General features: G+C 37.4%; 11 protein-coding genes and 1 non-coding gene across 16 annotated transcripts; 5 read left to right on the top strand and 7 right to left on the bottom strand.

Moving 5' to 3' along the window:
- The first annotated feature begins 1,990 nt into the window (after positions 1 to 1,990).
- Positions 1,991 to 15,311, top strand: LOC125238678. Of its 2 annotated transcripts, none has more exons than XM_048146069.1 (11): positions 1,991 to 2,126; positions 2,757 to 2,829; positions 4,179 to 4,222; positions 4,978 to 5,117; positions 6,738 to 6,847; positions 7,677 to 7,840; positions 9,996 to 10,051; positions 11,158 to 11,314; positions 12,023 to 12,127; positions 14,570 to 14,606; positions 15,098 to 15,311. In XM_048146069.1, exons 2-11 carry the CDS (start codon positions 2,769 to 2,771, stop codon positions 15,229 to 15,231), a joined length of 1,008 nt encoding a protein of 335 aa, XP_048002026.1. In that variant the 5' UTR covers positions 1,991 to 2,126; positions 2,757 to 2,768; the 3' UTR covers positions 15,232 to 15,311. The 2 variants fall into 2 exon arrangements, with proteins under 2 accessions (XP_048002026.1, XP_048002027.1); XM_048146070.1 differs by lacking the exon at positions 1,991 to 2,126 and adding an exon at positions 2,228 to 2,359.
- Positions 14,234 to 14,307, bottom strand: Trnas-gga. Its single transcript has one exon. It is a non-coding gene; the product is annotated as a tRNA-Ser (tRNA).
- A 5,234-nt stretch (positions 15,312 to 20,545) lies between the features above and the next one.
- LOC125238738 (actin-like protein 6B) lies at positions 20,546 to 33,413 on the bottom strand. Its single transcript, XM_048146159.1, has 9 exons — positions 33,120 to 33,413; positions 32,635 to 32,786; positions 31,788 to 32,014; positions 30,776 to 30,893; positions 29,846 to 29,977; positions 28,726 to 28,876; positions 26,921 to 27,034; positions 25,272 to 25,358; positions 20,546 to 20,847 (listed from the first exon to the last, which is right to left on the bottom strand). Exons 1-9 carry the CDS (start codon positions 33,319 to 33,321, stop codon positions 20,744 to 20,746), a joined length of 1,287 nt encoding a protein of 428 aa, XP_048002116.1. The 5' UTR covers positions 33,322 to 33,413; the 3' UTR covers positions 20,546 to 20,743.
- Positions 33,414 to 43,853: 10,440 nt separating this feature from the next.
- Positions 43,854 to 44,273, bottom strand: LOC125238610. The gene has a single exon (XM_048145966.1). It carries the CDS (start codon positions 44,271 to 44,273, stop codon positions 43,896 to 43,898), a length of 378 nt encoding a protein of 125 aa, XP_048001923.1. The 3' UTR covers positions 43,854 to 43,895.
- Positions 44,274 to 44,846: 573 nt separating this feature from the next.
- On the bottom strand, positions 44,847 to 65,178 carry LOC125238973. The gene is made up of 7 exons (XM_048146474.1): positions 64,951 to 65,178; positions 62,732 to 62,834; positions 59,798 to 59,901; positions 49,550 to 49,615; positions 46,751 to 46,975; positions 46,084 to 46,317; positions 44,847 to 45,438 (listed from the first exon to the last, which is right to left on the bottom strand). Exons 2-7 carry the CDS (start codon positions 62,829 to 62,831, stop codon positions 45,241 to 45,243), a joined length of 927 nt encoding a protein of 308 aa, XP_048002431.1. The 5' UTR covers positions 62,832 to 62,834; positions 64,951 to 65,178; the 3' UTR covers positions 44,847 to 45,240.
- A 7,257-nt stretch (positions 65,179 to 72,435) lies between these two features.
- Positions 72,436 to 212,434, bottom strand: LOC125238630 (pro-neuropeptide Y-like). 2 transcript variants are annotated; one of them, XM_048145995.1, is made up of 3 exons: positions 212,407 to 212,434; positions 75,694 to 75,864; positions 72,436 to 73,857 (listed from the first exon to the last, which is right to left on the bottom strand). In XM_048145995.1, the coding sequence occupies exons 2-3, from the start codon at positions 75,858 to 75,860 to the stop codon at positions 73,734 to 73,736; spliced, it is 291 nt and encodes a 96-aa protein (XP_048001952.1). In that variant the 5' UTR covers positions 75,861 to 75,864; positions 212,407 to 212,434; the 3' UTR covers positions 72,436 to 73,733. The 2 variants fall into 2 exon arrangements, with proteins under 2 accessions (XP_048001952.1, XP_048001951.1); XM_048145994.1 differs by lacking the exon at positions 212,407 to 212,434 and adding an exon at positions 141,286 to 141,316.
- On the top strand, positions 161,687 to 165,743 carry LOC125238628. Its single transcript, XM_048145990.1, has 2 exons — positions 161,687 to 162,787; positions 165,309 to 165,743. The coding sequence occupies exons 1-2, from the start codon at positions 161,734 to 161,736 to the stop codon at positions 165,662 to 165,664; spliced, it is 1,410 nt and encodes a 469-aa protein (XP_048001947.1). The 5' UTR covers positions 161,687 to 161,733; the 3' UTR covers positions 165,665 to 165,743.
- LOC125238625 lies at positions 171,546 to 220,501 on the top strand. Its single transcript, XM_048145988.1, has 13 exons — positions 171,546 to 171,671; positions 173,598 to 173,703; positions 176,140 to 176,225; positions 177,202 to 177,344; positions 207,291 to 207,423; positions 208,297 to 208,423; positions 209,534 to 209,601; positions 211,405 to 211,531; positions 212,417 to 212,532; positions 212,984 to 213,175; positions 213,694 to 213,836; positions 217,354 to 217,483; positions 218,975 to 220,501. Exons 1-13 carry the CDS (start codon positions 171,608 to 171,610, stop codon positions 219,106 to 219,108), a joined length of 1,569 nt encoding a protein of 522 aa, XP_048001945.1. The 5' UTR covers positions 171,546 to 171,607; the 3' UTR covers positions 219,109 to 220,501.
- LOC125238629 lies at positions 185,379 to 204,307 on the top strand. 3 transcript variants are annotated; one of them, XM_048145992.1, is made up of 3 exons: positions 202,867 to 203,268; positions 203,476 to 203,554; positions 203,876 to 204,307. In XM_048145992.1, the coding sequence occupies exons 2-3, from the start codon at positions 203,549 to 203,551 to the stop codon at positions 204,239 to 204,241; spliced, it is 372 nt and encodes a 123-aa protein (XP_048001949.1). In that variant the 5' UTR covers positions 202,867 to 203,268; positions 203,476 to 203,548; the 3' UTR covers positions 204,242 to 204,307. The 3 variants fall into 3 exon arrangements, with proteins under 3 accessions (XP_048001950.1, XP_048001949.1, XP_048001948.1); XM_048145993.1 differs by lacking the exons at positions 202,867 to 203,268; positions 203,476 to 203,554 and adding an exon at positions 185,379 to 185,399; XM_048145991.1 differs by having other exon boundaries at positions 202,867 to 203,554.
- Positions 192,211 to 202,242, bottom strand: LOC125238627. The gene is made up of 2 exons (XM_048145989.1): positions 202,102 to 202,242; positions 192,211 to 195,335 (listed from the first exon to the last, which is right to left on the bottom strand). The coding sequence occupies exon 2, from the start codon at positions 194,369 to 194,371 to the stop codon at positions 192,797 to 192,799; it is 1,575 nt and encodes a 524-aa protein (XP_048001946.1). The 5' UTR covers positions 194,372 to 195,335; positions 202,102 to 202,242; the 3' UTR covers positions 192,211 to 192,796.
- Positions 220,502 to 220,506: 5 nt separating the features above from the next.
- Positions 220,507 to 221,957, bottom strand: LOC125238631. The gene is made up of 2 exons (XM_048145996.1): positions 221,677 to 221,957; positions 220,507 to 221,594 (listed from the first exon to the last, which is right to left on the bottom strand). The coding sequence occupies exons 1-2, from the start codon at positions 221,710 to 221,712 to the stop codon at positions 221,412 to 221,414; spliced, it is 219 nt and encodes a 72-aa protein (XP_048001953.1). The 5' UTR covers positions 221,713 to 221,957; the 3' UTR covers positions 220,507 to 221,411.
- A 635-nt stretch (positions 221,958 to 222,592) lies between these two features.
- Positions 222,593 to 263,985, top strand: LOC125238624. Its single transcript, XM_048145987.1, has 12 exons — positions 222,593 to 223,116; positions 223,693 to 224,595; positions 225,489 to 225,608; positions 226,994 to 227,176; positions 228,263 to 228,334; positions 230,130 to 230,231; positions 232,054 to 232,146; positions 233,776 to 233,874; positions 252,567 to 252,715; positions 254,227 to 254,332; positions 261,742 to 261,849; positions 263,633 to 263,985. Exons 2-12 carry the CDS (start codon positions 223,717 to 223,719, stop codon positions 263,696 to 263,698), a joined length of 1,977 nt encoding a protein of 658 aa, XP_048001944.1. The 5' UTR covers positions 222,593 to 223,116; positions 223,693 to 223,716; the 3' UTR covers positions 263,699 to 263,985.
- Positions 263,986 to 267,833: the final 3,848 nt, after the last annotated feature.

Here is a 267,833-nt window from a genome sequence, read left to right as displayed (position 1 = left end):
CATAAGATTTAGACCGCTATTATATGTGTATAGTTTAGTAAAAGTGAAATGGGAATTTGTAAAATACAAAACGAACCACTAACGTGTCAAGTTTTTTATAATAAATTTTTGTAAGTGCTCACTCAGTCCACACGTTTTGAGAAAGTTAAAAATGTAAATATCTTACGATTTGTAGCACCTAAGATACTCGAAAGTACTTCAACATTTAGTAAAAATTTTTACTAAATATCCACCATCTAATATTTTATATTCGTTGTCTGGTTTTAAAGATATTCAGACATAACTTTTCTCATACAAATGTATCAAGTAGGGTGACCACACTATGTCGGCTCCTGATTTTCCCCACCTTCCCATTGTCATATTGAGATTGGGGAGTTTCGTTCAATTTTGATAATAGTTTACCGGATTTGTAAGTGGGAGCGAGAAAAGAATAACTATTTCTCGCTCCCACTTACAAATCCGGTACGCTCATCTGTTAGCGCGATTAGATTACCAGGTTCTGGTTTCTTACTAGTGAAGTATTATATTCTTTGTTTCTTACCAATTATCATTCATGTCCTTTTTAATGCATGCATGTCGATATGGTTATTATCTTGACGTCGATAAAAATTACACAATACACATCATCACTAGGCCAAGAACATAACCTAAAAACAGTTTGCAGATGGAGAATTAATATGGTATTAGTTTAATATTATCAAAATTGAACGAAGGAAACTCCCCAATCTCAATATGACAATGGGAAGGTGGGGAAAATCAGGAGCCGACATAGTGTGGTTACCCTACTTGATACATTTGTATGAGAAAAGTTATGTCTGAATATCTTTAAAACCAGACAACGAATATAAAATATTAGATGGTGGATATTTAGTAAAAATTTTTACTAAATGTTGAAGTACTTTCGAGTGTCTTAGGTGCTACAAATCGTAAGATATTTACATTTTTAACTTTCTCAAAACGTGTGGACTGAGTGAGCACTTACAAAAATTTATTATAAAAAAACCTGACACGTTAGTGGTTCGTTTTGTATTTTACAAATTCCCATTTCACTTTTACTAAACTATACACATATAATAGCGGTCTAAATCTTATGTTTTTCATCAAAATTCGGCTTTTCAAAAGTGTGTGGATTGAGTGAGCATAAGAAACTATTTGTAAAAAATTTAATACGTCACTAGGTGATCTAATATTTATAGAGGTAGGTTGGCCTATTTTTTACTAAATGTTAGTATATAAATATTATATGTTAAATGAATATATTCACTGTTTTCATTGGTGGTTTGTGAGAACTGAGTGAGCACATGTTAATGGCTGTATCTTTTGATTTATCTTTTTACAAATTCAGAGATTCGTTTCACAATTGTTTTAGAACTTTTACTAAATGATCAGCATATTTTTTTTTATTTTCGGAAGGTGCTCACTCAATCCACACACACACGTATCTCCGTGTACACGTAGCTACGTATCTTAATTACACGTAGCCGAATCACACGGAGCAAACGGAGCGGATCTCCGTTGCCGAGTAACACGGCAACGGAGATTCGGCTACGGGTACACGAAACACGGTCACGACCAGGAGCTCTAACTGTAAATCTGCCATAAAGTGAAAAGTATGTGAGATGAATAGAACTCGTAGTAACGCCGATGAGTCATTGTTCCACATTCAAGTAGAAGCTATTTTCAAATTTCTTGATATTTTTAGAAAAGGTAACTCTATTACAGAGTAATAAAGTCGATATCCAAAATCATTATCGGAACAAAATTAATTCAACGAAATGTAATCCTTATTGGTTATATTTAGGGAATGCAATATTATTTTATAAAAATTTTAAGTAGCATGTTATGGTACTTATGGTACGGGATGGAATTTTAAATAAAAATAAGTTGATTTTAGGTACATAAAATAATAATGGGGTAAAATATCTGTACTGGCAACATTGCAATTTTGCTACAAATCATTCTACATAGAAAGAATAGTGTATGATTTTACCCTGAAAAGGCGATTAATGGCGTCGTATTTCACATCTTTATCTTGATTTCATGTCGTGAAGTTATTTCATTAGCTGTTGTGTGCTTATTGTTGTTGTTCAAGGATCATATCAACAAATCAATTGTTGCCATCAAAAGTAAGTGGATTGTTGCAATAATAATAAAATTAAAAACACCGTCATGTAGAAACACCGATTTCACTGGTGTTGCAAGATTTTTTTGATAGAATTTGACATTTGGAAAGTAGAATTATGTTTTTGCAGTGATATTTTCTTGTTTATTACACTTTCTTTGTAATTACTGAATATCTGGAAGTACACTTGTCTTGCGAGTTCAAGAGTTCTATTAGTATCATAACCAAAATGTCCATGTATGTATATTTAATTATTTATTATTTACCGAACATATTCTGTGTGTATGAGAGGATAATAAGGATAAGTTAATAAAACTATGCGTCCTACGTACTTTGTTTAACTAAGAGTTGACTACACAATAGGTTGAAATACAAAGTCAGTTCAACCACGTTTTGCTATGGCCTATTGACTTTTGTTTTGAAAATCTTACCTTACCTTTGCAGACAACTAGAAATTAAAGTGTCTGTACATCACCTCTTCATACTTCAAACACTGAAAGTTAGATATAATTTGGTATAGATAGCCCATAATTATTACATTTTTGAATATTTGAAATCAGTGTACTTCGAAAAATACTGTGTATTGTTCCGTTATTAAAAAGTTATTTGATTAGTGGTTTGTTTTTATTTCTAGTTTTGAAGAACCATGTCGGATGAGGAGCAAGTGGTCTCAGAGACTCAGGTGCTCACAGCAGAGTTTAAAGATGGTTAGTACATACATTATATATCAGACCTTCCTAGACGAGACTGGTGCAAACTTAACAGACTGATACTGGTAACAGTCGATGCACCTATTACAACCGCTGTGGGTGAGTGGATTCTCCAGCCTGCGATTGCGGTGCGGAAGCCCAAACCATCCAGCACATAATTCAAGACTGCCCTATATCACGCTATGCCGGCCCTCCTGAAGACCTGATCACCCTGTGCGACAAAGCCACAAAATGCCTGACTGCTCTTAGTCTAGATACCTATTTAATTAAAAGTTTGCGTTCTATGTTTCTATTTTTAACACCCCACCCCCCCCCCCCGACAGAAAAACAATGGGGTGTTATAAGACTTGAAGTTGACGTGTCTGTCTGTCTGTCTGTCTGTGTGTGTGTCTGTCTGTGGCATTGTAGCTCCCGAATGGATGAACTGATGTCGAATTAGTTTTTTTTGTTTGAAAGCAGAGTTAGTTGGGTGTGTTCTTAGCCATGTTTCATGAAAATCAGTCCACTATGTTGCGGTCGGCGGTTTTAAAAAAAAATATTTTGTGGTTAGGTTAACATGAAAGAGAGGAAATCCACTATCCAGGTGGCAGGATGACATTGTGGCTACTTCTAATTTTCTAACTACTGTCAACAGACTTCCATGAAACTGAAAACTTACTTCAATAGGTAATTTAGTAATAACTTAATTATAACCATAGTATAAAATAACTTCTGTAAACTGTAATACTTTAGGCAACAGAATCAATGTTTAATCATTGTTTACACTGTACTTTAATTATATAGCTAACTTGTTTTTCTAACTTTCATGACATATAAATGCAATACAGGTCTCCCGCGGTACAGGCCTAGCCTAGTGCGGGGACCCCTGGAAACTTGTGTTAATAATAATTAGGATATGCACAAATGGATGTAAATTTTACCTATCTTTTGCAACAAATGTCTTTGTGTTTATGTGCAACAATAAACGATTTTTCCTTTTTTTTTTTACTGCAGGCAAGGCATTCCTTGCCTGCAGTAGCCACAATGTCATCCTGCCACCTGCCTGTCCTGCTGTCCTGTCATGCTGCCTTTATCTTTTGCCATTGCAAAGCATGGCAAAAGATAAAGTAAAATGGAAACTGCTGGAGGAGGCTTTTAGCCAGAAGGGGTCTACAGAAGAAAGTCAATAATAAAAACCAAAATAAACAAAAAGAAAATCTTTTTGTTTAATAATAAAGCCTAAATAAATAAATATATAAATAAATAACATGTATACAAATAAATAAATAAAAGTAAATTTTTCTCTTGAAACGCAATATTTCTTTACAACTATTTATGTGTAATAATCAGTGTATTTTATTTTTCAGGCCAGCTCGAAATCGTGGAGGTGGCTCCATTTGACAATAATGAGGTAAATATTATTAAATATTAAGAAATAAACTTTCATACCGTGTGTCCCTAAAACATGTAAGGAGGAAGCAGGAGAGGGAAGGAAAGGTGGACTGTGCGAGAGAGAGAGGGAATATGAAACAAATGCATGTGAATGATGAGATGTCTAATAGAAAGGAATGGAAGAAAAAGATCCTGCTGCGCCGACCCCAAGTCATTGGGATAAGGGCAAGCAAACTATAGGAGGTAGGGCATAGCGAATGATATTCCGCTTTGTGTGGTAGGGCACAGCACAGCTGATATCATATTGCTCGAATCTAGAGCAGAGCCCAACTGAAGTACCTCCGCCTTACAGAAAATGGCAGCCAAATAGCACTAGACCCTAATCATAGTGTTGTGTTCGTGGCGGTGAGTAAGGCTGCCAGAGCTCAATAAGGGTGCGGTGTGCTGGCGCCGGAAGGACCTACGTACGAAACTCATTTGTTCCGTCTATTGTCCTTTGAGCTTTGAGTTGTCGGCAACCCGAACCCTCCTTAGAACTTGTACACTCCTTTTTGCTACAACAGCTGTGTACAAGTTTCTAATGGGTTGGCAACGCGCTTGTGACACTCCTTGAGTCCATCAGTTACGGTGACCACTTTCCATCAGGCGGACTGTATGCTTGTTTGCCAGCGACGTAGTATAAAAAAAAATGATACCTATTCTTTCTGTTGTGTCTTATCTCTGTTTTTGGTTGTAAGTTTTTTAACATTTATAAGCTGTATTTCTGTATTACAGACAACCACAGTTACAGAAACCATCCTCCCCGACATGGAAATGTCGGAGAGCAGTGAAGACCAGGAACCTAAATACCAGATCCTGACCGACTCCTCCCGGGGCCTCATGCACTTGGATCTCCTAAACCTCACCCTGGTCAAGTAAGAACCCTTGTTTCCATCCTCACTTGCTAGATGTTCTGCGAATTCTACTACTACTTCACTGGCTCAGCGACCCAAAAAGGATCTTGGCCTCCGACACAAGAGATCGCCACTCTGCCCTATCCTGCGCCACTTCACGCCAGTTGGGTACACCGAGTGCGGAGTCTTTCAGGGCTTCCTCGCACCAGCGATATCTGGGACGCCCACGCGGACGTTTTCCACCCGGGTGTCCCACATATGTTCTTCTCACACCACGATCCTCTCCCATCCTTCCCAGGTGGCCGAGCCAGCGGAGTCGTGTGGCTTTGATCTCGCCAATTATATTAGGCACCGCCATTAGCTCTTCCAGCTCTCTATTTCTCCTGCGACTCCAGGTTCCATCTCCCTCTTTGATTGGCCCTAGAAACTTCCGCCAGATTTTCCTTTCCGCTACTAAGAGCTTGTTTTCTTCTTTCTGTGTCAGTGTCCAAGCTTCACATCACACCCATACATCAAAATTGGTCTAATAACAGTCTTGTAGACTCGAATTTTGGTTGGTCTACTGATCAGCTTGGACACTAACACTCGGTGGAGCGCTGCCGAGATTAGGGCGTTCTGGATCCGAATATCTATCTCCTCTTCCCTTTGGTTGGTATCAGTCACAGTGCAACCTAGGTACCTGAAATGATCCACACCTTTGTAGGTGCTTGTTCCAACTACTAGATCTTCTCTTTAATTCACACGAAGCAAATTCACAAGAGAGCCTTTATTGTCCCAGAGCTGTAAGAACCTCTTTTTGACACATGACAGCGTCCACAATACGTAAACTGGCGCAACCTAATGAAATTTTAAATAAAATCCTATAATAATATTTTAAAAAATCAAGTACTTAAAGACAGTATTTCGCTTACTTTAAACATAATCTTACACATGTTACATTTTTGCGGATCTTCGTTAGTGAGTACCTATTTAACGATGTTAATTTATCACGCAGGATTTACTTATTATGTCATTTATCATTCATTTTTGTTTTCAAACTGCTGCTGTAAACATTTCAGTAACTTGATAGAAATCGTATGTTTGTTTAAGCGTCTCCTTGTACATAGGGCCTAATCGATTCAACCAATTCGAAATTAATCGTTAGGTTTGGCAAACGATACGTCTTAGCCACATCGCAACATACTTCAAAACAAATGTGTCAAAAATTCGAACTTACAGATCCGGGACAATAGTGCGTTTTCACATTATCCAATCTGATATCGGATGTCGGACCATCGGACCGATATCCCATACATTTAAGCCGCCATCTTTGATTTTTGCCTTTGAAATCCTTCCGACACCCGATATCGGATCGGGCAATGTGAAAACGCACAACAGTTGGTATGGTGAAAAAGTGTCTGGTCAACATTGCTAATTCACGCTAATTGCGTGTCATTGCTAATTGCGTGTTTTCACTCGCAATGGCCCCGACGGAAGATCAGCGTTGGCCCTCCCAGGCTAACACCATGCTGAGTCGGGACCATTTCGTGGCAATTATTATGTATGTACCTATATTTTTGTGTTGTGTAAATAATTTCTGTTTTCACTTGTCACGAATAAATGATTTCTATTCTATTCTAATTTGGCAATTCCTATCCATAGGTGTGGCGATGGCGATGAATCGTACCGTTTGGTGACCAACCAGGAGGCTGAAGGAGAACTCGGAGAAACGGTCACATGTGTCTTGCAGTCCAGCGATGGCGAGGCTGAAGGTACTCACTACTAAAGTATACACGGTGTTACATGACAAAACCGAATAATAGGGAACTTGACTGTAGTTAAAATAAAATATTTTATACCATGCACGAAATAAAGCATCAGATAATTATAAGAAAACATGGACAGAACTTATTTTTTAATCCAATTTTTATTTAATAAGTCCGGTAGAAATATATAATGTAACTGAGTTGACCGTGACGTCACTCAATTCGATTTCATATAAATTCCCTATTAGCAAGTCGTTCAAATTCGTTTTGACAGTTCTTAAAAAGAAGCTGATTTGACTAGGAGGCAAGTAGCCTAGCGCATAGCGTATTCCTCATCATATTATAAGAGTAAAATGTGAAAAATATCATATAAACTTTTCTGGATTTCGCCCGAGTAATAAGCATTTAAAAAAATAACAATTTGGTGACCGGTGTAGCTGAGTCGGTAGTGATCCTGCCTGCTGAGCCGCGGTCCTGGGTTCGAATCCCGGTAAGGGCATTTATTTGTGTGATGAGCACAGATATTTGTTCGTGAGTCATGGATGTTTTCTATGTATATAAGTATGTATTTATCTATTTAAGTATGTATATCGTCGCTTAGCAGTTGATCTGTGTAAGGTGTCCCCAATATTTATTTATTTATTTTATACTAGCTTTTCCCCTTGGCTTCTCTCGCGTTAGAAAGAGACAAAAAGTAGCCTATGTCACTCTCCATCCCTTCAACTATCTCCACTTAAAAAATCACGACAATTTTTCGCTCCGTTTTGCCATGAAGGACGGACAAACAAACAGACACACACACTTTCCCATTTATAATATTAGTATGGATTTCCAGATGCCCAAAATGCGTACGACAAAAAGCAAGAATACCTCACTGAGGAAGACCACGAGCAGTATGTGATGATGAACGGTGTGGATGGGCCGGTGCTGATCCTGAAGTCCTCGCTGGAAGGCGGTGAGGACACTCAGGAAGCGGCTAAGACTGAGAAACCTGTTAAGGTAGGGCTTACTTGTACATACATACAATCACATGGGATACAGGCGTGATTGTATGTATGTATGTATGTATGTACATACAATCACGCCTGTGTCCTATAAAGGGGTAGGCAGAGCACATAAAACTACACAGGTTTCAGTGCCATTCTTGGTAAAGAAGGGGTTGCATTGCAAGGTAACGAAATTCTTTTTTTGTTTATATAAGAAAGTATTCAGGGAAACCGGACTAAGACTGAGAAATCTGTTAAGGTAGGGCTTAGGTATTTTATTAATAACAAGTATATGGGCAAGTCGTTAACAAAAATTAACTCGCTGTCAGTTTTGCGACGACAATTAAGCATAAAATATGTCTAATACTGTTTTGACATTCTAGATGTAGATTATCGCTTAAAGTTATGTAACTAACACAAAAATAATATTTTCTCAAACATGCAATGAAATATTGTCTTTACGTTCCTTAAAATGGGCTGGGAAGTATCGCTTTTTGGGCGCAACAACTCGAGGGGACTGTAAAGGGATTTCATATTATTTTTTAGGCCTAGGCCTGCAAAGTAACTTTTTTAAGTAAGCTGTCAGTACTGTCATGTCACTTTTTTTTTAATTTTTGTGTGACCTGGATACTTGTCACACTTGACGTTTGAGTGTATTTGTATTTTGTCACTTAATAAATAAAATATTGTCCTTTAGAGCATTTTTTTTAATTTCATTGTATGTATGGCCTCGTATCCCTATCCGGCCTCGCTCGCACGCTCGCTCGGCCGTATATACCCACTTGGCCGGAAATCCTCATTTTCCTGGCCTCTGATGTAATGTACTATTGAAATTTCTTGCTTAATTATCATCACAAAACTGACAGTGAGTTAGTTTTTGTTAACAACTTACGCTAATTGGGGAGTCCCAAATTCTAAAAATGCCCATATCTGACACTCTGTCTATGATAAATAGTGTTAAGAAAAAATCTACATCTGAAAATTATTACTTGTAAAAATAAGAACATCGTAATTTGAATTTGAACGTAAAGTAATTTGAATATAGTAAAATTTTCTGCTTTAAAATTGATACAAGTGGGTAAATCTAGTGATGAAGATGATTTACCACCTGTGGAATAACTGAAAGCAGTGGTAAACGCGTTTTTTGAGCTGTAATTTCCTTGCTATAGTGAGGGGAAAAGTTCTGAATCTGTGTTACACACGGGTGCAAATGTATTTTCTTCTCGTATGTTGAAAAACTCGCCAAGTTGAGGATTCTATTCTCGAACCACTCGCCTTGCTCGTGGTTCAACTATAGAATCCTTTCACTTGATAGTTTTTCAATTCCACCCACTATTGCGATTGAGTTAAAATACAACTTTGCCCCCTTGTTTAACAAATAACTATTTTCATCAGACTTATATTGACCGGGATATAGACCGTGATTACCTTTTTGATTTTTGTCGAGCTCCCGATATTTCGACGCAGTTGCATGCATCATGATCACGGAAAACTGACGAGGGCGGGTGGATGTCAAAGTTGCGTAGACAGCGCGCGATCTACAAAAATCAAAATAGTATTTTATACAATCGTGATATAATACAAAGCTTTTCAGTCGAGTACCATGTTTAGGCCACGAAGCTTGCTGAGTGGCCTAATAGTACGGTACGAGAGTGAAAAGCTTAATTATATCACTATTGTATACAATACTTTTTCTACGAGTCATCATCTTCATCGTCAATAGACGAAAAATATCATCATTCAAGTTAAAATGAATGATAATGGCGTCGTTCACCGTTGTATCAACATCGAATTACTTGGCAACCAATTGTTTGTAATAACCGTCTCTGATTGGTCGATAACGCGACAGATAAAAAAAAACGTGTTTCAGATGCAGAACAATTTGCCAGGTATCGCAAATTAGTAAAGAACTTGTATGAAGTTCTAGTTTTGAAATTATTACAGTTAACTAAAAGTGAACTGTAATGAAATATTATAGTTCACTAAGTGTCAAAGACTATCTAACACTGAAAAGACAGCACTTATAGTTTAGTCTGTGATATCCTAATTGACAGATTAAAGTCGACGAGTAGAAAAAGGTAATCACGGTCTATATCCCGGTCTATAAGTCTTAATGAAAATAACCGTGAATCGTTCAAATCTCTTAATAACCATTTTATTTGTTGCAGAAACAACTAACAGCTATGGAGCTATTAGAAAAAGCAAAAGCACTCCAAAAGGCCAAGTAAGTTTATTTTTATTATCAAACAAAAATCATAATTAAAGTTATTTTGAGAGTTTACTGATTTTATACCTCTTGTAGAAGTATCTTTAGGCTCCTATAGTTATATTAGGATAGGATACATTTATATAATTAAAATTTTGGTAAAAAAAAACCGTCATAGTGGACCGATTTTCATGAAACATGGCTAAGAAAATTCCCGACTAATTCGACTTCCAAACAAAATAAAGTAAATCAAAATCGGTTCATCCGTCCGGGAGCTACGATGCCACAGACAGACACACATACAGATAGACAAACAGACGGACAGACACGTCAAACTTATAACACCCCGTCGTTTTTGCGTCGGGGGTTAAAAATTTTCGCGAGTGTGTCTTCAATATTTATATTTCTTTACCATTTTATTGAGAAGATCACTAGAATGATCGTCCATTAAACAAATCCTCAGCCAGCAAGAACTTACTTCTGATTCTCGATAACATACATACATACATTCTGCTTTGCCTAATGGTTGACTGGTAGAGAATGCCTTACGGCATTAAGTTCGCCTTTTGTACGCTGTTTTATTTTGTGCAATAAAGATTAAATAAATAAATAAATAAATACATACATAATATAATCACGTCTGTAAGTATCCCTTAAAGGGGTAGGCAGAGCACATGAACTACTAAGTTTCATTGCCACTCTTGGCAAAAAGGGGTTGAAAGAAATCCAAAACGTGACATTGCAGTGACAGGTTGCCAGCCTCTCGCCTACGCCACAATTTAACCCATATCCCACCGTCGACTTCTACTACACCCACGGGAAGAAAGAGGGTGGTTAAATTCTTAACCCGTCACCACACGGGCACAGTATAATAAAGAGTCTATCGTACAGTATGGCCACTCCCGCTCCCCGCTGAAAGTGCCGCCCGCCCCCTCTCGGTTACCTCACAGTTACCTCCTGTCAAAAACGCGAACAGTCGACCCGTCATGTTTCACTCATACAAGCATGGTACGCGTTCACCTACACGAGCTTAGAATGTGTTTCCTGTTAGGAACGCGCCTCTTTCATATATTTTGGGTAACAATTTTCGATAACAATGTATTAAAAAAAAATATTTATTCCAGAGCACAAATACAGACCCAAAAGAAGGGTCGGAAACGTCGAGGCGGTCTCCCACCGCCCCACGAGCTACTATCTTCGCCCAACTTCAAACTATTCCTGTACTCCTGCAAGCTGTGTGCTTTCAAATGTAACGCTATCAAGGAACTGACAGCACATAAGGTTAGTAGTAAATTTATATGCATAAATTGAATGAATGACTAACTTTTGTCTGCGGCTTCGCTCGCGTTAGAAAGAGACAAAAAGTAGCCTATGTCACTCTCCATCCCTTCAAATATCTACACTTAAAAAATCACGTCAATTCGTCGCTCCGTTTTGTTGTGAAAGACGGACAAACAAACACACACTTTCCCATTTATAATATTAGTATGGATAGCCTAACTTTTAAGCGCTTGGTGTTTGTTGTTGTTGTTTGTTGTCCTAGGACACCCTATAGGTGCACAGGGCCTCCACAAGATCCTTCCACGCCTTTCTATCTTGAGCCACCGCCTTGGCCTCGTTCCAGCTCAATCCATATTCCCGCAGCTCGTTCTCTACGCTCCGCCTCCAGGTGTGTACGGCTACGGGGCGTTTGCGGGCTCGCTTCCCTCCTTGAGGCCGCCACAAACGCGATACTGGCGCTGTCGGTAACTCCTCTTCGAAGGGTATGACCGATCCATCTCCATTTCCGCTGAGCCACTTCCTGTGCGATCGGAGGTTGTCGGCACATACTCCACAAATCCTCATTATGGTCTTCGATCAGAAGATGCGGAGGATCGACCGGAGGGACTTATTGACAAACACCTGAAGTTTGTGCGTTAGCCCCTTTGTCACTTTGTTGGTGTTTACTGTGAGCTTATTTGTGAATACAAAAAAAATGTGTTGTTTTAGACAGCGGAGCACGGCCCCGGCGGGCACCGGCTGAAGGGCGCGCGCGCCGCCGCCACCACGCTGCAGTGCGCGCGCTGCCCCTACCGCGGCGGCTCACACTCGCAGGTACGCACAGCCTTTATCTATATATGTATATCGTCACTACTTTAAAAAAAAACTTGTATCTTCATCTGTCAATGAAAAGAAAATTGTAGTAAGTATGTATGGAATGCATATAGACTTACTGCGTTTTAACTTTGAGAAGCTGCGTGAGATACGAGATTTTTTCAAAGTAGTGACGATATATATATATTTTTTTATTATAAACGGGTTTACTCATGGCCCTTGACTAGCCAAAGGCAAAGACGTGGCCTACGATGGAGTGAGCTCGCCCAGAAGATGCCTGTTCACTCTTGATTTGAAGGTTGCCGGGTTATTACTGTCGAAGTAAAATGTGTAATCACAGTGCATAGACTGCCATCTCTTGACGCAGGCTTAAAACTTTTGAACCTCAGTTTTGACAATTTGACTCATATTCTTGATATGTGTTAAAATGTCAAATACATTACATCTATGCACTGATGTGAATACACATTTCTTTTTTAAAACGCGAGCAGTCGATCTGTCATATCTCACTCATACAAGCATGGTACGCGTTCACCTACACGAGCTAAGACTGTGTGCTAGGAACGCGCCTCTCTCATAATATATATTTGATCACCAGTGTCCGAGATAAAAATATATTTTAAGTATACTTGTACGTAATCAGGCGAAAACAACACAGTCATGTTAATCTATAAAGTCGGTTCATCTTTACTTGTCCTATCATGTAAACAAACAAAACGTCAAATATAATCAAAGACAATTACTAGTGATTGGAAATGTCGATAAAATGATGTATTAACGATAATTTGTAAATAAACGCTGCTAACGTCATCAGAGGATTTTCAATTTTACGTCACACAACATCTATGTAAAAACCAAAATTTATTTAGGTTTCGTCACATTTGCAACAATCATATGGAAAAGGCTAGTACATTATTCATTTTATAGTACCTGACATTAAAATTAATACAACAAAAAATATACTGATAGTAAAATATTCATTGTAAAGAAGTAGGAAATAAAACGTAACGAAGTCGGTTAATAAATCTGATAAATTATTGCAGTTAAAATCAACGCATTTTTTCCAAGCTATACAAACTCAAACGTTAATATCGATCCTTCATAACGATAAGTTGTCATCCCAACATTACGACTCATAGACAATCTAGACTTCGTAATGTCAGGAGTTTTTAATGTCATCCGTTCGTAATTATAATTATTGATGAAAATCGTTTTAGAAATGATATTTTTCAGTGGTTTTTTTTATTGATTTCAATACTTTGTGAGTTTATTTAAGTGTATAATAACATTTTAAGTGATGGTTAATGTGCAATTCCAGAGAAAAGTGAGATAATGTTTTCCAGCAGTGTTTGTTTACATGATTGGACAAGTAAGGTTGAACTGAGTGTACATTATTCTGTGCATCAGGTCATTCTACTACTCGAAAACAACATTTTCTAACTTTTTAAGTATGAAGACATTGAGTTCAATATGTCAGTGTTTGTTTTGACATGCAGTAAGGTTCGAATTCGATGACGTCACTACGTCGCTAACAGCGTTTTAGGTGGCCAAAATAAATAAAAAATTACACACATTTTTAATCGAAAATACGTAGTCATCATACACTTTTCATACCCATAATCTGTAAGTATTGTTTTTTTATGTCAAATACTACAGAAGACAATCATTTATTGTGTTATTCGATATGAGTCTAGTAGCCTATTGAAGAAACGGAGAAATAGTACATTACATCAGAGGCCGGGAAAATGAGGATTTCCGGCCAAGTGGGTATATACCGGATAGGGATACGAGGCCGGGAATCAGTTTTCACGCCGAGGCATGTATAGTGCTTTTCTCAAACATACAATGAAATAAAAAAATGCTCTAAAGGACAATATTTTATAAAAAAAAGTTGCTTTGCAGGCCTAGGCCTAAAAAACAATATGAAATCCCTTTACAGTCCTCTCGAGTTGTTGCGCCCAAAAAGCGATACTTCCCAGCCCATTTTAAGGAACGTAAAGACAATATTTCATTGCATGTTTGAGAAAAATAATCCTTTGTCAAGATCACTCAAAAGACGGCAGTAAATGCACTTTTTTATATTAAAGGAAAAAATGGAAAAATTTACGCTTCCGGCGGGACTTGAACCCGCACCATTTTTGCAATCCGTGCAATGCTCTTACCAATTGAGCTACGGAAGCCACGCCGCCGCCCGCCACGCAGCCACGTCAATTGGTAAGAGCATTGCACGGATTGCAAAAATGGTGCGGGTTCAAGTCCCGCCGGAAGCGTAAATTTTCCCATTTTTTCCTTTAATATAAATAAAAATGTTTAGAATCGTTAGCAGACGTTTCTGCTAAAAATTAATTTAGTAAATGCACTGTCCTTATAAATTTAAATTAGACAATAAACCTAAACGCCCATCATCTAATTAAAATAATAATTCTAATTTATTCTTTTCAGTTAATGAAACACGTGCAAGAACAACATCTAAGAGATGGTGAGTAAACTAAACATATACTTTTTAACCCCCGACGGAAAAGCGACGGGGTGTTATAAGTTTGACGTGTCTGTCTGTCTGTGTGTCTGTCTGTTTGTCTGTCTGTCTGTGTGTGTGTCTGTCTGTGGCATCGTAGCTCCCGAACGGACGAATCGATTTCGATTTAGTTTTTTTTTGTTTGAAAGCTGAGTTAGTCGGGTGTGTTCTTAGACATGTTTCATGAAAATCGGTACACTATGTCGCGGTCGGGGTTTTTTCAAAATTTTAATTTTGTGGTTATGCTGTGTTAAGTACACAGCAAAAAAAAAGAATGTTCAAGTTCTAAGGAAGGTTGGGTTTGGTTACCATTAAGGCGAGATTTACTTGTATCTTTATATGAATCAACCGACAAAGCGGTTTTATAGCAATCGACAAAGTGGGACGTTTTCCCTTGCACACTCACATTGCAGACTTACTAGACCAACTTCAAATACAATTTTCTTCAATTTCAGCGGAAGTATTCCTAAACTCACCGGAAGCGGAAGCAGCGGACGTCCTGGTCTGCGGAGCGTGCGGGTTCGAATCCGCGTCGAGGCCCGAATTCCGCCGCCATATCGAAGAGAAACATAATGTTAACGTCAGTTGAGAGTAGAAATAGGAAATATCTATCACACCATAAGGAAGTCTTGTAGACTCAGCAATCCAACTTTTTTAACACTTTCGCAATCAAGAACAAGAAGGGCACTCGCAAACTTTAGTCAGATTTTAACTTCTGATTAGCAGAAACGTCTGCAATCGATGCCACTTCCGACTTCCGGTTGGGACGCCATCATAGCGGTTTCGTGTCGTGAATAATTTATTTTTCTTTTACTCATTAATGTTGTTTAAAGTGTAATATTGATAGCGTATTATGCAGTAAACTAATGGTGTAGTGAGAAGCTGATGAAGAATTGTTCTCGAAACGCGTTTAGCCTCTTTTTTGTCGTAAACGGCCGGTTAAAATTACTAATATTAGCTCATATCACCTTGACACTGGCGAAATAGTCCCAATGGACTGAAGCCATTTAATTTTAAAAACTTAACTTAATCGATGCCACTAGTCAGATGCCGGAAAACCCGCCGAGAGGGTTCCCGCCATAGAAGTGGGTGGTGATGACACAGAATATAATAGTACAAGTACAGAAGGCTCACTCCTTTGATGTTCACATAATTCCGCCATTCTAAATTCTTACCTAACAAACGGATCGCACGCGAGCAGCAGAGATTGAATTTTATCGCGCCGCGCGAAGGGTCATCACCAGTGAATGGGCCGCGAACTCGCGGCCGCCGACATGTACTTGTAGCGCTGCGATAGAATGGCGGAGTGAGCCGCCCTGGTTATGATATAAATTACGACCGGTTTTTGAAGTAGTGCGCCATTTTTGTCTGGTATAGTGAATGTGTTTACCACGAAGTTAAACAAAACCTTCGTGCCTTGAAATCCTCTTAAGATTCCACTTAACGAACCACTCGTTACGCTCGTGGTTCAATATTGGGGGTCTCGCTTGCTCGGGTATTAATACTAGCATGAGCGGATATACCGGTTATACAAACTTTTCCACAGAGTAAAATCAAAATTTTTCACCACACCAACACGCAAAATACTAACTGTAAAACATGTAACTGTTTAAACGTCTATTCTACCAGCTTAGGACATTAACTTAAAATCAGTATGAAATTACTTTGCATTCTTGTGTATAATGCAACTTTCTGTTGTTGAGGCACTGGTCCCATCGGGAGCTAGTAAGCTATGAGCTATAGGCTATAAAAACGAACAAAAGATAAGCACTCCCGTGCAAATAAAAGAGACACGGCGATTTTGATAGCTCACCGCTGGGCGAGTAACTATAAACATCGCCGTGTCTCTTTTATTTACACGGGAGTGATTATCTTTTGTTCGTTTTTATAGCCGATAGCTCATAGTTTACTAGCTCGCGGTGGGACCAGTGCCTTAAAGATCAAAAGAACCTTTTTATCAATTGATGTGGTGTTTTTTTTTCGCGTTAGGGCATCTGATTACTAACTAACTAGGCCTTATCTATGCATTCTGACGACTGGATCGTATTAGGAAATTAATGTTATGTAATATAATTAGGAAAATAAATTATACAAAATATTAGTTGATTTTTATTTAAATTCCTTTAGGGCCAGTTGCACCAATCACTTAACTCAGGGTTAGTGGGCTGTCATCTGTCAAATTCCATATAAAATGGTGGGTTAACCCTCCATTTTTGTTGGTGCAAGTGGCCCTTAAAGTGTGAAAATATTGGGTTGTAACAAAAACGAATCAGAAATTGATTTAAAACTTTATTCAGTCATATTTCACATTCAAACAATGATATTGTGGGTTTTCATAATATCTATACGTAAAATAAAATGTTTTCACATGGAAATTCATAAATTATCATAAAATGGTACATTTCGATACAAGTGCGAAAAAGAGGAAGTTCGAAACGAGTGGCGATAAATTAAAACACGACCGAAGGGAGTGTTTTAAATCGACACGAGTTACGAATTCCCTTTTCGCACGTGTATCGAACGACGTTTTTCAGTACAGATGGACCTCCGAAGTTTCGACCTGCCATATAATGAACCACTTCTCGCACTAGTGCGTAATAAAAACACCATCTGTACTGAAATGGTATTTTTTGCACATTAAGCATAAGGGCTCCTCTCTGTGGAAAGCCACTTTTCTGGTTCATTCGCAAACGCACCCAAGTACAGCCAGCTGCAGAGAAAAGTAAACCCCCACATGCGTATTTTGATAAATAAAACGTTTTAGGTTCTTATTTTGCATGTACTCGTACTTTCTTGGTTTTCGTTCAATTTTAACTAGAAAATTACTCAAAATTAGAACAGTGGCCCATTTGTCAAAACTGAAAGTTACAAGTTACAAGCGGAAGCACAGAATATATAATAGTACAAGTACAGAAGGCTCACTCCTTTGATGTTCACAAAACGCCGCCATTCTAAATTCTTACCTACATTAACAAACGGACCGCACGCGTGCAGACGACATTGAATTCTATTGCGCCGCGCGAAGGTCGTCGCCACTGAATGGGCCGCGAACTCGCGGCCGCCGGCATGTACTTGTAGCGCGGCGAAAGGATCGCGGAGTGAGCCGCCCCTGGCGGAAGTCTCTTTCCAAATTGTCATATTAGCATACGTCGGGGTTTTGGGAGCGGGAATGATTTACACTAGCCCAAAAATGGTGAAAACAATAAAAGATAAACATTACTTTAACATTTCTAGGTACATTTGGAGCCAGTTACATAGTTAAATACATATTTCAGTAATTCAAATTACTATAAACAAAGTTACAAGTACACGAATTCATTCCCGCTCCCAAAACCCCGATGTTATTAGACATTGAGAATCGCTTGTAAATTGTAACTTGTAGCTCCGAGAAATGGGGCCGTAGTGGCGTTTACATAATATACTATTTATTTAAGACGTAGAATGTTACTCCAACAATTTCCATATAATATCATAATACACATTACATTTAATTTTACCTAAAACTAGATCCGTTTTTACCAAAATGTTTATTATACAGGGTGTAAACCTAATACGGGCGAACCTCTTAACGGTGGTGAGTATAGGACATAAAAAATGGAATTAGATAACTTTTACTTAAAATTGAAATATTTTTTTATCCATACAAATTAATTCGGCCCGCAACGTAATGCAAACACACTCGCGTTAAACGCTCGTTGACAGTTGTCATTGATTGTCATTGCAACCCCTTTTACAGTACATTGCTGCTGGGAAATTTTTCCAAAATTAATCATGGGCTGGAAATTAAGAGTAACTCAAAAACACCTGTTAATTAATGATAACAATATTGAATTATATGCCAGGCCCCGTAGCCGAATGGCATTTCTCCGACGCCAAACGAAAGCGATACGCCGCTGGCTCTGTCGCGCCAATACGCAAGCGCGATAGAGATAGATATCTACTAGCGCTTCGTTTCGTGAGCGTTTCGTGAGCGATTGTGCCATTCGGCTAGCCACCCTGGTTTCATTTATCGCCCTTATTACGTTTACGCACTGTATAGAGTAGATGTAGATAGTTACCCCGTGTATAGACGGGCTAAGATTAACTTCACAAAAAGAACCACAGGCCCTTTTGTAATGTAAAGCCACGTCGTGCCGTTTTCAATCAAAAGCTAACACATTGTCGCTTAAGCAAAAAAACGCTGTTACAACTCATTCGTACAAAGATACGTGCAAATTTCGACCTTAAGCGGAGTTTACACCAGCAAGTTATTGCTGCAAGTTTTGAGATGCAACTATGGGTAAGAGTGAGTGGCAGCAAATACTATAGAGTTAATACGTGCAGCTTCTGACGTTTTCCATACAATGGAGCGGCAACAATTTTACTAGCGCCATCTAGCGGTACGAGTTGTTCAAAGTAGCTTGTCTGACTTTTATTTTAGTAAATTAAAATAGAAAATGCGATTACTTGATCTACTTTAACATTTCTAGACGGAATAAAACAAAAAAAATAAGAATGTGTGACTTTTTTTAATTTTATACTGTATGAACTAAACTATTTTGATCAACTCATGCCGCTAGGGGCGCTAGTGCGCGTGTTGCCAACTTTGGCACCAAGCTGCACGTATTAACTCGTAGAGTTTACATAGTATTTGGTGGCAGTGACCTAAATGGTCGCGTAACGTGCGGTTTCAGAGGAATTTCCTTCCGCGGACGCTCCGGCTGTGGAATGAGCTCCCTGCCGAGGTATTCCCGATGAACTACAGTATGGGGTTCAAAAAGGAGTGTACAAGTTTCTAATGGGTCGGCAACGCGCATGTGACACCCCTTGAGTTGCAGGCGTCCATAGGTTACGGTGACCGCTTTCCATCAGGCGGACCGTATACCTGTTTGCCACCGACGTGGTATTAAAAAAAAAAATCTGCATCTCTTGCTTGCATATCTGTTTCATAACTTGCAGGTGTATACTCAGCTTTATGACAATCATAGAGGAATAATTACTTATTCCGGGAAGAGTTGTAACTCCACACATCAGTAAATGAAAGTTATTTGTAGTGCCATCTAGCGTCATTCACGCGACAACTAGCGTAAATTATCAGTACCACTACTCGACACTAGGTGTCAACAGTGTCTCTTCTGCCAAAAATGTAATATCAAAACTGTTTACAACTTATATTACAAGCAGAAGGAATTGAAAACAGAATACTGATTAATACTATTGTAATATTAAAACCGAAATAAATTACACATATGAAAGAAAAAGTGACCAAGTCCTCTGGTGCCTGAGGCTGGAATCGAACCAGCGTACTTTCCAATCGCGGGAAATGCCTCTTTATCCGCTCGGCCACCCAGGTCACAGCTGTCGAGGTCGAAATTATCTCTCATATGAGTAATCTATACAAGGACTCGTAGCGCCCTCTGTCCATCCCTAGGGCAGAACGGTATGGTTCTTGCCCCCCGTGTGAACCAAACTCAGGTTGGTTGAAATATTTTCAATAGATTATAATTTAACTTGTGTTCATTAGTATTGTAATATTAGCTAAAAATTGTTGAGCATTAGACTTTTTGTTCGTCGCGACATCTATTAACAAGTAGCAGTACTGATAATATACGCATGAATGACGCTAGATGTCACTACAAATAATTTGCATTTACTGATGTATAGAGTTACAACCAGGTTACAACTCTTTCCTTACTTATTCCTGAGCATTTCGTTTTTTTTTTGCCAATATTTTTTTTTTATTGTTTTAGGGAAATTTAGGTCAATTGTACTCAGAATCACGAGTACTTTCAATCTCACTGGGAGACAAAAAGTGTCCCAGAATTTCCATACATTTTTGTTACTTTCCTCTTTTGTTACCCCATACAAAATGTACGGAAAATGTTAACAAAAGAAGAAAAAATCATATGGGATAATTTTTTTACTACTAGGATTGAAAAGGCTAGTAATTCTGAGTAGAAATAGCTTTTTTTTTTCAAAAATATCACACTTCATAAATGTGGCAAAAAAAAGAAATGCTCTCCTATGACAAGCGACAATGCGTTACCTTTTATAGCAAACGTCACATTTAATCTAATACTTATGAATAAGCTACCACTATTTTATAAGCCTACATGTAAGATTTATGGACATTTCCTCTCGAGTTGCCCCTTGCCGCCCTCGTCATACTCCTGTGATGATATCCACATCTGTTGGAATGACCCGATCGATGCTAGGATGGAACCACCTGTAAGAAAATATAAATAAATAAATAATAAATAAATATTGGGGACTCCTTACACAGATCAACTTAGCCTCAAACTAAGCAAAGCTTGTACTATGGGTACTAAGCGACGATATACATACTTAAGGTGGCTCGCCTAGGTTACCCGAAGCTCAGGCTGCGTTAGATGGCGTTAATCTGCAAATTACCAGTCTTATTTTTTTTGTGGAGTCGTACAGGCATTTATATACTTTCAATTATGCTTCGCGAACATTTAATATTAAAAGTGACGTATTACAACAAACATTCAAATTCTCATTGTAACGTTAATCCCCTTAATGTAGATAAATTTACTATTTTACACTATTTTTAAGTACCACTCACACATACAAACAGTGTTTTTGTATTCCTTCTAGTCGATAATTTCACGCGGCGACAGCTTGTTTAAATAGCCTTGCGGTAAATACGTGCCATCGCATGATTTGCATGGAAGTACTGGGTTCGAATCCAGGACTTATTCTCTTTTTTTTTTTAATACTACGTCGGTGGCAAACAAGCATATGGTCCGCCTGATGGAAAGCGGTCACCGTAACCTATGGACACCTGCAACTCAAAGAGTGTCGCATGCGCGTTGCCGCCCCATTAGAAACTCGTACACTCCCCTTTGCTGCGTGTGCACAGCAAAAAGGAGTGTACAAGTTCAAAGGAAGGTTTGGGTTGCCGACGACTCAAAGGACAATAGACGGAACAAATTAGTTCCGTAAGTCCTCCCGTCGTCAGCACCCCGCATCCTCGTTGAGCTCTGGCAGCCTTACTCACCGGCAGGAACACAACACTATGAGACACTATTTTTTGTTTTATTATTATACACAAATGTATATGTACTCGTACAGTAGTTACTGAGCGTTTTCCACAAAAAAGATAAAAAACCTATTCTCTTACATGGTAATAATTTTTGGGTTCGTCGAACTCAGAATTTCTAACATAATTATCCTAATCTGATATTAAAAATTAAAATAAAATTCCAAAAAGTATAGATAAATTTTAGTTTCTAAACTACGATTCGAATGTTTTTTTTTTTCTAATTGTTTATTTTCGATAGAGTAAGGGTATTCAAATCGCTTTTGAAATCTTAAATTAGTAAATGAAAATGCAATAGTTAACTGAGTAACATAATGCTTTAAAAACTCAAGTGGACTTTTTTTATCTAAGGAGTAATTTCGAGAATATATTGTATTTAGAAAAAAATAGAAAATCAAAATGACAATAAAAAAATCAATATGTTCTCTAAGATAAAATTGATACCTTCGGCTCTCCATTCTTGCTCGGTCAATAAAAAATACGAAACTTATATCCAAAAAAATACAAAAAGTTTATAGAATCCTGGGAATCGAACGCACCTTCACGGCGTGACAGACGACTGTACACCAACGACGCCATTACATAACACGCTGTTCCCGACGAAATTGGGCTATACATATATAATTATTTAAATATAAATAATAATGTCAAATCCATACTAATATTACAAATGGGAAAGGGTGTGTGTCTGTTTGTTTGTCCGTCTTTCACGGCAAAACCGGAGCGACGAACTGACGTGATTATTTAAGGGGATTTAATTGAAGGGATGGAGAGTGCTGTGACATAGGCTACTTTTTGTCTCTTTCTTACGCGAGCGAAGCCGCGGTCAAAAGCTAGTTTATTATAAATGGGAAAAGCTGGTTACTCTATAATCTGAAGTGGAAGAATTCGTTGTTTCACCAAAGATAATGTGTGTTTGTTTGTTTGTCCGTCTTTCACGGCCAAACGGAGCGACGGATTGACATGTTTTTCAAGTGGAGATAGTTGAAGGGATGGAGAGTGACATATGCTACTTTTGTCTCTTTCTAACGCAAGCGAAGCCGCGGGCAAAAGCTAGTACAGCACGGGTAGCATGGTCGCGCGATAGACGATAAAATATCAGGCCGTCCCTGTCGCACTATTAGTAAGTGCGATTATAGGGACGGCCAGATGTTTTATCATTTATCGCGCGACCATAATTGCCTGCCTGGACCAGATTATATTGATGATAATTTGATGATAATTATTATTTGTAACCATTTAGTTAATATTGTCTTCAGTTACCGCGATAGTTAATCATGAAATAAAAACTATGAAAACGGATTAAATCGCGTATAATGAGTTTAAAATTCATCCCGATGTTTCGAACACTTTACAGCGTTCGTGGTCAACGAGTGACTGAGGAAAAATTACAATGTGCAAAAGCTACCCATATTCTTGCTATTATATTCTTGTATAGGTATAACCATTTAGTTGTTGAAGAAAAACATTCACACAACAATAACATAGGTCAACCAGCTCAGTAAATGCAATACATTACTAATACTATGCCCACACTATGACCTATGTATAATGTATTATACCAGACGTGTAATATTTTATTTTATCAACAAAGGCATAATAAAGGATTGTATTGTATTTTTGTATGAAAATAAAAAATAGGAGAGCAATATAGTAATAGTCAAATATTCCATTTAAAAAATATAAAAAAAATGCAAAAAAAGTTCAAATGATTAAAAAAAACTGCGGGTTGGAACTCAAGATCTCCTGCTTCATAATCGGTGCATTTGACCAAGACGCCATTTCGATTTACATTAGCAGTGCCGAAATATACGATATGTATCTTTATTGACAAAATGCTTATTTCTGAGTCTGCTTGAGTTAACTAAACCAATATCTTTAATAATTACTTGTCAAGAGCCAAGTGTCACTGATGACAATGTCAATTAAAAATGCGCGAAATATGACGGCTCTGTGTCTGTACACAAAATTTGGCACGCACATTTACGTAAAATTAATAAAAAATTCACATGGATTTGTCCATGATTTCTGTATGAAACAATGTATTTCATTCACTACCGCGACGATGGATAATGTATAGTAGATGTATGCGCATATTTTTATTTAGTTGTAGTGTGCGGTGACTAAATAAATGGTAGATGTTTTTTGTATGGAAAGCGAGCCACCTTAAATAGATAAATACATACTTATATACATAGAAAACATCCACGACTCAGGAACAAATAGGCGTCATCCATATATTACGTCACAGTGTAAGGGGGGGGGGGGTCATACTAAATGTGACAATCCCAGTTAAAGGGATAAAAAACCTCCAAAAACCTGAAATTTGGTGTGACGTAATATGTGGATGATCCCATATCTGTGATCATCACACAAATAAATGCCCTTACCGGGATTCGAACCCAGGACCCCGGCTTAATAGACAGGGTCACTACCGACTGAGCCAGACCGGTCGTGAATTATGTTTATGTAGGTCTTGTACGAATAGTAAGTAAAATAAATACTTAATGGAGAGCTTTTATTGTGTTACACCCAAATATTTGTTATGTTCTCTACGTATTTAAGTATTTGTATATTATATGCGTGTCAATCGCAAAAAAATTGTACCTTTTAGATTTTCTAATGAAACTGATGAATTTTGTAACGAAACTGATAAAAATAAAAGCGTCTATCATTATGGAAAAAAGGCTAATTCTCAGTTTCGTTACATAACGAAATGTAACGTAAGAATATAAATCTGAGAACTTTTCACATAATATATTAATTTTTTTTTCCTCAAACGTGTAATAAATTCATCTAAAACGGTATATATTTTGTAACATCTTCATCAAACGTTTAAAAATAAAGCTATATAAAAAAAGGCAATATTCACTGAAGGAAATCGCCGTAGCTAATCCTGAGTATTATTTTGGTTTTTAAATCGACCTTGTTTTCACGGGACACAAAATTCACCGAAAGGCAATTTTTTTCTGCAATTGACCCGTAAAGCTAAATACAAGCGATCGAGTGTTCTTCAAAAATCGATGATCAAAGTTATCCCACGAATCAAAGTACTTTCAGTCTACCGGTAGTAGGGAATAGTAATACCAAAGAGGATCGAGTATTAAAGAGAGTTACTGTCAAAGTAAAATGTGTAATCACAGTGCATAGACTGCCATCTCTCGACACGGGCTTAAAACTTTTGAACCTCAGTTTTGACAATTTGGCCCATATTCTGAGCTTGATATGTTTTAAAATGTCAAATATTAATATCTTATTTATTTATTTTTTATACTCAAGAATTACAAAACATAACTTAAATACAATGCTCCACAAAACTACAATTAGTTTGACTGTGGAGTCGTTTCAGTCTCTTTTATACAGTATTCTTATTAAATAGTTAAATATACAAATTAATATATATAACTTCTAAATTTGTTATGTACTTAGTTGGAAGTAGGCAGGATTAGCGCCATCTAGCCGAGCGTACCCCAAAGGTGTATCGCCATCTAGCTAATCGTACCTTTTTCTGTATGGTTTTGGGGTACGTTTTTTTCTTAGACTTTATCTGTCTATAGGAAGTTATATAGGTGTTTGGTAATACATACCGATCCAAGCGGCGAACCGGCGCTCCGTAGCCGAGGGCGCGGCGTGCGACTTGAGGCGGTGCGCGGAGGGCGCGCGCGCCGCCAATTCTGCGAAAAGTTTACTGTTCAATGGATGGATCTCTAACTAGAGTGCAGAAGGATTTGTCCCTTTTAAGATTCTTCTTTAGGACAATACGCGGCCAAATTTCTAACCCTTCGTTGTCGCTCATTTCACTCAAAGTGCGTCCAGTCACCGGTTTAGAACTCCGTCCCCGTCGACAGACTATTAGCCAGGGTGCGCCAAAGTTCATATAAAATTGGTACATAGATTATTGGTAGTCCGAAAATGTTTCTTATAAAATTTTACATTATAATGATAATTATTTATAACAATTTTATGTTAATAACTATCGTAACTTCGAATGACTTATGTTCATAATGTCATTCATCATAAATACATTTTATACTAATGTTAATGTTTATATACTTATTGATCATAACGATTGCGAGTAATATAATTTATTTATCGTTATGTTATTGTTAACAGAGCAGAAAACACATATGATAGAGTCCAGTTAGGTGCGACGACGAGCGTAGCGAGGAGGAGCGTGTTAGGTTGACTGTGAACGACTTTTTAATGTAAATTGTACATGTCACTGTAAAAGCTAAAAGCGCGCTTCTATAAGTGGCACAAGTTTTCCCCAAAACTTAATGATGAATGACTTTCTTAAACATAAAATTATGAATGTTATTAAATATTTGTATAGAAGTTCGGCCAAATTATTATTATGAACAGTGACAGTAGTACTATTGATAATGAAACAAAATTATGATAAGTAAAATTATGAGAAATGATCATTCGGAGCACAAATCGGTATAAACAATAATTTTATATGAGCCAATATGGACCCTATTTGCAATCCCGGTGGCGCACCTATGCTCTGTCGCACTCTCCACTGCACCATGCGTTAACCCCTCTCAATGACATACTGGCCAGCGACAGCAAACTGGATATGTTTCACAGCACGGAGTCGCAATTCCTTGCGATCAGCGCCCGTCACTTAGAGTCTATCACTACTCCAAGTTGGATTCACGTGTGAGTACTATTTTATGTATTTTATTATTTATTCATTTATTTCAAATAAAAACTAAAATACATAAAAGCATAACAAATAAACACATCAAAGTTGTTTATCATGTTCTGATAGAGTGCAATAAAAATCGAGTTCTCAGAGAGGCTAAGAAGTCTCCGCCAACCTAAACCCATATGACGTTTGCGCCTTTATACACATTTTGAGTAAACCAACTTCAGACACAGCGAATATGATGTATACGTTGGCGGACTCTATTCTTAACAATGTAATTTGAGGTTTGAGGCCATGAAAAGCAGACTGACAGGGCCGATATGTAATTTTTATAAAGGCCCTTTAAAAATAAATTGAAAAAAAAAAAAAACATATCAAGTAAGCAAAAAATCAACACATCACAAATTATCTAGATTTAGGTGATAACGTAACGTCTAGGCTTCGTTTATGTTCCGCTACACTATATAAGTGTACCATGTTTATTCATGTTTATACCCTCCTGTACGATTGACATGTTTAACTAGGCTGAAATAAAGAAACGTTCGTGATGTCCTCAGGAGAGAGGAGAGTAGAGTTGTACTGTACCTTTGGCGAGTCGCTCGAGCCAGCCGGGCGTGTTGGCGCCGCCGCCGCACGCCACCACGGCGCCCCACAGCGCCGGCCGCGCGTCCGCGTCGCACGCCGCCGCCGCTGCGCACGCTGCCCACAGAATAAATATACGGTCAATAGCCTACTTGACCCTTGTTTAAAGTCTATTTATATTATTTATTACTGTCCAATTAACCGAAAAAAAAAATACCAACATATTTTTTACGACTTGAAAACCACAAAAAAACGTTTATAAAGTTTACTTTAACGTAATTATCTGTAACGTCTGCGCATGACGTAAACCGAATTGAACTCAAAATTTTCTGACATTTAAGTTATGAGGCATAAAGTTCATCATGTCAGTGATTGACTCGACATTAAGTTAAGTTAGGTTCTATGACGTCACTACACGTCTGACTAGGGTTGTAAAAAAACGGTTTTTTTTCTGGCTTGAAAAAAAACATGAAAAAAAACCGTGAAAAAAAAACAGTTTTTTTTCTAAAGTACGAAATCTCAAAATTTGCAAAGTAGTTAATACTTTTATACGGTTTTTTAGACTTAATGTTAACTATTAAACAAATAACTTTAATTTCTGGTCTTATAAAAGTAACATTTACGAAATCTGTAGTTTGTAGTTATCACTATTTACTGTTGGCAACACCACCGCCTCTCCATGCTACACGCCGCATCGGGGATTCCCCAATAAACGTTTGTATACTGAATTAAAATGTACGTTATTGTTATTGAAACACGTTACAACTCACGAAAAACCGTTATTGTCGTATTTGTCGTATTATTTGTTCATCTGAAAAAAAAACCATATTTAGAAAAAAAACCAAGGTGCTCGGTTTTTTTTTCATGTTTTTTTTCATAATTCTGAAAAAAAAAACATTTGGTTTTTTTTCTATTTACAACCCTACGTCTGACACCGTTTTCGGTAGCCAAAGTAAAAAAAATATTACACACATTTTTAATCGAAAATACGTAGCCATCATACACTTTTAATACCCAAAATCTATAAAAATTGGTTTTTTATGTCAAATACTACAGGAAACAATCATTTCTTGTGCCAAATTCGATAAGAGTCTAGTAGCCTGCACTGGTTAGGCGCACTTGCACCAGCCACTCAACTCAGGGTTAGTGGACTGTCAACTGTCAAATTTCATAGTAAATGGAGGGTTAAGCCTCCATTTTCGTTGATGCGAATGGCCCTTAGTGTGTCATACGGCCATCTTGAACCGCACCACGCCGAAGGCTCGGTGGCAGTGCACGCCAGGGATCGAACCCGACACCGACACCCTCTAGTCTTATTAAACTCTAAACAGTTTAGTCTAAGCTAACTTTGCACTAATACTATAAATCGAATCTAGTACCTTTTCGTCTTATTAAAGTAACTTAATTCATAGAAAAAAGTGGAACTGTGTCACATGATTCACATGAATGCCCTATAGCTATAGAAATTTGACATTGCCACAATTTGTGCAGTCAAAATTAGCTACTTTAGTTCGACTTTTGAAAAATATCATTCCATTTCGAGGATCTTCAACCGGAGCAACATGATAGCGAATTTGCGCTTACAGAAACTATTCTCCTATGTGTGAATACTTTAGTAACCCAATTAAGATAGTTTTAATGCGTTTTATTTTTATTTAGTTTTACTAAGATTTTACCTATATAAGACTATTGAAAAATATAATTCCGTTCTGAGAATCTTCAATTGGTTATTCACTGAAAAACTAGTTTAGTTCGATTCTTGAAAAATATCGTTCCGTTTAGAGAGCCTTCGCCCGGAGCAGTCCTACCTAGATGCGGCGCGCCCAGGCTCTGCTCGAACAGACACTCGGCCATCTTGAACCGCTCGACGCCGAAGTCTTGGTGGTAGCCGCCCGGGAACTCGTAGTGAACGCCGGGGATGGTCGCGCAGACACGCTCGTCGTACGCCGATTCTGGCACCTGGAACAATGAAAATGATTTTTAACCCCCGACGATACAAAAACGACGGGGTGTTATAAGTTTGACGTGTGTGTCTGTCTGTCTGTGTGTCTATCTGTGGCATCGTAGCTCCCGAACGGATGAACCCATTTAGATTTAGTTTTTTTGTTTGAAAGCAGAGTTAACGTGCATGACAATTAACGCGCAGGCGCAAGATGGCGCCGATTGTGACCAACGACAAATGGACGCGTTCAGGCTGTTAAGGCCGTGTTGCACGTTTACGCGTCCGTGGCACACAAATGGTCTCGCCGGAAGATCAGCACTGACCCTGTGGTTAGCATTACGCTGAGGCGGGACCATTTCGTGGTAAACAATTATATGAATGTGTTTTATTTTTCTTTGTTTTTTAATTATTTTTTTTTCTTTTAACTTTTGAATGTGCTTTTATTGTTTTATATGTGTTGTATGTTGTTTATCACGAATAAATGATTGATTTATGATTTATGAGTTAGTCGGGAGTGTTCTTATGCTTCATGAAAATCGGTCCGCTATGTCGGGGGTTTTTTTCAAAATTTTAATTTTGTGGTTAGGTTATTTTATTGTCAAGTAGGCATATTACAATGCACATATGAACGTTAAATAAAGCTACGCCTCAGCCTCGAGAAGATTTCGGAACATGGATTATAGCATTTTTGTATGATTACTACTGTTTTGTTGGAAGGTCAAATGGCAGTCGCTTTCTTAAAACTAGTGCCTACGTCAAATCTTGGGGTTAGTTGTCAAAGCGGGCCCCAGGCTCCCATGAGCCGTGGCAAATGCCGGGATAACGCAGGGAGGATGATGATGACGGGCTTTTACAGTAACACATACAGTTTACATTAAAAAAATAGTTTCTGGTTTCTAAGATAAGATAAAAATTGGACAGTCTTTGATTTCCTAACAAAATACAAGCACTTCTGACCATGATTGAGTAAATGTTTAAGTACTGACCTGTGCGATGCAGTGACAGAAGTCTTCATACTGTCGTTTGAGCATATACTGTTGCCACGAGTGGGTCAAACCGGCTGGTAGAGTCTTCAGGGTATATCTGGCCCGTTCGCGCTCTCTGATCACTTCTTTACTCTGTAAAAGAATTAATAACATTATAGTCTATACTTTTAGGTACTTAAACTTTATTTTATAACTATTCTGAACTATTTTGGATTACGGTTCATTACAACCAAATTTTATAATACCATATTCCTAAAACGTCGCAATGCCAAAACAGATTCGTCTCAAAATGTCTAAAGCTTGTAATGACTTAAATCTACTTCTCAAATTACCGCATTCCCAAAATGTCTAAAAGTCAAATTAACTTAAAACCAAAGCTTGACTTTCTCAAAAATGCCTAAAAGGCAGTATCCATGAAAACAGTATTTTTACAGTTTTTCATAAATAGTTAGCATTAATTAACTAAATGAATACCAAAGTCAATAATAAAACACAGTGCAAGGAATATAATGCACACTGTAAATCAAATTTTAGGTATTCTGAGAAAGTGTCATTTTGAATTTTGGTTATTATGAAACTAATACAATACATTTCGGATATTGGATGTAATATGTAATAGGCCAATGTCATTTTTGGCATTTTGATGTACTGAAAATTGGTATTTTTGTAATTTTAGACATTTTACTACTAATCTGTATACTATATTTAACATTACATTCTAAGAACATGGTATTATAAAATTGGGTTGTAGTTGTAACGAACCGTATTCCTATTTTGAATAGCTGACCGACGGCCGCCATTTTGCCGCGCAAATTTGCTCGGGGCAAACGTGCGCGCATGAGCAGACGTCTCGCGTGGCAGCTGCCACGTTTACGCAAGCAAGATGGCGGCCCTCGGCCAGCTGTTTAAGATAGTGTATGTAATGTATACCTGTATGCTGTATACTGGCAACATCTGTATGTGCATACTGTTCAGTAGCTGCTTTGCTTGAGCCGCGAGGTGGTCTCCTCCGATTGGTGAGCGGACAGCTGCATTTACCAAAGCGTAGCTGGAACAAGATGAACTTGTTAACTTGAAGAAATCATACACAATAGCATTATTGACCAAGAAAAAACCAGCGAATGTTATTCCTTCAGAATTCCTCGGTAGTTTTATTTTAGCTTTCAACTTTGAAAGCATAACATAATTATTACTGTCTCTAACTCATCTATCTATAACTGGTACCGCAAAAGTCTGCTATTCTAAGAACAAGTAGGCTTTAATGTATGGCAAACTTAATTTTAGAAAACATACATGCTATGCTTGACATTTGACAGAACTGTTTTTAACTCCATAGTAGGACTTCCGGTTCGAACGCCATCTTAGCGGTATCGTGTCGTGAATAATTTCTCCTTCTTTTGCTCATTAATGTTGTTTAAAGTGTAATATCAATAGCTTATTATGCAGTAAGCTAATGTTATAGTGAGAAGCTGATGAAGAATTAATCTCGAAACGCGTTTAGCCACTTTTTTGTCGTCAACGGCCGATAGTCCACGTGCCCTTGTAAAATCTAGCTATCAATTTACAAGTGCCAACTACCGAACACTGTCGTACTTACCGTACCAAAATCAATAACAATTTGCTTATATCACCTTGACACTGGCAAAATAGTCCCACCAATGGACTGAGGCCATTTAATTTTAAAAATTCAATTCAACTCCATAGTAACATATTGTATGAAACTCACTGTTTGTACAGCAAGAGCTCAGGGTGTTAGGGAGGGGGTGGGAGGAGGTTACCCAAGCTGTTCAAAACCGAGTAAATGGAGAAATATGATTCAAGCCCTACACCCCACAGAGGGTAGCAGGATTTAACCCCTGGAGCGCCCGCCCCCCTAAATTACATACGGATTTATAGACACCGTGTGTCTATAGGATGCTCCACAGGTTAAAGATTAACTCACCCATCTATAACAGGAACAGCGGAAGTCTGACTAGCTCCAGCATCGACCACCAGGGCCGTAGACTTCCCATTCGCAAATGCGCAGAGGACAGCATTCTTGACCAAGAAGAATGCCGGTGCCTGGTACTTCTCGAAGAGAAGTTCAGCCAGCTTCTCACGAGCTGGCCGGGTGGTCCACACTGCTTCGGTGAACAGGGCTGGGTGGTGTTCCGATGGGGAGCGGATAACCTGAACATTAATTTAAGCAATTGTTGTATTTAAGCATAGAACAGGGAAAGCATTTCAAAATAGCACCTCTCTCACTTTAGCCCATTTTTTCAAGTGTTTGCTGATACATTGGTGATTCTGCGCAATATTGAGCCACCTTCATTGAAATTTCGGAAAAACTTTTGACACTTTACAGGAAGTATTGTCTAGGGTTTACTACTATTCCACATCTGTGTCACCTTCAAAGAATCCCTTTCAGTTTGTCACACATATGCTTTTTATCATTTTTTTTCTCAAATTTGAGCTTTTCATCAATTTGAGCATCTTAGCTTACCTTCTCTCTTCTCAGTCGTTCCCTCATGGCTGAGGATCGTGACCAACAGTGATTTCTCTCCACTCTTCTGCATGGAACCAGAAGCTTTCTTCACAGTCTCAGCCCAACTTAGCAGTATTCCACCCCTGGAGCGTCGGCCTTCGACTTGGCCGAGCATAATGTTACTTTGGAGAGTGTGCTGTTTAGAACGCATGATATGCCCGAAGAACTCGAGTATTCTCTCCTGACAAATAGTTGAGAGCCGCTTGGTGATATTCAGTTCTCGCAGTATTGACTCGTTTGTTCCTTACCTTACGTTGTAGCTTACCTTAGCATAACAATAGTCAAGCATCTTCTCAAACAAGTCCCAGTTGTCGATCTGTCCGTCCTTCATGTACGTCTGTACTTCCATTCCTGGACGGGGCACATGCAGCTCCGTGACATCAATGTAGTGCCGGAGCTCATTCCCCGCTTTGGTTCCTATATTAAAAATGTTTTGAGTATCATTGGCAGTGTTATTGTTAAATCTAGTTCAATTTTGAGGCTACTTTAGTTGTGATATGTTTTATTTCACAAAAACAATAACATAATGTTTTGTAAAAAGTTACATTTAACTCAAAAATGTTTACTTTACACATTATAACAGGAATTTGTAAATATTACTGGTATCTAAAGTAAATGCCTATTTGGTTTTGGGATTAATCATTTTGTAGTTCACTGCCATAAAATACCTCAATACTTACTACAATAAAATACCTCACAATCCTTGCAAATATGATAGGTATTAACGTCTTTATCACAGAAAATACTTACCGCTCTGAGTAACATTGCCATCAGGGACTTTCTCCTCACTCTCTGGGATATGAGTAGCCGGCCCGACTCCAACAACGGCCGGGATATCAGCTTTCGGAGTATCTTCCTGAGCATAACCTACTCTCAGGCTGTGGTGTCCTGGATCGAACACTAACGCGCCGATCTCGTCTCCACCATACAACATGCCGTTAGGACCACTCATTTTAAACGCAGTTCACGTATTATAACTAGAAATAGTGAATTAAATCGAGATTATCACGGATTTTAGCGCGTTGTTGTGTTCGATTAATGACAAACGAAGCGTAAGTTGATTAGTGATGAGCGAAATGGAACGTGAGGAATATTTATTGTTGTTTCTTTAATTTTATATTTTCTTATTATACACAGCAAATAAACATAATTTTATTGAGTTACTACAGTATAAGCTCCAAGAAATAATAAAATGTTTAATTTAAATAAAATTTCAGTAACAAGTTACGCTCATCAATGCTGAAAATATGCGTAAAACGTAGCGCGTTTTATTGGCACAGATAAGACATTTTTGCAACCGCGTTTCAGTAGACTCAATTTTTGAAGGAATGATTTTCTTACGTATATTATTATATCTTTAGCTTGACGAACATTCCGTGATTGCGGTAAATAAAGAAGCAACCTTGAATTACTTTGCGATTCACCCTCCCTAAAAATATATTTACAGTCTAAATATGCAACTTGTCAGCCAGTAAGAACTAGAAACTATCTATTCAGCTCTTTCTTTCGTGTCTAGTATACTAGTGTGACTAATAAAGTAAATACATACGTAGTATCTTCTTAGTAGTCTGTGAGTAATAATACACAGGCAGTATATCGTCACTACTAAAAAACTTGTATCTTCGTCTGTCAATGAAAAGAAAATTGTAGTAAGCATGTATGAATTTAAAAATTACAAAGAGCTGAACACGGGTGCACGTGGTATTTATGGAATTATCTGTCTGTTATCGGTCCTATTGTTACAAAAAAATCTCATTAGAGAGCTCATTAAATAAATAAACTAATTAGGCTAATTGTTTGACTCAATTATTTCAATAACAAGGCCAAAAATATTATTAAACATAAATAATAGTAAGAAATTCACCTAAATTTTTCAATTAATTAAAATTTTCATGAAAACTAGGTCGTTAAGATAGGTTTTTGTTATTGTCATTTGTTAGTACAGGATGTAAGTTAAAAATAACTACAGTTATACCTTAAGTAGGTACTTTAGGAATTAGAGGTCCTCAAACATGAACCAAAAAATGTAGATTTGTCGCAGGAAGGGAAAAAATTAAACAAGGTGTTGCTAATAATAAAAAAAAAATAACGTAACTTACCTAATAAGTTAATTTAACTACTTAAGAAAACAAATCAAAGTAACTGTTCAAAGTGCCCCCCTCGATTTTGACCAGTAACCAGAGACCCTCGACTAAGTATCAGAAGGATAGGCAACCATATGAATTTAAATTTATGGACAATATCATTGAGGTATAATGTACGTAGTACATAGTAGTTCAATGGACAATATGGAGAATATTAAAAAGAGAAGGATTACATCCCTACCATTTTCAAAGAGTGCAGGACATCATCGAACCTGATTACGCTGCAAGATCAGTTTTTTGTGCCTGGATTGTCAGAAGAACACGCGGGGATGAAACGTTTTTGAAACGCATCATGTGGACAGAGGAAGCCACTTTTACCCGATCGGGCTTTACTAATCATCGCAACCAGCACCTGTGGCAAATGGAAAATCCTCATGCAGTGAGAGAAAGTTCGTTCCAGCATCAATTTTCCGTCAATGTTTGGGCAGGAATGATCGATGATATTTTAATTGGGCCAGTTGTTTTACCAGGAACAATGAACGGTCCGAGATTTTTAGAATTCCTGCAAACGCAGTTCCAGGATGCATTAATGGAACTACCCATTGCTTACAGATTGAGGATGATCTTGCAACTGGACGGAGCTCTCCCACACTTTGCAAGAGATGTGAGGAATTACTTAAATTAGCACCATGCCCCGTGGGTTGGACGAGATGGGCATATCGTCTGCATGGCCACCTCGTTCACCGGACTTAACACCACTCGATTTTTTTTATGGGGCACTCTAAAGCAAAGAGTATACGTCGATATACCAGCGACTAAAGAAGAATTGATAAGGAGAATCGTCGAAGAAAGCAACGTGTTAAGAGAAGACAATGAAATGATTCGACGGTCTACGCAGCAAGTTGCGATAAGAGCAACTGCTTGTCTTCAAAATCGAGGGGGGCACTTTGAACAGTTTCATTTGTTTTATTTTTTTTGTTAAGTTAACTTATTCGAATCGTTACGTTATTACATTTTTAGTATTAGCAACACTTTGTTTATTTTTTTCCCGTCCTACAAAAAATCCGAATTTTATGGTGCATGTTTGACCTCCTGTAATTTAATTCCTAAAGTAGGTACTAGGTATTACTGTAATTATGGTGTTGTTTTTTAGCTTACATCCTGTTCTAACAAATAATAACAAAAAAAACCTATCTTAACCACCTAGTTTTCATGCAAAATGAAATTAATTGAAAAATTTAGGTAAATTTATTACTGTTATTTATTTTTCATATTTTTTTTGACCTCGTTGTTCAAATACTTGAGTCAAACAATTAGCTTAATTAGTTTGCTTATTCAATGAGCTCTCTAATGAGATTTTTTTTGCGAAGATAGGACTGATAACAGACTGATAATTTCAGAACACTTTCAGAAATACCACGAGCACCCGGTTTCAGCTCTTTGAAATTTTAAAATTGCCGCCATTTAATTACCGTTGACACAAAAAAAAATCGCATGGTAATTTATCGATAAAATTGATTGTAGTTTACGTCCTTAAAAGCTCCGACACCGCTAACCAAACACACTGTATAGACTTACTGCGTTTTAACTTTGAGGAAAAGCGTGAGATACGAGATTTTTTAAAAGTAGTGACGATATGTCTCTAAATGAGACAGTTCTGGGCTAAATAATACTTTGATATAGTTTTACTTTTCGTCTGTGAAATGAAAATACTCATTACACCACAATATTTTTTATTTTAACGCAAATATTCGTTCGACACATATATTTCTATAGGCTACAAAACAGCGATAACATAGAATCTAACACAATTTCCACTAAACATAGTATACCTACTTAGTACATTCTGTTATACTGTTACGAAGACGAGTAGGTACTCATAAATTTATTAGACGTAATTATTTAGTTAACTATATAAATATAAAATAAATAATAAACGATTTTATAGGATACAATCGACATACATATTTTATTAAAATTCATAATTTACCAGAAATACTTATTTCTTATGTTTAGACTTTAGAGTTTAGTAAAAAAATATAAAATGGAAAATATTATTAGAAATATCAATTAATTTTTTAACTGACAGATCACACTGAACCTCAAAAAGTAAGTATAATTATTACCATTTTAATTTTTTTTAAATTCAAAGTTTCTGTATTAATAATTCATTGACAATCGTAAAAACAAATTAAGATTAAACTCAGAAAATATGATGATAGTAGAATTACTAAAAATACATTAGGAACTGACTATAAAAGTCTGTATAAAGTATCATAAGTCGTTTATAAATCTTAAAACTACAGAGCAGGTATAAAATATGCGTTATAAATTACAGTTACAAAATTTATCATTAAACTACATCATAAGTCTGGCTATAAAATTTGACTATAACTAGCATCTTAATCCTACTAAAGTGTAGGACTACATTTTGATAACTCTTTTAGCGGCAGCTTAAGGGGCTGACAACACCCAATTGCGCAAAATTGATGTTACTTGCTCAGTTTTTTGAGACAAACTATTAGTTTTAGTAAGGCAAGTAAATTATATGTTATTATTCATTATATTTCAACGATCATAGCCGAACTCGATACACGATTTAATGAAATCGGCTCGATAGAAAAAAATTGCAAAGATTGGTCTCGAGTTCGTCATTAACCCTCCGCTCACACGGATGCAACAGTTGCACGGCGACATTTTTTGTCTCTGTCGTGCGTACAAGGAGTGACGACAGAGACAAAAAATGTCGCCGTGCAACTGTTGCATCCGTGTGCGCGGGCCCTAAACGGTTCTATGTCGTTCACTTAGTTGTCTTTAATTAAAATTACAATAACAAAAATATACATATCTAAAACACTAACGAAACATATTGCATCTTTCTATTTTATTTTAATATTTTTCCGTACTTTTCGTACCTAGCCGCCCTCTTTTAGTCACATCGCGCTTTCACTTACTCCCATACGAATAGACAGTGTACGCTAGCGTCAAGGTCATTGGGTGTTGTCAGCGTCTTAAAAATTTGAACTGACTAATTAGGTAGGGTTTTTCAGTTTTCAGGCCCCGTAGCCTAATGGTATTTATGCTACGCCAAACGCCGCAGAAATGCAGTATGGCTCTGTCGCGCCAATACCAATACGCAAGAGCGATAGAGATAGATTGCAGGCTAGGGGGCCTGGTCAGATTGATTCATGTTGGAATAAAAAAAGTGGGGGGTTGAGCCGCTGATATATGATCAAAGTCACTTTCTTATTTCATGGAGCCTATTTAAAGGTATATATTTTATTTTATTACATTGGTGAATGGGGCGGCTGTTTGGCAACGATCTTGAATGATTCTTAAACAAATAGAATTATTAAAGAGCTATCAAAACATACTCCTGTGGGTAATTTAATAGAACCGTCGAGTTTTTGATCCATTGCGTTATCACAACTAGGTATATGCTAGAGAAGTCTAACATCGAGATTTTGAAAATAGACTATTTTCGTTGCTGATCAAAATATCGACGGTGATTTATTTTTACCAATGAGTACGGTACTCATTGCGGTAACCGCAGTTCAAAAATGTATGTAAAAAAGTTGTAGGTACAGTGTCATTAATGATAGGTGTATTTTCATATTACGGCCCTACAGCGTACGGTAATTATAATTAAAGTAAATTATACTTTTCAGACATAGTCGTCATGAGGAATTGAGAACATGATTCCTTTCTACACGATCCACAAAATTCGATCGTAAAGATATGATATAAGTGAAACACTTCTTTTGCAATATAACTTATGTAACTTTATGTAGGTACAACGGGCATCGTTTGCCAGTAACGAGTTTAACGCCGTGTCTTGCGTGGGCGACGGTCGCGCGACCGTCGCCGTCGCGTCTCATACTTCCATATCGATAAGGTTTTGATTTCGTATGCGTCGCATCGCCGTCGCGCGACCATCGCGCGACCGTCGCCCACGCAAGCCACGGCGTAAGACGATTCAAATATTATAAAAAAACTCTAATGGTTTTGACGATAGTCTCTTTAAGTTCATTGCTCCAATCAGCACGAAGGGTCTTCAAGGTCACACCAAAATGAGAAAAAAATCGTAACCAATTTTTTAGAATTGAATCGGTCTCCCGGTTCAAATAAAAAGATAATAAAAAGTTTTTACTGCTTCCAGTACGTGAGTTGTAAATTGTAATAACACCCTCCGGGTTTTCGTAGAAACAACAATATTACAAACTGATAAATTCTAACCCTTATATCGTTGCAGTAAGGTATATAATTTATCAGTTAACAGTTTGAGTTAACTTCGATCGCTTGCATTTTTTATGTAGAGAGAAATAACCCGGATAGGTACAGCCCTATCAAATTTACTTATCTTTTATCTTTATATTTAAAGAAATTGAAAGCGCAACTTTTATGTAGTTGTTATAATTCAATGAGAAGGTAGCTAATATAAGTATGTATATAATGTTATATTATTTAATTGCCTAAACTCTCTCTTTGGTACTTATTGAAGTGGTTTCGAGTCAACAATGTTAGAGTCAAACCAAACTAATTTAGCAGCGATTTTGATAGCACACACTGTAAAAGTGTTAATTAAGCTTGGTCTGACTCTAAAGTATTTGTTGATAATAGAGTTCTAAAAACTTTTTTCTCAAGTCACTTTTCATAATTGATCATGATCAAAGTTGGTATAATACGATACGAAACGCACAATATATTATAGTAATTAATTATCATACTATTGTAAATATCCTATTACTGAGGCAAAGTGCTTACTACGAACTCCAATTTTAGACATTGGTCTGTATTGTTCCAAGAGTGATAGAGACGGAAATAGATGAACGTTTAAAACTGAAGTTCGCGATTAAATTAGCCCAGTTTTAGAAAACATTGTGGTATTCCATTTGATTCGTTACTTATCTTACAAAACTAGCCTACAATATAACGTATAGACATACAATACACAGTTCTACATCGCTAGAATCAGAATCCAGACAAATCTAGACATCCACTTAAGTCTAAAAGTTATTTTGTAAAAATACTTTTTTTTTCTTTTACATCTATTCAGACCATATTGGCACAATCACTCTTTAGTTAGATAAGTAGACATAGTTTTAATGAATTGCAATCGTTATAAAAAGACTGACTTAATAAGAAGTAGGTACAAAGAAACAATTTAATATGAACTAGCAAACACATATCGTTGGTTCCTCAACATGATTCCATCAACGTTCGAGTAGACAGAAACACAAAACTGATAGTCGTCTGAAAAAAAAATATTTCAAAATGGCGCCAACTTCATCAAATAGAAATGATGATGAAATGTAAATATTGTAAATTGATTTCTGCTCATTGATTGATTGAGCTCTGGAAATCTATTGTATTATTTCTCAAGCATACCTAAGGGAGGACGACTATATAAAAAAAATGGCATTCTGTTTTTCCTTCAGTTAGGTCGTCTAAAAATACTGAACACATATTATTCGCTTTGTGTAATTAATGAAAAAATACAAAGATGTACATTGAGGTATAATGTACTAGAGAGGACACGGCGAACAAAAAGTTTGCGCCACGAACATAAGTCCAGTGGACTTATGTTGCCTCAGTCAGTCTTTGCGCGTGGTGGGAGGAGGTTGTCTCTGACTGTACACAAATAAAATGAAAAAATGCCTTCCTGTGCTATAAGATACTGTTCAAGCCATACGAGAAAATCTAATAAAAGTGACGGTGTCACATTTCATCGGTTAGTAGACAAGCTATTTTGATCTCACTTAATTTAAGTAATTATTATAATGAAGGGACGGGCTCCTTAAACGCGAAGCTATGGCCGCCATTTTGACAACTGGAATCATAGATGAATCGCGCAGACATGACATGTAGGTAATAAGGTATAATAATTGTGATCATATTCTGTTTTCAATATATAATATAAAAATATTATATCAATTCTAATGAACACAAGTTAAATTATAATCTATTGAAAATATTTCAACTTGTGCTGTCTTAAAGTAGTCACACTACTATGTATATAAATTAAAACCGAAATAAATTACATATATGAAAGAAAAAGTGACCAAGTCCTCTGGTGCCTGAGGCTGGAAGGCTTCCAGTGAGGCCTTTAATAGTGAGGGGAAAAAATTGTTATAGGCGTGACGTCACGTGAAACTTCAACGCACTGTACCGTCGACATTTTTCGTTTATGAGAAAAAAGAAAAAATAGGTGTCTAAAATTCTTTGATAATCTAACTAATTAATTAGTTTTTTTAATCGTCTCGCCTACCCCCAAATTAAAAAGTTCGTTAGAATACGAATAACAACGTTACAACATAACGCGGTTAATATGGAGCGAATGTCAGACAGATAAAGTCTAAGAAAAAAAACGTACCCCAGTACCATACAGAAAAAGGTACGGTGGCCTAGATGGCATTACACCTTTGAGGTACGCTCAGCTAGATGGCGCTAATATTAATATTTGACATTTTAAAACATATCAAGCTAAGAATATGAGCCAAATTGTCAAAACTGAGGTTCAAAAGTTTTAAGCCTGTGTCAAGAGATGGCAGTCTATGCACTGTGATTACACATTTTACTTCGACAGTAGCTCTCTATAATACTCGATCCTCTTTGGTAGTAAGTAGGTATAATTTAGCCTGTGATGGTGTAATCTGATACTGCACAATCATCGAAGCTAATGGAAGACACTGATGGGGGTTGCTTTGTAATGTATACTGTTGTTTTATTTAGGCTGAGTTCTAAATCGCATTTTTACGGCCCACCCACGACATTGGTCTAAGCGCGACAGCGGTGAGCGGCAGCCATACGTGCGAATGAAAAGTCCAATCGCTGTGTCTCACTCCAATGTATGGCCGCCGCTCACCGCTGTCGCGCTTAGACCAATGTCGTGGCTGAGCCGGGCTACATTCTAACAAGCGGGAGACATTTTTTCAGTAAGGGCAATTTTGTCCCGAGGCCAATATTATCTAATCGAAAATATTTTTCCCCTCACTAGCTCGGAAACACGTGTTTTGTCCTTTAATACCAGCGGGTAAAAACGCATTTTTTGGAGCAAAGGAGTGAGCATTCTGTAGGTACTTGCGCGTAAGTAAGAGCGCCACAATTGTGTGAAATGAATTGACAATTTGATCGTAAGTCACATCCGACCGATCGTAAGTTTGACGACCGTTCTGGCTCAGTCGGTAGTGATCCTGCCTGCTAAGCCGCGGTCCTGGGTTCGAATCCCGGTAAGGGCATTTATTTGTGTGATGAGCACAGATATTTGTTCCTGAGTCATGGATGTTTTCTACGTATATAAGTATGTATTTATCTATTTAAGTCTGTATATCGTCGCTTAGCACTCCATAGTACAAGCTTTGCTTAGTTTGGAGCTAATAGTCCGTTGCTTCTGGAAAGTTATGTATGAAAATGTTGGCATAATTAATGGAAGATTTTTTTTGATTGGGATATGTACATTACAGGCCGAAGTTATTTTTCATCAACCCTCCCCATCTCTCCCCCCTCTGCGTCACCCCTCCTCCCCCCCCCCCCTTAAATAGCCAAAAATGCGGTTTTTCGCGATTTCTGACAAAACCGTAACGGTTTCTGTATCTACAACGGTTGTAGATACAGAAAAAGCGTGTAGGAAAAAAGTAATCCTTGATAAATTTACTACAAATCGTTCATTGACACTTTGGTTCTAGCACTTATAGGTTTCGCGTGATCCATCACGAAAGTTGGTCCTTTGCTGCAATTTTCTTTAGTGAATGTTAAGTTTTCTCCCAAATTGCTTACGAAATCTGTTTGATATTGCTAAAATATTATAAACTGAAAATGAATTTCAGGGGGAAAAATCACTACCATGGGTGGGACTTGAACTTACGGCTACTGGATTGATACTCCAGGGCTCTACCAACAGCTACCAAAAGCTCATCCCCAGTCATAGATATACTATATAGATCAATGGTACTCCTAGCGACTACTACCGTGAAAATATTACGTCTTAAATAGTTACTGGAATTCCAAGACATATTGGAAATTCCACCCATGGTAGTGATTTTTCCCCCTTAATTTTATTTAAGTCATGAGTTACAATATTTTAGTTATATCAAACAAATTTCGACGATTTCGTATGAATTTTGGGCGAAAACTTAACATTCACTAAAGAAAATTGCAGCAAAGGACCAACTTTCGTGACGGATCACGCGAAAACTATAAGTGCTAGAACCAAAGTGTTAATGAATGATTTGTAGTAAATTTATTAAGGATTACTTCGTTGCTACGCGCTTTTTCTGTATCTTCAACAGTTTTGTCAGAAATCGAGAAAAACCGCATTTTCGGCACTTTAAGGGAGGGTAGAGGGGTGACGCAGAGGAGGGAGGAGTGGGGAGGGTTGATGAAAAATAACTTCGGTCTATAATGTACATATTTCAATTTAAAAAAACCTTCCATTAATTATGCCGTAATTTTAGCTAATTTCCCCCTACTATAAGTTGATCTGTGTGTCCCCAATATTTATTTATTTTATTTACTTAACAACTTTATGGCACTACGTGTGCTACGCCGCTACGAAAGTATTAATACGCTACGCCGCCTCGTAGCCTTGTTTTACGCGGGGGAGCGCGGGCAATAAAATGATGTTCTACGCCGTAGACGCAGTATTGACCGGCTAATTCGGACTTGTGCCGGTCATGTAAAATATCGCGTTGGATTTTATTTGTATTTTGTTGTTAATGTCAAGCCAAGATAAGTGGGCCATATTTTTCAAAGTTGTCCCCCCCACTTTTTTTGTAACATGGGTATTTTTTTCGCGATTCATACTCAGAATCGCGAGATTCGACCCAGATAGGAGAAAAAAAAAAATGTCCCAAGATTTCCATACGTTTATCAAACCTTCGGAAAACCATATTGGGACACTTTTTTCTGCTATTAGGATTGAAAGAGTTCGCGATTCTGAGTAGAAACCACATAAAAACTTGGACAATTAAAAATAATGTCCAGTTGGCAACGATTCTGATTGCCCTGCGAGGGTTATAGAGAAACATCGTAACTTTTCGAGCAATTTTGGAAAGAAACACACACACATACAGGGTGTATACATATACAGGGTGTATATTGTAGCGAGTCAGTAAGGGCAGCTATGGGATCCCGTAGTCCTACGCGAAAATGGTCTAAGGAAGGTATCAATTTTAAATTGATCGAAAATGGCATTTACAGATTTACAGATTTGGTGTGAAATAAGGACCAATAGATCTTATTCCTATCCAGGATCAAGAGCTTATATGGGAGCAAAAAAAAAATTCCGGTTAGAAAAGTCACAAATCGCGAAAAACTTTTCCCATACAATTTGTATGATTTTTTTTCTAACATGGTGTTTTTCTGATGCCAAACGATTCCATTCCTATTCAGTATTGACACTTGCTTAGGGGTCAACTTATTTCTGCTATTATCTCTCTCTCTCTCATCTTAACGATTTCCCGGTTGCATCCTCAGCTGGGGCGCTTCGGAGCCCGGGGTCCGCTTTCCGGCTTCTTCTCCTCCACTTCGCACGGTCTTCTTCATCCCTTTTAGTGAGACCATTAGCACGCATGTCAGCCCCAACGACATCAAGCCAACATTTCTTGGGTGCTCCCCTTCGTCCGGGGCCGGGCGGAGGTGGCATGGCAAGACATTTGTTCCCTATGTAACTTGCCGGTTTACGTAAGACATGGCCGTACCATCGTAGGCGGCTTTCTTGGAGCTTGTCTACTATGTCACGGACATGAAGACTGCCGCGAATGCGGGAGTTTCTCACACGGTCTCTCTGCGATACTCCACACATCCAACGGAGCATGTTCATCTCCATGACACGCAGTTCCTACTTGCTTATTTCTACTATTATGCTGCACCGAAATTGCTGGTAAAGTCACGATGTTTGGTATAGGCCTTCTAATGTAGCTCATTGTCTGATTTATGTCATTAAGACCTTACTTTGTCAATAGTGGCCTTTAAGGGGAAACAGTTTCGTCAGTTTCTTAGCGTTTCTGTTCGTGCATTATTTTAGATTTTGTATAAAAACATAGTTATTCGTAAAAAATAATAACTGAATATTGTAACAGTAGGTATAAAGACAGTCGTAACTGTCTGGCTTTGATTAATTAATCTGTCACACACAAGCATATTATGACATCCCGCCATCTCCATCCGTCATCCCCGCCAGATTCTTGGCACGTGCACAGTCTGTGCACGTGCGGTTGTCTGTGAGTGTTCAGAGCCGTGTCTTACACAACTTATACTGTTATAGGAAGATTCCATCAAATATCATAAGAAAACGAGTCATAATCATTGTCACGCCAACCATTTTGACAGAGCATCTATTGTATAAAAGAGATAAAAAAAGATTTCGTTACGTATAATAATAAAGTACATCAAGTCTTTTCATTGCTAGCTTCAAATTGTATGTACCTTACTGTAAGACATACCCTACGCTTAGCAACGGTGCCGCTGACATCCCACCATCCCCATCCGCCATCCCCGCCAGATACTTGGCACGTGCACATTGTGCACAATCTGTGCACGTGCAGTTGTCTGTGAGTGTGCAGAGCCGTGTCTTTCACAACTTACACTGTTATAGGGAGATTTTATCAAATATCATAAGAAAACGAGTCATATCATTGTCACACCAAAATGAGAAACGAATCATATCATCTGTCACATTTTGTGTTTCACTGTTGTCTAAAATAATCTAGACTTCAAGAGAATTTATGTATAAAAAGGATATCTAATTACATACAAAAAATCCTTAAGTACAGTCTTTAACTGATACCTTACTGTAAAACACATCCTACACTTAGCAACGGTGCGGCTGACATTCCACCATCTCCATCCGCCATCCCCGCCAGGTACTTGGCACGTGCACAGTCTGTGCACGTGCAGTTATCTGTGAGTGTGCAGAGCCCCCTGGCGGTCGCGATCGCCTCCCATTTGAACTGGTCGTTTAGGTTGCCGCTCCGACTTAGGAGGTTCTGTGGACAAATTAAATAAATGTTATAGGACATTCCTCCCGGGCCGGTTTTTTCAAAGTTGCCCACTCAACTTATTTTTTGGATTTGGACATTCTTATGTAGTTTACACTCAGAATCGCGAGCTCTTTCAATCCTAATAGGAGAAAAGAAGTGTCCCAAGGTTTCTTCCCTGTTCCGTTACCATTTTTTCATACATTCCGAGAGGTATTCCCGCGATGAACTACAATATGGGGTTCTTCAAAAAAGGAGTACAAGTTTCTAATTGGTCGGCAACGCGCATGTGACACCCCTTGAGTAGCAGGCGTCCATAGGTCACGGTGACCGCTTTCCATCAGGTGGGCCGTATACCCGTTTGCCACCGACGTGGTTTAAAAAAAAACATTTTGTATGACGGTAACGGAATGAAAAATGTATGGAAATCTTGGGACATTTTTTTTCTCCTATCAGGATCGAAAGACCTCGTGATTCTGAGTATGAATCGCGTAAAAAATACCTATGTTACAAAAAAGTGGGTTAGACAACTTTGAAAAAAAAATGGCCCCCCACACTCCACTATGAAGGTTTGGTTTATTTCGTTAGCTGCTGTTTACTGAGAAACTATGCGTGCCAGACTATACCTGCATAACGGTGTGTGCCAGACTATACCTGCATAACTTCCACGTCACTGTCCCTCCACATATCCAAGTCCCGTAGCTGCTGCACCTCCTTACTCCTCAGGGTATTCTTCTTCTTCTTCAGACAATACACAGACAGGTCTTCGCTGGGCGCTATAGAGCTCTCGTCGAATTGTATGGAGTTGGCGTCGCAGGAGGTAGCGTCATCGTCTATAAGGGTGTCTGAGGAGTTGTTGGTCAGTTGCTGGTAGCTTAGCTGTCGGCGCTATAATCACGTCGTATTTAGAGATACAACGGATAGTGGTTTTGCCGGATACCGGATATCGGCCGACTCCACCTCCTTTATCTGGCAGAAAAGTGACACCTACGATACTATCCGGTATCCGGCCGGATATAAAACTACTAGCTGGTATCCGGCCGGATAAATTGACCACTATCCGGTCTCCACTCGGATAAGTAACTACTATCTGGTATCTGACCGGATAAGTAATTACTATCCGGTATATCTGACAGGATACTACGCAAATATCCGGTGTTCGACCCGATATTAGCGAAAATATCCGGTATTCAGCTTATTGTGGCCGAATATATCGGATACCGGATAGTGACCGGATATCCGTTACGTCTCTAGTCTAATTGGCGTCGTCTTCTCTGAAGGTCTGGTAGTTTACTGAGAAACGGTCTGTGCCAGACTATACCTGCATAACTTCCACGTCACTGGCCCTCCACATATCCAAGTCCCGTAGCTGCTGCACCTCCTTACTCCTCAGGGTATTCTTCTTCTTCTTCAGACAATACACAGACAGGTCCTCGCTGGGCGCTATAGAGCTCTCGTCGAATTGTATGGAGTTGGCGTCGCAGGAGGTAGCGTCATCGTCTATAAGGGTATCTGAGGAGTTGTTGGTCAGTTGCTGGTAGTTCAGCTGCGGACAAAAACATTGGAATCAAATAAGCAGGCTTTAAAAGGTCACCAAGGCCAGGTGAAAACATGGGTGATCATCGTTTCTCGTACGATAAATAAATAAATAAATATTATATAAGACATTCTTATACAGATTGACTGAGGCCCACGGTAAGCTCAAGAAGGCTTGTGTTGTGGGTACTCAGACAACGATATATATAATATACAAATTATATTATACATAGAAAACATCCATGACTCAGGAACAAATATCTGTGCTCATCACACAAATAAATGCCCTTACCGGGATTCGAACCCGGGATCGCGGCGCAGCAGGCAGGGTCACTAGTGTCACTACAGACTGCGCCAGACCGGTCGTGAAACTTCGTAAAATAGAAACGATACTTCGTAAAATAAGTAGTTAGGCCGTGAAACCTTCGTGAAAATCAGCTGCCATTTCATCGGTGGGTTCAGGTATGGTAGCCACGGAACATTAAAAAAAATTTTTACTTTCTAGTCCTAACGGTCACTGAGATTATCCGCGGACGGACGGACGGACGGACGGACAGACAGACATGCCGAAACTATAAGGGTTCCTACGTTCCTAGTTGACTACGGAACCCTAAAAAAGCCAGTGAAGTGAAAAAGGGATAGATTTGCAAAGCTAGTTATAATGTAAATATAATTCAGGACTGTGTACTCAGCAAATACGAGGGCAAAGCAGACTTGTTGAATAATTAATTTACTATAATAATTAATTATTCGTCCCGAAATTAACTTATGTGCTTCGCTGCTGCACCCTTTGGAAAAATCAAAATCTTCTTTCACAAATAGATATTATAATTAAAATTAACCTAGAATCCGTCCTAAATATAAAACTCAGCGAGCAGTCTTGGACCCAGGGATCCCTTCCCATCCGGCACGGTGGGTTAGGGATCCGCAAAATTTCCAGTGTGGCATTACCAGCTTTTTTGTCGTCAGCTCATAGCTCGTCCAGTCTCATAGGAAAAATCCTACGAACAAACTGTGAGGCTGCGGGCTTGGCTGACGCCAAAAATGCTTGGTCAATTGCTTGCCCCGGTCAAAATTTTCCCGAATATCCAAATTCTCAAAGGAGCTGGGACGACATTATATGTAAATTGACCGTTAGTTCTCTCCTAGCCCAATCCGACACTGAGGGACGAGCCAGACTCCTAGCAGCTGGAACCAGCGAAGCAGGGTTCTGGCTCCATGCACACCCTTCCCCAAATTTGGGCACATTTTTAACCCCCGATACTCTCCGGATTTCAGTTTCTCTCCGTCTTGGGGTCCCGGTCTGCGCCCCCCATCGCTGCCCCTGTGGCCATGAGGTTGACCGACTTGGGCACCACGGCCTTTCCTGCCAACGAAGCGCTGGCCGCTTCTCGAGGCATGCTGCCCTCAACGACGTGATCCGCCGGTCTCTTGCGTCAGTCAATGTGCCCTTTTAGAGCCGACCGGCATATCTAGGACGGACGGTAAGAGACCGGATGGGATGTCGTTGGTTCCGTGGAATATGGGACGGGTGCTGGTTTGGGACGCAACTTGCGTTGACACACTGGCCCCGTCTCATCTCCACCGAACCTCTGTGAGGGCAGCGGCAGCAGCAGAGGCGGCCGAGAAAATAAAGGTAGGAAAATACAGCGGTCTCGGCGCCGAATATATTTTTATTCCATTCGGCGTCGAGACCCTTGGTCCGTGGGGCCCTGGCGCTCTGAGTCTCTTCAAGGACTTATCGAAGAGACTAAGAGACGCCACCGGCGACCGAAGAGCTGGCAGCTTCCTCGCTCAGCGTATTAGCTTGACCATCCAGCGAGGAAATGCTGCCAGCGTCTTCGGTACTATGCCACAGGGGCCATTTTTAGATTTACTTTAGTTTAATTTTAGTTTTATTTAGTTTAATTTAATTTAATTTTTATTTTATTTTAAGTTTAATTTTAGATTTAATAGTTAGTTTTATTGTAAGATAATTTTATGTCCCTAATGTTTTATTATGTTATATATCAATAAATAAATATTTACTAATTTCTAGGGGTTCTTGTCCACTAAATCACTTAGAGAAATATTCTTAAGTACGGCCAACCTAAATGGGGCAACGAATTTAAGATGAATATTTATACATATACAACTAGCTTTTGCCCACGGCATCGCTCGCATCAAATTCGTAAATTGAGGAATGCTCCATACACCACCCCCCATCTTAGGGAAGTGGGAGGTTCGAAAGAGACAAAAAGTAGCCATCCTTTCAACTATCTCTACTTAAACGAATAGACGTGATTTACGTCTATTCGTCGCTACGTTTTGCCGTGAAAGACGGACAAACAAACAGACACACACACTTTCCCATTTTATAGTATTAGTATGGATTTTCACCATAACAACTGGTAAAGACTCAATGAGAAAGTTTCATTTTATTCATAAGTGAAACAAAGTTAACTAGGTTATTGAGTTATGCTACCAAATTGATTTTATTCATATTATTTGATTGTGATGCTGATGAAGAACTAAGAATATCGCTCTCGTTTGCAATATTTAACTTACGCCCCGTGTTGCATAATGTACTATTGTGTTCTCTTACCAGTGGGTCTTCTGTAACACTGCTATGACTAACTCGTCTAGTGGGCGTAGGTTTTTCTGAACCGATCTGCAATAAAAAATGAATTTTAGACAGAGCCTCTACAGTATAATAATGAGTATTATCGTACAGTCCCGCCCCCCGCTGAAAGTGCCGCCCACCTACTCTCGGTTACCTCACAGTTACCGCCTGTCAAGAACGCGACCACACTGAGAGAAAATACAACCAGTTTTCATGTTCGTTCAACAAGTTTTTTGGTTAAAATAGCGCCTACGTACTCTTTGGTTCAAACAACAAGCTACTTGTCATTTGAATCGGCAAACAATATATTTGAATCAACAAGTCGATTTTATAAAAACAACCTGACACATATTGTTTTAAACATACGTTTGGCTGATTCAAACGGATAAACCGCAACAAGTCGAACTTGTTAAATTCACAATGCAAATTTCTCTCAGTGCAGTCGAACTGTCTTATCTCACTCATACAAGCATGGTACGCGTTCGCCTACACGAGCTTAGACTGAGTGCGTAGAATGCGCTTCTTACATATACACATTTGATCGCCATTTTCCGAGGTGTTCTAAGTATGACACAGAGAACCTCCTATAGAGTAGAAATCTTGTATATTTTGTTCGCGATACGAGTCACCAGTGTTTGGGGTGCGAGGAGCGGGCGGGGAATGTGTTAAGCGCGCTGTGATTGGCCGTTTCAAGGACGGCGGGCAGTCGCGCCAGATGAAAAGGGACAGAAGTATGACTGTCCCTCTACTGACGCGTAAGTGGCCAATGTAAGTTGACCTATGCCGGCTCTGAATAAATTATAAATATGACTTATTTGTGGAATGTAATGCCGTCTGTTTTTAAATTTGAGCTTCTTGTTACCTTTCCACACCATTTCACACTACAGGTGGACATCTTTAAGGCATCAAAATACCCTTTTACAATTTTTTAGTGCGAAAAACACGCGCTGCTTTCGGGTCTGTTACTTGGTCGATACTGATCGGGCACGGCGAGCGCCCGCGCTTATATCAGTGCAAATACTAGGAAGGCTGGCGACCGCGAGTCGTCTTGTAATGGATGTCTATAGGGGTTGGTCTGTGAAGTATGATGACTTTTATTTATTTAAACCTTATTGAGGCTGTTCCCTCTAGTCTTCCCAGTTGAACCACTGGGAATTTTCTTCCCAATAGACTTACTGATATTAGGCTAGGCAATTCGTAGGTTAGGTTTGTTATGTACAGTCAACCAATTGGAACCTTATGCCACTCTACAACCATGTCAAAATGACAAGCAGTAAGAGATTTCTTACAATCTGATTTATAACGTCACTATGACATAGTTCTACAGTGGCCTAGGGTTCCAATTAGTTGACTGTACCTATAGATGCTCGAAGGGCAAGCATTCTAGAAATAGGAGCCCCGCGCAGCGGGGCACCGTCGAAGCAGTTGTCGCGTCTGGTTTCGTACAAAAAAGCAAAGTCTTACAATCAGTAAGTCTATTGGGAAGAAAATTCTCAATGGTCCAACTGGTAAAACTACGCGGTAAGACTACAAGGAATAGGTCCTTTATAACACATTTTTTTTTTAATTTATTTATCTAAAAAACACTTATATACTATTATTTTTACATTTGAACAGCGAGCGAAAACCGCTAACGGTTTATCTGGTTTATGACATGACACATGATATAAATTTGTGCAAATGGCGGACTTGCCTTAAGACTTTTAGGGCCAGTTGCACCAATCACTTAACTCAGGGTTAGTGGGCTGTCATCTGTCAAATTCCATATAAAATGGTGTGTTAACCCTCCATTTTCGTTGGTGCAAGTGGCCCTTAGACGTTTGTAAAGCTTGAAGCTAGGAACATACTACGCGGACGTCCGTCGTAAATCGACCGCGACCGCGACCGATCAGTGTGCACGGAACAAAACATCCAGCGAGCCAGATTTCGATCGGACGTCCATGCGCTCAAGGCCACGTCCACGTCCGTCGACCGATAGTTTGCACGGTTATATGTATTTCCATTGTCCAGATTCCCGTCCGCGGTCGATTTACGACGGACGTCCGCGTAGTATGTTCCTAGCTTCAGTGAACGCTCAGAGCGGAGCGGCGAGGCGTGTAGCGTGGCGGGCGAGCGCGCGTCCACCCTATGCGGCGTCGAGTCAGGACACTTGCATGAGCGTCAATTGTTTGACATGCACGCCCAAGCGCGGATCCAGCTTCGTGCCCAGGGGGGGTCACGTGGTAAAGGCCCAGGCCCCAGGGGGGGGGGTCACGTGGTCTATTTGTATGGCCAACCTAGGATCCAGGGGGGGTCATGACCCCCATGACCCCCCCTGGATCCGCGCATGTGCACGCCGCGCCCCGCTGCACGTCTAATATGAGCGTGCACTCAAGCCTTACACTTAATTTATGAGCATTTCTTTTTTTTTGCCACTTTTATGAAGTGTGATATTTTTGAAAAAAAAAAAAATGCTATTTCTACTTAGAATTACTAACCTTTTCAATCCTATTAGTTAAAAAAATTGTCCCATACGATTTTTTTCTTATTTTGTTACCATTTTCCGTACATGTTGTATGGGGTAACAAAAGAGGAAAGTAAAAAAAATGAATGGAAATTCTGGGACACTTTTTGTCTCCCAGTGAGATTGAAAGTACTCGTGATTCTGAGTACAATTGACCTAAAATTCCCTAAAACAATAAAAAAAAATTATTGGCAAAAAAAAAAGAAATGCTCTTATATGTTATTCGATAGAGTAAACGTAATGGACATTGATATTCATTGTACGCTGAAAATGAACAGCGTTCCAGTCTGTTACTGACACCAAGAATTAGTAGGTAAATTCGTTACACACATTTTCAGTTGTCGACCGGTCTGGCACAGTCGGTAGTGACCCTGTTTGCTACGCCGCGGTCCCGGATTCGAATCCCGGTAAGGGCATTTATTTGTGTGATGAGCACAGATATTTGTTCCTGAGTCATGGATGTTTTCTATGTATATAAGTATTTATATATTATATATATCGTTGTCTGAGTACCCACAACACAAGGCTTCTTGAGCTTAGCCTGGGGTCCGCTTTGACAACTAATCCCAAGATTTGGCGTAGTCACTAGTTTTTACGAAAGCGACTGCCATCTGACCTTCCAAACCGAAGCGTAAACTAGACCTTATTGGAATTAGTCCGGTTTCCTCACGATGTTTTCCTTCACCGAAAAGCGACTGGCAAATATTAAATGACATTTCGCACATAAATTCCGAAAAGCTCATTGATGCGAGCCGGGGTCCGAACCCGCGACCTCCGGAACGAAAGTCGCACGTACTTATGTAAATATGTACCTACTGAAAAATTAGTTACACACATTTTCCGTAAATACAATCTATGTATATTTTCGTGACAAAGTCACGAAGTTACTTGTTTGTATGGGATCGATAAAAAGTAATTATCTGCATGGTAAATATTTGAACCGAACGCTCACATAACTAACGTTTTGGTACAGTCAGCCATAAAAATAGGAAAACTCATTTGGCTCCAATTTGACTTTATTGTACATAGTACATACAGACGGTCAAGCAAATAATCTCAATAAAAATTTAAATTTTAAGTACCTATGTTAAAAATCATATTTTCCCCTCACTAGCTCGGAAACACGTGTTTTGTCCTTTAATACCAGCGGGTAAAACCGCATTTTATCCACTAGTGGGTAAAGTAATTTGACCTTGAATAAAGTCAAATTAACTGCTTTAAAATTGATAAAAGTAGGTGAATCTAGTAATAAAAATGATTTACCACCTGTGGAACTACTGGAAGCAGTGATAAACGCATTTTTTGCGTTGTAGTTTCCTCGCTGTAGTGAGGGGAAAAGTTTTGTGTTACACTCGGGTGCAAAAAGTTTTCTGCTTTAAAATTGATAAAAGTGGGTTAATCTAGTGATGAAGATGTTTTACCACCTGTGGAACCACTGGAAGCAGTGATAAACGCGTTTTTTGCGTTGTACTTTCCTCGCTATAGTGAGGGGAAAAGTTTTGTGTTACACTCGAGTGCAAATGTATTTTACTTCTCGTGTGTTAAAAAACTCGCAAGTTCAGGATTCTATTCTCGAATTCGATTCGTTCAACTATAGAATCCTTTCACTTGGTCGTTTTTCGATTCCACACTCGGCGTTAAAATACAACTTTGCCCCCTTGTATAACAAATAACTATTTTTAATTAAAGGAAAAATTTAGACCTCCGGCAGGACTCGAACCTGCAACCTTTGGCCTTGCCAGGGCCAATTCGCTCCCAACTGCGCCACGGAGGCCTGCTGGATGTGCGCGAATTTATCCATGCCTTCCCTCAATTCTCCACCGCCTTAGGGTGGCGTTATAGCAAACATCTACCCGTAAGAATCTGGAGACTCAATTTACATTGAGAATTCGCCAGTAACAATGTGCTAACCCATACTAAATTAGGCTAGTTTCCTATAATAGTTATTTGTTATACAAGAGTGCAAAGTTGTATTTTAACGCCGAGTGTGGAATTGAAAAACGAGCAAGCGAAAGGATTCTATAGTTGAACCACGAGCGAAGCGAGTGGTTCGAGAATAGAATCCTGAGCTTGCGAGTTTTTCAATACACGAGAAGTAAAATACATTTGCACTCGTGTGTAACACAAAACTTTTCCCCTCACTATAGCGAGGAAAGTAAAACGCAAAAAACGCGTTTGTCACTGCTTCCAGTACTTCCACAGGTGGTAAAATATCTTCATCACTTGATTAACCCACTTTTATCAATTTTAAAGCAGAAAATTTGCCTCTATTCAAGGTCAAATTACTTTATCCACTAGTGGATAAAATGCGTTTTTACCCGCTGGTATTAAAGGATAAAACACGTGTTTCCGAGCTAGTGAGGGGAAAAATATTTTATGCAGTGCATGAAATAAAGCACCACATAATTAGAAGATATATATGGACAGTAGTTATATTTAAACATAATTTCTATTTAATAAGTCAAAGAGAAAGATATAAAGTAAATGAATTGACCGTGACGTCACTCCTCAGTATTTCCAGAGAAAATGTATTTCATATAGCCTGTCAACCAAATTTTGGCAGTAGCAATGTACATCGAACTAAAGTATGGTATCCCTATAAAACGAACAAAAACCAGCAATGTACGTCGAACAGCCACAGATATTTTTTTAAGGGGCTCGTTGGGCCTGCAGCATTGGAATGCCTCCCTAATAAAAAAAGCATATGAAACGCGTATACTCATCCTTTACTTCCTTACGAATTAGATAATGTATTAAAAAGGGATGGATATGTGCTAGTTATTTCTCTTTTTCGTAGGGTGGAGGTTTCCACAGATAAGATACAAATGACACGCGAATTTCCACCGATTTTTCAAAACTAGTGTTGCTAGCCCGCGATTTTTCAAATTTGCCGCCTTTTTCTAGTGACAAGATTTGGTTGACGGTCTATAGTAATTCCATATTAGCAAATCGTTTTGACAGTTCTTAAAAAGAAGCTGATTTCACTAGTAGGAAACTAGCATAATTATTTGTAATTTGGAGGTGTAAATTTTTCCATTTTTCCTTTAATTTAAAAATATGTAAAATCGCTCGCAGACGTTTCAGCATGATAAAAAACAAATTTTTGTTAAAAATCGTTAAAGTTTAAATCAGTCTAATAACATGCAGCAAATCATAGTAACTTATACAATAAATATGTCTTAAACAGTTTAAAACAAATCCTCTGTGACATTGAGACTATGTATCACGGGTAACTTTGTCGCCGTATTTTTTATCTCAGTCAGGAGCGTTTTAGAATCGAACGCCGCAGTTTATCGCGCGTCAAATAGCCTGAATTATCAGTACCACTACTCGATACTAGGTGTCAACAAAGTCTCGTCGGCAAAAAAAATAACATTAGAACAGTTCTTTTACAAGTTATATTACAAGCAGAAGGAATTGAAAAGAGAATACTGATTAATACTATTGTAATATTAGCTAAAAATTGGTGAGCATTAGACTCTTTGTTCGTCGCGACATCTATTGACAAGTAGCAGTACTGATAATTTACGCTAGTTGACGCGTGATTGTCGCTAGATGTCACTTAACTATGCCTATACAAATAACTCGCATTTATTGATGTATGGAGTTACAACTCTTCCCTTACTTATTCCTCTATGATTAATACACACGAGTCATTCTATAAGCAATAAACATATTTTTATCTTTATATCGCAGTACAGAAGCGTCCATTACATTATAAGTATTGAAACGCGAACCGGAGCCGGAGTGTATACAGGATGGAATAAGCGATGTGAAGAAATGTAACATACATTACGATACAAGTGCGGAAAAAAGGAAGTTCGAAAGATTTTATCGCCGCGCTACAAGTACGTGCTGGTGGCCGCGACTTCGCGGCCTAATCAGGGGCGGCGCGCGTTCTTACGGAACACACGTTAGCACTTTCTATTGTTACTTTACGTCGCGAGTTTTTTAAGGTTCATACGCGATGTCCGCGTGTGGAACGGCTAATAATGCTTAGTTAAATAGACATCATAAATAAAATAGGACAATCTTACACAGATCTACTATTTATTAAGTCCCAAGGAAAAGATCAATAGGGCTTGTGATGTTAGGGCTAAAACAAAAATATACAAACACTGTATATATGCCTAGAAAGTACCCAAGACTTGAATTATATAGTATAACATTTTATCTAAATATTAATTCGTTTTAATACATAGGCAACCCTATCGTCCGACGCTGCGCACGTGTGGCTCGTTTCTTTGTAGAATTTTGTAGGCAATTAAAAAGGCGGCATTTCGTGAGCATCAAAGCAGTGAGCCTTCTGTACTTGTACTATTATATATTCTGTGTTAAAACTTAAACCGAAATTGTGTATCCCTACTTCCACACTGTATGATATTATAAATGGGAAAGTGTGTGTGTCTGTTTGTTTGTCCGTCTTTCACGGCAAAACGGAGCCACGAATTGAGGTGATTTTTTAAGTGGAGATAGTTAAAAGGATGGAGAGTGACATATACTACTTTTGGTTTCTTTCTAACCCTCCACTTCCCTAAAATGGGGGGGCAGAAGTTTCTATGGAACATTCTGCAATTTTCGAATTTAAAGCGAGCGAAGTCACGGGCTTTTGCCCAATAGAATTACTCTGTATAGTGTATACTGTCTTCGACGAAGTTCCGCGGATGTTATCAATACGGCGAAGCTTCTAGAAGCTTTTAAAGCGATTGGAAACGTTTCGGTGTAAATTCGTTATTAGCAATACTTTTAGTTTCGTAAATAAACTGTGTTAGTGGGTAAGGGAAGTTTTGAATTAGGTGAGTCTGGGAGACCTAAATTGGCGCTAATCAATAGATAAAGACCGGTCTGGCCTAATGGATAGACTGCCTGCTGAGCCGATGGTCCTGGATTCGAATCCCGTAAGGGCGTATTTATTTGTGTTATGAGGATAGGTATTTATTTGTTCCTGATGTTGGACAGACTGACAACTATAGAAGTTTACACAGTTTACATAGATGTTATATGCAAAGGTGCTAAGCGAATTAATAGTACATGAAAACACAGCTGTGAATACAGACAACGTGCCAAAAATATGTATACCTACAAAACTTTATTGCCTGCAATATATGTACTATCGAATACACTGTTAGTACATTGTTATCCTTGTTACAAGGGCATAAAGTCTACCGATGGTTAGCTAAGAGTGTTGATGTTAGTACCTACATTAAGGTGTGTATACTCTATACATATATGTATTTTCAAATATGAAATCAATGAGATGTTTCTTAAACTATACAAATTTATTTCACGGAACCCAAATAAAATAAAACCATTGAACTGAATACCTATTGGAACACAGGAACTTCCAACGTTCACAGTTTATTGGAAAAGGAAAAGAAAGTTGAGCAATTTATTGAAAAACTTGGCTTTCACAAGGAGTTGAAGTGTAATTAAGTGTCATGGCTTTCCAAAGCTTTTACTAAAATATAAATAAAATAAAAAATAAAATATTGGGGACACCTTACACAGATCAACTTAGCCCCAAACTAAGCAAAGCTTGTACTATGGGTGCTAAGCGACGATATACATACTTAAATAGATAAATACAGACTTATATACATAGAAAACATCCATGACTCAGGAACAAATATCTGTGCTCATCACACAAATAAATGCCCTTACCGGGATTCGAACCCGGGACCGCGGAGCAGCAGGCAGGGTCACTACTGACTGCGCCAGACCGGTCGTCAAATATAAAGCAGTTTACTTTATATATTTTAAGAGTTTTGAATGATTTACGGTTAGTTTCACTAAACCATAGAGGAATAAGTAAGGGAAGAGTTGTAACTCCATACATCAGTAAATGCGAGTTATTTGTATAGGTACAGTTATAGTGACATCTAGCGACAATCACACGTCAATCAGTAAATTATCAGTACTGCTACTTGTCAATAGATGTCGGTACGATCAAGAAGTTTAATGCTCAACAATTTATAGTTTTAATATTACAATTAGAGATGCAATGAATAGTTGTTTGGCCGGATACCGGATACCGAATATTCGGCCTAACCATCGGCCGAATATTCGGTATCCGGCCGCCGAATATTCGGACAGCAGAATTATACAATACCTACCATTTAAGCAGGGAGCGGGCGCGTCGTGCAGGTTTTGACTTGTTTCGTAGTGAACTTCGCGCGGAGTCCGTTTTTGTTGAAATATTTATATTTTTTAATAATAAAGGGCTATGATTATAAGTATTATAACCGTAACTGTTTTTTTTTACATTTAATTTGTTTACTCCAAAATCATTCAATCAAAAATAGCACATCCGGTATCCGACCGGATAGTACGTCACTATCCGGTATCCAGCCGAATATTAAAATAAGGGCCGAACAGGCCGGATACCGAATAGTAACCGAATATTCGGTGCATCTCTAATTAATTACAATAGTATTATTATAATCAATAAAATTAATCAGTATTCTGTTTTCAATTCCTTCTGCTTGTAATGTAAGTTGTATACTGTTCTAATATTACATTTTTGGCAGACGAGACACTATTGACACCTAGTATCGAGTAGCGTCTAATATAGGGGATACCCCCATTTGCCAGAATTTCATTTGCCATAATTTTATTTGCCATCCTATTCAACAATCATAATATTGTTTCTCATAACATCTTATGCCATAATCATTGTTTACTATATTAATCTAGTGCCAGAAACTTTGTTTCCCATAAAGTCAGTTTCCATAATGTAATTTGTCAGAATCATCGAAATCCGTAATTACCACATTCCATACCATCATTTGTCATACAAATTAGCGTCCAGAAAAGTCAATTTCCATAATGTGCTTTGGCAGAATCGAAAGCTACTATAATAGGTACTAGAAGGACTAGAGAATGAAACTGCTATCAGAAAGTAGGTTAGGTTAGGTTAGAACTGTGACCCCCTGGAAAATGAAACTGCTATCAGAAAGTAGGTTAGGTTAGGTTAGAACTGTGAACCTCTGGAAAAGGAAACTGCTTGAAAAGTAGGTTAGGTTAGGTTAGAACTGCGACCCCCTGGAAAATAAAACTGCTATCAGAAAGTAGGTTAGGTTATGTAATAATATGGGCAACAATTAATATGGCAATAATTGCTTATGGCGTTTGAATATTCTATGAAACCATATTATTGCACTTAATAATATGGCTAACAAATAGTATGGCATTGTATGATTATGGAAGGTAATATTCGGATAAACAACGAGTATGTCATATGATTTTTATGGTAAACAAATCATTCGGGCAAATGAAATTCAGGCAAGTTAGATTCGGGCAAATGAATATTATGTTAAATGACTGTCGGGCAAACAATAGACAACCCTAATATAGCTACTCACATCTTCGTCATCACTGTTGAGCTGCAATACCGATATGTCTGGTGAGTTTTACTCGCTAATCTATTCAAGTGGTGTCTACGACTAACGTGCGGTTGTTGTGCGACTGACGTGCGACAGTCGTGCGACTATCGTGCGATTGTCTTGCGATTTTCATGCGTCTAATATACTCACATCTTCGTCATCACTGTCGAGCTGCAATACCGATATGTCTGGTGAGTAGAAATCATCTGCACTCTGTCCTTTGCTCGCTAATCTATTCAAGTGGTGTCTACGCGACTAACGTGCGGTTGTTGTGCGACTGTCGTGCGACAGTCGTGCGACTATCGTGCGATTGTCTTGCGATTTGTGTGCGTCTAATATACTCACATCTTCGTCATCACTGTCGAGCTGCAATACCGATATGTCTGGCGAGTAGAAATCATCTGCACTCTGTCCTTTACTCGTCGATGGGATTGGAGAACCGGGGGTAGCTGTAAAAAAATCGATTATAAGAGAGAACAAAGAAAAAACGGATATGTAATTTTTATAAAGGCCCTTTAAAAGTAAATTGAAAAAAAAAAGAAAAGAAAAAACAGACAGACGGACAGAGTCGCACCAAAAGGGTTCCTTTTGTCAGCAGTTCTCGAAAAGTTTGTACAAAAATTAAGGAAAAAGTTAAATTTGTTTTTAGTATTCCTATTTTGTTACCAAGATTTTTTTGATGAATTGAGATTTTAGTAAGTTCTATTTCGTCATTAAGGTTCTCTAGTATCTATATTTTCTTAATTATAACAATTATCCGGTATATATCTTACGAAAGTCGACTTATATTACTAAATGTTGGTAACAAAATAGGATCAATTAAAATTTGCTGACGTGGCTATGTACAAAATTGACTGGAACTGCTTTTGTACAGTCACCGGCATAAATAAGTGATAATTTCTGTACCTTGTCATATTATGTATTAGGGTGGAGCGAAAAAACACTTTTCTGGAATTAGCAAATCTAATAGTTATCAATCAATGCCCCTTAGTCTATGAAACCAGAATGTGCAAATTTTCAGCTTTTTAAATCAACATCTTCAGCCTCCGCATTAGGTTTGAAATTTTGAAAAACTCATACAAACCTGAAAATTCAACTTTCAGATAAAAAAAAAATTTCGGCAGTATTATGTTCAGTATACATTATTGATACATATTATTACAAGAAACTACCAAAAGTTGCGAAAATAGCGTCAAAAATCGCCAAAGTTTGGTCGTAGCATTTCGTCGTTTTCCACAGACTTTCGAACGGCGAATTCATGCGTTCGAGATTCAAACATCGGTCCCCTTGTTTGAAACGTCATACGAAATTCTTAGAACAAATTAATTTATCCTCATAGAAAATAATTTAATTTATATTTTTTAGTAGACACACTACTATTTTTTAACTATAAACTGAAATAAATGTCATATACAAAGAAAAAGTGACCAAGGCCTCCAAGTGTTCAAAGCTGGATTCGAACCAGCGTCCTCCGGTATCGCGACGGATGCCTAAACCACTCGGCCATTCGGACACGGTGGCAAGGGTCGAAATTTTCAAGTATATGACACAATCACCGAAGGCTTCTGGCGCCCCCTGCCATCTCTGAGGTAGAACCGAAACTAGTTCGAGCCCCCTAACTGAATCAACTCATGTGATCACGATAAGTATATGACGGTTGTCTATTGTTTGCCCGACAGTCATTTAACATAATATTCATTTGCCCGAATCTAACTTGCCTGAATTTCATTTGCCCGAATGATTTGTTTACCATAAAAATCATATGACATACTCGTTGTTTATCCGAATATTACCTTCCATAATCATACAATGCCATACTATTTGTTAGCCATATTATTAAGTGCAATAATATGGTTTCATAGAATATTCAAACGCCATAAGCAATTATTGCCATATTAATTGTTGCCCATATTATTACCTAGCCTAACCTACTTTCTGATAGCAGTTTCATTTTCCAGGGGTCACAGTTCTAACCTAACCTACTTTTCCAGCAGTTTCACTCTCCAGGGGGTCACAGTTCTAACCTAACCTAACCTACTTTCTGATAGCAGTTTCATTTTCCAGGGGGTCGCAGTTCTAACCCAACCTAACCTACTGTCTGATAGTATTTTCATTTTCCGGGGGGTCACAGTTCTAACCTAACCTAACCTACTTTTTAAGCAGTTTCCTTTTCCAGAGGTTCACAATTCTAACCTAACCTAACCTACTTTCTGATAGCAGTTTCATTTTCCAGGGGGTCACAGTTCTAACCTAACCTAACCTACTTTCTGATAGCAGTTTCATTCTCTAGTCCTTCTAGTACCTATTATAGTAGTTTTCGATTCTGCCAAAGCACATTATGGAAATTGACTTTTCTGGACGCTAATTTGTATGACAAATAATGGTATGGAATGTGGTAATTACGGATTTCGATGATTCTGACAAATGACATTATGGAAACTGACTTTATGGGAAACAAAGTTTCTGGCACTAGATTAATATAGTAAACAATGATTATGGCATAAGATGTTATGAGAAACAATATTATGATTGTTGAATAGGATGGCAAATAAAATTATGGCAAATGAAATTCTGGCAAATGGGGGTATCCCGTATAGGACATTTATTTCAGTTTATTGTCAAATGATTAAAAGCGACAGGGTACAGAAATCATCACTTCTTTATGCCGGTGACTGTACCTATTTGGTATGGAACCTTAATAATAAGACAATTATAAATTTGAAAATAGTTATTTGTTTCACAAGAGCAAAGGCAATGTGCCAATATTGATATTTGAGCAACAGAAAGATTCCAATATTGAACCGCGAGTGTAGCGAGTGGTTCAAAAAGTGGAATCTTGAGCGTTGCGAGGGTTCCAAGGCACAAAGCGTCAACAAAATTTGCCACCGAGTGAAACACAACATTTTTCACCACACCATTTTCCAACACGAACAAACTACTGACTATAAAACGTCAAACTAAATCAAATCCATCGATTCAAAATCATCATCGAATAGCAAAGAGGGACTTTACCAGTTGGTGTGGTGAAAAATTGAAAATATCTATCGACGGGGTGTTATAAGTTTGACGTGTCTGTCTGTCTGTCTGTCCGTCTGTCTGTTTGTCTGTCTGTGTGTGTCTGTCTGTCTGTGGCCTCGTAGCTCCCGAACGGATGAACCGATTTAGTTTTTTTTTGTCTGAAAGCTGAGTTAGTCGGGAGTGTTCTTAGCCATGTTTCATGAAAATCGGTCTACTATGTCGCAGTCAGGGTTTTTTCAAAATTTTAATTTTTGTGCCTACCTGGTTCAGAGCTGGTGCTGTTCTGCAGAAGGTTCTCCGTTGAAGGTTGCTCCTGTTCCCTACTCCTCGCTTTGAAGAGTCCAAATTTGACAGGCGCCATCACCTAGTAACCAGAGACAATATTAAATATGTGGCCTATTTCACCACACAGACAGATTAACTGTGGGCTGTTTCACCACAGTGACATTGACACTTGACAATGACGATGCTGTGCATATTTCTGGGTTGATAAGTAACATTGTTACTGAGCGTCAATATTTCCTCGTTGAACAGTGTGTGTAGCCCAATGCCCAAACGCTTCACGATTCGTTCACGATTCGCTCACGATTTGTTCGCGATTTATTCACGATTCGCTAACGATTCGTTCACGTTTCGCTCACGATTCGTTCACGATTCGCTCACGATTCGTTCACGATTAGTTCACGATTTATTTACGATTCGCTCACGATTCGTTCATGATTCGCTCACGATTCGCTCACGATTTGTTCACGATTCGTTCACGACTCGTGAGCGTTTCATGAAGCGTTTGTGCATTCGGCTTCGGCTACGCACACTTGCGAAGTGTCACTGTCGGGCGACGATTGTCACTGTTGTGAAGTAGGCCACTGATGTCACAAGACAATAAGAAATTTGCCTCAACTTAAGTAAAATATTTTTTTTAAATACTACGTCGGTGGCAAACAAGCGTACGGCCCGCCTGATAGAAAGCGGTCACCGTAACCTATGGATGCCTGCAACTCAAATAGTGTCACATGCGCGTTGCCACTCCATTAGAAACTTGTACATTCCGGAGTGTACAAGTTCCAAGTAGGGTTTGGGTTGCCGACGACTCAAAGGGGTTGTCTATTGTTTGCCCGACAGTCATTTAACATAATATTCATTTGCCCGAATCTAACTTGCCTGAATTTCATTTGCCCGAATGATTTGTTTACCATAAAAATCATATGACATACTCGTTGTTTATCCGAATATTACCTTCCATAATCATACAATGCCATACTATTTGTTAGCCATATTATTAAGTGCAATAATATGGTTTCATAGAATATTCAAACGCCATAAGCAATTATTGCCATATTAATTGTTGCCCATATTATTACCTAGCCTAACCTACTTTCTGATAGCAGTTTCATTTTCCAGGGGTCACAGTTCTAACCTAACCTACTTTTCCAGCAGTTTCATTCTCCAGGGGGTCACAGTTCTAACCTAACCTAACCTACTTTCTGATAGCAGTTTCATTTTCCAGGGGTCGCAGTTCTAACCCAACCTAACCTACTGTCTGATAGTATTTTCATTTTCCGGGGGTCACAGTTCTAACCTAACCTAACCTACTTTTTAAGCAGTTTCCTTTTCCAGAGGTTCACAATTCTAACCTAACCTAACCTACTTTCTGATAGCAGTTTCATTTTCCAGGGGTCACAGTTCTAACCTAACCTAACCTACTTTCTGATAGCAGTTTCATTCTCTAGTCCTTCTAGTACCTATTATAGTAGTTTTCGATTCTGCCAAAGCACATTATGGAAATTGACTTTTCTGGACGCTAATTTGTATGACAAATAATGGTATGGAATGTGGTAATTACGGATTTCGATGATTCTGACAAATGACATTATGGAAACTGACTTTATGGGAAACAAAGTTTCTGGCACTAGATTAATATAGTAAACAATGATTATGGCATAAGATGTTATGAGAAACAATATTATGATTGTTGAATAGGATGGCAAATAAAATTATGGCAAATGAAATTCTGGCAAATGGGGGTATCCCACTCAAAGGGCAATAGACGGAATAAGTCAGAGTAATAATACAAGTGCGGAAAACACGACCAAATTGATTGTTTTAAATCTGATTATCATCACAAGTTACGAATCTCCTCTTCGTACGGTATACCACGATACAAGTGCGGAGAAGTGAAAATTAAAGAACCGTTTTGCGCTCTAGAGCTGAAAAGTAGCGCCATATGGACTGTAACATACCTTACTATTATTATTGTTTAGGTTAAAGTTATCATTTAAAACGGCAGTAATTTTATTTTTTTATTTTATTTTTATTTTATTTTTATAATTTCTGAAACAGATTTTGATGAAATTTCCTAAATGTAAACGTAAATAATATTATTTTTGTAATAATGTAACAATTATAATGCATTAACATTATCATTCTACCTAATATCAAGTAATATCTTATTAAATGGCACTGTAATACTAAATACTCACTTATAGAATATCTGTTAAAGAAGAACACAATTTCACTACGCTACACTTTATTTATTTTCACAATTTTACTACACCACACACTAATACACATCAAAAAGGTTAAAAACACGGGTATACGTCAAAATTCTAGAAAGTTCAGGTCAAAAATATACCACAAATAGATAAACTGGAGTAAAAAATAGTAGTTTTATGTGAAAAAGGGTAAAATTGAATATTTTTTTGGTAAAAATACGCGAGCCCTCTCGCCACACGAAATATACTGCGAGGTTGTACTGAGGTTGTTTATGGGAGGGACACGGGACTTAGTATTTTGGAACAGGTACTTTATATAAGTACATACTTTGGAACAGGTACAGGGGACCGATTTTTGAGTCTCACGCATTCGAATTCAGAAAATTGTCACTGAAAATAATAGGCAATTCACCGTTTTCAACCGGTATTTTAGTGACAGTGAGACTCAAAAATCGGCCCCCAGGTGTTAACAAGAGAGTATTCTTTATTGACAGTTTTCAGAGTATACTTCTGAATTTATGATATTAAATAGGTAGGCACATAAAGAAGTCGATTCATTGTTATTTACAAAGAATTTACAATTACAAAAATCTAGTTTCGCAGCGATCATATGCTTTAGAGAAATGATCGTAACAAATAAGAAATTAAATGTAGCAACATCGTGTAGTCCCGTTTTCTTATACATACGTATTATTATAAAAGGTTCAGGACTTCAATGTTGACCCTCTTTAAATTCTGTTTTTTTTTGCCAGATAACTGTAGCGTAAAATAAGTTTGTCTCTACTAAAACAAATTAAATGGCTCTACAAAAATTACTTACTACACGTAGCACGTACAGATGTAGTGCGAAAAGGGTTCTCTTCGTATTTTTCCGGAAACGTTCATATTTGTCATGCTAGTTCAGTCAATGTATATATTTTTTTTTTTTAATTTATTGAAAACAAAGATTACAGTTATACAGTTTCTAGTTTTTTCGCCAAACTTACGTTTAACGGCGAAATGAAGCACTCATTTTCAAAGTTAGTACCTTAAATTATATTAAAAGACTTATTCTAGTGTTAATAGATAATAATATCTTATGAATTACTAATGGCGCTTTTCATTAACGCTTTAAAAAACCTGAATTAGCCAAAAAATCGCTGTCCCTATCTGTCATGTTGACTTATGTATATGTGAGAAAGGGACCAAGCACCCCTTTAATTAATCAGTTCAGTAACTCATGAAATAAAACTATGGAAACGGATCAAATCGCGTATAATGAATTTAAAATACATCCCGACGCTTCAAACTCCTTACAGCGTTCGTGGTCAACGGGCGACTGAGGAAAAATCAAAATGTGCAAAAGCTACCCACCCACAAGAAACATCAACGAACCATGACCACAAACAATCCAGATTTCCAAGGCAGGCTCACACACCATCAATAAAGCCAGCCACACAATATATCTTGTACGGAGACTGACTGAACTAGCATGACACGTACGTACGTTTCCGTAACAATACGAAGGCAAATCTTTGCTCACTACATCTGTAGCATGCATGTCTTCTTTTTTGTTTTATCAACCGAGTTTATTTCAAGTTTAGGTGAAAATATCCACTCTTTTTCAAATACATACATTTAATAAGTATATTAAAAAAAACTTCGATGTTAATTCCTCTACTTTTAATTCACTGTTATTTATACCTAGTACACATACTCGCACCAAATGTTTACCCCATAAAATACCTCCCGACTTTGACTGCGCGCGCATTGTGTTTATAATCCACTTTGTAGCGCCACAACTCATTTAGGGAGACGGCGAAATTCGGAACTAAACGTCGAAGAATTTCACGTAGTTCGTATTTCAATATTCTTAAAGTCTAAACTTGTTAAATGGACTTGATTTGTGAGGTGGTACGGTACATAAACATCTATACATCTGTATTCCATTTTGAACCTTCGTTCCCAGTAATAAGTTTAGATATATGTATAGATATTTATAGACATTACTGTGTGAAAAATATGAAAATACTGCTCTGTAACGACAATGTCAACCGCAATTTAAAGTTGGTTATGTTATAGATTCGATGAAATCGAACTCTAGACTTTGCGGTGTGCAAAATTACGGGTTGTGTCTTAGGAATTAGGGTACTATTCAAAAAATTACAGGTGGGATATTATTTGATTCGTGGTTATTGATGGTACAGTCAGACTGTCATAAGGTGGTCATAAGTATTTATGCAATTATGACGTGTATCATAACAGTACATTAAGATACAAGTGCGAAAAAAAGGAAGTTCGAAACGAGTGGGAGTGTTTTAAATCGACACGAGCTACGATTTTCCTTTTCGCACGTGTATCGTATGACGTTTTTCAGTACAGATGGCTCTGCGAAGTTCCGACCTGACAAATATTGAACCACTTCTCGCACTAGTGCGTAAAAAAAACACCATCTGTACTGAAAATGTAAATTTTCTGTCCCCCGGCCAGAAAACGTCAAATTTCAGGCCGCAGAACGAAGTTAACGCTTCCCAGCTCCGTCGAACATAAAAATAGTACCTACTTATACACAATTATCTACTTACCTACACAAGAAAGCTTCAGATAGCTCGTTTGTGGACATCGGCTCTGCCTCGGCAAATAATTACATGTCGTCTACGCAAAATTGCCACCGATTTTTGAATCTCACTTTCACTAAAATACCGGTTGAAGACGGTGAATTGCCTATTATTTTCAGTGACAATTTTCTGAATTCGAACGCCGTGAGACTCAAAAATCGGCCCCCACTCGTGTTAAGTAAATTTCGTAATTTTACTGTAGATTGACGCTTAAAATAACGCTTGCTCATCAGTGCTGTCAAATGGCTGCAAACTTAGCTTGGTTCGAGTCGAGACTTGCTCATTAGATAATAAATTATTCTTACAAGTGACTTTTCCAGTCGCACCAAAAAAACGAATAGTGGTATTTAGTAGTCTTTATTTTTAATGTTCTCTGGAACAAGTTGACTTTTACCTCGTCTACTCGGCAACAGATGGCGCTACTCTACTGCTCTATAATTCAACTCAAGGGAAGAAGGACGGGACATGTCGGGATGGAGATAAATTAGATAAAAGATTAAAAAATCACATTAATAATTGTGAAATAGTTAGTAATGTAAGATGTTTTGTAAACAATGGTTTGCTACACCCTTTCCAGGCCCATGTAATATATTGGAATGCAAATAAATAAATAAATCATTGTTAAATATATTGCTAAAAGGTTAACTGGAAGGGCTGGAAGAGATACCTTATAGGGATAAGTCCGCCACTGCACATATATTTTCTTTTGTGATCTATCTTATCTACAAATAAGTGTTTACGGTTCGTTCTCAAAAAAGTGGCACCGTCAGGGTAAAGTGAATGAAAAAAAAATGAAAATGGTTTTTTGTACCTTTTTGGATTTAAATATGTTTTTGAGTGCATCAATGATACGGAATTTGCGGGAGGGAACGAAATAGTCATAAAAACGTAGAACTTATGACGAGTTGAAATTTTAGACATACAGGAGAAAGTGAATAGACAGGGTAGCAGGGAAAACGTGGCAGGATAAAGAGAGTTTGAATAATAAAACAAGTTTACCACTAATAAATAATTCAACGTATATCGACTATTATGATTTTTTTAGGATTCAATTTTTTTTCTTTATGTAGAAACAAAAGCAAAAAAAAGTATTTTCACCACACCAACGGGTAAAGGCTTACTTTGCTATTCGAAAACAGATAGCAAAATTGCATTTTGTCCACAAGAGTGCAAAGTATTTTCATACAAATTTTAACTTGATGTGTTAAGCTAGCTGATAGAATTTACTTATTAAATGATGATTTTTAATTATAAATATTGTATAAATCGATGGATTTCATTTAGTTTGATGTTTTGTAGTCAGTATTTTGTTCGTGTTGGTGTGGTGAAAAATTTTGTGTTTCACTGTAGATTACGTGGCCACATTGACGACTGCCTCCGAGAGGGTATAAATTCTCGTTGTAAGGTGGGCAGACTGTGCCTTTCGAAAAAAGGGTAGTCCAGCTGACCGTCCCTTAGGATACCGTCCCATTGTCCTCCTAGATGAAACTGGCACAATGTTGAGCGCATCATCGTTAGTCTCATCTACTGCTGTGCACGCATTTTGGAAGACACGTGCCCAAACATCAGAGATCGGGTTCTGGGAGGAGCGATAGACGCAATTAATGCGCTGCATAAATACAGCGGTCTGGTAGCAGAGAAAAGGCAGGGAGCCATCGCAGTATCTCTTGACATTGCCAATTACTTCGGCTTTCTTCCTTATGTGGTAATAAAATAGGCGCATTGCTTCCACGATGCGCCTTTCTATTTGAAGATCATCATTCACCATAGGGCATTACCTTGCAGATAGAGTAGTGCTCAATGAATCAGGAGGAAGATGCGTAGAAAGACGAATGGAGTGTGGTGTTCCTACCGGCAGCGCCATGTAAACGTATAGGGACAGAGGTCAATGAGACTACGTGCTCAAATCAAGACTGACTTCTTTATTCTTCTTCTTACCCACATGCCTATTCATAATAATCATAACCTACCCACAGTTTTCCACAGGGGTCGGTACTGGGCGCCTGCTCTGGAGCATTGGCTTTGACTTGGCTATCAGAGTAGTCCAACTTCTCCGCATGATCACTATTTGTTATGCCGATGACACAATAGTAGCCGTGAGGAGAAGAAAGTACCAGGATAATAAGGAGAGCAACAGTGGCAACTGAGCTCACAGTTGGGCGCATTAATTTGTTTGGGCTTGCGGTGTTACTTGCCACGACCGATAACGTGGTTTTCGAGGGAAAGGTTGGCTTCTGCCCGAAGAAAGTGATTGCTGCCGACCTAGCCAAAATGATAATCGTTGACGCTATACGCCGATCAAAATGCAATCTAGTTCTGTCGTGCCTATATGCAAGAGCGATAGGGATGTTGCCTTGCCTGTTGGCGGTGAGGCCATCCCTCTTATGCCCCAAATTAAGTACTTGGGCTTAAATTCAAACCAAAATTGGTACCCCGAGGAACATATTTTATCAAATTGGTTCCTAGCCTCGTCGGGATTGCTTCGGCGCTGAGCAGACTATTGCCCAATATCGGAAGGACCCAATGATGGGGCATTGGCGCTTATATGCGAACGTCATCCGCAGCGTGTATACAAAATTTCAACTCAGTCGGTTGAACATTTCTGCTTCAAATTGGGTTGCAAGATTTGACCTCAACATCCATACAAACATACATACATACATACATACATTGCAAGTTAGTAAAAACCATGTCAAAATAGCTTTTTTTACTTGTGTTTCTTTATCCTGTCAACAGTCACTTTACCCTGCAGAGTGATGGCAGGATAAAGTTACACAGGGCGTAGTGAAAATCCGATTAACTAGATATTATCTCCGAAACTGTTGATAATACAACTGTCATAATTTTAATATAAATAGTTATACTTCAATACAACATTAAAATGTTATTAGTAAAAAAACTGCCGTATTAATATTTTAAAATAATCATGACAGAATAAAGTGGACATACCCGTTACAAACTCCGAACGTCACACTTTGAAAACTTCTAACCACAAGACCGCAGCACCTCACACACAAACCTTTACACCGGCGGCTAGAACCATACTGGCTACGTGTTTTACGTATATTAGGGTCTCAATAAGACTTTCTGTGTGTGAGTGAGGTGCAATACCGCGGACGCACAGGATATAGAGAAAATATCGCTGGACAAACTTTGAACGTGAAAATTTGTGTTCAAAAGTAATCGAAACATCTCGTGCAACGTATATTTAAGAATATAGTAGTCTATTCTCTACAAAAAACGATATTTTAATATCATACAACTGCAATTCAATAATCTATAGAGCGAAAACTTGAGCAGTGTCGCGTTGTGACATGGCAGGGTACAGTAGAAAACGGTCTTCTTTATTTTTTTTTTTACAAAAGTATTATATTTATAGAAAAAATATGTTTTGGCCTCGATGTGTCACGTTAATGCCTACTTATGAAAATTTTAATTATATGTGAAAATTATATATTTCGCATACTTTCTATTCAAAAACGTGATGGCAGGGTACGATGCCACTATTTTGAGAATTACCCTTACATACGTTGGCATTTTTTGAATTTGGGTCCCCCCCATTAACGTAAGTTGTTAACAAAAATTAATTAACTCGCTCTCAGTTTTGTGACGACAATTATTAAAAATAAAATCTGTCTGAAAATTTACTGTTTTCACATTCTCAATGTAGATTATCGCTTAAAGTATGCAATTAACACAAAAATAATATCTTTATTGAAATTTCAAACTTAATTATCGTCACAAAACTGACAGTGAGTTAATTTTTGTTAACAACTTACGCTAATTGGGGGTTCCAAATTCTGAAAATGCTCACGTACATATCTACATACATATATGTAGGTATCAACTTTCCAGAGACTGAATTGGGCCATTAATTATTTTGATAATGGTAATATTGTTATTTAACTTGGAGGGGTTATCTTATTGACCCTACCAAACTAGATAAATGTAAGCAGCAAGTGAGGGTTTCTCCAGATCGTTATAACTGTACTTATTTATCTTAGGAAAAATAAATAAATAAATAAAATAAATAAATATTTTAGGACATTCTTACACAGATTGACTGAGGCCCACGGTAAGCTCAAGAAGGCTTGTGTTGTGGGTACTCGGACAACGATATATTATATAATATATAAATACTTATATACATAGAAAACATCCATGACTCGGGAACAAATATCTGTGCTCATCACACAAATCAATGCCCTTACCGGGATTCGAACCCGGGACCGCGGCGTAGCAGGCAGGGTCACTACCGACTGCGCCAGACCGGTCGTCAGGAAAGTTTTAGATAATGCTAATTTAAACATGGCAGGGTCACTATGCTAGTTTCCGTCCACTGACTCTAGTTTTCGTCTACACACGCAAAAGTATATACCTAATTTATCAAGTTATTGATAGGTACTTGCAAAATTATAATACCTACAATACAATACTTACAAAATATTATTGTGCTAGTTTCCGTCCATGCGTTAGTTATCGTCCACAAGATGGAGTGTGAAGTTTTAAGTATGAATTTTCTACTTGAGATATATTATGTTCGTGATACTTATTGTTTAAGTACAACTTTGGACATGCCCTTATGTAGGACCGATATTCCATATATTTAAGCCGCCATCTTTGATGTTTGCCTTTGAAATCCTTCCAACATCCGATATCGGATCGGATAATGTAAAAACGCGCTATGATGACGTGTATTTTTGACAATCAGCCACTCTGTCACTGGCACGTGTCAATGAGTCTACATTTTGTGCATGTGCAAGTTCATATTGAAATTTCGTCATGTCAAGTGGACGAAAACTGGCACAATGATCCTGCCCAAATACTGTAAATAGGTAACGACGGTTTCATTTCAATAAAACAACAGTAACTTTGAAACTTTTGCATTTCTGGATACAATTACAACTAATACCCATAACTGTTCATATTTTACTACAGTTTTATAATTAATATTATTGAATCCCTCAAAATAATTTATCACCCAGCCTGTAAATTATATTTAGGGATTATTTTAATTATTAAAATAATAATTGACTAGACAGATAGTTGTAATTGACTAGAATAAATAAATAACCTATTTTGTTGGTTACATAAAGTTATTGACAAAATGTAGGTAATTTACATACATATGGAGATTATAGGTAAGGTAATATTACAATTAAAATATACAAAAAGAAAATTAAAATATATAAAAAAAGATCGCAGTCCGGAATGAACCTGAGAACTTCTGCATACGAAGCCAGCACACTACCACAGGACTACGTCTTGACTCTCTACGCTCAGTGCGCCGAAATCAGCCTACAGAAAATAACGTCTAATGTCATGTCACGTCGCTGAGCCTTGAGAGAGACATGCGCTCCTAGCGGAGAGATTTGTAACTTCAGTTTAACACTGTCATATTTGCGACCGTTCTACTTCGACAGTTTGCTTTTCTTAAATTTATACATTCCATAAACCTTTTTCTTAATAAATATGAAATTAAACAAAATATACAAGGCAACGGAGCTAGATTGGATTTTTTTCTATATGAAATAGACTAAAAAAAAAGAAATGGACTTTATATTTCTGGACAGCATTTCAAAGAAATTAAACTCTTAATTAATCACATTGCTTTAGTTATTGCAATAAGAGCTCTTTCATTTATTTTAAACCTTAATATTAAAATTATGAAATGAATATAATATAATTAATAGTAACAATCAATTATTCAGCTTGAAAAACACATACGGTGTTTTATATATTTCTAGCAATATTTCCTGAGCAAAATTAAAATTCAATAATGACAAAATATTACACAACTTTTATTGATAAAAAAAAATATACGTTTGCGTTAACAAGAATTAAAACATTTATGGTTTATGACAATGACAGAAATTTATTTTTATTACTAATAAAAATGTTGCCAACTCATCATAGCATTTTTAGCACTCATTTTCGTTGATAATATACTAACTATTATTGAGATACTAATTAGAAAATCATCATATTGCTATTTTGCAGAAATTTTACTGAATGCCCGCGTGTTTTCTTTTGCCTATTGAACTAAACAGTAATGTGTATAAGAAAATGTATGTATTTAACAATTCTAGGAAGACTAGCAATATTACCGATTACACAGCCAATGTTTACACTGGCAATATTTCCGGCAATATTGCCCAGTGTGCAGTCATCATTTTACTGGTATGCGAGAGCCTTAAATACCGTGTCTTCGTTCAGATTCTGGGGGCCGTGGTCGAAATACGGGAACTCCTTGAATATCACCGACGCGTCCGATATGTGCATTTGTCTTTTCCCGTAACTGTAAAAGAGAAAAAGGTTTAAATATAAAGTGTAAACAATTTTTTTTTACTTCTAGTTTATATTTGAGCATTTCTTTTTTTTTGCCATTTTTTATTTTGATTTTTTAGGGAATTTAGGTCAATTGTAGGTACTCAGAATCACGAGTATTTTCAATCTCACTGGGAGACAAAAAGTGTCCCAGATTTTCCATACGTTTTTGTTACTTTCCTCTTTTGTTACCCCACACAACATGTACGGAAAATGGTAACAAAATAAGAAAAAATCGTATGGGACATTTTTTAAACTACTAGGATTGAAAAAGCTAGTGAATCTGAGTAGAAATAGCATACATTTTTTCAAAAATATCACATTTCATAAAAGTGGCAAAAAAAAGAAATGCTCATTTTTTTATTTTATTATTTCCTTTACTTATTTTGCTTCTTAGGTTAAGCTTTTTATAATATGAATATATGTAAATATAAATTTATTTTATTAATTATTATTATAAATGGGCTTACTCTTGGCCACAGACTAGCCAAAGGCAAAGACGTGGCCTACGATGGATTGAGCTCGCCCAGAAGATGCCTGTTCACTCTTGATTTGAAGGTTGCCGGGTTATATGAGCTCGGAAATATAGCCACCAGGGGGCCGATTTTTGAGTCTCACTGTCACTAAAATACCGGTTGAAAACGGTGAATTGCCTATTATTTTCAGTGACAATTTTCTGAATTCGAACGAATTCAGAAAATTGTCACTGAAAATAGTAGGCAATTTCGGTGACAATTTTCTGAATTCGAACGCCGTGAGATTCAAAAATCGGCCCCCTGGCGTTTGTATGCATGTTTAGATGTCTGAGAATCTGAGAGCTAGTTATTACAAGAATAATAACCTAACCACAAAATTAAAATTCTGTAAAACCCCCGACATAAGTCATCATCATCATTGGCCTTAACGTCTATTGCAGACGATTTATGGTGTAATATTCGAGGAGCAAATTGTCTGATGACTTATTAGATCGATGCGAGACCGACATAGTCTACCGCAGGACTGACCAGAGAAGTTTGCGGAGATCGACGCTGAAACAACCTGACGTCGCTTTTGTCTCTTATCAGCGACATAAGTAGTGGACCGATTTTTATGAAACTTGGTTAAGAACACTCCCGACTAATTCGGCTTTACCTACCTATGTAGTTGATAACTCGATAGTAACATTATTTAAGTACTTAACACGGTTACCGTGCCACATGTAAACGTACAGATGTAGTGCGAAAATAAACTTTTTAACAAAAAATTAAACCGCCTTCAAAAATAAGCGCATTACAAAACACGGAGAAACTTAAAAGCAAAAAATAATAAACCTTTGAATTCAGATTTCTTTTCGAATTGCAATAATCTAAATATCCAAATTATAAACAAATCAATTATTTTTGTAGTCAGACCTGGGGGCCGATTTTTGAGTCTCACGGCGTTCGAATTCAGAAAATTGTCACTGAAAATAATAGGCAATTCACCGTTATTTTCAGTGACAATTTTCTGAATTCGAACGCGTGAGACTCAAAAATCGGCCCGCTGTTCGTCGTCTTGCTATTTCTCCACCCAACCATACGCAGGCTGGCCCCGACTCCAAAAATAATTGATTTGTTTATAATTTGGATGTTTACATTTTATGGCAAATAATTGCAATTTCATAGCAAAATCTTACCATAAGCTGACAGTTTCCTTCATTAACGATCCTTTTTAGATCATTATTTTGCTATATCTCCGTAATTTTACAACAGATTTTAGAAATTCTTTTTTTATTATGTAGCTTATTAAATTCTGCATCTAATGACATAAGTATTAAAGTCGGTCTTACCGTCCTCTCCCGTGTACAGAGTAGTATTCCTGCAGCTCCTTCAGATAGTTGGAGATCTGTTCGGCCGTGTCGAAGCGCTCCGGGCGCCGCGGACGCGGGCTCAGCTCCAGCCCGTCGATGCACAAGATGGCGGACGACAACAAGATGGCGCACAGGAGGAACCGCATGGTGCTGGAATGAGAAAGGTTAACTTTTGAATATCGCTCACAAGATTTGCACCTATTACGGCTCAGCCACGACATTGGTCTAAGCGCGACAGCGGTGAGCGGCCGCCATACATTAAAGCGAGACACAGCGATGGGACTTTTCATTCGCACGTATGGCTGCCGCTCACCGCTGTCGCTCTTAGACCAATGTCGTAGCTGGGCTGTTAGGGCCTCTTGCACCAATGAAAGTGGAAGGTTACCCCGAGGGTTAACCCACCATTTTGTATGGACTTTGACAGATGACAGCGCACTAGCCCTGATTTAAGTGACTGGTGCAAGTGGGCCTTATGTAATTAAAGTAGCTTGTGGTACGAAGGAGTAAAATTATATCCACGACGAGAATTTCTATTGAAGTCTGATCAAGGATTCTTAAGGCCGTTTTCACATTATCCGATCCGATATCGGATGTCGGAAGGATTTCAATGGAAAAAATCCAAGATGGCGCCTGTAATGTATGGGATATCGGTCCGACATCCGATATCGGATCGAATAATGTGAAAACGCACTAAGAGCGCTTTCATTTCATGTGAAAAATAGTGAAATCGCAAGTGAGCGCTTAATTATACCGTGTGTGATATGACATGGAAGAATATAACATATAGCACTTTTTCTTCTTGGTATAACTAATTATGAGAAAATGTCCAGTAGTGGTAATAATTGTCGCTCATTTTCAATAAATTGGCAAATATATACAACCTGTTTTTATTGAATTCCGTTAACTTTCTTTAGTTCAAATATGATCAATTTCTCTAAGAAACTAGTCTCCTAACTCTTACGGTTATCAAATTACTAAAAAAAAAATACTGAACACATGTGTGGCATCCCTTACCACTTCCTAATGTTTTTTTTTTTTTGGCATGTGCCGTCAAACACTTGACAATGACTTAATATTATGATTAAGGTCCTCTCACATTAATTAATCCATTTATTTTGTATGGAAACGAAAAAAATTTTTTTTTCCAATTTAACCAAAAGCGATATACAGGATGGTTCAGGATAATGAACCTAACTGCGTGTCGAATTTAACGGAAAACAAAAAATAACACGTTGTATAAGAGCAATTCCCGTTAAGTTTGTACATTTAGATCACGTCTCCGATTTGGATAAAAATTGGTAGGCTGATAGAGTTCATGATGCTGAGCAATATCCACTAGGTTTCCCAAAATGTCCTATGTAGTTTGTATGAAACCTTCCTTTTTTGTTACCAGATTTCTATACATTTTCGGTAACAAAAAAGGAAAGTTTCATACAATCAACCTAAGACATTTTGGGAAACCTAGTGGATCTTGCTCAGCATCATCGACTCTATCAGCCTACCAATTTTTATCCAAATCGGAGACGTAATCCAAATGTACAAACTTAACGGGAATTGCTGATAATCAAAATTTACAATCATTGAGGCATAACAGCAATTTTATTAAACGTCGCATATTTAGTACGAAAATAACTTAGATTTCATAAGAAATTGTCACTTAATTTTTGGTAAATTCTGAAAATATTAAATTGTCCTTAGCCTCTTTCACTCGTTTTCAAAACCTAAAAATGTAGTCTGAGCAGATTGTAGTACGGGATATCGTCATCATCATCATATCAGCCCTTTATTGCCCACTGCTGAGCATAGCCTCTCACTTCTAAATCAACTTTCAGTCGAACAGCCTCAGGTTGACGTATTTTTCGACTCCCCAGGGTCATTTTTGTCTGGGTTATATATGTTTTTAAATTTAAGTGTGTAATGTTTAAATATGTATTTGTTTTTGTGTAAGTAAATTGTGAATTATGTAGCATGTAAGCGTCTTGGTTTTAACACTGTAAGCTTGTATGTTGTATGAATAAATAAATATGAATATAGGCCTCTCTCCTAGTAGGTACGTCACATCTCCCGGGAGCCGATTTTTGAGTCTCACTGTCACTAAAATACCGGTTGAAAACGGTGAATTGCCTATTATTTTCAGTGACAATTTTCTGAATTCGAACGCGTGAGACTCAAAAATCGGCCCGCGGGTCCGAGCTAGTCTCATCCAGTTGTGACCCTCATCCAGTAGCATAATACCTACGTATTATAAAACCAGTTTCAGCATTAAAAATTGTCCAAATTTTTCAAGTAATATTGATTGATTCAGCGCTATACGCGGGTTTTCCTAAACATGCACCAGAGAAACATGTGCCCCGATATATCAAAATTGTGCCAACACAATATCAAAATGGCGGATGCAGGTCACGTTCCAATGATCAGCGATAGAGAGAAGTTAACCGTTTCATATTTGATATGCAGGCTGTTTGATGAATACTGAGCTTATTCTATTTATTTCAGTAAGTAAATATAGGATATGAAATTCGTAGTAGCAGAGTATTGTTAAAAGCTACATATAACTCATATCATACATACATATACTCATATGTTATATGTTTATAATATATTATTTGTATGTATATTTGTATTTATATACGTGTAATGATATGAACGTATTATTTATGTATTATATTGATTGTATGTAAATAATATTGCTATACTTGTCAATAGTTGTCATGCTTTCTAAATTTATTTTTCTCCCTGCACCCACATTCGCGCTTTTCTGTTTGGCCCTATGGTTGACTGGTAGAGAATGCCTCAAGGCATTAAGTCCGCCATTTGTACTTTTTTTTCCAGTTGTGCAATAAAGTTTAAATAAATAAATAAATAAATAACTCCGTATAAGATGGTATAAGACAGATTACGACGGCCATATTCCTATTAAACATAAAAAAAATCACTTTATGTAGGTTGTCTGGAAGAGATCGCTCTTAAGCGATAAGACCGCCTCTTGTTACCTCTCTTGAATTGATTTTGTGTTTCTTGTTGTTTTGTGTAGAGGTGTGCAATAAAGAGGTATTGTAAGGGCATTTATTTGTGTGATGAGCACAGATATTTGTTCCTGAGTCATGGATGTTTTCTATGTATATAAGAATGTATTTATCTATTTAAGTATGTATATCGTCGCTTAGCACCCATAGTACAAGCTTTGCTTAGTTTGGGGCTAAGTTGACCTGTGTAAGGTGTCCCCAATATATTTATTTATTTATTGTATTGAACTTACTTAATTATAACAATTCATTATTCTTTTTTTATTTTAAAACATAGTATTTCCGTTTCCGTTATATTTATATCTCCTTGAACTTCACTGAGTAATCTAAAAAAAGTTGCAAAAGTTTATTATAAAATCTGAAAAAAAAAAAAAAGGTTACTTAAAAAAATTGCAAAGAAACTTGGAAGTTTAAGATTAACTGCAACTAACTTAAACTTGTCTCTTTTAAGTTTTTCTAAACTTTTAATTTACTTAATTAAGTTTCAGGGGCTCTACCAATTCTACCATAAGTTCTAAGTAACGCTTTAAATATCACGAAAAAATTAAAGTGAGAGAAGATAGACGGAGATACTTTTGCAACAAACTCAAGGTAAAAATGATAATTTTTAAGAAAAAAAAACCGTCGCGTTTCGGGTTCTGGTGAAAGTTACTTGCGAATGTTGGATTATGTAGAAATGTGTAGGTATTTTTTAAAACTGCTTTTAATGCTTTAATTATTAGATGGCAACATAAATGAATATACGTATAACGTTAAGGTTTGAGGAGTTTCCTCAATTCCTCATGAATCCGATATTATATTATAAGAAATCGAAGCTTGACAAACTTTGACTTGAAAACTCAATATGCTTAACAAACATAACTAAATAAATAAATGTCACTGTTCTGAACTTAAATGCATGCTTTTCTTGCAAAAATACCAAAGTCACTTATGAGTGTGCCGTTCAGATTTGAGGAGTACGGTTCTGACTATCATCAGCAGTTCCACTGCACCAAATGTCACTGTTCTGGACGCAAGTGCATGCTGTTCTTATAAAAATACCAAAGTCACTATAAGCGTGCCGTTCAGATTTGAGGAGTTCGGTTCTGACCATCAGCAGTTCCACTGTACCAAATGTCACTGTTCTAGACGTAAGCGCATGCTGTTCTTATAAAAATGGCAAAGTCACTATAAGCGTGCCGTTCAGATTTGAGGAGTTCGGTTCTGACCATCATCAGCAATTCCGCTGCACCAAATGTCAGTGTTCTGGATGAAAGTGCATGCTGTTCTTATAAAAATACCAAAGTCACTATAAGCGTGCCGTTCAGATTTGAAGAGTTCTATTCTGGCCATCATCAGCAGTTCCACTGCACCAAATGTCACTGTTCCGTACCTAAATGCATGCTGTTCCTTTAAAAACACAAAAATCACTATATGTATGCCTTTCAGATTCGAGGAGTTCCCTCGATTTCTCCAGGATCCCATCATCAGAACTGGGTTCTGAGAAAAATGGGACCAATCTGTATGCATATACATTCAATTAAAAAAAAAAATTCAAAATCGGTCCAGTAACGACGGAGATATCGAGGAACAAACATTAAAAAAAAAAAAAAAAAAAAAATAAACATACAGACGACTTGATAACCGTCCTTCTTGAGATATGAGGCGACGGTTAAAAATCTACCTTATTGTATAAATATGAAGTAAAAAACCGGCCAAGTGTGCACCACAAGAAAGGCTTAATAAGCGCCTCCTTTTTTGTAGGCACTTAAGTCATTTTTGCGAAAAATATATATTTTGAACAGTTCATAAAAAAAAACAGAAATGAATTTATATGTAATATTCAAACGCGCTCGCATAATTTCAACAGATTTGGTAACTCCTTTGAGTGAAATTCTTAATTTGAGTTTTTTTCTTTTAAGTCCGACTTACGAATTACGCTTGAATGTAGATTCTAATAGGTTTTCCTGTAAACCATAGATTGAAGGCTGTCTCGTTTATTTTTTTGAAAAATTTACGCGTAGTAGTTTCGGAAATAAGGGGGTAATTTTTTGCTCATTTTCTTGAAATATTTATAAAAAGTTCTTTCATTTGATATGTAACATAATGTAGTTAAAAAAACTGGCCCCCAAAGTGGCCCCTATAGTTAAATTTTGTATGTAAATTACATGTCCGTTTTTGGGTCACAGGGTAACATATGTACATATGTGTGCCAAATTTCAAGTTAATCGGTTCACTAGTTTTGGAGAAAATTGGCTGTGACAGACGGACAGACAGACGCACGAGTGATCCTATAATATTTTTCCTTTTTGAGGTTCGAAACCCTAAAAAAGGGCCATTTGCACCACCCGCTTAACTCAAGGCTAGTGGGCTGTCAACTATCAAATTCCAATTCCAATTTAACCTCGGGTTAACCCTCCATTTTCGGTGGTGCAAGAGACCCTATGAAATATTAATAATGAAAAATACTAAAATACTTGAAATTGAATATTTTAAGAGCCCTTATTCCAATCTTCTCGATTGCTACTTCAACACGCTTCCGACTTTTGGAAGAAACAATATCCTTCTTATTTTAACTTTATTCAACACTAGCTTTTGCTCGCGGCTTCGCTCGTGTTAGAAAGAGACAAAAAGTGGCTATGTCACTCTCCATCCCTTCAGCTATCTCCACCTAAAAAATCACGTCAATTCGTCGCTCCGTTTTGCCACACCTCGGACACTGGCGATCAAATATATGAAATAGGCGCGTTCCTAGCACACAGTCTAAGCTCGTGTAGGTGAACGCGTACCATGCTTGTATGAGTGAGATATGACAGGTCGACTGTTCGCGTTTTTGACAGGCGGTAACTGTGAGGTAACCGAGAGGGGGTGGGCGGCGCTTTCAGCGGGGAGCGGGAGTGGCCATACTGTACGATAGTACTCTTTATTATACTGTGGTTTTGCCGTGAAAGACGGACAAACAAACAGACACACACACTTTCCCATTTATAATATTAGTATGGATATCTCATAGCTTACTAACTCGCAATGGCGCTGGTGGCCTAGCGGTAAGAGTGTGCGACTTTCAATCCAAAGGTCGAGGGTTCAGTCACCGGTATAAATAAGTGATGATTTTTGTACCTTGTCGCATTAAATTGACAAATTCGTATGACATTTGTGTCGCTTAACTTCAAACTTGGGTAAATCCATTCTGTTTTAAGGTTGAATAATGTAAAATACCCTATAATGGACGGTGATGCCATTATGGACAAAAAAACACAAATCCTTAGAAATAAGTATTTAAAATTAGTTTCTAAAAACTGACGGCAATGTACCATAAACTAGAGTTGTAGAGCTGCTTAATTTTGAAGTTTCATTTAATTCGGTTATTTTTGAAGGATTTGGCGGCAAGATAAAAGTCATCAGTTTACTGAAAAAAAAAATATCAGGACGAATTCTTAGTAACAGAGGAGTTCATGTATAAAATAATAAAAAAATAATACTCGGTGTTAACTTGAATGAGTTTTACTTACTACGAAACCGGACTAATTCTAATAAGGCCTAGCTTGACCGTCGGTTTGGAAGGCCAGGAGGGCGATTTTGGAATCTCGCATACGGGATTTTGTCACTAAAATACCGGTTGAAAACGGTGACTTGCTTATTATTTTCAGTGTTAATTTTCTGAATTCGAACGCGTGAGACTCAAAAATCGGCCCGCTGATGGCAGTCGCTTTCGTAAAAACTACTGTTTAGGCCAAATCTTGAGATTAGCAAAAGCGGACCCAGGCTCTTATGCGCCGTAGCACAGAATATATAATGCTCTAGGTAGTGCCTGGATAACGCAAGGAGAATTATCAACCGATATCCAATGGCCGAAGAAAGTGACCAAAATATGTCAAAATAGTAGGTTGTGTAGATTCCAACACTTTTCAGCCAAAAATATGTATAAGTAACCTAGTTTCTAAATTCATTAATTAAACATTTCATTCATTTTACTATTTTTAGCACTACCAGAAACGTTCAATCTCTTATCAAACCCACTGCCATCCATTATCAGTAGGATTTGGACTAATCCCCTAATTTATTATTAATAGCATAATCAATATATTAATTTAGAATATTTAGATATCAGTGATTGTCGGTGTGATTTTGTACCTAGAAATAGTTATTTGTTTTACAAGGGGGCAAAGTTGTATTTTAACGCCGAGTGTGGAATTGAAAAACCAACAAGTGAAAGGATTCTATAGTTGAACCACGAGCGAAGCGAAGTGGTTCGAGAATAGAATCCTGAACTTGCAAGTTTTTTAACACACGAGAAGTAAAATACATTTGCACCCGAGTGTAACACAAAACTTTTCCCCTCACCTCACCTATAGCGAGGAAATTACAACGCAAAAAATGCGTCTTATCACTGCTTCCAGTTGTTCCACAGGTGGTAAATCATCTTTATTACTAGATTCACCTACTTTTATCAACTTTAAAGCAGTTAATTTGACTTTATTCAAGGTCAAATTACTTTACCCACTAGTGGATAAAATGCGTTTTTACCCGCTGGTATTAAAAGACAAAACACGTGTTTCCGAGCTAGTGAGGGGAAAAGTATTTTAATTAAGCATTTTCTGGTCTAATAATCAGCCTTGAGTATTGAAGGGAAGTAGTTTCTAATCGGTATGGCAACGCGCATGTGACAACCCTTGAGTTGCAGGCGTCCATAGGTTACGCTTTCTATCTGGCATACTTGCTTGCCACCGACGCGACGTAGTATATAAAATAAGTAACTATTAAAAAAACCTTATAGCAAAAAAATGGCCGACGGGCCGAAATAGCTAATATGCAGACATTAAATGTCAATACGAACTCTACATTATCCCAAAGTTTCATCCTTGAGAAAATGAGGAAGGACTAGCGGTTCTGGGCTCTAGTAAATACTACCTAAGTATAGTATGAATTTTCTGAGATGAACGTTTCGCTTTTGCCGTAATCTGTTAAACAAAGGCCTTTGTTTTTATTATTCAAGGCGGCTAGCTCCCGTTTCCACAGCACGTGCTAAAGTCTCAGTGTAGTTAAAAAGCAACTATCATGATAGCAATAAGGTTCAAATTTATTAAACAGTTTGCAGTAAGCAGGTAACTTTTTTTGAAGATGAGAAAACGTGTTATCTCCGAAAGGGCTTTTTATGGATTTGAAACCTATTACCATCAAGATAGTTGCTTTTTAACTACACTGAGACTATAGCACGTGCCGTTTAAACGGGAGCTAGCCGCCGTGAACAATAGACACAAAGGCCTTTGTTTAACAGATTACGGCTAAAGCGAAAAGTTCTCAGAAAATTCATACTATACCTACTATTATAAATTACTAGCTGTTACCCGCGGCTTCGATCGCGTGCAAAAGTAACTGGTCCATTTTTCCATGTTTTACAATGTTTTCATTATTAAATAGAGCGTCCACCGGTTATATATGGTAGGCGTGTTCAGTGGATACATGTAGAACTCAACATCATAGTGTAATAATGGAAAAAATGGATGAGTTACAATTGCCCCCAGTCGAGATTTGTCCCGCTGTACTTTATTGGCGCCATCTTTGTCATCCGCGTTTGACATTCTTCCTACACATTTATCCGACATTGGAATTGGAGAATATATGGGTGGTAAAATTCTTTCTAATGTCCACTTTGAAGCCCCCTAAAATTGGCGCTAGTGCTTGCGTTTGAACAAAACGGTAACATTCAGATCAGAGAAAACTTGGATTATTGATTTAGCCCAGTTTCTTTACTTATTATATCCTTTATCGATACAAATATACCTAAGCACTTTTCGAACTTTTTGATTAGGAGAGTTAAGAGTCTATTGATAAGCGAAGCAAATTGAAATCGTAATCCGACTCGTGTAATTATTAATTTTTCCCCTCACTAGCTCGGAAACACGTGTTTTGTCCTTTAATACCAGCGGGTAAAAACGCATTTTATCCACTAGTGAGTAAAGTAATTTGACCTTGAATAAAGTCAAATTAACTGCTTTAAAATTGATAAAAGTAGGTGAATCTAGTAATAAAGATGATTTACCACCTGTGGAAATACTGGAAGCAGTGATAAACGCATTTTTTGCGTTGTAGTTTCCTCGCTATATAGTGAGGGGAAAAGTTTTGTGTTACACTCGGGTGCAAATGTATTTTACTTCTCGTGTGTTAAAAAACTCGCAAGTTCAGGATTCTATTCTCGAACCACTCGCTTTGCTCGTGGTTCAACTAGATAGAATCCTTTCACTTGCTCGTTTTTCAATTCCACACTCGGCGTTAAAATACAACTTTGCCCCCTTGTATAACAAATAACTATTATATACGTTCTTCATATTTTAAGAATCCATACTAATATTATAAATGGGAAAGTGTGTGTGTCCGTTTGTTTGTCCGCCTTTCACGGCAAAACGGAGAGACGATTTGACGTGATTTTTTTATTTGGAAATAGTTGAAGGGATGGAAAGTGACATAGGCTACTTTTTGTCTCTTTCTGATACCACATCTACAAACCCCTCTCTCGCTCTTCTTGATTTGTACCTTCAAATCAAGAGTGAACAGGCATCTTCTGGGCGAGCTCACTCCATCGTAGGCCACGTCTTTGCATTTGGCTAGTCTGTGGCCAAGAGTAAGCCCATTTATAATAATAATAAAAAAAAACATCTACTCCACACTTCCCCTACTAATAATCCTTTAAATATGCGGTAATATCAAAATTACACACTGTAAGTATAATCTCATTAGTAATGTAGAAATTGCAGAACATTCCCAAAAAGCGGAAACATTCTTGAGAATGTTCGCAGAACATTCCCGCATCATGCAATTTATTATTTAAACAAGAGAATATACTTGAAATAATGTTTAAATGGGCATAATATAAAACTATATGTTATTATAGGTATAATATTTTCTATTACAGTTAGCTATTTTATTGATAAGTGATAAGTTACCTAAATTCTCACTATAAGTTGCTTAAATTCTCACTATACTTCAGGGAACATTTCGACTTTCAGACTTCACAGTTTTAGTCCGACTTTTTTAAATTAGGTACCGTACTATTATTTCTTGATGCCTGTTTTTGGTCATGCCAATATATAGACCCAGAGCCCAGGCCCGCCAGACCTTCCTCAAATTCTCAAGGATGAAACTTTGGGACAATGTAGAGTTCATATCGGCGGTTAATGTGTGCATATTTTCTAGTTCGGCCCATCGGCCAATTTTTTGCTATCAAGTCATGAAGGTGAAAAAAAAAAGTGCTTACTTTCCTTAAATTCTCAAGGCTGATTTTTTATATATGTGTTAGAGCACGTTGTTAGAAATTGGTTATCATCAATGCCAGACCGTTTCCGCCGGCCATAACTTTTACCAGACGCGACAAAGTTGGCAAAAAACGACTCTAACTTACCTCATTTTCTCAAGCCTGATTTTGATATATGATACGCAGGGACCTGTAACTAGACCGTTTGTAATCAGCCAGACCAATCGGATGGACCCAACCATCCGCCAGACCGACTTAAAGTTTCGATATGAGCATTAGTAGAATTGAAATATTCTTGGTCTATAAAAGCTAAAAACTTGAATTTTCTACATTAAGCTACGTGTATATTGTATACTTGACGTAATAAGCGACTTTCAAAAATTTTACTTCTAAGGAAATAAAAAAATGAAAGTTTATATGTGGTGCAAGATTAATTTTAAGCTATGAATTTTATTTACACTGCGTAAGTACATGTGTATTTTATTATAAATATAACTTTTACCAGACGCGACAAAGTTGGCAAAAAACGACTCTAACTTACCTCATTTTCTCAAGCCTGATTTTGGTATATGATACGCAGGGACCTGTAACCAGAACGTTTGTAAGCAGCCAGACCAATCGGATGGACCCAACCATCCGCCAGACCGACTTAAAGTTTCGATATGAGCATTAGTAGAATTGAAATATTCCGGGTCTATAAAAGCTAAAAACTTGAATTTTCTACATTAAGCTACGTGTATATTGTGTTTTATTATTTTAAGACTAACTAATAAGGATTACAATAAATATACATTTTATATGTATAGTAAAACCTATTCATCTCCTCAAATATGCATTACAATTTATGGCGCCGGCGGCGACCGCATAATGTGTACATAATCTTGTCTTTTTCGATTCGTTTAAGGTCATCGTATGCAAAATTTAAAACATTACACTGACGCAAAATATTTTTAGTACAAAGATCAAGCAAAATTGATTCATTGTAGTTCAAATTCAGTAAAGTATAACATTAATATCCTCAAATAATGCATCAGAATCTGTGGCGGAGCGGCGGCAATAATCGGAACCGACAGCGGCTTCTTGAGAATTTGGTCTTTTTTCAAAATGTTTTTTAGTTTTTTTAGTTTATTTATTACATAATGATAAATTACAGTATAAATTAATCTACGTTAACCTATATGAATTTACATTATGATCGTCAATAATGATAATTATAATTAGGCATGCAAATATATAATAGGTACAATAATATTTATGTCAATGATAATCATAAGCAATAGAAAACATGAAAGAACAATTTGAGTTTCAAATGGTATTTCAAAAACTACCGTCCTTAAGTAAATATGTAAACAATAAAATACAGGTCAAATTAAAATCTAATAGGTAGGTATCTCATGAATAGTGATCGTCATAGTAAAATTAAAACTATGTCAAAACAATTTAAAGCAGGTTATTACAATTTTAATTCCATATATTCATCTACTGAATATAATGGATTATTCAATAAAAAGTTCCTCAATTGCCGTTCAAATGCTTCGTCAGATACCTCAGTTCTTAATTCGGCGGGTAGGTGTTCGTAATAAGTAGGGCCTATTACTCGTGGGTTCTTGCATGAAAGTGCCATGCGACGCGGCACTGTTCGCAGTCTTCCCGTCGATCTGATCTGCTTGCCTATGACTTCGACGCGTTTGAACATAGACAAGTTTCTCCGTACGAACATAAAAACTTGAAAAATGTATAACGAAAAATGCGTCATTATACCATACTTTTGAAAAAGTTCTTTACAGTGACATGTTTGTTTAATTCCAGCCAGTAAACGGATCGCACGTTTTTGGAGAATCAGTACTCTCTTGGCCTCTGTGGAATTTCCCCAAATCAGTGTACCGTATGACATCAACGAGTGAAAGTGCGAAAAATACACATTTTTAAGTGATTTCCGTGATATCAATGGTTGTAGTTTCTTTAATGCAAATATTGAACTACTCAACCTATTACAAAGCTGATTGACATGGCACTTCCAATTCAGATTCGAGTCAAGTACAAAACCAAGAAATTTGATTTCGTTACATGATGGCATTGGGCAGCTACTTAAGCATGGAGGTATTGTGGTGTTGCGTCCCGAAAATATCATCACATTGGATTTCGCTATATTCAACAGTAGGCCATTAGATGAAAACCATGTTTGTAATTGCTCACAAGCTACATTGATTGCCTCGGCCAACTGCGCAATGTTCATTGATTCATTAAAAATTTCAGTAATTACTAATTACTATGGATGTCGAAAACTTAAAATATATACATATATTGGAAGACACCTCACGCAGAACGAACCTATTAGCATCGAAGTCTTCAAACTAAGAATAGCTTGTACTATTAGATCAAGAGCCCAGGCCCGCCAGACCTTCCTCAAATTCTCAAGGATGAAACTGTGATGAAACAAGGTGTAAATAAAATTCATAGCTTAAAATTAATCTTGCACCACATATAAACTTTCATTTTTTATTTCCTTACAAGTAAAATTTTGAAAGTCGCTTATTACGTCAAGTATACAATATACACGTAGCTTAATGTAGAAAATTCAAGTTTTTAGCTTTTATAGACCCGGAATATTTCAATTCTACTAATGCTCATATCGAAACTTTAAGTCGGTCTGGCGGATGGTTGGGTCCATCCGATTGGTCTGGCTGCTTACAAACGGTCTAGTTACAGGTCCCTGCGTATCATATATCAAAATCAGGCTTGAGAAAATGAGGTAAGTTAGAGTCGTTTTTTGCCAACTTTGTCGCGTCTGGTAAAAGTTATATTTATAATAAAATACACATGTTCTTACGCAGTGTAAATAAAATTCATAGCTTAAAATTAATCTTGCACCACATATAAACTTTCATTTTTTTATTTCCTTAGAAGTAAAATTTTTGAAAGTCGCTTATTACGTCAAGTATACAATATACACGTAGCTTAATGTAGAAAATTCAAGTTTTTAGCTTTTATAGACCCGGAATATTTCAATTCTACTAATGCTCATATCGAAACTTTAAGTCGGTCTGGCGGATGGTTGGGTCCATCCGATTGGTCTGGATGCTTACAAACGGTCTAGTTATAGGTCCCTGCGTATCATATATCAAAATCAGGCTTGAGAAAATGAGGTAAGTTAGAGTCGTTTTTTGCCATTGAGAATTTAAGGAAAGTAAGCACTTTTTTTTTTCACCTTCATCACTTGACAGCAAAAAATTGGCCGATGGGCCGAACTAGAAAATATGCACACATTAAACGCCGATGTGAACTCTACATTGTCCCAAAGTTTCATCCTTGAGAATTTGAGGAAGGTCTGGCGGGCCTGGGCTCTTGATCTAATATGTATATACAAAAAAAAACAAACAAAATAAAAACAAAAAGATCGCTGTCAGGATCGAACCTGAGAACATCGGCATACGAAGCCAGCGCACTACCACGGGACTACGTCTTGACTTGTTGAGTTCGACGAAATTATGTTATAAACTACGAAATTACTAAGTATTCTGATAAATTCTCGTTCTCGAGAACATTCTCAGAAGTTACCGAAAATTCTCATGAGGAATGTTCTGCAACTTTGGAAACTTCTCGACCGTGCATTGCTAAATCTGATTCAGTATTTAGTCCTTTATAACTGCCACTTGTCCTTTTAAAGGTTATTATTGTAGGTCCGAGTGCGTTCTGCATATCATCAGGAATACAGGAATAATATTATTATTTCCTTTTTTCTACTCCCGAACTGTTATTCGTCATTTACAGGGTCGTTCATAGATCTTTAAAACCCTACATAAAGGTCTTTTCCCCAAAGCCAGCGTCCGCCGGCTTTCCGCGCATGCGCGCAGTATCGAAAAAACTGAAAACGCATTGTTTGGCTCTGTAACCATGGCAACGCCTTATAACGACACTGCGCGAGTGCGCGGAAAGGCTTTGGGCAGCCGAGCTGACAGTGCAAACCTTTGCGTCAAAATACAGGAAGCAGTGTGAATTTCACGAAAGTTATTCAAGAAAACTATTAAAAACTAAGTGCATGGTCGTAGAAAAAGTATTGTATGCAACGGTGTTTAACTGAGTCAAAAAATACTCGTGGCGTCTTAATAACAATTTTCGGCTTCGCCTCAAATTGTTACCCACGCCACTCGTCTTTTTTGACCTCCTTTAAACGCCTGTTGCATAAAATACTATTATAATTCCAGAGTCGTATTATCTTGCCGGAGCCATACAAAGGATTATGAAATTCAATTTAAACTAGTAGTTAAAAGTATTCAGTTTATAACGGTAAATGACGAGTGTCTGGCTCAGTCGGTAGTGACCCTGCCTGCTAAGCCGCGGTCCTGGGTTCGAATCCCGGTAAGGGCATTTATTTGTGTGATGAGTACAGATATTTGTTCCTAATAAGTTATGGATGTTTTCTATGTATATAAGTATTATATCGTCGCTTAGCACCCATAGTACAAGCTTTGCTTAGTTTGGGGCTAAGTTGATGTGTATAAGGTGTCCCCAATATTTATTTTTAAATAAGTATTTTCTCTCAGGGGTGTAAGGGGGTACCATACAACATCTTACGGAACCCAAGCCAACCTCACCTGCTCGCGGTACACCCTGCCAATCAGCGAACGAGGCATAACTGGCGACCCACCAACCCGCATTGGACCAGCGTGGTGGGATTATATTCCAAACCTTCCCATGAATGAACAAATCCCTGATTCGGCCCCAAGTGCTCGGCGGTGCTGGGGATTCTAGCATCCCTAGAGCCAGGGGTGCTAAGAATCCCCGAGCGAGGACATCCACTACAAACCAAACGACCTTGGCATGCAAAACGGATACTGAAGTGCTTAATGTCTTAACCTATAATGTCCGGACTTTATTACAGGATGAGCGCCTAATAGAACTGGAGAACGCACTCGAGAGAATACATTATGACATTGTAGGCTTATCTGAGGTAAGAAGACCGGGCGAGGAAATAGAAGAGAGGACAGGATGTGTCTTCTACCATTTTGGGGCCACCAATGGACAGGGTGGAGTAGGTTTCTTGGTGGCCAAAAAATGGAAGGATAATATTATTGAATTTTGCGGTTATTCAAGTAGAATTGCAGTGCTTAAATTTCAGCTAACACCAAAACAAACCCTAACGGTGATACAAGTGTACGCGCCTACATCTGCATACTGCGACGATGAGGTTGAAGACTTTTACGACCTTCTGAACAAGGCCTGTGACGAGCACCGAGGGTCATGGAATGTTATCCTCGGTGACTTTAACGCAAAAATAGGGCCTAGACAAGAACTGGACAGCGAAGATATTCTCGGACCATACGGATTGGGAGACCGGAATACACGTGGTTCTCGCTTGATTCAGTTTGCGTTTGGGCAAAGCCTTAAAGTCTGTAACAGCTTCTTCCCCAAAAAACCACAACGCCGCTGGACATGGGTGTCACCTGACGGGCAGACTAAAAACGAGATTGATTTTGTGCTAACCTCGAATAATGATATAGTCACAAACATAGGCATTATAAATAGAATTCAATTTCAATCTGACCATAGACCACTTCGTGCCACCTTAAAATTTAACTTCAAGCTACGCCGCAAAAATACATTCTCAGCGCGCAATAGGAAACTAGATAGAGCAACATTAATAGCCAATTACGACCAGTACAACCTCGAACTTCATAATAAATTTAACGCATTGAACTTAGACGAGACTGACACAGAGGTTCAATACAACAATATTCTGGAAGTAATCCACTCAACACAAAGGAAAATTAAGTCTATCAAAAAGAAATGTACCATACTATCGAACAACACCAGAAACTTAATAGAACAACGCACCAATCTCGAAATAGGCTCAGCAGAATACCGAATTATAGACAGAAAAGTTAAACGCAGCATACGAACTGACATCCGAAACCACAACACACATCTAGTTACAACAGCAATAGTCAACAACAGATCACTGAGGACGGCAAAAAATGGGATTACTAAAGGAACATCATGGATAACTAGTTTAAAAGATGAAAACGGCACAAAGTGTGGCAATAGAAACCAAATAATGAATATATGCACGAAATTTTATTCTTCACTATACTCAGACCCACTTAACACACCTGCCACGCCGGAACCTCTCTGTGGTGAAACCATCTCTCCCATCACAACTGATGAAGTGGCCAAAGCCCTGTCCACAATGAAATTTGACAAAAGCCCCGGAGTTGACGGTATCACCACAGAAGCATTAATATTTGGAAAAACAAGCCTGCTACTCCCTCTTTCAAAATTATTTAATAATATTTTAAAAACTGGACAAATACCACAAAAGCTGCTACATTCAAATATCATACTTTTGTTCAAAAAAGGGGATAAGGCCAACATAGAAAACTATCGGCCAATCAGTTTGGTATCCCACATATACAAAATATTTATTAAAATCATCGAGCGTCGCATTGCTGGGCAACTCGACCAACATCAACCCCCTAATCAAGCTGGCTTTCGTCCTGGGTTCTCCACCACCGATCACCTCCATACAATCAACCAGATCATAGAAAAGTTTACCGAATTCAAACTTCCCTTATACCTAGCATTTGTAGATTACACTAAAGCATTCGATAGCATCACACATTCTGCCATAGTTACCGCACTTCAAAACCAAAATATCCCCCCTCCATATATCAATTTAATTCAAAACATATACGTAAATAGCACAGCAGACATAAAACTTCAGTACTCCGGTCCGTCGTTTCCAATACAGCGAGGCGTCAAACAGGGTGACCCGCTATCTCCAAAACTATTTACTAGCACCCTTGAAGAAGTTTTCAAGAGCCTGGCGGTCTCCTGGGAGGCTAGAGGGATAGTCATCGGCGACAGAAGATTAACAAACCTTCGTTTCGCCGACGACATTATTCTTTTCGCCTCTTCGGAATCAGAATTACAACAAATGCTCCAAGATCTGAGCAATGCAAGCCTTCAGGTTGGACTTCAAATGAATCGTGCAAAGACCCAAGCAATGACCAACAGCAAGAAACGTAGGGTCGAGGTAGACGGGCAGAATATACAATATGTCGATGAGTACATTTACTTGGGCCAGCTAGTTTCTTTCAGCAACAGGCAAGACAAAGAAGTCGAACGCCGTGTCGATAACGCCTGGAAGAGCTACTGGTCCATGAAGGAGCATATGAAGGGACACCTTCCACTTTCACTAAAGCGAAAACTCGTCGACATGTGTATACTGCCCGTCCTAACCTACGGTGCACAAACATGGTCGCTCACAGGAAACCAGAAGTCCAAACTGAAGGTTTGCCAACGCGCTATGGAGCGCAGCATTTTAGGTGTTAAAAGGACCGACCGCGTCCGTAACACCACGCTGCGCTCTAAGACTCGCATTGCTGACGTTGGCAGAAAAACCGCCAGGCTTAAATGGGACTGGGCCGGCCACGTCTATCGCATGCATCCGGATAGGTGGGCTAACATAGCCACCAAGTGGATGCCGACGAAAAAGCGTGGGCGGGGCAGGCCCAGGCAAAGATGGCGGGACGACCTTGACGACTTCCAAAATAACTGGCCGGAAGTAACGGAGAATCGGGAATTATGGAGAGCCAGGGGAGAGGCAGACTTATAGCCCAGCAGTGGGCTTTACACGTCCAATAGGCTAAGAAAAAAAAAAAATTTTAATATCAAAATATTGGCTCAAAACACAATTTTTACAGGGACACGGCTGAAGGGGCGAGCTGGTTTCGACTGCGCCCATGCATTTCAATTGTCCAGAAAGTTCATTCGAAGATCATTTTGCTTATAATAATCTGAGTAATCACAGTGAACGGTTTGACAGTATTTCAGCTAACATGTAGAGAGACTTGCTAGCTTCGTCGGTCAGGCTTCGTCTTGGACAGAACGCGGATAGTTCAGCGTTTCTTGTATGTCACTCCGAGCACCCTAACCATCGGCAGCGTAGGCCATGCACTGGCCGACTAGGTGTGGCACTTTGGATTACGTTTTTATAATAAATTAATGATACTTAGATTGTATTGTTTTGGTAATATATTTACTACTCTTATACTACTCGTTTGGTACTCGTATAAACCTAAACTGATATAATAAATGAATAAAAAGAAATAATTAGTGAAACTCTGACATAAGTAATAATTAATGAGACTATGCGTTTTCACATTATCCGATCCGATATCGGATGTAGGACTGATACCCCATACATCACAGGCGCTATCTTGGATTTTTTCCATTTAAATCCTTCCGACATCCGATATCGGATCGGATAATGTGAAAACGGACTAAGACAATAGATACTTGGTTAGTATTATATATGCCTATGTATATCCCACCAAAAACATTCTGTAAAAAATAGCCGTCTCGATGGAACTGCTTGTTTATCTCTAAAAAGTAATGAAATCTACATAAAGTTCCTTACTGCGATTTCTTTATTATTATAGTTAACTAGCCTTTTGCTGCGGCTTCGCTCGCGTTAAATTCGAAAATCTCTCCACAAACTTCCATCCTCCATTCTAAGGAAGTGGGGGGATATAAAAAGAGACAAAAAGTAGCCTATGTCACTTTCCATCCTTCAACTATCTCCACTTAAAAAATCACGTCAATACGTCGCTCCGTTTTGCCGTGAAAGATGGACAAACAAACAGACACACACACTTTCCCATTTATAATATTAGTATGGATGTTGTGTGACTTGGCCGTTGAAGTGTAGTGGTGCTGGCGACAGATTGGTGCAATGGTGTCATGGAGCACCTGGTTATAAACTTTCTTTATACCCTTGTGTATAAACAAGTTTATAAGTTTCATATTCGATTCGTAAAGCCATGAAGCCAAGCTGATAATTATTGACGCTAAACGCCGATCGAAACGCAGTCTGAAGTGGGTGATAGACGTACTCGTACGATACGAGCAAGTATGCGTACTTATGTTATGGCTCGACGACCTTTTTCGATTGTGTGTCACCGTAAGTACGCGTAAAAACCGCCGCGCATAGTAGTCGACCATCCAACGCGTACTTGCTCGTACGTCTATCACCCACTTGACGTCGCGCCAACACTTTATGGAAAAAGCGGGTTTTCGACAACTACCAATAAGATTTTAGACATTCAAAAATCTTCAATAATACTCAACTGTTTCGGTCGCACTCGTTCAAATATAGGGGAATATATTGGTGTGAGCGAGACGGTCAGGAGATTGATTGTCAACATGATATCTATCATAAACACCGTTCGAAATGGCCTCATTAAAATCTAAATTTTAAATATATTGAAAGTAATATTACTAATAATTGACGTCACGCTCAAAATTAAAAAGATAGAAAATTTGAGAGTATGGTACTCTTTTGCATGATTGTCATAATTCAAAATAAGAACGATGGCTTGCGTTGTAAACAGGGACTGAAACATGACACGGGCCCCTAGCGTCATCTATATACTTTTCACTGTATCACTTGTAATGCCGTTGAACTACCGCGTGCGTATTTAAAAAAAAAAAAACAACATTTTTATTCAAATGACACTCTTAGTGACATCTAGCGACATAGATTTACGGCTGCCAACGGGGTACGGTATTTAGTATGGACTCTGCTGGTCCTTTATAATCGTCCTTGCTTCTGTGGACAATATTATAAAAGTTAACGACTCTGGTACATTCGTATCCCGTTTTTCGTATTTGAGTGTCAAGAACTAAAAAAATGATTCCCGTCATTAGAATGTCGTCTAAAAATTAGCACTAGATATTATTAAATTAAAACGGGACTTAATCGCGTAAAACTTACGTTTATATTTAACCCGACGTTTCGGACATGACATTACTTACGTCCGTGGTCACGGGTAGACTGGCTGGGAGTTGTATCAACATCTTCTAGCTGTACGAGTTTTTCGAACTACACTACACTAGCACTAGATTTTCTTAACTTTTGTAATGTCCACAGGAGAGATATAACCAATTACCCATACATTAAAATCTGTTTGACCTACTTATATCCATACTAATATTATAAATGGAAAAGTGTGTGTGTCTGTTTGTTCGTCCGTCTTTCACGGTAAAACGGAGCGACGAATTGACGTGATTTTTTAGGTGGAGATAAAATAAAATAAATAAATAAATATTATAGGACATTCTTACACAGATTGACTGAGGCCCACGGTAAGCTCAAGACGGCTTGTGTTGTGGGTACTCAGACAACGATATATATAATATATAAATACTTATATACATAGAAAACATCCATGACTCAGGAACAAATATCTGTGCTCATCACACAAATAAATGCCCTTACCGGGATTCGAACCCGGGACCGCGGCGTAGCAGGCAGGTTCACTACCGACTGCGCCAGACCGGTCGTCCGGTGACCGGTCGTCAAGGGGGTCATAGTTGAAGGGACGGAGACTTTTTGTCTCTTTCTAACGCGAGCGAAGCCGTGGGCAAAAGCTAGTGATTAAATAAAGCTTTTTTAAGGTTAATATTGTCTTCGGTTACCGCGATAGTTACTCATGAAATAAAACTATGGAAACGGATTAAATCGCGTATAATGAATTTAAAATACATCCCGACGTTTCGAACTCTTTACAGCGTTCGTGGTCAACGGGTGACTGAGGAAAAATTAAAATGTGCAAAAGCTACCCACTTACAAGAAATATTAAAGAACCATGACCACAAATAATATAGATTTCTAAGGCAGGTTCACACACTATTAATAAAGCCAGTTATACAATATTCAAAAAAAAAAATTTTTACCATTACTCTGTTAAAAAAGTCTTTTTTAAGGTTGGTAATTTTAATGTTTTTCACGGTTGATAGCCATCAATTATCATGCTTCGTACATAAGTATGTTGTTTTTTCTAGCGAGCACTAATTCGCAAAGTACCTACCTAATTAGTACATGTTTTGTCAGGTCGAAACTTCAAAGCATAAAATAATATAGAAATAGTACATTACTACAGAGGCCGGGACAAAGGGGGTTGCCGGCCGAAGACATATAGACGAAGACGGATAGGTAGGGTAGGGTGTGTAATGATTGGTATAACTTTTTTTGGTATAATAACATTTGATATAACAACATTTCATATATATTTAAAGGATATAATCACTCATTAGACATAATTAACATTTGGTATAACCACAAAATATCTACTTTTATTTTGTATAATCATTATTTCGTATAACATTTATTTATAATAATAGTCCTGCGGCGCTGGCTATATTTTGGGCCCTAAGTTAAAAAAATATTAAAGTCGATTTTGTTTTCGTTTATAAATACATTGATAACATATAAATTTAACATTTCGTTTTGGGTCACATTCCTAGGGTGCTTTTTTAGTGATTTGGTAATTTGTGATTATAATTTTTAATTTGACCTAATGTGGTAAAAAAAATATTCGAGAGAAAAAATGTAACTGTATTGCATTTAGAATGATATTTTTAGCGTGTATACGTAGTTTGGGTCAATTTACTCGAGTGCTATATGACAATTTGTCATACCTGGGTGAATTGCAGAAAATGTGTACCTTTTAGCTAATTTAGTGTCCCGTGAAAACAAGGAGGGTTTAAAAATATATTTTGAGAAATAAGGCACACCGGAGTTACGTTAATTTAATAAAAGCGAATCTTTTGATTCATTTAAAAATTAATCTTAAGACAATTGTAGCTTTTCTTTTTTTTATTTTATTTTTTCGGTGATGCATGCAGTAACTTCACAGGAGTATAATCATGTCCCAATGTTGACCGTACTTCTATCGAGGAAGGTTGTTACGACTCATATTAGTTTCTTAAAAGTTTAATTGTAAATTATTCAGTCTTTACATGTTCTTCTTTATGTTCAGTACGAAAATATTTACTTAAATTAGGAATAATATATTATTTTGGTAATATTACATATTGTCCCAACTTATAGAACTTTCGTTACTCAGGGTTAGTTACGGAGGAATATCCCAAAGATTAGTTTAAAAATATTAGTAGAATTACTTCTCATTATTATTATTACACAGAGGGAACAACTGTCAAATTGTTGAACACAGCGGCATCCATTTTGTTTTTCAACGTAGTGGCTCATGGATGGACGCGTGGTGTTTATTGCTATAAAATCTCAGGGTGATTAACGGTGAGTTTCCAAGGTAAATAGTTTGATTATCGTACACAGTTTTATTCATAAATGATTGTTTTTACAATGTTTTCTACAAATTTGCAAGATTTTAAAGCAATATGTGACATGTTTGACGATAAATATTTTTTGAGATTATGATTTCTCATATATCTTTCTCAGTTTCGTTATTTTTCGTTACGTAACGAAACTATTTTCACTGCGATTATGTATGTCAAAAAATTATAATAAATATTGTTGATTAGAATTATAATGTTTCATTGATAATTCTGTTTTATATAGAACCGGGAAACATTTTTATTCCCATGTGTTCCACGCCTTATGTTATCAGTTTCGTTACAGCAATTATCAGTTTCGTTTTTTCTCAGTTTAGTTACTAAATCCAAAAGGTACATATTTTCTGCAATTCACCCACCTAGCGAAACAGACACAAAAAAATATTCATGTTAAAAAAAATAAGAAACGTCGCATTGCCTCCTTTAAATATATTAATAAACTGAAATTGTGTTTTCCTACTCCAGTGCTTGATAAAATTTGCGATAATTTAGCAAAAATAGGTTTTTACCATTCCAAAAAAATATTAAAGTTACTAGAGTTCTTATCTTATTAACTAAAAAGACAAGATAAATAAGATACGTGAATTTGGGTAAGTTTAATAGAATGCTTCGAAAAATAATACGGTATTAATATTTGCGTTCGATCAAGTCAAGCGAGCGCAGTGACGCGGGTAGTGTAGGTATTATGATACCGACCGCGCGGCCGTGGCGCGGCAGCGGGGAAGGGCAATGACCTCTCTCGACATTCGACAAACCGCACGTTGTGTACAAAACGCCAAAATTTATTTCAACTGTGCGCATCACGCTATTTAATGCTAAGCCTGAAAGGGTTGTATTTGATAAGACTACTAGAGTAACAATTTTAACTTAATATACCTATTTTCCACATGCGTCAGTAAATAATTTAATTTATAAATAATAAATTTAGTATACATCGTGGAATCTACTACTACTACTGCCAAATAAAATAATGCGATTTCTTTAGACTTATATTTAAGCGTGTCACTCACTATGCAGGTAGCTGAGCGCTTATCTTTCAATATGAATCCACATACATAAAATATATATAATTCAATAAGCTAACACACGCGCCGCCGATTATTCATATTTTATTTTGAAGTACATGTGGGGATCGACGTTGGTACGAGATCATATTATATCGTAAAATGGTGAGGAATTTATATGTATAAAATACAGGATTATAAAGCAAAATACAGGATGTACTTTTTATAACCGGCAATATTTAACGTGGTGAAGTCATATAACTGATATCGAATACAAAACACTAAACGCCCAATGGACTTGCCTCGCGTGACGTCACGTAGTGTTTTTAGGGTTCCGTAGTCAACTAGGAACCCTTATAGTTTCGCCATGTCTGTCTGTCCGTCCGTCCGTCCGTCCGTCCGTCCGTCCGCGGATAATCTCAGTAACCGTTAGCACTAGAAAGCTGAAATTTGGTACCAATATGTATATCAATCACGCCAACAAAGTGCAAAAATAAAAAATGGAAAAAAATGTTTTGTTAGGGTACCCCCTCTACATGTAAAGTGGGGGCTGATATTTTTTTTCATTCCAACCCCAACGTGTGATATATTGTTGAATAGGTATTTAAAAATGAATAAGGGTTTACTAAGATCGTTTTTTGATAATATTAATATTTTCGGAAATAATCGCTCCTAAAGGAAAAAAAGTGCGTCCCCCCCCTCTAACTTTTGAACCATATGTTTAAAAAATATGAAAAAAAATTTTTATAAAGACTTTCTAGGAAAATTGTTTTGAACTTGATAGGTTCAGTAGTTTTTGAGAAAAATACGAAAAACTACGGAACCCTACACTGAGCGTGGCCCGACACGCTCTTGGCCGGTTTTTTAGATAAAAATTAAACGAAATCTTTCCTCAAATTACTATTAAGCCAATCTTATCCTATCCTACTTGTCGTTTAAACAAAGATGAAATAAAATAACTTAATTCTTTGCATGTTAATTTGGTTAAATATAACTTATATATTTTCTTTAAGAATATCATATACTTTTAAATGAGCAATTCTTGTATATTCATTTATTTATCAATTCTATATTCTATTCTATTTTTCTATATAATATAAAGCTGCAACCCGACTGACATTTTTCCAAAAATAGCCAGGAGATTTTGCAGGTGGCAGTATTTGGTGTGGCTGTGGTAGTATAGAGGTTGATCTTGCGACCCCGGAAAAATCCGACCGTCGGTCTACCGGTTCCGGGTAAAAAAATGTTGAACGGTCTGGCCAAACGGCAGGAGATAGCCGGGGGGTGCTCGACCAAAATGTCATAGAGGACCCTGGGCAGTTTTTGACGCCGCCATTTTTTTTTTCAAAATGGCCGACTTTTTTTTGAAGATTTTTCAAGTTTGTCGTAGAGTGCTCAAATTTTTGTTGTAGAATCTCCAAGAGGCCTTGATTGGAATGAAATAAAAGAAATTGAAAAATACTACAAATGTGAGAAAACTGGCCACTTTTGTTTTTTATGGCAACTTTTAAACGGTAAGAGATAGCTGGGGCTGCTCGACCAAATGTCATACAGGGTTTTAAGTAGAAAAAAGTTTCATTAAAAAAATCAATATGGCTGACTTTTTTTTTGAAAAATTTCAAAATGGTCCTAGCGCGCTGAGATTTGTCACACGGGTGGACGGCCACCCGAAGATTAGCTTCGCTGAAATTTGTTATGTAGGGGTTCTCGGGGTTGGAAAATCGATCTAGCGTAGCCTTAGGTCCCGGAAAACGGCGAATTATGGAGTTTTAATGAGTTTTTCTTTCGCGTTAGTAAACGTTAAATATGGTCGTTAATTTCGCCCCGCGCACATCGGCTGCGCTTAGCTCAGTCGTACGAGGTCGGTCTAATGTTCGCAGACAGATTGCAGGTGTCAGGGTTTCGAATCCCGGCCAGAAATTAAGTTTTAATTTTTTGTTTTGTTTTTTTTTTTGTTCTTGTATTTATAAGTTTTTTTTTTCTAAAGACGTGATATAATAAAATAGAACCGAGCGAAGCTCGGTCGTCCAGATGTTTTAGGATATTATTTATTGATTGGCTGCAAGAAATGCCTAGGAGTATTGGCCGAACGGTAATTAACAAAAATTACACAGTCAAAAGGTTAAGTTAATTGTCATTAACCATTAAAAATTAATGAACGCCAATTGTCATTAAAGTTAATGTATTTCGAAAAATAACAAACAAATTATCATCGTAATTAAAGAAATCGTCACGGTGAGTTCGTGGGTGAGCAGTATCCAAGATAGAGCTGACACTGAGCTGACACTGGCTCGGCTGTACCTAGTAGAACTCAGGTTTGGTACAATATAGAGATTATATAAAGACACGCTGTTTTGGTACGATTCATCATGATAAGCGCTTGGGAAAGTAGTACCTAAGCTTTAGCTCATGCTGAACCCTGAGTCCTGTTAGCGTAGCCAGCGTTTTTGGGTATCTCTTTATGATATCGCTGCATGATTTGTTTTGTTGATTTTTACGCTGGGTGACGTTTGCTCTTAACGCGGTTGTACAAAATGGCCGAGGCGATGCCAGTCACGGACGTCTGAAAACTGTCACGACTTCGAAACTAGTCTCCAAAGTACTATATAAAAAGTTTTCACAAAACAACAGTTAAAGCTTTTGAAATGGTTGATACTGTAGGTATCTCGAAAATAATAGATACATCATTTCCTTATTGAGGAATTATACTATGAAATAATAAAATCATCCCCTATCAAAAATAAACACGCCAGTGTTAAAGCCTGTTAAAGGTATGGCAAAAACCATCGTTTTGAACTATGATTTTAATATATATCCATAATTTTAAACAGGCCTATCACAGCTCTCGTTAAATATTACTTAGATACGAGAGACTAATACGATTGGTCGGCCGAAGGCAAGACAACTCATTGTGATTCGCTGAGACGCTGCTGCAAAAGAATACAAATAGATAAACCTTTTCATTAAACTTAACTATCTTATAATTTAATCTGGGGGCACGGCAGTACCCCCGCCAAGTCGAGCACGAAGCCAACACTGCCGTACCATCCTTTACTGGAACCATTTCGCCGCATTTTCAGGCCCCTATTTGAGAACCTCTGGATAAGACCGGAACGCAGAAATTTTCGTCGTCTAGTGAGCTATAATAACATACTTAAAACTCAAAATTGCAAGTCTGTACGTCGCAACACGGGTGGATAGCTGCCCCAAGATTAGTATACAAAAAGAAAATTTATAAAAATTCAAAATGGCTGCCTTTGAACGCCAATTGAAATTTGTATGGAGGTTTTTTTTAATCGCCATAGCTCCGTAACGGTAGGAAAAAGGTTAAAGTGCTTGAACTAATGTTGTACAGTTATCTTAGGTCCATCGAATGGCATTTACAAAATTTCAAAATGGCCGACTTTGAATTATTTTTTTTTATCTTCGGTCCGAGCGCGGTAAAATTTGGCACGTGGTAAAAACGGGGGCCAAAAATAGGAATGAGAATTATTTTTTTGGAAAAGTCAAAAACGGCGGCGAGAGGGGACAAAGTCAAATTTCCCAAAATCAAAGTCGGTCATTTTGAAATTGTGTAGTTCAACCTTTTTTGACCTTTTTCCTACCGTTACGGAGATATGGTTATTAAAAAAAATCTTCCATACAAATTTCAATTTGCCCACAAAGGCCGCCATTTGAAATTTTTCAATAATATTCTTTTTGAATACTAATCCGTCGGCCGTCCACTCGTGTGCCAAATCTCAGCGCGCTAGGACCATTTTGAAATTTAAAAAAAAGTCGGCCATTTTGAATTTTTTTTAATACAACTTTTTTCTACTCCGAGATCTGTATGACATTTGATCGAGCACCCCCGGCTATCTCTTACGATTTAAAAGTTGCCATACAAAACAAAAGTAGCCAGTTTTCTCACATTTGTCGCATTTTTCATTTTTTTTTTATTTCATTCTAATCAAGGCTGCTTGGAGATTCTACGACCAAAATTTGAGAACTCTACGACAAACTTGAAAAATCTTCAAAAAAAAGTCGGCCATTTTGAAAAAAAAAAATGGCAGCGTCAAAAACAACCCAGGGTTCTCTATGACATTTGGTCGAACACCCCTTGGCTATTTCCCGCCGTTTGGTCAGGCCGTCCAACATTTTTTTACCTGGAACAGGTAGACCGACGGTCGGATTTTTACAGGGTTGCAGGACAAACCTCTATACGGCCACACTAAACACTGCCACCGGCGGAACCTCCTTCTGGCTTTTTTTTGAAAAATGTCAGTCGTGTTGCAGCTTTATATTACACTAGCTTTTGCACGCAGCATCGCTCGCGTTAGAAAGAGACAAAAAGTAGCCTATGTCACTCTCCATCCTTTCAACTATCTCCACTTTAAAAAATCACGTCAATTCGTCGCTCCGTTTTTCCGTGAAAGACGGAGAAACAAACAGACATACTTTCGCATTTATAATATTAGTATGGATAGATAAATGTAAGTAAAAAAAATACATACGTATTTTGATTACCATTTTTCTAAGGTAGGGTTAAATTCGAAACCAATTGAGGTAATGTCGAAAATCTGTAAAAAGGATACTAATGCCATATAATGAGAATAATTACAATAATGGCTACCGCAGTCTCACCACCTGTGTTTGCACACACGCGCGCGCACAGAGACACGCGGCGGGGGACTTTGTTTTATAAGGTGTACAGATATATTATGCCGCCGTGCGCTTCGTGTCCATTATAAATGAAAATTAAGGAAAATATAGGAAATAATATTCAAGTTACAATTTATTGTTTTTGGGTTTTGTATCCATTTGCATCCATAAATATTTCCCGTCATAAAAATTACACCCTGTATTGTGGAACTAAAAACTGAAATCAATAGTTACAATAATATAATCACGGTGTATGAATAGGAGCGCCGGATCGAATTAGGTACTTCAATATCGGGACAAAAGGTTCTGGAGTTTCGAGGATTTCGTAGGGAAATGTAAAATAATAATGTATTAGGGTAATTCCGAAAGTCGTCTAATTACGAAAGTCACATAAAAATCACCATTATTTCCATCATATCAAGATTCCCTCTTCGGAATTACCAGAGCATTTTTGTCATTCGGAATTACCCTAATGCACCATAATAAAAATTTACGATAGTTTAGCTAGTTTACTTCGTTTATTTTAGATAGTAGACCTTTACGTGTTTTCGACATTTATAATTGGTCTGTTTTCGTTACTAATGTAATAAAGTTCTTAAGGTTACCTACTATGTATAAGTTTTAATTGGGAAGACTTACAAAAAAATCGGGAGAATCCCGCCAAAGCCCGACCCTCTGGCAATCTTAAATTATGTATGACTGCGCACGAGAAGTAGGTACCTCCGCCTCGTGTCACAGCGCGGCGTCGCGCCAGCGGCATGCGCCAACCTGATTGGCTATCGGTTGCGCGCCACACAGCGCAAAAATTTAAAATACTACTCTATTGCATTGCGTTTTATTCTGCCAAATATTGAAAACCCATGGATGAAAGTGACCCAAATTAAAAATGATGACTTGATATCATTTTATAATAATATAGACGTCAACTTATTAACATGAAATTTTTTTTCAGTCTTTGACAGGGTTTTTATTAAAAAAAAATTTTTTTTATATATAAGCAATGGATAAAATGTGACACACTTTAAGAAAATATATATATAATAATGTCCTGAATGGTATAAGACTTCACTTACCAACTCTAATATTTTGTTAGGTGTTTTAGGGCCAATATTAGACATTTTTAAAATATCATTAAACCCATGGATGAAAATGACCCAAAATGCATATGTACATCGGCAACCACGTTGTTTTTATATAGATACAAATAATTTCTTCTCGAATATTTCTTTGACTGAACACTGCTTAAAAATAGAAATACCTAAATTTCGAGCTAAGCAGGTACCTAGGACGACCCAAAATATTATTTTTATATTTGATCAATAGTCTAAAAACTATATGCAAAAAAGAAGCAACGTGAATATTATCGAAACCTCAAAAGCTATCGCTACCCGACTACAAACAGTATAAAACATTTCATGAATTAGTTTTATTCTTTATTGAAGGGATCACAGTTCTAACCTAACCTAACCTACTTTTCTGATAGCAGTACATCTGTTTAAAGAGCCACAGTTCTAACCTAACCTAACTTATTTTTCTGGTAGCAGCGCGTTGTGTGTAGGGGTCACAGTTCTAACCTAATCTACTTTTCTGGTAAATGATGGAATTAATTTATTGTACAATTGTTTTTTATTCTAACTGTGCTTTAGAAAGAATTTGTGTTATACAATTTATTTATTATCGGAAATAAGCATTATACTCAAAGTATGTTATAATAAATGTTATTCGAAAAAATGATCATTATATTAAATAAGAATTATACAATTTGTTAGTATATTATTTGTTGTTATATGATTCAATAATTATATCAAATGATCGTTATAAGGACTAAAAATATATCAAAAAAAGTTATATCGATCGATACGCACCCGTCTGAGGCGGGCAACCCCATTTCCCGCCGAGGTATGTATAGTGCTTTTCTCAAACATGGTATGAAATAAATAAAGTCTGCTGAAAATAGTAACTTTGGATGGCTGTATCTCCTAAACGGTGCGTCGTAGCGCAAAAATTATCAAATTTTCGTTCCCCTTCGATAGGGTATACGCTTATAAAAAAACAAAAAGTTAAAAAAAAAACGAAAAAAAATATTTTTGTATGAAAACGCACCCAAAATCAAATATTGTCTAGGGCCCGTACCAGTTGCAGTCGGCACGTCTATAACGCCCCTTATAGTTTTTTTTTAATTGGCTAAATACCTGGATTTTATGTCACAATTATCTGTGTTTGGAAATTAAAAAAGAAGACTTTGCCGGCCTTGGCCTGCAAGGTTTGTATGAAATTCCATTATCTATCAATCGTCCTAGCCGCACCTGCAACGTCATACTTCGCTGCCAATTATAAGGCACATAACATCAATATTTCATACCATGTTTGAGAAATAGTACATTACTTCAGAGGACGGGAAAATGAGGTTTTCCGGCCAAGTGGGTATATATAGAGGCCGGATAGGGATACGAGGCCGGGAATCCGTTTTCATGCCGAGGCATGTATAGTGCTTTTCTCAAACATACAATGGAATAAAAAAAAACCGGCCAAGAGCGTGTCGGGCCACGCTCAGTGTAGGGTTCCGTAGTTTTCCGTATTTTTCTCTAAAACTACTGAACCTATCAAGTTCAAAATAATTTTCCTAGAAAGTTCTTATAAAGTTCTACTTTTGTGATTTTTTTCATATTTTTTAAACATATGGTTCAAAAGTTAGAGGGGGGGGGCTTTTTTTTCCTTTCGGAGCGATTATTTCCGAAAATATCAATATTATCAAAAAACGATCTTAGTAAACCCTTATTCATTTTTAAATACCTATCCAACAATATATTACACGTTGGGGTTGAAATGAAAAAAAATATCAGCCCCCACTTTACATGTAGGGAGAGTACCCTAAACATTTTTTTCCATTTTTTATTTTTGCACTTTGTTGGCGTGATTGATATACATATTGGTACCAAATTTCAGCTTTCTAGTGCTAACGGTTACTGAGATTATCCGCGGACGGACGGACGGACGGACGGACGGACAGACAGACAGACATGGCGAAACTATAAGGGTTCCTAGTTGACTACGGAACCCTAAAAATGCTCTAAAGGACAATATTTTATAAAAAAAGTTACTTTGCAGGCCTAGGCCTAAAAATAATATGAAATCCCTTTACAGTCCTCTCGAGTTGTTGCGCCCAAAAAGCGATACTTAAGGAACGTAAAGACAATATTTTATTGCATGTTTGAGAAAAAACTGTAAAACTGCCCTACGATACACGCGCAAGGGAATTCGTAACTCGGGCCGATTTTTGAGTCTCACTGTCACTAAAATACTGGTTGTAAACGGTGACTTGCCTATTATTTTCAGTGACAATTTTCTGAATTCGAACGCGTGAGACTCAAAAATCGGCCCCACTGTCCATTCGCAAAAATTAAAAGAATATTTTGTAAATACTACAATTAATATTATTATTTATAGTTGGTGCCGGTCAGTTAATGGTATCTTAGAAGGTAAATTTAATTATAATGGCAATGAACCAGTAAAAAAAGCAGCACAGTTATATTATAACAAGCATAGATCAGTAAAAAAATAAATCATCACTATTATTTTATTTCTCTCCTTTAGCTGAATATCCCTGAAACAAATTTTTCAATGGACAGTTACTTTTAGTAGTTCATTAAAAAATCTGTAATAAGGGAATCAAAACTTCCGTGCTTAGCATTACACTGTGTCTGTACAATACAATACAATACAAATACTCTTTATTGCACACCTCAATACACGAAACAACATAGCAAGTATAAACAACAACTTAAGAGGTAAAACAAGAGGCGGTCTTATCGCTAAAGAGCGATCTCTTCCAGACAACCTAGGTAGTGGAGAATAATAAATTTAACCTTGTAAGTAGGTGTACTAAATGTAGACTTAGAGGAAATCTAGCACAAACTATACTACGCAAAACAATATACTACACACATAAAAATAAAATACAATACATAAACATACAAATACATATATATATATATAACAAATTACATGCCAGCTATAGGGGACATAAGTCTATCAAGGTATCATTGATCAATGATCAGATAAAAAGTGAAGCTTGAGAAGTATCTTAAAAGAAGTAGGAGATTGAGCGCGTCTAATATTTATCTGTATTTGAAAACTTGCAATTTTGTAGTGTTTAAATTAAGTACATTGATCAAGTTTTCAAATACAGATACAGTACGCGTGCTAAGCGCGGTTGAAATTCCCGCTCAACTGCAGAAAAATAAGCATATGTATAGGTATGTATATATACACAGCTTTAGTTCCGTAAACAAACTGCAGGTGGCAGCACTTCCCATACATGCAAGACAGACCGCAGAGTTGCCACTCTTTTTCATTTATATTACAATACTCTTTGCCCGTGACCCACGACACGCACACTGAGAGAAAATACAACCAGTTTTCATGTTCGTTCAACAAGTTTTTTGGTTAAAATAGCGCCTACGTGCTCTTTGGTTCAAACAACAAGCTACTTGTCATTTGAATCGGCAATATATTTGAATCAACAAGTCGATTTTATAAAAACAACCTGACACATATTGTTTTAAACATACGTTTGGCTGATTCAAACGGATAAACCGCAACAAGTCGAACTTGTTAAATTCACAATGCAAATTTCTCTCAGTGCATGTTCTCCTTTCCGCACTAGTATCGTAATGTAGTCAGTATCTCCGCAAAACTACCAATGTTTTTTCTATCCTTCCGATTTGACTTATTACCATTTTACATCTCAATATGAATAGAAAAACTATATAATTGCATTGAGAACGTTAACCTTATTAGGGTAAGGTACAAAATCGCTGTTCAAATCTGTTGTGTTGAAATCAGTCGCAAACTAAGGTGTTAGTAGGTTAGTGGATTTATAAAGGAAGGACGTTAGGTGTTTCCATAATTTACATAAAATGCTAAAATATTACAATTGGTGGTAAGCTGTATTCTACCAAAATATATAACTCCGTATAGACAGATGTCTAAGAAAAAAACGTACCTCAGTACCATCAGGTACCATACAGAAAAAGGTACGGTGGCCTAGATGGCATTACACCTTTGGGGTACGCTCAGCTAGATGGCGCTAATATTAATATTTGACATTTTAACACATATCAAGCTAAGAATAAGACATTAGCTAGCTTTTAAGTTTAGTCTTAGTTTCTTATATAATTATGTAAATATGTTCATGTAAAAAAAAAGAGATTTAATCCTGAAAAAAAAAAAAAAAAAGAATATGGTATCACAGTTCCCGTCAACTTTGTACATAGCCACGTCAGCAAATTTTAATTGATCCTTTTTTGTTACCAACATTTAGTAATATAAGTCGACTTTCGTAAGATATATACAGGTTAATTGTTATAATTAAGAAAATATAGATTCTAGAGAACCTTAATGACGAAATAAAACTTAATAAAATCTCAATTAATTAACAAAATCTTGGTAACAAAATAGGAATTAATAAAAACAAATTTAACTTTTTCCTTAATTTTTGTACAAACTTTTCGAGAATTGCTGCGTAGAGAAATAGAATATTGTTTTTTTTTTGTCTGATTTTTACTGTTTTATGTGCTATACCTATTGTTTTTATTTTTTAGTTTCACAGTGCTTTGGTTTTACTGTTATGCTGTGTAACTTATTTGAATAATAAATAAATAAATAAATCATAATAATAATATGGGCCAAATTGTCAAAACTGAGGTTCAAAAGTTTTAAGCCTGTTCGAGAGATGGCAGTTTGTGCGCTGTGATTACACATTTTACTTCGACAGTAACTCTCTATAATACTCGATCCTCTTTGATTCTACTAAAGCAGCAAGTTTGCGGAAGCACTAATGGTAAGCGAACACAATAGTCAATAGATTCTTACACAGTAGCCAATGTCATATAATCGCATACGTTTTGTTATCTTTATTTTCAAATACGAACGGTTCCGGAAAAATACGAAGGCAACCCTTTTAGCACTACATCGTACCCCATCAACGCTTGCTCGGCTAGGCTGGCTGATGTGGACTTAAAACTTGAAGCAATTTGTGTGATATGAAAAACAGATATGGCCTCTGAAAGTTAGATTACCCGTATATGCTGTGGAATGAAGTTTGTCCACTTGTGAGTCTTATTGTCCACATTAGGGATTCTTTAATCTGCCTGGCAAGATAATGCAACAGAACATTTTCGCCAGAAGTACCAAGAAAAATATTTTTTCTAAGTTTCAAGTTTCAGTTTTTCTGAGGTAGGTAAATTTTATGTTTTTGCTACTCAGAATCACGAGCCCCTTCGAATGGTCACAAAATTTTCTATTTTCAATATTTTGCATAATTTTTTTATTATCATAAATGGGCTTACTCTTGACCACAGACTAGCCAAAGGCAAAGACGTGGCCTACGATGGAGTGAGCTCGCCCAGAAGATGCCCGTTCACCAAATTCCATTTCATTCTTTCCATTTTGTAACCGCTGTAAGTACAAAGTGTTCGAAAAATAAGTAGTAATATAAAAATTAAATTAATAAAAATTAGGGAAGCTTTTTCCCGCCTATAAGGATGGAAAGGGCTCGTGATTATGAGTAGAAAAAAACCAACCTGTTTGTTACCAATTTTGGAAAAAAAGTTTTTGAATCTTTTTTTGCGAAAATGCCCAGCATTTATGTACAGTCAACCAATTGGAACCCTAGGCCACTCTACAACCATGTCAAAATGACAAGCAGTAAGAGATTTCTTACAATCTGATTTATGGGTGAATCAAGTTTTTCTTGCCTGTTATTGCTATGGTTACGGTCCCCGGAGTCACTCTAGTTTTATGCAAATTTATGCTACTGAAATTATGCAAGCATACATATAGTCCATGTTTGTTGGTGGCAAATTAAGGAAAGCGCTAGTTAATACCAGAAAAATACATGTTTGCATAGTTTAAGTAGCATAATATTGCATAAAACCAGCGTCACTCAGGGGACCGTAACCATGGCAATAACAGGCAAGAAAAGGTTGATTCACCCTTATAACGTCACTATGTTATAGTTTTACAGTGGCCTAGGGTTCCAATTGGTTGACTGTACCTAACCTATTCAGAAAAAGTAATGAAATACTTACCTAGAATTCTGATGCTGTCTCATTATTTAAGATTACAGGAAAAGTCATTTAACTATTTATATAATGAACTGAAAATACTGTCCTAAACCTTCTTTACAATGCCATTTTTATTTTTCCAAATACTTCAATTATTTCAAAATGGCGGACATGATAAAGTGTCCTTTGTAGACTCTTTAATCTTGAGATGACATGGAGACTTTTAAAAGCACAATGGATCTAATCAATTTAAAACTTGATTTACAATAATGAGACGAAAATTCAATGAAACCCCTTTGTGAATACGGTGAAAAAAAGGAGCATTTTATTTTATTTGATTACAATTTACTTTGTATTTTAGGACATACCTATAGAATTCTTATTTTAGTACGTACAGTCGAGGTCATAAATATGTAGTATTTTTCACCTTATCGCAACGACTTAAGCCACTTAAAGTGCAGAAATGTACCTATATATCGTCACTCTTTGAAAAAAACTTGTATCTTCGTCTGTCAATGAAAAGAAAATTGTAGTAAGTATGTATGGAATGCATATAGACTTACTGCGTTTTAACTTTGAGGAGCAGCGTGAGACACGAGATTTTTTTCAAAGTACCTGTACCAAGGATTCTATAATACCGGGACAAACAAACCCCATACAAAAAGCATACCCTTGAAATATATGGGCATTTTAGGCTTAAAACTAGATGGCGCTGTTTTGCAGCCTGGAAGTGGCCAAAATCATATTTTCCTCAAATATAGTGATTTGTACGGAAGGGTTTTACAATATCATAATTTGATATTACATTTTGTTTTGATAATAATGAATATCGTAATGTCTTAATATATAAAATAAAATCCCAAAGTAAAATGTAAAGTACACGATGTACTATGAACGATTGTCCAAGCTTTTAAGATATTGCACGAATTCCCTTCAGTAACCCTTTTCCCTAAAGAATGTTTATCTTAATCGTCTTAAATATATTGGATTGTTACTTTTACAATCTTTTGTTAAAATCTTATGTGTACCCTTTATGTGATTGATTGTAGTACCTATCCTTTGTTTGAATGATGTGTTTTTGTAGGGTACTGTTGAGTCATTTACATATCGTCACTACTTTTAAAAAATCTCGTATCTCATGCTTCTCCTTGAAGTTAAAACGCAGTAAGTCTATATGCATTCCATACATACTACAATTTTCTTTTCATTGACAGACACAAGGCTAGCCGAATGGCACAATCGCTCACGAAACGCTCACGAAACGAAGCGCTAGTAGATATCTATCTCTATCGCGCTTGCGTATTGTCGCGACAGAGCCAGCGGCGTATCGCTTTCGATAGAGATAGATATCTACTAGCGCTTCGTTTCGTGAGCGTTTCGTGAGCGATTGTGCCATTCGGCTAGCCACCCTGATATCCTATTTGAAGGTAGGTAGGTTAAATCACCATTTTATTTGTCTTAAAGTCAAATTAGATAACATCAAATTACATAACAAAGTTTATTCCTCAATTTGATGCATCATTAATTTTGATTACATGTACAATCGTAAACATACTCTTTAATTGAAACCAATTAATTAATGGATTAGATTAAAGGTATAAAAATTTGTTTATTGTTCATTAAGACGATACGATACAGGTCAATTCTCCATACAAAGGCTCTCGACTATTTCCTCCCTGGGTTTTGAAGATAGAGCAATGATTTTTTTCAACACAGATTATTATTATTTTTATGTGTGTCGGCCCGTTTTGATTTTTTTGCCATTTTTATTTTAAAAGACGCTAGAGCCAATCAAAAATTTCTAAAAACGGCCTTTTTCAATATGGCTCAAAAAAGGTGTGATACTCAAGATCGGTAACAATTGGCCAAAAAATCTAAACGGTCCGACACAGATTATTTCATTGTTATTCAGATTAACTGAGTTGTTCTTATTGGACATTTTTCGATTTCATATAAATTCCATATTAGCAAGTCGTTCAAATTCGTTTTGGCAGTTCTTAAAAAGAAGTTGATTTGACTAGGAGGCAAGTAGCCCATAAATGATTATCTTTTGTACTAGTATTTGACATAAAAAAACAATATTTATAGATTTTGGGTATAAAAAGTGTATGATGAGACGACTACGTATTTTCGATCAAAATGGGTGTATTTTTTTTATTTTGGCCACCGAAAACGCTGTCAGCAATGTAGTGACGTCATCGATTTCGAACTTACTTCAAGTCAAAACAATCACTGGCATAAGGAACTTTATGCCTGATACTCAAAAGTCAGAAAATGTTGTTTTAGGGTAGAATGACCTGATGCACAAATAATCTATAGATTAACATGACTATGTTGTTTTTTTTTAAATATTTTTTGCTGTTTTTATGTCATAATAAAATATGGTAATATTTTATTTCGGTTAATATTGGACAGTACTTAATGTCATTTTTTGATATTTACCAGTCGCTTTTCGGTGAAGGAAAACATCGTGAGGAAACCGGACTAATTCCAATAAGGTCTAGTTTACCCTTTGGGTTGAAAGGTCAGATGGCAGTCGCTTTCGTAAAAACTAGTGCCTACGCCAAATCTTGGGATTAGTTGTCAAAGCTGTCCCCAGGCTCCCATGAGCCGTGACAAATGCCGGGATAACGTAAGGAGGATGATGATTGGACAGTACTTAATCATATAAGTCAGAAACGGTCAAGTCAGTTTCCGAACGGTCGCCGAGCTGTCAAGTTGACTCTGTGACCAGCTGATTTCAAATATTGAAATTTAATTATATTTTTAGCTTTAAAGAGGACTTCTACTCATTGTTAGTTAATTTAAGTAGTAAAGTATTATCAGTGATACAGTTTTGGTGAAATTGACAACGTTACACCGAGTATTTATTGGACTTTGAGGCAGGACTACCCAACTGTCAACGAGTGATCGCAGCCGTTGGAATCTGCGTTTGAAACGGGGAGAGTATTCCGTTTTATTTATCATTTAGATTCTGCTCGTCGATACGTTGGTGTACACACGTGCCCGGGTTGAATTGTTCCTGAATAATAGTGTTTTCGGTTGAATAACCGTACATCGTTTACTAACTGTGTTGTAGTGGTGAAGGGTTGGTAAAACTAACATAAATACTATCAGGTAAGTAGTTTTAGTCTTAAAATGGGTGATAAAGAACCCCCCGACAGGGGGGGTCTTATGGAAATGGATATTACGGAACTACCCCCAAGTATAGTAGTAAATGTTTCCCAGTCTCAAAAGGATAATTGTAGTCCAGTAATAAAGGATAATGAGTCAACAGACATGAACAGAAACCCCCGTAAACGGATAAAAACTGATTCAGACGTAAACTCTCAGAAAAAATCAGTCCACCGAGCGATTCTTACCAAAACACATATGTTGCCCCTGGGTATGACGCGAACGATCCATCCCTAAGATACTCAGATGAGGACAAAGGACCTTTCGTCATTCACATTAGCAGAGCTGAGCCTGATCCATCTGCGGGTTTAACATTACAAGTCCTGAAGTTGGCTCAGCTACTTCATAAAAATAAAGTTAAAGGCATTGTAGAAGGCTCCATAAAATCACTAGGGCGTAATAAGATTTCTGTTAACTTCAAAACTGCTGTGCTGGCAAATCAATTCTTTAACTCAGAAATTTTGCCTTCAAATAAGCTAACTCCTAGCATCCCTAGGTATCTAGTCTCTCGTATGGGAGTTATAAAAGACATTCCGACCGAATGGCCATTACAAGAACTGATTGAAAGTCTTGAATTCCCAGCAGGTTTTGGCCATGTAAATGTAATCAAAGCCCGTCGCTTGTCAAGGAAAATTCATAAAGAAGGTAACAATGAATGGACTCCAACTAAAACAGTAGTGCTAACTTTTCACTCACAGAATCTTCCGGAGAAGGTATACATATACAACACATCAATTCCTGTAAATATATATAACCTTCCTTCCATCCAATGCAGAAATTGTTCTAAGTTCGGACATATTGCGGCAAAATGCAGGTCCAAACCCTGCTGCTATCAGTGCGCCCAGTCTCATACTGGAGACTCATGTGAGGTTGAACCAAACAAAATCACCTGTGTCCTATGTGGGGGGCCACATAAGGCCACAGATGCAAAATGCCCAGAACACGCCCGTCAAAAAGCCATAAAAATGGTAATGGCCGAAGAAAATATAGGTTATCTAGAAGCTGCCCAACGATTCCGTCCTGTTAAAGTCAGTTATGCAGAAATGTCACAGCAGATGTTCGCCCCTCCTTCCCAACCCTCTACTTCGGCTGTAGCTGGATTACGGCCTCCAATTCCCAACTATATTGAAAAATCCACATCATCTCCCCAAAAATCATATAAAAAAACGTACTATATAGAAAAACAAAAACCTAAGCAACTGAGTAAATCCTATGATGTTCAAGCACACAATGAAATTACTAGGGACCCTAAGATGTCTCTACCTAATGGGGCTGCTCTAAATAATAATTATTACTCCTCTCCTAATCAAACTTTTCTTGAACATCTTACAGGGGTAATGGTTCATTTAATCCATATGTCTAGCGACTCTCTACCGAACAACGTCATTTCCGACCTACAAACGATCATTCCTTTAATTACTTCGAAAAATGGATCAGTTGATCCTTCAGTGGAATACACAGAGTGTTAATAATAAAAAATCTGAAATTATATTCTTAATTAATAAGTATATACCTGTTGCTTTTGCCATCTCTGAGACATGGTTGAAGCCGAGACACCGGTTTAGGGTTCCGGGCTATGCCTGTCTCAGGGATGACAGAGACGATGGTTATGCTGGCGCTGCTCTTATGATTGATAGATCTATGAAATACTCGTCTATACCTATTCCTGACCATAGTCCAGATATCAATATTGTAGCTGCTAAAATTTCAAATATTTCTTTTATATCTATTTATATCCCTCACCCTAAAGTTGAATTGTTACGGGAAATGCAGTCTATCTGCTCTAACATCCGTGGACCATATATAATATTGGGGGATTTTAATTGTAAAAATACTCTCTGGGGTTGTCAAATGTCGGATGCTAACTCTTACATACTTCTGGATATTATTGACAGCTTGGATTTATGTATAATTAATGATGGCTCTGCGACCAGAAGATCTTCCCCTCTACAAAATACTAGTGCATTAGACCTTACCTTGGTTTCTGCGTCTTTGGCACCCTCCATCTCTTGGAAGGTATTGGATCGTACTCATGGCAGTGACCACTATCCTATTCTCACCTCTATTCTTAAAGCTCGCCCATCCCTTATTATTAATCCACTTTTAAAATATAAGACATCCCATGCCGATTGGTCTGAATTTTCCTTAAATCTTGATAACAAAATTAAAAATCTACCTGAAATTAATACTGACAATTTTTCTGAAACATACTCCTTATTCGTAAAATATATTCTTGAGTCAGCAGATACCTCAATTCCAATAAAAAATACTGCTCGTAACAAAATTCCATCCCCTCCGTGGTGGGACTCAGAATGCACAAAAATAATAAAAGAACGCAATATAGCTGAAAATACATACTCCACTGATCTAACCATGGAAAATTACCTCTCTTTGCAAAAAATCACAGCCAAGTCAAAACGATTCCTCTCTAAGAAAAAGTCCCAAGGCTGGGCCAACTTTTGCAAAAGTTTATCCCCACGATCCTCATGTTCAATAATATGGAAAAAAGTTAAATCATTTCGTGGAAGTCTAGTGACTAATGAGTTATTAACTAACGATACTGATATATGGCTTCCAGAGTTCATTGATAAGTTGTCCCCCCCTTTTGTCCCCTCTGAGGACCTCTTCCCCATTATAAACCCCAATCTATCGGATACAGACAGAATGAATGACCCATTCACATTTCCAGAGCTCCTTGCTGCACTGGATCATTTGAAAGATTCTTCCCCCGGTATTGATGGTATCCCATATTCATTTATTACAAAATCCTCTCAATCTACTAAAGAATATTTTTTAAAGATTATAAATTACATTTTTCTCTCAGGAATAGTGCCTCCATCGTGGAAAATCCAAATAGTGATACCTATTATTAAGCCTGGGAAAGACCCAAGCCTCGCCTCATCTTATAGGCCAATTGCTTTGTCCTCAGTCTTAGTCAAGATTATGGAACATCTTATAAAGAACCGGTTGGAGTGGATTCTAGAGAACCGTAATATTCTAGCAGAATCTCAATTTGGATTTCGTAGGGGAATGGGCACGGTAGACAGCTTGAGCATATTGACTACTGACATTCGAATTGCTTTCAGTAAAAATGAAAACGTAGTCGCCGCTTTCCTAGACATTGCAGCAGCATATGACAATGTTGATCTCTCCTTGCTCAGGCAGAAAATGCAACAGCTGAGTATTCCGAAGAGACTGATAAACATCATATGTAATCTGTTTATGGCTCGATTTATTCAAGTAAGAGCAAACGGGTCTCTGCAGCCTCCTAGACCGGTCTGGAAGGGATTACCCCAGGGATCAGTCCTTAGCCCAATACTCTATAGTCTATATACTAGTGACTTAGAAACAACAGCGAATTGTTTCTGTAACATCTTACAGTATGCAGATGATATAGTGTTGTACAGCAGTTCCTCATCCATTCTGGATAGCTGTTCCAGACTTAACTCAGCCTTATTCTATTTAAACGATTGGTTGGTTAATCACGGCCTCACTTTGTCTATCCCGAAATGCAATGCATTAGTATTCACCAGAAAAAGAAATATTCCCCAGATTCAACTCACATTGGAAGAGCAAGAAATTACGGTTGTAGACACAGTAAAATTTTTGGGAGTCTACCTCGATTCTAAAATGTCGGGAATAACACATTTGAATTACGTTGCGAACAAATGTGAAAAAAGTCTTAATGTGATGCGTTCTCTGTCTGGTGTACGCTGGGGAGCTCATCCGTTTACCCAAAAAATCCTGTATAATGCGATAGTCCGGAGCCATTTCGATTATGCCAGCTTTATTCTGGAACCGTGTTCTGCTGTAGCCTTAAAAAAACTTGACAGGATCCAAGCCAAGGCCCTGCGCATTGTGACTGGAGCTATGAAATCTTCTCCAACAAATGCCCTTCAAGTCGAATGTGTAGACCCACCACTCTTCTTACGTAGACAGTACTTAGCGGACCGATTTTTTCTAAACATAGCCCAATATCCCTCACACCCTCTAATGTCTAGATGTAGAACTCTCTCAGATATTTCTCCCCAGTCAAACTATTGGCGTAACAAAAATCCTCCTCCCCTTGTAAAATCTTATCAGAAATATTCTCCCACTCCAATTTTTCAATTTGACAAAAATGTAATTTTCTGTTTTGATTATGATACTCTAATATTCCAGCCATCAATTATTCTAGATTTAGGTATCGATAAAAAGTCTGCCAATGCTAACCATGTATTTAATCGAATAATGGATAATAACTGGAATGGTTGGCTCAAAATGTATACTGATGCTTCCAAAATATCACCAGAAAACAATGTCGGCTCTGCTGTATGGATACCAGAGTTTAAAATTATTTTAAACTTCAAAAGCCCACCTAAGACATCAATCTTTACTGGGGAGGCTATTGCTTTGTACGAGGCCATCTCTTTCTTTCACTCCCATAAGAACTCACATAAATTTTCCAAATGTATTATCCTGACGGATTCACTTAGCTGCCTGCAGGACTTAATGGGATTTCCGTTTCACTCTAATAATATTTTCTTTTTAACTTTAAAAATCAAAGAAAAACTTAAAGAATGTCAGCTGGCAAACCTACAAGTGGTCCTTGCTTGGATCCCAAGCCACTGTGGTATTTTAGGTAACGAAACGGTTGATCAACATGCTAAGGACGCTATTCGGATGGGAGTCAGTGTAGGCATAAACCATTACTCTCGAGATATTAGAGCCTCAGTGAAACCCTTGTTGACTGAGGAATGGAACACTATTTGGCAGCAGTCGCGACAGATCAAAGGTCGACATTATGGGAATCTTCAACCAAATATTCCTCCAAAGCCATGGTTTTTTGCGAATAGGGCCTTTCCAAAAATAAATACGTCAATAATTACAAGATTAAGATTGGGGCATGTCTGCTCCCCGGTGTTTTTGGCCAAACTACGTATAAGAGACAGCTCGATTTGCGAGTGCGGCCTGGCTGAAGGCACCGTGGAACATTTACTACTAGAATGTCCTAAAATTTCTTGTTCACTGTATAATTTAATCCCTACCAATGTGAGCCGTCCTATAAATATTAATTTCCTTTTAACACTAGTATTTTCTCCTCAATGTAAAATTCTTAACAACTTTTTAACAAAAAATAATATCAAATTATAATACCTGCAATACCTCCTTATATGTTTGAACACATAGGATACTATAAAAATATGTCCCGATTCTTTTAGCAAAAAAAAAAAAAAACACCTTTGTATGTTGTATTTGTGTTTGTTGTAGTTTGTGTTTGTTTTAGATCAACGGGTTGGATGGATATTTTACCGAACACGAAAGTCTACCGTTAAATAAGTAAATATACTTGCACTGTCTTATCCAACCTTGACATTGGCAGAATCATCAAGAATTTGATGGAGGCCATAATACAAAAATTGAATTGAATTGAATTTATCATTTATTTCTACACTCAAACAAAGCTCATTGCTGCGGCCGTGAGCAACGTCAAACAAACAACATTGGCACCGTGCAGTTTCCCTTTGCTTGACGAACTAGTGGAAGCACAAGACGAGACAAGACACATTCGCCACAGACACTGCCGACTACTGACACACTGCACACTATTCATTCCTACAGCTCACATCTCTGTCGTCATCTTGGCAAATCTTTCAATCTCTGTTGAGATAAGTACTCATCCTTTTTAGGGTTCCGTAGTCAACTAGGAACCCTTATAGTTTCGCCATGTCTGTCTGTCCGTCCGTCCGTCCGTCCGTCCGTCCGTCCGTCCGTCCGTCCGTCCGTCCGTCCGTCCGCGGATAATCTCAGTAACCGTTAGCACTAGAAAGCTGAAATTTGGTACCAATATGTATATCAATCACGCCAACAAAGTGCAAAAATAAAAAATGGAATAAAATGTTTTATTAGGGTACCCCCCCTACATGTAAAGTGGGGGCTGATTTTTTTTTTCATTCCAACCCCGACGTGTGATATATTGTTGGATAGGTATTTAAAAATGAATAAGGGTTTACTAAGATCGTTTTTTGATAATATTAATATTTTCGGAAATAATCGCTCCTAAAGGAAAAAAAAGTGCGTCCCCCCCCCTCTAACTTTTGAACCATATGTTTAAAAAATATGAAAAAAATCACAAAAGTAGAACTTTATAAGAACTTTCTAGGAAAATTGTTTTGAACTTGATAGGTTGAGTAGTTTTCGAGAAAAATACGGAAAACTACGGAACCCTACACTGAGCGTGGCCCAACACGCTCTTGGCCGGTTTTTTATTACATCTTTCAGAAAGCCAGACGAGTGACAATGAACACCGAAATTGCGACCGAAACTCGCAAGGCAACGGCACGACAACTAGAGATGCAGCTAAAAACAACAGCACAGGACCTACACGAGTCGAGGGCCTTGTCGAAGCAGTTGTTGGAGGAAAGGGAGGAAAGCGAAGTGGAGCTCCAGAAAGTAATCAACAAAAACTCAGAATTGAAAAGGGAGCTGGCGGACAATGATGTGCAGCTGACTGATGCCCGCGGAGAAGTGGACCGTTTGCAAGGCACAATAGACACCTTCAACCAGTGCGCTTCGACACATGAAGTGGCCTTGGCCCGCATCACACAGTTAGAAGAAGAACTGGGTGCGGCTAATGAGGAACTTAATTTGTTTAGGAAAGAGCGGGAGCACTATGATGCTTCGCAGTTACAGAATGTGTACCAAGAGTTGGTAAGCGGTGAAACACAATTGAGTAGGGACTCCAAACACATAGTATTCTTTAATAGTAGTAATAAGTTAAAAAAGTACATTAAGATTAATAGGTATATTAGGAGAACCCAAAAGCTGATCAAAGGCCAGGCATGTATTAAAAAATATAGTAAATTAAAACATACATTAACAGTTATGAAAAATAGGGTTCAAGACTGTCATTCAGAGCTGGAAGTCAAGGAATCAAATTTTCTGAAATTAAATGCCGACATTAACAGGCTGAAAGATGAGCTTTTGGCAGTATCCACCATGTATGAGACTACTAAAAAACAAGTTGAGGAGCACATACAGGCTTTTAATACATTGCTGCTAGAAAATAGAGATTTGGAGGAGCGGTGTAAGGCATTATTAAATGGAAAACATTGTAATTGTGGCCAAATGCCACCAGCAAAGATTATTCAAGCCGATGTGGCCCACGACACAACTAGGCATGCGGCAGTAGTTAAACAGCCCCTAGAGCAGTCAGTAAGACTGTTGTTTTTTCAGATCAGATTGGGTTAGGAATGGGCCCATTATTAAGCTACCAGTTAGAGCAACAAGTGACAAATTACTGTTATCAAAACATTACTTTGTCTCATTTATGTGACCTTATTTCAAAGGGATGTTATGATAGCAGTACTACATTAGTAATTTTATTAGGAAATAGTCTTAATGTAGATAAGCTTAGCATAGATAAATTGATGTCCACACTAAATGTTATTGAAAAATCTGGTGTGGGGAAAATTATATTATGTGCACTACCTTATGCAGAAAATGTATCATATGACTATAATTGTAAGATAGCTTACTATAATTCTTTAATGTACCATGCCATAGCTGTTAATAAAAAGTACCATTTCTTTGACTTAAATAAATTCATTGAGCGCTTCATGCTAGCTCCACGGAAGGTATTTTTGCCAAAGAAATTATTTGTATATTTAGTGGAGTTATTGGCCTCAATATTGAGCCAAATAGATGTAATAGTGTTATATATAAGTCTCAGTCAGCTGACAAAGCCAAGGACCCCATGCCTCATTTAAACTAGATTGTAAGACAGCGGAAAAACACCTGAATATGAATGTTGTTCACCAGAATATTCAGGGTTTTTCCAGCAAAGAATTAGAAGTAGGATTATTTTTAGATAGTAATAATGTTGAAGTTATGTGTATTACTGAACATTGGTTGAAACAAGAACAGTTGATATTTGATTATGTTAATTTTAAATTAGCTAGTTTTTTTGCCAGAAAATCTGCTGCTCATGGTGGCTCCCTTATTATTGTTAAAAATTGTATGAAGTGTAAAGAGCGCAAAGATGTTGTAAAATATTCCATAGAAAGAACTATAGAAATTTCATGTGTTGAATTAGACAGATATATTATTGTATGTGTTTATAGACCACCATCAGCTGACTTCAGCATATTTGAATCTACAATGGAAAATGTTCTGAATTTAGTATGCAAGGGCCAAAAACATGTTATTGTATGTGGAGATTTTAATGTTAACTTGCTCGAGTCATCTAGTAATACTGTTAAAATGTTCTGTTTGTTTAAATCATTTAATTTATTTAATTTATTTCTTGAACCTACCCGGGTAGGTGTGACTAGTGCAACATGCCTAGATAATATTTTTTGTAACTGTGAATGTATAGATAAGAAATTATTTAACTGTTTTCATTCCGATCACAGCGGCCAAAGGGCAGCTTTCTTAAACGTTATTCATGATACTCCACAAACAATAACATATAGACCCATTACTGGATCTCGCTTGGAATCATTCAAAAATGAAATTCTACATAGTTTGTCTATAATACCATTTTCGCATTATGACTGTAATCATTTGTATCAAGATGTTTTCAATGTAATTCTTAATCAATTTAATAACAATTTCAAAGTGAAATCTATTAGTGGGTCAAAAGTTAAAACAAAGTTTAGTGAATGGGCTACTGTAGGTATTCACAAAAGTAGAAAAAGACTTTATGAACTTTATGGTGAGAGAGAGCTGAACAAGAATTCAGAATTTCTGGACTATGTAAGAAACTACTCAAGAATCTTCAAGAAAGTGTGTTTAACTGCCAAGAAAAACTTTATTAGTTCTAAATTGAAAGTGTCGGACAACAAAGTGAAAACAACTTGGAGTATTATAAATAAAGAAGCTGGTAAATGTAAATCACGCGATTGTCAAGTCAACATTGTATCAGATAATCAACAAATAGTGTCGAACAGCGATGTTGCCTCGGCATTCGAAGATTATTTCTCAAATATAGCCGTTAACACCACAAAATGTTTACATTCTTCTGCGGCTCAAGCCCATTCATTACTTTGTGCTAATGTTAAGAAATGTAATAATTCATTTGAATTTAGTCAAGTAGACTCTGTAAATATTGTTAAAACATTCAAGTCACTCAATTTAAAGAAAACGGAAGACTTATGGGGAACATCAGTTAAAGTAATTAGTCATGTCATAGATATAATAGCACCTTACTTGGCCGTAATATATAATATTTCAATTTCACAAGGCACCTTTCCAGATCTTATGAAATGTAGCAAAGTCATACCGCTTTTTAAATCGGGTGATTCGAGTGATATAACCAATTTCCGTCCCATATCAATACTTCCTGTACTAAGTAAAGTCTTTGAGAAGCTAATGTTAAATGATCTACTGGGACACTTCAACAGACATAGATTACTTACAAGCAAACAGTTCGGTTTCACAAGGGGCCGTTCCACGACCGATGCTGCTTCGGTACTCATTAAACATATATATAATTTTTGGGAAAATTCTTGTGATGCAATTGGCATATTTTGTGATCTTTCAAAAGCCTTTGATTGTGTGGATCATGGAACGCTCATTTTGAAATTAGAACACTATGGTTTGTCTATAAATGCCCTAAACTTTATGTCTTCTTACCTTAGCAATAGAACACAAACAGTAGTTGTTAACAAAACTCGCTCTAGCGGGACTGTAGTCCAATTAGGAGTGCCACAAGGCTCAATTTTAGGTCCATTCCTGTTTTTGGTTTATATAAATGATTTGCCATGTATAGTGAAAAACTTTTGTGAAATAGTACTTTTTGCTGATGATACATCACTGCTTTTTAATGTTGACCGAAAATCTACGGATTACAATGTAATTAATAGCACGTTAGCTGATGTACTGCAGTGGTTTACTGTCAACAATTTACTTCTTAATTCTAAGAAAACCAAATGTATTCGATTTTCTCTGCCGAATGTTAAACCAATCGATACAAAAATACTTTTGAATGATGAATGCTTAGAGATGGTAGATACAACACTGTTTCTTGGTTTAACATTGGACAAAAATCTACAATGGAGTCCTCATATAAAGAAACTAGCAAGCAAATTAAGTTCAGCCGCATACGCCGTTAGGAGAATCAGGCAACTGACTAATGTTGAGACAGCTCGCCTAGTGTATCATAGTTATTTTCACAGTGTAATGTCATACGGTATTCTGGTTTGGGGCAAAGCAGCTGACATACAGACTATCTTTGTATTACAAAAGAGAGCCATTCGTTCTATTTACAACTTAGGAACACGTGAATCAGTAAGAGAACTCTTCAAAGAAATTAATATCTTAACTGTAGCTTCCCAATACATTTATGATAGTATAATTTATGTTGTTAAGAATTTAGACTGTTTCACTAAGAATTCTGATATCCATAATTATAACACTAGAAACAAAAATAAGCTTGCCATAAAGAAGTTTCGTGTCCGTAAAGTACAGAAGTCATTTGTTGGGCAATGCATTCATTTTTATAATAAGTTACCTGACACTGCTTTGAGATTACCCCTCCCAGCTCTTAAGAACTACTTAAAAAAATCATTGATGTTAAAGGCTTATTACAGAGTCGAGGACTATTTGACAGACAAACATGCATGGCCCGAACCAGAAACTACAAAAAACGAATAGCAATTAAAATAATTGTATTATGTATAGAGGACACAGTTCAGATAAGAAAGCACATCAAATATTTTATATTTTATGTTGTGTAGGTAAATTACATATTTAATGATATTGAGATTCATATTATCTTTTTCTTCTATGACAATTTGATATGTTTTCTCTGAAGAAGAACGACGTATTATTAAGCAATAATATAATTTATTGAAATTGATTTCCATAGAGTACCTAGTCTGTTCATATTCTTTGATGAATACTTTTGCATGTTAAATTGTATGTTGTTATTTAATGCATGTTAATTATAAGATGTAATGTTTTGAAAAGAAGTTGCCCGCCGAGTTTCTTGCCGGTCCCATAGTGGATACCCCCCTCCCAACTGAGGGGGGACTGAAATCTTCTCGAGGCTGAGGCGTAGGGTTAGAGCCGGCGTAGCTTTATTTGACGTTCATATGCGCATTGTAATATGCCTACTTGAAAAATAAATATTTCATTTTCATTTTCATTTTCATTTTCAAGGAGCCTATTAATCCTATTATGCTTCCAATTTTAACACATATGTGGATAAAGTATCCGTCACGTATGTCGGTGTGAGAGACAGATGACTTATCCACTTGGATAAATAAATAAATAAATATTATAGTACATTCTTACACAGATTGACTGAGGCCCACGGTAAGCTCAAGACGGCTTGTGTTGTGGGTACTCAGACAACGATATATATAATATATAAATACTTATATATACTTACATAGAAAACATCCATGACTCAGGAACAAATATCTGTGCTCATCACACTAATGCCCTTACCGGGATTCGAACCCGGGATCGCGGCGCAGCAGGCAGAGTCACTACCGACTGCGCCAGACCGGTCGACAAAACGATAAGTGATAAAATTGGAAGCATAATTTGCCGTATACATAAATTACCTAGGTGTCAATTTAAAACCAAAACCCAGATTGCCAATTTACTTATATTTAGCGATTTTAGCGCCTTGCATGTATAAATACCGTAATTCGTGAGCCACAGGTGAACTCGCGAAGTCAAATTGCGCACGACTTAGTTTCTCGTTACAGCGCTGCCAACCGTAAAAATAATATCCGACGCCGACGGAATAACGCCTTTGAGTTGGCACTGTTGGTAGCATTGATCAAAATTTCAAATTTAATGGTGCGCCCACACTGGGCTTCGGCTGTTGTAATTAATGTTATATAACATTGTGTGATAGAGACAGCGCTCCATCGCGTAATGTCATTGCGCTGTCTCTGTCACACCATGTTAAGACGATACGGTAGGGGTCAATTCTCTATACAAACGCTCTCGACTATTTCCTCCCTGGTTTTTGAAGATAGAGCAATGATTTTTTTCAACACAGACTGTTATTATTTTTATCTGTGTCGGACCGTTTTGATTTTTTTAATGTTCTGCTTTTTAAAGATTGTAGAACCAATCAAAAATTTCTAAAAACGGCCTTTTTCATTGTGGCGCAAAAAAAGGTGTGATACTCAAGATTGGTAACAATTAACCAAAAAAGCTAAACGGTCCGACATAGATTATTTCATTGTTATTCAGATTCTCAAATTTCGCTCCGATTGATTAAGTTTTGAAGGAGTCGAGAGCGGAACCTCGATTTTAAAGATTTTTTTGAAAGATCTTTTGACTGCGTGTTCTTAATGGACAATTTTTTTTTCGATAAATCTAGTTAATAACACTTGTATATTTAACTAAAATTCCCAAGTTGAAAGGGGGGCTCCTTTCCATTTTAGCATTTTCGCTACCGTATCCTCTTAAGACGCTACAGGAGCGAAAACGCTAAAAATGCTATTGAATCTTGAAAATGGAAAGGAGCCCCCCTTTCAATCTGGGAATTCTAGTTTAATATACTATTTCACATTATCCGATCCGATATCGGATGTAGGACCGGTATCCTATACATTTAAGGCGCCATCTTTAATTTTTGCCTTTGAAATCCTTCCGACATCCGATATCGGATCGGATAATGTGAAAACACACTTAGGTTTAAGCTGTGGGTTCTTGAGATTTAGCCAATCTCAATTTAATTTGTCTGACAAGTATTTTATTTTGTACAAAATGTAAGCACATTAGCGAGGTTCACAAGATTGCGCCGTGTTTCCGTCAAATTCGCGCGTCTAGTAACCCCTTTGAGGGGAAAATTGCGCTCAACAGGTGTAGGGATGTGCTGGTGTCGAGATTTGAATCTTTAATTTTTATTTGCATTATGTAATATTATAGGTACCTGTAGTTATAAACTGAAAATAGATACCATACACTAAAGAAAAAGCGATCAAGCCCACTGGTGGCGAAGCCGGGAATTGAACCCGGGTCGAAAAAAATCAAAAAATATTTAATAAAATAATTTAATTTGTTCAACATCGGTACCTATAGTTCGCTAGTTTCCGTCCAGAGTGCGTAGCCGAATGGCATAAACGCTCACGAAACGAAACGCTCGTAGATATCTATCCCTATCGCTCGTGCGTATTAACTCGACAGAGCCAGACTACCTTTCGCGGCGTTTCGTTTTCGTTTCGCGTCTCAGAAATGCCAGTCGGTCGACCTGGGTACGAAGCCAAATGCACAAACGCTCAAGATAATATCTGGTTCGTGCGTCGATGACTAGTTCAGAGAAATTTTAATAGGCTAGTTTCCTACTAGTCAAATCAGCTTCTTTTTATGAACTGTCAAAACAATTTCTTAGTATGAAATTACTATGAAATACTGAGGAGTGACGTCACGGTCAATTCGTTTACTTAATATCTTTCTCTTTGACTTATTAAATAGAAATTACGTTTAAAAATAACTACTGTCCATATTTTTCTTCTAATTATGTGGTGCTTTATTTCGTGCACTGCGTAAAATATTTCATTTTAAGTGTAGGAAATAGGCTACTATTATAAATCATCTTTGTCGAGCTTACCTATTGCCTAAACAATGATACATACAAATCGTCACTACTTTTTAAAAAACTTGTATCTTCGTCTGTCAATGAAAAGAAAATTGTAGTAAATGTATGGAATGCATATAGACTCACTGCGTTTTAACTTTGAGGAGAAGCATGAGATACCTACGAGATTTTTTAAAAGTAGTGACGAAATGATAATTCGTAAGTAACATATTGTATTTTTATTTTGATATTCCCTATTTAGAAGAAAACTAACAGGTTTGCAGACGCAAACTAGTAGGTATGTAAGAGCGTGTTTTGCGACAAGTGCACTGCTACTCTCCGACCAAAAAAAGTCATCCTCCTTGCGTTATCCCGGCATTTGCCACGGCTCATGGGAGCTTGGGGTCCGCTTTGACAACTAATCCCAAGATTTGGCGTAGGCACTAGTTTTACGAAAGCGACTGCCATCTGGCCTTCCAACCCGAAGGGTAACTAGGCCTTATTGGAATTAGTCCGGTTTCCTCACGATGTATTCCTTCACCGAAAAGCGACTGGCAAATAGGTATCAAATGACATTTCGCACATAAGTTCTGAAAAACTCATTGGTACGAGCCGGGGTTCGAACCCGTGACCTCCGGATCGAAAGCAAGCTCTTACCGCTAGGTCACCAGCGCTACGTCTCTTTTTCTCACACATTGATTAGAAAGGGATGACACTACAATATTTTTTTTTTATAAATGGGCTTACTCTTGGCCAATGTTGCTACTTTTTAATTTCTACTCTTTTTGGTCAGACTGTAAGTGTAAGTTACTTACAAAATATAATGGGAATCTAAAAATTATTTTTCTCAAACATGCAATGAAATATTGTCTTTACGTTCCTTAAAATGGGCTGGGAAGTATCGCTTTTTGGGCGCAACAACTCGAGAGGACTGTAAAGGGATTTCATATTATTTTTCAGGCCTAGGCCTGCAAAGTAACTTTTTCTTTATAAAATATTGTCCTTTAGAGCATTTTTTTTTATTTCATTGTATGTTTGAGAAAAGCACTATACATGCCTCGGCGTGAAAACGGATTCCCGGCCTCGTATCCCTATCCGGCCTCGCTCGCACGCTCGCTCGGCCGTATATACCCACTTGGCCGGAAATCCTCATTTTCCCGGCCTCTGATGTAATGTACTATTTTGTTACAGAGACGGAATTAGGTAACGTTTTTCTTTCGTAATATATTTTTAAATCGACCTTGTTTTCGTGGGACACAAAATTCACCTAAAGGTACATTTTTTATGCGACCGGTTTGGGTCAGTCGGTAGTGACCCTGCCTGCTGAGCCGCGGTCCCAGGTTCGAATCCCGGTAAGGGCATTTATTTGTGTGATGAGCACAGATAGTTGTTCCTGAGTCATGGATGTTTTCTATGTATATAAGTATGTATTTATCTATTTAAGTATCTATCTATCGTCGCTTAGCACCCATAGTACAAGCTTTGCTTAGTTTGAGGTTAAGTTGATCTGTGTAAGGTGAGGTGACTAAGGTGTCTCCCAATATTAATTATTTATTTGTTTTTTTTTTTTTATGCATGTGACCCTTGTATGGTGAAAATTGTAAGTAAAGCCTGCGGGCCGATTTTTGAGTCTCACGCGTTCGAATTCAGAAAATTGTCACTGAAAATAATAGGCAAGTCACCGTTTACAAGCGATATTTTAGTGACAGTGAGACTCAAAATTCGGCCCCCAGGGGACCGATTTTTGAATCTCACGGCGTTCTAATTCAGAAAATTGTCACCGAAATTGCCTACTATTTGACAGACAGTGAGTATCAGTGACAATTTTCTGAATTCGAACGCCGTGAGATTCAAAAATCGGCCCCCTGGCCAGAAATATATGACTTTTGTCAGGAGGCGCTGTTATTCTGATGTATGGGGTGACAGTTCACTATAGTATGAAGAAAATAGTTGTAATGAAATTCCGCAACATATGGTGTTTAGTCATATATTTCTGGTCAAACTTTAATTGTAAATTATCCAAATATTACGTTACGTTTTCTTTGCACATTCTATTTTAAACCAGGAACAAGGCAAGAATGATTTCAACTTTGCCCTTTCTAAACAAATGACTGTTTTATCGATATCGATAGTAGGACATCCCTACAGACGATTTTGCAGGAACAATGGGGCGAGTCGCAATCATGATTGTTTTCACCGAGGGCAATTTTAGCTTAGAGAGGATTTGGTCAGATACTGATAACTTTGTAACTCACTAACACAGTTCAAACTTAGGATACAGATAATTATACTTTACTAACCTATATTTGTGACGTTCCAGTGCTGAAAGGACCATGAATGAATGAATGAATGAAGGCGTAGGCAGAGCTCATGAATTACTATTAAGACGCTACGGGAGCGAAATTGCTAAAATGGAAAGGAGTCCCCCATTCAATTTGGGAATTTCAGTTAAATATACTAGTGTTATTAACTAGATTTAACGAAAAAAAATTCAGTTAAAAGATATTGCGAAAAAATTCTTTAAAATCGCAGTTCCGCTCTCGACTGTTTCCTGCTTCAAAACTTATTTAAACGGAACGAAATTTGATAATCTGAATAAGAATGAAATAATCTGTACCTACTTATATACATAGAAAACATCCATTACTCTGGAACAAATATCTGGTTCATCACTCAAATAAATGCTCTTACCGGGATTCGAACCCAGGACCGCGGCTTAGCAGGCAGGGTCACTACCGACCAGAGGCGGCTGCTGAAAATTTCTGCTAGGCAACACTGAGCAAAAAGAAACCTACTGTGTTCAAATTCATTTTAAACACTTTAGATACTATTTAATTTTGATGTATTTCATAGTCATAGTTATATTTGTTTTGTAATTGTTAAGTTTGTTAACTCTAAGAATGCGACTGAAGGACTTGTATCCATGGTCATGAAAAAAAAAACCTACTTTTATATTAGCTACTTTACTAGTAATAAATTTTAGGCAAGCCGATTCCCATATGAATAGGCTAGTTTCCTATACATAAAATAAAATATTTTATACAGTGCACGAAATAAAGCACCACATAATTAGATGAAAAATATGGATAGTAGTTATCTTTAAACATAATTTCTATTTAATAAGTCAAAAAGAAAGATATAAAGTAAATGAATTGACTGTGACGTCACTCCTCAGTATTTCATAGTAATTCCATATTAGCAAATCGTTTTGACAGTTCTTAAAAGGAAGCTGATTTGACTAGTAGGAAACTAGCCTATTCCCATAGGAATCGGCTTGTATGGATCAGCCGCGGCTACTACCGACTGGAGCAGACCGGTCGTCAAACATACATACATACATACAATCACGCCTGTATCCCATAAAGGGGTAGGCAGAACACATGAAACTACTAAAGCTTCAGTGCCACTCTTGGCAAATAAGGGGTTGAAAGAAAACGAAACTGTGACATTGCAGTGACAGGTTGCCAGCCTCTCGCCTACGCCACAATTTAACCCATATCCCATAGTCGCCTTCTACGACACCCACGGGAAGAAAGTGGGTGGTGAAATTATTAACCCGTCACCACACAGGCTAGGTCGTCAAAATGTGTGTAAAATTAACCATCTGTTATAAATAGCCGTTTACAAGCGGCCCGCTATGTGCTTAGCTCTCCAGCATGCAGCCCCATCTGCCGGGAAATGGCCGCCAAATGAAATTACCTGGACAAACCACACGTGGGCTGTTCTCACTTGACAAACTCTGTCGGTGTAGAAAACTATACTTTCCGAAAGGTCGATGGTAAAAGAGATTTTGGCGTGAAATTTTGAGGTTTTTTATCAAGTCACGCAAAATAGTACATTTCAGTACAGATGGTGTTCCGACTGAAATAGTACATTACGATACAAGTGCGCAAAAAAGGAAGTTCGAAACGAGTGGCGATAAATTAAAACATGACCGAAGGGAGTGTTTTAAATCGACACGAGTTACGAATTTCCTTTTCGCACGTGTGTTTTTTTACGCACTAGTGCGAGAAGTTGTTCATTACATGTCAGGTCGAAACTTCGGATGGCCATCTGTACTGAAAAACGTCGTTCGATACACGTGCGAAAAGGAAATTCGTAACTCGTGTTGATTTAAAACACTCCCTTCGGTCGTGTTTTAATTTATCGCCACTCGTTTCGAACTTCCTTTGTACGCACTTGTATCGTAAAGTACTAATTCGTTGTGTGTATGTAAAGTGCACGACGCCCCGAAACGGGCTAAATAGTTATTTGTTTTACAAGGGGGCAAAGTTGTTGATACCCGAGCAAGCGAAAGATTCCAATATTGAACCTCGAGCGCAGCGAGTACAATTTGTATGCAAAGGGGGTCTACTTTTCTCTGCAGCTGCTGCTGACCGTATCTACGTTATGTATTAGTACCGAATTTTAAGACGTAATTAACTCACGGTCACATTAGTGCTATAATTAGTGCGTTTTACATATTTCCTTCCGTGGGTAATTGGGTATCATATATATCATACACCGTGTTTTTTATTGTTTTCCGTTAAATTCGACACACAGGTTCATCATCAGGAACAAACCTATACCTATAGTATCGCTTTTTGTTAAATTTGAAAAAAAAAAATTTTTTTTCGTTTACATACATAATAAATGGATTAATTAGTGTGAGAGGACCTTAATCATAACATTAAAGTCATTGTCAAGTGTTTGACGGCACACGTCAAAACAAATGACATTAGGAAGTGGTAAGGGATGCCACACACGTGTTCAGTTTTTTTTTTAATAATTCGATAACCGTAAGAGTTAAGAGGCTAGTTTCTTAGAGAAATTGATTGTATTTTAACTAAATAATCTTCCCTTAAAGTTAACGGAAATCAATAAAAACAGGGTGTAGTATAAGTCGTCTGTGGGATATGGGCTGATTTGTGTTGTGGGCGATCTGCTAGCAACCTGTCACTATGGAACATCACAATTTCGTTTCCCCTCAACTCCTCAATTTTAAGTGTCACTAGAACTGGAGCGGTTTCATGTGCTCTGACTACCCCGTTTGGAAATACAGACGTGAGTTTAAATATGTTGTAAAGATAAATAAAACGGTGACTTTCCTGTTTCCATAAGTGGGCGGCAGGTTTGTAATTTATCTAGGATTAAACTATCGGTTTACACTGATTAAAACGACATTACTGCCTTATCACCACTTTGTTATTGTAACTAAGAGTTTTGAATGATTCACGGTTATTTTCATTAGACTTATATTGACCGGGATATCCGGGGGAAGGAGGGTAGATCGCGCGCTGTCTATACAACCTTAACATCCACCCGCCTTCGTCAGTTTTCCGTGATCATGATGCATGCAACTGCGTCGAAATATCGGGAGCTCGACAAAAATCAAAAAGGTAATCACGGTCTATATCCCGGTCAATATAAGTCTATTGTAACTAAGTATACATACATACATACAATCACGCCTGTATCCCATAAAGGGGTAGGCAGAGCACATGAAACTACTAAAGCTTCAGGGCCACTCTTGGCAAATAAGGGTTTAAAAGAAAACGAAACTGTGACATTGCAGTGACAGGTTGCCAGCCTCTCGCCTACGCCACAATTTAACCCATATCCCATAGTCGCCTTCTACGACACCCACGGCACATCTCAGTCACTGGCGATCAAATATATGAAAGAGGCGCGTTCCTATTCCTAGCACACATTCTAAGCTCGTGTAGGTGAACGCGTACCATGCTTGTGTGAGTGAGATATGACAGGTCGACTGTTCGCGTTTTTGACATGCGGTAACTGTGAGGTAACCGAAAGGGGGTGGGCGGCACTTTCAGCGGGGAGCGGTAGTGGCCATACTGTACGATAGTACTCTTTATTATACTGTGCCCACGGGAAGAAAGGGGGTGGTGAAATTCTTAACTAAGTATAAACTTTTATAAATCGACCGAGCTTTGACAAGATCGTCGAGCTTCGACAAGCTTAACAAAGTTTAATAACCACCAAAAAAAACTTAAATTTTGAAAAAAAAACCCAGGCATAGGAAAACATCGTGAGGAAACCGGACTAATTCCAATAAGGTCTAATTTACCTTTTTGTACCCTTTGGTGTAGAAACTCTAGGTCCATGGGGCCCCAGCGCGAACAAGTTGTTCACAGAAATCGCGAAGCGTCTGGTTGAGGTAACTGGTGACCGAAGAGCTGGCGACTTCCTCGCACAACGTATCAGCATTGCGATACAGCGAGGAAATGTCGCCAGTATCCTTGGTACAATGCCTCAATGGCCTATTTTAGACATTAGCTAGCTTTTAAGTTTAGTCTTAGTTTCTTATATAATTATAAGATAATAGTATTTACCCTTCGGGTTGCAACTTCCAACTTGGAAAGTCCAGATGGCAGTCGCTTTCGCAAAAACTAGTTCCCGTGGCAAATGCCGGGATAACGCAAGGAGGACAATGATGATAGTTGACCGTTTCGGGAGTGTTCTTAGCCATGTTTGATGATATTCGTATGATACGTTCGTACTTATCATCAAAAAAGTTTCTTTGTCTACGAACTTTATTTCTCGTCCGGAATTGAACACTGAATTTACACTGTAGGAAACGTCCGAAGTCACCGATTTTTATAACTTTTTTTTTAAATGAGAAAGTTTCATCAAGCAAAATTCACCGAAAACATAAATTTCCACAATAGTCCACACTGAAGTACTATAATAATCCATAAAGTGTCCTTCAATATACCTATATTTTTTTAAATTATATCCTTGGCCTTGGTTGCAATGGCGCGGCGCGGCGCGCCGCCAGTGCAGCACAAGGCCGCATTGGCAGGGTCGCCATGTGATGTGGGACGTTGAATGAAACAACTATCTCGGAGTATAGAGTTATATTCCCTCAAATAACCTAAGTGACAGCTTATATAGTAGACGAATACACGTGTGTGGGTGAGGTGTAGTACACACACTACAATGCAACCTTTTTCAATTTTGGAAACCTCTCATTGGTGTATTAGTTTGTAGTGTGTGTGTGTACTTGCTTATTATATAAAAGCATATGTAACGTATTATTAATACTTTCTTCGGTTACCGCGATAGATACTCATGAAATGAAACTATGGAAACGGATTAAATCGCGTATAATGAATTTAAAATTCATCCCCCCAATCAAATCCATTCATCCTCAGTCACCCGTTGACCACGAACGCTGTAAAGAGTTCGAAACGTCGGGATGAATTTTAAATTCATTATACGCGATTTAATCCGTTACCATAGTTTTATTTCATAACGTATTATTAGTCAGTAATTAAACTCCTGAATGGTTGTTTGCTTACGATCCGGCAGCCGCCTCCCTTACGCCGTGTCTTGCGTGGGCGACGGTCGCGCGACCGTCGCCGTCGCGTCTCACACCGTGGCTTGCGTGGGCGACGCTCGCGCGATGGTCGCGCGACGGCGATGCGACGCATACGAAATCAAAGCTCGATATGGAAGTATGAGACGCGACGGCAACACGGCGTCATACTTCCATATCGATAAGGTTTGATTTCGTATGCATCGCATCGCCGTCGCGTGATCATCGCGCGACCATCGCCCACGCAAGCCACGGCGTTATATGGCGACCCTGCCAGGATCGTGTATAAATTAATACACCGTAAAATAAAAGTCCATTCAAACTTTGCATAGTGACTTTTGAGGTCATAATGAACAATATTATTATACTAGCATTTTCCCTCGGCTTCGCCTGCGTCAGAAAGAGACAAACAGTAGCCTATGTCACTCTCCATCCCTTCAACTATCTCCACTTAAAAAATCACATAAATTCGTCGCTCCGTTTTGCCGTGAAAGACGGACAAACAAACAGACACACACACTTTCCCATTTATAATATTAGTATGGATGAGACCAATGCTGACATCGCATTATAAAATTTGACTGTTTCATACATTTCGACTGACATGATGCCGTTCATTTCTATGGAATAGCCATTTTTTTCGCGGTAATTATGTATTAACACTAGAATAAGTCTTTCAAGATAATTTAAGGTACTAACTTTGAAAATGAGTGCTTAATTTCGCCGTTAAACGTAAGTTTGGCGAAAAAAACTAGAAAATCTTTGTTTTCAATAAATTAAAAAAAAAAAGTGTTCATTGTGACCTCAAAAGTCACTATGCAAAGTGTGAACGTTCCTTTTTATTTCACCCTGTATAGTTATTTGTTATTTGAACCATTAGCCTAGGTAGCCAGCTCAGGACATCAAGTTAAAATATACACCGTGTTTTTTTATTTTCCGTTAAATTCGACACGTCGTTAGGTTCATTATCAGGAACCATCCTACAGGATCACTTTTAGTAAAATTCGCAAAAAAAAAATTAATTAATTTATTAGTGTGAGAGACCCTTAAGAATTACATTCTATAGTTAGTGTCAAGTGATTGACGGCACATGTGTAATATGGCAAACCTCCATGTTGCAGCCGCCGCGCGCACTGGCCGCTGAGGAAAAAATAATAAGCTTGTCGCACGTCTTTTGTTTCGGGGACGGCAAAATTTTCTCTACGCTGGAAGGAAATTACTACTGTTTTACTTGAAATTAATTATATTTAAAATATATGATTTGTGTCTGTACTTACAAAAACAGTGTATTAGGCTGCCTTCTTATGCAGCCTTTTACTCTACTAAAGAGGATCAACGTCTTTAACCATCGACGCAAGAGGTTTGTTGAGTTCCTCCGCTGGGTTCTACTGCCATACGTCGCTGGCTGTATTCAAGAGGAGACCCGCGGTTAATACACGTCTCAAAACCCGACTTAAAGGCCAGTGACGTTATTTATTTTCCTCGCGTACTGACAGACATCTCCTATTTTATTGTATATATTTTTCATTATAATTATTATTATTTACTTAAAGAACCTTTGTTTCATTTCTCCGCTGACTAGCCGGCTACATTGGCGCCCAACGTGGGGCTTTAAGGACTTGGATTGGGTTATGTACATACTTGTAAATAATATAGGGTTTTGTACATAACTTAGTTTATATTTTGTGTAGTTGGTGTGTTTTTTTTTTCTTACTTTTGTGTGTCGATAACATATTAGGTATTGGTAAATGCTGTGTACACAGACAGCATTTACCAATTCCTAATATGTTATTTGTTCAGTTGTTATCTTAATTTTTTTAATAACTTTATAACCGTAAAATTTAAGACGCTTGTATCTTAGACAAATTAATTGTATTTGATCTAAAGAACCTTCCCTTAACGTTAACGGAATTCAATAAAACAGGTTGTATATGAAATTACTTTGCGCTCTTGTGGATAAAAAGCAACTTTCTTATCCGTTTTTGAACAATCAAGAGAGTTTACCAGTTGGCGTGGTAAAAAGTAATAAAATGGCTCTGAAGCAATTTATTATTTTTACAATATTGCAGTGTTGAAAGATAATAAACACCAAGGAAGGCTCTGAATTAAGACTAATGATTTTTTTGGCAATAAATATCATATTTTGGTTAAATACAATTTAGTAAAAATAGAATTTTATTTTTAGGAGATCAATGAAATTGAAAATAATGATATTAAACTGAAATAGATACTTATATACATATATAATAGCTTACGTGGCTAACGTCCTTACTACTAGACCACCCGCCAAGTCTAGTGGTAAGGACGTTAGCCACGTAAGCGGGTTCGATTACCGGCTCGGCCACCAGTGGGCCTTGTCGTTGTTTTCTTTCATGTACGACCTCGATGACGATACGATTTCGATGTGATCAATGTGTGTATGTGTTACGATAATATCTATTTCATTTTATAATTCAAAAACATTTAAAAACAACAAATCAAAAAAGATTTAATAAAATAATTTCATTTGTTCCCTAGGTGTAGTGTATTTAAGTAAAAAAAATATATGCATATTAGTTTTTTAAGACAATACCTTTGCAATAGACGCATAATATTGTTATTCTCGCTTGGCATGGTTATTAAATATTACTCGTATTATTGGCGCCATTACCATTTTCAATTAGAGCCGAGATATCTTTTAATATGAAACCGTACCGACCGCAGAATGTAGTCAACTTGTTAAAAAACCGGCCAAGAGCGTGTCGGGCCACGCTAAGTGTAGGGTTCCGTAGTTTCCCGTATTCTTTTCAAAAACTGTTCAACCTATCAAGTTCAAAATAATTTTCCTAGAAAGTCTTTATAAAGTTCTATTTTTGCGATTTTTTCATATTTTTTTTTAATTTATGGCTCAAAAGTTAGATGGATTATAATTATAATTAAGTATAAATATTTAAATCAGAGAACATGAAACTGGGGGCCGATTTTTGAGTCTCACTGTCACTAAAATACCGGTTGAAAACGGTGACTTGCCTATTATTTTCAGTGACAATTTTCTGAACTCGAACGCGTGAAACTCAAAAATCGGCCCTCAGATCTTCGTATGTCTTATAGTTTTAGACTTTCCCATACTGACCGATTTGAATGAGCCAGCCTGTATACTCTATAGTGGAGATATTGAACAGAATATCAAATAAAAAGCGAGCGGTGAAATTTCTGAAAGGAATTATAATTTAAATTTATAATTTATATATAGTAGTGTTACTACTAAAAAAAAAACAAATCAAAAAATATTTAATAAAATAATTTGATTTGTTCCCTACGTCGATAGATGGCAGCACCATCTCTCTAGCTATATCGTAATCCTACAAAAGGATTCATATAGGAGGTGCAAGCACACATTGCTCGCCCTTAGAGTTGGTCAAAGGCGCCTAGCCTTCGAAGATAACATACACTAGAGAAATTTCGACGGGTACCTCGGCGGTCGGGGTGGTGTAGTGGTTTGAGCACGTCAGCCGCGATAGCTGGAGACCCGGGTTCGATTCCCAGCTTCGCTACCAGTGGGCTTGATCGCTTTTTCTTTAGTGTATGTTATCTATTTCAGTTTATAATATATGAAAGGAAATTAGAAAAGTCGAATTCTACGACACCCAAGCAAGAAAAGGCGGTGGTGAAATTCTTAACCTAAGGTTTAAGGTTGAAATTAATTGTAATTTAATACCATTTAAATGCCAAAATATACATCAACATTCTAAGCAACAGAATAAAGTTATAACCGAATGATCTAATCTAACCACCGTTTACGAACTTTGAAAGCAAATTAGAAAACTCTTCGTCTTACTCTGCCGTGAATTTTGAAACTTACCTAGTTACTCGTACACTTTGTGGGAGTAATTAACTTTAAGATTCGCTTTCCATACAAAAACGCCGTTTTAAGAGGAACCCCGAACCCTCCTTAGAAATAAGTGCACAGTAAAAAGGAGTACAAGTTTCTAATTGGTCGGCAACGCGCAACCTTTTAAGTATTGCAGTCGTCCACAGGTTACGGTGACCGCTTTTCATCAGGCGGACCGTATGCTTGTTTGCCACGGACGTGGTATAAAAAAATAGGGATCGGTTATCCCTACAATTGAGCCCTTATTTTCCCTTGATCCTTGATGCTTGTTTGCCACCGACGTAGTATAAAAAAAATATCGACTTTAATATGGGATTCTATACCACGGAAGTAGTAGATTGCCTCACGAGGGAGCAAAATATCATATTTACACATTGAATCCTGAAAAAACAAAAGAAGTCTATACCTAACTGAACCCTGAGCGTAGTGAGGCATTGCAAAATAGAATCTTGAGCTTAGTTAGGGATTCAAGTTTTAAGTGTATAATTACAGTGTTTTGTAAAATACCTACTAAATGTGTTTTGTTAGCGACTGATGAAGAAATATTAATGAAAAATATGTGATTTTGAAGATATCGAAAGTGGCGCTAGTGTCGCCTTAGTGTGTTTTCACATTATCCGATCCGATATCGGAAGTAGGACCGATATCCCATACATTATAGGCGCCATCTTAGATTTTTTCCATTGAAATCCTTCCGATATCCGATATCGGATCGGATAATGTGAAAACGGACTACCCTATTATGACTTAAATTGCAATAACTCTTTAATATTTATAGCATAGTAAGTTTTCTTTAAAAATCCGAGATTTTTATAGCATTAGTGACAAAGGTGCAAATTACGCTAAGTTTCCAAAAAGTTGGAAAATTTGTCTGAATAAAAATGTACAATTGGAAAGTTTAATTTCCCATAAAATATTATGGAAATTCCTTGAAATTTGACGAGTTACACGTAGAAATGTTTCAAAACACACATTTTTTTTCAGTTTTTGTAATATGGATGAATATTTATTTAGTTAGAAAATTATTGTTTTTTTTTGACATAAATATTGACGTGTAAATTCTAGTTTGGCAAAATGACGTAATAAGTAGTCAATTTATGTAAGTTTATACAGGGTGTGACTTACCTAATTTACAGGATTGCAGTAACCCGAGCGTGTAACCCGTAAAAAAATATTTAACATATTATTAACTTTTTTTTATGATAGACCTTTTTTATCCATTGAATTAACCAGTTAAGGCATTAAATGACTTTTACGAATAGCTCGATAATAAAAGGAGTTAAAACACTAGTTTCTTAGAGACATTTATTGTAATTCACCTAAAGAACATTCCCTTAAAGTTAACGGAATTCAATAAAAACACGGTGTATATATGCATCATATGTTTGTGACTCTTTTGACAGCGTGTCAATATTAAAATTTGAATAAATCTTTGTCAATGTCATGCAGTTAAGTGTAAAAGTCTATCAGAACCCTTTTTTTTACAAAATTATTATATTTTCTTATTCTTTTTTTGTGGTGTAATGCGAGCTTTTATAAGAGTAACAATAGTAACATATTTATAGTATTTTATGCAACAGGCGTTTAAAGTAGCTCAAAAAAGGAGGAGTGGCTGGGTAACAATTTGAGGCGAAGCCGAAAATTGTTATTAAGACGCCACGAGTATTTTTTGACTCAGTTAAACACCGTTGCATACAATACTTTTTCTACGACCATGCACTTAGTTTTTAATAGTTTTCTTGAACAGCTTTCGTGAAATTCACACTGTTTTCTGTATTTTGACGCAAAGGTTTCCACTGTCAGCTCAGCTGCCCAAATTCTTCCCACGCACGCACGCAGTATCGTTATAACAATGTGTTGCCATGGTTACAGAGCCAAACAATGCGTTTTCAGTTTTTTCGATACTGCGCGCATGCGTGGAAAGCCGGCGGACGCTGGCTTTGGGGAATGGACTTTTATGTAGGGTTTTAAAGATCTATGCACGACCCTGTAATAGATGTATAACAGTTCGGGAGTAGAAAAAAATATATATACGAAGTCGTAGTTCCTGCTTTATTATACTTGTAAATATTGAACATTCAAGTTTGACAAAATTTCGTATTAAATTGTTAATTTAGACGTATCAAAATCAAGTCAGTGCCCAACTGCCCAATTTTTTCGCACGATATAGTATAAACCTAATGGACACCCTGGACAGGCCCATATTTTTTTTAATACTTCGGAGTTTGGAGTCTTGTTTTTATTCACATATAAATATTTTTAAATTCATTTTTTTTAATACTTAGTCTCATTTTAGCTTTAAATTTTACCATATTATCCAACATGTGTTAAATACACAATAAAACCGACCTAATAAATAATATCTAACCTGATTACAAAAAAAAACCATCGAATTAATCCGCAAAAAAATATGATTTGAGAGTCTGGTAGGTACGTAGTCTTGTATTGTATTTTTTAAATATCAATAATATATGTACAAATATATATTTTTTTCAAGACGTGCCGACTTGGCCATTTTTTTCATACGGTAAATGTAAGTTTATACAGGGTGTACTTACCTAATGGACAGGATTGCAGACAGGTTCGGAACGTACTGCGAGCGAGTAACCCGCGCCGTGGTTTTATAGCGCGCCAACAGGTGGGCGGAGTTGTACCCCAGTCAAATAGGCACAAAACTAAATTTTATATTTGAGCATTTCTTTTTTTTGCCACTTTGATGAAATGTGATGTTTTTGAAAAAAATATGCTATTTCTACTCAGAATCACTAGCTTTTTCAATCCTAGTAGTTAAAAAAATTGTCCAATACGATTTTTTCTTATTTTGTTACCATTTTCCGTCCATGTTGTGTGGAGTGACACAAGAGGGAAGTAACAAAAATGTATGGAAATTCTGGGACACTTTTTGTCTCCCAGTGAGATTGAAAGTACTCGTGATTCTGAGTACAATTGACCTAAAATTCCCTAAAAAAATAAACTGGCCAAAACAGAAATGCTCATTTTATCATTTATGAATTTTATTTTGACGGCCGGTCTGGCCTAGGGTAGGTCAGGGAGCCAATTTTTTGAATGTCAACTATTAGATTTCGTGAATTGCGTTCAATAATATCTCCACTACTAGCGATTTAAATTCTACCAACAGAATCGAAAACGAGTGGTCATTACCACTAGATTTAAAATTACTAGCCGTCCTTTTTTAAAAATAGCATTCCGTCGTTTTCCACAGACTTTCGAACGTGCGATCGAAATTCAAAAATCAGTCCCCTGGTCTCGGGTAATCCTGCCGACTAAGCCGCGGTCCTGGGTTCGAATCCCGGTAAGGGCATTTATTTCTGTGATGAACACAGATATTTGATCCTGAGTCATGGATGTTTTTCTATGTATATAAGTATTCATATATTATATATATCGTTGTCTGAGTACCCACAACACAGGCCTTCTTGAGCTTACCGTGGGACTCAGTCAATCTGTGTAAGAATGTCCTATTTTTTTTTTTTATTTAAACTGATCATTTCAAAAAAATCAAAATTTATTTATTCAGCAAGTAGGCCACAGGGGCACTTTTACATGTCATCAATTACAATAAATAGTACGAATTCAACTAAAGTACAAAGTTACTATGATTAATAAGAGATGTTAGAAATGTATAGAGTCTCTAATTGTCAATGTACATCTAAAAAAAAAATTAACATAATGAAAAAAAAAAATACAGACTGATACAAATAAAAGATAACGACCGGTCTAGCTCAGTCGGTAGTGACCCTTCCTGCTGAGCCGCGGTCCTTGTTTCGAATCCCGGTAAGGGTATTTATTTGTGTGATGAACACAGATATTTGTTCCTGAGGCATGGTGTACATAGATGTATGTATTTATCTATTTAAGTATGTATATCGTCGCTTACGCCGTGGCTTGCGTGGGCGACGGTCGCGCGATGGTCGCGCGACGGCGATGCGACGCATACGAAATCAAACCTTATCGATATGGAAGTAGACGATGCGATGAGACGCGACGGCGACGGTCGCGGTCGCGCGACCGTCGCCCACGCAAGACACGGCGTTAGCACCCATAGTACAAGCTTTGCCTAGTTTGGGGCTAAGTTGATCTGTGAAAGGTGTCCCCCATATATTTATTTATTTATAACTAAAGCAACTTTAGAGTTGTAAAAGACTCTTTAATAATGAGAAAATATTTTTTAAATTAAAGGAAAAATTCACTCCTCCAGCAGGCACCAAAGGCTTTGCCGGAGCTATCCCTCTCGCCATCTGAGCACTGAGCTCCGGCAAAGTCATAGGTCGCAGGTTCGAGTCCTGCCGGAGGAGGGAACGACGTAAAAACGACGGGGTGTTATAAGTTTGACGTGTCTGTCTGTCTGTCAGTCTGTCAGTCTGTTTGTTTGGAAGTGTGTCTGTCTGTGGCATCGTAGCTCCCGAACGGATGAACCGATTTAGATTTAGTTTATGTTTCGTTTGAAAGCTTTGGGGAGTTTTCTTAGCCATGTTTCATGAAAATCGGTCCACTATGTCGCGGTCGGGGGTTTTTTCAAAATTTTAATTTTGTGGTTCGGTTGTCTTACTTTCTTTCTTATTTGACTGGTCTAAAACGGGAAATACGTGGACTAGCGCTGGAAACTTTAGATTTGACAGAATTAATATTCACACAGGTAGGTACAGTCAGCAAGCTATGAATACAGCCAAAGTGTTATATTGTAAATATGTATAGAGAACTTTATTGCCTTTATAGGGGTGTATAAATATTTTTTCATCACATTTGCTGTTTAAAGGTATCATTACGTCTACGTGTACTGAAGCATAATGTACTATTTTATTCCCAAGGGAATGGATTTAGTTTTAAAAATTAATACAATCCGTACAATACTTCAGGCAAAGGATGTTTCAATCTGCCAAGGATTTTTATTGCACAACAAAAATTTGACTATTAAGCTATAAAATATATTGGTACGGTACAATTATTATGATTTAATATGAACGTTGCATTTAATTTATATGCAGTATTTTCAAAAAGTGTTTGTTACCAAAAACAATGGAAATATGAATAATCTGTTTATTACACATAGAAATATAGTTTCAACTCATCGGCCAACAATGAAGCCAAAACCCGATCGATGTGTGCGTGGAACGCTCCTGTTTTACGCTCACCCCACGCACACATGCATATAAAAAATGTTGCCAGAGAAAAAGGATTTCGCTCGAAGTTGGGATTTTTAAAAAGTCGTTGTACTTGGTTATAATAATTAATTACTAATTTTAGTGCGTATTCCATGGAAATGTTGTAAGTAATGGTTGAAATTAATTTATTTTAAAAATATACATATTGAGTGCCTATACAGATAAATTTCTGGTTGGTTACCTGTTAGGTATATAAAGTAACCAGGTACAACAGGAACCCTTTTGGTATGGTGCGACTCTGGCCGTCAGTCTGTCTGTCACATTTCTAAATATCTTAAGAACTGTTCTACTTATGCTATCGATTTGTTTTTACCATCTACGAATTGGGAGTGTTATTATAGTGCTATTATGCTATAATTCTTAGCTAGAATTAGAATTTCGATAAAACAACAAAATGTTTGTCTTTAAACTTAGAAAAATATTTTTTCATTTCAAAATGTATTTCATTAAATATACATACAAAGAACCTAAAATTGTTGTTACTTATATTTTAAACATCATTTGGCGGAAAAAAAATTATTGGACTGGCAACATTTATAAGAAATGGCGAACGACGAAAATTTCAATTTTAGTATTTACTATTTCGTAAAAATATCACCTTAAACTCTATACTTTCACGTAAAATGTAATATCGGGCGGTTTCTTTTTATTATATGTTGTGTTATAACATCCATTCTCGACACAAACTACCATATTACTCGCAAATTAATTTTTTTTCGGGAGATGTTTCTAGAACGACTTTTCGGACAATTGAGTACTGCGAGGGCCGTTCGGACAGAATCTGATGTATCACACAAGTGCGAAAAAATTTTTCTCTCAAATTCGCACTTGCTCCGCATGCGCTGCACTAGGATGTTCGGAAACACTATCTAGTGTTATAATTAATCTGAGCGACATTCTAATTTCATTTACAATAAATGTAAAATGATTGCTGATAAATCAAATTATGCTATGTTACGGGAAGGAGGTTACACAGATTGACGCGCTAACTGGAGTTGCAGCATGACTAGTAGGTTCTACATTAAACAGTCAAATCAATTAAAAGTCAGTGTTCAAAGTAGGTACCAGTTTGTCGAACTCTGACAAAATATGCGCTAGTAGCGAGGAGAGTCGACAGTCACCGACACTTATAACGCCGCTTTTTTCCGGTAATCAAAGTACAAAAGGGGAAAGTGTCTACAGTGACAGGATGCAGAGTTCTTGTTCGTGGACGAGATATCTTTGGTTCTCTTTGGTAACCCTTAGGCGGCATATGTAAACGTTATGTTCTTATGCAACTTCATTCGCCAGGAAGTTCGGATTAGTATATATTTGTTTACAAGAAAGTCTTTCCTGTTCCAGCGCCCCACGCTTTTACAATCAAATATTATAATTAAAAGCACATAGTTTTTAAACTTCAGCTCACAAATAGAGACAACTTGAACGATCCATAATTTATTTTTGGCTTTTACGTGCATTTATAAACGCGTGTTTTATAGTGTTTTTTAAACTATTAATTTATTTGATACTTTTTAGTCATTAATAATGAAATACTTTTAACATTTATACATAAATTTATTTCAAGTAGGCGGATTTTACATGCCATTTGTGGCTTAACGTGTACTTATTGCTAATTGCTACTTAATAATAACTAGCGGCTACCTTCTTATTACGGTATTATCATAAAAATGTTTATACCTAGAAAGTTATCCGTAAAAGATAGACAATATAGACATGTGCCATCGCGGACTTCTTGAAGACATTAGAGAGACATACTTTCGCCATACATTGTTTTGAAGCTCTCAGCTAGTGGGATTTTGTTTGACTCGATTAGAAAATATTGTCACATTTCAACTAATTCAAAACAAAATTTAAGTATTTCTTTTTTGCCGAGCCCCCCTTTATTTGCTCTTAAGGGTCACAGGAAAACCATTACCCAACTTATTTTAAATACAACGTTGATCTTTCTTTTATGCGGGGGGCTTCGCCCCCCGAGCCCCCCTTTGTTTGCTCTTAAAGGTCACAAGAAAACGCTAACCCAACTTATTTTAAATACAACGTTGATCTTTCTTTTATGCGGGGGGCTTCGCCCCCCGAGCCCACCTTTGTTTGCTCTTAAAGGTCACAAGATAACGCTAACCCAACTTATTTTAAATACTACGTTAATCTTTCTTTTATGCGGGGGCTTCGCCCCCCGAGCCCCCCTTTTCGTTACTCTTAAGGGTAACAAGAAAACCCTAACCCAACTTATTTAAAATACAACGTTTATCTTACTTTTATGCGGGGGCTTCGCCCCCCGAGCCCCCCTTTGTTTGCTCTTACAGGCCACAAGAAAACGCTAACCCAACTTATCTTAAATACTACGTTGATCTTTCTTTCATGCGGGGGGCTTCGCCCCCCGAGCCCCCCTTTGTTTGCTCTTAAGGGTCACAAGAAAACCATAACCCAACTTATTTTAAATACTATGTTGATCTTTCTTTTATGCGGGGGGCTTCGCCCCCCGAGCCCCCCTTTTCGTTACTCTTAAGGGTCACAAGAAAACCCTAAACCAACTTATTTTAAATACAATGTTGATCTTTCTTTTATGCCGGGGGCTTCGCCCCCCGAGCCCCCTTTGTTTGCTCTTAAAGGTCACAAGAAAACGCTAACCCAACTTATTTTAAATACTACGTCAATCTTTCTTTTATGCGGGGGCTTCGCCCCCGAGCCCCCTTTTCGTTACTCTTAAGGGTAACAAGAAAACCCTAACCCAACTTATTTTAAATACAACGTTGATCTTTCTTTCATGCGGGGGCTTCGCCCCCGAGCCCCTTTGTTTGCTCTTAAAGGTCACAAGAAAACGCTAACCCAACTTATTTTAAATACAACGTTGATCTTTCTTTTATGCGGGGGGCTTCGCCCCCCGAGCCCCCCTTTGTTTATTCTTAAAGGCCACAAGAAAACGCTAACCCAACTTATTTTAAATACTACGTTAATCTTTCTTTTATGCGGGGGCTTCGCCCCCCGAGCCCCCCCTTTTCGTTACTCTTAAGGGTAACAAGAAAACCCTAACCCAACTTATTTAAAATACAACGTTTATCTTTCTTTTATGCGGGGGGCTTTGCCCCCCCGAGCCCCCCTTTTTTGCTTTTAAAGGTCACAAGAAAACTTTAACCCAACTTATCTTAAATACTACGTTGATCTTTCTTTCATGCGGGGGGCTTCGCCCCCCGAGCCCCCCTTTGTTTGCTCTTAAAGGTCACAAGAAAACGCTAACCCAACTTATTCTAAATACTACGTTGATCTTTCTTTCATGCGGGGGCTTCGCCCCCGAGCCCCCTTTTTTTACTCTTAAGGATCACAAGAAAACCTTAACCCAACTTATTTTAAATACAACGTTGATCTTTCTTTTATGCGGTGGGCTTCGCCCCCCGAGCCCCCCTTTGTTTGCTTTGAAAGGTCACAAGAAAACGCTAACCCAACTTATCTTAAATACTACGTTGATCTTTCTTTCATGCGGGGGGCTTCGCCCCCCGAGCCCTTTGTTTGCTCTTAAAGGTCACAAGAAAACGCTAACCCAACTTATTTTAAATACTACGTTGATCTTTCTTTTATGCGGGGGGGGGGGGGGGGCTTCATCATCAGACCTTGAAACCTAATCGTAGTCAAAGTTCATTACAAGACTTTTCTAAGAAACCCAAAAACAGCTATGATACGATGTTCCATCATGTAGTTCCAGTTCATATCTTTCGGCTTCATCATCAGACCTTGAAACCTAATTGTAGTCAAAGTTCATTACAAGACTTTTCTAAGAAACCCAAAAACGGCTATGATACGATGTTCCATCATGTAGTTCCAGTTCATATCTTCCGACTCCATCATCAGATCAGCTCAACAGTACCATATTATTGTATTGTCATCGGAACTACATATAGCTGCCAATTTTCATTACGCTACGACTCCTGGAAGATGGTTAAATTAGCTTCCTTAGATTCCATTACATACATAGTTACATACACGACGACCTAATAAAAGCGTGTTAAAAAGGAAGTGCCTTTTCGCACTTGTGTCGGTAATGCACTATTATTTAGCCTATCAATGTATAATGATTTTTTTATTCAGCAACAAAATAATGTTGAAGAACTGCTTATACAGGAAATAACAAAGAAATACATACTACAAATTATACTATTAAAATTATACTATGAAAAAAACCCCGACCGCGACATAGTAGACCGATTTTCATGAAACATGGCTAAGAACACTCCCGACTAACTCAGCTTTCAGACAAAAAAAACTAAATCTAAATCGGTTCATCCGTTCGGGAGCTACGATGCCACAGACAGACACACACACAGACAGACAAACAGACAGACAGACAGACAGACAGACAGACAGACAGACAGACAGACAGACAGACAGACAGACAGACAGACAGACGGACGGACAGACGGACGGACAGACAGACAGACAGACAGACAGACAGACAGACAGACAGACAGACAGAGACAGACAGACAGACAGACAGACAGACAGACAGACAGACAGACAGACAGACAGACAGACAGACAGACAGACAGACAGACAGACAGACAGACAGACGGACGGACGGACGGACGGACAGACAGACAGACAGACAGACAGACAGACAGACAGAGACAGACAGACAGACAGACAGACAGACAGACAGACAGACAGACAGACAGACAGACAGACAGACGGACAGACAGACAGACAGACGGACAGACAGACAGACAGACACGTCAAACTTATAACACCCCTTCGTTTTTGCGTCGGGGGTTAAAAACACTCCTACCTAACTCAGCATTGGAACTAAAAAAAAGCTTAATCTAAATCGGTTCATCCGTTCGGGAGCTACGATACCACCAGACAGACACACACAGACAGACAGACAGACACGTCCAACATATAACACCCCGTCGTTTTTGCGTCGGCGGTTAACAACAGCACAGTAGATAAGTTTATAACAAAGGCATGATAAATAAAATAATATTGTCTTCGGTTACCGCGATAGTTACTCATGAAATAAAACTATGGAAACGGATTAAATCGCGTATAATGAATTTAAAATACATCCCGACGTTTCGAACTCTTTACAGCGTTCGTGGTCAACGGGTGACTTTAATTTTTCCTCAGTCACCCGTTGACCACGAACGCTGTAAAGAGTTCGAAACGTCGGGATGTATTTTAAATTCATTATACGCGATTTAATCCGTTTCCATAGTTTTATTTCATAAATAAAATAAATAAAATAAATAAATAAATATTATAGGACATTCTTACACAGATTGACTGAGGCCCACGGTAAGATACGAATGTAATGAATGTGTGTACGATGTGAGGATCACGGTATGATTTCTCCGTAAATGAAGATTTAACCCTTTCCTGCAGCCGACATTCGCGGGTTAAATAGTTTAGCTAATTTGTGAACATGTCAGAATGACGGCTGAGGCATACGGTTGCTGCGGATGTCCGATATACACAGTGTTCGTGAGCATTGCGAGAGATTTTAACAGCATATTCTGATGTGATATAGTGATCATACGTTCTGTTTAGTTATAAGACCTAGTTATTAATTTTTCCCCTCACTAGCTCGGAAACACGTGTTTTGTCCTTTAATACCAGCGGGTAAAAACGCATTTTATCCACTAGTGGGTAAAGTAATTTGACCTTGAATAAAGTCAAATTAACTGCTTTAAAATTGATGAAACTAGGTGAATCTAGTAATAAAGATGATTTACCACCTGTGGAACTACTGGAAGCAGTGATAAACGCATTTTTTGCGTTGTAGTTTCCTCGCTATAGTGAGGGGAAAAGTTTTGTGTTACACTCGGGTGCAAATGTATTTTACTTCTCGTGTGTTAAAAAACTCGCAAGTTCAGGATTCTATTCTCGAACCACTCGCTTCGCTCGTGGTTCAACTATAGAATCCTTTCACTTGCTCGTTTTTCAATTCCACACTCGGCGTTAAAATACAACTTTGCCCCCTTGTATAACAAATAACTATTCTGGGTGCCCTGAAAACCAGTGCCGCGTCTATAAGACACGGTATTCGCTGAGTGGCATCCTATTTGGTGTACTAGTTATTAAGTATTATGTACTTATTTTTATTATGTATCTGTATGCCAAATAAATATTTTCTATTTCTATTTCTATGTCACAGTTTCGTTTTCTTTCAACCCCTTATTTGCCAAGAGTGGCAGCTTTAGTAGTTTCATGTGTTCTGCCTACCTCTCTATGGGATACAGGCGTGATTGTATGTATGTATGTATTCCTGATCCCATTTTAAGACTACAATGTCAATGTTATACTTTTCCGGATTTCGCCTAGTTTCAGAGTTATTATTAAAAATATTTATTTGTTATACAAGGGGGCAAAGTTGTATTTTAACGCCGAGTGTGGAATTGAATAACGAGCAAGTGAAAAGATTCTATAGTTGAACCACTAGCGAAGCGAGTGGTTCGTGAATAGAATCCTGAACTTGCGAGTTTTTTAACACACGAGAAGCAAAATAAATTTGCACCCGAGTGTAACACAAAACTTTTCCCCTCACTATAGCGAGGAAACTGCAACGCAAAAAATGCGTTTATCACTGCTAGTTCCACAGGTGGTAAATCATCTTTATTACTAGATTCACCTACTTTTATCAATTTTGAAGCAGTTAATTTGACATTATTCAAGGTCAAATTGCTTTACCCACTAGTGTATAAAATGCGTTTTTACCCGCTGGTATTAAAGGACAAAACACGTGTTTCCGAGCCAGTGAGGGGAAAATAACTATTAACTTATTGTGCAGAGATTTGAGTTTAATTTTTTTAATGGAACGAAATATGGAATTTAATGGAACGAAATGGAATGAATATTACTAACGAGAGGAAGTCAAATCGCGACGGCTTGCCGGAGCGATTTAAATAATAATAAATAAATAAATAAAAATAAAAAGCTTTTATTTCAGGCATAATGATCCCATAGGTCCCATTTAAAGACTCGAGTTAGTAATATTCATACTCCCCGAGTTACACACAATGTTTTTCATCACATTTGAGAGAAAAATACAGAGGAAACAGTCATAAGGCAAAACCTTCAACCGGCGGCGTTGCGACCAGTAGTGTATCTTGATCTACATCAGATTATTCATATTAAATCCATTGTTTTTGATAACAAACACTTTTTGAACGAAAACAAACACGAAAATACTGCATATAAATTAAATGCAACGTTCAAAAAAGCATTAAATCATAATAATTGAACTAAAATTGTACTTATTTTTATCTGTTGTACTCTCCGTTGCTAGGCAACGGTGGGTGCCTCGCGTACGCCCGCGGTCAAGCGCGAGTAGAGAGCATATTGTCAGATTGTAAATTATAACAAATTATCTGAGTTAAATTTTACGAAATAAATGCAAAACACACTGAAATAATTGTAAAACATAAATAAAATGCATTTTTCATACCGTATAATATATTTTATAGCTTAATAGTCAAATTTTTGATGTGCAATAAAAATCCTTGGCAGATTGAAACATCCCCTTTGCCTGAAGTATTGTACGGATTGTATTAATTTTTAAAACTAAATCCATTATTCCCTTGGGAATAAAATAGTACATTATGCTTCAGTACACGTAGACGTAATGATACCTTTAAACAGCAAATGTGATGAAAAATATACTAAGTAGTTAGTTAGGGGTAGTATTAAAATGTAGTTGGTTATTTTATATAGCTTTTAATAAAATTATGAAATGTTACCCAAAAGTTGGGCGGGCAGTGTCTCTCAAGGGATGATTGGTAACATTTACATTTCATTGAAATATTTCAGTAAACTGTTGTAGCTGTTTTTAGAAAACTAGTGTATTTAATTTCTTGTTATCGATAAGCAACACATTTGGAAAACTTTGGCACAATTAAAGATGTATTTTTCTTAAATAATTATGTTTTCCCCTCACTAAGTCGGAAACACGTGTTTTATAAAAGAATAAAAATTTAATATTACCATATTTTATTATGAACTAATAACAGCAAAATATTTTTAAAGTATACTTTTACGTAATCAGACGAAAACAACATTTTTTTTTTTATGTATAGATTTTATTAAAAACAAGATTACATACAACAATTTCTAATTTTTAAGTATGAGGCATAAAGTAAAACTAACTTAAAAATAAATGTGTAGGTACCTATATGTTTTATACATAGTGCATTACGATACAAGTGCAAAAAGAGGAATGTTCGAAACGAGTGGCGATAAACTAAAACATGACCCAAGTGAGTGTTTAAATCGACAAGAGTTACGAACGTGTATCACATATCACGTTTTTTCTACTCCCGTACTGTTATTCGTGAGTTACAAGGTCGTGCATAGAACTTTAAAACCCTACATAAAAGATGTCAGGACAAGACTATCTAGTCTATACCCTGAAAACATTTAGTAGCAGTAGCACGATATAGCTGTTACAGTTCAGTAAATACATTGCTACCAACTTAACAAACCAATTCGCAGAGTCGAGACTCCTTCGTTTTCTGCTGCGTTCATTGGCGACGCGTCGAATCGCATTCAAATGTATGAGAACTCGATTAAACTCGGCTCGATTCGTCTTAGTGGCCAGGCTTCAAAGAACCATACCATAGACAGTTTTATTTTCAAGTTTGCACTCAAACTGCATATTCAAAATGGTAGGCGGTCCACTAGATAACTAAAGATGACTGAAAGTAGGTATTTGTTGATTTATAATTTTCTTTCTACACATTACATACATATTAAACTCATTAAATCTATCAATTTATTCAATATTTATTATTCAAAATCATCATTTACTAGGTTTATTCATCATTTATGTAAATTCTACCAGCCAACTCAAGATGTCAAGTTAAAATTATAAAAAATTCGTTTATTTAATTCAATGATATAAAATGTAACATAAATTAAATCAATACAAAATAAATCAGGTAGGTCATACACTAAAACTAAAATATTCCTCCCTGGATCGTACCTGGCTCAAAAGTCCCCATTATTCCCGCTGCATTAGGTACCCCGCTGGACGGCAATGGAGACCTGTTGGATCAGATACGACCCAGAACGAGGATCGCAGCCCCTCTCCCGCAAACGACGCCCTAACTCTTTGTTAAAAGTTAAAATTTGTATGAAATTACTTTGCACTCTTGTGAATAAAATGCAATTTTGCTATCTGTTTTCGAATAGCAAAGTAAGCCTTTACCAGTTGGTGTGGTGAAAAATAATAATTTTAGTTTCATTTGGATACTCGATACGTTTTAGAGAAAAACCTCTATTTTGACATTTTTACTTAAGCTATTCTATAACTTAGTCTGCAGTTGTTATTATACTTATGATTGATTGACAGGTTTCAGGTGGCACCCTCGTCAACGAAATGCATAATACAATCACTTAACATTTTCAAATCTATAAAAGGTTAAGGGAACATACGTAGCCAAATGTACGATGATAATACAACAACATTTGTTCAGTGACTTTTAAAAATTATGAAGTCTTTAAATTTTTAATTTTTCATACAAAATAAATATTAGCATCAATGTACGCCATTATTGTTGTCATTGACGTTGTCTGTCACACTTTAGACTTAACAGAATTCGCAATACATTACCTCTTAGAAAAAACTTTCAAGGGTGATAAAAATCAAAATGCAAGTTATTTTTAAAAGTCGCCGAACAAATGTTGATCAGTATAAGGAGAATAGCCTAGAGTTCAATTCTTCGCCTTTGTTACAGGCCCCACTCTGTATTATTGAGTAAAAAAATTACTGATTATGAACGTCAACTTTGGTTGAGATTTTTTACTTGTTGGTGTGGTAAAAAAATACCTAATTACTTAAATTTTCGTAAAACACGAACTTATGTTGTAAGGTACCTTATTTATTCACTTCAAAAACATATCAGAAAGTTTCTTATAAAAAAAAATAACTTGATGTCCTTCCCTGCCTGGTTTAAATTATGATTTTGAATCATATTTTTTTATAAGCAATAATACATTATGAAAAAAAAACATTAACTTAATAAAAAACAAAATGCAGTATTATGTACAGCTTAAAAATAATTAACTTAAAATATATTTACAAATAAAAAATTGTCCCCAGTGTGCGTAGCCGAACGCCCAAACGCTTCACGATACGCTCACGATACGCACACAGGGGCCCATTTCTCAAAACTGAAAGTTACAATTACAAGCGGAAGTCTCTTTCCAACTTGTCACATAACAGTGACTTCCGCCTGTAACTGATAAAAGGAGTATAACTATTAAGTGAAACAGCGCTGGTTGTAATCGAACAATGTACATTTTCCCCTCACTAGCTCGGAAACACGTGTTTTGTCCTTTAATACCAGTGAGTAAAAACGCATTTTATTCACTAGTGAGTAAAGTAATTTGACCTTGAATAAAGTCAAATTAACTGCTTTAAAATTGATAAAAGTAGTTGAATCTAGTAATAAAGATGATTTACCACCTGTGAAACTACTGGAAGCAGTGATAAATGCAGTTTTTGCGTTGTAGTTTCCTCGCTATAGTGAGGGGAAAAGTTTTGTGTTACACTCGGGTGCAAATGTATTTTACTTCTCGTGTGTTAAAAAACTCGCAAGTTCAGGATTCTATTCTCGAACCACTTGCTTCGCTCGTGGTTCAACTATAGAATCCTTTCACTTGCTCGTTTTTCAATTCCACACTCGGCGTTAAAATACAACTTTGCCCCCTTGTATAACAAATAACTATTATTTGGCACAAAGGATATTTTAATACTCTTGCATTTTACTGCACACATGACCGTCATTTATGTCCCTGTTTTAACAAACAAAACGTACAGACCTGTTTACAATTATAATTACCAAATACCAAACACCTGAAATATTGCTCGACCGTTAACGTTCCGATGTCACCTCTGACTGACTAGTTCGGTCAATACTTCAGATGAAGGGATCAGTCACGTGACCCGTCACGTGACTAATCAGTACAGATACTTTTTACATTGCACTTAGCTTAGATAGACAAGAAAAACGTATTTATTCACTAAAACATTGTAAATCGTTTCGTTGTGTTTCGTTTCCTTTCAACCCCTTATTTGCCAAGAGTGCACTTTAGCAGTTTCATGTGCTCTGCCTACCCCTTTTTGGGGAACAGGCGTGATTGTATGTAGGTATGTATGTACATTGTAAATATAAAAATAGTATCCTAACACTTGTAACTTTCAGTTATAAGAAATGGGCCCCAAGTCTTCGTCGGTGGTAATGGTGCCCGGTAGGCTGGCAGCGTTGCCTTTTTAACCGACTTCAAAAAAGGAGGAGGTTCTCAATTCGACTGAATGTTTTTTAACCGACTTCAAAAAAGGAGGAGGTTCTCAATTCGACTGAATGTTTTTTTTTTTTTTGTATGTATGTTACTCGATATCTCCGAGAATCGTGGACCGATTTTCAAAAATTTTTTTTTGATCGAATGGGTATAACCCCGAGATGGTCCCATTGACACCAAGTCGGGGTCTGATAATGGGATCTTGGAGAAATCGAGGGAACTCTTCAAATGTTATAGGCACATGTAAGGTTTTTAGTGTATTTTTCAAAGGTACACCAGTATTTACGCCTGATGGTAATAATTTTATGTGGCTGAGCTGATGATGGAAGGTCAACTCCTCAACGGTTAGGAGTTAAAGGATAATTCTTTCACTACTGTACATATATTCGGACTGATACATATAATCGTTTCCGTTTCCATTTCACTCGTTAAAAAAAAATGTAACTTTTAACCTGCTGTGTATATACAGACCACCTAAAATATCTAAGCAAGACAAAATAATTGAATATTGTGGTGATATAAATATAAACTTATTAAATAAACTTAACAAATATGTCTCAGAATATGAAACTATAATGAGTGAATTTGGTTTGACTAAATGTATTAACTGTGTTACGCGCAAAGAAATCGTTTTAGACAAAGTTGTTGAATCTTGCATCGACCATATCTATATAAGAACATCTTTACCTATGATGACTCGTGTTTGCTCAGCCGTCATCGAACAAAAAATATCTGATCACTATTTCGTATCAGCTTTAGTGCAGTGGGAACGCGCACCGCCGGTGTCGGGCGGGCCCGGCGACCTCGCAAGTTCCGCGAAGCCGGGTCCGCGTGACAGCGGCGCCGCCGACAACACGGGTGGCTCAATTGGGAACTGGGTGGCTAGCCGAATGGCACAATCGCTCACGAAACGAAGCGCTAGTAGATATCTATCTCTATCGCGCTTGCGTATTGGCGCGACAGAGCCAGCGGCGTATCGCTTTCGTTTGGCGTCGGAGAAATGCCATTCGGCTACGGGGCCTGTTCGGCGAACGCTGAGCGGCGACGAGTCCTTGATAACCGTAAGGTCCGAGAATTGTTATTACAAACTAACTTTGATGCCATTATGTCATTAGATAGCCCAATTGAATTATATAATGCGCTAACGCAAATATTTACAAACATTTATGACGTATGCTATGTTAATAAAATAATAAAGCATAATCATAACAACAGAAATAATAAGCCATGGATGACTGATAATATTAAGAAAATGATAACTGAGAGGGATAGACTTTTTGATATATGGCACAATGAACCCAAAAACATGATGAAACGTATTAGTTATACGAGGTACAGAAATAAATGTAATAAAGTTATTAACAAATGTAAAAATATGTATGACAAAAACTCCTTTAGGCGGAGTACGTCATTTTCTTTACTAGTCACTTTCTGGTTAGGTCACGTTCTGAAGACGCCACTTTCTGTGGATGCCACGTTCTGAGGACGCCACTTTCTTAGAGTGTCACGTTCTGAGAATGTCACTTTCTTAGATTGCCATTTTCTGAGTTCGTCACTTTCTCAGTTCGCCACTTTCTGAGTTCGTCACTTTCTGAGTTCGCCACTTTCTGAGTTCGCCACTTTCTGACTTTGTCACGTTCTGGGTTCGTCACTTTATGAGTTTGCCGCTTTCTGACTTCGCCACTTTCTGACTTTGTCACGTTCTGGGTTCGTCACTTTATGAGTTTGCCGCTTTCTGACTTCGCCACTTTCTGACTTTGTCACTTTCTGATTTCGTCACTTTTAGGTACCTACAAGAAGTTTATTTTATTTTTCTTAAGGTTGCGTCAACCTTTTAGCTTGTACAGATTAGATGTTTAGAGCGGCGTGGCTTGGCTCGCTATATGTATGCGTAATAGACACGCACACTACTACGAGTACGTCGTGCGATCGCTTCCTAAATGTTACTAACTTAAAATATTACGCATTATTTTATTATCTTCACATATAATTCCAAATATCTTAGCAACTTTTTATAAATACCATAAAAGGTTGACGCAGTCTTAAAAAAATATAACCTAACCACAAAATTAAAATTTTGAAAAAACCCCCGACTGCGACATAGTAGACCGATTTTCATGAAACATGGCTAAGAACACTCCCGACTAACTCAGCTTTCAGACAAAAAAAACTAAATCTAAATCGGTTCATCCGTTCGGGAGCTACGATGCCACAGACAGACACACTCACAGACAGACAAACAGACAGACAGACAGACAGACAGACGGACGGACAGACAGACAGACAGACAGACAGACAGACAGACACGTCAAACTTATAACACCCCTCCGTTTTTGCGTCGGGGGTTAAAAATAAACTTCTTGTAGGTACCTAAAAGTGACGAAATCAGAAAGTGACAAAGTCAGAAAGTGGCGAAGTCAGAAAGAGGCAAACTCATAAAGTGACGAACCCAGAACGTGAGAAAGTCAGAAAGTGGCGAAATCCGAAAGTGGCAAACTCAGAAAGTGGCGAACTCGGAAAGTGACGAACTCAGAAAGTGGCAATCTAAGAAAGTGACATTCTCGGAACGTGACGCTCTCAGAAAGTGGCCTCCTTAGAACTTGACGTCCACAGAAAGTGGCGTCTTCAGAACGTGACCTAACCAGAAAGTGACTGGTAAAGAAAATGACTTACTCCGCCTAAAGGCAAAAACTGCATAATTGAATGTAATAAAAACATAAAGAAAATTTGGGAAAGGATTCACATATTAATGGGAAAAGACAAAAAAAGCTTGGATGATACTATACATACTAATATGCAAAGTTTAGGCGATGATCAGTACATATGTAATAAATTTGCTTCTACCTTTTCAGACGAAATAAAAGACATTAAACACCTGTGTAACGAAACCTGGCTCGAAAGAGATTCATATGTAAAAAATGCAGACATGTGTATGAGATGGCAGCCCGTAAAAAGTCATCAAGTGAGAAAAATAATTAATAACTGTAATGTAAATAAGTCACCTGGTAGCGACCTCATACGCATGTCTGACATAAAACTTGTTGCTAACAAAATAAGCCCAATCATTGCCAAATTAGTAAATTTATCAGTCAAACATCATACTTTCCCCCATAAACTTAAAGAAGCAATAGTTCGGCCCATATACAAAAAAGGTAGTCGCAAATCTTTCTCCAATTATAGACCAATCGCCATATTATCTAGTATCGACAAAATCATGGAAAAATGTGTAATAGACCAACTTAGCACCTACCTCAGTAAAAATAATATCTTAAATCCTTGCCAACATGGCTTTCAAAAGGGAAAAAGCACCACGACCTTACTTTCTAAATTTACAGACGATGTCAATAACTACCTAAATGATAAAAAAATTGTACTGGCCGTATTCTTTGACTTTAAAAAGGCGTTTGACACACTGGAACAGAACACCCTTTTGAATGCCATGTCCGAGTGTGGAGTGAGAGAGCCGCTGAACTCGTGGTTCCGCGACTACCTCACTTCGCGCACCTACAAAGTCAGGGTTGGGAACACCTTCAGTCACGAGTGTGCAGTCGAGTGTGGGGTTCCGCAGGGCTCAGGGTGTGGTCCAGTCTGCTACCTGATGCACGTCAACAGCTTGTGCGGGGTGCTGCAGTATTGCTCGGCATACATGTTTGCGGACGACCTCTGTGCTCTGCGCGCCGGCACTGATATTGAGGACACCATTCGACTTGTACAGCAAGACATAGACTCAGTCGTTAAGTGGTCCCATGACAATGGCATAGTTCTCAATGCTGACAAAACCAAACTACTACTTATACACTCTCCGTATCTACCTATCAACAATATTCCATTATGTTTATATGCCCACAGTTATCCTTGTTTTCACCAAAATATTATTAACTGTACATGTAGACCTATAGAACAAGTTAAATGTGTCACATACCTTGGAATGCAAATTGATGAACATTTATCCTGGTCGCTACATGTAAACTTTATTTATGATAAGCTCAGAGTTTTACTAGGTAAATTTTTTCATTTAAAATTCAGAGTGCCAACAGGCACTTTGCGGTGTCTTTACATGTCACTTGTAGATTCAATATTAAGTTATGCACTAGATAGCTACGGATTAACCACTAAGACCAACATAGATAAACTAGAAAACATTCAACTTAGATTTTTAAAACTATTAGTTAACAACAAAACCAAAGCCAAATGTAAAGGCAACTATAGATTACTTTTTAAAATATGCAAAATATTACCAGTCAGCCTTAAACATAAATACCTGCTTGCAGTCAATAACCATGGCTGTCTAGTGCAAAACGCTTCTAATATATCAGTAGATCCCATAGGCCATAGCTACTATACTAAAGCGGTGGCTACAGGTAAGCTATCCGTGCCCAGAATACATAACTACTTTGGAGACAGATCGCTAAAAAAGCGCATCCCATATCTGCTCAATAGCTTACCTGAAGCCATCCGAAGTGAAAAGCACCCTAATAAATTCAAAAACCAGTTAAAAAAGCACTACCTGAATACATTACCTTAATATAATTTGTTCTAATTTTGTTAAACTGTTATAATATGTGTCATGCTGTAAAAATGTTTATAAAGTAAATTATTAAGATTAAGTATTATACATATGAGAGACTGTTGTTCCTGCAGTCAAACTCTTTCCAGAGTTTTGCGGGGCAATATTGTAATTATGAGGTTACAGCCGTATTTAATAATAAATAATAATAAAAAATAATAAAAATATCACTAGGAACCACTAAAAATCAACAAATAAATAAACTTTTTAACAAAAAATAAAACCGCCTTCAAAAATAAGCGTGTTACAAAACACAGAGAAACTAAAAAGCCAAAAATAATAAACCTTTGAATTCAGATTTCTTATTGGATTGCAATAATCTAAACATCCAAATTATAAACAAATCAATTATTTTTGGAGTCGGGGCCAGCCTGCGTATGGATGGGTGGGGCAAACAGGACAGGCGACGGTCTGGTTTTGGATGTTTAGATTATTGCAATCCGATAAGAAATCTGAATTCAAAGGTTTATTATTTTTGGCTTTTTAGTTTCTCTGTGTTTTGTAACACGCTTATTTTTGAATGGCCAAGTTTAATCGCTGGTCAAAGTAGCTGCCAGCCCTCTGGTCACCAGACTCGTCAATCATAAATAAATGGGCCATTTTTTTTCAAAGTTGTTCACCCCACTTTTTTTGTAACATGGGTATTTTTTACGCGATTAATACTCAGAATCGCGAGGTCTTTCGATCCTGATAGGAGAAAAAAAATGTCCCAAGATTTCCATTTTTTCGAACCTTCCATTCCGTTACCGCCATACAAAATGTGTGAAAAATTGGTAACGGAATGGGAAAAAACCCTTGGGACACTTTTTTTCTCCTATTGGAATTGAAAGAGCTCGCGATTCTGAGTGGAATCCACATACAAATTTCCAAATCCAAAAAAAAAGTGGGGTGGACAACTTTGAAAAAAATGGCCCAAATACCTATTAAATAAATCGATAGATTTGATTTAGTTTGAGGTTTTACAGTTAGTATTTTTCTCGTGTTGCTGTGGTGAAAAACGTTGTGTTTACTGGGTGGTAAAATTTGTTTCATCTGCGTGCCTTGAAACCCTCGCCACGCCCAAGATTCACACTCGGAACCACCTGCTACGCTCGCGGTTCAATATTGGAATCTTTCGCTGGCTCGGGTATTGGCACTTCCGGTTGTACCACAACTTTGGCCCCTTGTAAAACAAATAACTATTTTCGAGCGTCCGTTTTGTGTCTGATAGCTAGCGGGGTTGTGGACTGTATTAACTACCTAATGTAAAATGATGAAGAAACGTATTAAAAACACTTATTTTAATTAAGTAATTTAAATTGATATTGGTAAACAAAACCAAACAAAACGTATACAGTGCGTAAACGTAATAAGGGCGATAAATGAAACCAGGCGTATAATTCAATATTGTTATCATTAATTAAGAGGTGTTTTTTGATTTACTCTTAATTTTCACCCCATAATGAATTTTTGAAAAAAATCTCAGCAGCAATGTACTGTAAACGTGGTTGCGATGACAATCAATGACAACTGTCAACGAGCGTTTAACGGGAGTGTGTTTGCATTACGTTGCGGGCCGAATTAATTTGTATGGATATAAAAAATATTTCAATTTTAAGTAAAAGTTATCTAATTACATTTTATACGTCCTATACTCACCACCGTTAAGAGGTTCGCCCGTATTAGGTTTACACCCTGTATAGTTCCGTGACATAAGGCAGACTGTAGTTACTATTCAAAGTCATATTTTAAACAATAAACAATACGAGTATAAAAGTGACATTATTTCAAACGTTTAAGGAGGTCGCGCACCAGCCAGTCGCCAACTGATAGACGCTTCTATCGCCAACAGCGTCTATCTTTGTTTTCTTAATGTAACCTTTGCCCTACACCTCTTTTATCTCTCGTCTGAATATAAACAGAACTCAACCCACATTGTCAGTATTCGAGTCAGGAATTTGTAACTAGAACGTCGTGTCGTTCGAGAAATCATGGGTGTCTTTACACCCTTCACCGTTTTCATAGTTCTACTGGCTTCTGCAGTCATCGGGAGCCCTGCACCTTCGCCGTCATCGATCGAGATTGTGCCTCATAAATTCAACAACACCACTGCTTTTACAAAAATAATACCCACTAAAGACATCACCATCCGTGACCCTGTTTACATCACGCCTGATGTCATGTTTGTTGGCAAATCTAATGGAGATATTTTAAGATGTCTGTACAATGAGCCAAGTGTCTGTGAGATGTTTTATTCCTACACCAGCTCTACACCTGTCACGGCAATGGCTGTTCATGGAGAGTATCTTTATGTATCGTTGTTAAGCGGAGGCATGTTGAGATGTAACTTACATGAGAAGAATTCTTGCACAAGCTTTAATAACGACAATCAGATCAATTCATTAGTCATATCGGGAGGATATATCCACGCGGGAATGAACGATGGACGAATGCTGAGATGCGAGCTCCATCTTCCACATAGCTGCAGGATGTTCAATAATTTCAACAGTGCTGTAACAGCATTAGCGGCTATTGAGAAGTACATTTATGCCGCGTTGGCCTCAAAAGCGATCTGGCGCTGTTCTATAAGTTCAGAGAACAGTTGTCGCTTGTTTGAAAGTGGCTCCGCTTTCGGCAGTGAACTTCAAGGACTGACGGCTACAAAAAAGTATGTTATTGGTGTTACGAGAGGTGGTACGCTCTTTAACTGTAGTAGTCACGGTGATCATTGCACGCCAAAATTAGTGCCCAACTCTGGCTACACGGATATGGCAGTTTTTCGTGGATCCCTTTACACGGTAGAATCTCATAACTTAAGGAAATGTGAATGGGGTTCTTTTAACTGTTCAGAGTACGATATTCATCAGGATGCTTATAGTATTGTTTTCGCCTACAAGACTTATAAAATGCAAGAGAGGTTCGCAAACGAAGGGAAGACCTGCTTGTCCAACTCTCGGTGTCCGCCTTTTATGACTTACTACAAAGTTAATGAAAGACCTATTCTGGAGGTGACTGTTGAAGATGGAAGACTGTATAATTCGCAAGGAGTCTTCTTCTTTTCCTGAGCCTATTTCCCATGTCTCTTGGGGTCGGCCCTCCTAGTCCTAAGACGCCATTCTGGGCGTTTTTGTGCAGTTTCGGGTTTCAAGTCCGTCGTCTTCATGTCCTTGGAAATGGTGCCCATCCAGGTCGTCGGTCGGCGACCTGGCCCTCTTTTTGGTTCTTCGATTTCCATGACGACCCTTGTCATGTGCTCTTTGTTTCGCCTCATGACATGACCGTACCACCGTAGGCGATTCTCCTGGAGTTTGTCAGTGATACACGCTACTTTAAATGTTCCCCTTATGTATTCGTTCCTGACTCTATCTTTGAGCGTTACCCCGCCAGACCACCTCAGCATCTTCATTTCTGTGACATGGAGTTTTTGTTCGTCAGATTTTCGCGTGGCCCAGCATTCGGATCCATACATTAAAGCCGGTCTTACTGCTCTCTTATATATGTTTCCTTTGACTTCTATAGGCATCTTCACGTCACAGAGAACTCCTGTTAAAGATCTCCACTTTAACCAAGCAGTCGTTTTGCGGTTTTCTATATCTTTGTCAATAGAGGCTGTAGATGTTAGGACAGATCCTAGATACTTAAAGTGATCAACTTGCTTTAGTGGAGTGTGGTCAAGGTGTGGTTGCTGCATCGCGTTGGTAGGTTTTACTTTTCCCGAAAAGTTGCAGTACATATATTCAGTTTTGCTTCGGCTTACTCGTAGCCCTCTGCGCTCCAGTGCTGTGCACCATGCTGTTAAGTCAGTTTGAATTTCTGGCAATGTTTCCGCTATCAGAACTATGTCATCAGCATATAAAAGAGACCAGGGAGCAGGTTTTTGGAGGTCCTCAGTGACATAGTTCATGACTATGTTAAAGAGGAGCGGGCTAAGAGTAGAACCTTGATGGACCCCGACATTCACTTCAAATTCCGTGCCAGTTCCAGCAGGGCAGAGAATTCTGGTCCTGATACTGTAGTACATGTCCTTGAGAATTCTGATGTAGTTTTCAGGAACTAGTTGTGCTCGTAATGCTTGCCATATTAGCTCCCTTGGGACACGATCGAACGCCTTTTCGAGATCTATAAAGACTAGATGGAGGTCCTTTTTTAGCCCCTTGTATTTTTCAAGAAGAATTCGAACAGTATGGATAGCGTCTATCGTGCCTACTCCGCTGGTGAAGCCGCATTGATTTGGTGTAACTGTAGTCAGTTTTAATAATCGTCTAGCAATTACGCTCTCCCAGATTTTTAACACATGTGAGGTTAGTTTAATAGCACGATAATTTCCACATTCAGCCACATCCCCCTTACCCTTATAGAACGGAACCAGATTACTTTGTCTCCAGCCATCAGGCATTCTTCCGTGAGTAAGCACAAGATTGAAAAGATTAGTTAACCATGACAAACCTGCGCTTCCAGTCATTTTTAGGAGGTCTGATGGTATTTCGTCAGGGCCCGTTGCTTTTCCATTTTTCATTTTAGTAAGAGCAGCTTTGACTTCTTCTTGTGTTATTGAGTCTATTGGGCCATGTACTAAAGGCAAGCTTGGCATAGGTTCTTGTGGGAACTCTTCGTTCAATAAGTTGTTGTAGTATTCGTGCCATCGGTCGTTTATATCATTATCGGAGGTCAGCAGTGCTCCTGTAGAGTCTTTTATATATTTGTTATGTTTAATATCTTTACTTTGTTTGTTCCTAAGTTTAGCAATTTGAAATATTTCTTTATCTGAACCTGCTTTTTCCAATTTGATGTACTCGTTCTCTTTAGCTGCAGCTTGTGAGCATGCGACCATCCTTTTGGCAAGTTTCTTAGCTTCAATATATCTTTGGTGGTCAGACTCGTCTTTTGAAGCTTGCCATTTCTTAAAACACAACTTTTTCTCCTGTAAGAACGACTTTACATCCTCGTTCCACCAGTTGGGATCTTTATTTGGCTTCAGTTTACCCGTACTAGTACCAAGTACCTCTTTGGCTGCGTTTGTTATGTGACTTTGGAAGTCGTTCCATGCAGTGTTGACATCTTTTCCTGCTGTGACATGAGTATCTAGGAAGTCTGCTATGTTTGATGCCAGGGTTCTTCCTTGAGGTTTCTGAAGATTATACCACTTTATTCTTGGTGTAGCTTTCTTTCTGTAGTTGGTGTTCCATGGCGGCATATTCAGACACGCTACTAATAGTCGATGTTGTGTAGTGAGGGGCTCACCTGGTATAATCTTACAATCTTTGAAGTACTTCTGAATGGTGTTATTACATAGGACGTAGTCGATTTGGGAAGCATTTGCGCCACTCTTATAGGTGATCAAATGCTCATCTTTTTTCTTAAAGTATGTGTTTATTATTGGCATATTGAAAATAGTTGCCATTTCCATAATATCCTGCCCTTGTGCATTCGGAATGCCGTATCCGTAGTTTCCATGGATTTTGCACCCTGACGGGGCCTGGCTGCCTACATGGCCGTTTAAATCCCCCGCCATAATCGTGTTTTCAGTGGTAGGTATACTCTGAAGGATGTCCTGATAATTCGCAAGGAGTGTTGGTGGATACGAGAGAAGCTGATGTGGGGCAATCGGGGCGAGCGGCGATCTTCGCGATGGGAGCAGACGGTCAAATCTTACTGTCGAATGTGCACAACACGGTTCTGCAGACGTCTAGCCTGTTCGCTGGTGCGCCTGTGGCTGCTGCAGGCGAGATGGTGGTCGAAGAGGGCGTTATAAAGAGCATCAGGGCGTGCTCCGACCAGTATCGGCCCGATGTGGACCTGAATGATCAGGTCCTCGAAGTCTTAAACTGGAAAGGGTACACGGATAGGGTTGAGTCATTCCCGTGCTACAGGTACGAAGATGGCCAGATTAATGTGGAAGAAAACACAGTTGGGGATCAATAGATGTTTTCTTCAATACTAGATGACCTTTATTTCGACGGGTCCTATAAAGTGGGAAGATAATAAATATTTTTTTCGTGTATGTTTAATTTTTTTTATTTTGCGTGTGTTCATTATAGTATGTTATTTTATGAAACGCGATTAAAGGAAGTTAAAAAAGGCGAGTGGCGTTGGTAACAATTTGAGGCGAAGCTGAAATTTGTTAATAAAGACGCTACGAATATTTTTTGACTCAGTTAAACACCGTTGCATGCAATACTTCTTCTACGCTTTGACATGGTTACAGAGCCAAACAATGCTTACGATGTACGCGACCTTCGGTAAGTCGCAGGTCCTTACGCTGAGCTACCAGCGCTTCTTATGTTCTTGCACGGAATTGACGGAATGTAACTAACAACAAGGAAAACATCGTGAGGAAACCTGCATTCAAAGATATATACATACATCTTTGAATGCAGGTTTCCTCAAGCTGTGAAATGTGAAGTCCCCAATCCGCATCGGGCTAGCGTCGGGACTTTAGCCCGAGGTCTCTCATACTTGAGACGAGACCTGCAGAGTTAGCACATGATTGCCGCGAGAGTATGTCGCCGCGAGATAAACTACCCATCCTTATGTCATTGATATAGTATGAATTTTCTGAGATGCACTTTTCGGTTTTGCCCTAATCTGTTAAACAAAGGCCTTTGTTTCTATTATTCGCCGCGGTTAGCTCCCGTTTCCACAGCACGTGCTAAAGTCTCAGTGTAGTTAAAAAGCAACTATCATGATAGCAATTAAGGTTCAAATTAATTGATAGAAGAAGACGTGTGATCTATATTAATTGTAATAGATAAGATAGATAAGATAAGATAAGATAAGATACATTTATTGATAAAAATTAACATTTTTTACACGTCAGAATATTTCAATTATTAAATTATAGTTACAACTATCATCTTAATTAACAATTTTATTATATCATTCTAATATTCAAAAATCTTATTTATTTACATTTTATAAATGTAGGTAGGTATAAAATTTAATTTGTTACATAGGCAGGTCTTATTAACATAAAGAAATTACTTTATAATTAATTATACATATCATCGATCCCTGAATAAAAATTCATTCACAGTAATCACAGTGTAGCAACTTAAGTCAATTAACATTGCTATCAATTTACTATATAAAATAGGTACTTATATATTTTGTAAGTTTGCATGCACTTAGAATATATATAGCACAAAATATATAGGTACTTATATATTTTGTAAGTTTGCATGCACTTAGAATATATATAGCACAAAATATATAGGTACTTATATATTTTGTAAGTTTGCATGCACTTAGTATTTATTTTTTCAGCCGCTGTTATCTGGTAAAATCACGCATTGTAGCTGACTTCCACGATACAGGCTTAACCTAGTGTGGGGGACATCGATTAATTGCATACTGTATTTTAAACAAATTCTCTTGGTTAATAAAATATTTTTACTTTTTTTATCTATCTCGCGGCGGCATACTCTCTCGGTAATCATGTGCTAGGCCTACTGTGCTGTGGGACGTATTTTTTTTTAATCTAGCCTATAATGGTGTCCCACTGCTGGGCAAAGGCCCCTTAACCTCCATGACTCCCGGTTTAGTGCCTCTTCCGGCCAGTTGGTGAGGAAGGTGTCTAGGTCATCCCTCCATCTTCTTCTGGGCCTGCCGCGTCCGCGCTCTATTTGTGGCATCCACTTGGACGTATACACCGTTTTTTTTTTGTTTTCCGTTAAATTCTGTCGTTAGGTTCGTTATTAGGAACCAACCACCTTGTATACCTTTTAGTTAAATTCGCAAATTTTTTTTTCATCGTTTTCATACATAATAAATATTTTCATCACACCCGCACTTTAAATGTGCTATTGCACGCAGGCGGAGCGTAAGTTATAGAAAAATCGTTCTCCCAAGGGAATAATGAAATTTCTTGTACCGTACTTAACTGTTTTACATCTATTTACATATTTTTTTTTACATTGCGAGTGTGATGAAAAATATTGTGTGTAACTCGGGGAGTATGAATATTACTAACTCGAGTCTTTAAATACCGGAGCGATTTAACTTACTCTCGTTAGTAATATTCAACTTCCTCCCCTTGTTGCACAATGTACTATTTAATTAGTGTGAGAGACAATTAAAAATAATATTCAAGTTAGTGTCAAGTGATTGACGGCACATGTCAAAACAAATAACATTGGGAAGTGGTAAAGGCTGTCAGACACGTGTTCAGTAATGATTTTTATTTTTTTAATAACTCGACAACCGTAAGAGTTAAGACGCTAGTTTCTCAGATAAATTAATTGTATTTAGTCTAAAGAACCATCCCTTAAAAACGGGATTCAATAAAAACAGGGTATATTATAGGCTCAATTATTATTATTTAACAACCATCTGATCTGTCACAGTAACCAACTGACCATAGCTTCTCAAGCTAAACTTGAACAGATTTTTTCTCATGATTAAAAAACCCACTGACCGGATCTCAAAACATCTACAGTTTCCTCCCTATGTTGTGAAAATATGGGCCCTGTACAATAACACGAGTGGCAAGCTCACGCGTTTGCGGTAGGGTGGCCATGGGTGATGTTTTTGTGGGACAAGTGCCGTTTTGCCGTCAAACCGTAGTAGTTAGCGTTGGCCGAAACCAAAGAGGATCGAGTATTATAAGTAGAGAGTTACTGCCAAAGTAAAATGTGTAATCACAGTACATAGACTGCCATCTCTCGACACAAGCTTAAAATTTTTGAACCTCAGTTTTGTCAATTTGGCCCATATTGATAGCTTGATATGTGTTAAAATGTCAACTATAAATACTAGCTAACCGTTCCCCAAAGATGTAACGCCATCTAGGCCACCGTACCTTTTTCTCTATTACTTTGAGGTACGTTTTGTCATATGTCTTTGGCCGAAACTCGACATTTTTAAAGATATAGGTATATATATATATAAATCAGCCTTAAGAATTTAAGGAAAGTTAGTGATTAAAAAAAATCCTTATAGCAAAAAAACTAGGCTGAACTAGGTAATTTGCAGACATTAAACGTCGATACGAACTCTACATTATCCCAAAGTTTCATCCTTGACAAAATGAGGAAGGTCTGGCGGCTCTAGGTTCTTATTCCAAAAGTCCGTCATTAACCTACCAAGATTGTTCCTATTATGTTTATTAGGACTATGTAAGTAAATATTCGTTACCATAAAATACTGTGTCACTAAAATTAAAGTAACTATAAAATTAATGGAATAATATTTCTCCGCCAGTGAGAAACGCTCCGTCACTTAATTCATTTAAAAACAAGTTAAAACGTCATCTGCTCACTCTTCAACTTTCTTACTCCTAGTCGCCTGTGTCTATTTGTTTATTTTTGATTTAAAGTTTTAATTGTGACTCATTTACCTCTCTTCCCACACCCCAGTTTACCTGTGTAATACATACAATCATACAATCACGCCTGTATCCCATAAAGGGGTAGGCAGAACACATGAAACTACTAAAGCTTCAGTGCCACTCTTGGCAAATAAGGGGTTGAAAGAAAACGAAACTGTGACATTGCAGTGACAGGTTGCCAGCCTCTCGCCTACGCCACAATTTAACCCATATCCCATACCTGTGTAATAATATTTCAATATTCTAATTTTGTCTCATGCCAGTCAATATTTTTAAATTAATGTCTTTTCTGTCTGTATTTTTTTTTGTTAACTATTCGAATGGTACTGTGAAATCATACTTTAATATGTTATTTTTATTTCTTATCATATAAGTTAAGGGTCCACTAAAAATCAGCGTCGTGGCACTATGTGCTCCAACACAGTCATGCTAAGTAGCATCCTTTCGGAACAACAATCTGTACATTTAGCACTTCAGCAACTGCCAAGATGTAACGTGTTTTTTTTTATAACAGTATATAATATTCTTTATTGTATACATATAAATATAGATGTAGGTACATAATTATGGGAAAAGTTTCAGTAGGTATAAAGAGACAGGTGCGAAAATCCAATATTGCTCTGAACACTAATCTGGAACGTTAAATTAACATGATTGTTGAGAAGATTCGGAATCCGTCTCTATTATAGTACAGGATCCCTGCTCCGTCCTCACATTCGAAGGCCCTTATAAGTCTCCGGGTGCCTCTCACTCTTATTGAGACTGCTTGAATAAGGGAAATTTGGACTTTTACCTTCAACCAAAACATAATTTGTGAATATGGTTTTCCCCACATCGTATTTAATTTTGATGCTGTTCTTTTCAGGAAACTGTTATATTCGGTCCCAATGGCCCCATCACATGAGATGATTAATGGTGTAAACGAAGCTCTTAGATCTTCTGTAGCTCGGTCGTATTTTAAATGTTTTTCTCGGCTGTGTCTCTGTGATGTTTTTTGCCAGGTGAGGTTGCTGTAAGAGGAAGCGTCAGCATTAACTATGCGAACGTCGAAGAACGCTTTCCTTGCAGGTTCCCAGACACTGTTCAATAACAGGGTGGCTAGCCGAATGGCACAATCGCTCACGAAACGCTCACGAAACGAAGCGCTAGTACATATCTATCTCTATCGCGCTTGCGTATTGGCGCGACAGAGCCAGCGGCGTATCGCTTTCGTTTGGCGTCGGAGAAATGCCATTCGGCTACGGGGCCTGATCACCTATAAGGGCTGGCTGTGTAGCATTTGCATCACGCATTAAAGGCTCTATTGTACCAGTACCCCAGGCTAATTCAGCCCAATTTTTACAATCATCTCGGTGTTGGTCGTGGCCTTGTTTGACTAAACCTCCTTTTTTACAATTTAAGGCATGATTTAAGTTGAAGTCATTTTCACCGCAGCCATCGCATACTTGAGGAAGGTGCCCAGGTTCGCGTGCGTAGCGGATGGCAAGGGCATCTCTAAATTGCGTGGATGTGAGGTCTGTATTGTTTGCTGTGGTGGGAATGATTGACAGCCATTGGGATGAGTTTGATTCGACTATTCTTTGGACGCATCTTTGCAATTTATATGGTAGATTGGTTATAATTTCTTTGCTAGTTTGACTGTCTTTCAGATGCCTTGTCAGTTTGCAAATTCTCATGGTTTCTGCTGCATGGATTTGATGGGCAATTAGGTCCAGGTTTTCTGTATTTTTGATTGCATTAATTAATATCTTGTTTGATTCGATGGACGACTTGTAACATTCACTGTTTTTTGATGGATTGTTGATACCGAGATCGCCCCATTTCACTGGTAGAGTAAACAGTTCTTCTTCAAAAGATGTGATTTCTCTGTCAAGAATAGAAGGTATTAATGTTGACATAATAGTTTCGTTTAGGGTATGGAATTCTTCGTCGGTTTTATCCATCACAGTTTGTAAATATCTCCATTCGCACTGAAGTGATTTTGTAAAGGCTGTATAATACTAGTTGTGGGTGGGATTTGCTAGCTTTTGATAGTAACTTTATGCACTTGGTCCAATCAGTTACTTTTTCTTTAATAAATTGTTTTTGTCCATTTTCATTTCCAATGACACCGCCCAAAAATCGGTGGTAGGTTACTATCTTCACGCCTAAATCTTCAAACAATCTTTTCGCCTCTTCGCTAGATTCATTTTTTATTATAATATAGCTTTTTGAAGGTTCCGGAAAGTAACCGTATTTTGGGCCCTCTCTAATTAGATGTAACGTGTTGTTTTGAATAAATTTTATTTCATTTCATTTCATACTTAAGTATCAAACATTTTTATAGTTATACAAGGGGGCAAGGTGGAAAAAATGCGTATTTACCCGCTGGTATTAAAGGACAAAACACGTGTTTCCGAGCTAGTGAGGGGAAAACAATATTCCTCCGTCTAGATATGATGGTCACCCTACAAAAAATAACTTGAAGCGAGCAATGCGACCATTTTGAAAATGGCAATACCCCATAACTCTTTCTGGCTGGCTGGAAGAAACACGTTGACATGTTATTGGTGGTCCTTTTGTGTGTGGTTACCTGTGGGGCCAGCTTCCACGAGCAGTATAGAGGTAAGTTACAAATTAAATTTAAAAAAATGTGTTCTAGTAGGTTACAAGTATTTTTCACCGCCCCAACTGCTAAAAGGCTCTCTTGATTCTTCAAAAACCTACGAAAAAGATGATATTTTATCCACAAGAGTGCAAAGTTATTTTATACACATTTTAATTTGAGATCTTCGGCAGGGGTTTTTAACCCCCGACGCAAAAACGACGGGGTGTTATAAGTTTGACGTGTCTGTCTGTGTGTGTCTGTCTGTCTGTCTGTCTGTCTGTCTGTGTGTGTGTCTGTCTGTAGCATCGAAGCTCCCGAACGGATGAACCGATTTCGATTTTGTTTTTTTTGTTCGAAAGCTGAGTTAGTCGGGAGTGTTCTTACCCATGTTTTTTTTTATTATTATTATAAATGGGCTTACTCTTGGCCACAGACTAGCCAAAGGCAAAGACGTGGCCTACGATGGAGTGAGCTCGCCCAGAAGATGCCGTTTGATGATGTTTTATGAAAATCGGTCCATTATGTCGCGGTCGGCGGTTTTTTCAAAATTTTAATTTTATGGTTAGGTTAAGTAGTTATGTGTGTGTTGACGACCGGTCTGGCCTAGCGAGTAGTAACCCTGCCTTCTACGCCGCGGCCCCGAGTTCGAATCCCGGTTATTTAAGGGCATTTATTTGTGTGATGAGCACAGATGTTCCTGAGTCATGGATGTTTTCTATGTAAATTATATGAGTATTTGTATCTATACTAATATTATAAATGGGAAAGTGTGTGTGTCTGTTTGTTTGTCCGTCTTTCACGGCAAAATGGAACGACGAATTGTCGTGATACCTCTGAGGTCGTGATTTTTTAAGTGGAGATAGTTGAAGGGATGGAGAGTGACATAGGCTACGTCTTGTCTCTTTCTAACGCGAGCGAAGCCACTGGCAAAAGCTAGTTTACTTATAAAATGGCGATTTTGAATCATACATATTTAATGCATTGATTCAATTTGATGTTTTACAGTTAGTATTAAGTTCGTGTTGGTGTGGTGAAATATTTTGTGTTTCACTCGGCGGCAAAGTTTGTTTACGCTCGCAACGCTCAAGATTCCACTTATAGTTTCGCCATGTCTGTCTGTCCGTCCGTCCGTCCGTCCGTCCGTCCGTCCGTCCGTCCGTCCGTCCGTCCGTCCGTCCGTCCGTCCGCCCATCCGTCCATCCGCGGATAATCTCAGTAACCGTAAGCACTAGAAAACTGAAATTTTGTACCAATGTGTATATCAATTATGCCAACAAAGTGCAAAAATAAAAAATGGAAAAAAATGTTTTATTAGGGTACCCCCCCTACATGTAAAGTGGGGCTGATATTTTTTTTTTCATTCCAACCCCAACGTGTGATATATTGTTGCATAGGTATTTATAAATGAATAAGGGTTTACTAAGATCGTTTTTTGATAATATTAATATTTTCGGAAATAATCGCTCCTAAAGGAAAAAAAGTGCGTCCCCCCCCCCCTCTAACTTTTGAACCATATGTTTAAAAAAATATGAAAAAATCACAATAGTAGAACTTTATAAAGACATTCTAGGAAAATTGTTTTGAACTTGATAGGTTCAGCAGTTTTTGAGAAAAATACGGAAAACTACGGAACCCTACACTGAGCGTGGCCCGACACGCTCTTGGCCGGTTTTTGGAACATAATATTGTTGTAACATAATAACTAGTTCGACTATTAAGTTGTTATTCCTTTTCATCACGATTTAGTTTCATTTAAGTTTAGATTTTACTTCTAAAGTCTGCAAAAAACTGTAACCAATCGTATTTTAAGTGAGTTTTCACGTTATCCGATCCGATATCGAATAATGTGAAAACTTGATTTTTGCCTTTGACATCCTTCCGACATCCGATACCGGATCGGATAATGTGAAAACGCACTAAGGTAGGCATGATGTATTTTTCAGTGCCCCAGGCGTGTACCGACAAATGGGAATCCTTCATCTATGAAGACAAGGAGTATGTCATCCAGAACCTGCCTATCACCTGGGAGAACGCCAAGATCATGTGCCGGTAAGTCTTACTAGCTGCCAAGGAGCTGGTAAGAGTGGTAAGTCCTCACGGTTGCTAAGAGGCCGGTAAGTTATGTCTCAACTTATCCCGGTTGTTAAGATTCAAAGATTTTTTCCCCTCACTAGCTCGGAAACACGTGTTTTGTTTTTAATACCAGCGGGTAAAAACGCATTTTATCCACTAGTGGGTAAAGTCATTTGACCTTGAATAAAGTCAAATTAACTGCTTTATAATTGATAAAAGTAGGTGAATCTAGTATAAAGATGATTTAGCACCTGTGGAACTACTGGAAGCAGTGATAAACGCATTTTTTGCGTTGTAGTTTCCTCGCTATAGTGACGGGAAAAGTTTTGTGTTACACTCGGGTGCAAATTTATTTTACTTCTCGTGTGTTAAAAAACTCGCAACTTCAGGATTCTATTCTCGAACCACTCGCTTCCCTCGTGGTTCAACTATAGAATCCTTGCACTTGCTCGTTTTTCAATTCCACACTCGGCGTTAAAATACAACTTTGCCCCCTTGTATAACAAATAACTATTATTTGTTCAACATAGGTAAGTTACAAGATGTTCAATGTTTTCAGTATCACTATGTCGTGCCTATTGGCATACAAATATGTTAATAATATACACTACTTAATTAAAATATCACAGTCAAATATCAAAACAATAACAGACAAACAGGGTTAGTTATCTCATGCCCGGAACCGGTTTTAACACTTTTAACTAACCGGCTAACGAACCGGTTTTAACATTTTTAACTAACCGGCTAACGAACCGGTTTTAACATTTTTAACTAACCGGCTAACGAACCGGTTTTAACATTTTTAACTAACCGGCTAACGAACCGGTTTTAACACTTTTAACTAACCGGCTAAGGAACCGGTTTTAACATTTTTAACTAACCGGCTAAGGAACTGGTTTTAACACTTTTAACTAACCGGCTAAGGAACCGGTTTTAACATTTTTAACTAACCGGCTAAGGAACCGGTTTTAACATTTTTAACTAACCGGCTAAGGAACCGGTTTTAACACTTTTAACTAACCGGCTAAGGAACCGGTTTTAACATTTTTAACTAACCGGCTAAGGAACCGGTTTTAACATTTTTAACTAACCGGCTAAGGAACCGGTTTTAACATTTTTAACTAACCGGCTAAGGAACCGGTTTTAACACTTTTAACTCAAAGGCCAGACATAGTGAGCGTAATATACAACTGTAATTCGTTGTTTATTGTATAGGTATTGTATGGCGTACCTTTTTCGAAAAATATGAAATATTACTGAGTTTTCTACGAAGTTCTTGATATTTTATTGACAGGGATGCAATTTTTACTTACGTATAAATATTATTTAAAATAGTTGCCTACTTACTTTTTTTACAAGAATATTGTTTAATTTTGTTTTTATTATATTAAAAAGTTTTTCCCGTTTGCTCACGGTCAACCTGTCCGTTTTCACATTATCCGATCCGATATCGGATGTCGGAAGGATTTCAATGGAAAAGATCCAGGATGGCGCCTGTAATGTATGGGATATCGGTCCGACATCCGATATCGGATCGGATAATGTGAAAACACACTAACACGCTCCTCGCTTCGCTCGTTGTCTCACCTAACTGGACTCTGTCATATATGATTATGCTAGCAACATAGTCCTTGTTCCCTCCTAAGTGTGCGCGCACACGGGCAACTTTTGGCACGACTTTTTTGTCGCGACCATGGCTTAGTATGAAAGTGCGCACACGAGGCGACGCAACTTTTCATACAAATACGAAAGTCGCCGAGCAACTGTTGCCCCCGTGGGCGCGCACCCTAACAGGGAAGAAAAGTACGCTTTCCGAATGGGCGATGTTAATAATTATTTGTAACTTGCCTAATGTTTCGTTGCGAAACGTTATTCGTCCAAAAGTTGTTTGACCAAGTGAAACATTTGACAAATGATTAGTGAGTTTAAATAGTAGTGTATTTTTTTTCTTTTCTTCTTGCATGAAATTGTAAAAAGGCATGTTTTATTAATTAAGTACTTACCTATGTAATATTCAAACACAATTTATTATTGTTTATGAATAAATAAATGAAATGAAAAATTAAAGTCTACCAAACGTTTAGATGGATTATAATAATCTGCTTTTCAATAATTCTGCCAAATGAAAGGTTGCCATACAAAAAGTTGCTAAACGTTAGTTGTCAAAATGAAACTTCGGCCAAACGTTGGTAGGCAAATAAAATTCGGCCAAAAATAATTCTGCAAAAAGGCAGAACACCAGTTTTGTAGCTTTACTCCTTTATTCATAAACGTTCTCTAAAGTTACCGATCTAAGCCGATAAAATTATTTTGTCCCTTTCTATCACACCAATAAGTTGGAAAGGGACAAACGAATTGTATCGGCTTGATCATAAGTAGGTGCTGAGTTTAAGTTTATCTATTGATTTTCAGTGGCCACCATAATGGAACATTGGCTATACTAGATACGAAAGAAAAGGCAGAATTTATTGCTGAAGCTTTAGCCGAATCACAGTTTGGTAAGTCGGACACAAAGAAACATCAATTCCTCAAAACCGTGATTATATGTATGATACTTCTCATAAATACAGAATCTAAAATTGCAAACGGGACTTAATCGCGTATTTACTATGTTTTAAACACTAACCTCCGACGTTTCAAGGACGGCATTGTCCCCGTGGTCTCGGAGCAGACTGGCTGAAGTTGACATCAACATCTTCTAGCTGTAAGAATTTTTCGAACTACCCGCACTTGGTCCTGACTACCCACTTGAACAGTTTGTGCACTAGGGATGCGTCACCTTGCCGACACACAACACTCACGATATTCGGTTTTTCCACCTGCGATATTTGTTTCTTCTTGCGTTTTCTAATGACCGGAAGTCCCGTTTGCAATTTTAAATATGTGTAAAAATCGTGAAAGTTTGAATCAGTGTAATACAGAATCTATCTCCTTCTCAAAAAAAAATAGAATTATCATAAATAGTATGATGAATCCATTCCTCCTGAGCAAAAGCTTCACCTTCCTCTTCAACCCCAGACATAATAACGTATTGAGGTAGATGAACGTATAGAAAGAACGGAAGCACTGGTAGCCTAGTGATAAGAGCGTGCGACTTTCGATCCGGAGGTCGCGTGTTCGAACCCCGGCTCGTACCAATAAGTTTTTCGGAACATATGTGCGAAATGTCACTTGATATTTGCCAGTCGCTTTTCCGTGAAGGAAAACATTGTGAGGAAACCGGACTAATTCAAATAAGGCCTGGTTACCCTTCGGGTTGGAAGGTCAGATGGCAGTCGCTTCGTAAAACTAGTGCCTACGCCAAATCATGGGATTCGTTGTCAAAGTGGACCCCAGGCTCCCATGAGCCGTGGCAAATGCCGGGATAACGCAAGGAGGATGATGACAAAAAAACGTATATAGATATTTATTTTAGAAGAAAATCTGTCAGTTCTATGCCAAATTAAAAATTTAGATGTCTTTATTATTTTACAGTGATTGACTCTGTATGGGTTGGTGCTCGAAGGCAAGGTAGTGACGACCCAGAGGGTTACCGCTGGGGAAACCTACTTGAACTGCGTCGCACAGCTGATGATATCAGAAGAAATAGTCCAGAAGATGTCGACCAATATCCAGCGGTAAGGAACTTCAACTTTTACAGTGTTTTCTGAGTATGGTTTGTTGCTTGGACGACTTAGGAGAGTTAGAAGGCTAGCGATAGGGGAACCTGTTAGAACTGCGTCGCACAGCTGACGATATACGAAGAAATAGTTCTGAAAACGTGGACTAATATCCAGCGGTAAGGCAATTGAATTTTACAGTGTTTGACTGTGTGTGGTTTGTTGCTTGAAGGACGACTTAGGAGGATATAGCAATAGGGGAACCTGTTAAGACCTTAAGAGGCCTTACTCCTAAAGACGAGCGTTTTTTGCAAAATGGAACCTTTTTCATTCAAAATTATAAAGAAACTATAAATGATTATTAAAAAAATGATAATGTTCCTAAAAGTACATATCTTAAGCTAGAAAGTCAATTGGTACTACTTTAAAATATGTCTTTTTATACTTCCGAAAAATCAGTTTTTTCGGAAGACGTTTTCAAATTTCGTAGTGGGATAGCTCGTTTAGAATCGTGATTGTGCTGTTAAAAATGTTATTTGGGGTAATAAATGATCACAATCCTATTTGTTATATCCTGTACGAGTTAGCTAATACTTTGACATTTTAAGATTTACTTGAAATGGTGGATAAATAACCTTCCGTATCCTCCCCATTTTTTCGATAAAAAGAGGTTTACATTATGTATTTTTCCTGCGATTCCTGCATTTTTTGTAACTCTTAAATAATATTATCCTAAACTAGAACTTCTTATTGACCTATAAGAAAAAAATCATACATATAAGACATACCTTTCTGTCGATAGATATGTTTTTAAAACACCTAAAATTCGAATAAAAGACACTGTGCTAACGCGAGCCCGCTCAGTCTGCGCCGAGCGCTCGAAGACAACGGACCTGCGTTTGATCGTCCGGCGCACCTAGCTTTCGTAAGCAGCTCGATAGTTCCGAGAAGTGCCGTAAACTGCGACTAAACAAATCTTGATCCTTTTTACACCTTATGCAATTTTAGCATTCGAGATGCTTTTCATATGATTTTGGATTTTAAGTTATACGTGAAGTTTGTTGAGAGTTTGAATTATTATTATATTTTGGGACCAGGATGAGGTTCTGGTTCTCATGATGATGGAGTCAGGCAGGAGATGTTCAACAGAACTGCTATTCTACTTATCATAACTCCACCATGTTTGGGCTCATTAGATTTGGGCTGATGAGCACCATCGATCTAGATGAGGTCCAAGGTCTCATGATGGAGTCAGGAGGTGGTCAACAGAACTGCTATTCTCCTCATCATAACCCCATCATGTTTGGGCTCATTAGATTTGGGCTGACGAGCACCATCGAACTAGATGAGGTCCAAGGTCTCATGATGGAGTCAGAGGTGGTCAACAGAACAGCTATTCTCCTCATCATAACCCCATCATGTTTGGACTCATTACATTTGGGCTGACGAGCACCATCGAACTAGATGAGGTCCAAGGTCTTATGATGGAGTCAGGAGGTGGTCAACAGAACTGCTATTCTCCCCATCATAACCCCATCATGTTTGGGCTCATTAGATTTGGGCTGACGAGCACCATCGAACTAGATGAGGTCCAGGGTCTCATGATGGAGTCAGGAGGTGGCCAACAGAAATGCTATTCTCCTCATCATAACCCCATCATGTTCGGGCTCATTAGATTTGGGCTGACGAGCACCATTGAACTAGATGAGGTCCAAGGTCTTATGATGGAGTCAGGAGGTGGTCAACAGAACTGCTATTCTCCTCATCATAACCCCATCATGTTTGGGCTCATTAGATTTGGGCTGACGAGCACCATCGAACTAGATGAGGTCCAGGGTCTCATGATGGAGTCAGGAGGTGGCCAACAGAACTGCTATTCTCCTCATCATATAGTATGAATTTTTTGAAACGAACGTTTCTAAACAAAGGTATTGTTCCTTTTGTGTTGAGCGGGAGCTTCTGTATTTGCACGCGCTAAGACAACAAGAAGCAACTGTATCCTGATAATTGTAAGGTTCAAATCTGTACAGCAGCAAATTTGAGATAGATTATTTTGGAAATGTGAAGCGATAGACCACACCGCTATAGGTGCGAAAATACAGCGCTTCTAATACTTTGATACTTGATGGTGTAAGTATAGTACATATAGTTATAATAATCATCGGTAATATGTCAGTCTGTATAATAAAAATAACACGTTTAAACAGCGAAACTACGATTAAAAGGTTGATAAGCACCTGGCACCTTAAGGTGTCATCGCAAAGTGACAATAAACACTGATAAGGTTTTTCAATCTGACCGCCATTGTTATGTTTTGTTATAAATACGGTTTACGGTTTGTTTAGTTATTTATGTTATTTTATTTATCAAGACTTGTACCTAATATTTATGTAATTACTATTTATATATTGCTATATACAATTGTTGATTGTTAACAAAATCATTAATAAAAAATAACAGTGATAATATACGTGTTTCATTACTTACAGCACCACCACCAAGTATCAAAGTATTAGAAACGCTGTATTTTCGCACCTATAGCGGTGTGGTCTATCGCTTCACATTTCCAAAATAATCTATCTCAAATTTGCTGCTGTACAGATTTGAACCTTACAATTATCAGGATACAGTTGCTTCTTGTTGTCTTAGCGCGTGCAAATACAGAAGCTCCCGCTCAACACAAAAGGAACAATACCTTTGTTTAGAAACGTTCGTTTCAAAAAATTCATACTATAACCCCATCATGTTCGGGCTCATTACATTTGGGCTGACGAGCACCATGGAACTAGATGAGGTCCAAGGTCTTATGATGGAGTCAGGAGGTGGTCAACAGAACTGCTATTCTCCTCATCATAACCCCATCATGTTTGGGCTCATTAGATTTGGGCTGACGAGCACCATCGAACTAGATGAGGTCCAGGGTCTCATGATGGAGTCAGGAGGTGGCCAACAGAACTGCTATTCTCCTCATCATAACCCCATCATGTTCGGGCTCATTAGATTTGGGCTGACGAGCACCATTGAACTAGACGAGGTCCAAGTTCTCATGATGGAGTCAGGAGGTGGTTAACAGAACTGCTATTCTCCTCATCATAACCCCATCATATTTGGGCTCATTATAAATATGTGGAAGGTCGTTAATAATAATAATAAATGGAAAAAATGTTTTATTAGGGTACCCCTACATATAAAGAGGGGGCAGATATTTTTTTTCATTTCAACCCCAACGTGTGATATATTGTTAGATAGGTATTTAAAAATGAATTAGGTTTTACTAAGATCGATTTTTGATAATTTTCATATTTTCGGAAATAATCGCTCCTAAAGGAAAAAAAGTGCGCCCCCCCTATAACTTTTGAACCATATGTTTAAAAATATGAAGAAAATCACAAAAGTAGAACTTTACAAAGACTTTCTTTGAAAATTGTTTTGAACTTTATAGGTTAGTTTTTGAGAAAAATACGGAAAACTACGGAACCCTACACTGAGCGTGGCCCGACACGCTTTTGGCCGGTTTTTATGTTATTTTAATACTTTTCTGTGCTATTCATACATTGTCACCCTAGGGGATTCAGTATTGACAGCTTCTTTTTTTTCTTTCTGCATATATTTCTTTCCGCTTGTAAGTTTATTGTAAATAAGACTGCTTGCACTTACATTGACATTATAATTACATAATGCTATTAAATTAAATCTAATGAAGCGTTGTTTTATTTCCTAAATCTCAAAACCCTCTAAATCGAATATGTATAGTAATGAGCAAAAATTTTACCGCAGGCTTTCCAAACCGACGATGTTTGATCAGCTACTTTTAGAACGAACATGTACATATTTTGATTTTCACCCTTTAAATTTTAAAAACATTTTAAAGTTTAAAATGTTTCTAAGACGCAATGTTTTGCAAATTTGGTCACGCCATGCACAGTTAAACTGTGGAATGAATTGTCGCCAGCGGTATTTCCGGACCAATGCGACCTTCAAACCTTCAAGAAAAGAGCGTACATCCATCTTAAAGGCCGGCAACGCACCTCCAACACTTCTGGTGCTTCTGGTGTCCATGGGCGGCAGTCATCGCTTACCATCAGGCAGCCTATCTGCTCGTTTGCCTCCTATCCCATAAAAAAACGTTTAATATTTTTAGAAAAAAAAACCGCCGCCTTTCGGGTTCTGGTGAAAGCTACTTGCGAATGTTGGATTATGTAGAAATGTGTAGGTATTTTTTAAAACTGCTTTTAATGCTTTAATTATTTGATGGCAACACAAATCAATATACGTATAACGCTAAGGTTTGAGGAGTTTCTCAATTCCTCATGAATCCGATTATAAGAAATCGAAGCTTGACAAACTTTGACTTGAAAACTCAATATGCTTAACAAACATAACTAAATAAATGTCACTGTTCTGAACTTAAATGCATGCTTTTCTTACAAAAATACCAAAGTCACTATGAGTGTGCCGTTCAGATTTGAGGAGTTCGGTTCTGACCATCATCAGCAGTTCCACTGCACCAAATGTCACTGTTCTGGACGTAAGTGCATGCTGTTCTTATAAAAATACCAAAGTCACTATAAGCGTGCCGTTCAGATTTGAGGAGTTTGGTTCTGAGTGTTCTGACCATCATCAGCAGTTCCACTGCACCAAATATCACTGTTCTGGACTGGACGTAAGTGCATGATGTTCTTATAAGAATACCAAAGTCACTATAAGTGTTCCGTTCAGATTTGAGAAGATCGGTTCTGACCATCATCAGCAGTTCCACTGCACCAAATGTCACTGTTCTGGACGAAAGTGCATGCTGTTCTTATAAAAATACCAAAGTCACTATAAGCGTGCCGTTCAGATTTGAGAAGTTCCGTTCTGGCCATCATCAGCAGTTCCACTGCACCAAATGTCACTGTTCCGTACCTAAATGCATGCTGTTCCTTTAAAAACACAAAAATCACCATACGTATGCCTTTCAGATTCGAGGAGTTCCCTCGATTACTCCAGGATCCCATCATCAGAACTGGGTTCTGAGAAAAATGGGACCAATCTGTATTCATATACATTCAATTTTTTTTTTTAATCGGTCCAGTAACAACGGAGATATCGAGGAACAAACATAAAAAAATGAAAAAAAAAATAAACATACAGACGAATTGAGAACCTCGCCTCAAATCTCTCAGATTTGAGGCGACGGTTAAAAAGTGACACATCATGAGCAGTTCCAATGCACCAAATGTCACTGTTCTGGACGTAAGTGCATGCTGTTCTTATAAAAATATGAAAGTCACTATAACTGTGATAATTTCCGAAAATATTAATATTATCAAAAAAACCGGCCAAGAGCGTGTCGGGCCACGCTCAATGTAGGGTTCCGTAGTTTTCCCTATTTTTCTCAAAAACTACTGAACCTATCAAGTTCAAAACAATTTTCCTAGAAAGTCTTTATAAAGTTCTACTTTTGTGATTTTTTTCATATTTTATAAACATATGGTTCAAAAGTTAGAGGGGGGGGGGGACGCACTTTTTTTCCTTTAGGAGCGATTATTTCCGAAAATATTAATATCATCAAAAAACGATCTTAGTAAACCCTTATTGATTTTTAAATACCTATCCAACAATATATCATACGTTGGGGTTGGAATGAAAAAATTATCAGCCTCCACTTTACATGTAGGGGGGGTACCCTAATAAAACATTTTTTTGCATTTTTTATTTTTGCACTTTGTTGGCGTGATTGATATACATATTGGTACCAAATTTCAGCTTTCTAGTGCTTACGGTTACTGAGATTATCCGCGGACGGACGGACAGACAGACATGGCGAAACTATAAGGGTTCCTAGTTGACTACGGAACCCTAAACACGATCTTAGTAAACCCTTATTCATTTTTAAATACCTATCCAACAATATATCACACGTTGGGGTTGGAATGAAAAAAAAAATCAGCCCCCACTTTACATGTAGGGGGGGGTACCCTAATAAAACATTTTTTTCCATTTTTTATTTTTGCACTTTGTTGGCGTGATTGATATACATATTGTTACTAAATTTCAGCTTTCTAGTGCTTACGGTTACTGAGATTATCCGCGGACGGACGGACGGACGGACGGACGGACGGACGGACAGACAGACATGGCGAAACTATAGGGGTTCCTAGTTGACTACGGAACCCTAAAAAACAGAAATCACTATTAAACTATTCTCTAATTTCAAGTTCCTAACTAAAATTTTCCTAATAAAAAAAAAACAAATTGATCCCGCTACAAACTTTCACTCCCTTTTTCCCTCTACTAGGGGTGTAAATTTTCATAATCGATTCTTATCTCTTCGAAATTTTGTTAATGCAATCTATACAAATTTCGACTTTCTAGCTTTCGTAGTTTCGGCTCAGCGGTGTTGGTTGTTGAATCAATCAATTAGGAAACCTGTATTTATATATGTATATGTAGACTACTATACTTTTACTACATTCATACACCTTATTTACTACTACCATACCATGAACAGGAAATTCCCCGTATAAAATTGAAAATTATGTTATTACCAATTTAATTCAAAACTATCAAGATTATTTGTGTCGGCGTTGAAACGCGCGTTGAGTTGCAGGTGCTCGCGTACCGAGCGCCAACGCCATCTATCGATGGCCGTTTCGTGAAATTGATGAGCGCTCTAAGGAATAAGGAGTCTTAAGACTGTGTGGTACAGCTGATGAATTTTATGATGATGGAAAGGAATTTAAATTTTTTACAGTGTTCGACTATGTATGGTTTGGTGCAGTGTTTGACTGTGTATGGTAAGTCACTTGAACGTTTACAGAGTTTGACTGTGTATGGTTTGGTGCTTGAAGGACGACTTAGGAGGCTAGAAATAGGGGAATCTGTTAAAACTACGTGGTACAGCTGATAATATACGAAGAAAGAGTCCTGGCCCCATAGCCGAAAGGCAATTCTGCGACGCGAAACGCCACCGAAACGCTGCAGAAATGTAGTCTGGCTCTGTCGCGCCAATACGCAAGAGCGATAGAGATAGACAGCTGCGAAAAAGATATTATCGTAAGCGTTTGTGCATTCCGCTACGCACACTGAAGATGTGGACCAAATCCAGCGTGTCTAATCCACTTCAACTTTTACAGTGTTTGACTCAGTGTGGGTTGGTGCTTGATATGAATGATTTTTGGCACACCACACTGATTTAAACTTTCACGATTATTACACATCATTATTTTTAAAATCGGGACTTAATCGCGTATAACTACATATTAAACTGACCTCCAACGTTTCAAGGACGGCGTTGTCCCCGTGGTCTCGGAGAAGACTGGCTTGAAATGACATCAACACCTTCTGACAGCCGCGCGAGTTTTTCGAACTACCCGCACTTGGTTTTGATTATCAACTTGAACTGTTTGCGCACTAGGGATGTTACTCTGTCGACATACAACACTGACGATATTTGATTTAACGACTGTCGATATTATTTTCGGCTTACACTTATTAATGAGTGTAAGCCGAAAATAATATCGATAAGTTCAAGTTGATCAAAACCAAGTGCGGGTAGTTCGAAAAACTCGCGCGGCTGTCAGAAGGTGTTGATGTCATTTCAAGCCAGTCTTCTCCGAGACCACGGGGACAACGCCGTCCTTGAAACGTTGGAGGTCAGTTTAATATGTAGTTATACGCGATTAAGTCCCGATTTTAAAAATAATTTTTGGCACAGTTTATGGGCATTTCCAGAATTTGGGACCCTACAATTAGTGTAAGTTGTTAACAAAAATTAACTCACTGTCAGTTTTGTGACGATAACTAAGCATGAAAGTTCAATAACAATATTGTTTTTGTGTTAATTACTTAAACTTTAGAATAGAATAGAATAGAATAAGCGATAATCTACATTCAGAATGTGAAAAAAGAAAAAAAATTACAGATTTTATGAGTAGTGTAATATTGGTGCACCTGGATCAAAGAAGATCCAGGTGCCACCAATATTACACATTAGAATACTAATTTTAATCGATTGATCATTCAAATAATTACTCATTTTGTGTCCATTCAAGAAGTCACCTTTTCAAGTAGCGAGGTAGCAGGATGTTAGTAAGTTCTGATTTATCAGATTCAATTCTAAAAGTAACACTCAAACATTCAAATTTGTAACCAAGTCTATACGAACCATTTATCTTTTCTGATTACTCATGCCAATACTCGAAAACCAGTATAATATATGGTGTCCATGTCGGTATATGACATTGATAAATAAGAACTTCATCGATGTCTTCCACATTGTTGTCCATTTTTAATTGATTATTTATTTGCAAATTGGTTCGAGTGACTTTAGGTTTGATATTTATGATGGTACTAAAATTACTTATTACCTATATTATTTTGTTTTATAGATCATCATAATTTTAAAATAATAACACAGGTATTCATGATTATATTTTATTTTGTAAAAAAAACATTATTTTCTATACACCACTTATTCAGGCATGATACATTTTTAAAAGCGCAGACATTAGCATGATATATACAATTTTGAATATCACATTTATTTGAATATTTTTCGCATAAAGTCTTTAAATTTGGGCAGTCAAAATGTTCTAAATTATAAACATTATCACTGTCTGTTATTTCTTTCACCCACTGCACTTTTTCATAACCTTTTGTATAAATGTGTTTATCTTTACAGTAATCAACAATCAAATTCTTATAATTAAAATATGATACATAGCCTTCATTCCATAATATTCCTTTGTATTTTTCCACCCAAGAGACTTGTGAACGTTCTTTCTTTGTTAAGGTATAGAACGGATGGGGAGGGCTGATCAGAAACACAAGAAAACTTTTTTGAGAAATAATCGCCACTTCTTTTGGTATAAATTGATTATTTTCATTTTTAAATCCTTGAACATCCAAAATCACATTCATGATAATTTCCTTACTATATTACTCAAAGGTTTATACTCGACAAGCCGATCGTTTATAATTAAACAATAGGCTGTCGTTTTATCAGGTATGTCTTCTGAGGACTCGATTTCTATTCGAACGTCAACTGGGCCAGTTTTTAATGAATCGTTCTGCCTTGAGCAGTCTATTACAAATAAAGGAGTTTTTTTTAATGTGTTCAGATTAAGCAGAGGATCGACACCGACCCCATAATACGACTGACGAAAGTTGGCATACATTTCGTATAATATACTAAATTTGTCTTCGCTAAATTTTAAATTAAGAGGATCGTATGGAAAGTACTGTGAATTTAAAAATAATTTGACGTTAGTTATATTGCAGTGATCAAATATAGTAGAATTTTTTAGTTTGTTTAGTTTTCTATCAGTCTGTAATGCTAATATAACATATCTAGGCTTTTCTAACTGGGAAGCGGTTTTTACTGACCATGCATGTTTTGTTGTTTTAGGTAAAAGTGGATATTCATACAAATCCCAATTCCGGAATGCTAGTTGTATAGATCGATCTTTCTCTAAGCACTTTAGTAGTGGCAATCTATTACGGTCAGAAACTCTAACATGTGGTACCCGCCATTGGATTTTATGGATATCAATTTGAACTTGATCATTTTCTTCAAGTACAACACTATTTAAAACTGAATTACTTCTGTTTAGTACAAGTTCGTGCCTACAGTTGACTAAAATCTTATTATAATCTTCCGCGAAGCCAAGCACTTTATTCAGAGGTATTATAATGGAGAAATGACCTTGCTTTAGAATACTCCCGCTTAGATCCCAACCCCACAATGCAGCGTTCTTACTTTCTCCTTCATTCATTGAAATAAGAGATTTCATCGTTGTAGTAATCCCGCAATTTTTATTCCGGTCAATTTCAATCCCATTTAGTTCGTAACTTATATCTTTGAACAAAAATAATATGGGGTTATTTGTAAAATTTACATCTTTTGTTATTTTTTTCCCAGCAGCATCTACTCGCCATACACTTGCATACCCTTCAATGTAAATGGAGCTTGCAGATGGTAATACATACACATCTTGTTGATTTATAGGTATCCTGATTTCGTCATTTTCCTTAAAGCTATGATTGTAGGGATTGTATGAATGGATGGTATAGCTTTCAATTGAATTATCTTGTTGTGGAATATCTGTGATATGCAACATCTTATTATAAGTATTTTATTTTATTTTAAACCCAAGAGAACGAAGAAATAACTTATTGCTCTTAGTAATTCTCTTGCTAGAATTTAATCGACTTGCTCCTTTGAAGACTGGGAGTTGAATATTCGATGGTATTCTTGTAATTCCGCTTTTATTGAAAACATACATAATGTATCACTTGATTTTGTAAGGTAAAATTATGTAAACGTATGCTTAACACCCGATTCTAGACACTGTTCGAGGTTGAATGTGATACGGTAGAAGATATCGTTTATTATAATATTGTTGTATTATGTTTTTGGTCTTATTAAACACATAAGTTTACTTATTTAATAATATTTCTGCCAGAATGAATTCAGAAATTTTAAACATAAATGCCCACAGTTAAATAAATGATTTTTTTGTATATTATCGTAATTATAGCGTATATTAGCTCCCATATATTTTATGAATTCCTTTGGAGGTTTTAAATTTCCGTAACTATCAAAATATTCAATATAATTTTTATTTTTTCCATAGGCTACCCAGTGAGTACCGTTATTTTCAGATGAATCTAAATTAATAACACCACATTCCATCGGTAATGGTTTTGGTGGTAATTCATCTCTCATGAATACACCACGAAAGTAAGGAATACTTTTCGAATGTTTTATTATATCGATATTACTCAATGCTCTATTGGGTAGCCTGCCATCTAGTTTTTTTATTTGTAACATAAATTCCTAGTCCACCCTTGTAGGGTTTAAGATGCACTCCTTTTCCAATACATTTACCCTCCATTTTCATATTATGTCTCTTTAATTTAGCTAGTTGTCGTTTTGCTGATTTATAATGGTTAATAGCTTTTCTTATTCCCGCAACACCTCCTGCTAAACTTCCTGTAGCCGATAATCCTGCTAAAATTGGAATCAATGGTAGAAATCCGCCAGTTTTAGGTACTGGTATCACTCTGGGTAATTGTATAGGCAAGTCCGATGCTAATTCTTGAGCAGCAGCATACGCTAATTCCATTAGCATGTTCTTACATTTTGGCTTTAGATTACTGATATGTCTTTTAGTGTGTGAAACAAGATTATTAAAAGTTTTCTTTAAGCCAGCTCCAAATTTCTGATTGCTAAGTTTCTTCTTATTTTCGTTTTCAGAATTATTTCTCGTGCGTTTCATTTTTTATGAAATAGATTTAAATGTTGGATATGTCTGTACTGGTCTCTATAGTGTAGAGTTTGAAATACAAATGAGTGTACAAAACAGTGAAAGTAAATTTAAACCCGATTACAAACGATTTGTCTTATCAATCCAACTATTTTCACTCGGTGGAAGGCCGAGCCACTTAACATATACTTTATTTCCTTTACGTTTTAACACTCTTTCAACAAGATAAACTTGAGGATGCAAAGTTTTCTGAATTTCTTGCGCATAGAATGCTCCTAAAATAGGCCTACGCTTGGCGTCTTCTAGATAATATGTAGTGGGGTTAGTATTTCGAACATTAGTTATCTTAAATATTTCTGTTGACCAATTAGGGGTAAATCGTTTCTCGAAACATCCTTTATACTTGCTAACTCTTACAAAATCTCCAATACGAAACCTTTTGCAAACCGGGTTTTTCTTTGTTAGTAAATTCTTAATGTATCTTTGTAATACAACTCCTTTATTACTACGATTGATCGTGATCGGCGCTCTTCCCACCGTCCTATGAAAAGTATGATTATATTCTGAAACTTTCTGGTCAAGAGTTCCATCGACCCATTTATAATTACCCTTCAGACTAAACTCCTTATACAGCTTAGCTTTAAGAGTTCTTATAAGTCTTTCAACTATTGATGCCTTTTTGGTGGAAAATGTAGAGTAATGATTAATATTATATTTTTGAACAACTTTTCTGAAATTACTATTATAAAATTCATTACCCCTGTCTGTTTGTAAATTGATTGGTTTACGTCCTCTTGATAATAATGTTTCAAACATTTTGGATACGGTTTCTTTAGTCTTACGTTTGAGTGGAAATGCCCAAGCGTATTTTGAGAAACAGTCAATAATCACTAATATGTACTTATAACCAGCATTCAGTTTTGAAAAAGTCTGCATATCTATTAAATCTGCTTGCCAGAGGTCATCAATATCTCTTAAAATGACGCTTCTTCGAGGAAAATTCACCCTTGCATTTTTATGAATTTCATTTACGACGTCCGCTTTGCTCATAATGTTTATTAATATTATATTCAAATTCTTTGTTAGAAATATTCTTTTCAACTTTTGTTACTCGATTCATTAAAACCGAAATGTTTTTATCTATATTCATCACCTTTTTCATACAGGCATCGATTTTGTTTATTATTTCTGTATTTATTGTATTAGATAATATATTTTCCTCCTTTATACTTAATACTTTATTAAATTCTGCTTTACAATTATAAATATCATTGTTATTTGTCATGTCTAAGACACGTTTATTTATTCACTGAGCATTAACATAATATTTCAATTTATTTTATTGCTTTACAATACCGGCTTCCTTTAATTCTTCAATAATTGATATAATTTCATTATCATGGTTGGTGTTTCCAGCGTCTTTGGATGCAATCAAAAGTTTAAGCCTTTCAATTAATTCATTTGGATCATCCCAATAAATATAATCTGTGTTACTTTTATAATGTTTTAATGCAGGTAAGTTACCACCTGTTTTAATGTTAGTGTCAAGTAATTGTGAAAAGAGAGGTTTGATAATACTGCAATATTTTATACCTTTGTCTCCTTTTAATTTTCCGTTTGGATCAAAATCTCGTTTATGTGCGTTTGTACGGGTTAACATTTCTTTGTATTCAGTTTTATCTTTTTCAGTAACAAGACTGAGATTGGGTTTGTTTCGCATCAATAGTTCTTTCAACCCTGCGGTTAATTCAAATTTTTTGTTGTCTATAGTAATAACATATTGTTTTTCAGTATCGGAAGTCTTATTTACCAAAGACAAGTATACATCAGAATTACCCATCATCAACTTTTTATTCGTGCTACGAATCCCGAATGGTATATTGATGTCCTCATATAAATCAATCATGTCTTCTTTTTTTAGAGATAGAAGTGTATCATTATTTTGTTCTTGAGAAGTTTTATTACTAACATTAGAGTATTCATAATATTCTGAATGCTGATCAGGAGCAATTATCTCTTTGAAATTTTTGTATCCTATAGAATCATTTAAATTCTGAGATTTGTCACTCGTATCTGTACTTGTAGTCATGTTAATAGCTGGTTTAACAAAAGAACTTTGCATAACGAGGTTTTCTAATGGTTCAGTAATAGGTTTAAAAACTTTTTTTAAATTAATATTATTTTCATGTTCTTCATTATTTATCTTCTTTATTTTGTTTTTTATGTTATCTACTGCTTTGATAAGTTGATCTTTTAAATGTGTATCCATTTCAGCAGTCTTGACACCAACCTTTTAATACGAGCACTCAGTTTCAAGTGAGCCTTCGTCAACATTTAAAACATTAAATAATGGGAAATTTAAAAGTAAATAAATGTATCAAACCCCTGTCTATATCGTCCTTTATCTAGTGTACAATCTTTATTAATTAATAAAAAGCTAAAACAATCATCCCATATAATTGAACAAAGTTCTTTAAATTTTATCCAATCCATATCGGTGTTTACATGTTCATTGTATATATGTTTTAAGTTAGTATCATCTTGTTTAAAAACAATTAAGAGATTCACATTGTCTCTTAACAGTTGCTTCGGAATTTTGGAGTAAGTTTGCGATAAATAAAAACAATCAATTTGTCGATGTCTTCCCATAGCAAAGTAATTCCTAATGTTCACTTGATTTTCACATACAACATCATCGAAAATCATGATTGAATTGGTCATAGCATCATTTGGATGGATAACGTCTTTATTGTCATTAAATATTAAAAAGTTAGCATCTGGAATTTTCTCCATAATTAGTTGGAGGTAGCGATATTTTGGCTGAAAAGCGGTCTTTGAATACAAATAGATATTTTTAAACTTTAGACCATTTTCATGTAATAATAAATTTAATATTACATTAGTTTTACCACAGTTTGAAGGTCCACATATTATACAGCGGATTGTATTAGGTAATAATGTACTATGTCTTGTATTTTTATGCACGTCATTTTCAACGATTATATTATTTACTTCCAGAGTTTGGGTATGCTTAATGAATTTCATTGTTATTATGAAAAAAATATGATATCTCAACGCTTTTTATAGGATATGTCTTAACATAAATAAAACAATTGATTAACAGAGTAAATAAATTTATTAAATTTCTGGAGATTATTACAGATAGGTACAAAAAAAAAAACAAACAAAAACAAATTTTAGTATCACATTATTATATAATTTAAAATATAGTCTTACAGTGCCCCCATGGTAATGTTTGTATATTGTCAGGCAATATCTGCCTTTTATCATCGTTGCAGTTTAAAACTACTTTATCAACTTGCTGTGAATATAAAACATGTTTGATTGATCGAATCATATTCATATTATGGGTATACACTTTTTTTGTTTGCAAAACTTTGTCAAAATGTTTAATTCTTAATTTATTCGTTATAGGTTTTGTGACACCTTTTGCTTTCGTTATTGTCTTCTTTACATTTTTTAAACAGTACAGTTTTGCTCTTAATCCAATAAATTCAGTAATTACCGTACCACCAAATTCATCTTTAAATAAACCAGGTACTTTAGCATTTAGTTTAGGTATACCATAACGGTTATTGTGGTCATAATTACTAGTATCATATTTTGATATGTTTTTATTTAGATCATTGTAAAAGTCATCAGTAATAATGTTATAAAGAAGGCTATCAGTATCAGTATAACAGAGTTTCACGTTTTCTTTGTACGTTTTTTTAATGAAATTATAATGAAATTGATATAAATGTGTTTTTGCCAATTCTAAAACTGTAAATCCAATATAAATCGGGCGGTCTAAACAAATTTTTTCAGGACTTAATTGAACAGCCACAAAGTTTTCATTAAATATGGATACATTCTTTACATTAGGTTTTAATAATATTTTTTCTGCACCTAAGTGTTTGTTTGTTTTATTGTCATTGTCTTTCCATTTTATTGCTAATTGAACATGTAAATGTTTTCGCTTATTTTCAATTGTTTTTCCAAATATAGCATTATTTAATAGTTTAAAAAAGTCTTTTTCAAATGAAGTAGAAGCTTCTTGTCGTAATCGAGTATTTAGATCAATATATTTTTGTAAGAAGTTAGACTGTCTAAAACGTAGAATGCGATGTATTTTCTGTAACACTAACCCGTTCTTTAAACATTCCTTCAAATGTACGAAATGAATGATATAGTTGTATTTGTCATATAAATTTGCAATTAACTTTTCTGACTTCCCACCTGGGGAACAAACCTTTCAGGTGCAAAAGGCAAATCGGCATGCAGATCGTGTAAATGATCAGGATAACTCATGTCAACTTCTAAAATGTATCCATGTTCACCGTTTTCTGGTATAGTCAGTATGTCAAAATTTCTAACCCGATCTAAAGTTAAAAACTCAAAGTCTGATACAGGTAATTTTTGTCTCATAGCATAACCATAGAGATTGTTACAATCCAGATACATCAAATATGAGGTGGGTCTAGAAGTATCAAAATCAGGGGTGTATTTATTGTTTGCTTTTGAATTCCGAAGAGAACACTGGGCTAATCCACCACGTATCCCTCTTTCTATCATCTGATATACTTCTAAGTCGTGTATTAACTGTAATTTTACGTCTGTAAACAAAAGCATAGCATCCCAACTTAAATTAGGTGCAGATACATAATAGGCTGGGTCTAGATTATAATGCTTCAAACTTGTATTTCTAAAATGTTCAAACACATCGCTTAACAACAAGACGTCACATTTTAAGTATAAATCAGTATATTCCCCTAAAGTCATTATATTAAAAGCTGACCACACAGTTTCGGCATGATTATAATCAATATCTGAGATGTGTTTAGATTTTAGAGTATTATAAAACATTTCTTTTGTCGGTAGTTTATTGTCTTCATATTTCAACCAGGAATCAATGTAATCATAGGGATAAACACCTTTACGTGTTAATAACTGAAAGTGGTGGGTATCAGTAAATTCTTTAGACAAGTTAACAAAATCCTCTTTATTCAAACTTTTGGTTAACTCAAATAAACTGGAACTAAGAAATTGAAAAGAATCGATAAACTTTATTTCAATTGGTTTGGCGCTCGATTTGTTAGTAGAATATATAGTTTTTGTTATGCTTGAATATTTTTCCTTGGACTGTGGCATTATTTTGATAGACCCGGGGTACTTTGCAAGTTCTTCTATAAATAAATGACTATCATACCCCGTCAAATTATGTAAGACAACTGGTATAAAGGAACAGATTCTGTATTTCAAATTGCAAAGTGAATGAGCTGCACCTCTGTACTCTGATGTAATGTGATCGTGATCACGGACTTTGTCACCAAATAAAAACTGCTTACAAATATGACAGTGTGTAGCATTCTCATAATTACACTTTTCTTTATATGTTAATGGATTCATAGGATTATTTTTAATTAGTATGTTGTGAATTTCATGAATATCGTTTATTAACCATTCAACAAAAACTTTTACACAATCTTCACCTCTGTAAGAAACATATTTATTCAAACTTGCATCGTGCGAGCAGCATATGTAATAACCGAAACATGTCGGGACATGCTTTTTTAGGTTTTGCGTATTTTTACTACTGTCTGAATTACAATTAATTAACATACTTTCAAAATCAGCGTATATAATAAAATTGATTTTTTGTTTACGTTCGAAGTTCTTAAATTGAATGACAGTATTTTCATTAGGTAAAACTGTTACAATTTCGGAACAATGGTGTGTTTTAAATTTATTATCGCTTTTAAAAAATTGCAAACATGAGTCACAGAAATGCATGTGGCCTCTATGTAAAGTTACTTGTCTTCTAACTAATCGTACCAGGTCTTTAATTAAACAGTAATGTCCTTTACCAACGACTTCAATATATAATAGATTAAAATGATTATTTTTCTTTGATTTGGATCTATATAGAGGACCTGTTACTGCATACTTATTATCCAATCCATATATACAAATGCTTATATCAGGGTTATTTTTTCAAATAACTGTATATCGCTGACTGATAATGGGAATGACATTCCATCGATATTTAAAACATCTGAATAGTGCGGGTATGATTTAGTTCGACACACATTATTCTTTGCAGGATATAGACCAGCCAGTATACTCCATAAAAAGCAACAATTATCGTTGTTTTGAATATTAATGCAGCTTTTAGTATTTTTGACACTTGGGGGTAAAGGTATGTAAGTACCTCCTCGCATCGGACAATACTTGTTTACGTTAACTTCTAAATGACTTATTGCGACAAAAGACCAGCCTGATTCACGGTGCTCAAATTCTATAACTTTATTTTTTAAATGTTCAATCGTATTTTCAAACAGTTCATTGATATTTGTGTTTTCATAAATAACATCATATTTTGTATTGAATGACTTTAACTGTTGTTTGCCTGAATGAGGTAATGTAAAGTAAACGAAAAGCTCATAGTTTATTTTGATACTTTTATGTTCCCGTAATGACATTTCTACAACTTTCATAATGTTACTTTTGATATCACACAAAAACGTCTCAGGAGTTACGTATTCATTTTGTGTTGCATTCAGACGATAGGTGACTATTCTGTTTTTAAAGGCTGTTGCTATAATTTCAATATTATTCAAATCAGTTTTCAATATGCAATTCGATTTATGTAAATTAGTTCTCAAATGGGCATTGTATTCATTCTTAGGCAATTTAATTTGACATTTGTCACATTTCATTAAAATAGTTCTGGATAACGGACGGTTACGTGATCCCACTGTAAACAAAATAACACACTTTATAGATATCATTTTATTCCAAATTAGTACTACAATAGATATACATTTATAATTAATTAAAGTATGTATTATATAATACTTATATTCCATTTCATAACATAGGTAATGTAATTCAAAATGAATATGGGTAAAAAACATTATTAATAGATGTCAACAAATAAATGAGGGCTCACATCTGTGCTATTACTTTTACGTTGTGTTCAGGATAGTTGGATCCACGCATAGTTCAATCTATGCAATTGGTCCCATATTTTACAAAAAGGAATAATTCTATGTACGAAAAAGAAATAAATTCACTCTAACACGTTTGAACATTTAGTTAAAATTATTCACAGAACGTAAAAGGAATACCACAAATATCAGCTCGTTATTTATACACCGGTCAAATCTTACATGAAAATCGGCTAAAAAAACAAAGTGTGATGTAAAGCTGGATTTTTGGTATGTTATTTGGAGTCCTTGGGGGAATGTAAGACTATATTTTGCAAGCAAAAAAAAAGTGTGCTAACTTCGTAATTTAAAAAAAAAAGTAAAAAAATCGGATGTTTTTTGGTTTTTATTTTTTTATTAAAAAACTATGCGTTTTTGGTCAAAAGTTGCTGTGTAATGTTGAAAGCGCATTAAATTTTAAACAGTTTGACATCTTTTTTATCAATGTCCGTCAAATAGTTTTCGAGATATGAAGCGTCAAAAAAGGTTAATTTTTGACGCATTTATAAAATGTAGCGTTTTGCCAATGTTTTTAGACAAATATCTGCAAAATACTTCATGATATGATATATATTGCAATATAACATTGTATAAAAAGTATTTTGCTTTAGTTTTAGTGCAAATAAAGGTCAGTAAGACGAATAATTACTTTGGTAAACAAAAAAAAAATCTATAAATAGAGAAGCTAAGAGTCTGGTAGATTGGTTAAGGTAAAATAGTTGACGCTAAAATTTTTAGGTTGAAAGTGCTATCTATTCGATCTTACTTTCTTTGATATCCGTTTATCTGAAAAAATTGTCTAAGCTAACTTTGCATCGATTTGACTATTACTAATGAAGAAATAAAATACAGTAAAATTTGGAATTTTAGTAAATTAGAAAAATAAAACAGAATTAGTTACATTTTCCTGGTTCTGCATCTTGATGGCACAACTCCTGTAGTGATAGAAAGTCCAATTGAGTTGTATTTGACCACCAATTGCTGTGGAATAAACTACGGGAACGAAAAGCGCCCACGCCAATTATTAAGATACTGGAGAAGTGGTATTCCTAGCAGAAGAACGTAGTAAGATGGAAGTCAACTCTGTCCACAGCCAGCGGGCTAAACTGTGGCGTGAGACAAGGAGGCAGTATGTCTCCGGCTCTCTTCAGCATGTACATGGATGGGCTGTCGCAGACTTTGACCAGTACCGAGGTTGGCTGCTCCATCAATGGGCAAATGATAAATCACATCGCATATGCAGACGATATGGTCCTACTAGCACTATCTGTGGGAGCTATGCGTAAGTTACTTGCAGAATGCGAGAGATATGCCAGCCAGCATAACATGAGATACAATCCGGACAAGTCTGAATTTATGCTCATGGAGGCAGCACATATGCCCACACATGTACCACCTCTTTTGCTTGATGGAATTCAATTGCGGAGAGTACACGAAGTCAAATATCTTGGCCACATCTTGTTCTCCAGTTTAAAAGACCAGGAGGACATAGAAAGGCAGAGGCGAGCCACCGCAGTAAGGGCAAACATGTTGGCTAGAAGATTCGCCAAATGTAGTGACAGCGTAAAAAGACAGCTGTTCCTCAGTTTTTGTACAAGCGTGTATACTGTCGAGTTATGGTCCGACTACACCTGCGTGGCGGTGAGAGACCTGCGCGTGCAATACAACACATACTATGTACTGATATTTCGTTAAACGGAGAATACTATGATTCGGGCACGTCCACGACAACGCTCGTGAGATTGCATCGATGTTATTGACCCTCAGTGATATGCTTTAAAAACCAGTCCGTACAAGAACAATTTCGGAACAATAAATGAAAAAAATGAAAATGAAAAAAATTTTATTTCAGGCGTGATCCCATAAATTTGTTAGTAAACTTAAACAACTATCCCTACTCTATATTAGTCACAATAATAACAAAAATAAATTAAATTAAATTAAAATATAAATTAAATTAAAACACTACAACAATAAACAAATAATATTCCTAAAAATTATTTTTTTTATTATATTTTGGAGCAACTTCTATAGGGCTCATGGAGTTTGCTCCAGCGTCTCATGAGAGGGCTGTCCATCCTGGAGACTAATGCGTTCAGGAGACCGTTGGTACCACCCTGCAATCGATACCACTGGGAACCCGCTCTTTTACGCATGATAGCATAAAAGTCGTCCGTATGGGCATCCGCGAACATCCCAGATGCGCTGCAGTACCGAGGAGGCCCATCAGTATCCTAAACGCATTATTATATTGAATACGCAGGGCGTTGTATGCTCGCTGCGTATAACTGGCCCACAGGCTGCAAGTATAGAACGATTGACAATAAGATTTAAATAATGTGATCTTGACTTCATTACTACACTTTGCAAACCTGCGCACCAGCATGTTGCATCGAACAGCCAACGCCCTACGTTCCCGCTCCACATCTATGTCATCACTGAGAGTCTCGGTGAGCCAGTGACCCAGGTATTTAAACCGCTGTACCCTGTCCAGGACGGCGCCATTCAACTCTACAGGAGGTACTTCCTCTAGTTTCATGTTGCCTGCCCTGAAGACTAGTAACTCACTTTTAGTGGTGTTATACCTGAGCCCATGTCTCTCCGCGTAGAGCTCACATATCCTCACGAGCCTCCTGAGCGCACTGACAGAGGGAGCCAACAGCACCATGTCGTCAGCATAACTTATATTGTTGAGACAAGTACCGCCAATGTGACACCCGACCTTGGCGCCGGTGAGTTCCTCTATCAGTCCATCCATATACACATTAAATAAGGTTGGAGAGGTTACCCCCCCTGCCTCACTCCGCAGTCAAGAATATACTCGTCCGAATATACGCCTGCCCATCGCACAGAGTTGATTTGATTGCTGTACCAGTAATCAAATACCGCAATCAACTCTGCCGGGAGACTGGTCTTGGACGACAGCTTGCTCCACAAGATGTCGTACGAGACCAGATCAAATGCTTTGGATAGGTCTAGAAAGCAGGCGTACACTGGGCTTTCCTGCTTTACATAGTATTGGACAGTACTTTTCACACAAAATATAGCTGACTCCGTAGACACTCCCGCCTGAAAACCAAACTGAGCGTCCCTAGCTTTGTAGTGTCTACGAAGCTGGCCATCAAGAAGCCTGTCCAGCACCTTAGCCGCGATTGTCGCCAACGAGATCGGTCTGTAGTTGCTGAGGTCAGACACATCCCCCGTTTTATTTTTTATTATAGGCACAACAGTGGTTTTCATTAGTGCACTCGGTAAGTATGAATGACTCACACACAAGTTAAATAGTAACGCGAGCACTCGCGGAAGATGTGTCCCGGCATGTCGTAAGTGCTCAACACTAAGCCCATCATGCCCCGGAGATTTCCCAGACGTCATTGTTTTAATGACAGAGGAAACGTCATTTGCCGAGAAACGCACCGACACTTTTGATGGACACGTACCGAGCACTGGCATAGTCCGACCCAGCGAAGACTTGACCTGAAAATGTTGTTTAAACAAGTTGGCTATATCAGTGGGCTCACACTCACCCGCAACGCTCACAGGCAGGCTAGGTCTCAAATTAAGCTTACCCGTTTCTTTCCAAAATTTACTAAAATTTTTTGCTGAGTGGAGAGTCGAAATAATATCCATTTTGATCTTTTGTTGATTATCTTGACACCACTTCAGCTTACTTTTGAAATGCTTTCTTGACTCATACATTTGTTCATAAATGTGCCCACTGGCAGGCCTATTAAACGCAATCCACTGCTGAAAGTATAACCTTGCCTGGCTGTGAGCATCTTTCACATATTTATTCCACCCCGTAACGTGTTTATAGCGTAGATTCTTAGTACTTAATGTTCTAGATAGAAAAGCCGCCTCACTTAACGAAGAAATTATATTATTATACAAACTATCCAAATGTTGTCTATGATCTAGAGAATTACACATATTATCACAGCAATTAATAAAAATGTTAGGAAAATTAATATTTTTCAATTTCAAATTACATAAGTCAGTATATTTATCTATTTGTTCAGGCGTTCGCTCACCCCACATAACATCATTTTTATTACAATTAACACTACAATTTCGCTTAGGCACTATAGAATTTATATTATAGCTTATTTCTAGCGGATAGTGATCTGACCAATAAACATCATGATGCACCTTTACATTCATAATACCCTGCCACGCAGACTCTGTTACTAAGCAATGATCAAGCCAACGCCGGCAATCATTATGCGCATCGCTTACAAAAGTGTACGTGTCAGAGTTAATTCCAAGGAATTCTAAATCTACACATCGGAAGCTTTGCTCAGAGCAAAAGCTCAGGAGCTCATTGGCAAAAAGTCCGCCAGGGTGAGCATTAAAATCTCCTAGGACTATGGCTGATTCGATATCATGACTACTTATAATGGCACTTATCTCACTCAGGCATTCTGTAAACTCTGTTAGATTTTCCACTGAGTTAGTAGGCATATACACTGAAAAAACCAATAAACCGCGCTCACCCATGCCAACCTTTATCGCTGTTATCCGTACACTTTCACATGTTATCACTGACACTATAGGGAAATCACGTTTACGCCAAAGTAGTGCTACTCCTCCATAGGGCCTTCCCCTCAGTACCTCCACCGAAGTATCCACCGCAGATTTACCCGTGTACCCAAACTCGTCGCTTATTGTTCCCAACAGCCCAATATCGTGAGGCATCAGCCAGTGTTCTTGTAAGGCAATGATATCAGCTTGTTTACATAATGTGCGCACGCAGTCTATCGATCTCATTACAGATTTACAATTAAAACTAATGAACGACTTTCCTTTATTATTCTTAGTTTCCATTTAACTACAAGTAGTACTCCGCCAGCCTTTACTCCTCAAGTTTACGAACTTTCTAAATAAAATACCGTCGGGCCATAAGCTTTCATCTAAGAAAATGGCCAATCTACTTCCTGGTACATAAACTTTGAATGCATTGTAGCCCTTATCTCTTTTTAATGTCACAGGCTCCAACGTGACTTGCAGGTTGGTTTTCTCAAATATGTAAGAGGAAACATCACTCATTGAGGTCTCTTTGTGCACAAAGTTCAGAAATAACGGTACCATTACATCGGCCGCTCTAAATTTTTGCTGTGGCTCGGCGAGGGCTTTTCCTTTTTTACCTATATATCGGTTTCTATACCTATTTCGCTGAACCATCGTCCATTTATTCGATTCATCATTTAATGCATCTTTTACTTCGATGCGCGCTGCCTGCGCCGTGATTTCCGCATATGATAAAGCGCTGTCAAATGATGATTGAAATAAAAACGCACCTCGCCTCATATTTACATTTGCATTGGTACAGCTATTATAGTTACATTTATTATTCGGGGAAACTGACTTTAGGTTTTCAAGCTCACTCCTTAACGTGTCCACTTGTTCAGTTGTAGCGCAAGTTTCTTTTATTTGCTTTATCTCAGATTGCAAGACGACTATGTCCTTTAGAAGTCTCGTAACATCCACTTGATCAAAGGTTAAAGGTGGCAAACGGTGCAGCTCCTTCGCCACAAAAATCGGTATTATGTCTGGCTCCGTTCCTCTTAGCAAGCCAATGATGTCATTGAGATTTCTGTGATCTTTTCCTTCACTTCGGCGAATAATCTTACGTTTAGCACTCGGAATCGAATCGAACAGCAACCTCTTCGCTTCCTCAATTTCATCTGGTGAAAAAGCCGTTACACAAATTTGGACGAGGCCCTTGGCCCCCATCACGTCTATTTTATTTTGAATAAATGCAAGCACTTCATTTATAACTATGTTACAGTTTTTACACTTTATTACTTTCGAGGTCATTGCCTCTCTTTAAATGAGTCACCCGTACGATAAGCGCGTCCGAACAGTTAGTCGCGCGGAGCGGAACTGTCTGAAAAACTGAAAAAGATGTCAAACTGTTTGGAATTTAATGCGATTTCAACATTACAAAGCAACTTTTGACCAAAAATGAATAGTTTTTTAATAAAACGGCAAAAACCAAAAAAAGTCTGATTTTTTAACTTTTTTTTTTAAATTACGAAGTTAGCACTGCACCATTTTTTTGCTTGCAAAATATAGTCCTACATTCCCCCAAGGACCCCAAATAACATACCAAAAATGCAGCTTTACATCACACTTTGTTTTTTTATTTCTCTTTTTGACCAGTGTATTATTAGTCATTTATTTATAATCCTCGTATTTTATTACAGATGCACTAATAAGTGTGGTAATAAGAGATATATACGAGGGCTTAAATTGATCAATAATAATTGCTAACAAATGACGGCGCACATGTTCGGTATTCCTTTCGCGTTGCGTGAATAAAATTAGCCAAGTGTCTCCAAGCTTCAGTATTATCATCGGTTCGGTTTTTAATATTTACTACAGCATGACGCCATCGATTTACTGGTGTCACCTTTTCAATATCATCGCATTTATACACTTTGACCTCAACAAAGTGGGTGCCCTTTTTATCAGGATTTGTCTGACGAGCAAAACCGTTCGCAAGTCGTCGTGAAATGTACGATAATAATTTACCCTCCCCTGCAGGTTGGTTCGCTTCTAATCCCTCGTCATCGCTATCGGCACCGAATAGTTCCGCTGCAGTGCCGTGCCGCGGCTTCACAGGAGCTATTCTGACCCTCTTGCTCGAGCTTGCTGACGATGTCGATGGCTTGGATTTTTCTTTTTTCGACCGCGTCAGCCTTCGGTGGTAGCGGTGGCGGTGCTGGCAAATCTTCCTCAGTGGAGGATGAGAGATACGAATCGGTATGGGACGAACGTTTTGACCTGGAAATAAAAATAAGTTACTATTAAAATATTATTAATTTATAATCTGCGTTAGAATACTACGTAAAGGCTATTTTATGGTTTTGAGAACACACAACTATCTAATATTTATGTATACACCTACCTCTTGCTCGAGCTCGTCGATGTTGGCGGCTTGGATTTTTTCTTTTTGTCGATCACGTCAACCTTCGGCGGTGGCGGCGGCGGTGCCGACGAATCTTCCTCCGTGGAGGATGAGAGATATAAATCTTCAGCGTGGGACGAGGGTTTTGACCTGGAAATAAAATAAATAATGTGCTATTAAAATAATTCATTTATAATTATAATTCTCCATTACTCTAACGTTGTTTTATTTGAATAATGATTAATTATTTTTACGAGTTTGTTACTTTGCGAATATAAATAAATAAATAATATAGGATATTCTTACTAAGTCCTACAGTAAGTTTGCGTTGCGAGTACTCGCATAATAACACATAGAAAACAACCATGACTCGGGAACAAATATATATGTGTTCATCACACAAACCCTTACTGAGATTCGACCCAGAAGCCCCTGGCTTAGTAGCTAGTCACTAACCAGTAGGTCAGATAAGTCGTCAAAATTATATAAGCAACATTACAATATACATTTATTCACACTTACATTGTATGATGATGATGTCCTTGTAGCTTCAGTAGAGAGAACAGTGGGTTTTCCTTGCTTCCTGTGTAGCGGAATGAATCAAGAGGATCGATCTGAGGAGCTTAAGTAGTGAAAATTCACGTGGAGCTAACGCAATACCTATATGAAATTTGTCAACGTGATTGAAAAACGCAACTCAGCACTTAGTCGGTGGAAACAATCATCGATTGCAAATCCCACAACGCAGCAAAATCAGATCACCGTGTATAATATAAAACAAATACGTGAAGGTACTTACCATATATTTTTTTTATTCATTAAATTCATTTTATGGTTTTAATCTTAGAAAAACAGACAATGTCGCGATCGGAGCTAGTATATTTTCTTTGCTTTAGTGCATTATTGCTAACATCGTAAATCCAATCGTATCTCAATACAATGTGATGTCATTTTTTTTAAACGTTTGATTTTGAACTCTAATAACACAATAATTTCAGATATAAACCCCCGAAAATAAGTGAAAATATTATTTACTCTTATATATTCAACGCGATTAGTTCTACGGAAAATATGTCGGTAAGTATTTTTTTTAGAGTGAGTGTTTGTATTATTATTATAAAATAATTTCAAATTATAATGGTTACATTACTCATACGTAATTGATATAAAATAATAATTAAGTAAATACAATTTTTAATGTATGTGTCTGCTTAGCGCTAAGTCCACCTGTAGTCACCTACTTCGTTAATTTCATCGGATTTCTCTGTAACTTATGTTTTTTTTTTTTGTGTGCAATAAAATATTTTATTATTAATGTAACTTATTTCAAGTTTTCATTTAATTAAAAGTTAATACTCGTAGTTAACATTAAACTAATAACTTAATTATTAATTACAGGATACATCAGAACACCTATTCAACTTCGTTCCTTTGGCATCATCCCAAACTCAAAGTCAGAGTGAACGGGAGTCAGGGGTGAGACGTCTGTCCTTGGGGGTCAAGAGGAAGGCAACACCCGTTTACTCGTTTATCAAAAAACCACATCGGAATGGAGGTACAAAAGTCATCAAAATAGAAATTTACGACAGTAACAAATTGAATGAGAACTTTGAACATATATGTAAATGTAATGCCGAGCTGTGTGCCCAATATGTAGTGAAAAATACGTTATTAGACCAAGTTTACGAATTAACGCGTAGAGTAATTGACAAGATAGACGAAGGTTTGTCCTCAGATACGCCACATGGGTACACCATCGAATAAGGGTACAATTTAATGTGATTGTGTAATATGAACATAGTTCTTAAGTTAATAAACATTATAAAAGTACACGTAATTTCATTTAACTATATCCAACTTTTACCTCAATGTTAATTACCTAGAGTAGGTACATAAAACTATAAAATAATATCTTATTAAGAGAACAGTACCTAACTCATCAGTACGAAATCAAAATCATTACTCATATCGGGTAGACATTTCTATTTAGAGATTTCAGATTACATACCTCAATGTATACAAAAACTCGATTATAGTTATACCGTGTTAATTACCTACTAATATTCTAAATATCCCCCTCTTAAATACATGACTTCCTTAATTGATGTAAAATTAGCACATATTTGAATAGGTAGGTAAAACGAGTCAACTAGATGTACCTAGTACAAGCATTCTCCTATCTCGCTAGTTCCATTGAATACATGACTTCTTGAATGGAGACGAAATTAATATTTGAATGATGATTTCTTGGATTGCTTTGAAAAGTATTCGAACGTGTAATATTTATTGCAGTTACATTTACGTAATCTACAAGTATTCTGCTACCTCACTTCTTGAATATGAGACTTCTTAAGTGAACGAAAAATTTTTTAATGATCGATCGATTCGAATTAGTACCTATTATAATATGTAATATTGGTGGTAGCTAGATGTACCTACTAGCATTATAATACCTCACTACTTGAATACGTGACATCTTGAATGGATGCAAAATGAGTATTTGAATGATCGATCGATTCAAATTAGTATTCTAATGTGTAATATTGGTGGCACCTGGATCTTCTTTGATCCAGGTGCACCAATATTACACTACTTTTATGCTTAACTGTCGACACAAAACTGACAGCGAGTACATTTTTAGGGTTCCGTAGTCCCTTATAGTTTCGTCATATCTGTTTGTCCGTCCGTCCGCGGATAATCTCAGTAACCGTTAGCACTAGAAAGCAGAAATTTAGTACCAATATGTATTTTAATCACGCCAACAAAGTGCAAAAATAAAAAATGGAAAAAATGTTTTATTAGGGTACCCCCCCCCCCCTACATGTAAAGTGGGGGCTGATATTTTTTTTCATTCCAACCCCAACGTGTAATATATTGTTGGATAGGTATTAAAAAATTAATAAGGGTTTACTAAGATCGTTTTTTGATAATACGAGGATCATGCCAAAAGAAATTAGATACTCAAGATTTACATACTTTATTCTTTATTACAGCTATCTATTTTTTCGAAGTATTCACCGTGAACACGTATACACTTTTCCATCCGTCTAAACCACTTAGAAAATACCGATGACCACTCTTCTTTAGACACCTCAGAAATTTCGTAATTATACGCAGCCAGGGCATCTTCTTTGTTCTCAAATCGCTTTCCTTTTAATTTTTCTTTAATTTTAGGAAAAAGGTAAAAATCACAGGGGGCTAGGTCAGAGGAATATGGGGGGTGGGGCAGAATAGTCACGTTTTTTGAGCTGAAATAGTCAAGTGTTCTAGCGGAAGTGTGCGGGGCAGCGTTGTCGTGGTGCCAGAGCAGGTGCCGGGTTCCTGACTTCGGCCGCTTGTCACACCAAGCTGACAGTACTCTTGGGGCACAAACTGTCACATACCATTCTGAATTAACTGTCTTTTGATCTTCTAGCACTATTTTAGCAATATGTCCCGTCTTGCAGAAAAATGAGGCAACCATTTGTTTTTGTGTGCTTCGGGTTCGGCGACATTTTGTTGGCGTCGGCTCATCTTCAAAACACCATACTGTGGACTGTCGCTTTGTTTCGGGATCGTAGTTATATAGCCATGTTTCGTCACCTGTAAGTATATCATATACGTTTTTTTTCTCGCCTGCGTGGAATTTATCTATCATAAATTTGCACCAATCCACGCGACGGCCTTTCTGTAAATCGGTGAGCTTGTGCGGCACCCATCTTGAACAACGCTTATGAAGAGACAGATTACTATGAATTATAGTTTGCAATGCTGCTGATCCTATGTCCAGTTCACGCTCGAACTCTACATATGTAATTCGTCGGTTCGCACGAATATTTTTTTCCACAGCCTGTACATTTTCTTCAGTGACTGCGGTTGGCGGCCATCTGGTCTTCGCCTCATCTTCAAAGCTCTCCCATCCTCTTTTAAATTTAGAAAACCAATTAAAAACAGTTGCACGTGAACACGCAAACTCTCCAAAAGTCGAAACTAAAAGTTCAAAACACTCATGAGGTTTTAAACCTTTTTTTAAAGTCATAATATATCATAACACGAAAATCACGTCGAGTAAGCTCCATTGTTGCAGAAAATTCCCGCCAAAATTATTTAGAAAAAAAATAATTAAAAAAAGAATCCTAAGAATTTCCAAGTGTTCCATTTTTAAATTTATAAGCAAAAAAACCTACCTTTAAAATGGTGTATAACTGGCCAGTATCGATCAAATGACCATGGAGTATCTAACTTCTTTTGGCATGACCCTCGTATTAATATTTTCGGAAATAATCGCTCCTAAAGGAAAAAAAAAGTGCGTCCCTCCCTCCCTCTAACTTTTGAACCATATGTTTAAAAAATATGAAAAAAATCACAAAAGTAGAACTTTATAAATACTTTCTAGGAAAATTGTTTTAAACTTGATAGGTTCAGTAGTTTTTGAGAAAAATACGGAAAACTACGGAACCCTACACTGAGCGTGGCTCGACACGCTGTTGGCCGGTTTTTTATTGTTAACAACTTACGCTAATTGGGGAGGCTCAAATTCTGAAAATGCCCTTATTTATGTATGGGTAGAAGTTTTTTACCTTTTCTCCTTAATATAGGGGTAAAATAATTCCGAATCACAGAAATGCTCGGGTAATTTTGAAAGGGGAATCTTGATGGAAAATAATGGTGGTTTTCATATGACTTTCGAAATTACCCTAATGCACCTTACTTGCTATTTTTTCAAAGCCGCTTTTTTCTCGTGATGGAAAAGTTTGACTAAATACCTACTTATTAAAAAAGTACTTAGTGATTTAATTATCTTTGCCCTCCTAATATTTATTTCACCTTACAGTGGCAGAACCGAACCCACGTACCAGTCCCAGAGACTGGTGCCGACTGCGTCGCTGTTCAAAGGGTGTCCCACGACAGAGGAGTGTTCCTCGACCTTCCTTGTGAGCTGGAGAGACCGTTCGTCTGCGAAAAAGGTAAATATCCTAACGCCGTGCCTTGCGTGGGCGACGGTCGCGCGACCGTCGCCGTCGCGTCTCATACTTCCATATCGATAAGGTTTGATTTCGTGTGCGTCGCATCGCCGTCGCGCGACCATCGCGCGACCGTCGCCCACGCAAGCCGCGGCGTAACACAACAATAAAGAACGATTTTAATACTGCACTGAGAAAGCCCATACAAAATAGCGTACCCCTAAAACGTATGAGACTTTTCGCCGTTCGCAGCCTGGAAGTGGCCAAAATCATATTTTTCCCAAATATTTTTGCGTGTTTTTATTTTATATAAGAACAAATGACATATTTCCAGCCTCAGGCACGAGAGGCCTTGGTCACTTTTTCTTTCATATGTGTAATATATTTATATAGTGGTGTGACTACTTTAAGGTAGGAGAAGTTGAAATATTTTCAATATATTATAATTTAACTTGTGTTAATTAGAAATGACATATTTGTTTATTTTAATCATGATATTATCACGTCAATACACATTTTGAAAAAATAAATTTATAGGCATCATCAGTGTAGTTATGATAGTATTTAATAGGTGGCGCTAAAAAATCGAGGTACGATGCTTAGTATGAAATATGTAAATCCTACAAATGATTTTTTTTTCATAGAAAATATTACAACCATACTGTTTAATCTCAGGGATGGCAGGAGGCGCCACATGATCCGATCCGACATCGGATGTGGGAAGAATTTCAAAGGCAACAATAGATGGCGGTGGCATAGATAGCGGCTTAAATCTATGGAATATGGGTCCTACATCCGATATCGGATCGGATCATGTGAAAAAGCACAAACTTCTGTCCGAAAACTGGCCATGATTATGATTTTTTTTTTTAACAGAGGCGCAGAATCGGCAGTTTATAAAGGAGCTCAAAACGGTCCGGTGCCGGACGGGGCTGTACCGGATGTACGACGGACTGTTAGACTGGCATCAGGCGGCTGCGTACTGTGTACTCAGGAAGATGAGGTAGGTACCTAAAGCTACTCCACCATTTTGTAGGAGGTAGGGAATAGCGAATGATATTCCGCTTTGTGTGGTAGGGCACAGCACAGCGGATATCGTCTCGCTCGAATCTAGAGCTGAGCCCAACTGGGGTAGTACCTCCGCCTTACAGAAGACCGCAGCCAAATAGCACTAGACCCTACTCATAGTGTTGTGTTCCTGTCGGTGAGTAAGGCTTCCAGAGCTCGACGAGGGTGCGGTGTGCTGATGACGGGAGGACTTACGGAACTAACTTGTTCCGTCTATTATCCTTTGAGTCGTCGGCAATCCGAACCCTCCTTAGAACTTGTACACTCCTTTTTGCTGTGTACTTAACACGGGGTGGCAACGCGCATGTGACACTGTTTGAATTGCAGGCGTCCATAGGTTACGGTGACCGCTTTACATCAGGCGGGCCGTATGCTTGTTTGCCACCGACGTAGTATTAAAAAAAAACATGAATTTTGAACGCTGAAGTGTAAGGTCCTCGTGCAAGCTTATATTGCGCGTGCATCGCGCGGCATGCATGTGAAACAATTGAAGGTGTCCAGACGAGGCTGCAAAGCGCCATAGACTAAATATAATAACACTAGACCCTACTCATAGTGTTGTGTTCCTTCCGGTGAGCAAGGCTGCCAGAGCTCAACGAGGGTGCGGTGTGCTGATGACGGGAGGACTTACGGAACTGACTTATTCCGTCTATTGTCCTTTGAGTCGTCGGCAACCCGACCCGAACCCTCCTTGGAACTTGTATACTCCTTTTTACTATGTATTTAACACGGCAAAAGGGAATATACATGTTTCTAATGGGGTGGCAACGCGCATGTGATACTCTTTGAGTTGCAAGCGTCCATAGGTTACGGTGACCGCTTTCCATCAGGCGGGCCGTACGTTTGTTTGCCACCGACGTAGTATTAAAAAAATAAGATCATACCATCCCATACATTAAAATGCGACCGCCTAAGAACGCACATACACTACACTACACATAGATGGCGCCGATAATCAAGATTCGAATTCTCAGGAATGACCCTCTTACAACGCCACCAGCGAGCGCTTTTGTCGCCGACGATGATTTTAAACTATTGTTTTCAGTTTAGCCAACATTGCCACGATGAAATGTTTGAAGAAACTTGGCACTACGATGCTGAAGACCAGACCAAGTAAGTTTCAAAAAATTGTCTAACAAATAGCGTAAGTGAGTAGTTAAACCGTCTAACTTAGTGCTTAAAATGGTGTTGGTAATACTGGTAATACCATAGAGGAATAAGTAAGGGAAGTTATTTGTAGTGACATCTAGCGTCACCCATGCGTCACCCACACGTCAACTAGCACCAATTATCAGTACTGCTACTTGTCAATAGATGTCGCGACGGACAAAAAGTGTAATTGTTAAAAATCAGCAGAGGAGCAGGGAACAGGGAAGCTAGGCACTGGACACTGAAATTACGGGATGATTAAATGATGCTCCACATTTGTGATATAGGGTATATTTAGCGCAGTTAAATGGTCACACTACAGTGCGTAAACGTAATAAGGGCGATAAATGAACCCAGGCATATAATTCAATATTGTTATCATTAATTAAGAGGTGTTTTTGAGTTACTTTTAAGTTTCAGCCCATAATTAATTTTTGAAAAATTTCCCAGCAGCAATGTACTGTAAACGTGGTTGCGATGACAATCAATGACAACTGTCAACGAGCGTTTAACGCGAGTGTGTTTGCATTACGTTGCGGGCCGAATTAATTTGTATGGATAAAAAAAATATTTCAATTTTAAGTAAAAGTTATCTAATTCCATTTTTTATGTCCTATACTCACCACCGTTAAGAGATTCGCCCGTATTAGGTTTACACCCTGTATACATAATTATAAAATTAATAGAAAAGGTTTGTATAAGTTGTAAAATAATAATTAAAATAAAATATACGGGGACGACACAAAAATCTTGCATGCTGCTTGGCGTGCGAGCTACAGAGAAAGGAGAAAGGTCTTGCTTTAATTTTTAATATCGTAGCTAATATAGAGCATAGACAAACATAAATGTTTATAACAGATTATCTATAATGTCCAACAGTAATGCTCAACAATTTTTAGCCAATGTTACAATAGTGTTAATCAGTACTCTGTTTCCAATTCCATCTGTTTGTAATATAAGTTGTAAACTGTTTTAATATTACATTTGTGGTAGACGCGACACTGTTGGCACCTAGTATCGAGTAGTGGTACTGATCATTTGACGCTTGATTGACACGTGATTGTCACTAGATGTCACTACAAATAACTCGCATTTACTGATGTATGGAGTTACAACTCTTCCCTTACTTATAAATAAATAAATAAATATTATATAGGACATTCTTACACAGATTGACTGAGGACCACGGTAAGCTCAAGAAGGCTTGTGTTGTGGGTACTCAGACAACGATATATATAATAAATACTTATATACTCTTATATAGAAAACATCCATGACTCAGGAACAAATATCTGTGCCCATCACACAAATAAATGTCCTTACCGGGATTCGAACCCGGAACCGCGGCGTAGCAGGCAGGGTCACTACCGACTGCGCCAGACCGGTCGTCACTTATCCACTCTTATCTTATGACTAGAATCCACTTATTTGACATTACTCAAAATTCTACTAGGGAAGCGCTGGTGGCCTAGCGGTAAGAGCGTGCGACTTTCGATCCGGAGGTCGCGGGTTCGAACCCCGGCTCGTACCAATGAGTTTTTCGGAACTTATGTGCGAAATGTCATTTGATATTTGCCAGTCGCTTTTCGGTGAAGGAAAACATCGGAGGAAACCGGACTAATCCTAATAAGGCCTAGTTACCCTCCGGGTTGGAAGGTCAGATGGCAGTCGCTTTCGTAAAACTAGTGCCTACGCCAAATCTTGGGATTAGTTGTCAAAGCGGACCCCAGGCTCCCATGAGTAATCAAAATGTTTTCAAATTCACAGGCATTGAAAACGCGTGGATCGGTGCGAAAGGAGAGCTCGGGAAGTGGAATTGGATAGACTCTGGAGCCAGTATCTTTCTGCCTAGTCCTTATAGCGATGTGGATAAATCTTTGTGGCCGCCTATGAGGTAAACAATAATATACTTCGTTTCTTTTAAGATTAGAATTATCTGTCAAACGGGTAAACAAAGAAGCAGTGGTCGTAGACCTTCCTTCTTCGATTTCGGCCGATACCACTGATTTCTTGGAACTTATAACTTATAATACTATGTACATAAGTTCCAAGAAATCAGTGGTATCGGCCGAAATCGAAGAAGGAAGGTCTACGACCACTGCTTCTTTGTTTACCCGTTTGACAGATAATTCTAATCTTAAAAGAAACGAAGTATAGTAGATTTAGGGATGACGACTACATAAATAAGTAAATGGCATTTTGTTTAGTGCGTCAGCTAGATCGTCCAAAACACTGGACACATATTTTTCGGTTTTTCTAATTAATGGAAAAATACAACGATATAGAGCATCAAAGTTCCGGAGTGGGGGCTTGTGACGTCACGTCTAACTGAAAATTGTACCGAGTCGTGACGTCACGCGAAACTTCAACGCACTGCACGTCGTCATTTTTCGTTTACGATAAAAAAGAAAAAATACTTGTCTTAAATTCTTTGGTAATCTAACTGACGGACTAATTCGTTTTTTTTTTAGTCGTCTCGCCTATTGTGCTATGTAGGTTATTTTATTACACACGAGACTCAAATCTTATCTAAAGGTTATCGTATTTATTGTTGTGCTAACGGTTTGTTTTGAATAGCGAAATTTAATATGTACTTATTTGCTTATACAATACAAATTAATTTGTACTTATCCCACATGTGAATTTCGAATTAGGCAATGTGAAAACGCTCTTTGAATGCATTAAATGCATTTCAAGAAAGTGGAGTAGTCTACTCGTAATAAAATGTGTTCGTTCTTGATTGCTTGTAATAGATCTTTTAAAAGTTACCTGATTTCAGGGATCGGACATCAATAAAACAAAATGGCTGCCTCCAACTAGATCGTCACGCGAACCACCCGCCGATATTCCTGGAGGCACGCTGCGAGAGAAAAATGCAGTTTATCTGCTATCAAGGTACACAAGGTGCTAACTTTTCCTACCATTTTATTCGATGTAAGAAATTGGTTAATAGCGCCATCTAGCGGTGAGTAGACACTACTTTTTATTGTTCATAATTTGGAAGTGCAAAAAATGCCTTATGAACAGCTAAACTGATGTCTCCATTGAATTTAAGATTTATTAGTTATTAAAGTAAAGATAATTTAGTTATAAATTGTTTTTGATCCAAGAATATCACAAGACGTACTCAACTTTTGATAATAGCACCATCTAGCGGCTAGTAGAAACATATCGTACCAGAGACGTGTAAATAATAAAGAACGAAATTTATCATTACTATAACTTCTCAGAAATGAAAGCAGATAAAAATGGTGTTCTAATCTAAATAGACGTCACTTTCTTAGCAATCGCCCAACCGCCAAACTTAACTCGTTACTAGTGGGTTTAATTTTGAAATATATTTTAGGTTCACCAGCATTGCGAACAGCTACAGCGCTACCTAGCGACGATTCCTATTACTACGTGCTCGTGAAACAGCTGCTATTCTGGCAGCACGCTTACGAAAACTGCAACAAAATGAACGGATCCCTGGCCTATCCGGAGACTTCGGAAATAATGACTCAGTTGCTGCTCCTAATGGGAGAAAATAAGGAGGAACGTAAGTTTGGTTTCATTGCTTACAGCGCTAACTTGTGGTATTTAGGATAACTATTAAAACACCAATGACGATTTGCAAAGTCATCACTGAGCTTAATATCTTTACTCTATGCTTTGAGATAAAGATATTTTTCAGTACAGATGGTGTTTTTTTTACGCACTAGTGCGAGAAGTGGTTCATTATATGCCAGGTCGAAACTTTGAAGGCTCATCTGTACTGCTGTACTGAAAAACGTCGTACGATACACGTGCAAAAAGGAAATTCGTAACTCGTGTCGATTTAAAACACTCCCTTCGGTCGTGTTTTAATTTATCGCCACTCGTTTCGTGCTTCCTTTTACGCACGCACTTGTATCGTAATGTACTATTTCTTTAATAATGAATTATTATGTTAAGCAATTCGATACGCAGAAAATTCCACACTCGCCTTCTCGGCGTCGCGAGTGTGGAGGACGCTGAGGTACTAAGCGCCATCTCGTGTATTTGAATAATAATAAAGCAAATTATTATTTTTTGCAGCTATTAAACATATCTGGATATCCGGCCGTTTAAATATAACGAAAGATCTGGCGACGGATGATATCAAATACGGATGGTACAACCCCATTACCAACAAGGCCATCCCAGATCCGAAGACTCGAATAAACCCGAAAGGAACTTTTGTAAGTTGATAAAGTTATACAGGGTGTAAACCTAATACAGGCGAACCTCTTACCGGTGGTGAGTATAGGACATCAAAAACCGGCCAAGAGCGTGTCGGGCCACGCTCAGTGTAGGGTTCCGTAGTTTTCCGTATTTTTCTCAAAAACTACTGAACCTATCAAGTTCAAAACAATTTTCCTAGAAAGTCTTTATAAAGTTCTACTTTTGTGATTTTTTTCATATTTTTTAAACATATGGTTCAAAAGTTAGAGTTTTTCCTTTAGGAGCGATTATTTCCGAAAATATTAATATTATCAAAAAACGATCTTAGTAAACACTTATTCATTTTTAAATACCTATCCAACAATATATCACACGTTGGGGTTGGAATGAAAAAAAAATCAGCCCCTACTTTACATGTAGGGAGGGGGGGTACCCTAATAAAACATTTTTTTCCATTTTTTATTTTTGCACTTGTTGGCGTGATTGATATACATATTGGCACAGAATATATAATAGTACAAGTACAGAAGGCCCACTGCTTTGATGTTCACAAAATGCCGCCTTTTAAATACCTACAAAATTCTAACAAAGAAACGAGCCGCACGTGCGCAGCGTCGGCAGATAGGGTTGCCTATGGATTAAACGAATTAATACTCATATAAAATGTTATACTATTATATTCAAGTCTTAGGTACTTTCTAGGTATACATATATATATCCATACAGTATTTATATATTTTTGTTTAAGTCCCAACATCACAAGTCTAGTTGAACTTTTCCGTGGGACTTAATCGATATTAGATTTGTGTAAGATTGTCCTATTCTATTCATGATGTCTATTTAACTAAGCATTATTAGCCATTCCACACGCGGACATCACATATGAATCTAAAAAAAACTCGCGACGTAAAGTAACAATAGAAAGTGCGAACGTGCGTTCCGTGAGAACGCGCGCCACCCCTGATTAGGCCGCGAACTCGCGGCCGCCGGCATGTACTTGTAGCGCGGCGATAGAATCGCGGAGTGAGCCGCCCCTGATATTGGTACTAAATTTCAGCTTTCTAGTGCTTACGGTTACTGAGATTATCCGCGGACGGACGGACGGACAGACAGACATGGCGAAACTATAAGGGTTCCTAGTTGACTACGGAACCCTAAAAATGGAATTAGATAACTTTTACTTAAAATTGAAAATTTTTTTTATCCATACAAATTAATTCGGCCCGCAACGTAATGCAAACACACTCGCGTTAAACGCTCGTTGACAGCGTTAAACATTGCTGCTGGGAAAATTTTCAAAAATTCTCTATGGGGTGAAAATTAAGAGTAACTCAAAAACACCTCTTAATTAATGATAACAATATTGAATTATATGCCTGGTTTCATTTATCGCCCTTATTACGTTTACGCGCTGTAGTTTATATTTGACGTTCTCAAGTAAAAAGTACCACATTGTCGATGTCGCTTACCATAAGTCATAGAGGAATAAGTTAGGAAAGAGTTGTAACTCCATACATATACATCAGTAAGTAAATGCAAATTATTTGTAGTGACATCTAGCGTCAATCACGCGTCAACTAGCGTAAATTATCAGTACTGCTACTTACAATAAATAGTATTAATCAGTACTCTGTTTTCAATTCCTTCTGCTTGTGATATAAGTTGTATACTGTTTATATATTAAAGTTTTGGCAGACGCAACACTGTTGGCACCTCGTGCCAAGTAGTGGTACTGATAAATTTAAGCTATTTGACACGTGAATGACGCTAGATGTCACTACAAATAGCTTGCATTTACTGTATGGAGTTACAACTCTTCCCTTACTATGACAATATACAGAGGTCTTGACAAAAACATTAAAAAAATTACTGAATGTGCGCTCTAGTTTAGTGGTGGGTAAAGTACGGCCCGCGAGCCGAAGCCATGTCCGGGCTTCAAAATAGTGTGTGATATATAGATTTTTCTAATTTTCTAACTACTGTCAACAGACTTCCATGAAACTGAAAACTTACTTCAATAGGTAATTTAGTAATAACTTATTATTATTACCATAGTATAAAATTTTACATATATAATGAATTTTAAACAGAGATGTAAAAATCTATTGGTTCCAGTAGCAAAATTTAACAACTACATAATCTCAGAAACGGACCATACAAAATTTCTCGGTTTAACATTAGACAATAATCTTTCCTGGAAACTTCAAACCGAAAATGTCTGCAAAAAGTTGAGCCAATATTCGTACACTTTGCTTATGCTGCGTAAAATAGTGAATCAATCAACAGCTTTGACAGCTTATCATGCATACGTTTCCTCAACGCTCAGATATGGCGTTATTTTTTGGGGAAACTCTACTAATCGTGAACTCGTATTTCGAGCACAGAAAAGGTGTTTACGATCTTTGTGCGGACTACAATATTTAGAACCATGTAAACCCTTCTTTACTGATTTGAAAATTCTTACATTTCCTTGCCTATACATATTCGAAATCGCTTTATTTGTTAAAAGTAATCCACACCTCTTCAAATATTTCTCTAGTGAGAGACGATGTGATAAAGTGATAGGTATGCCATCAAAGACCAAATTACTTTCAAAAAGTATTATAGGAATGGCACCAAAAATTTTCAACAAATTACCAAAGACAATTCGAGGTAAAGAGGGTCTGAATGAATTTAAACAAGCTTTGAAAATGTACCTGATAGAAAAAGCCTACTATTCGATCAATGAATTTATTAATGAATGTAATGAATGATTGCACAATCTTATGTCTCTATTGTTATTATTATTTTATTTTCAATTTAAATACTGTTATTGCTTGACATGATTATATAAAGTTACTTTTGATATTTCCAATTTGTTTATTAGTCAGTTTAGTTTAATTTTATGCATGTAAATGTGTTTAGCATAAGTATTTTTTATATCGTACGCCGAAAGGCACACCATGGTCGGACTTATAATGTAAACTGACACCTATTGTAATGTATGTAACCCATGATGACGAAATAAATGAATTGAATTGAACTTCTGTAAACTGTAATACTTTAGACAACAGAATCAATGTTTAATCATTGTTTACACTGTACTTTAATTATATAGCTAACTTGTTTTTCTAACTTTCATGACATATAAATGCAATACAGGTCTCCCGCGGTACAGGCCTAGCCTAGTGCGGGGACCCCTGGAAACTTGTGTTAACAATAATTAGGAAATGCACAAATGGATGTAAATTTTACCTATCTTTTGTAACAAATGACTTTGTGTTTATGTGCAACAATAAACGATTTTTACTTTTTTACTTACTTTTATATGGCCAGCACTGTAGTTAAAATGCATTTTGGTGTACCGGGGCCGATTTTTGAGTCTCACGGCGTTCGAATTCAGAAAATTGTCACTGAAAATAATAAGCAATTCACCGTTTTCAACCGGTATTTTAGTGACAGTGAGACTCAAAAATCGGCCCCCTGGCCTACCTCTGAAATTCCTTTAAATGTTGGCCCGAATTATTCACCAAAGTTTTCGCTATCCACCGACAGGCGGCGCCGTGGCTAGACGAAGAGTTTACAAGAGACAACTCTTGCTTGAATTTGGACAGGCAGGACCACTTGAAAGGACTCGTTTATGGATTGCCGTGTGATACTCCTCAATACTCGATTTGTATGATTGGTGAGTAACTCATTTAATAACTAGGCTTAGGACTTTATATGGCATACCGTGGTTCTAAAATCCGTGGAGTCACCATATGAAAAAGTTTCAAAGTCAAAGTCAAAAAAAAATGAAATGAAAAATGAAAATGAAAATGAAATATTTCATATATACTCCAACAGTATGATGTCACATTAAATATAAATATTTATACAAAGTGTCACATCGTCACTGAGTTCATTTTAATCGAACGTAGTTGATTTTATCTTAATAGTAATTTTTTGGTAATTATCATATAGGATTATGATAAAATTTACTAATAAATAACATTATTAGTTAATATTAACTACTTTCGATTAAAATTAACTAGGTAACGTTGTGTCAGTATATATAAATACCTATATTTAATATGACATCATACTGTTGGACTTTGACTTTGAAAATTTTTCATATGTCGACTCCACGGATTTTAGAACCACGGTATGCCATAAAAAGTCCTAAGCCTATTAATAACTTAAATAGACACACCGTAAGAAATGTATTTTAGTACCTATAATTAACTGCAAAAGTAGTCGACGTCCTACTAATTCAGGGTTACCTGTCTATAAATATGAATTATGAAGCGATTCATTTAGACGACAAGTCATCATCATCATCTCCTTGTTATCCCGGCAATTGCCACGGCTTATAGCCTGGGGTTCGCTTTGACAATTAATCGCGGCACTGGCGTAGGCACTAGTTTTACGAAAGCGACTGCCATCTGACCTTTCAACCCGAAGAGTAACTATTAGGCCCTATTGGGAATTACTCCGGTTTTCTCACGATGTTTTCCTTCACCGAAAAGCGACAGGCAATTATCAATATGACATTTCGCACATAAGTTCCGAAAAACTAATTCGAACAGAGGGCGATTTTTGAATCTCGCACACGGGATTTTGTCACTAAAATACCGGTTGAAAACGGTGACTTGCTTATTATTTTCAGTGACAATTTTCTGAATTCGAACTCGTGAGACTCAAAAATCGGCCCGGTTCGAACCCGCGACCTCCAGATTGAATGTCGTACGCTCTTACCGCTAGGCCACCAGCGCTTCTTCGATTTAGACGACGAGTATGTTTTTATGTAGGTATATATTAGGTAGGAAGCGCTGGTAGCCTAGCGGTAAGTACGTGCGACTTTCGTTCCGGAGGTCGCGGGTTCGAACTCCGGCTCGCACCAATGAGTTTTTCGGAATTTATGTGCGAAATGTCAATTGAGATTTGCCAGTCGCTTGTGAAGGAAAACATCGTGAGGAAACCGGACTAATTCCAATAAGGTCTAGTTTACCCTTCGGATTGGAAGGTCAGATGGCAGTCGCTTTCGTAAAAACTAGTGCCTGCGCCAAATATTAGGACTAGTTGTCAAACACCCCATGTTCCCATGAGCCGTGGCAAATGCCGGGATAACGCAAGGAGGATGATGATGATATTAGGTAATAATCTCTCAAATAATTAAGAATCCGATTATTTTCAGAGAAAAGTCCTCGCGTAAAGCCAGGAAGTGCACCTGCCACTTCTACGCCGGCTAGCCCGCCCGTCCCCGACACGATCGAAGTCCATTCTGAGGGATTATTCAAAGAAGATAACGCTGATAATACTAACAAATGATCAAATTTACTAACTTAGGTTTATTATAGTCTTTAGGTATTTAAGTAAATGTAAAGAAAATCGGTATAAACCTGTTTCTTTAATACCAAACTAACCAATCTTGTCTATCCGCATTGGCCATAAACTATTTCGGTGTCATAATTGACATTGTCTTGAATGACGGATAAAATTTAGAAAGATTTATTCATGATACAAAATATAATTATTTTATAAAACTACTACGCCGTTTCTTTAGCAGTTCTTTATAAAATAATTATATTTTGTATCATGAATACCTAAATCTTTCAAGACAATGTCAATTATGACACCGAACTTGTTTATGGCCAATGTGGATAGACAAGTTTGGTATTAAATTTTCTTCTTGGTTAAGGTTTATACCGATTTCCTTTATATAAATGTAAACAAAATCTACCCTCAATACGCTCTTTAAGTCACTTGAGGGTAAATTAAAACAATACACAACGAAATAAGGTATAATACAGGTCGCTCAGTAACAGATCCACTTGGTTTTGTATTTGATTGGTTAAAATCAACAAATTGTGTAACTACCCGAAAATGTATAAATTATTTATTTTCGTTTTTTTAAGTACCTAAAATTAGCTAAAACTTCATATAATAAGCCATAGACTAATTACACCTGTATAGGCGACCCCCTTGAAAAGTGCGCAACTCGATCCTAGGCTTGGTCATAGTCGCCATCTAGCGGTGAGTAGCGGAATTATCAGTACTACTTACTCTACATTTGTTATAATAGTATATCTCTCTATTAGTTTAGTGAAATAAAATTAAGATTTTATTCATAATAATTTATGGGCCTCTCGGTAACATACATTTTTAATATGCATGTCCATAAGATTACATGTATTCGTGACAATAAGACAGCTCCACACCATGCCAATTGCCAATACTCAATGTATGAAAGGATATTTTTACTTGCAGCGCCATCTAACGACGAGTAGCTTAATTTAACACACTAGGTTAAGACATTTTTGTAACAACGCCATCTGGCGCCGAGTGTCTGAATACAAACTTATTTAAAAAAGTTAAATTTATTTTTACTTAACTAATTTATCCTGACTCATTAATTGTTCACATCTTATTAGTGAAAATATGTATCATCAATCTATAAATATCTGCATTTTTTATGAATTATGTATTTTCCATGGAAAACAAAATAACAATAAAATAAAAATTGTTTTACAACATTTTATTAAAAACACTCATTTGATTTCAATCAGTCATAACAGCTACAATGACAATGCTTGGACAATGCAGCAGTCAATCATCAAACATCTTACATAACAATTCAAATTGTTGAAAAAAATTAAAAAATTCTTTATTATTAATATAATTCTTAGCATATGTAGTATGTATAGGACAAAAAATGACAAATGGGAGTATGCCTAAAACGATTTATTCAATAATTTATTTTCCACAGCTAAATATCTCTGTTTGTTCTCAAGTTATTGTTATCTAATCTCTTGTGAGAGTAAATAAATACAGACAAAAAAGGTCCACAAAATGTTACAAATGTTATTCCTGATGGATAGGTACATAATTCCGACATAAAATTAATAATCAATACCAAAAGTTTAGTTTAGTTTTTTGCTATAACTCTACCCCATGAAATTAAAACATTGATCCTCAACTATACATACACAATCCTTCACATTAACAAATTTGGTGCCGGCAACACATATGTGTTCATTTTTGCACAAAATCATACCTACTGGCAGTGAATGTGTTAACATTTGCTCATTAAAAACCAAAGCAAAATAAAAATAGATTACATAATTTACATACCTGAGTCAGTTAAGTAAGAAATAGCTCAGGGGGCCAATTTTTGAGTCTCACGGCGTTCGAATTCAGAAAATTGACACTGAAAATAATAGGCAATTCACCATTTTCAACCGGTATTTTAGTGAAAGTGAGACTCAAAAATCGGCCCCCAAATTACATGTAATCTCCGACCAAGAGGGAGACACGGTCAACAAACCTGTGATATTCTTACTTACTGGCCAAGTTGTGTATACTATTTTTATGTCCCATGGAGCCGGGAAGCAATAACTTTATTTAGCGCAGCGGCCTGAAATTTGATGCTTGCCGGCCAGAGGACAGAAATGAGGTTGTCTATCAAATTCATTAAAATTCTTTGGACATGGGGTCACCTATCTCTATTGACTGTACTTAAAGAACATTGAAAACAAAACTGCAATATTATGACAAAATAAAAATTAGATAATCATACTTCGCATAAAAGACCTTTGCCATGACAGAAAAAAAGAAAAAAAATTAAAAACAAATCATTTCGTTCTTGTGTTTCCTACATCAACCCACTGGTTGTTAACTTTCTGCAATGTCCTAATGTGTCCATCCATTTGAATTATAGTCTGTTTTAGCATCTTTATATTCTTCAAATGCGTTCGTAGATAGTCGTTTAGAGCACGAGCCGCTTCTACCTCCATTGGCAATTCAGAACCAGCTCTCTGAAATGAAAACAAGTTTGATAACAACTACATTGAACACCTTGTCACAAATGATTACCATATTTTTAGTTCAAAACTTTACCTCGTTCTTAGACGATGACACTGATGTAGTAGACATTGTTAGGCTGCTTTTTAAATGCAATAAATTCGACTAAATGCAATTTAATACATATTAAATTAAATAAAACAAAGAAGGAAGGTTCAAAAGGTTCAACCGTTCGGTTTTTTGCTTTTCTGTGACACTGACAGTGACAGATGATTTCTTTTATGACCTGGCTACGAGTCATTTAGCCAAGCAGATGAACACGAGTGCTCCCGAAATAGCCAGAAGCCAATGCAAAGTAATTTATTTATTTAGCAGTAATTCTGAAAAGAACAAACAAAATTTAGTCGGCTTCATTACTGCCCTGCCCACTAGGTTGGGCAAAGCCAGTTAGCGCAAAAATGCGCTCTGTTAACTATGTTACTTTATTCAGAGAGGCTAACAAAACCCAAAAATTGAAGTTTCGTTATAGAAATATTGGAAAGAAGTTATCGAAGCGTCAAATTTCTTCAACTTTCTTGATACCCTGATTTCATGATAACGAGCCGGAATAGCCGGTACCTATGTAGCCGTTATAAAACTCTACCGAGTAGAAGCATAACACATAAAATGTGAGTATGCGAGCATGTACATTATACTGATAATGCATTTTAAATTTTTGGAAAATGTAATAAAAAACACAAATTGACCAAAAAATTATGTCGTACTAAATATTAACGATAAGTACGTTGCCAGCATCAGAACAACTAAACAACTTCCTTTGTTTTAAATAACGTGAATTATGTAATTCAACAGTTGAATTGCTGAAACTGCATTTGCGGAAATGCACGGAAATTAAAATTCCACTTCCTCGCTATCGATCACGTAAAGCAGTTGCAAAACGCATGCGCGGTAGGACAAAGCAAAGCGCCCTCTGCAGAAAAATTGATGAGACAAAAAAAGAAACGCCGCCATTTTGACATTTGTTTGGCTTTTGTTCTTAATAAATATAAATTATCATGTAATTACGCGTGTAACAGCGATTATGTTTACATTTTCGCTTCGTAACAGTTTCGCTTATTAGCTGATTACTGAAATATGGTGCATCAGCAATGTTCGTTTCGGTTCGGCAGCGCATAAATCGATAATTTCGCCCGTGCCGCATTTTTATTTTCCCGATGCTTATTTCGTGTATAATTTGATATTATTAGAATATAAAGTGGTTAAATAGACGAAATAATGTACTGAACTGTGTGTGTAAATAACTATATTTAAGAATAAACTGTGAAATATCATTAAATGTGTGATGTCAAAAAGGCGCGAACGCTTTTCACCGCTGTAGAATTTTGGGACGAAAATAAAACATAGTGTTTGTGCGAAACAAAGACATTAAAGCTTCGCGTTGTGTTTACGAGACCCTGCAAGTGTTATAACTGAATTTCGCACAAGTTTTCTGGAGGTATATGGCGTGGAAACTATCTTTCTGCTCATTAGGTTCATGTAAGTAACAATTTCATTTTAGATTTCTTATACGAACCTATAATAGTGTACCTACACAAAAACTACATAGCTTTGATTTCATATGTTACAAGTTTACACCTATTTCCATTTTTTTTATGATTTTTCCATAAAAACTCAAACTTATAATTATAAAAAACCCTATTAAAATTACTTTTAATAATAAAATTAGATAACAGAAACAGAAACATTGATTTTTGCAACATCATCTGTTATTTTTATGTTTATTGGCATTATGATTAGAATTTTATGGAAGTGAAAGTAAAAAAAAATAAGTTTTTTTTAACAAGACAGTATACAAAATAATGAGCAAATCGTGGTTGCAATCTTGTCTATGCTATATTCTACACAATAGTTACATTCACATACATTTACATAAACAAAAATAGCTGAACTCGCTATTATCTTTTTTCTTCATGTGTCTTTTGACATTCGAAACTTAACTAACGCAGAAATATTTACACAGACATAATTATTCTATATTCTATTCATTTGTCTTTCTTTGAAAATCTGTCTTTTGCTAAGAATTATGTTTTTAACATACTTATGTTGATGCAGGTTAAGTTCCCCTCTGCACTTGCAATGCGGTTAAGAAGTAGAAAGAGGGAGCCCCTCTCAGTCAAGAGGAGCACAGCCAAGGTCACCAAACTGAAGGCAAAACCACTAAACAGCCGCTTGTCTCCTCCCAACGCTACCTGGAAGAAGGTTCTCAAACGAGACACTGCTAAAAATGGTTTACCGGAAATTTGCACTCGTTCGCAGCTAAAAACTAGGCCCGTCAGAACCAAGCTAGTTAGTATGGAGAAAGAGCACAAGAAAGAGCTGAAAAGCACAAAGAAACCGATCTTCCAAACTGTTGTACGTAGTACTAATAAGGAACTTGTGACTTCCACTACAAAGTTAAGAGATAAAACGCAGAACGATAAAGTTACAACAACTTCCAAGCCAAAACTTAAAGATGTACGAACCACAAAAAGTGTTCAGCTCCGACACAGTTCACTCAATCGTGAGAAGAAGTCTGAATCCGTCGAAATATCATCTCCTCGGAAAACCAGGCGTATGGACAAGAATGAGAAATCAGCGTCTTTAAACAGTTCACCGATCCGCAAAGTCCGTCAGCTCGGTATACCTTCAGCAAAAAGCAAGATTGCTGTAAGTTCAACTAACGAAAGCCCTAAGAAGAAAACTAAGACCAAGGCAGCTATAGTTCCTGAGCAAAATAATTGGAACACCGAAGACAATGATGTAACTATGTACGAGCCGCATACAACTACATTCGTAGACTTCCCAACTCCGAAACATGAGGAATCAGACTCTGAGACCCAAGTGGAGTCATCGCTGTGTCTTCCGAACGACTGCTTGAATGATTTCATGGCTATAGCGGAGTGTGCCCGGCTGATCAACCAAGACTTGCCGGCTGAAGATGAAGATATCAACTATTTAGCTGACAGAGCTGCTAAGGTAAGAATAACGAAATAATAACATATAGTCTTTGCAGAAACTGCAGAAAGAGAAGAGTTGCATAATTTAATCCTTAAATTGAATCCTTCTTTTTTTCACAGACTACTGTGTATTTTAATAAAATAATTACGTGGTCACACGTCTACTTATTCAAACTTTTTTTGAAATCTTTTTTGTTACAAAAAGAAGGGGTTTTGTCACTCACAAAATTCAAACTCTTATTCAAACTTAAAAAAATAAAAAAAACGGTTTTCATTGATTTTTGATAAGCTTTGAGTTTAAACTCTTAAATTTGCACTACAAATAGAATTATAAGACCAACGGCCATCGGCTCTTCAAACTTTTATCTCTATTCGTAAGAGCCATATTTAAAAAAAAGTATTTTTTTTTATGAATTTTTAAAACATGGTCTAAAAAAACACTTATCGAAATTTGATTTTAGTGAAGGGTGTTACATACATGAAATCGACATGTTTGGATTTACTTTTGCCTTTTCTAAAATTCAAGAGAGATTTTAATTTTCAAGTATTAGTAATTAAAAAAACAGTTTTTGACCCTAAAATTGTTCAACTTTGATGCCAAATACCACAGAAACGATGAGCTGTGAAGTAATTATGAGACACTATTTTGTTTAAGGGTGATGCTGTTAATATGATAGGCTTTAGAAACTATCATAATATCAATGGATTTAAATCAAAGGTCATTGGCGCAGGGAACGCCCTTAAAGAACCTTCTGTTCTTCCAATAAAATTAAAAAATACTATTGAAAAATTCGCCTAAAAAGTCCTTATTATGCCTCCAGTCATTAAAATATGTTTTGGCGGTTCTTTTTTCTGTGGTTAATATAACTGTTTTTAGAAAATATTATCTTATCTCACTTTATATAATCACAGGTGATGACTACAGAGAAAGCTCGACGCAAATCTAGTAACGAACTAGAGATGTACCAGCCGACATCCACCACAGATGATGCAGACACGGATGTGTTCAAACACAAGCATAAATACGTGCAGGTAAGTCTGTCTCACTCTCACATTACGATTATAGATATATCTGTCTTCCTCTAACATTACTAGTTTACTAAATCCAGTAACGAACTAGAGATGTACCAGCCGACGTCCACCACAGATGATGCAGACACGGATGTGTTCAAACACAAGCATAAATACGTGCAGGTAAGTCTGTCTCACTCTCACATTACGATTGGCGATATATCTGTCTCACTCTCATATTACGAGGTTACGAACTACGTGCAGCAAAGAGGATCGAGTATAAAGAGAATAACTGCGTTTTCACATTATCCAATCCGATATCAGATGAAGGAAGGATTTCAAAGGTAAAAATCAAAGATGGCGGCTTAAATATATGTTATACTAGCTTTTGCCCGCGGCTTCGCTCGCGTTAGAAAGAGACAAAAAGTAGCCTATGTCACTCTCCATCCTTTCAACTATCTACACTTGAAAAATCACGTCAATTCGTCTGTCCGTTTTGCCGTGAAAGATGGACAAACAAACACACACATTTCCCATTTATAATATTAGTATGGATCGGTCGTACATCCGATATCGGATCGGATAATGTGAAAACCTAACAGTCAAAGTAAAATGTGTGGTCACAGTGCATAGACTGCAAACTTTTGAACCACAGTTTTGACCACTTGCTACATATTCTTAACTTGATATGTGTTAAAATTGTGTGTCTATATACTTGATCCTCTTTGGTATGACCATAAATTAAATATTAACAAGATCATACCATCCCATACATTAAAATGCGACCGCCTACGAACGCGCTTACACTCCACCACACATAGATGGCGCCACAAAAAAATGCCTTGTTGCCACCGATTATTTGTAGATTGGCATTAAGTGTCAATTCCGAGCCGTAAATCTATGTCAAAAGTGACACTTAACGCCATCTACAAGTATAATCGAAAGCTACAAGACATTTTTTTTGTGGCGCCATCTATGTGTGGTGGAGTGTAAGCGCGGTCTTAGGCGGTCGCATTTTAATGTAGGTGTGGGATGGTATGATCTTGTTATATTTAATCTACGGTATGACTCATACCAAAGGCATAAGTAACTCCGTATAGACAGATAAAGTCTTAGAAAAAAATACCTCGGAACCATAGAGAAAAAGATACGGTGGGCTAGATGGCCCTAATAATGATATTTGACATTTTAACACATATCAAGCTAAGAATACGGGCCAAATTGTCAAAACTGAGGTTCAAAAGTTTGAAGCTTGTGTCGAGAGATGGCAGTCTACTGTGATTACACATTTTTCTTTGGCAGTAACTCTCTAGAAACTCGATCCTCTTTGCTCATACCAAACTAAAAACTACAGTATACTTAAGTAGTTAGGAGTCAAGCTAACTAATCTTCTCTCTTTCCCGCAGCCGGACTTCGTGACAATGTTAGAGCAAGACGGCTACGTTCGAGACAGCGAGTGCGAGATATCATCAACGTGCGATACGCAAGGAACTGCTATAGAGAGTCTGGAGGCGCTTTCGGCGCGGAGCCCTAGCGAGGGATTCCTTCATGAGATAACGCAGAGCTTGGCCGCGGAGGCCGCTGGTTGGGTATGTAACTTAATCAACTTTCCTCCCGTGGGTGTATTACAAGTCGACTGTGGGAAAAGAGTGTGCTTAAAATGAGCATGTGCTCTGCCAACTCCTTTTGGGAAAAAAATATGCTATTTCTACTCAGAATCACTAGCTTCTTCAATCCTAGTAGTTAAAAAAAATTGTCCCATACGATTTTTTCTTATTTTGTTACCATATTCCGTACATGTTGTGTGGGGTAACAAAAGAGGAAAGTAACAAAAATGTGTCTCTATACCTAACCTACTTGTACCTAGTTATTAAGTTAATTAAAAGAAGATAGTACTAAAAAAAAAACATGTGTGGAAATTCTGGGACACTTTTTGTCTCCCAGTGAGATTGAAAGTACTCGTGATTCTGAGTAAAATTAACCTAAAATTCCCTAAAAAAATCAAAATAAGAAAAATGGCAAAAGAAAAGAAACTACTTTGCTGTTTAAAATCAGTGAGCAAAGTAGCTATTAAACGCTATTTCCACCGACGATAAAAAACATGTGTTCCTTTTTACGCAACTAATACGTCAGAAAAGGACAAACGATTATTATCGACTTATTAACTAAGGGCCAGTTGCATGAACCACATTTGACAGACACATCATCGTCACGCAGCAGACGTCTATGGAACTTCCCATACAATAAAATTTAACGAACGTTTAACGGTGACAGACGGTTTGATGCAACCGGCCCTTAGTAGAGCATTTCTTTTTTTTTTTACCATTTTTATATTTTGATTTTTTTAGGGAATTTCAGGTCAATTGTACTCAGAATCACGAGAACTTTCAATCTCACTGGGAGACAAAAAGTGTCCCAGAATTTCCATACATTTTTGTTACTTTCCTCTTTTGTTACCGTTACCCCACACAACGTGTACGGAAAATGGTAACAAAATAAGAAATAATCGTATGGGACGATTTTTTTAACTACCAGGATTGAAAAAGCTAGTGATTCTGAGTAGAAATAGCATAATTTTTTTCAAAAATATCGCATTCATAAAAGTGGCAAAAAAAAAAGAAATGCTCAGTAAACTATCAATAAAGACATTGTATAAATAATTTATTTACTTTCAGAGCACTTCGGATATCACTGCTGACGAGTCTTCGCTGACTTGCCATGATGAACAACCTCCTTCTGACCTGGAGGTAGGTAACTTCTTTAGTTTCAAATTTAAAGGATACTGTCTATTTTGGGCCTAGGACTGCTAAAAACCGGTTTTTTTCTGGCTTGAAAAAAAAAAGTGAAAAAAAACGGTTTTTTTTCTGGAGTATGTTTTTTCTAAAGTACTAAATCTCAAAATTTGCAAAGTAGTTAATACTTTTATACGGTTTTTCGGACTTTATGTTAACTATTAAATTAATTTCATTTAATAATTTTAATTTCTGGTTTTAACAAACTAACATTTACGAAATCTGTAGTTAGCAGTTGTCGCTATTTACTGTTGGCAACACCACGGCCTCCACGCTCCACGCTGCATCGGGGATTCCCCAATAAACGTTTGTATACTGAATGTTTATCGAATTAAAAGGTACGTTATTGTTATTGAAACGTTGCAAATCACGAAAAACCATTATAGTCGTATTATTTGTTCATCTGAAAAAAAAAACTATGATGCTCGATTTTTTTTATGTTAAAAAAAAACATTTTTTTTTCTATTTGCAACCCTATTTGGGCCCACAGAGAACCTCCTATAGAGTGGCAGTCTTGTATATTTGGTTCGCGATACGAGTCACCAGTGTTTGGGGTGCGAGGAGCGGGCGGGGAATGTGTTAAGCGCGCTGTGATTGGCCGTTTCAAGGACGGCGGGCAGTCGCGCCAGATGAAAAGGGACAGAAGTATGACTGTCCCTCTACTGACGCCTAAGTGGCCAATGTAAGTTGACATATGCCGGCTCTGAATAAATTATAAATATGACTTATTTGTGGAATGTAATGCCGTCTGTTTTTAAATTTGAGCTTCTTGTTACCTTTCCACACCATTTCACACTACAGGTGGACATCTTTAAGGCATCAAAATACCCTTTTCCAATTTTTTTGTGCGAAAAACACGCGCTGCTTTCGGGTCTGTTACTTGGTCGATACTGATCGGGCACGGCGAGCGCCCGCGCTTATATCAGTGCAAATACTAGGAAGGCTGGCGACCGCGAGTCGTCTTGTAATAGATGTCTATAGGGGTTGGTCTGTGTTTGGGCCAATATCGGTAAACGTCGTGTATACCTTACAGACTCATCATCATCCTCCTTGCGTTATCCCGGCATTGCCACGGTTCGTGGGAGCCTGGGGTCTGCCTGCCTTGACAACTGATCCGAATATTTGGCGTAGGCACTAGTTTTTACGAAAGCGATCTTCCAATTCGAAGGGTAACTAGGCCTTTTTGGGATTAGTCCGGTTTCCTCACGATGTTTTCCATCACCGCATAAAGCGACTGACAAATATCAAATGACATTTCGCACATAAGTTCCGAAAAACTATGTATGTATATAAGTATGTATATCCTATGTATATTTAAGTATGTATGTGTGGCCTGTGTGGTGACGGGTTAAGAATTTCACCATCCCCTTTCTTCCCGTGGGTGTCGTAGAAGGCGACTATGGGATATGGGTGAAATTGTGGTGTAGGCGAGAGGCTGGCAACCTGTCACTGCAATGCCACAGTTTCGTGTTCTTTTAACCCCTTATTTGCCAAGAGTGGCCCTGAAGCTTTAGTAGTTTCATGTGCTCTGCCTACTGCCTACCCCTTTATGGGATACAGGCGTGATTGTATGTATGTATGTATGTAAGTATGTATATCGTCGTTTAGCACCCATAGTACAAGCTTTGCTTAGTTTGGGGCTAAGTTGGTATGTGCAAGGTGTCCCCAATATTTATTTATTTTATTTATTAACATAATTATTTTAACATATATATTTATTTTATTTATTAACATAATTATTTTGTTTTAGGAGGAAGCGGCAGACGTTATATCGTCGTGCAGTAATCGGGTCGACTGCGAGCAGATTTCCTCTTGGGTGGACGCTTTTGACCCATATCTCTTCATTAAACAGGTAAAGTAGTTATTTAGTTATAATTTAGTTTTATTTATTTGTAAGATTTTAATTTAAGTGTTTTTATTATGTTTTAATGGTTAGCAAAGACCTATATAACTTCATATAGACAGATAAAGTCTAAGAAAAAAACGTACCCCAAAACCATACAGAAAAAGGTACGGTGAGCTAGATGGCGATACACCTTTGGGGTATGCTCGGCTAGATGGCGCTAATATTAATATTTGACATTTTAAAACATATCAAGCTAAGAATATGGGCCAAATTGTCAAAACTGAGGTTCAAAAGTTTTAAGCCTGTGTCGAGAGATGGCAATCTATGCACTGTGATTACACATTTTACTTTGACAGTAACTCTCTTTAATACTCGATCCTCTTTGATGGTTAGTAATAAACTTAGTTAATATATAATAAAATACATAACTAGCTAACTATTTTGGCTTAGTGATCTAAAGTGACTCTTGGCCTCCGAAACGAGAGCCAGCTGTCCCGATCCTGCGCAGCCTCTTGCCGGTCATTAAATATGCTTTAATAGGGAACTTGACTGAAATTAATAGTACATTACGATACAAGTGCGTAAAAAAGGAAGTTCGAAACGAGTGGCGATAAATTAAAACACGAACGAAGGGAGTGTTTTAAATCGTCACGAGTTACGAATTTCCTTTTCACACGTGTATCGTACGACGTTTTTCAGTAAGTACAGATGGCTCCCCGAAGTTTCGACCTGACATATAATGAACCACTTCTCGCACTAGTACGAGAAGGGGTTCATTATATGCCGGGTCGAAACTTAGGAGGCTCATCTGTACTGAAAAACGTCGTACGATACACGTGCAAAAAGGAAATTCGTAACTCGTGTCGATTTAAAACACTCCCTTCGGTCGTGTTTTAATTTATCGCCACTCGTTTCGAACTTCCTCTTTTTCGCACTTGTATCGAAATGTACTATTATACCATGCACGAAATAAAGCATCAGATAAATGTAAGAAAAACATGGATAGAAGTTATTTTTAATTCCAATTTCTATTTAATAAGTCAGGTAGAAATATATAAAGTAAAAGTAAACTGAGTTGACCGTGACGTCACTCAATTCTATTACATCATCAATTCATCATCCTCCTTGCGTTATCCCGGCATTTGCCACGGCTCATGGGAGCCTGGGGTCCGCTTTGACAACTAATCCCAAGATTTGGCGTAGGCACTAGTTTTGCGAAAGCGACTGCCATCTGACCTTAATTCTATTACATATTAATTCCATATTAGCAAGACATTGAAATTCGTTTTGACAGGTCTTAAAAATAGGAGTTAGGGCATAGCGAATGATATTCCGCTTTGTGTGGTAGGGCACAGCACAGCGGATATCGTCTCGCTCGAATCTAGAGCAGAGCCCAACTGGGGAAGTACCTCCGCCTTACAGAAGACCGCAGCCAAATAGCACTAGACCCTACTCATAGTGTTGTGTTCCTGTCGGTGAGTAAGGCTGCCAGAGCTCAACGAGGGTGCGGTGTGCTGATGACGGGAGGATTTACGGAACTAACTTGTTCCGTCTATTGTCCTTTGAGTCGTCGGCAACCCGAACCATCCTTAGAACTTGTACACTTCTTTTTGCTGTGTACTTAACCCAGCAAAAGGGAATGTACAAGTTTCTAATGGGGTGGCAACGCGCATGTGACACTGTTTGAGTTGCAAGCGTCCATAGGTTACGGTGACCGCTTTACGTCAGGCGGGCCGTATGCTTGTTTGCCACCGACGTAGTATAAAAAAAAAGAAGCTGATTTGACTAGGAGGCAAGTAGACTATATTGATCGAGTGTATATTTTCAGCTACCTCCTTTGGAGAGCGTGGCTACCGGCGCCCTTCGTGCGCGGTACCCAGCGTTACCGCTCAAGACACGAACTAGTCCCGATTTCAGTCTGGTAAGTGGTTAAGAATTTCACCACCCCTTTCTTCCCGTGGGTGTCATAGAAGGCGACTATGGGATATGGGTTAAATTGTGGCGTAGGCGAGAGGCTGGCAACCTGTCACTGCAATGTCACAGTTTCGTTTACTTTCAACCCCTTATTTGCCAAGAGTGACACTGAAACCTGAGTAGTTTCATGTGCTCTGCCTACCCCTTCATGGGACACAGGCGTGATTGTATGTATGTATGTATGTACTGTATTCATATGAAACTGCTTAAGTTACTCTGCTGGTCCTCTACTGCTACTCTTAGAAAATAATTGATAGACAAATGATGGAATAAAAAGAGATTTCGGACTCAGAAATAATTAATCCATACTAATATTATAAATGGGAAAGTGTGGGTGTCTGTTTGTGCGTCTTTCACGTCGAAAAGGAGCGACGAGTTGACGTGATTTTTTTAAGTGGAGACAGTTGAAGGGATGGATAGTGATATAGGATACTTTTTGTCTCTGTCTAACGCGAGCGAAGCCGCCGGCAAATGCTAGTATATTATAAATAGTAAAATAAAGATTAATAGAAGAGAAGACATTAATCGTGTACATAGACAAGGCATAGAGGGAGGTTTTGTGGCCTACTTCCAACAACAAAAAAACACATTTTGACAAAAAAATGAGTTTTGAATGATTCACTGTTATTTTCATTAGACTTATATTGACCGGGATTACCTTTTTGTTTTTTCCGAGCTCCCGATATTTCGACGCACTTGCATGTATCATGCTCACGAAAAACTGAAAAGTCCACCTGCTGGATGTTAAAGTTGTGTAGACAGCGCGCGAGCGCACCTTCCGCGCCGGCTGCGTTCAATTTCAGCGTTACCACTGGTCGCATTCACACTAGAACGTCGTAATCATGATGTGGCATGCAACTGCGTCGAAATATCGGAAGCTCGGTAAAAATCAAAACGGTAATCACGGTATACAGCGCCGGTCCGTGCACTCATTCAGGGTAGAGCTAGTTTGAGTTTCGGCGCCCTTGGGAAGAAGTCTTACGACATAGGTAAAAAAATCGCGAGCGTAGCGAGCGCGAAATTTTTTTCATAGTAACGCTGTAATTTAAAGATTAACGCAATACAAAATTATTTGATTTCATCATACAGCGTACGAAAGGGACAAAGGGTTGAACTTTCTCAATCGCACCCTAGTATAGTGGGACCACGTGGGAATGAACGTGGATATCAGATACATAAAATAACAAACAAAATGGAGTACTATAGTGGCCAAGTCAGGAAAACAGACTTGACATGAAAACGCGAGCTCAGAATTTTTCCTAAGTAACTAAAAGAGAACCGATATAAATTGTAAGCTCGAGCGAAGCGAGCGCGATTTTTTTTTTTCCTATTGACGCAATTTATTAAGACTCAACCCGCTAGCGGGAAATCAGCGAGCTTCCAAGCTTTGATCAACTGCAGAGCTGCGGTCTTTGGCATATTTTGGGGTATTTTGACTTCACAGGCACTTCACACATATGTGGCGCCTAGAGCGGCCGCTCCACTCGCTCTACCCTTAATCCGGCCCTGACGGTATATATCCCGGTCAATATAAGTCTAAAAAAATTAGATTCTAAATTTATTTATGTTGCTACAGGTTTTGGACTTGGACGAGACGCTGGTGCACTGCTCTCTCCAGGAGCTGCCGGACGCGAGCTTCCACTTCCCTGTGCTGTTCCAGGACTGCCGATACACGGTGTGTACTAAATTGTATAATTATTTGTTTTAATAACATAAATTACAGAAATCATGGCAGAAATGGTTCTGAGAAATCATTTTTTTTTGCGGCACTTGACAGATAACAAAGAGGATCGAGTATTATAGAGAGTTACTGTCAAAGTAAAACGTATAATAACAGTGCATAGACTGCCATTTTTCGACACAGGCTTAAAACATTTGAACGTCAGATTTGACATTTTGGCCCATATTGTTAGCGTGATATGTGTTAAAATGTCAAATATTAATATTAGAGCCATCTAGCCGAGCGTTCCCCAAAGGTGCAACGCTATCTAGGCCACCGTACAGTCAACCAATTGGAACCCTAGGCCACTCTACAACCATGTCAAAATGACAAGCAGTAAGAGATTTCTTACAATCTGATTTATTAACGTCACTATGACCATAGACTAAACTAAATAAAGGAAGACATGTAACCAAAGAATATAATACTCACTAGGAGAAGAACGATAACTCCATACAGAAATATGTCCCCTTCAAAAAGTTCGTTTATACTAGTGGCGCGCTAAATGTATAGCAGACAACCGGTTTAGCCTAGCGGTTCTTGGTAGTAGGTAATCCAATTTATTGTTCCAATTTATCCTGGGTTCGAACCCCGGCGAGGGTGTTTCTTTTTGTATTTTTTGTTTTTGTTCCTATAGCTTGGCCCAGTATGTTTTAAAATTTGGAAGTTCTTTACATAAAAAAATAGTAATAAATAAACTGTAACACATTTTTGGGCCTATTAAAATAGAAAGAGCTTAGGTAAGGAAATTTAATTTCTTAAAAATAGCCATTTATTAAGCATTAATAATTATGAGCTATTATTTCCTATCAGTGATAATAAATATCTCTTGATTTAAATAAAATGCAATTTTACATAAAATTGATTTATTTATTGTTAATACATAACATTTAAAATCCATGTAGGCATGAATTTATGGAAACCTGCACTGAAAAATACACCATGCTACCTGATAAAAGAAACAGGCGTTTAGAGCACATTACATTTTTTTCAAGTAATAAATACTTACAAATAACGTAAACCATCTTAGGTATGTCCAAAAATTACAGGGAAAAATCATTTCCCTACTTGCTCTTGGCCACTTATGATACATTATAAATTACTACGTATATAATTATTATACTTAATTAAGTTTTACTCATTCGCATTGCTTTGGTTTCGTAAGTAAGAATAACTTTATACAGTAAAACGACTCATCAAGATTGCGGCGCATTATAATGCCAAAAAAAATCAGTAGGTAGGCAATAAGAAGAACAAGTGGGTAATGCACACCTTTTTTTAAATATATAAATCTATCTATTACTTATGCATTTTTGACAAAGACATTTTTGATTCAACAAAGAGAGTTTTACTGGAATTCAAAAGTTTTTGCGTCGGAAACTTAATTTATTACTTGGCTTTTGACTGTAAGTACCTAAATATTTATGGCTTGTGTAAGAAAAATACTTTAATACAGTACATAATAAATAAAAGTAAGAATATCATATCTTCATCATGCTCAATAGAAAACAAAAACAAATAGGTGATTAAGCGAAACTTATGAGAAAGCATATCTTTTGTCGTCATTTCAGGGTTAAATCCACAATAATAGTATTTTATGCAACTGGCGTTTAAGCACAGAATATATAATAGTACAAGTGAGTGAGTGAGTGGTTTAAGTGAGGTCAAAAAAGACGTCAGTAATAATTTGAGGCGAAGCCAAAAATTGTTAATAAGGACGCCAGGCCCCGTAGCCGAATGGCATTTCTCCGACGCCAAACGAAAGCGATACGCCGCTGGCTCTGTCGCGCCAATACGCAAGCGCGATAGAGATAGATATCTACTAGCGCTTCGTTTCGTGAGCGTTTCGTGAACGATTGTGCCATTCGGCTAGCCACCCTGGAGTATTTTTGACTCAGTTAAACACTGTTGCATACAATACAATACTTTTTCTGCGACCATGCACTTACTTTTTAATAGTTTTCTAGAATAACTTTCGTTAAATTCGCACTGTTTCATGTATTTTGACGCGTCGGCCTCCCCTCTGTTCCTGCCTCACCCTGTCGCTCGCACTCCCCCGCGCCGCCGGCATCCCCCGGCGCCCCGCGCACCCACGCTATATCCATTAAAGGCTTGCTAACAATGCTTTATAGATCAGTCAATGAATGCTCAAAAGGGGGGTCTAGGTGGAATGGCCAAAAGCAGAAAATTTCACTACGGGATGTTGTTAGGGATAGTCAGGAGACATACATACTAAAAGTCCTCGGACTTTGGACGTGAGCTCGAAGAGGGGAATGAAAAAGGTCCCATTTTTTGGTTTTTTGCTCATATTTCAAAAACCGGCCAAGAACGTGTCGGGCCACGCTCAGTGTAGGGTTCCGTAGTTTTTCGTATTTTTCTCAAAAACTACTGAACCTATCAAGTTCAAAACAATTTTCCTAGAAAGTATTTATAAAGTTCTACTTTTGTGATTTTTTTCATATTTTTTAAACATATGGTTCAAAAGTTAGAGGGGGGGGGGGGGGACGCACTTTTTTTCCTTTAGGAGCGATTATTTCCGAAAATATTAATATTATCAAAAAACGGTCTTAGTCCCTCTTAAACCCTTATTCATTTTTAAATACCTATCCAACAATATATCACACGTTGGGGTTGGAATGAAACAAAATATCAGCCCCCACTTTACATGTAGGGGGGGTACCCTAATAAAACATTTTTTTTCCATTTTTTATTTTTGCACTTTGTTGGCGTGATTGATATACGTATTGGTACCAAATTTCAGCTTTCTAGTGCTTACGGTTACTGAGATTATCCGCGGACGGACGGACGGACGGACGGACGGACGGACGGACGGACGGACGGACGGACGGACGGACGGACGGACGGACGGACGGACGGACAGACAGACAGACATGGCGAAACTATAAGGGTTCCTAGTTGACTACGGAACCCTAAAAACTATGCGTCATAAGAAATTTTGATTTACTACACTTTGAAAGCTTATAAAATTCTCTATAACTTTGATCTAGAAACTTTTTTCTATTCTTAACCATTGTCTAGGTATGAGCTCCTAAAAACTGTTAATTTTTTTTTAAATCGTCCCCCCCCACTTTTTGTTTCACTTGAAAAATATTTATCTTAGACAAAAGTTTTCTTAAAAAATCTTGTAGATCAGTCAAATACCTTTCATAATAATTATGTGTACATATGCTTCTGTGTCATGTACCGTTGAATAATTATACGACTTTAAAACGAAATGAAACAACAAATGTATGTCATAAACGTGTAAAATGTGTATTTCATGAACATGATTGTATTACATACATACAACATACATACAATCACGCCTGTATCCCATAAAGGGGTAGGCAGAGCACATGAAACTACTAAAGCTTCAGGGCCACTCTTGGCAAATAAGGGGTTAAAAGAAAACGAAACTGGCATTGCAGTGACAGGTTGCCAGCCTCTCGCCTACGCCACAATTTAACCCATATCCCATAGTCGCCTTCTACGACACCCACGGGAAGAAAGCTGTATTACGATGCTGTATAAATGCATTCACACAATAGGTAACAATACAATTAGCTGTACATAAAGGCCTTCTCACACCCACATCTACCACTACTACAATCTCTGGTGCACCGGCAAAATATTAACTTCAGTATTTCTTCCGGAGCAGCTGGTACTTTGGTTTGCACAGGAATCAGTAAGTTGCTTTCGTTCCGTGCCCATCCCCATTCATCATCCTCCTTGCGTTAGATATCCCGGCATTTGCCACGGCTCATGGGAGCCTGGGGTCCACTTTTATTTTATTTTATTTTATTTTTATTTTTATGAATAGGTACAATAACATAATGCAGGCAAACAACATTGTAAATTATTCCTTACATTAGCAACTTACATATTACTTACATTACGATTACAATTGTACACAGCATTATAATAAAAAAACATTTTAGCGCTAAATACATTTTTCACAAATGAAAAGGTCGACAATAGTTGAGTTTAAAACAAAAAATACAATCAAATGTTAATCACTTACTTGTAAATTTCGGGATAATAAAACATTTTTGAACTTAGTCAAAGAACTATTCAAAATATCAATGTCCATATCTAAGTCATTGTACAAACGACACATTCTAAGGATAGGCGCATTGTTAGATATATTATTATTAGCTACCATGGGCAAGGCAAACATTTCTAGATTTCGTGTTCTCTTATTGTTGGCTCTAAAATGGACATAATCCATGAGGTTACTGTCGAGACCGCCATGCACGATTTTATATAGAGTAACCAGATCGACAACATCCCGTCGGGAGGCTAGGGATTGTATATTATAAGCTGAGAGTCTATCAATATATTCAGGAAGCGCTTGTCGTGTTTTATTTTTAATAGAAAGATATCGTAAGAATTTCGCCTGTATTGATTCCAATCTATCAGAGTGTGTCTTATAAATTGGTTTCCAAACTGAAGAACAGTATTCAAGCGTAGTTCGTACTAATGCACAGTAAAGAATCATTAAGCTATTTGACACTTTGAAAGGCTTTGCAGTTCGCTTAATAAATCCCAGCATGCGATTACATTTCGACACCATATGCTCATAATGACCGCGAAACGACAATTGACTATCCAATAATACTCCAAGATCTCTGATGGAACAAACCCTTACTAATCGTTTGCCGTTTATATTATAATCGTGATTAATCAAGTTCTTATTTCTAGTGAATGTGATTGATTGACATTTGTCAATATTTAAAAACTTTGACAACTAATCCCAAGATTTTTTGTTTGTTTGAAATGTTGTTGGTCTCACACCTTACTACTGTTGACAAACACTGCAATTCTCTATTATAACCTTGTGTGTTACTGTGTTTGTTGTCCCAAATAAATTAAACAAATTGAAACTGTTTCTTCCATGTCGTCTGGATCAGATGTGACAAATGTATCTTAGACAATATCCTCCCCGTCGTTATCATCAGTGTCTTCCTCTATCCTGGCGGTGTCGTTGACTTTCGATCCGGAGGTCGCGGGTTCGAACCCGACTCGTGCCAATGACTTTATTCTGAACTTATATGCGAAATGTCATTTGATATTTGCCAGTCGCTTTTCGGTGAAGGAAAACGTCGTGAGGAAGCCGGACTAATACCAATAAGTCCTAGTTACCCTTCGGGTTGGAAAGTCAAATGGCAGTCGCTTTCGTAAAACTAGTGCCTACGCCAAATCTTGGGATTAGTTGTCAAAGTGGACCCCAGGCACCCATGAGCCGTGGCAAATGCCGGGATATCTAACGCAAGGAGGATGATGAATGGGGATGGGCACGGAACGAAAGCAACTTACTGATTCCTGTGCAAACCAAAGTACCAGCTGCTCCGGAAGAAATACTGAAGTTAATATTTTGCCGGTGCACCAGAGATTGTAGTAGTGATAGATGTGGGTGTGAGAAGGCCTTTATGTACAGCTAATTGTATTGTTACCTATTGTGTGAATGCATTTATACAGCATCGTAATACAATCATGTTCATGAAATACATATTTTACACGTTTATCACATACATTTGTTGTTTCATTTCGTTTTAAAGTCGTATAATTATTCAACGGTACATGACACAGAAGCATATGTACACATAATTATTATGAAAGGTATTTGACTGATCTACAAGATTTTTTAAGAAAACTTTTGTCTAAGATAAATATTTTTCAAGATATGGAGCAATCTATGAAACAAGAAGTGGGGGGGGGACGATTTAAAAAAAAATTAACAGTTTTTAGGAGCTCATACCTAGACAATGGTTAAGAATAGAAAAAAAGTTTCTAGATCAAAGTTATAGAGAATTTTATAAACTTTCAAAGTGTAGTAAACCAAAATTTCGTATGACGCATAGTTTTTGAAATATGAGCAAAAAACCAATAAAATGGGACCTTTTTCATCCCCCCCTCTTCGAGCTCACGTCCAAAGTCCGAGGACTTTTAGTATGTATGTCTCCTGGCTATCCCTAATAACATCCCGTAGTGAAACTTTCTGCTTTCGGCCATTCCATCTACTCGTTGACCAAGCTATTAAGACGATACGGTAGGGGTCAATTTTCCATACAAACGCTCTCGACTATTTCCTCCTGGTTTTTGAAGATAGAGCAATGATTTTTTCAACACAGATTGTTATTATTTTTATCTGTGTCGGACCGTTTTGATTTTTTTGATATTCTGCTTTTTTCATTGTGGCGCAAAAAAAGGTGTGATACTCAAGATTGGTAACAATTAACCAAAAAGCGAAACGGTCCGACATAGATTATTTCATTGTTATTCAGATTCTCAAATTTCGTTCCGATTAATTAAGTTTTGAAGGAGGAAAGAGTCGAGAGCGGAACCTCGATTTTAAAGATTTTTTTGAAATATCTTTTGACTGAGTTGTTCTTAATGGACAATTTTTTTTCGATAAATCTAGGTAATAACACTTGTATATTTAACTAAAATTCCCAAGTTGAAAAGGGGGCTCCTTTCCATTTTAGCATTTTCGCTACCGTATCCTCTTAAGAACATATCGTATGCGTGGGTGCGCGGGGCGCCGGGTGGGGGCGGGCATCTTTTATGTAGGGTTTTAACGATCTATGCACGACACTGTAAATGACGAATAACAACACGGGAGTTGAAAAAAGTTGTTAAGTACCCACGACCATGGTCATATTACACTGAAAATTTCAAATGTTGTCGTAAGGGACATTTTGTCGTAAGTACATTAAATACTGCATAGAAATCAGAAAAAATCTCTATCAGCCTATAATATAATATAGCCTAGACATGATCTATTGAAACCTTTAATTGAAAGTAGCATGTCTTTTTGGTGCCAGCAACCCAGCCATTGCCAGTTACAATAAAGGCATTTGAAAATTACTGAGACATATACGAAATCTACATATAAGTACATTATAAAGTACATTCTTCATCACATTTCACCTACTCAAAGGTTAGCTGGAAGAAATCCCTTAAAGGGATAAGTTCGCCTTTGTACTGTCTATCCTGTGTCATATTTGTGTTTTGTACAATAAAGAGTTTATACATACATACATACATAAAGACCCGTTTTATAATGAAGTTATGAGCTGAAAATACCTTGTCATTAACTTCCTAAGGTTTAGATAAAATAGTTCATATTAGGTAGGTACTTATAGATTTCGTATATGTCTCAGTAATTTTCAAATGCCTTTATTGTAACTGTTGTTGCTGGCACCAAAAAGACATGCTACTTTCAATTAAAGGTACTGTTAGTACCAAGTATAAACAACAGAATAATGATTTTATTCTGACGGCATCTTTACCTACCGATTAGCTAAAACATTTTTGGCGTAAGGGGCTCTATTTTCTAAAGCAACTATTCATATTTAGTTAATATGTTAACATAGACAAACTTATTTGGAAACTATTATTTTAAGATTCGTCTTAATAGGATAGGTAACAGATTCCAAGATATGAATTGGGTCTCTTGAAAAGTTACGTACTACGACATTTGAAATTTCCAGTGTTGATAAGGTATAATAACAGTATCATAATAGAATTTGAGTTTATTAATATTAATAGAAATTGAGTTATATAGATACGTAGGTACACATGTGCCCCAGAAACGGCTTCTATACTATTACTACTATATGAAAGTACCTTAGATTGCTCAGCATGCATTTGCAGCAGTAACGTCCTATTCATACATCTTTACGTTCTGAGCACATGATGCGTCGTCAAAAAAACTTTTTATATTATTTGATATCACTTCGTCATCGTCCTCGCTTCTTGTTCTATATCATTACTACTATATGAAGGTACCTCAGTCTAAGGCGTCTAAGCATCATCAATGATGTTCTATTCATAGACGTTTACGTTCTGAGCACGTGGCGCGTCGACAAAAAACTTTTTGTATTATTTGATAGCTCTGCGTTATCGTTCTCGCTTCTTGTTCTATATCATTACTCCTATCTGAAGGTACCTCAGTCTGCCCATCATCATTAATAAGTATTTATTTATAGATGTTTACGTTTGGAGCACATTCCGCGTCGTGAAAAAACTTTTCATATTGTTTTATATCACTTCGTCATCCTCCTCGCTTCTTGTTCTATATCATTACTACTATCTGAAGGTACTTCACAGTTTGCCCATCATCATTAATTTTCTATCCATAGACGTTTTTACGTTCTGAGCACATGACGCGCCGTCAAAAAACTTTTTCATATTATTTGATATCACTGCGTCATCGTCCTCGCTTCTTGTTCTATATCATTACAACTGTCTGAAGGTACTCTGCCTGCCTCTTTATTCTTTAAAAAATTGAGTCTGTTATCGATTTTAAACTCGGCTATAAACTTCTACCGGCCGTTCTTCTGAAACAAATTATAACTATTACATATTATGATCAAAGTTATAGACGTTATAGTATCTATACAAATAATATATAGTACCTATACAAATACAAGTAATAATAACATATTAAACAGAGGTAACAACAGGCGATCTTATCGCTTAAGAGCGATCTCTTCCAGACAACCTTCATTATATATGGACTTGAATGTATTATGAGCCGGCTCGATAAAAGGATAGAAGTATTGGGTTGGCACAAAAGTAATGACACACTCTACAAAACTCTATACATTTCCTTTCTTAAGTTAATTGTTTTCGATAATATTCTAGTATGTTGTAGAACATTCTAGGTACTTCTAATGTGAGGGTATATAAAGCCGCCCTCGTGATTGGTTTAGTTAGATTGAAATAAAATGGACGAGCGACAAGTTCGAAACACTTTACTTATACGAGTACTTGTTAGGCCACAGTGCGCGGGCTGCGGCTGACAATATTAACACTGCATTGGGCGCTGGAAGTACAAGCCATGCCACGGTGTCCAGATGGTTTGACCGTTTTAAATCAGGAGACAGGAGCCTTGAAAGTCAGTCACGCTCAGGACGACCACCTGCATTCAATGATGACGATTTAAGCCGCGAACTACAGTCGAATCCTGATGCTACTACTCGTGAATTAGCGGAAGCACTTAACTGCAGTTACCACGCTGTGGAATACCATCTGCATGAGCTTGGGTATCGAAAGGTTTTGGCTCGATGGGTACCGCACATCCTTACCGACGCCAGTCGTGCAGTCCGTGTCGCCATCTGTCAATCACTTTTGCTACGACCCCGACGTAAAGAGTTTTTGACTGATCTGGTTACGGGAGATGAATCATGGATTTATTATGAGAACGATACTACACGTCGTGCTTTTTGGCTGCCTCGAGAAGAAACGCCACCAAGTAAACCGAAGCTGAGTCAAAAGAACCACTTAAAAGTTTTGCTTTGTTGTTTCTGGGACTCGCAAAGCATGCTGTTTCATGAACTATTACACAATGAAACTGTAAACGCTAACAAATATTCAACACAGCTCACCGAACTATCTTCTGCTATCAAGAAAAAACGACGAAGACGAGCCACTGTAATTTTCGACCTCATGTCGCATCTACCGTTCGCCAACAGCTGCAGAACTTGGGCTGGGAGACGATACCCCACCCACCTTATTCTCCATCAGACATCGCACCATCAGACTTTCATTTGTTTAGAGCCCTGAAACGACATTTGCGGGGTAAACAATTCAATGTTTTTCATGATGTAACAACTTTTTCGAGGCACAGCCATCAGAGTTCTGGGCGAAAGGCATCCAAACTTTGCCGGATCGTTGGCAAGAAGTCATAGATGCTAATGGTGATTACATCATCGACTAAGCTTTTTGTATTGTAATAATAATAAAAAATATTCACCAGCAGCTTGCTCTTCAATACGGTCTTGTGGACCGCGAAGTACCGTACTACAAGTACATACCTGCGCCAGTTCTCGAAAATGGTCGTGCCACGCTCTATTGGGATCGATCTATTATCACTGACAGGACTATTGTAGCCAATAAGCCTGACATTGTCATAATAGATCGATCGCAACGCCGGACCGTGCTCGTCGACATCACCATCCCCCATGATGAGAATCTCGTGAAAGCCGAGAAGGACAAGTCCAGTAAGTACCTAGACTTGGCTTACGAGATGACCGCCATGTGGGATGTTGATTCGACGATCATTGTCCCGATAGTCGTTTCAGCGAACGGTCTCATAGCGAAGAGTCTCGACCAACATCTCGAGAGACTCTCGCTAGGTGGTTGGATCAAGGGTCAGATGCAGAAGGCGGTGATCTTGGACACGGCGCGGATAGTCCGACGGTTCCTCTCTCTGCAGCCCTAACCACTTGGGCCCTGCCCCGCTGCTGACGGCTTCAATCAAAAAAAAAATTCACACACACACAAATTCAACATCGGTCCAGTAACGGCGGAGATATCGAGAACAAACATTAAAAAAAATATAAAAAATACAGACGAATAGAGAACCACCTTCTTTTGAGAGATTTGAGGCGGCGGTTAAAAAATAAGGTATTTGTGTGGCACATTATCTTGAGCTTGACAGGTAGGGAACTTCCTACTTATATATAAATAAAATTAGCGACGATCATTTGATGAACTATAGTGATCGCTTCTATTACAATACAACATTTTCTACTAAATTGTGGTGTACAATTAAAACATACCTACTTATTAGACCATTATCTACGTTCAGCACCAGCAACTAGCAGTGCTTCTGATACATCCTGTAGACTGGCTGGGTCTGAAGAGCTACCGGAAATTCCACCTGTGTAGGATTAAAATACTTCATTAAAGGTTTACAAAGTAGGCTTCGGAATATCAGCCAGACAATTATGGTAAATGAGAAAACATCAGGCCGTCCCTATTTGATAGGGACGGCCCGATGTTTTATCATTCATTGCGCGATCATGATTTAATTGCCCTGCAGGTTAATTGGGAAAATTCAAATATTAGGTACGTGGTACTTATAGATGTGTCTTTAGATACCTACTTACATCCTACTAGCATTTGCCTGCGGCTTCGCTCGCGTTAGAAAGAGACAAACAGTAGCCTATGTCACTCTCCATCCCTTCAACTATCTCCACTTAAAAAATCACGTCAATTCGTCGCTCCGTTTTGCCGTGAAAGACGGACAAACTAACAGACACACACTTTCCCATTATATGATATATAAATATGATCCTATGTATATCCTATGTATGATCTTAGAGCCTGGGATCGAGGGGTTAGGGCAGTTCGCTCTACGTAACATCATGGCCAGTCCAAATGGGGTGTCATGCTCCCTATCAGACACACCTTAGCTTTAATACGACTAGGCTTACATACTCGTACTTACTAAGTAAGTACTTCAAGAAAAATCATAATACTCCCTAGCAGTTTTACCACTATTTCTCTATCGCTGCCGCACCTAAATTCACATGATATAATTATATAAAATTAAAATTGAAATAAATTACATATTATGGAAGACAAAAAATTACCAAGGCCCCCAGTGGTCAGTGGCTTACAGTTCCGAGGCTGGAATGGAACCAGCGATGCAACGTACTCTGCAATCGCGGCCGATGCCTGTATCCTCTCGGCCATTCGGGTCACAGCTGCATAGGTCATTAAAATTCTATAAAATTCTAATGAGCTGGGTTACAAAATTTACATTTAAATAAACGCTCGAGAAAATTAAATTCACAAATCTTGTGTCAATTGCCCAAGACATTTATTTCAGGCGCTACGATATTTTCCGTAGAAACTTTCAGTTAATATGTTACCATAGATTAAAATGTTACTCATTACAATTATTAAGAGCATATCACTTCTAGCGCCTATAGGCGTAAATTCTACGTATTACGCTATTAGGCGTCAGGTCATTTAGGCATATCATCTATGGTTATTACCACCTTATGCTAATAGTGGTTCTTTGCACAGGCATAATTTCGTCGCCATAATATTCACCAGCAACATGTTAGCTCATCTATACAACCTTGTGGACGCCAAGTGCCGTACTTCTACTAAATGACTTACTTACTACTTACCACGACCTTTTCTCTAAAATGGTCTTGGCAGGCTCTATTGGGATTGGGATTAATGCAACATTATTTAGTGTTAACAGAGTTTAGGCTTATAATTATCATTTAACATTAGGCTTATAATTATCATTCATCCCATTTGTAAACTCTTTAGCAGATGAATTTTAAAAACACTGTTCTTATATTTTACTAAACTTTTGAAGTTCCTAGCTTAAAAACCTTAATGCCCATGTCCATACAAATTTTCCACTTCTATCCAACTTTTGACTCCCAACGTGGTGGAATTTTGAACCCACATTTCATGTTCTTGTCTGAACTACCTTTTGACGATATTGCAAGTTTCGTTTGAAATATATCATTCATTCCCATTTTAAAAGTTTTCAAATTTCTAGATTCGAATAAAGCTAGTTGCTCATACAAGCTTTCACTCCATTCCAGGTAAGATTTTCTAGAATGCTGAATTTGATAATCCTTCTTACTCTAATATTTTCATGAAGTTTCACTTAATATAAAACTTGATCCGAATAGAAACTTTCAACCCCTTATGGCCCTTATTAATCAATGCAACCTTAGTCTCTGTAGTTTCGGCTGTGTATTTTCCCATCGGGAGACTTGTCTGGCTCGTTTGCCTCCTATCTAATAAAAAGTTGGATTTGTGACAGACAGGCAGATAAATTGACAGACAGACAGACTGACGGAGGCGCACCATACCTTTACTTTACAGAACCCGAATTGGTATTTTTTTCGTCGTCACTTCAATTATTTCGGTCATGATCAAATAATGTGAAATTTTATTTTGGCGTCCAGTCACTTAAAGTAAAACTCGATCCGCAATTCAGCAATATTCCACATACATACTTTCAATCGCTTATCTTCTACCGACCACTTTAGGGAAGTGTGGGGTTAGAAAAAGAAAAAAAATAGCCTGTCAATCTCCATCCATTCATCTATCTCCACTTAAAAAATCAGGTAAATTCGTGGCTCTGTTTTGCCGTGAAAGACGGACATACAAACAGACACACACACACACACACACACACACTTTCCCAATTATAATATTAAGTACTGGACCACCCTGTATATATATGTATCAGGGTTGCCAACCGTACGAGGTTCCTCGTACAAATACGAGATTTACGGTCTTACGTACGAGGTACGAGGATACTATTAACCTCGTACAAATATGTACGAGATTTTGATAATATGGCCAATTGGATATATATTATTAGCATTTTGAATCTTTTTACACCATTTACGCGATGATTGTCTATGGCAGCTATCGCTTCAACAACCACACCGCACCGCACCTTGGAATGTTTTCACGAAAGTGAGAGCGACAGTGTTATTTTTTTATCGCTATCACTTACGTGAAAAAAATCCACAGACGCGGTGCGGTGCGATCATTTCTTAGGTACTTTACGGAGTGGTCCCGATAGTATAATACGAGTATGCTTAATTTTGTTTTAAACACGTTTTCGATGCATAATAATAATATTTTTTATATGTACGAGGTTCGAAAGTCTAAATACGAGAATTTTAGCTGCATACGTACGAGGAAGTTTGCTTTACGGTTGGCAACCCTGATATGTATTATGAATGTATGTATACTCGTATAGACGATCTAGTACACTTACAATGCGACTGAGTTAGCCTTATTCATACTATCATAGACTTCAAATCGATAGCTTCAGTATTTCTCTATATCTCATGGTTCTGGGCGGTGATATTTTGCCATCAGGCGACTTGTCTGCTCGTTTGCTTCCTATCTCATAAAAAAGTGTGATCTCATCATACAGTCAAATAAACTGACAGACCTTTTTAATATACGTACCTAATCCTACAAACAGTAGTTCTTCGTCGTCACCTCAATTTTTTCGGTCATTTTAATCATGATCTTATAATTAAATAACGTACAATCGGCGAGCCAACTTAATTTTTGCGTCCAGCCACCTAGGCTATTTACGAATAATGTGAATAGTAGATTGTACAACAAGGGCATAAAGTGACCCATTTTTACCGGAGGCAATTTTTTGGTCTCAGCGAAGGTATTTCCATAGCAACACCACTTTCAAATCTTCAGGAAAAGAGCATACTCCCATATTAAAGGCCGGCAACGCTTCTGCAACCCGTCAGGTGTTTCGAGGGTTTAAGGGTAGCGGTAATCGCTTACCATCAGGCGATCCGTCTCATTTCCCTTCGTTTATTTATCTACTTTACCTTAAAATATTTTTTCCCTCTCCCAGTTTAGGGAAGCGGTGAAATTTTACGGAAAAGTCCTCTGAGGCTGTGGCTCCGAATTTCGTACATTTCCTATGAGCATTGTTATAATTCATGACCATCAGAAGCAGCAACCTAGGTACTGCAAATATATAAGTTGGAAAGTGACATTGACAATAAACATCAATTCATAATATTCCAAAGACTAAACTGGAATAGATAATAATAATTATGTATAGAAACAAGTTCTATGAATAATAGTTTTTGTAAATGGAAGTGTGATAATAATCAAAATATTAAATAATATAATTTGATTTGTTTCCGAAATTTTATCTTAGACAAAACCGAAACCATTAGAAGCAATGTTGCTACAGGAAAATATGATTGTGTTAATTACTAGCAACATAAAATCCAGCACTAGCACACATAGAAACATTTGGATCCGTTACTAAGAGACATACGTTTCTAAGGAAGTCAATAGGCCTTGCATGTAACTCAGTACATCGCTACACGGCCTACTTAACGCGAGTTATCGTCGCTGGTACCTCTTAGTTTTCGAGTTATTTACAGATGGCGCTATTTTCAATGTTTAAAAGTGCCGTCTAGTGAGATAATAATTAATTACATTGCCGAGTAACCATATCTGAATATGATTCAATATTTTGAGCCGGGCGGCTCCTTGTTTTTTGGCTTAGGGGTTAGTGTATTTGACTTGCACGTCTATGATCCCGAGTTCGAGACCCAGGTCCGGATTTTTTTTAATATGTTTGAAAAACAGTTATATTGTTGTTTTTTACTTTTTTTATATATATAATTGAATATTAGAAAAATAAGTATGATTTGAAGTTGAATCATAGAAAACTAAGTATTGTTCGCGCCTACTTGTTGTCTGTTTATAAAAACCATAGGTATAGGTCCTATACCTACTCGACTCTCTAATCACTTGCCGCCGAAGTCAAGAGGACGGAATAAAATAATAGGTCATTAGAATTATTTAAATCATGAGTTGTATAGTAGGAACATTAAATTGTAGGTATGTAACCTCAACAAATGTACTAGTAAACCCTCAGTACCAAAAAGTACGGAAGAACCGGGATTTACCGGTTCTTTCCCAGTACCGGAAATCTCAGTCACGGTTCTGGGACTGGTACCGGTTCTGCATTCCCTAGTAGTGAGGTGTTTTATGAAAATGAAAAAAATTCTATCTTTTTATTGTATCGTCCGATTTTGACAAAACGTATCTCAAATGAAAGGTATTGCTTTATGTAATTGAAAAAAAAATTGAAAAAAAAATTTATAAAAAAAGTAAATTTACGTCTCGCACTGAATAATTTCAAAGAATGACAGACAAAATGTACAATGTCGATATATGAGTTTTTTTATATCAAAGACAGATAAATTCATAGTTGAAAACTAAAGACCGCATCGAAATCGGATTAGCATTTTTTAAGATACAAGTTGCCAAAGTTGGGAAAATTTGCTTTATATGGCCACTTTGAAATCCCTTTGCCAGAAAGTCAGAAATAATATATTTTTCTTACACAAAAAAGTACATAGTGACAGTACAACTCAAAATAAAATTAAAAATTCCGAGGATAATTATCATAATTTCATCTCTTAGGACGACGAGCGTAGCGAAGTCTGTTAATAAAACCGAAAAACAAAATTTGTACGTCGTCCGATTTTGACAAAACATATTTCAATTGAAAGGTATTGCTTTATGTAACTCAAAAAAAAATATTGAAAAAAATTGGAAAAAATGTAAGATTAAAAAAAACTTAAATTTTCGTATCACAAAAAACGGTAGACACGATGTATAATATCGATATATGTTTTTTTTTTAATTAAAGAAAAATAGATTCATGATTATAATCAGCACTAAAAATCGAATCGAAATCGGATCAGTAGTTTTTAAGATACGAGTTATCAAAGTTGGCTTAGTTTGTTTATATGGTCGCTTATAAATTCCTTAGCTAGAAAGTCAGAAACATTATATTTTTCTTACAGTTATAAGTATGCATTTGTAATAGACATCATACACACATATACAGTTACATAAAACAATACCTTTCAATTGAAATATGTTTTGTCAAAATCGGACGACGTACAAAAAAATAAGATTTTTTTTCGCTACGCTCGTCGTCCTAACCTAAGGCATGAAATTATGATATCCTCGGAATTTTTTATTTAATTTTGAGTTGTACTGTCACTATGTACTTTTCGGTGTAAGAAAAATATACTATTTCTGACTTTCTGGCAAAGGAATTTCAAAGTGGCCATATAAAGCAAATTTTCCCAACTTTGGCAACTTGTATCTTAAAAAACGCTAATCCGATTTCGATGCGGTCTTTAGTTTTCAACTATGAATTTATCTGTCTTTGATATAAAAAAAACTCATATATCGACATTGTACATTTTGTCTGTCATTCTTTGAAGCTATTCAGTGTGAGCTGTGTGAGACGTGAATTTACTTTTTTAAAGTTTTTTCTTACTTTTTTTTATAATATTTTTTTTTAATTACATAAAGCAATACCTTTCATTTGAGATACGTTTTGTCAAAATCGGACGATACAATAAAAAGATAGAATTTTTTTCATTTTCATAAAACACCTCGCTACGCTCGGTTTCCTAAGGGATGAAATTTCAATATTTTCGGAAAAAATCGTTTACTATGATGTCTAATATCAGTATCACCATGCAAAGCGGCTTGCTTCCATCCAAAAGTGCAGCTTTTGGCCAGAAATTCTCCATAACAAGTATGACTATAAAAAAGCTCGTGTTATTATTTTGAAGTTTATTAATAAACGTTACGAAAATTTATGTTTAAGTAAATAAATAATTTTATTTTTAGCAAAGTGCCTTTCTTTTTCTGTATACCTCATGTTCATTTAAGCAAAGATTTCTTTATTATAAATATTATAATAAAAATTTGTTACTTTTCTTAATTATAAATATTATAATAAAAAAAAATATCAGAGTAAAACAAGAAAAAATACAAAAAGATATGTCATTCTTGGAATTGGAACCGGGGACCTCACGTTTGCGAATCAGACGGAGTAGCCGCTACACTAACTATCCTCTTACCGATGCTGACGAAAAAATGTAACGCTTACACATGTCATTTCCTAGGGGAGGTCCTTTACTCTGATGCGAACTGTACGAAAAATCCCGATTGGTAAAAAAATACTTAATTGTTTTTGTAAATTTCGGTGTTATATAATGATAATGTTGTATGATCAAGTTCCAAATTTTTAAATATTACCACAGAATATATAATAGTACAAGTACAGAAGGCCCACTGCTTTGATGTTCACGAAATGCCGCCTTTTTAAATACCTACAAAATTCTTACAAAGAAACGAGCCGCACGTGCGCGGCGTACGGTGATAGGGTTACCAATGGATCCAAACGAATTAATACTCACATAAAATGTTATACTATTATATTCAAGTCTTGGGTACTTTCTAGGTTTATATACTGTATTTATATATTTTTGTTCAAGTTCCAACATCACAAGCCTTATTGAACTTTTCCTTGGGACTTAATCAGTAGTAGATCTAAGTAAGAATGTCTGATGGTATTTATTTTATTCAATATGTCTATTTAACTAAGTATTATTAGCCATTCCATACGCGGACATCGCTTAAAAAAACCTCGCGACGTAAAGTAACAATAGAAAGTGCGAACGTGCATTCCGTGAGAACGCGCGCCACCCCTGAGTAGGCCGCGAACTCGCGGCCGCCAGGATGTACTTGTAGCGCGGCGATAGAATCGCAGAGTGAGCCGCCCCTGATATTACGACTTGGGTCATTTAAATGAAATTATTTCGTGAATTGAACAATACCATTTGTCGCGAGAGTATAGTAATGCCATCTATTGTTTTACGAGTCAAACATATAAAGCGATGTACTGAGTTACATGTCTTCCTTTATTTAGTTTAGTCTATGCTATGACATAATTATACAGTGGCCTAGGGTTCCAATTGGTTGACTATACCTTTTTCTCTAGGCTTTTGAGGTTCGTTTTTTTCTTAGACTTTATCCGTCTATACGGAGTTAATATGTCTATGCCGATACATAACTATACGCCAACTGCATCATCGGTATGAAATTAAATATCGCCTTTTACCAACTCTATATTTTTAAAGATAACACACCAGAGAATTCGAGGTTGGTAGAGACTCTTTACCTATCTATGTTTGGCGAATTTGAAAATTTACTAAATTTTGACATCCTCAGGTCGTTTTAAGGGTTACTTGTGACCTTTTAATCTATATGATATCTATTTCAGTTAAAAACATACTTACCTACTTAATTTTAAATGATAAATATAATACTTACAGTAACAATTGTCTCTGAATTTTTCAATTATCCACACATTTACTGTGAAACTTCAAACAGATTATCCACGTATTAACCTTGATAGTTTAGGCCAGATCACAAACAAATTATCCACGTATTAACCTTGATAGTTTAGACCAGATCACTGACTCTCTATATACATGCAGGTATTCGTCCGCACTCGGCCACATTTCGCAGAGTTCCTAGCGCGCGTGTCGCGCACTTACGAAGTGATCCTGTTTACCGCTAGCAAGCGGGTCTACGCTGATCGTCTACTGAACCTGTTGGACCCCGAACGACGATGGATCAAATACAGGTTATATATATAGTCAAACACACTCGAAATCTTCAGAAAAGGCGCATTTTAGGAACTTGTGGCGCTTTCCAGCGTTGACGCAGAGTATATGGTTCATAGGTTGGTGTTTACAAGAATCTCTTCCATTAAAAATGGTTATGTGGTATCCTCAACGATGCTGGATCAAATATAGGTTAGATATACAAACATTCTAGTCCTTTTAAGCATTTTCAAGACAGCGCTTTCGAAGTGATCCTGTTTACCGCTAGCAAGGGAGTCTACGCTGACCGTCTACTGAACCTGTTGGACCCCGAACGACGATGGATCAAATACAGGTAAGATATAGTCAAACACATTTAAATTGTCAGCAAAAAAGCCTATTTTAGAAGCTTAGTGGCGCTTTCCAGCGTTGAAGCAGAGTATAGTCTCATAGGTTGGTTCATAAAGTATATTGAATAGTATGGTAATACATATATAGAGTTATCAGTCAAGATTTTAGACAAAAGCGCCATCTATTATTAAGTTACGACAACTTTTCATGTGACTTTCCATGCCTAAAGGTTCCTTATAGCACATAAAGCATGTGGGCCCTTTAAACAGGGAACGCCATATATTTATGGCGGGATTTTTAAGTAGGTTTGATATAATCATTTATCTACCAGTCACCTAAATAACTGTTTCTACCCGGACTTATTTGTCAAAAAATATGACAATAATAAAATTTACAATTTAATCACATAGGCTGTACCTAAATTAATTAAATTTACAATTTAATTTACATTCAATTAAACGTATAAAATAGGTACAAATTAGCCTACAAATAAAACTAAATTAAACCCAACAAATTTTACTGGCTGTGCAACGCGGCAACGCTGCCACTGTCAGCATTTTTGGAACCTTTAGATCAGGTGATAGCCGGAACGGAACTTAATTATTAATTTAGTTTTAGTTGGAACTGCGTCGAAATATCGGGAGCTCGACAAAAATCAAAAAGGTAATTACGGTCTATATCCCGGTCAATATAAGTCTAATGAAAATAACCGTGAATCATTCAAAACTCTTATAGTTTTAGTTTAGTTTAGCTGTTAACTTTTAGTTTAGAATAGTTTTAATTTGTTTTCTTTGTTATTTATAGTTCATTTATTTACCCCTGTTTTAAAGTTATTTAGGTTTTTTTAGTTTTAATTTAGTTTTATTTGTAGGCTAATTTGTATCTATTTTATACGTTTAATTGATTAAATAATCTTTTTATTTACATTCAATATTACATTTTATTTTACATTTATTAATTTAATTTACAATTTAATTAATTTAGGTACATCGACAACTAGCGAAAAATTTGGACTTCAAAAAATACATATACATTTTACAACAAATTATTAGCCAGTTTGCGGGGGTGTTCCAATCAAAATAGTTCTGTGCGACCCTCAACGATGCTGGATCAAATATAGGTTAGATATACAAACATGCTAGTCTTTTTTGAGCATTTTCAAAAGGTTCAAAAATAATTTACGTTACATTTTTGTCCGCAGGTTATTCCGAGAGCACTGCCTACTTGTGAACGGGAACTACGTGAAAGACCTTTCCATCCTCGGCCGAGATCTGCGTAAGACCGTCATAGTGGATAACAGTCCCCAGGTATTTTATTTATTTAACCTGTAAAAGTACAAATGGCGAACTTAATGCCTTAAGGCATTCTCTACCAGTCAACCATTGGACCAAACAGAAACTTACAATTGGTGCGGAAAATAAAACAGAAATTTAAATAGATATAAGGTATGTGGAGATTGTGGAGTTTGTGTTGTTGTAGTCCTAAGGCACCCCAGAGGCACAGTATAATAAAGAGCACTATCGTACAGTATGGCCACTCCCGCTCTCCACCGAAAGTGCCGCCCACCCCCTCTCGGTTACCTCACAGTTACCGCCTGTCAAAAACGCGAACAGTCGACCCGTGATATGTCTCATCTTAGAACAAATTAAATTATTCTCATTTGAAAATATTTTAATTTGTATTTTTAAGTAGTAACACTACTGTTATACTATAAACACTAAATAAATGTCATACAAAGAAAAAGTGACCAAGGCCTCCAAGTGTTCCGAGCTGGAATCGAACCAGCGTACTCCGTTAACCGGACGGATGCCTGTAAAACCACTCTTCTTTTCTTTGTATATGACATTTATTTAGTGTCCGTGATATGTCACTCATACAAGCATAGTACGCGTTCAACTACACGAGCTTAGACTGTGTGCCAGTAACGCGACTCTTTCACATATTTGATGTCCGAGGTGTGCCAGAGGTGCAAAGGGCCTTCACAAGCTCGCGCCGCGCCTTTCTATCTTCAGCGACCCTCGTGGCCTCGCTCGGATCGCTTCCATGAGTGGACAGGGCGCCCGGGGCCACGGCTTGCACTCTTGCGGTCTCCTGCCGTTATTTCAATTTAGTCAATCAAAAAAACCGGCCAAGAACGTGTCGGGCCACGCTCAGTGTAGGGTTCCGTAGTTTTTCGTATTTTTCTGAAAAACTACTGAACCTATCAAATTCAAAACAATTTTCCTAGAAAGGCTTTATAAAGTTCTACTTTTGTGATTTTTTTCATATTTTTTATTAAACGTATGGTTCAAAAGTTAGAGGGGTGGGGACACACTTTTTTTTCCTTTAGAAGCGATTATTTCCGAAAATATTAATAATATAAAAAAAACGATTTTAGTAAACCCTTATTCATTTTTAAATACCTATCCAACAATATATCACACATTGGGGTTGGAATGAAAAAAAAAATCAGTCCCCACTTTACATGTAGGGGGGGGGTACCCTAACAAAACATTTTTTCCCACTTTTTAACCCCCGACGCAAAAACGAAGGGGTGTTATAAGTTTGACCTGTCTGTCTGTCTGTCTGTTTGTCTGTCTGTGGCATCGTAGCTCCCGAACGGATGAACCGATTTTGATTTAGTTTTTTTTGTCTGAAAGCTGAGTTAGTCGGGAGTGTTCTTAGCCATGTTGTATGAAAATCGGTCCACTATGTCGCGGTCGGGGGTTTTTTTATTTTACCACTTTGTCGGCGTGATTGATATACATATTGATACCAAATTTCAGCTTTCTAGTGCTAACGGTTACTAAGATTATCCGCGGACGGACGGACGGACAGACAGACATGGCGAAACTATAAGCGTTCCTAGTTGACTACGGAACCCTAAAAACCACTCAACACTAGTAGTTTTAAAGATTTAATCTTACATAGGGACAGACAGCGGGAAACGACTTCAATAAATAATAATAAATATTATCTGACATACACAGATTGACTGAGTCCCACGGTAAGCTCAAGAAGGCTTGTATTGCGGGTACTCAGACAACAATATACATAATAAATTAATAGTTTAAAAAACACTATAAAACACGCTTTTATAAATGCACGTAAAAGCCAAAAATAAATTATGGATCGTTCAAGTTGTCTCTATTTGTGAGCTGAAGTTTAAAAACTACGAGTATGTGCTTTTAATTATAATATTTGATTGTAAAAGCGTGGGGCGCTGGAACAGGAAAGACTTTTTGTATAACTTGCTGATAAATCAAATTATGCTATGTTACGGGAAGGAGGTTACACAGATTGACGCGCTAACTGGAGTTGCAGCATGACTAGTAGGTTCTACATTAAACAGCCAAATCAATTAAAAGTCAGTGTTCAAAGTAGGTACCAGTTTGTCGAACTCTGACAAAATATGCGCTAGTAGCGAGGAGAGTCGACAGTCACCGACACTTAGAACGCCGCTTTTTTCCGGTAATCAAAGTACAAAAGGGGAAAGTGTCTACAGTGACAGGATGCAGAGTTCTTGTTCGTGGACGAGATATCTTTGGTTCTCTTTGGTAACCCTTAGGCGGCATATGTAAACGTTATGTTCTTATGCAACTTCATTCGCCAGGAAGTTCGGATTAGTATTTGTTTACAAGAAAGTCTTTCCTGTTCCAGCGCCCCACGCTTTTACAATCAAATATTATAATTAAAAGCACATAGTTTTTAAACTTCAGCTCACAAATAGAGACAACTTGAACGATCCATAATTTATTTTTGGCTTTTACGTGCATTTATAAAAGCGTGTTTTATAGTGTTTTTTAAACTATTAATTTATTTGATACTTTTTAGTCATTAATAATGAAATACTTTTAACATTTATACATAAATTTATTTCAAGTAGGCGGATTTAACATGCCATTTGTGGCTTAACGTGTACTTATTGCTAATTGCTACTTAATAATAACTAGCGGCTACCTTCTTATTACGGTATTATCATAAAAATGTTTATACCTAGTAAGTAATCCGTAAAAGATAGACAATATAGACATGTGCCATCGCGGACTTCTTGAAGACATTAGAGAAACATACTTTCGCCATACATTGTTTTGAAGCTCTCAGCTAGTGGGATTTTGTTTGACTCGATTAGAAAATATTGTCACATTTCAACTAATTCAAAATAAAATTTAAGTATTTCTTTTTTGCCGAGCCCCCCTTTATTTGCTCTTAAGGGTCACAGGAAAACCATTACCCAACTTATTTTAAATACAACGTTGATCTTTCTTTTATGCGGGGGGCTTGGCCCCCGAGCCCCCCTTTGTTTGCTCTTAAAGGTCACAAGAAAACGCTAACCCAACTTATTTTAAGTACAACGTTGATCTTTCTTTTATGCGGGGGGCTTCGCCCCCCGAGCCCCCCTTTGTTTGCTCTTAAGGGTCACAAGAAAACCCTAACCCAACTTATTTTAAATACTATGTTGATCTTTCTTTTATGCGGGGGGCTTCGCCCCCCGAGCCCCCCTTTTCGTTACTCTTAAGGGTCACAAGAAAACCCTAAACCAACTTATTTTAAATACAATGTTGATCTTTCTTTTATGCGGGGGCTTGGCCCCCCGAGCCCCCCTTTGTTTGCTCTTAAAGGTCACAAGAAAACGCTAACCCAACTTATTTTAAATACTACGTCAATCTTTCTTTTATGCGGGGGGCTTCGCCCCCGAGCCCCCCTTTGTTTATTCTTAAAGGTCACAAGAAAACGCTAACCCAACTTATTTTAAATACTACGTTAATCTTTCTTTTATGCGGGGGGCTTCGCCCCCCGAGCCCCCCCTTTTCGTTACTCTTAAGGGTAACAAGAAAACCCTAACCCAACTTATTTAAAATACAACGTTTATCTTTCTTTTATGCGGGGCTTCGCCCCCGAGCCCCCTTTGTTTGCTTTTAAAGGTCACAAGAAAACGTTAACCCAACTTATCTTAAATACTACGTTGATCTTTCTTTCATGCGGGGCTTCGCCCCCGAGCCCCCTTTGTTTGCTCTTAAAGGTCACAAGAAAACGCTAACCCAACTTATTCTAAATACTACGTTGATCTTTCTTTCATGCGGGGGGGCTTCGCCCCCGAGCCCCCCTTTACTCTTAAGGATCACAAGAAAACCTTAACCCAACTTATTTTAAATACAACGTTGATCTTTCTTTTATGCGGGGGCTTCGCCCCCGAGCCCCCTTTGTTTGCTCTGAAAGGTCACAAGAAAACGCTAACCCAACTTATCTGAAATACTACGTTGATCTTTCTTTCATGCGGGGGCTTCGCCCCCCGAGCCCCCCTTTGTTTGCTCTTAAAGGTCACAAGAAAACGCTAACCCAACTTATTTTAAATACTACGTTGATCTTTCTTTTATGCGGGGGGGGGGGGGGGACTTCGCCCCCCGAGCCCCCCTTTTCGTTACTCTTAAGGGTCACAAGAAAACCCTAACCCAACTTATTTTAAATACTACGTTGATCTTTCTTTTATGCGGGGGGCTTCGCCCCCCGAGCCCCCCTTTGTTTGCTCTTAAAGGTCACAAGAAAACGCTAATCCAACTTATCTTAAATACTACGTTGATCTTTCTTTCATGCGGGGGGCTTCGCCCCCCGAGCCTCCCTTTGTTTGCTCTTAAGGGTCACAAGAAAACCCTAACCCAACTTATTTTAAATACTACGTTGATCTTTCTTTTATGCGGGGGGCTTCGCCCCCTGAGCCCCCCTTTGTTTGCTCTTAAAGGTCACAAGAAAACGCTAACCCAACTTATCTTAAATACTACGTTGATCTTTCTTTCATGCGGGGGCTTCGCCCCCGAGCCCCCTTTGTTTGCTCTTAAGGGTCACAAGAAAACCCTAACCCAACTTATTTTAAATACTACGTTGATCTTTCTTTTATGCGGGGGCTTCGCCCCCGAGCCCCCTTTTCGTTACTCTTAAGGGTCACAAGAAAACCCTAAACCAACTTATTTTAAATACAACGTTGATCTTTCTTTTATGCGGGGGCTTCGCCCCCGAGCCCCCTTTGTTTGCTCTTAAAGGTCACAAGAAAACGCTAACCCAACTAATTTTAAATACTACGTCAATCTTTCTTTTATGCGGGGGCTTCGCCCCCGAGCCCCCCTTTTCGTTACTCTTAAGGGTAACAAGCAAAACCCTAACCCAACTTATTTTAAGTACAACGTTGATCTTTCTTTCATGCGGGGGCTTCGCCCCCGAGCCCCCTTTGTTTGCTCTTAAAGGTCACAAGAAAACGCTAACCCAACTTATTTTAAATACAACGTTGATCTTTCTTTTATGCGGGGGCTTCGCCCCCGAGCCCCCCTTGTTTGCTCTTAAAGGTCACAAGAAAACGCTAACCCAACTTATTTTAAATACTACGTTAATCTTTCTTTTATGCGGGGGCTTCGCCCCCGAGCCCCCCTTTTCGTTACTCTTAAGGGTAACAAGAAAACCCTAACCTAACTTATTTAAAATACAACGTTTATCTTTCTTTTATGCGGGGGCTTCGCCCCCGAGCCCCCTTTGTTTGCTCTTAAAGGTCACAAGAAAACGCTAACCCAACTTATCTTAAATACTACGTTGATCTTTCTTTCATGCGGGGGCTTCGCCCCCGAGCCCCCCTTTGTTTGCTCTTAAAGGTCACAAGAAAACGCTAACCCAACTTATTCTAAATACTACGTTGATCTTTCTTTCATGCTTTCCCCTCGAGCCTCCCCCCCCCTTTTTTTCTGTTCTTATCTTCCGGCACCATCATCAGGCCTTGAAACCTAATCGTAGTCATAGTTCATTACAAGACTTTTCTAAGAAGCCCAAAAACAGCTATGATACGATGTTCCATCATGTAGTTCCAGTTCATATCTTCCGGCTCCATCATCAGACCTTGAAACCTAATCGTAGTCAAAGTTCATTACAAGACTTTTCTAAGAAGCCCAAAAACAGCTATGATACGATGTTCCATCATGTAGTTCCAGTTCATATCTTCCGGCTCCATCATCAGACCTTGAAACCTAATCGTAGTCAAAGTTCATTACAAGACTTTTCTAAGAAGCCCAAAAACAGCTATGATACGATGTTCCATCATGTAGTTCCAGCTCATATCTTCCGGCTCCATCATCAGACCTTGAAACCTAATTGTAGTCAAAGTTCATTACAAGACTTTCCTAAGAAGCTCAAAAACAGCTATGATACGATGTTCCATCATGTAGTTCCAGTTCATATCTTCCGGCTCCATCATCAGACCTTGAAACCTAATCGTAGTCAAAGTTCATTACAAGACTTTTCTAAGAAACCCAAAAACAGCTATGATACGATGTTCCATCATGTAGTTCCAGTTCATATCTTCCGACTCCATCATCAGATCAGCTCAACAGTACCATATTATTGTATTGTCATCGGAACTACATATAACTGCCAATTTTCATTACGCTACGACTCCTGGAAGATGGTTAAATTAGCTTCCTTAGATTCCATTACATACATAGTTACATACACGACGACCTAATAAAAGCGTGTTAAAAATATGTATGTATGTGTGTATAAACCACAGACCAACCCCTATAGACATCCATTACAAGACGACTCGCGGTCGCCAGCCTTCCTAGTATTTGCACTGATATAAGCGCGGGCGCTCGCCGTGCCCGATCAGTATCGACCAAGTAACAGACCCGAAAGCAGCGCGTGTTTTTCGCAGTAAAAAAATTGAAAAAGGGTATTTTGATGTCTTAAAGATGTCACCTGTAGTGTGAAATGGTGTGCAAAGGTAACAAGAAGCTCAAATTTAAAAACAGACGTCATTACATTCCACATAAAAGTCATATTTATAATTTATTCAGAGCCGGCATAGGTCAACTTACATTGGCCACTAACGCGTCAGTAGAGGGACAGTCCCTTTCATCTGGCGCGACTGCCCGCCGTCCTTGAAACGGCCAATCACAGCGCGCTTAACACATTCCCCGCCCGCTCCTCGCACCCCAAACACTGGTGACTCGTATCGCGAACAAAATATACAAGATTGCTACTCTATAGGAGGTTCTCTGTGGTATAAACTCTTTATTGTACAAAACACAAAACATAAATATGGCAAAGGAAGGCGAACTGATCTCTTTAGGGGATTTCTTCCAGCTAACCTTTATACAAATACTTATATAGGTACATATAAAACATTCATAATTCCGGAACGAATAATCTGTGTTCATCTCACAAATAACTGGCATCACACAAATAAATAGCCTTACCGGGATCCGAACCCAGGACCGTGGCTTAGCAGGCACGGTCACTACGCGCTAGGCCGGACCTGTCATCAAAATATTTTTTTCCCTCACTAGCTCGGAAACACGTGTTTTGTCCTTTAATACCAGCTGGTAAAAACGCATTTTATCCACTAGTGGGTAAAGTAACTTGACCTTGAATAAAGTCAAATTAACTGCTTTAAAATTGATAAAAGTAGGTGAATCTAGTAATAAAGATGATTTACCTCCTGTGGAACTACTGGAAGCAGTGATAAACTCATTTTTTGCATTGTAGTTTCCTCGTTATGGTGAGGGGAAAAGTTTCGTGTTACACTCGGGTACAGATGTATTTTACTTCTCGTGTGTTAAAAACCTCGCAAGTTCAGGATTCTATTCTAACTACAGAATCCTTTCACTTGCTCATTTTTCAATTCCACACCCGGCGTTAAAATACAACTTTGCCCCCTTGTATAAAATATAACTATTGTTAATAACGATTTTGCTTCCAGGCATTCGGTTACCAGTTGGAGAATGGTATACCCATTGACAGCTGGTTCGTGGACCGCAGTGACAACGAACTGCTGAAATTGTTGCCTTTCTTAGAGGATTTGGCCACGGTGAGTACCATCTTCAAACATAATAAATATAAATAATTATATTATAAGTGGGAAAGTGTGTGTCTGTTTGTTTGCCCGTCTTTCACGGCAAAACGGAACGACGAATTGACGTGATTTTTTAAGTGGAGATATTTGAGGGGATGGGGAGTGCCACAGGCTACTTGTCTCTTTCTAGCGCAAACGAAGCCGCGGGCGAAAGCTAGTTCTGTCTATAAAATTCCCAGGAGACTCGATCATATTAATTAATTTATTTAAACTTTATTGCACAAAAGAACAACTTAATGTACAAAAGGCGAACTTAATGCCATGAGGCATTCTCTACCAGTCAACCTTTGGGCAAAGCAGAGAAGATTGTAGGCGGATTATATAGTATATTACGAAATACGTGCGGAAAAGGGAGCGTTCGAAACGAGTGGCGATAAATTAAAACATGAACTTCCTTTTCGCACGTGTGTCGTAAGAAGTTTTTTAGTACTGATGGGCTGTTCTGAAGTTGGCGTGACAAAAAAAAAATGAACCACTTGTGGGGCAAATAGCGCCATCTGTCTATCTATCTATCTATCTATTTAGCCTTTTCTTCTGAACGTGGTGTTTGTGATTGTTTGTTTAGATGAAGTCGCGTAGTTCAGTGTGCCTGTTGGCATAGGCCTCCTCCAGCTCTTTCCAGTATTTCCTCTGCCTGGCCAGTCTAGTCCAGAAAGGCCCTACAGTAGTTATAATTTCGTCCTCCCATCGTTTGAGTGGTGGGCGTTGAGCTCTTGAACCATCTCTGGGGTGCCACATGAGGACTTTTTGACTCCATTTTTCGGTCTTACATCTTACAGTGTGGCCGGCCCACCTCCATTTTTGCATGTCTATGTGTGTGAGGATGTCTCTAACTTTGGTTCTTTCCCTTATGTCGATGTTACGGCATTTATCCTTCAGCGCCAGCGCCATCTGTACTGAAATGAAATATATAAAAGTACTAAATACTGCGATAATTTCTAAAGTTGTAATCTGTTCTAGAAAGCATTTTTTAAATGTTATTGTATACTCGCAAAGTATTGAAAAACTCACTGAAAAATTACAATTCTAATAATATTTTCAGTCACACCAAAAATCGACTTTTCGACATCCAAATACCATACAAAATTAGAAATTTAGTTTGAACCTTAGCTATCAGTAGAGATGAGTTTGATAACTAACTACCATATTTTTTTTATACTACGTCGGTGGCAAACAAGCATACGGTCCGCCTGATGGAAAGCGGTCACCGTCACCTATGGACGCCTCGCCTGCAACTCGAGGAGTGTCACTGTCACGTGCGCGTTGCGAACCCATTATAAACACTCCTTTTTGCTGTGTAGTTAAGAGTGTACAAGTTTCAAGGAGGGTTTTGGTTGCCGACGACTCAAAGGACAATAGAACAAATTAGTTCCGTAGGTCCTTCCGTCACCAGCACACCGCACCCTCGTTGAGCTCTGGCAGCCTTACTCACCGGCAGGAACACAACACTATGAGTTGGGTCTAGTGTTATTTGGCTGTGGTCTTCTGTAAGGTGGAGGTACTACCCCAGTTGGGCTCTGCTCTAGATTCGAGCGAGACGATATCCGCTGTGCTGTGCCCTACCACACAAAGCGGAATATCATTCGCTATGCCCTACCTCCTAATATTTTCAGTTACACGAAAAAAAACAACTTTTCAACATCCAAATATCATATAAATTGCTATTTAGCTTTGAACCTTAGCTATTTAGCTTTGAGCTTTAGAGCTTGTTTGAACTAGTCTTATTTTCTTGTTGCAGAAAGAAGATGTACGCCCCCACATAAGGGACAAATACCGCCTCTTCAGCTATCTTCCACCCGGATAAACAGTAAATATAATTAATAATAATATTATTCAGACATTCTTCCTAACTGTAAGGATCTTCTTAAAAACTACCCGTAAAAAAAACAAATTTTATTAAAAATTTCGCCGGCTTGAGCCAGTACCTTGGTAGCTCAGTTGTCACCCTGAAGAAACATATTTTGTTTAAATTAAGAGTTATCTATTGTTTTTTTTTTTTAATAAAATGTCTTGAATATGATTTTAAGTACTTTTCAGCAGTTTTCGAAAAGTTTGTACAAAAACTAAAGATAATAGTTTTTTTTTTCTTCCTTTTTTGTTACTAAGATTTATTTCATGAATTGAGATATTAGTAAGTTTTATTTGGTCATTAAGGTTCTCTAGTATCTATATTTTCGTAATTATAACAATTATCCTGTATATATCTTACGAAAGTTGACTTATATCACTAAATGTTGGTAACAAAATATCAATTAAAATTTGCTGAAGTGGCTATGTACAAATTTTTTGAGTACTGCTGTTTTAATATAAAATTATCGAATATTTGACAATATTTGGAAAAGATATGAATTGTTATTGTCAATTAATCATGGCTAGAAAGAGAGGTATGTTAGAGCGAGAAAATAAAAATACAAATATGTATGGATTTTATTTTCTTATATACATTGTACATTGGTACATTGGTCCGAGACTATATAATCGTTTGCCCAATAATCTTAAATCTACTGAACTTGCATATAATATTTTTATCAATAATCTCAAGGAATATTTATTAAACGAAGCTTTCTATTCAACAGAAGAATTTTTAAATAAGAATAATTGTATATGATTGTTATAAAATTGTCATACCTATAGCTACTAAGATGGATGTAATTGTAATTTTTGTAAATATGTATTGACATGTAACTTTCGTTATGAAGAAATAAATTGAAATTGAAATTGAAAAATTGAAATTGAAATATACGAACAAAAATGTGATGGATGTAAATTATTTGTAATCATGTTAAAATTCGATAATTTTATATCTTTATAATATTAAGCGAGTAACATTAGAATCTGACTACTTTAAAAATATAATTATTAATTAAGTTACAAATGATTTGAACTGATTATCAATCAAGTATTATGAATGAAAATTTATTTTTTTAAGTTATTTCTTAAGTGGAATATAAAATTTATATTTTTTGAATTTGGCATCTGTGATTTTTTTGTTGTTTTTTTTTAAATGAATCGGATATATATGTTAGTACGGAGCCCTTTAAAACTATCAGTAATGATTAAGACTGTTTAACTTATTTTAAACCTTATAAGAAAGAGGTTCAGTTAAAATATAACCAGTGATTTTTAATGATCTCAAAATTCAACCGGAAACTGAGTTAAAGCAACAATGCTAAAAACGAGCCTTTGGCTAGTCTGTGGTCAAGAGTAAGCCCATTTATAATAATAAAAAAAAAAAAACGAAAACTTTCATATAGGATTGTGTAGGACATGTACTAATAGTACAAAAGACACGATTCCCTGCACTGTACTAGACCGAACGACTCCCAAATGATTCTGCTCTCTAGGACATTTAGTGCACTCACACACGCGCAATAGAATGGGAGCGAAATGAGCAAAGAGCCGAGGAGTGACAATGACAGCAAAGCGATCCGTGTGACCCGACCGCAACCGAACTAGAACCGACTGACTCGGACCGAGAGCGCGCGAAAACGGCCGATCAGCTCTCGGCTAGTACGAGCGAGCGTTACTGCACGCCATATGCACAATTTGTCTCTCGCTCTCTCGGTGTACTACTGTCCTAAATGTCCTAAAAGAACGAACTAGTACACTTCGGAGATCGTACTAGTTAGGAGCGATCTTTTCAGTGAACGAGCGGGCACAACTCTACTTTCATACATAGCGCAAAGACAAGTATGTTGTTATAGAAGACTGGCAATCTCCATACGTCTGTAAAAGACTACAAAATACAGATGTATTATGCTATTTCATTTTTTAACCCCCGACGCAAAAACGATGGGCTGTAATAAGTTTGACGTGTAGTGTCTGTTTGTCTGTCTGTGGCTTCGTAGCTCCTGAACGGATGAACCGATTTAGATGTAGTTTTTTTTTGTTTAAAAGCTGAATTAGTCGGGAGTGTTCTTAGCCATGTTTTATAAAAATCAGTCCACTATGTCGGGGGTTTTTTCATAATTTTAATTTGTGGATATATCAAAAAACTAAATCTAAATCGGTTCATCCGTTCGGGAGCTACGATGCCACAGACAGACATACACACAGACAGACAGACAGACACGTCAAACTTATAACACCCCGTCGTTTTTGCGTCGGGGGTTAAAAAGTATGTCTATATTGTCTATGGCTGAATGAAATTACCTAGTGCCAATTTCTTATTATATAGACCGTCAACCAAATCTTGTCACTAGAAAAATGCGGCAAATTTGAAAAATCGCGGGCTAGCAACACTAGTTTTGAAAATCGGTGGAAATGCGCGTGTCATTTGTATCTTATCTGTGGAAATCTCCACCCTACCAAAAAGAGAAATAACTAGCACATATCCGTCCCTTTTTAATACATTATCTAATTCGTAAGGAAGGAGCGAGCCCCTTCAAAAAAAATATCTGTGGCTGTTCGACGTACATTGCTGGTTTTTGTTCGTTTCATAGGGATACCATACTTTAGTTTGATGTACATTGCTACTGCCAGAATTTGGTTGACAGGCTATATTTCAATAATATATTTTGTCAGTCTTCTTTAGAGCTATACTATGTACCTCTGGTGTTTCGGGTGCCCATGGGCGGCGGAGATCGCTTACCATCAGGCGACCTGTCTGCTCGTTTGCCTCCTATTCCATAAAAAAAAAAATGTTAAGTGAGCAGCGATTTTGACAGGCCCACTGGTGCAAGAGTTATTAAAAACGTCAAACTCATGTTATGACGTGTAAGTACTTGGTTATCCTTGCACAGGCGAGATTATCAAAATCGTTGCATACTTAGCTTCAACCTCGAAAAAATACTCTAAGCAAAGAGTGCTTGAAATTTAAAAAAAATCTACTTGAAATCAAAGTTGACTGCATATTGACTTAGTTCATGTCACAGATGTCATATAAACCATAGATCAAGCAAACGTATCTACTTAGCGTGTCAAATGAACTCGGTGAAATCCACTGAGTTGTCCGTCTTTACTCGCAGCTTGCAGCTTTCGGGCGTCAATTTTTGTAAGTTGAAGTCAACAAAAACATTAAAAATGCCTCGTTACATGATATTTAATTGCAACAACATAAAACTTATCAACACTCAAGGGCCTGAGACATATTTAAAATCACAGGCAAGTAACAACTTCAGTACAAAATCTGACACGCTCGGCCGCCATACAAATAAATGAACTCGTTTCTTCTATCTAAATCTAATTCTGTGGTTCATGTATTATGTAGTTCTGAAAATTATATTCCGCCTAATATGTTTAATAGATGCGTGATTTAAAGAGATTTTGATATTCTTATGGACAAGATACCTTTTACTTGAGAATTGAATTTTTAATAAAATATATTTCTTTAACCCTTAAATGCATGGTGATGTACATCATCATTCTCCTTGCGTTATCCCGGCATTTGCCACGGCTCATGGGAGCCATTGTCTATCACATATATTAATATCTCGTTAGAAGAAATGTCATGCATTTAAGGGTTAAAGCTCGGCCACACATGCGCGTTTTGAGAGCGCAGCGTTAGCGGAGAGCAATGATGGCGGTGCCCCGGACGGAGCAGATTGCGAGCGTATTCAAAGCGGATCGCCTATCCACGCGCATTCTACACATGGCAACTTCTAAGCCTATATTTTGCAACTGTAAACTTCTATTTTTAGAATGACACATGAGCAAATACCAAAAATGTATAGAAATCTGGTAACAAAAAAGGAAGGTTTCATACAAACTACATAGGACATTTTGAGAAACCTAGTGGATCTTGCTCAGCATCATGGACTCTATCAGCCTACCAATTTTTATCCAAATCGGAGACGTGATCCAAATGTACAAACTTAACGGAAATTGCTCACATAAGAAATTAAAAACAACATTTTGGAATAAAACAATTAGCTAAATGGTTAACATTTAATCCATATTCAGACAAGTCCGTTCACAACGCGCGCTGCGTTATGTGTGAC

Source organism: Leguminivora glycinivorella, chromosome 24, assembly GCF_023078275.1.
Source record: "Leguminivora glycinivorella isolate SPB_JAAS2020 chromosome 24, LegGlyc_1.1, whole genome shotgun sequence".
NCBI lineage: Eukaryota > Metazoa > Arthropoda > Insecta > Lepidoptera > Tortricidae > Leguminivora > Leguminivora glycinivorella.
This window is presented reverse-complemented; position numbering and strand designations above follow the sequence as displayed.

Coding starts and splice junctions, on each gene's coding strand:
- LOC125238973 (XM_048146474.1), bottom strand. CDS start 62,831: ATGGCGCCTGTCAAATTTGGACTCTTCAAAGCGAGGAGTAGGGAACAG. Junction 46,318..46,750: donor GTGACGTGGAAGTTATGCAG/GTATAGTCTGGC, acceptor ACGTGATTATAG/CGCCGACAGCTAAGCTACCA. Junction 45,439..46,083: donor GTGACGTGGAAGTTATGCAG/GTATAGTCTGGC, acceptor ATTTGTCCACAG/AACCTCCTAAGTCGGAGCGG.
- LOC125238628 (XM_048145990.1), top strand. CDS start 161,734: ATGGGTGTCTTTACACCCTTCACCGTTTTCATAGTTCTACTGGCTTCT. Junction 162,788..165,308: donor AAGACTGTATAATTCGCAAG/GAGTCTTCTTCT, acceptor ATAATTCGCAAG/GAGTGTTGGTGGATACGAGA.
- LOC125238630 (XM_048145995.1), bottom strand. CDS start 75,860: ATGCGGTTCCTCCTGTGCGCCATCTTGTTGTCGTCCGCCATCTTGTGC. Junction 73,858..75,693: donor TCTGTACACGGGAGAGGACG/GTAAGACCGACT, acceptor TCTCTTTTACAG/TTACGGGAAAAGACAAATGC.
- LOC125238678 (XM_048146069.1), top strand. CDS start 2,769: ATGTCGGATGAGGAGCAAGTGGTCTCAGAGACTCAGGTGCTCACAGCA. Junction 2,830..4,178: donor CACAGCAGAGTTTAAAGATG/GTTAGTACATAC, acceptor TTTATTTTTCAG/GCCAGCTCGAAATCGTGGAG. Junction 4,223..4,977: donor CTCCATTTGACAATAATGAG/GTAAATATTATT, acceptor TCTGTATTACAG/ACAACCACAGTTACAGAAAC.
- LOC125238625 (XM_048145988.1), top strand. CDS start 171,608: ATGTTATTGGTGGTCCTTTTGTGTGTGGTTACCTGTGGGGCCAGCTTC. Junction 173,704..176,139: donor AACGCCAAGATCATGTGCCG/GTAAGTCTTACT, acceptor ATTGATTTTCAG/TGGCCACCATAATGGAACAT. Junction 209,602..211,404: donor GATGCTGAAGACCAGACCAA/GTAAGTTTCAAA, acceptor TCAAATTCACAG/GCATTGAAAACGCGTGGATC.
- LOC125238610 (XM_048145966.1), bottom strand. CDS start 44,273: ATGAACATGCTCCGTTGGATGTGTGGAGTATCGCAGAGAGACCGTGTG.
- LOC125238631 (XM_048145996.1), bottom strand. CDS start 221,712: ATGTCTACTACATCAGTGTCATCGTCTAAGAACGAG. Junction 221,595..221,676: donor TGTCATCGTCTAAGAACGAG/GTAAAGTTTTGA, acceptor TTTTCATTTCAG/AGAGCTGGTTCTGAATTGCC.
- LOC125238738 (XM_048146159.1), bottom strand. CDS start 33,321: ATGAGTGGTCCTAACGGCATGTTGTATGGTGGAGACGAGATCGGCGCG. Junction 29,978..30,775: donor TGCCAGTATACAGCATACAG/GTATACATTACA, acceptor ATTCTTTTACAG/AGTAAAGAAGTGATCAGAGA. Junction 20,848..25,271: donor CCGGTTCGCCGCTTGGATCG/GTATGTATTACC, acceptor ATTTTCTTACAG/GTGGTTCCATCCTAGCATCG.
- LOC125238624 (XM_048145987.1), top strand. CDS start 223,717: ATGCGGTTAAGAAGTAGAAAGAGGGAGCCCCTCTCAGTCAAGAGGAGC. Junction 227,177..228,262: donor CCGCGGAGGCCGCTGGTTGG/GTATGTAACTTA, acceptor ATTTACTTTCAG/AGCACTTCGGATATCACTGC. Junction 233,875..252,566: donor TCCAGGACTGCCGATACACG/GTGTGTACTAAA, acceptor ATATACATGCAG/GTATTCGTCCGCACTCGGCC.
- LOC125238627 (XM_048145989.1), bottom strand. CDS start 194,371: ATGCATTTCTGTGACTCATGTTTGCAATTTTTTAAAAGCGATAATAAA.